The sequence below is a fragment of the Struthio camelus genome, chromosome 3 (genome assembly GCF_040807025.1).
Source record: "Struthio camelus isolate bStrCam1 chromosome 3, bStrCam1.hap1, whole genome shotgun sequence".
Taxonomy (NCBI): Eukaryota; Metazoa; Chordata; class Aves; order Struthioniformes; family Struthionidae; genus Struthio; species Struthio camelus.
In genome coordinates, this window is record NC_090944.1 from 45073163 (window position 1) to 45361520 (window position 288358).

The 288358-nt window shown below is 39.1% G+C and overlaps 4 protein-coding genes and 2 long non-coding RNA genes across 26 annotated transcripts; 3 read left to right on the forward strand and 3 right to left on the reverse strand.

Annotated features, from left to right (window-relative positions):
- Window positions 1–79187: 79187 nt before the first annotated feature.
- Window positions 79188–114003, forward strand: IRAK1BP1 (interleukin 1 receptor associated kinase 1 binding protein 1). 5 transcript variants are annotated; one of them, XM_068937614.1, is made up of 6 exons: window positions 79241–79519; window positions 85558–85623; window positions 89804–89934; window positions 110135–110254; window positions 111021–111105; window positions 113820–114003. In XM_068937614.1, the coding sequence occupies exons 1-6, from the start codon at window positions 79241–79243 to the stop codon at window positions 113916–113918; spliced, it is 780 nt and encodes a 259-aa protein (XP_068793715.1). In that variant the 3' UTR covers window positions 113919–114003. The 5 variants fall into 5 exon arrangements, with proteins under 5 accessions (XP_068793716.1, XP_068793715.1, XP_068793714.1 ...); XM_068937613.1 differs by lacking the exon at window positions 113820–114003 and having other exon boundaries at window positions 111021–112115; XM_068937612.1 differs by lacking the exon at window positions 113820–114003 and having other exon boundaries at window positions 110651–111309.
- Window positions 91990–101858, reverse strand: LOC104145897 (uncharacterized). 10 transcript variants are annotated; one of them, XM_068937603.1, is made up of 7 exons: window positions 101626–101858; window positions 99770–99936; window positions 98425–98514; window positions 97060–97130; window positions 96115–96278; window positions 94156–94266; window positions 91990–92210 (listed from the first exon to the last, which is right to left on the reverse strand). In XM_068937603.1, the coding sequence occupies exons 1-7, from the start codon at window positions 101824–101826 to the stop codon at window positions 92115–92117; spliced, it is 900 nt and encodes a 299-aa protein (XP_068793704.1). In that variant the 5' UTR covers window positions 101827–101858; the 3' UTR covers window positions 91990–92114. The 10 variants fall into 10 exon arrangements, with proteins under 10 accessions (XP_068793704.1, XP_068793711.1, XP_068793703.1 ...); XM_068937610.1 differs by having other exon boundaries at window positions 101493–101855; XM_068937602.1 differs by having other exon boundaries at window positions 99767–99936; window positions 101626–101851.
- Window positions 114004–116638: 2635 nt separating the features above from the next.
- PHIP (pleckstrin homology domain interacting protein) lies at window positions 116639–231603 on the reverse strand. 6 transcript variants are annotated; one of them, XM_068937594.1, is made up of 41 exons: window positions 231227–231585; window positions 230980–231038; window positions 230763–230792; window positions 230536–230595; window positions 220298–220448; window positions 220084–220182; window positions 211033–211193; window positions 197748–197969; window positions 197017–197117; window positions 189541–189611; window positions 188666–188766; window positions 188521–188561; window positions 187765–187863; window positions 185570–185723; window positions 184508–184642; window positions 170557–170685; window positions 165715–165940; window positions 162515–162652; window positions 161256–161439; window positions 160171–160294; window positions 159091–159132; window positions 153478–153618; window positions 150723–150799; window positions 149736–149967; window positions 146453–146572; window positions 143483–143590; window positions 142940–143064; window positions 142651–142733; window positions 138768–138879; window positions 138492–138553; window positions 136861–137016; window positions 134708–134828; window positions 132191–132316; window positions 129720–129792; window positions 129262–129312; window positions 128801–128950; window positions 126943–127095; window positions 124603–124766; window positions 123838–124118; window positions 123361–123522; window positions 116639–121087 (listed from the first exon to the last, which is right to left on the reverse strand). In XM_068937594.1, the coding sequence occupies exons 1-41, from the start codon at window positions 231270–231272 to the stop codon at window positions 120450–120452; spliced, it is 5508 nt and encodes a 1835-aa protein (XP_068793695.1). In that variant the 5' UTR covers window positions 231273–231585; the 3' UTR covers window positions 116639–120449. The 6 variants fall into 6 exon arrangements, with proteins under 6 accessions (XP_068793695.1, XP_068793694.1, XP_068793698.1 ...); XM_068937593.1 differs by having other exon boundaries at window positions 116639–121090; XM_068937597.1 differs by lacking the exon at window positions 159091–159132 and having other exon boundaries at window positions 231227–231603.
- Window positions 231604–232052: 449 nt separating this feature from the next.
- Window positions 232053–241301, forward strand: LOC104145895 (uncharacterized). 2 transcript variants are annotated; one of them, XR_694466.2, is made up of 5 exons: window positions 232053–232365; window positions 232597–232720; window positions 239016–239236; window positions 240542–240594; window positions 241041–241301. It is a non-coding gene; the product is annotated as an uncharacterized lncRNA (long non-coding RNA). The 2 variants fall into 2 exon arrangements; XR_011140116.1 differs by lacking the exon at window positions 240542–240594 and having other exon boundaries at window positions 232054–232365.
- An 89-nt stretch (window positions 241302–241390) lies between these two features.
- Window positions 241391–242345, forward strand: LOC138066712 (uncharacterized). Its single transcript, XR_011140117.1, has 2 exons — window positions 241391–241522; window positions 241638–242345. It is a non-coding gene; the product is annotated as an uncharacterized lncRNA (long non-coding RNA).
- A 6410-nt stretch (window positions 242346–248755) lies between these two features.
- On the reverse strand, window positions 248756–275499 carry HMGN3 (high mobility group nucleosomal binding domain 3). 2 transcript variants are annotated; one of them, XM_068937617.1, is made up of 7 exons: window positions 275239–275484; window positions 259591–259641; window positions 253881–253910; window positions 253015–253062; window positions 250586–250699; window positions 250281–250466; window positions 248756–250073 (listed from the first exon to the last, which is right to left on the reverse strand). In XM_068937617.1, exons 1-6 carry the CDS (start codon window positions 275251–275253, stop codon window positions 250335–250337), a joined length of 390 nt encoding a protein of 129 aa, XP_068793718.1. In that variant the 5' UTR covers window positions 275254–275484; the 3' UTR covers window positions 248756–250073; window positions 250281–250334. The 2 variants fall into 2 exon arrangements, with proteins under 2 accessions (XP_068793718.1, XP_068793719.1); XM_068937618.1 differs by lacking the exon at window positions 250281–250466 and having other exon boundaries at window positions 275239–275499.
- Window positions 275500–288358: the final 12859 nt, after the last annotated feature.

Genomic DNA, 288358 nt, shown 5'->3' on the forward strand with positions numbered 1-288358 from the left:
TTTAACAGATATTAAAAAAGAGAGGACGTTGCTAGTGATGTTGTCTTCCATGAAATAAAAACCTAGCTACCTTTAGAAGACTAATTTTTGATTAGTTAAAAAAAAAAGTTTTCCCCTCAAGAGTCAGAGTTTGATGGATAATCTGGCGATATTTGCCCCTCCAAGGCCAAAATAAATGAGTGGCAGTAGCATCTCAGTCGTACAAGAAGGCCCAAGTGCCATGAGCTCTGTAGTCCCAAGAAACTTTATAGATTACGTTTCCATTGTGATAACCCGGTAGGGATGCTAATCTCAGGGAGCGACAGGGAGAGCAAAGTCTTGGAGCAGGCGAGATAGGTTGCAAGTACCAAACTGACAGCAAACAATGAGATAGCTTTCTACAGTTTGTGAGCCATCTGTGGGAAGAAACTCTGCTTCCCTCTTCTTATTTTGCACAATGTGAAAGCCTAACCAGCCAAAGAAAATTATTCTATAGTATTCAATTATTTGCTTCTGTCATGCAGAATAATCACAAGGCATAAATTTGTCTTAGAAACATGAAGACTGTATGATGAAATCAGGTTTAGAATCATGGGAACGTTTCTATTGTTTTTTTTCTGACAAGAGGCCCATAGAAAATTGCAAAGCTTCTAGTGAAAAAGCTTCTCAAATCTTCTAACCTGATTGCTGTTTCCATCACATTGAAGGCTATCATGGTAATTTTAATCATAGTAATTTTACTTTTAACTACTAGCTGAAATGTTTATGGTTACAGAAAAGTTCAATAGTGAATTTCAACATTTCTCAACTTAGCACATTTTTTTCTTTTAGCAAAGCCTTTACTAGGATCAGGATCCAATGATTCCCTCCCTGCATGTCTAAACTGTCAAGCAACAATTCTTCATAGTTCACGGTCATGACGGCAGGTCCAAGGTCAGGCCAGCAGCCGCTGTTTGCCCTCTCAGGGACAAATTGTCATGTTAAAAACATGACAATCCAGCTCCCACACAGCAAAGTACTGCTTATTCACAACAAAAGCACTTTGAAGAAAATGCATCACCGAACAGGCTTTAAGCATATCTTCATTACCAAGCAAGCACCTATCTTCTGCATAGGAACTGTGGCACATGCAAACTTGCACACCTCCTGTTCCCTCTCTTTCCTATAGGCCAGTCCTGTCATTTTGCATAGTTTTAAGTCTTTTCACTTCAGTCCTTTTGAACTAGATCAAATTAATCTGAATTAGAAATGTCACTTGTTATCTGTGTTCTTTCCAAATGGAGCGTTGCATTAGGCACTAATAGTGTCTTTTAGAACCTCTGTTTCCTCAAGAATATGGACGTTACCAAAGTTATGAAAATATATATACACTATTTATAACACTAATTCAGCAGTATCTTAATATTCTGTGATTCCACAGATGCATTTGTCACAATGGGTAAAATTTAGGAAAAGTTTGCACGGCATTCCAGCCTCTAAAATGTTGCAATGATCGTAGGTGGGAAAATATCACACAGGTAATACAGTACTTCAGGCTTCCTGAACTATCCAAAACATATAATTATACATATGTCTTCTAAGATTTCAAATAACTGTTTCCATTTGTCTCAGAAAAACATGTACGTAATCATATCTTTCTTTTAAACCTTTGATACTTTCTGACTCAGATAGGTAGACTCAGAAACACCTTTATAAATTTTTGTTTTGAGCTGAACTTCCAGTTAAAGATCCAGATGGAACAAACTCTGCCAACTTTGTGGAAACTGTCCTATCAATATGATAAACTCTCAAAATCAAACTGATTTATAACATCAAAAACCCGAGCAGCCTTAAAAATACGCATTAATGCTTGGTTGTGCAATGACATTTTTTTAAATGTTAGCAGATTTCAGAGTGCTATGATCATAGAATATTAAACATCAAAATTTTGTGTGATGCTCCTTACTCTTTAAAAAGTAGAGGGTTGAAATTTATTTAGTTTAGGAGAAGAAGAATTGCATGGCTTTTTGTTTTTTAATAAATAGCTGAAATGATTACCCACCCTAGGCACTATAAATATTTTTCTTTATGGATTTGTGGTAGGAGTTTAAAATGCATCCTGTACTGAAGGAGCCAGAAAAATGACTATGAAGCCATACATAGGAGTAACTCTTCACCAGCAAATCCGGCATCCACAATGACTTTGAGAATCCATAGGATCTGATCTTCTTTCGTTAGGTCATGTTGCACCGCATTAACGCTACCGATGAAAGTCAAGGAAAATACAATCCATAATAGCTTGTTAATACACTGCGGCGGTGAATTACATTTTCTTTCTCCTGTTCTTAATAGGTATGCTCTCGGACATCTGAGACGCAAACCACGTCCTGAGAGCAATTCCAGGCACCTCTCACCACAGACTCAGGATGAAGAGAATTGAGCCCTTAATGTACAGGTATTTTTATTTAAGATGAAAAACATAACAAGGAATGTAGTTAGAAGGTCTTCTTGTTATTTCTTAAAGCTGTCTCATGGCTCCTCAGCAGCATAGACAAAATTAATTAGGGCAGAATAACAGAGTGGCAGAGCAGGTGGAGGGGTCAGTGCATTTTGGGGGTAACAGTGGGAGAAGATAGGTGTCTCTCACCTTTCACCAGCTGCAGATCTCACCTTGGGGTACAGACTCCTTTTTCCTAGCAGTAGCCTCTGCCCCATTTACCTTGATCTCTCCTTCAAGAGCAAACCTGGTTCTCCACAGCTCCAGCCCAGGCAAAATCAACAGCAGGATGTTGGCTTTCTTCTGCTGGCACCATTTTACCACTACTCACAGCCTGTTACCACAGATGGCTGCATGTGTGCTTATGCTTAAATTGGTCCTGCTGTTTGTATTTATTGTATATTGAGACTGTTAAGCAACAGAAGGGTAAGAGACAGCTGGGAATGAAAGAGAAAGTAACAATACTGTACTGGTTAGCATGAGTGAAAAGTGAGGAATGGTTATGCTTGTTTTTGCATGTGTCTAAAACAGAAAATCCAGTCCCAAGCACAATATGCAGTTTTGCATAGCCACACTTATGTGTAAATACCAGCCAAATTGGGCAACTAGTGAATTTTATAACTAATTGAGATTTAAGCTCTCTAAAATAATTGCAGTGAACTAAAAGGGGGCACTTTCATGCAGGTTGCCACATGGTACAGAGATATTAGAGATAGTGTCCAACCCAAACCAGGCTGGTTATAGCAGCACAGAGCTCCAAGGGAGTCAATTCTCCCTTCCAGAGAGCAGCAGGACATGCTGACATGTTCCCTGCTGCAGTCAATCCGCATCTAGTGTTTGGGTCCCTTGGGAAAAGCTTTGCAGGCTAACTGCACACCACTGCTGCAGACTGCAGCACAGGTATACACAGGCACCACTCAGTAATGGGCATTTGCTGCCCTAACATCAGCAATAGGTAGCCCCTTAGCAAAAGCACTCACTTGAGTTGTGGGAAATTTAGCTTCAACCCTCCACCTTGATCATAGTATATATTCGGGCAGAGTTCTGCCACTTCCCAGAGAGGGTCATACCAAGCAGTGGTAAGGTTTCACTTCCTTCCTCATCTGCCCTGCTGTCTGTGTAGTAATGTATAAAGTGTGTATAAGCACTAATTTGAGCAGGCATCGGGACCCTTGTGTATTCTCATCCGCTTCTAGGTGAAAGTTGTAACCCAAGCCTATTATATACAGTTATTCCTGCTCTCCTTGTCTGATTAAATATAGAACATATGAAAAAAAAAAGAGAGAAGTATTTATATTGTGAGATATAATTTACACATACATTTTAAAAAAGCTTCTGGAGGCTTTGCTTATCCTGCCAAGAAGGGTGCTGGGTGGGAGGCTCAGCCCAGACCTAGCAATTAGGGTATGAGTTCTGGCCTGACCTCTGCCTTGCCGTAGTGAAATTGGTATTTTATTCCTTCATCCTAGCACTGAATAAAGGGAAGGAAAGCATCCAGTGGACCAGAGCTTGAGGGCCATGCTGACACAAGCCCTTCTCATTTCTGTGGTATGTGTTTTTAACTACCCATTTTTTCCTTACCCCATCCAAGCAGAAAGAACCAGAGCAGAAGGGTTTTCCTTTTCTCTTTCTGCTACCCATCAGGTTTCTGTATTTACCCCTGAACAGGGTTGAAGGCTGCCACATCTTGAGTCAGCTGGGCAAAACCTGTCAGGCAGCATCCACCAGAAAGCTTCCAACACAGACCGCTGAGTGACACAAACCAGTCTCTGTGCTGCTGTTGCTAAAAAAATAGCTGGCAAATGTCCCTCAATTTTTGGTAAAAGAAACAAAAATTGCAAAAGTGAAAATAGCTATTGCCTGAAAAGTTTCAGATAAAGCTAAACTCCTCTGTGGGTCTGCATGCAATATCCCAAGACATAAAATGGCAACGTTTAGTACCTGCAATTTGCAGGGCAAAAACATGAGCTCTGTCCATCTCTAGCTGAAGCAAGCCCAAATGACTAATGACCGAGCGAAGGCAGCAGGAGAGAAGAGAGCTGTCCTCTGGCTAGCACTTTCAGACAGGTCAGATCTCTTGGCTGCTGCTTCGAGGATCAATCTTAAGGGCATCTGAACTCCAAACACCAGCTGGGGCTGCTGCTACTAGCCTGGCTATTTTCTATTCAAAGAGCAATGCCAGGTAAGTTGTTTGTATAGTTTGGAGCAGAATAAGGTCTCAATTACACAAATTCTCACTGCATTGCTGTTATTTATCCCCATTCTCAGATCAAAAACCTTTTACATAGATCATATTCACTCCCACTCTCTTACTCCCTATTCCTTGCCAGTAAGCTCTGTTTATTGAACAAAGGTGACTGATATTGCTGAAAGCCTTTTTTTATGGACCAGCCCCATCCTAATAACTGCAGCGAGTGAATGCACACAGCTCGGTATGATTTGAGAGCAGTGATCAGCCACTCATTCTCTTCTACAGAAATCCTGGCAGCTTTCTCATTCCCAGGATGGCAAAGTCCCTTCTGCTGCCGCATTGAACAACACAGTTTGTTCTTTGTTCACCCTCACTTCAGGTAAAAGGCAAAAACGTGTGTCTAATACAATAATTAGCTGTGCAAAATCAATGTCCTAATCGACTGAAGAAGGCACGGCCAAAGAATATGGAAATAAGGCATGTAATGGACCTTAAAGCATTTTCTGCAGAGGCAGCGTGGGAGCATGGAAAAATCTAATAAAGACACTGCACCCCTCCACAGACACTAACATGCTGCAGGAAGTGTTCTCACTCACAGCTTCGCCCTTCAGGTTCAGACAGTCTTTCAGATCAGCTGAGCCCAAACATCTGAGGGCTGTTTCTCAAGATAAGATCAAAGATTTGACCAAGATTCAGTACCTGGAAGGAGTTTGCAGTGGAGATATCTGTCTCCCCATAGCGGCTTGCACTAAGCCAATATGCTTGTTAAATCACTGCACCAAGGGGCCTTGAGTCTGCAGTTCACAGGAAAGAAAAAAGGTCTATTTAGGTCCTAAAATGTTTCTCCTCAAATAGGGCAGGTGTAAGTACTTTTTAGATTCAGGTTAGGCACTAAAGACATATTTCAGATATTATCTATCTTCTAGTTCTACTCCAATAGATAAACAGCTCACGTTTTCCATGTTTTGATTACTCTCTAGTTCAAAGGCTCAAATATTTGAGCCATTTATGTCCCTCCAAGGCTTGAATCTACAGCCATAGATGCTTAGTAGCACCTTGCACTTTACACTAATATCACCAAACTGACAGTTAGTCCAAATCCCTGTTTACTGAAATTCCTGGAAGTTACAGGATCATGTTTAATGTGAGAAGTTTTAGGACTCTTATGCACATAAAATTATTACCAGAACCATTATAAATACGTCACCTCAGTAAACACATGTAAAATTAGACTGATAAGCGATGCCTTAAGAGGAGATAAAAACGCAGAGTAGCTATTGCCCAGAGAGGTAGTGGAGTCTCCTTCGCTGGAGATATTCAAAACCCGTCTGGATGTGATCCTGGGCAATATGCTCTAGAGGACCCTGCTTGAGCAGGGAGGTTGGACTAGATGATCTCCAGAGGTCCCTTCCAACCTAAACGATTCTGTGATTCTGTGATTCTGTATTAAGATAAAACAATTAAAAATGATAATTTATTTGGTGCTACATATATATATTTATATACATATTTTAATTAATCATTCACTATATGAAAGAACAAGAATAAAAGAACATGCTTGCTAAACTGCCTCACTATTGATTTTTAAACAGCCTCAGGTCATGTCCTTCTTCATCTTTGAATCACCTATTGAAATAATTGATGTGCCAGGCAAGGGGACTTATCAGGCCAAATTCGTAATTATGTCGCACTCAGCATTTTATATGATTCTCTCTGTGTTTTTGAGGTGCCTGAAACTTTATGTTTCCCTTTGGATCGATGCTGCTGAAGGTGCCTAAAGGCACTATATTCAAAGAGCTTAAAGAATTGAAAGATGACATTGCGCAGATATATCTCTTTATTACCACGCTTCCAAAATTCACCAAGAAATTAAGCAGATGACTGAGTAGAATACCATTGGGAAATGAACTGTAGAGCCCCAGTGACTTATTTTTAATCGCACTTTACACTACCCAGTGACAACAGCCTGTGCATTCCTCTGTTAGATCTGTCCCCACAGAACTGAGCGAGCCTCAGATCAGGGCAACAGGGTCAAGAGATGCCTTTCCCAAGTGTCTGTCCCCAAGCCGTTTGGCTTTCCATTGCCCGTTGCCTATCAGCCCTGAGCCCACTGATGGCAGTTTGGTAACACTTAGTCATTCTGGTGCCAAACGCTCCCTTCTTGCAAGTCAAGGAGCAAAGTAATCAGATGAGCAAAGGTGCTAGCGGCAAACGGAGGAAGACTGAACTGATGTCAAAGGTTTAAGTATGGATCTGTTCTTCTGAAAAATAGCTTCTAAGGGGAAAAAGGGAAGCTGAGTTGAAGTTACTGCCAATTTTAGCAGGGAATTCTGCTGTGCACATGGCATAAGGGTGGAAAACTGGTGGGATATTCATGCTTATGTGGAGTGCAGGGCTGCAGGAGCTCTTTTCACTACTTTACTCATGAGGTGTGAAAGAAGAAAGAATGAGAGTCAGAAATTTTTCTATTTCTCTGCTCTCTCATTATTCCATTTTTGACAGGATGGATGCGAGAGTGTGGATGCTACGCTGTTTGTTCTAATGATTTAATTGCAAAACTGGGAGAGAGAGTTTGCTCATCCCATACAGAGATATTTCTGTCACTGGGCTTCCATTTGACTCAGTAAGTGAAAGCACTAGTTTAGTCTACAGCTTCTGTTTTTCCCTGATGTTTGGAGTTAGAACAACTAAAATCAAGGAAAGTTAGCTTGTGACTTATCTAGTAAATCAATAATTCACTATCCAGTGCTGAATATTCACCACATTTTACTGAAGTTATGAAAAAGCATTTATTTTGTCAGGAATATACAGCTCACTGTCAAGGTTTGCAGATAATACTGTTAATTTCAGGACAGAGGCTAGCAAGGCAGGCAGTTGCCATCTGATGTTGCCCAACCGACAAGAAATCAGGCTTTGGCCAAGGAAACTCTAAACTCTCCTGTTCTGAGAAACAGAAAAAATCCAGGTCTTCAAATACTTAAACATCTAAAATGCACCATTTGGGAATACAAGTTCCAAAAAAAGTTCCAAAACTACTATTCAGCCTTTGCTTGACTCCACAACTGACCAAGTTCGCGCTGATACATTGAGCCTTGATGCTAACCCACAGCAACAAACAACTCAAAGACCTAGCTCTGACCAAAGCTCTGAAGACCTCCAAAGAGGTTTTAAAATGGCTGGATCACAGGAATTAGAACACACAGGTACCATGCAGATCAAGTCCTGTATTTTTTTAAGTTTCCTCTGAAAGATTCATGCACCCAGTTAAAGTGCTTCACATTTACTACAGCTATGTACATACAAAAGAATTCAGTTGTTCCTCTGTTTCCAACTGGTATCTCATGCTCCATGTTTTGGGCACCAGATCTGTCTTTCTATCTATTAGCAGCTCTTTATTCCAAGAAAAAAAAAAATCCTGAGCAAGCTGCTTGGTTGATTCACTGTGAATAAATCTAAAGCATTCATCCATTATACTCTTTGCAAACAATCCTGTCTTATATGAAAGTGTCGGCTATTCTTGGGAATGAGAGGGGAAACTTAATATATAAAGACGTTTCTGTTCCAGGTAGTCCATAAATAGATAGTTAATCTCTATTTGGCATATGCCTGGCTATGTTTCACATTACACTTTTTCTTTTCTCTAGATGGATCTTTTTAGCAACCAAATAGCAACCAAATAAAACCAGTCAGCATTCTTGTTCCTGTGCAGCTACCACTTTTCTGACATGAATACAAGTATTCAGACATTACAAAGACATTGTTTTGCAGTCTTTTGTTCAGATGCTCAGTAAAAAAATACTTTCTATGAGCAGCCATTTGAAATTTTAAGACATGTTCACGATATTTTCCTTACAGTATTATAACGCTTCTAGTACTGAACATTTTAAATTGCTTTCAAACTAGCCTGTGTATTTGCTTCTGTGCTTCTGTGCAGTAATATGGGAAAGGCTGTCAGATAGCTTTTTAGCCTCTTGTCTGTTACAGGTTACCTGAACGCTGGTGCCAAGAAATGACAAGGGTGCAAGTACCTGCAGTGTCTGAGGAGGGTGCAGTATCCCCCAAATTTTCACACTCTGATCCTGATGAACTGTGAAGGAAGCATATACTTAAGATACGCAAACACTTCTACGTGGACTTTTTCTTTGCTATGCCTTCTCAGTGTGCCTTGGTTTCAAAACATAATAAAAAACACACTTTGTCTCCAATCATAATTTAGCTCTTCCAGTGCAGTTTTTCTTAACCCAAACCCAAACTTCTAAAAATTTTAGATGTTTAATCTAGGGTGCTCTGAAAAACATGATGAACTGAATGCTACCAGCCACTTATCAGTTTGAGTTATGTTAAATGGCCCTCATTGCGTTCTGTTCTTCCCTATGTTCAAGCATCATCTTCTTTTATAGCCCTTCTATTACTCTATTTAAATGAGGGTAGAGAGTATGTCTTCAGAACTTTTTCAGAACACTAGGAGTCAAACGTCTCTAACATACTCGTACCTTTTTAAAAATTACTGATTTTAGAGAGGATGAATGACTCTACATTTTCTTTGCAGGGTGATTGACATGTTCATTTTCACTCATATGTGCATGAACTTTGACAAGCATTATGATAAAAGAATGCTTCTTCCCACATTACAGCAGCACTTTCACATGGGAATAAATGCAGTACTTTGCCTAAAATACCAATAATTACACTGTACAAGGTAAGCAGTGTAAGTATCGGATACAGCGTTGCTGCTGCATGTTATTGAACAGCCACTTAGCCACTGTTCCGTTTGACAACTGTAGAGTGTAATTATGTGTTACTTGAAACCGTTTCTTTTGCAAAGAACCACTCCAACAAAATCATTTTTATTTTAAAAAAGAGTAAAGCACCTCAAAAAATGATGCTCTGCTGAACTGAATGTTCCCTTACAAACAAAAGTTTATCTGTCACTAATCGAGTGCATATACAAGGTGATAAATGTGACTGCTATAACAGATCTGTGGGATTGAACTTGGAGAGAGGATCCAATACGGTTATCACTGTTCTCCAAGTGAAAACGGGGCAAAAAAAACCAGGAAAGGAAGAAGGAGGCAGTAAGCTCTGTAGGTCTAAGCTCAGGACTGGGTGGGAAAAAAAGGCAAGTTGGAATCCCAACCCTCCCACTAACTCCCTGCACGCCTTTGGAGAAACTTGCCCACTTTCAGCCCCAAACAGCAATTTGTGACTTGTCTGAGGCAAGACTGCCTTCAGACTTTAACCATAGCTTTAAATATCAGCCTATTTGCATACTCTTTTGCCCAGACCTGTGCTTGCTCTGGCTGCTTTCCACATTATGGAGACTCAAGGCAGCACTGTCCAAAGGTACTGTGCTCTCCACTTAGCCTGCGCACAGCATCTCAGCATTAGAGCTCACTTGCGTTCAGCAGTAAGAGTGCTGCTCTGGGAAAGGGTGATTTAGACAGAATGCCTTATATACGGCAGGTTAGCAGGGCAAACTGATCTCCACTTTAGAAAGGCACATTAGAGCAAGGAGGGTAGAAATGAGATCCTTGTTCAGGCATATATAATTCTCTTGCAGTTCTTCGTGTCCCAAGTTTTGGCACACATTACTTCTTTACTGCTTTATTCATATACCTTCTTGTTTCTAGCATCCTTTGACCCCATGTCATTATACAAGGAAGAGGGGACATCCAGGAACCAGAAGAAGGCAAGCCTGGAGCTTCCCCTGTTCTTCCATGGCACTCATTGCTGCACATTCTTTATGGAACAAGAAGCCAGCATCATCCTGAAAGGGACAAATTGCACCAATATCAAGCATTTGCTAATGGGGAAAATTAAAAAAATTAAATAAGACTTTTTGGATGAGATATAAGTGCACTGGCTGAGGTCCTAAAACAATATCTAAATATGTCTAGGGTGAATTTCCCTGAGCACTCTCATCCCAGACACCTTGCCACAGGGGTTCTTGGAGGTTTTTTCTTCATCATCTGGTACCAACCATTGTCTTCACTGGTTTCCATGAATACCGGCATCTCAGGCTCACCCGATGCTGATCCCAGCCATTGTCTGTTACAAAATATTGGATTAAATTCCTGTTGGTCTGATCCGGATGAGAATTCTAGTGATCCTACCTAGAAGTAAAATCATAACAACACCAGAATTCATAAGTACTAAGCACAAAATTATCATTTAGCTTGCATGTAGTCTGGAACCCATGAACATGACTACCCGTGAACAAAGACTACCAGCGTCTGATGTTTCTTTCGTTGAAAAGCCCTCTCAAAGAATTCAAAATAAAAAACTCCACAAGGTCCTAGAAATCAAGTTATTATGTGACAGCACCCCTTCCTATTGTATATCCTAACTGAATTTAGCATGACACCGCATCTCTATAGAAAAAGACAATGACGAATTTTACTTATTTTGTTATAGAATACGCAGAAACATATCTGAAACAGATCTCAACAGATCTGAGCCCCGTTGACAGCACTGATAAATGACTGTCGTTTTCATCCCCCTAAAGGACTTTTTAAATATTAAATTTATGAATCCAAATGCTCTGGTGAGGTAAATAAGTGTACATTTTGTCAGCATTCTATGAAAGCCACAGTGTGGCTTTGGCCACACTGTTACTGCTTTTACCAGCTACACAGCCAAGTAAGAAACACATCCACATTGATTCCCACTTTACCTTCTTTGACTGGACACATCTATACTAGGAGTTTGAATGAATTATATGTTTTCTGGACATTCTCTGGCGTTGAGGCCAACTGGCACAGAACACTCCATTTCCATACTATAAAACTCCCTTTCCCTTATAAACAAGGTGGCAGCATCCAAACTGCTGATTGAGAATGGCTTACGCTAATTCCCACACCGTGCCTGGAGATTGTACAGGGAGTGATATTTGCCTCAGGCCAAACCCAAAGACCATTCTGATAGTTTAACAATAGAGACGATAAATAGTCATTGCACGTTATCTAGCCCAACCTCTCACTCAAAACAGGACTACTGCAAGCCTTAGGTCAGGTCTGCCTCCTCTTTGTCCAGTCAGGTCTTGAAAAGATCCAAGAATGCACAACCTCTCTGAGCAACCTTTTCCTGTGTTACACTATGCTACTGGTGAAATAATTTTTCTAACAGTCCAACCTGAGCCCCTAAGCCGTATTCTTTGCCTCTTGCCTGCTGCTGTGCTGTCTGTAGCTACCAGGAAGAGTTTATTGGCAACTGAAAGCTGTTTCATTTACTGATCTAGAGTTGAACCAAGAGATGCCTCTCAGCCTATGCAGTCGTCCTTCCCACAGTACTTGTTCCGGTCCAGAAACATGTTCCTTCTGTACTTCAAAGAATGCATATAAGAACATGTAAAGTTTAAGGTTAAGTCAGCTCAAATTGCTAAAGAAATCCTTATAACTGCAGTTTGCCATTCATGCTCTTGCAGCAGCTTAATTATGTACTTCATTCAGTTGGTCATTGGCTATAATACCATGTGACTTGCAGAACTAAACACAGGCATACATCTCATTTTGACAATACCTTTCCAGTGCTCTTCAAATATATCAGGCCCAGTGGAGAAATTCATACATAACCTTTGACAAATACAGTGGAGAAATTCACAGTGTTTTCCTAATCCTTTAGAAATAAGAGGAAGAGACAATCATCAGCCTTGAACCAAAAATTATTTACCCCATTCTGCCTCGTCACATTAATGAGCTGCTTGTTCAACTCACCTTTAGCATGATAATGCAAGCTTCAAATCTTAGAATAATCATATTCACCCAGAGAAAACTGAGCTCAAATGACAAAATACTTACAGCCATACCTTAATCCAATATCACTAAAAAAAAAAAAAAAAAAAAACATTAGTTTGGTTTCCTATCCTCTTATTTCTGGGAAATCTGTCCATCAAATTTCAGCTGCTGCTCAACATTGTCTTCACTATGTTATAAGCAGCATGACATGGGAGCTGTCATTTGCCTTTCATATCTACGCTGTATTACAGATGTTATACGATTACTGGAGATCAAGTGGGTGAAATCCTGTTTCATTTCCCTGGAGGCTACAGATCATCCTTATATAAGTTGTCACAGCTTTCAAGTGCTCCTCCTGTTGTTGGCTTTCATCCTGTGCTTTAAATGGATTTTCCTTGTCTCTTAGACGAGCGTGCCCATGGATGTCCTGTGTGAGGGTGCTGTTCTTGCACATCTGCCTGACAGCCAAAATACAACAGGTAGAATTCATATTGCATTCACTGGGTGCATATTTTAGACGCTCTGCAAAATGCTTACGTTGTTGCACAAATTTGGTGAAATTCTGACACTCAGCACATCAGCAAGCCTTTAATTCATCCAAAAAACACATGTCAGTGCAACAAATCTGAGCGAAGGCGAAACAAAAGCCAAGCAGCAAAACTGTTTCTGTCTTAATAAACTCTCACGGGAAGGAGCAGTTTCTGGTCTATTCACAAAGTCCTCACTTCAGGGAGACAGAGAAAACAAAGCCTTTGGAAACTGGTCCCACTTATCACATGAATCTGAATATGATCATTGCTGCCTGAATATGATCATGTGGCTGCCTGCACAGCTCCTGGCCTCACTGCCCAGCTCACTTTCTTCCTCCATGTCATGCTGTCCAAGCCAACGAGCAATTTAACTGGGGTAGATGCAGGGAAGAGCCTGTGTCTCCCCCCAACACATTGGCTCTGCAGCAAAAGGCAGGGAAGTGGCCCAACTTTGGGGCACTGAACTTGCCTCTGGCAGGGCACAGGACCCCTTTGAGTCACTCCCTCTGGTTCATTTGTAAGCTCAAGAGCATTTAGGGGTGGGAGGGTTAAGTCATTGCTATCTAGTAAAATCTACCAATTGAATTACGCCAGTGCAAAAACAGCATCAAAGAAAGAAATAACAGCCTTTCCACACAAAAGTAAATTTAGACTTCAGGTAAGAGCCATTAGAACAAATAATTTCCACAGAAGTCATCTGAATTTGCACTTGAAAAGACTGTAGGACCAGCCTTCTAGACACGTCTATGAAAGGTGACCGCTATTTCTACAAACATAACTGGTTTATTATCACTGTGGACTCTTTTCAGAGATACAGCTGACTTGCGGGGCAGCACATATCAGCTCTATCTGGAAATGTCCACATGTTTAAAATTGCATATCCAGAGGTGGTATTTAAATATATGACCATAGAACAGGATTCATTTCAGTTAATATTAAACATCCTCAGACACCTGCCAGTCAGTGTTGGTTCTCTTTAGAAGTAATGAAGGGAAATAGGTAATTTGGGGATGTTATTCATTTGATCTATTTTAAATTTTTACTTGAACCTCAAAACAATAACAATGTAGTCATCTGCATTTGGTTCATATATGTTTAAGTGCATTTCACTTTTATACTATGTTTAAAATAATTATCCCAGGTCCTGCCACAGTTGTTAACACTAGCATTCTTCCAAAAGGATCTGGGAAAAATTCGGCCATTCCTAGTGGGCAACTGAGATAAAGCCATACTATTTCAGGGTGGAGAAGGGACAGTTGTTCAGCTTTCTGGATGCAAAGCACTACCTGTCAGAAAATAGTCCTTGGCCTATTTTCTTTTGGTAGGATAGTTCTAGCCAGAGGGTACAAAAATGCATAAAAGTCAGCAAAGGAGAAGTGACAATGGAGACTCACACTGTAAGCATTCAGGTACTGTGGAACTTCACGCTGGGTTATCTGTTGAATATGTGTACTGTTGTCTGTTGACCATATTGCTGACCACCCTGTTGGTATCCACACCATTATCAACTGAGGCCACCTATTCTATTGTGTAACTGTGGTCTGGCATTGTTTGACTGGGTAATAAATTAAGCCCGGGAAGGACAAAAGAAAGTAAGCCACATACCTCTGGCGTGGACTCGGACTCACTGTCAGCTGGCCTGCAGACCCAACAACCTACCCATCAGCAGGGACGCCCCTGATGCCAACTGCCGGGGAGAATCTGAAATCATCTTAGTGCAACTTAAGCATGGTGAGAACAATCCAGGGAAAACTATACTGGAGGGGTGGCCCATAAGGACAAGGAAAGTACAACCACTGTCTTTGTACCATGCATCCATGGCTTAACCATAGAGCTCTGATATATACATTCGATATTTACTTCTTTACTACACTTTCTAGTTTTGTTATACTTGTAGAGTGTCTGGTGTTAATTGTTTAGGGTTGTCCAGCCTCCACCATATGTGTAGAACCACGTAGCTCTAATAAATTCTACTTGACAAATGACGATCTCTCAAATTCAGCACAACTAATCCCAGAATCTGAAAGGGTCCCAGATGCCCCTCTGCTGGTATGTCACAAGAGCATACAAATGCACATGAAAAAAAGCCTTCCTGAGGTGCACCTAGCCCCATACTTTGTCTCTGAGATAGGCAAGAGGAGAATTTAGAGAGGGCATAGCAGCCTGGCCACTTTCTGAGGTCCATTCCCTCATATGCCTTCACCACAACCACCAATTGCAGGGTAATCCTGCCCATTCCTTTGGATGCTTGTTCATGGCCCTGTGGCCATATCCCTTTTTGTCTAATCCCTTTTTGAAGCTGCTGATACTGCCTGCCTCCACAAACTGCTGTGGCAATGTTGCCACATGTTGCCACAATGTTGCCACAATGTTGCCAGGTCACTCCTTGCTACATAAACACATAATTTCTTTTATGTGCTTTAAATGACTTCGTTTCAGTGACTTCCCCTAGTTCTCCTATTGAGAGAGGATAACAGTTCTGCATCCACCTTTGCTACCACCTTCATAATTTTGTAAACTTCAGGTATATGTCCTTCCAGCATCCTTCTCCCCAAACCAAAGTCCTAGATTTTCTAGCTGCTTCATCACCTTAATCATTTTTGTTACCTTTCCTTGCACTTTTTTTAAAGTGCATTCCATGCATTTTGAGATGCCAGCCTAAGAACTGCACACAGTCGTCAAGTTATGGGCGTGCTAAGATTTTGTATAGCTGCAAAATGATGTTTTCTGTTTTGCTTTCAAAACAATGATAGCCAGTGCTTTAGGATAAGAGAGGAACAACCATTATCCTACCTTAGACTTCGAGCTGACAGCTTGAAAACAGCTCCATAAGTCTTAATTACTCGTTCTGTTATATTTTGGGATATTTCATGATGCAGAAGCACACAGAGAGCAGTGCCTTTTAGCAATATCTGTTTGTTACCACTTTAACAGAATCTATCCTGCTTTTGAATTTTGTAGGCGTTTACGAACCCTTGCGGCCATGAATCAAACAGCCAGCTGAAGTCTGGAAATGAAGCCCCTCTTCCTTTCTTCTGTTTTTATCGCATTTATGGTCGTTTAGGATAACATGCTTGACTTTGCAAATGAAATGAGAGACGTGGCTCAGCACACAGGTGGTTACTCCGCATGGCTCAATAATCCAGTCCTTTTTGGCTGTGCAACGTGCCCAAGTTTAGAGAGCTTGTCAGTGACGAAGGGAAGGATTAGCCTGTTACAGCACTTTATGCAGAGCCCATTGCTCACAGAAGCAAGCACCTTTTGCATTTTTGGCTCTAAAAATGTTCTACTTTCTTTGAGCTAAACCTTAGAACTACTGAATAAGTATATCTGGCTGATGCCTCATAACATTTGTATAGGGAGGAAGGTTCAAGAAGAAAAGTAAAAGCGCATCTAAAAAGATTTAAGGGTTTTGTATGTGTGCATGTATGCATATATATACAAATTCTAATGGTTGTAAAACTTTGAAAATGTGGATTTTTGATAATCAGTTTTCCTTGGCAGCAAAATTTTTTTTTTTTTGCAGATCTTAAGGGACATACATCATTGAAAATCACAGGAGTAATAAGAAACCTAGGATGAACAAAGTATGTGTCAGCCCTGAAGGAAAATAAAATTATTCACAAGCAAAGGAAACAGTTAAGACAGTATTTATGTACAAAATCTTGGAAGGTGTTATTTCCTTCAGATGTCACCAAAATTGGAGAGCCAAGAATTAAAACTGACAATATACATTTCTATTACTATCTAATTTTTGAGAAATTAATGTAATTAATTACATTGAGTAAGTAAACCATTATTAAGTAAAGATGGTTTTCCATTTGAGACTGCTTTTGTACTGCTACACTAATTATTTGACCTAAATAAGCATTGAGCATTCCACTCCTCAATACTGATGCTGAATTTATGTTTTAGAAGTGCCGGTTTGTGTCCTATGTTTCATAAGCAACTTGTTTCAGGATTCCTTTTTTTGCATTCCGTGGCTGCAGGCCAAGTATAAATAAATTAATCAGGTTATTACCTTGGACCAGGCTGTGAATTACAACTCTGCACACGGCGATCAGAACATCTAAAACTTGCCCTTATGACCTGCAGAATGGCTAAATATTTGGCACAGAAACGTGGCATTATGCAGGTACATTGTCCAAGAGCTTTGAAAGTCAGGCAGTGGAGCATAGCAGAGCACATGCCTCATCAAGTCAAGCTGAAATATTTTAACACAAGTTCCTCAGTGGAGACCTTTGCCTTCTTCTCTGACCTTTGTGCCTTAGATGGCAACTCTCTCTGACCCCTGGACCAACCAATCCGTAGGCAGAAGCATAACTGACTATTACTGTATAAATAACGGAAGAGTCATTCCTCATACGTCAGACACTTTTGATCAAAGTAAAGTTAAGGGGTGATATTTTGGGCAACTATGTATTGGCAAAACACAATGAACACGTTTAAAAAGCAAAGCTGAAAATGAGCCACTCAAAATAAGCCTGCCAAAAGAATCAAAAGCTTAGTATGAATTAATCGCATTCAGTGTCTTAGCAGCACGGCCAGTGCGAGCACTGCTTCAGCCTGTTGCTGTGGGCTTAAAAGCTGGCTTGGTAGCAGGATGTGAACAAAAGCTGGAAAGGCATGATGTCTGGCACTGGGAGTGATCCCCATATCACCAGCAGAGAAAACGTTAACGAGTGAGCTGAATAATGTATCAGAAGTATGGTCATAAAGCACCACTCACACATTGGAGCGGAGAAGACACCATATGGAGAAGATATAACACAGGGCAGCCCCTGGAGGAGCCTTGCCTGAGTAACAGATCCAGGGGCAGTGTTGCTGGAGCAGCATCCCCCGGCTCGTGGGGAAGCGTCTTCTCTGCACGGCTCACCGGGCAGTGTGCAGGAAGCTCAGTCAAGGGGTCATCTGCACACCCATGCCTCTTCCCTTGCTGTACAGCGAGTGCTGCCGCTGAGAAAGCTTGAGGGACACCAGGAGTTAAGAGCAAAGCCTGTCACTTCCTTTGCCTGTGGGAAAGGAAGAGACGGTTTGGTCCGTACTATGAAAATATTGGTTTGCAAAGACGGGCTAGACCTAAAGCCGGAATCTGGAAGTGTCTCATGAAGTCCAGGGAGCATCAAAGTGTGGGGGAAGGATAACAGGGCTGTGAAGGATAACAGAATGTTATTATAGAACATTTCTTAAGAATTTTACTTTTCTTTCTGCTTGCAAGTTCTGAAAGACTGCATACTCCGTGCTAGTCAAAATCACAAGACCTTGAAAGTCTGATTTACTACAGCATCAAAACATAAGTTCAGCAGTTTTAAATGATAACTTTCAATTAGTTTGAAGCTGAAATATGTCTGACTGCAGCTTTAGATATTTTAAGTCATACACAAGTAAATGTATAAGTGATTTACTGTATATTGCTTTTATGATACAGCACAATAGTTGTGCATAGCACTTTCTTATATTAAATGAACAGTTCCTGCCTCATTATTTTATCCTGTAAAATGAAATATATATATATATTATATATATGCATGCATCTAATTTTAAACACAGTTTCCAGTGCTGACAGCACACAAGTAATGAAGTCAGTTTTCCTCCTGCTTAAAACAGCTGTCAGCTTTGGCTGCTCAGAAAGAATCAAGCAGAATTCTGATAAAATCAGATAGAAAGTTGATGCTAATGGTAACAAACTGCAGTCCTCATTGGAGGAAGCAAATATGCCAAGTGAAAAAATAATTTCTGAATTCTTGTGAATGAGTTGCTAAAGACAATCTCAGTCAATTAAACAAACCATTCTTCAGTTACGCAACAGATATAGCTCAGCACAGTTGCAGCTTGCCTTGGCCCTCACATTACAGCACAGTCTGTTTTCCAAGGCAGGGTAGATACAAACACACACGCGTTCTACCAGCTGCCTTCACTAAATGAATACAAAGTAGGCAAAGACACTGAAAGAGACAGAGGAACCCGATTAGAAATTAATAGCTTCAGTCAGGTTACCTTGAAACTTTCCTTCCAATATGCAATACAGGAAACTTATGCATTCCCTCACAGAAGGAAGCTGCATTTGATGGGCAAAATATATTCTGCATGTTCTGACCCTGCAAAAAATACTATGTGTTGCAGGCCTGCTTAATTACCTCCTAGCTGGACTCTTACTAAGAGGCTGTGAAGGACAACTAAGACCTTGGTTCCTACATGCCCCTTGGCATCAGAAGTGGGTGGTGGGCTGTTTTTCCCGTTAGCATGTCTTGCACTTTTCCTGGGGACTTAGGCTTAGAAAATGATTTTTTTTACCTGCATTAAGAATGGCAGAGCTAAGGGCATTAGCAGCAGATCCTGAAAGCAGTCCCCCTATTGGAAAAACATGTTGACATAAAGGGGAGAAGGGAAACGTGCATAGATTCTAACCATGAGCTTCCTACTGAGATAAAAGGTTAGCTTAGACAAGGCTTAGGCTAATCACTTCTACAGGTGTTTCCAGATGGTGATTCAAAGTGTTAGGTTCCAGCTCTTTACACGTTCAGGATGTGTTTATATGTCCACTGACCATAGTGGGATTTTTGGGAAACCATCCTCCTAAATCTAGTGCCCTGGCACGGTTCCTAATGTTGGTAGTAGTAAACATCTTCAGTAGCTTTAGACACTCTTCACATGTACTCTCCATGGGACTGTGGTCAAACTGCAGAGAGCTTTCCTTCCCCTAATGAAGGGAAGGAAAATACTTTTTGGCTCAGTAATGTGGGTCCTTTTATTTCAACACCACTATCACCTCTCTTGCCACCCAGGAAAACGTGGAATTCCAAAGAAATTGCACTTTTTTAATTAACCTAGAATATTTTTTCAGCACTTTTATCGGAGCCCATGCAATAGGAATTGCTAATCATCTGTTCCATATCAGAAGATCTTGCTAGAATATTTTCAAAAATAATCATTTCATGGTGCCTAAAAAAGTGATAGAGCTTGAACATCCCTTTCCAAGCATATGCAGTGCTTCCTTAGATGTAATTTTTCAAATAGCTAACTCTGTTTCTATATCACAAGCTCCCTAACTCTTCTAAAAAAATGCCTTTATCCAAAGTTATCTAAACTGTTTTCATTCAGAGCTCTCACTGGGCACATTAACTTGACAAATATGTCTGCATAACACAATGTAGTGCCATATGGAGATACCCAAACCAACCCTAACCCAATCAAGGCAGCTGGTGCTGTTAGCATTGTTCTTTACTCAAGGCTAAAGTATCCAACCTTGCAAGTGGTCTCACTACTCTGCTCCAGGGCTGCCGTTCTGGCCTTGTTTCCCGAGCTAGACCATTCATTAAATCGTGCCACATACATACGCCTTCCCCTGAAGTTTCAAAGCAATATCTTTTCCTCCTGTGGAGATGAAAGAAATGGGAGCTACCAAAATCCTATAAAAAATACTAGGCCCAGGCTCATTTACGTAAAGGGTTGAGTACAGACAACAAATCCCATGCAGCAGCTTCAAGGTAAGTGTGGCATCTGGCATTTCTCAGCCCTTGGGTTGTGAGGGCTTCTTCCTTCTTCACATGCAGAGGCACAGATGAGGGAGCCAGGCAATGACACGATGGTGGAGCTGTGCTGCAAGAAGGAAATGTGATTGCAAGGCATAAACTAACACTAAAGTGAATAATATTAAATTGCATTTAGAAACACTAACTTTAGCAGGCTGAAAGCTAGACAATGACTCTAAGGTTGCTGTCTAAGCTCCCTCTTTCAGGGAAATGGTTGGATTTCTTCCAGCCTAAGATTCATCCCATCCTAAAGTAAGTTTCTAAAGTAAATGGAGTGAATCACTGTCCATCTCTCTTTACATCAACTCTAGAGAAAGCCTGAGAAATCCTGAAGCAAGCACTAGATGACTAGATGGTTGACGTTATATGAGATGGACATATGAAAAGAAACGGGCTCCATAGATCAACTGTTCCCATGTTCTTCCCTGGTAAGGACTGCCACATTTTTCAGATCCCTACTGCATGAGTTCCCCTAAGATTCAAGACACAAGAGCTCTACCTACAGGTTCCCTTCAGCATTAGGAAGCATCAGACCCAGACAAAGTCAGTTGTTCAAAATCCTTTCACCTAAAACCTCTTTCAGTGTTTTCTGAGGATGTAGAGCTGACAAAGGTTTTTTATTTGGATTTCTTTTCACCTAATTTCTATTCCCCTCTGGTAAAACTTTACAAGGCCATTAATCAAATCTAAATTTAAATAAAAATCCTAATATATTATCTTTTATTGTCGGTACTATTGCTCTCCTAATGCTGAATAATGTTAATGATGTGCTTGTGTGCAACTGAAAGACAAAATAAAAAGTATTCCATAATGGAAATTCTTGTTTCACATTGAACCTAGGACAGATTTTGCTATTAGGTCTGGTCTGACATATTTCATTGCATAATAATTCAAATTTTCTTTTTTATTTGTTATAAATAAACTGATTTGCAACTGATAACAACTATTTTATGCAGAATACTGAACTATATACATATATACCCATATATGTATAACCTAGTTATCAATACATACATGAAGCAGATAGAACACATGCATATCAATCTTCTTGCTAATAATTTATATATTTTCAGCAGATGTGCTGCATTTTGGAATGCAAGGTCTAATTCTAAGGACTACCATCCCCCTGTATCAGGGCAGTCACCATTTTGCCAGTGCAAATCTTTTACCTCTTTACTTTTATCCACTTTAACATGCTTTTTGTCTTTGCTTTTGATCCTAATAGCACTGAGATCAATCACAAAATTCCTGCTGGGAGCAGCAGGAGATGCTGTCTTTGTGATGTCTAAATCCAATATTTACCACCATTCTTCTTTCACACATCGGTTGCGGATAGGTGTCTGCTCTTCTGACTAGTCAGTTTTAGATCTTTCACTGTTTAGGTCTTTCACCATTTAAAACAAAGAAGAAAAGTATACAAAGATGAAAAACTTCAAATAATGATGCCTACTTCTGTTATTAACATCCTAGAATTTTTGCACAGCTTATTTTCTAATCCCATTTTATATATTCACTGTTGCACTACTAGTTTAGCTACGAAAAAAAATACAGGACTAGAAGGTCAATTTCTCCATGTTTTTTCACAAGAGCTGAGTAAGCAAAGTTCATGTTCCCTGGACGATTGTGGGTTTTCAGACTGTATAAAATAAACCCACTTATAGAAGTGCATCAATATGGCTATAAAAAGATATCCAATTTCAGCCACTCAGAGAGGAAAAACGGACTCAAAGATCTGTGTGTTGTCAATAGGTCTATGTTGAAACTTTCTTTCTGTCATACAGCTCCTTTGTTGTAGTACTGTGAGGATTTCTCTTGAGAAATAGATTTCGCACAGTCTTCACACAGAGTAGAAGAAAATAAGTATATTTTTTCCCTTCTAATACCAGCTCACTAGGAGGAAAATAATTAAAAATTATGTGCATTCTCGTATCATTTTATTGTTGGAAAACAGATGCTATAGGAAACACGAAGATTTTAACCGTCTTTTCTGTCAGCCTGATAAATTAGCATGCAAGTCACTGATTTTTTTTTTAAGTTCCTAAGTTATCAAAGAGTTTAAGGTACTTCTGAACGTGACAGTCCATATGTGTGACTACATACAGCCTAATCTTCCAGATACACAATATTGTTCTTCTGAAGTTAACCTCAGGTTTTCTACAGATTTCGTTAGGCATTGCTTAGACCAGTACTGTTAGACAAACAAAGAACTGTTAGACAGTCCGCAATGAAGCTAACCTGTGGCTGAGAATTTGGATACAATTTGGATTGTGGTAGAACTTCCCATGAGACTGGAAAATTGTTAATTGTTCACAAGTATTCCAAAGGGTCACCAGAAAGACCAGGATAGTGTGATACTCAGCTAAAAAATGGGATTATTTAAGAATGAATTAAACAATCTGAGGCTTGAAGTAGACGTAGAAGTAACGTCCATCAAGGTGACTTTATGGAAAACAGATCATTAGAAAATCCGGTTTTATTTTTCTGCTAGCTTACAAGACTGGTAGATGAAAGTAAGCATATAGACATTATCTATTTAAATGTTATTGCTGTCTGTGTTTTAATAGTACTCTTCAGAGCAGGAAAAAACAGATTCAGAAGGTCACTCACAACACATTCACAAAGTCCAAGAGCAGTAAATATTTAAAGACAAAGATATTTTAAAAGATATTATAAAGATATAAAGTATATTTTATATATAGATATTATATAATTATACAACATTGTATTATATGCATTATCATATAAAGATATTATAAAGTTAATATATTAAGATAGAACTGAAAAATTATGCTCTATGATTGCACAGTACAGGCTGGGAGCCGACCTGCTGGAAAGCAGCTCTGCCGAGAAGGAGTCCTAGTAGGAGTCCTGGTAGACATCAAGTTGACCATGAGGCAGCAATGTGCCCTTGTGGCCAAGAAGGCCAATGGAATCCTGGGGTGCACTGGGAAGAGTGCTGCCAGCAGGTCGAGGGAGGTGATCCTCCCCCTCTACTCAGTCCTGGGGAGGCCTCCCCTGGAGTACTGGGTCCAGTGCTGGGCTCCTCAGCACAAGAGAGACGTGGAGCTCCTGGAGAGAGTCCAACAGAGGGCTACAGAGATGATGAAGGGACTGGAGCATCTCTGAAGAAAGGCTGAGACAGCTGGACCTGTTCAGCCTGGAGAAGAGAAGACTGAGAGGCAATCTCATCAACGTGTACAAGTATCTGAAGGAGGAGTGTCAAGAGGATGAGGCCAGACTCTTCTCTGTGGTGCCCAGCAACAGGACAAGAGGCAATGGGCACAAACTGAAACACAGGAAGTTCCACCTGAACCTGAGGAAAAACTTCTTTGCTGGGAGGGTGACAGAGCACTGGCACAGGTTGCCCAGAGAGGTTGTGCAGTCTCCTTCGCTGGAGATATTCAAAACCCTTCTGGATGCGATCCTGGGCAATATGCTCTAGAGGACCCTGCTTGAGCAGGGGGTTTGGACTAGATGCTCTCCAGAGGTCCCTTCCAACCTCAACCACTCTGTGATTCTATGATCTCTATGTCATTCCTGAAAGATGTTTGTCAAACTTATTCTTAAAATCTTTGATTATGGAGATTCCCTGAGGACTTCTCTTTCATTTCTAACTAAGTTTTCTGTCTTTCCTCAGAGACTTGTTTTCTACATCACCAGGAACCCCTACTCTTTGCCTTGGGACTCTTTCCAATTTGTCCACCTTCTTCTTGAATCTGAAGCATCAGCAATGTGAAATGAACAACAGAATTACTGCAGAAACATTGTATTTCCTTAGGAGGGATAGTTTGATGAGAGGATTAAAATGAAGACTACATTCTGCTGAGTGGCACATGTTGCAGAGTCCTATCAACGTCACCTTTTCCAGTTATGAATGTTCAAAAACTATAAGACAGTTCAAAATAATTTTTTAAGTTGTTTTAGAATTTGGCTTTGAAAAATACTAAACATTGCATTGTTTTTATCTACCTTCTAATTTGCCTTCAGAGTAAAGCTGAGTCATGTCTTTGAGTTTTTCACTGCAACCAAGAAGACTAATAACTGTGCTTTTTTCTTTTTAAATAAGGGAACAATAATCCAGGAGCAGTTTCCAGTTTCCAGGAGCAAAGGCTTTGACTGAAAACCCAGCCAGCGCATAATTTGAAAACTATTGTTTCTCATAAAGACTTGGCAATTTTGAAATGTAGTGCAGCTTTCCAGAAATAAGTGAGAAGCTGGAACCACACAGACATTTTATCAGATGACTTGAAAGAAAACAAAAGCAATCTCATACTTATTAGAAGGCACACAGGAGAAAGAGAGTCATTTAATAACCGAACACTTCCTGTATTTTAGCATCATTTGGAAATTAGAATTGTTCTAAGTGTAACTTTTATTCTCCATCAGTGCTGGACCTGAGGGTTTTCTAACACATGTTGGCCCTTGTGAATTTGGGAACAGAGTTGTGGACAGAGAGAGCCAATATTTTAAGAAAGGGGGTGTATATTAAGGCCTCATGTCTATATGTAGGCTTCTCAGAAAGGGTCTGATTAAAAAAAATAGGGAAAATTCAGCAGCTCTGGCTGAGACAAACAAAATGTTCAAAGCTTATAAAAAGCTTATAAAAAGTTGGCTGTCCACATCAGTTGTTAACTGTTCATACTTCTTAAAAAAAGAAAAAAGACAAAACCTGACCCAATTGTCTTTTTAGCACACATAATTTCTGAGAAGTTCTACAGCTAGTTTTCTTCCATAACCTAAATGCCAAAAGCAGTTCAACAGAAGCTACTGGATGGGGGCGTTGCATGATTTTCACCTCCCAGCAGCTCTACAATACTGAATTTCACGCAATATCACCACCTGGGATGACTAGGAAGAGGGCAGTCACTGAGCTATTACATTGTATTTGTGCTTGGTAGAGTTTAATTCAGTCTGACTGCCACATCAAGATGCAGCTTGGGCTAGATGCTAATGACAGGCTTCTGCAATTCAGTGCTTTCAACAACAATTTATTAGCTTGGATAGAATCTAGCAGGGCATACGGCATTTTATTCATGAAAATCTATTGAAATAAACAAGAAACACCATCAAAACACAGCAGTGCTACTTTCATGACCAGTCTGTGGGGGCTTCCACCTATTTAAAATTTTAACACTTTTCCAAAGCTCTTATTTATTAACAGTGCTACTGAGAAAACATTGGAAAATGGCTTCTAGCACAAACAAATTGCCAAGGACTTAGAGGCAACTTGACTAAGTGAGGTGTTTCTCCTCGAAGTAGAGTAGCACTTACTCCTATCATTACTTGCCTTCCTTATTGCCTACCATTTAAATCAAGGTTTTATCCTCTTCAGCAAATAAAGTGTATTTAGAGGAAAAACATACTGGAAGTATACACAAGGCATCGTTCAGCAATGGTTCTTGCTAGCTCGGTCTGAGCTCAAAGCGCTCTCCAGCAGCAAAGGGAGTTAGTGCTTGTGCCAGGGAACCTACATACAACGTTATTAAGTTGAAGATCTTTTTTGGCTGCTGGCACTAAAAATCTTCATCTAGATCTGGGCTGTTTTCATGTGGAAAGGCTTGGATATTTGACTGGATTGAGTTTCCACATTCCAGGCAGCTCTTTCCCCACAGAGCTGGAGATCTGATCCCTCCTGAGCATTTGATAACTCAGCAGAAGAGCAGATTCGATGTAGCTGGAGACCTCAAAACCTTCCCAGCATACAAAGGAGAAGATCTAGGCCACCGTGAGACTTTTCCAGCACACACACACCTGACAGCCCCATGACTCACTTCCGCACAGCAGGCATCTAAACCGGGACAGACGACATAGCCAGGACGGCTTCTGCATCACTCAGGTCCTGAACAAATACAGTATGAGAGAGCAAACCAATTCCAGGTAACCGAGCAGGCTGGAAACCGTGGGGAGAAAGTTGTTCATGAACACCAGCGAGGAGAATGCTGAGGAAAAAGAATCCCAAGACTCCCAACAAGGGTTGGCAGTCACCTCCTCGGTGCCCATCACATCTTCACTTGCTGCTCATGAGTCAGCTCCTACCACGGCTCCATGTCATTCCCAAGCATCTCAAAAGAAGGGGATCCTTTTATATCATTATGCGCAAGATCGACATAAAGAAAGGAAGCCTGCAAACCTCCAAGCCTCATAACTCAGTGGTTAAAAAATAGCCTGCCTTAGTAAAATTTAAATAGAAACATTCACTTTTTTTTAAGCTTTTGAAAGCTTCTGTTATAAAAAAGAAAAATATTGAAAAGAAAGTCATAACGTGAAACTGTCTAAATAGGGATACAATTTTGTCTCATACGATACAGGAGTCAAAGACTAGTGGCATCTCCAGAGTCCCATCTTATTCCGGTCAGCCTTTTAGATTATATGATGAAAAGCTCATCTGCATACACACAGAGGAGCACAGAGAGACAACTGCGGGAGAGGGAACCCAAATAATACCTGCCCCAGCTACTCCCAGGCCATCACGGGAGAGCGATCGTCCCATCCTGGGCTCATCTTCACAAGCACAGAGGCACAGTGTCAAGCAGGGGAACCCAAACTACCTACTTAGAGAGTAGGTAAGTGAGTGTGTGATTGCTAGTGATGAGCAAGCAGGACTAACCGGTGAGTAGGGCAAGTGGCCTGGGGGCCAGATATGTATGTGCATCTCTAGGGCTGGAACCACAGAGGAGCTGGCTACTGGCAGGATGAGGGGGTCCTGGCCGCTGCTGGGGTCAACTGAGACCTGCTTGTGTGCGTGTCTGTGAGTGTGTGCACGCACACGCGCGTGCACGCATGAAAGGGAGTCTGTACCAGCAGCAGGGGTGGGGCTACAGCCTTGAGGGCTCATATATCCAGGTGGCAGCAGCTGGGGAGAATGGGGATCCTGGGACCAGCGACTGAGTGGACTGACTGTCTGAGCCCATCTACTGGAGGGATCCACATTGTATATATGTATACATGTATGTCCCACTAATGGGCCTTCCTCCCAGTCAGCCAAAAAGGGGAACAGGGTCAGGCCGCTGCTGGTACTTGTGTTTGTGTGAGTGCTGTGTACCTCTGTGCATGTTGATCTGTGTGGCTATCCGTGTGTATATGTACATATATGCTGTGTACGTGTATTTGTGTGGATCCCTATTGGGAATATCATCTCAGCCTCACAACCAGTTGGACCTAGGGGTAGGGAGCTGCTAGGAGACAGTGGGAGAAAAAAAATCAACCCCAGTTCAAGCCACTAACATTGGTGAGTTCGTGATGCAACACATGTTTACCGAAGCCACCCTGGATCATTTGAGACAGAAATAGGAGTGTGGAAAGCAACTACCTTTAAATAACAGATTAATTATGCACTTATTATAATAAGTTCCTTTGCAGAAAAACTGATCGCAATTTGTCTTTCCACGGAGCAGAGCCCCTCCAACAGGTTTATATACAAATAACCCCATATTTCCCACAGCCTTCTGGGGGCTTCTTTGAGAGCCAGCACTATTCACTTTTCACACTCTGGCAGTTAAATAAAAGATCTTTAAAGTACAGAAGGGTTGAAATGAAATATGCCTAAGTTCTCCCCTTCAAGGAAAATCCTGTTTAGCTGAGAAGAGCTTGTAAAAGCAATGAGATGCAAATGGATAATGTCAGAGTGCTCAGATACTAATTCATCTATTTCCTGCAGTTCTATCCTCAGGTAAAAGTCCTTAAGATTTAGGAGTGTTACTGAGTTTTTCAGAAGTGCCATGTTAGCATTATCTACTTGCTTATCTCTCTGATCCTCACTCTGTATAGATAAAGCTCGGTTGCTGGATAGATTGTGTAAGCAAGGGCAGATCTATCTCAGATATAACCAGTGCTCCCTGCTGCCAAGTTATGCCTCCATGCAGTGGTGTGATGGCATCTGGTTCAGTCTCACATTTTGGTCACTCACGAGAATGCTGTCTCAGGATCACCTTTTGCACTGAACGCTACACAAACTAGATTAACACAAGTCATCTTTCTTTCCATCATATAGCTTTTGTCATGCATCAGCTGAAACCAGTAAGCAAAACACAGGTCTGCTATTGTGCAAAAGAAAGAAAAAATTCTTAAGGCTTAGGCCTAAATCTGGAAACAACTACCTAGAAATCAGACTGACTGATTATACAGGATGGAGAACCTTAGAAGTATGATGCTTGCATTCATTTATTTGAACTACTTTTTGTTGTAACTACATGGTAAACCAAAACATAAAATGGGTGCTCGCAAATGAACATTAAATAAATGTTATTTAATATCAAATTAACTGGTAATTTATATAGTGTCTGCTTTTTCAGAAATTATTTCTTGTTACCAGTGAATATTTGAAATTTAAGAATATATGACATTTCCAACCCTAAATAGCTCTCTCTGCTGTTAAACAGAAAGGTAAAGTGCCTTAGAGCACAAATAAAGAAACCAGCACTACAGAATTCCCTTTGAAAAGACATTTAAATTTTATGTAATAAGCAAGCCTATGACAAAAGTGTGTGTAATGTAATATAATTGTATCATTTCTCAAAGTTTTACATAATGATTTTCTGTTTCTAAACAGTACTTCATTACTAGGAGTAGGAAAATTTAGTTGTTCTCTGGGTGCTACTGATAGCTCCTAAGGGTGCGATCAGTCCTGCTGAGACATATAATTCATGCACTGTTTGTTTCTGATATAACTATACTTACAAAAGGAGTACTGTGGTTAGATTCCTCCAGAATAAACGTATCAATAAATCTATGTGTTGCAAATATTACTAAAAGCTACATCCAGTAAAGGACACGGACCACTAAAATGGGGCTGAGGCAGAACTAAGTAAAACCACAATGCAAAAAAAAAAATCCTCACTCAGCTGTTGCTTAACCCTCAACACATTAATACTCACGAGGCACTTGCTTGACAAACTCTTGTCCTCTTGTACCTTATCTTCTGCTCCTGCTCCTGCTCCTGCTCCTGCTTTGTAGTAACTGGGCTGCTCAAACATCTTTTTTCCACATGTGGGAAACCAGAATTAACACATTTTTGGAACGATTCAGTCTCGTAGGTCTTTAACCCAGCACAGGTAGAATTAGTCCGCTTTACAAAATGTAATGGTAGCAACCCTTACAAAACAGCAGTCACGTTGCTGGCCACTCTAGCAGTGGGTAGATGCTTAGATGCTCATGAAGGGAGATAGCTCTCTGCAATGCCTCTGGTAGGAAGGAAATAGTGCCCTCAGCTACCTCAGTCCACACACCAGCCTAAGACCCAAGCACATGTAGAAATTACACAAGTTGTTGAACGCAGAGGATGAGATTCATCTCTCCAAATTAAGACATCTGCATTGGGGCTAGCAGGAGAAAGATGAGCGTTTTTAGGGTGCAATTCATTTCATTGTAAGGAATATACCCAAAATTCGTGACGTACATCACTCCTTAGGGTTGTGTTCCCCACACTGACTGTAAAGGAAGCCCTAAATAGCTAGATAAGATATAAATGTATGCGCAGCAGGCTGACAAAGTTAGCTGAAATCAGTCTTACACTAAGTGTGTATCAATAATTTATCTAACCAGAAACAGGGATAAAAGAGAGTCAGTGCATTGTTCTAATGTTATTTATGTTGCCACTGAATGGTGCAGAAAGCAGACAGATGAAACAAAGATTGAAAAGGCATAAATCTTGCCTAAAGTGGGAGCCCCGGAAACCTACGGGACTCTTATGGGAGTCCAAAGAGATTTTCACCTGACCACCCAATGAGTACCCAGTTCCCAGCAAAATTTTTTGGGGTTCCAGGGACACTGTCAGGGCCTTGGGACAGCGTCAGGAAATCTTCTCAGCACAGGAGTATATTTAGTTTGTTTCGGCACATTTCTGAACCACTCTTGAGGAAGACTGATATTATCTACCTTACAGTATAAAAAGGTAGATTCTCATTGCTTTCCTGCCGTTTGCAGTCAGGGTGCATAATGCTTGCGTATATTTGTAATGAGTTACTATTTCCACAATGGCCTGTTTCCAACATGCATGTAGTGTAAGGACAGACCACCTACGTGAGGGTTTGGTCCAACTTCTTTCCAGTGTTCGTACCACATCTAGCAGTAGCATAGAACCCCAGTGCAGACTTTATTACACTAATATTACATTACATATTACATTAAAAATATTTAATACTAATATCTATTGACCTGATATTATTTATATAGGCCATGTCTGTGAAGGCCCACTGAAGTGAGTGTGATTTTGCCTGGTGCTCAGTATCTGCTCACATCTTTACCCCATTTGCAGAATTGAAACCTAAATATCCTGTTGGATGACACGGGATGCTCTATGCTTTAAAAGCAAATGAGAACTACACGTCCACTTTGAAAAGGCAATTTCATTGCCCTGTGCATCACCTCTTGCTGAGGTTAGTCTCCAGTTTGGAATATGCCCTCACCCACTCAGTGAATCTCACCAGTAAATCTTTCAGGTTCCTTGGTCCATAGTCTGACTTGCAGGAGAGCATCACTGATTGTTTCCTTTGTGTGTTCAATTAGCTGGTACTTCAGGCAGACACATACTGCAATTTTCCTGCAAATGACCCATTCAGGGAGAGCCAAAGATGATAACTATCACACTATCATAGAGAAAAAAAACGTAAGAAAAACAACAAAAATCAAAGGCAACAGTTGGTAAATCCCCACTGGGGTTTGCAGTACTCACTGGAAGAAAGAAAGATAAGAAGTAATCACTACTTGAAAGGAAGCAGTACTCAGAGCCCAGCGCTCACACAGTTCATTTGTTTCAGCTCTGCTTTCTCCCTGAGCGCATACCAGCTGCGGCACTGCAGCATAACTAATGTTGCCTGCGTTGGCTATGGTCTTCTTTCGCGGTCTAATTGATGCCTATGGTCTTTTTCATTCCTCATGTTTTAACCCTTTCCTCTGTTCATTACCCATTTTCCAGTGTTAATCTTGGCTTATGTCTTATTTTTAACTTTCACCTGCTATTTACTTTTTGATTTCATTTTATTAATGCTTTCTTTTCCCTACTTAGCCTAAGCACCACTTCATTTAGGTTTGCACTCTTTCACATGCACTCACTCCAAGTCATCTCTTCAGCACGGGCACGGGCAGAGAGGGCACCTCAGCACGCTCATACTTACCCAGCCAGTGCCTTGAGCTAGCTCTGCATACGTACGTTTGCATGTCAAGGCACTGGGTAGCTGAAATTGCTCCTGAGGGCATTGCCCTGACAGCTCTGATCTCAGGCCCTCTCCTTTCACTGTCCAGAGAGAGGGCTGATGCCAAAAGGGAAGCATAAGCGCTCGGATGCTCCTTTGCTGTCTCAGTCCTTCAATGCTATTTTGGCCTTAAAGAGCATGAAGACTTTTCCTCCTTCTCTTCTTGATGCATCGCAGCTGCTTTAGCTCAAAATAAAACTCCTCAACATCCAGACTTACACTTTTCCCAGCTCCAAACACTGTCAGTGGTGCATTTTTGTCAAAAAAATTACCTAGGGACAAAAGGATGGCTTATTATATTTGATTCTCAATTTGACAGATTGGGCCCACTCAAAGCTCTGAGCAGTCTGCAGTAATTATGTTGACAATAACCACCCAGGAGTATAAATACAAATAAAACTCACATAGCACTCAGTAATCAAATGGAGGTAATAATTTACCTCACCCAGCAGATGACAAAAATGAAAGTCATTCCCTCCAGGGAATGACTTGTGATCCCCCAAATCATATTTAGTGGCATACTCTCAACCTCCTCACAAACTCACGTGCAAAAAGGCTAGTGGTACTGTTCTTGTCCATAAGGATAAGTTGTAACCCCATCTAGCACTCTGAGGATTTAGCCACTCTCAGACAGTAATTGTCAGTCCCCTGAAGGAAAATAAAAATCATTCTGCTCTCTGCAATCATTCCAGTGTCAGCAATATACAGCAGTTCCCGTATGATACTAGATCCAGTCGGGGTCTTTAATATAAATAGGAACCATAAAGAGACATAAAACTTTATTAGCCTCCCCTTTCCTTCTGTATTGTGCAATTGCAGGACTGAGGAGTGAAGTGGTTTAATCAGAGCTGATCTAGCCTTGAAGGAGAGAGGGACTGGGAGTCCTCTTGAGGTCCCTTCTATCCCTATTTTCTTTAATTTTCTGATTCGTCAAAGTAGAATAACTCTCTATTCTACCTAAAGACGGAGTCTTGCCTCTAGAAAGAATCAATTTATAATATGTAAGAAAACATTCCTCAGCTTTTCATCTGATTAGAGGATGTCTCCCATATTAAAAAGAGAAAAGATCTATCCACTTAGCACTTAGCTGACATTCCTAAGCCATGACCAGACATTACATGACTTGTGCTGATTCCTTAAAAAAATTGTAGCAACAGTGCTGTCACTAAAAATTAGTAATACTTACCATTTTCACAGGTATTATTTTATTTCCAGGTCTTAAGGCCTTTGGTAAAGGTAAATAACTGCAAAATAAACCTCTGAGGAAGTGGAGTTCTAGCAGCTATGTGTTGTATGAGATATTGGTTATGAATGCATAATTTAGGGCTTCAGTGAATATTTTAAAACCAGGTATAAATTAAGGACTTAATATTGCTCTCACTGAAGTCTGTTAGAACATGACTGGACTCTAAATGACCACTGGAGGTTACTGTTTCTCCACAGAAATTCAACGAGTCAAGCATTATGCTAATTCTTTTCAATTATTTAAGACAGACATCCGTAATATCAATGGCTGCAAACTGCTCCCACATGTGGCGAGCTGTGTGAGTGTGTTTGGGGCTGGTAGAAAGGGAGGATGTAGCTGACCATGCAAGCAGAGTGAGGGAGTTGGAGAAAGACTTCTTCTTACATATTATTATTATTATTTATTATTATTTGTGTTACCTCAGGACCTAGAAACCTAACATTTACCAAGTTTCCTGTGTGTGGAGCACCCTACAAATTCAAAACGCTGCCCTGACCACCCACAGTCGAAGTGCAGAGACAACGGCCAGTTTCGGGCAGCGAGGAAACACTCAGACAGTATCGATCGGCATGTTAGACAGCGTCGGGATGCCAGCAGCCTGATCGTTGTCACATCCTGGTAGAAATTAGAGAAACGGGGCTAATTTAAGGGAAGATCGGAAGGGGAATAATGACGCTCTTTGGTACTTGCTTACAGGCACTGCTCTGAGGCATTCTGGGCAATGCGAGCTTTAGTGGCGCACCCTTGAAAACCAGCAAGGAGATCTTTTACATAGATTTCCATAATAAGTAAATGCAGGTACAGATGTTAAGCTTGGCTTTCTGGGGCAGTCGAGGGCAGGAATCAAGATCTTCAGCATGAATGAGAGATGCTAGGCTGGCTGATATGACTAGTTAACTTTCTATTTTCAGGTTTTAGCCACTGTGGGTACCTTGTACGGCACCATGTCAGGAAGAGACATCCCAGGTAGTGTGGGTACGAGAACTTAGATAATCACTTTAACACGGTGCTTTGCCTTGGAGCTGGTAGGAAGGTGGCTATTTTAGGATAAATGTAGTGTCATTCTCCTCTGGCTATATTTTTCTATTCAGAGCTTGCTCAGATTTTTCTGCACAGCTCTGGGGAGATTTAGGTCCCTGCTGTAGAGTGGGGATAATAACATTTTTCCTTCCATAGCCTTTTTTCTGTCTCACCTGTGAGAAGGCAAGCTCTTGGAGGCAGGCATTGGCTTTTAATAGGCATTTGTATAACATCTGCGCAACAGGGCCCAGATCAGGATGAGCTTCCCTAGAAACTCCTTCACTACCAACAGTTAATAATAAGGTAATTCCATCTCTCAAGATACCTTCAAAGAGAAGACAAAGTCTATCATTTTATAAGCCATGTCAGGAAGAGCCTAATGGCAGTTTACCCACGAGAACCTTATCCTCTCACTCACTATTGGCACTCAGAGGAGCCTAATGGTATGTTAGAGGCAGAGGAACAAGAGAAGATCAATGCGACACAAAAAGAAAAAAACACTAACCCAGTGGTGTGTGGAAAAAGCATTCAGTCAAGCACAGGGGAAGCAGCTGCTTTGTCATCTGTAAGACTCTGTAATATACCACAGTCTAAAAAGAATAAAAGAATTTTAAAAATAGCACTCCATTTTCCTTTCTTTAAAGATTTTCACCCCCATCATTTTCTCTTCTGCAAAGTTCTCCTCACCATCAAAGCCTTTTAACTTTAACATTAAAGTGACATATCACTTCCTTCAACTTTCCTTTTCTTTTTTTTTTAATTTGAATATTTTTCTTCATTGTTGGATTTTTTTTTCTTCACTCCAAAAACGGTTTTGAAATTCTAAGCAGGTTTAAAAGCTCTGGTAAAAATTAAACAATCTTCTCCCAGTTATTTAATAAAAAAAAATTTCTGGGACTTAAATCTCTGTCATACCACGTGAGAGGATTAGCACACGCTTCAGCTCTTTGCAACTGTTTCATGGAAAGTCTATCTGCAGGCAAACCCGAGCAGGACTGCAGCACGAGAGGAAGCTGCTCTTCCACAGTATTTGGTTTGGTTGCCCCTCAGACGCCTTCCCACAGGCACCGACCAGGACCTCAGTTGGTCATATGATATAGACACTTTCTCCTTCCAGCTGCCACTTTGACTCTGTGCGAGTGGCTGTCAGCAGTAGCCGTTGCCCCTTAAATCGGTACAGGATAAACATCGCAGGGCAGACTGTTGTTGGTGTAAGGTCGTTGGCAACTCCTCTCCCAGGACTTGAGAGGAAGCAGGGAGAGGTGGGTTCGCATTCAAGGGCTACATCAGTCTGGTCACAGTTCTCCAGCTCTCATCACCCCACCAGTCTTCCTGGGGACCGTAGGGTTGGCGCTGCCGAGAGCTGCGAGCTACACCGTGGCCAACCTCATCTGCCCGACGGTCACATCAGTGACGTGCTCCGCTCCCTTTGCCACACCGGTGCAAAGGAAAGGGCCTCGGAGCGCACTGGGTCTCAGAGAGATTTGCTGAGTGCTGGTGCAAGGTTAGCGCTGTCCTTTTAGGGAGGATACCCTGGATCTTGGCAATTCCCAAACATGGTTATGTGTCTTAGCGTAGGAGAGGGTAGGAGGGAAGGTGCGACTAGAGTGAGAGCGCACTCGCCAGCAGGCAGATGTGTCCCTCTGCTCACCCCCCAAAAATACGGACAACAGTTGCTTCTTACATACATTAACTACACGGCAATGTGACGTCTCTGCTCCTGCATTTTTTGCACGGTACAAGACATTCAGCTGGAAATTGCTAGTTCCAGCCCCTGCTTTCTACCTAGCCTGTGAAAGAAAACAGATGTCACTCACCTTCGAGAGTTGCCCGGGCAAAGGGCACTCGGAGTGACAGAAGGTGTTGACGGCTTTCCTGTGTCTAAAGAAAAGTGACTTTTGCGACAGGGGCAGAGGAAGCCCACAGGGAAGAAGGGAGGACGCAAATGCAGTAGTTCCCCGCCAGAAGAGAAAACACTCACGTGCAGCTGCCCAAGCAGGATCATGATAGTGGAACTGGAAAGGAAACAAGAAGACTGGGTGTCATATTTTTCCTTTTTCACAGGTTTGGAAGCTTTCAGGAGGTGAAAATGAAGCCTCTGCAAAGCCTAGACAACATAGTGTTGTATCAAAAGCAGAATGAAAAGAATGTGAGGGATTCCTTTTTTCCAAAGGGAAAATCATCCCTGTCTTGTAATGTAAGTACATCTCAGTGAAGAACGCTAGTACTGATAAAACCTCATACAAAACTCTGAAGGAATGATCCCCAAGAACCTTAAATATTAATGTTATAGGACCCAGTTAATTTCTTCACTGTAGAAAAATGTAAGGCTGATAGAGGCAGGACTGGCAAGTTCTGAACTAGCTCTTGCCCCAGTATAAAGAATTCTCTAGAGCAAATAGCACTGTTATTGGTAAAATAATATTTCATTTATTGTGGTTTTTATAAGGACGTCCATTCCGCTCACAGAAATCTGCTATTGATTGAAAAAGCCAACAGTTTTCAAAGTAACACAGAGACAGAAATTATTTGCCTTTTTCTGTATGGAGAGTTTGCTTTTTCCCCTGATTTAGCTGCCTTGGTAGCAAAATTGATTTAATTAAATTAGTGCAGCCTGCTTGGGCAGATGCAGTTATATCAGTATAAAGGTATTTATATATTTATAGGTGATATCACCAAATAAGCACTTCAGCATAATAGTTATACAAAGTTAAACAAATTTATTCTTCTCCCACAATAACTGAGTAGAGTCGAGTCTTCTGAATAAGCGATACCTATAACAGGTACACACAATATTGGATAAACTTTTATGTCACCTTGATATGATTACTAAAGCTGAGACAAAAATTGTTCCCCATGATTCTTATCTAAAGAAGGCCAGTAACATCCAGTAAAGATTTTAAGCGAAAAAATGTTTTTTTTTGCTAGAGCATGTATTTTCACTCTGTAATCAGATAAATTTCAGCCAGTGCAGACTGACAAAAATGAAGCATTCAGCGGTTCCACTTTGACTGCAACCATTACTATATTGCTTGATCCTATTCCTCTTCTTTTATAGACCATTTCTTTTTCTTTTTTTTCAAGCAAAACAAAAAGTGGAGACTGTCGTCTTGTTCTACCTTTGAGCAGCACTAAAGCAGTGGGGGGCTGGCTCATGATAGCACAAGATAATTAACAAATAGATATATTACAGCAGAACTGGCAGTTATCAGTTGATATTGAAACTGCAGAGGGTTAGCTAAAAGGAAAACACATTTGGAACTGCAGAGCACACTGAGTAATCCATACCTTCTGGTTACCGTGTCACTGAATAGTTTAATGTATCTTCAATAACAAACAAATTAAACTTAGCTTGTAGGAGAGAGACCATATGTTAAGGCTTTCTTCAAAAGTTTATTACTGAAATTTTTACAACATCTTGATAAATTATGCAGTCAGTTTGGTCATATTTTCTTAAAACTGACAAAGGTCGCTCTTTCCGAAGCTCTGAACATGCAGTAACCATTCTAGCTGAGATGAAAGGAGGAGAGGGGAGCACAATTTACCCATTTCAGAGACTGCTCTTTCTATTTACAATCAAAGCAGTCAAAGAGTTCTTCATAGAGCAGGTCAGGAATTTTTCAGTTAAAGGTTCCTACCTCCCCAGTGGGCAATATTGACTTGCTGAAATTCTTTGTAGAAAAGAGTTATTTTTGATAGATTCCTTCACACAAAAAAATGGAAGTAAGTTTCTTAATTGTTGTATGGTTTTATTTGGAAACAAAAAGTTACAGTTCATGTGTTCAAAATATTTTATTCTTAAATTTAAGTAAAAACTTTCAGCTGGCCTGTATTTTCTAAAGATTTTTAATCATAAACATTTTTGAGATTTTAATTTTGCATCCTAACCAAAGAAGAGAATATTTTAGAGTCTAGAACATTTTCCCACTTGCATCTCATTTCTTTTCCCTCTGAGAATTAGGAGAGTTTTGACTAGTTTCCTTCAATGTACACAAAAGTCACAGGTGGAGACAACAGTAAGTGGAATATTTCACAGAATCACAGAATGGTTGAGGTTGGAAGGGACCTCTGGAGATCATCTAGTCCAGCCTCCCTGCTCAAGCTCAATTTAACATGCTCTGAACTTTTTTCTCTAAAACATTTCAGCAAAATCAGTAAATTTTCAAAAGACAGCAAAATCATTCCACCTAATTTTTCTTATCAGCTTTGAGCATGTTATTTACCTTCTCTTCCACTAATGTGCTGCCTGCTTCCTGTCTCTATTTTCATCTCTTCAGGTTGCTTCTGAAGGTTAGCTATGGAAATACTGTATCAGAGAGGTCAAATACCTGAGTTAAAGACAGTGGGATATCCATCTCATCATTAACAAATTCTTGTGCAAGACGGGTCACCACGTTACCCTAGCTGAATCATTTCCATGAGCAACGTATCGCAAACTTACCAAGAATATCTTTAGGCACAAGAAAGTAATTGCTGCAGCACTTTAAAGCCACATAACCTTATACAAGTTGTAGAAACTAAATGTTACCGGTTCTACTAAATCTGAGATCACGCGGGCTGAAAGTTTGTCTAATTCTGACATAGTTACTGCCACCTTTTTCCAAAGCACCTTATTAAAGAAAGGACATAAATTCATAACTTAGTTCACTTACTCATAAAGCAACAAAACAAGTCTCCTTCTGTTACACGTTCTGCCATTTGGAAGGACACTGACAGTCAGGAGGTTTTAATATAGCTTTTCTGAAGCGAATACATCTATTTGATCTCCTTTGAAGTAGCGCTCAGCGGAAATAGACTTTAAGTGAATAAAGTCGTTTCTTTTAATCTCCAAATAATGTCTTGAAAGAGAGGTGACGTTAGAGGTTTATTTCACAGCTGAGAGGAAAAAAGAATGGGTTCATTATGCCATAGTCAATCTGAATGTATTTAACTGTTATCTTCCTCTCTGGATTATGACTTTCAGTTCTATTGCCAATAAATTTTGACAGGTTTATTGTGGTTACAGAACAGAACCTCAGTCTTGTCATCAAACCTTAATGTTAACCATTGCATTTTATGGCTGGTTATCTCAATCTCACAATGCATCCAGTCTCAAAACAATGCAACCTAATCGTTCAGTAATTCTTTCCCCACTTGGGACCACAGCCATTATTTTCTCTGACATAACAACACACACAAAAATAGATAGTAAAAATAACTAAGAGGACAGACTCCACATCTTAGAGGACATAATCAGAAGTCTTCTATGCAATAAGCACCATCAGCAAAATCTAAAATAATAATAACTGACAGTGCAATACCAGCCAAAAAAAAAAAATACTTCAAACACAACAGTGACAAACCAGGAGTAAAGAGAAATACTTCAGTGTTTCTCTCCACGAAATTCAAATTGAATGTCTAGTTCTATGAGCGACAGAAACGATGAAACCTGATTTTCTACAGATTTGTATCTCAAGATTATCTTTCCTATGAATTCTCCGACATCTAAGCAACATCACTCCACACTAGCTTTTCCTTATGGGGGCCATTAATGTTCTGCCTCCTCTTCTTGGCCACCTATTCTCACAAAACTTGTAGTAGTTTATTATTTTTGATATCTTTACCTTCCTGGCAAATTTGGGTGAAATTAGGTCATAGGTTCAAAAGTTTGCAGCCAGTGCGGGCACAGGCCAGGGACAACTGACCAACAGTCAGACAGACAAATGTAACATGTTTTTATAAGGCTCGTTTGCTTTAGGCTAAAATAAAAACTCATCCTTGAAAAAGAATTGAATGCATCCTATTCTTTACTGAATGTTAGCTTTCATGGGATCTCTTCCAGCTGGCTACTATTTGGCTGTGTCATTTACTGCTCCTCTCCATCAACACGCCACTTAATTTTAACAATGTGTGAGGAAGCTGCCACCGCATAAATGTAACATCCACACTTTCATTACTATTTCTTGTGCAGAGGCAGGAAAAGAGGCAAACAATGAAGTGGGACTACTACACCTGAAATTATTAACAAGGGGTTCAAAATAAAGGTATAGATACAGATACAGAGATAGGGACGTAAATTCTAACAGAGCAAAGGCGCAACCAGTGGAGGGAGAAGGGGACGGGGAAGGTAACTTAGCTATTGAGATAAAGAGTCGTTACTATTACATAGGAGGCCTTGTCAGCCCATCATTATAACAATCTCTGTCGCCTTGCCTGTGAGTTAACATCCAGGAAGTGCATCTCATAGGTGTCACTACAGGGAAACCAGTGTGGGTCAGGAAATTGCCCAAAGGCAGAACTAAGCTCAAAGTCAAGGAGGCTGCTTTTTTCATTTGTTTTTCCTGGTGTTCCTACCTGACGTCTACCAACTCTTGCTACTTTTGCTTTATCTGTGGGGAGGAGGATCACTAACGTTTCAGAGGAAGAATGAAGGAGGGAAACTAGCAGCTGTTTTAAAAATTACAGAGTTGAGGAAGGGTGCATGTGGAGACAGAGGGCAAGGGAGGCACTTAGCTGCAGTGTCACAGACGTGCCATGGGAGGACACTGGGAGGCGCATGGCCCAGAAGACAAGGGAATTTCTTTTTCCACATCTGAGAACTGGAAAAAGCGTAAAGTCCCTTGAGACCTACACCCAATGCAGAAAACCATTCCCACGAGAAAACCAAATCTTTCGCACTGACAGCAGCAGTTTGCTCTCTGCCAGCCTGAAAGCAAAACTGCCATTTCCAAAACCAAAATGTTCTGAATCACATTGAGAGTGTGAAGAAAGGAGTCACAGATGTGATAGGTACTGCTTGTCCCTGAGTACTTCTATGACTCATCTGGCAGTACGACTCGATTCTCAGAAAACTTCTGAGGCTCACTAAACAAGTCCTGCAAAGAAAAGGAAAGAGGCAATGGCATTTACCGTTTATATAACGTCTCTCCGTCCTTGAGCTATTCCATGTGAGAAGAGACAACGGGGAGCATTGTCTCCTTGTGGTTACCAATAAACTAACATGAGTGAAGAAAGCAACAAACAGTTTTTATAAACATCCATTCATTTTGCATAATGGACTTTCTACTCAGAATATTAACATATGTTTGAAGGCTACCACTGCTCAGAACACGGGCAGAAGTACTGCCTCCTGTGGGCTGCCATGCCCCAGAGCTTTTAGTGGCTCTCTGACTACTGCACTGTACTTTCTTGTGCCCATCCCACTTGTCTCAAAGCAGAGCAGAGTTTATGGAGGGTTAGTAATTGACTCCAGTCTCGCTTATGCTAGTGTTGACTAACTAACTGTTGGCCTGTATGAAATTAATTTATCGCTGTAACATTTTGCTATCTCATTAGCAATTAAATTGTTAGTGTGTACTAGCTGAATGCCTGAATCAGTTGTAAATTAGAGCACCATCCTCAATAGAAAAGGGCCAAAAAGCTAGTACCAAACTCCATATGTCATTACATTTTCAGAGGGATGAATTTGGAGGTATGACTTCAAACTGTTCTCATTGACACCTTCAATGGCAGTTGAGCAATTCTATCCACTTTTTAACAGTGAGCTCTGGTAGCCACATCCAAACATAGAAGCCCCACGTCCACTCAGGCAAAATAGCAGAATTCAGCCTCTCCTCCCACTTGAGAGGGGTAAGAAAGGGCCCCCACTTCCTCTGTGTGATTGTCATGGTGACAAAAGAGGCCTCCATTAATCTCTCCTTCTGACAGCCCAAAGAGACATAGGTGAAGGCATAAAAGGGTAGAAATGAGCCCAAGTGGATCTCCTCGCTTTGCCCACAGCAGGGAACGAAGGTGGTACTTACATCCATGTCTTCAAAGACAGGAAGGCACCTACCTTGAACTGAACTCAGTGGAAGCTATGCAGATGCTTACCTTTGAGGATCTAATCCCTAAAACTGTAGAGGTTAGATCCTGTGTTGTTGTCCCATTGTGAGGATTAAATTGAATTAGACCCTAGATTTAAAATAAGACAGAACAGGGCAAACTCCATTTCAAAAAAATTCCCCTACCTGTTCCATCCATCTCTAATCAAAATTTACTACCTTGACCAAGAAGTCAAAGTTTTAATGGGAATTTGATGATTGAACTAAATTAACTTTTCATCCTTAGAAATAACGGGGTAAGAACAGCGTTCTGTGATTCCGCAGTGCACAAATATATTCCAAAAAATTTTACAGAGTTAAGAGACAAGCCTTAGGAACACAGTGTTTTCCCTCCTAAGCTACTTTAAAAGCTTTGCCCCAGAATGAGGCTCCACAAGCTGCTGTGGCACTTGCACCCTTGCATTTGCCTGTTTGCCAGGATGGGTGGCACTGATATCTTCAGGGCCATTCCCCTGGCTGAGGCTGGCCATGGTGCAGTGCTGGACAACCTTCTCCGGAAACACTGAGTACAGAAATCTATTGCACAGTGATGGGTCATATTTACATTCAATAGCTCTCCAGAAAACATGAGGCAGCTTCAGGAAGAGCGTGCATTTGTGTGGTATGGCGTATGAGAAACCTCTCAAACTTCAATTTTATTCTTCTCCTAGTGTTGCAAGGCTCTGTACTTCATCTGAAAAGGTACTTATTAACGATTCCACTCTGGGAACTCCAACTGATTTAAAGGAGAAAATGTACCCTTTTGAAAAAGATCTAATGGGAATCTTCTCTTTCAAATCACTCCTCAAGACCTGCTTCTGCTGTGACATCTCTCAGCCAAGAAGCAATCGTTATATGTCACAGCATTCAAGGACAACCCACATTCCTTATTAAACATGTTTTCTAACGATTCAGAACACCATGCTGAGCCCATAGATAATTTACGCAGTCTTGTGATAACATTCTCACCTTTTTTTCCTTCCTTACTACCCCCTTCCTCTTTTAGTTAAAATTACTTCTTACATTTTTATTTTAATACAAAGCCCTGTTCTTCACTGGTCTTAGGGTTGCACCAGAGGCTACCCAGATTGCACTGATCTTGCAATTGAAGTTCTGCACTGATAGCTGTGCCGGTGCCTATGTATACATATATCCGTATGTACATGCATGGGTACACACTCACAGACAACTCTGTGTGTGTGTACACACACACGAACACACACACACACACACACACACACACACACACACACACACACACACACACACACAGGAATATACATACACACCCCTACACACACACACACATACACACACACACACACACACACACACACCCGTTCAGTTCTCAGAAAAATTCTATCGAGCTCCCTACAGCAAAGGTTCCATAAATGAAATGATCTACGCTTTGTTGACCTTGTAACATACACAAACCTTAAAAATCAAAACTAAACAAGCCAGAATTCTTTTAAATACACTTTTTAAAAATCTGATTGGAAGAATATTTGTTTTACAAGGAGCATGAATTAATTTTCTTAAAGATATATATTCCTTGAGAAATGAAATTTTACTTAACAGTATCAAATAAGAGACTACATCTGTCAAAAGAAATCTCTTTAAGGAAAACACTCAAACACATAAAAATCTTAATAGTTTTTCCCTTGGAAGTTGCATGTAAGAGAAAAGCAATTGTGTCCTTATTCTAATGAATTTTTAAAAGGTAAAGAATCACTGCTGGTTTTACTACCTCTCTATATATTGAAGACTTACTTACAATGCAAAAGATGTTTGTCAGCAAAGTGGTATATAAAACATGACAGGCTAAACTGAAAATGCTTTGGGCCTGCCAGTGCGTGGGAGAGGGATTGTTTATTGCTGTGCAGGACAGCCAGCCCCTTCTTGAAATCAGCTCACGCTTTGCTGTTATGGCTTCATCCTGGCCATTGGCTGGGGTCTCTGATTACCTGGCTTGATCACTTCAACTAGTAACACACTGGTGCATGGAAAAAATAAATACAAGAGGCAATGAAATGCCGAGTAATTATTGCAACTAGAACAGAAATCTTTCCGTAGAGTTTCAAGTTCACATGAGTGGGTGCAGCCGGATTTTAGCCCTGTTTACACAGGTAATCTTAATAAAGTCCTTGGTATAGCTGAGGTCAGCCTTCACTCACGCAGGAAAGCGGCAAGCTCCCAGTCCAATCATCAGTGCAACTGGCTGCTCCACGGGCTTCTCCTTAGCCCATTGCAGGCTAGATTACTAACTTTCCTTGTTTCCAACTTTTCATGCTGCTGTAAGAGGCTATCAAAGTCTTTTCTCCAGTGCTGAGTAACACAAGTTGAGATACTGTCTCTGGCTGTGAATAGAAAGGCCACAGCAGTACAGCCCCGGTTCCATTAAAACTCCAGAGGGCTGTTTGATGGATTCCTGATCCCAGCTTTGAACACACTACTACTTTTCTTCCCTACATGAAAGCTCTTTAAGACTTTCACATCTGTCCGAATGCTGCAACAGTGGCAGATTATTTAATAAAAGCAGCAGAGGGAGGCTGAACAGAGTACAGTCTGGGAGTTACACAACAGTGAAGATTTAGAAAGTCATTGTAAGCGCTTGCTCACGACTCAGCATACCTTAGAGCAGCCTTAGCGCTCATGACTTCCAAAGTCATGCCAGCACCTGGGGATTTCGCCCTCATGTAGGAGTTTCAGCCATATACCAGTAACCAGGAGGGAGGTGGGGGCTGAGGTAGTGGTTTCATATGATCTGGAAGTTTGCTCGGCAAAGGTGAATTCCCTAAGGCCTGAAAAAAACGCCAAAGTGAGTTTCAGATTGTCGAGACAGTATGAAACGACTTCCTAGAGGAGAGACCTCTATGTCCTGGGCTGTCCTTACAGAAGGATTCCTGAACAACGTTTCCCTTAGTGGGTAACAATGAACATGCTCAGAACTTACTGAATATTTACAGAATGTACTGTTATCGCACTGAATATAAGAGAATATCAAGGACAGACATAGCCAATTTGTAAAGCCGAGTTCGGCTAAACCAGGTACTATGCTATAAATTATATATTATACTAAAACTTTTGCTGCATGACAAAAAGCAGATATATATATAACGTACTCCTGTCTTTCAACATCCTAAACAGCTAAAATGTCTCCAAATACCTCACTCATTATGTCTCAGAAGCAATCTGGTCAGGATTATTTATCACCTTCTGTAAATCAGGTTTACAAATCAGATGTACACAATAAAATTAGATTTTTATTAGAAACCCTCAGACATGATATACATTAAACAACTGCTAAAAGGACTGTTGTAGCTGCTGTGGCAAAAACATTTTCATTCTGAGCTCCTATTTCAAGCCATTTGTGGTATTCTAGAAAATAATCTCAGGGGTACATGGCAGAAATCATTTTGCAATATATTTGCCAAAGATAAAATCTAGTATAGCTGCATCAAGCTGATGATTTAAAAAAATTTAAAAAGGTATAGAAATCCAATGTTAGGGAGTTAAAGTCTGTTTTGGGGAGATGTTTGAAAAAGCTGCATAGAGAAAGGTCAAAGCTCACTTATTTCCATCTGTCTGTTTTTGGGTTGTCTGCTTGCTTCTTGGACTACACAATGTGGCTAAATCCCCTGGCTGAGCCGCAGATTTTCTCTAAAGAGTTTCCCATCTCCACGACTAAACTCTGAGCTGGCACCTTGGACTTCCTGAGCAGTTAGTTAGCCATCCAAATGCCCATTTCAAACTCTACTGACATAGAAATGAGAAGTTATCCAGCAAAGTGCTTGCTTACTGCTGATGCTGAACTGCAGACCTACTCCAAGTTTTCACACACTTACTGAAGTGTGTATTTTGCATAACAGACGAGTTAAAATATTTTGCTACAATATAGTAGAAAAGTTCCTGAGCAGAATTTAAACAAGCTATTTAAAACAGACCTGGCATGCCTCCAGAACAGCATAAGCCAGGCAATATTCCAAAACATGTCCTGAAAATCACTATGACCAAGAGAAATTAGTTCAAAATTACATTATCTGTGCACTTAGGTGCTAATGGTATTCATACTGAATTAGGTCCCAATTTGGATAGAGTCACCACCTTTATCCTTTTTATGTTGTCTCCTAGGGTTTGGGTTTTTATTTTTTTAATAACCTACAGAAAGAGACAGATGTTAGTGTCCTTGTTACTAGCAGGCTTTCTATATAGCCTTTTGTCCATAATTCAGCTTCAGCACTATTTATGCATTGCTTTTACTGTCAACCAAAACTAGAGGAACCATTCCCATTCCAAGAAGAAATTCACCTAAAGGGTGTGCCAGCTTCCATCTCTATACAACATCAGAAGGAGAAAGAACAGTTTCCTGATCACTCTAAAGGAAAGGATAAAAAAACAAATTCTCCTTGGTTAGAGGGGAAATTGAGGGATATTAAACATTTATAAATCAGACACTCCCAAAAATGTCTGTCTGTACTAACCTGCAGCAAGGTCTATGTCTCCAGAGTGCATCTGTCTGCCGAAGGAGTAAGCCATAGGAAAAGGATTTATCTCATCTCTATTTAAATACTAATGCACAATTGAAAAATATATTCCAAACTCTGTTGTAGTCACAAACGTGGGAAGAGTCATGCAGTGCTCCATGGACACATTTTGCCACACAGCTGGTGAACGGGAAGACAGGGCTCTGTCTGCCAAAGTCCCTTAGAGTGCCATAAGAATCAACCTGAAGTGTCCTATGCAAGTTCCTGGGGTTCGCCACTCTGGCTATTCTTTGTGTAGCTTATTTTGAATATTAAGGTATCCTACTTGAGAGATAAAATTTTCCATCAACTTGCAGAAAGTGATTAAAGAAATCTAAAGGAAATTATAAACTTTCTGTGCCATCCTACAACTCTTGTAGCCTCTATGAGAAAAATTGCAATACATGTCTACCAGTTGGTGCAATGCAGCGTATTCCAAGGGCAAGAAGTTTTGTTCTTCAGAATTATTTTTACAACGTCACCTCTGACAGGGATGATTTAGGAGTTTCCAGATAAAGGAATGAATTTCATCAAAATCAGAGAGATCACCTCAAGTCTCCATTTCGCTTGTTGATAAATAAAGTACCCTCCCCAGCCCTCTCCAATGTCCTTCTGCTATGCTCAAAGGTAGGACTGTAAAGGGAGGGAAATTATTTGTGTGTCACAATCTAAAGAGCATTCTAAAAAATTAAGAGAGTAAATATGAACATACTGATTAGAGATGAGCTTTCTGATTAAGCTTTAGATAGATAGCTTTGAAAGTGAAACTGTCTTAAACCAGCAATGTGTCCAATCTCCCCCTCTGAACAGCTGTTGCTACTAAGTGCCACAATCTGGCTGCAGGTAAGAACAAATAGTACCTCACATTTTCAGAACATCTGTCATTGTGATGGCCATCACAGCATTTCAGTAAGTATCTTCACATAAGTAGGAATCCTCTCTCACTAAAACTAACTTAACGCTTCTTCCAATGGTAGACACAGTTGAGTATCTGCTAAAAACTTAAATAAAGCCAATGCCAAAGGGATCTAAATGCAAATCCTCCTCACTATCTAGGAGAGATTCCTACTGGTCTTGCTAACTGGGCATCTCTCTCCCCACTGTCTATCTGTTCTTCTTAGGAACCTCAAATAAATCGGCAAAGGAGAACGGGAATTGGGAAATCATTTGCAATTTACTCCTTCAGCCACCATAAGCAGCAACTAAAACAGTACATGATAGGGCTCTTTCTCTATTGTAATCCTTCTGCACTGCACCATTAAAGAAAAGGAATCCCAAATATTGCACGCACCCAGTCATGAGTCCCCTGCATTAAGCATTACACTGGGCAGTCAGCGAACCTCTTGCACTGGGACCTTTCCACCAAGATGCCAGATCTGGGACAATTTTTTTATGCAAGTCTCCATAGACCTAGCCATGCTATTTCCTGCACAGACAGCAGAGGAGCAGTACTGTTGTACTACGCTCTCATAAGGAAGGTCTCAGCTTAAATATCAAGTACAATTCTTAGTTATTCGTGTTAAAGAAAAAGTAATTCACACCACTACATGTTCAGGGAATACTAGTTACACGACTGGAGAAATGGAGAGTCTTATCTTGTAAGCGGACACTATAATGGCTTGGCTTATTTAGCTTAAGAAAAGTCAAGCCTGAGACAGGATGTAATTGCACTAGAAATACATCAGGGAGCAAACACAAAAGAGAGAAGAGCTTTCCAGCTTCACAGACATGTTGGCATATGAAGAAAATGGTTACCAAGAAATGAGATTTCCAGCCATGTGGAGCCTGAAGTTCTGGAACAGATTTCCAGAAAAAATACTGGGAACAAACAAAGAAATCCCAATCAGTTTCCAAGATAAGGCTGGATGTGTTTACAAAGGGGATCGCTTGACACCTACCTCAGTCCTGCATCTTCTGTTCCAACGCTGGGAATAACCTATAAGCAATTCGAGGGAATCAGGACATCTGAAGGCTGTTCAAACAAACCACTGAGCACAACTGTTGCGGCCAAAATGCAACATCAAAATACAGTGCTGGCGAAAAGGTTTTTTTACACTCTTTTCTGTCCCTCCAGCTCCATTGCTGTCTGTTCTGAGTAGCATCATGAGGTACAATACAGCATTATATTCAAACAGCGCAACACACTTGGGAAAAATATGTCCAAAATATTTAAGCATGAGGTAGCAGACAAAATGAAAGCTTTAAATGTTCATTTAGGAAAAAGATTATCTACAGCACACAGTTTACTGAAAGGCAAGGAATGCAATTAGTGCTTGCTGCTGTATGTCTTCTTAGCACATAATTTACATATTAATACTGGAAACGCCACTTGTTTGTCCATTGCATTATCACTTGTTGGTAAGTATGTGTCATCAATGCATACAAATAGGAAGCTTCCACCTCTCTGCTTGGAATCACAGCCAGAAGTCTTTACAAAGTAGTCATAGTCATTCTGTTTTGTACTGTAATGAACCCGCTGCCTCGCTGTGGACACCTTTCTTTCCTCCACCCCAAGCACGTATAGAAAGACCCCATCAGCAGAGCTTGTTCTATTTGCCACATGCTGGGCAACAACACAACAAAACTCGAAAATGTTAAATCTAAAGTGGCTCTTTGCTGTGAGAAACATATACAGATGTGCTGGAATTGTACCCCTGCGCTTCCTCAACGTACCACCTTGTATTTGTGCTCCTTCAAGAGAAAGGAAGTTAAAACCAGACATCTAAGAAAATTAAGGCTTGGGAGGCAAAAGAAAAGTACAGGACAGCAGAAGATGCAGGGAAAGCCTGAAAGCAGGGCTGGCCATCAGCTCAGCAGGGCCACCACCTTCTGCTGGCAGAGGAGATACACACACAGAGCAACCATCTGCCTCACTTGGCACATGCCAAGAGCTTGGTCACTCAGTTAAAAGTAAATTGAAGGGTAAACTCCATGTAACCAGAAGAATGTATATTAACAGAAATAGTACTATCCACTGCAGTCAGACTACAGGTTCATTTATTCCTGTAGCCATTCTCCAGCATGGGCTAGAAGCAGATGCTACTGTCAGGAAATATGGCATATGCACAGCACTATTTACCACAGTTTATCTTCCCAGGAAGCAGGTGTTTGATGCTTCTCTGTGCCAGAGTGAGTTCTTGACAGTCTTTCTTCTCTGAATTCTTCCAATTCATTTTTTTAAACTCATTTATACTTTCAGCATTTGATACACCATATGGCAACGAGTTCCAAGGCTGTATTACAGGCTGGGTGGAAAAGTACTTCCTTTTGTTTGTTTTAAGCCAAATGTCTAATAGCATCATTCTATTGTCCATATACCACATGTGTTATGAGATATAGTGAACAATCATCCCCTACTGACCTTCTGCACATATTGCTCAGTAGTGGCTTTCCCCGGCTAAAAGATACAACTTACTAAATCTCTCAATGTGCAGAAGCCATTTCATACCTTTGGTTAACCTTATTGTCCTCCTCTGTACCTTACCTAGCTCTACTACACCTTTTTGAGATAAAAGGATCAGGAATGAGCTCTCTATTCAACACTTGGCATATGCATATAGTGACATAATGACATTTCACCCTTCGTTCTTTTCCTTATAACTTCGAACATTCGATTTCCCTTTTGATCATTGACCATTACAGTGATTTTTTTCCAGAAAATTAAGCATAATGACTTCAAATTGCAATACCTAATAGCGAATTTATCATTTTGCACATATAGTTAGGATTGTTTTTCATAGGTGCATTACTTAAACTTTACAGGCACTGGATTTTACCCACCATTTTTATTTTACAGTCAATATCAAGGAATGTTTCTGATGCTCTTCGTTGTTACTATGAGTTTAGGCTATCCTGAATTATTTTGTCTCATCAAGCAGCAGTTGTTACCCTATCAGTCACCCCCTTTCTCGGGTCATTTATGAATACACTAAACAGCATGTAGTCTACGACAGCGGACATTCCTCTCCACTGTGCAAGTGGAAACCTACCCTGTGTCCCCTTTCATTTAACCGTTAATTCATGACTGCTTAAACTCTTCAAGAGCTTTTAGCAAAAGACTATTGAAAGTTTTTTTGGAAATCCGTTATTAGCTGCATCACCCTTATCCATACTCTCATTGACTTCTTCAAAGAACTCTTATAGATTGTGAGCAATGACTTCCATCTACAAAACCCGCATTCACTCTTCCCTATTGTGTTGTATTTAACGTGTCTCTACTAATTCTATTATTTACTATAGCTTCTATTGATTTTTCCAATATAAAAGTCAGACTTGCTATTCTGTAGTTAAGAACAGAAGCTAAGAAGCCACAGCAGATTCAGCTGTCAGTTCAAAGGGAACATACTGGTTGCATACTGTCTGGTCTTGCCAGTTTGACACTACTCTTTTCACTGATTTTTCTAAAATCTCTTCTGGTGACACTTCATTTTGAGATAGTACCTCAGACTTACCACTTATAACAGAAAGTCCTACTACAGGAACATCTTCCACAACGAATGGCAACGAAAAGAATGTATTTTAACTTTTGTCCTCTAGTTTCACCAGCTTCACTGTATTTTCCTTCCACTAAGTTTTTGAGATGTCAATATCTTCACTTGAAACCAGATATTTTAGTTTGTACCTCTTCATTTTTAGACTTCTAATATAGGTATAGAAATACTAAATATTCCTATCAGTTTTTCCAGTATTTATGATCTTGGTTAAACTACTTATTTGTGTGTGCCATGCTTAATGGGATTGTCATACTTTTTAAAAAATAAACAATAAAGACACAGAGCTTATTTACCCACACATGCGCACTTAGATAGCCTATACCAAACACTCACTCCATCCCAGAACATGAGGCATACCAAATAATGAATGAGAAAAGCACAAAGAATATAATGAAGACAGCTAGCTCTGTTATGTGAATCAGTTTTTTTTTCCCCTGGCAAACTGTGTTGAAATTGTAAGGCTAGACCATATTATTTAAGCACAGTCTTAAATGGGAAAGGAATATTTATGCTTTTGGTCGGGGTTTATCACTAATGTCTGAACACAGAGCAAATGTTCACTGCCATATTTATGCTGTCACATGCTGTGATTTTTCCTGCCCGAGAGACTCTAGGCAATATGTATTCTGCTCATGAGCAGTCGTGATAGCATTTAAACTTCCGTTTGTAGACAGAACCAGGATTAGGGAATAAATGTGCTAAACCAACCTTTTAAAAACACACAAAATACCTTTGCTGAAATTAACAACATAGCTTCAGCGCTCACTTACAGAACAGAAATACTGAGTTGTCTGTCTCTAATGCCACTTTTTCTTTCACAGATGATCAAAATTGGATATTGCTCTCATGACGAAACTGATGATAAATGATGTCTATTTACAAATCAGCATCAAATTCTCTCCTCAAACACTTGTCAGCAGCTTTTTCTCCTCATTACTTCTAACTAGACATCTTCTAGTAACAGTATGCTTAGACCTTTTAATCATAATCTTATCCAGTCCTTTTAAAAATATCATATTCAGCTTTTCAGAGCTATTTATGAATATCTATTGAGAAACTTCTGGCTCCACACAGGCACGCACTGCTATTTTCTTTGATATGTTGATGTATAATATAAAACACTTTTAATAGTTTTATTTCAGAGAACTCCTTAGGAGATTGTCTTGATCCTGTCCTATCCTCCTGCTCCTACCTTCTGTGTCTCAAGCACACGACCATCAAGCTACTTAAACACCTAAGTCCACCGTACAGATATCAACAACTTGCAAAAATACCGTTCTGTTCAGCTCTTACCCTGCACAGACCCAAGTATCTGACAATAGGCAGTAAAAAAAAAAAAAGAAAAAAGAAAAAAACCCACTGCTACAGCCCAACAACTAACATGCTGCTTGCAGGTTTAGCCTGAGCTGAAGCCCTGAGGCAGCTTTTCTGAATTATTAAAGGGAGAAGCTGTGTGTCAAAAGCAAACAGAGTCTGGTCACCACTAATAACTGACGTGTACCACCACTCGGGTAGCTCACAGGAAAACCACAAAACAGCAGCACAACATCAGCATGAACACCAGCAATTTTATATGGAAAGAGTGCACGTACTTGGCATCAAGACCACACAGGTTCAAGTCCTTGTTTTGCCTGACTTGGAACAGAGATTTAAAACAGAGGCAGTGTGGATACTAAGAGGTTATCTCAGCAGCTTCATCTGGGAAGAGCAATTTCTTTTTTTTTTTTAATGGAAAATGTTGACGTAACTACATGACTGAGAAAAAGCTCTTACCTGCAGGAGAAAGGCCACAGGTAAGGCCACGGGCAGGAGGCAAGCACCATTCTCAGGATCTCCTCCCTTGGCGGCTCAGGTGGTCAGTGAATGAGCTTGCAGAACCATGAGAGGCCACAGAAGTTCCCCATCCACCAGTTTAGGGAAAGCAGTAGAATACCTAGCGCTGGCAGCAGCAATACTGAATACACCTAATACTGAATACACCTGAGAGAACGCTTCCGCAGAGGTGACCTCCTCTTTCTGTGGCCTACCTCAGTAAAAAAGTGTCTAACTGCGAAAGTCAGTGATCCTTACCCATGTCAGTACTTGACCAACCTCATGGGACTATTTGTACAATTAAGGACTAATTGTACAAAAAGAGATTGCTTGATGAGGTTCTTAGACCTGCATGTTCGGGGGTAAATCATCAACTGATGGAAATGAGCATAGTTCCAGTGAAATCAGTGAAGCGATGCTGAAGAGTTGGCTCCTTGTAATTGTGCATTTCTGAGGGAGCATGATAGCTACAAAGAGATTTTGTAACATATTAGAATTCTCTGCTAACATATTAGAATTCGAGTCAGAAGACCAGGTAAGGAGTAATAAGTAAAGGAGGCTGGTAAGGTATAATTTATTTGAATTTTCATTAAGTTCCTTTTAAGGTTATTAAGGAAACTAATTAGTCATGGGTTAAATGTCAAACCTCTGTCCTGGGATTTGAAACTGTTTAAAAGATATAAAGCAAAGACAGAGAATATGAGAATGTGAATTGTATTAATTTAAAAGTACTGGGCAGTATTATTTAGCGTATTTAGTGTATTTAATTTATTATTTATTCAGAAGATGATTTGCTAGGAGTCTGTTTGGACGGACACAAAAATGTTGAGGTGCATCAATTCTGAAGGAGGTTGGAGGAATTAAAAATGATGTAAAAACATAAGAAAACTGTCATTTCTAAAGCCAGGGTCCCACTTCTAGCAAGGAACACCCTGCTCTTAATATGAGGGAGTGCTGTCCCCATCTGTTCTGAGCTTAACATACTGAAGAGCAGCTCCAGCAATTTAAAGCAAGCCTCAGTTAAAAAGCAGGAGAAGCCCATCTCCTTCCACAGGAAATGCCAGTTTGTGTGACCTTTGCCAAAACACGAGTCAACCCTGTCATCTTGGCTTTTTTTTTTCTTTTTTGTACACGACAATGCTACCAGGTATTTATTTTGTCCCAGTGAAAGCTTCTGACAATCTGTACATCTCCTGCAGCAGCCCGCAAACAAGCAGCAAAGAGCCAGTTTCACAAGGATGTGTCTGAACTGCGAGATGAGCAATGCGTCTAGCAACACCCTGATTCCTCTTCAGATTCCTCCTCACTCAGTTTCCACGCAAGGGAAACCTGGGGACATGGATCAAAAGGGAGTCATGGTACTCTCTAGCCAAGTCCTGGTTGCTGAAGGGGACTCAAAAGCGTGCCTCAAACGTATCTACCACACAATTTAGACAAAATCATGAACGATGAATCCCACTACACGAGAAAAACAGATCAGACTCTAAAAACAAAAAAAAAACTCAGGGGAAAAATTAAATATTATCAGATTTACAAAAAAGTAATAGCGAAAGAGGCTGTACTGGCCACCTTATGGACAAGCAATTGTGGCAAGAGCTATGGAACTTAAATTATGAGTAAGTTATAAGTAGGACACTCTGCTTTACGCTTTAGTTATAAATGTGGTATAGTTGAGGATGGGGGCTGTGCCTGCATGCCCACCCAGTGCACTTGCTTAATTCCCTGCGAGGCCCATGAGCCCCCCCCCCAGCCAGTCATTAGCGTAGACAGGCTGGCTGGAGACAAGTGACGGACCTGGCTGTCTGAACTCCCAGCCCCCTTCGCAGCTGAGTACTTGACTGATTGCTACAGGAGCCCTTCAAGGGGGAATTTTGGCCACCAGAACTGCAAGTCCCAGGCAGCTTCTACTGTGCCTAGGCCAATTTGTATGGTTCAATGTGTCGCTTAACATCCTGGGTGAAGTGATGCGGCTACTCTCAGGCAGTTCCTGCTGCAGAGGTGATCATATTGGTCATAGATAAGACCGTTGTAAACGGTTAAAAATCCTGTTCCTTTAGATGCAGGACAGTCTTTTCCACGTAGATAAGATACTTAAGAGATGTTTTTTCTATAGGTAAGGTAATTAGTAGCAATGGATTAAGCATGTGCTGGAGGACCCCAGGCCAGCTGGACTAGAACTGCACCGGACAGCAGTCTGGAGAGTCTCAGCCAATCCAGCTGAAGACACCACTGCCAGGACGCTTACAACTGAGATTTCTATTGCTACTGGACACCACCTAAATTTCCTGCTCAAGAGACTTGAGTCTCCATACTAGCATTACCCAGTGCAAACTCCCAATAAATGCGTTTTCCTCTTAACAAACACTCTGCTTGCATCCGTGCAGCACAATGATATTGCTTACGCCATGAATCACACCTGTTTTGTAGCGATTTATACATCACGTGTAACCTTCCTGACTAGTTAAGAGGTGCTAACTCAACCAAATGGATGGGCATTGAAAGTTTCAGTTTACTATATTTGTATTAGGCTGCATTATAACAGTATCTGCAACTCCCCTCATATTGCTTTGTCATTCCCCCTTTTCCAAATGCTGGCATCCCTCTTATGAGAGAAGAAATAGTCCAGAAAAAGCTGGTATAGCTCAAGGCTGAATTTTGCTCAGTGTGCTTTAATTAATTTCATCAAAAGGCAGAATTGTATTAGAATTCTGTCCTCACCTTCTGTGGCCTGGTATTAAAGTGCATTTTCCTAATGCTCCTCCAGTTCCTAAGAAAAGCAGCAGAATCACAAACGTAATAAAATTGACAGACATAGCCTAAATATGTCATTAGAGCTAATGCAAGTCCACCATCAGGACACCTGCAACTCTTATTTGAGACTATTTTAAGTCCTGCCAGTGTTCTTGAATCTTCGGCTAAGGGCTCAGCGTTGCCTGCAAGCTCTTCATATGGCCTGAGCTAGAGAAAAGCAAAGCTCTAAATTAAAGCCTTGTCTCAAATCAGCCCTTGCGTGGAAACTGCCAGAAGAGAAGCTGGGTCAGTGCAGAGAACAGTCTCAAAGCACAGTGGAGAGACTGGCGTTTCCCCTTGCACACCCCCTCGGTCCCGGCAGTGCTGGAGCTGGAACAGCACAGTGGCATTTTGCAGTGCTCTACAACGTTGACTATAACATGGTCAAATGGGCAAGGAATAAAGGAGAAGAATGACTGCCTTTTCTTTTTAAAACAATTAAGCTCTTTCTCAAGATCATTATCACAAATTTACTATCCTGACTACAGGAATCAAACAAAAGGCTTAGTAGGTGATACTACAAATTAGGAGGCTTTCTTCCTTTCCTTCTCCATTCCTTTCCCTTCTCTTCCCTTCCCCTGCCGTCTCCTCTTCTCCTCCCCTCCATTCCCCTTCCCTTCCCTTTCTTGTCTCCCTCATTCTCTCCCTTGTTTGCCTTCTTTCTCTTTCTCTGATTTCCTCTGCTATAAAATCTCCATGGAATAAAACAGAGCCAATGTGTTTCTGTTCAGAGATTCCTTTTGCAGCTGCAAGTGTTGATTTGGGAGATAGGGGTGATTGTAAAGGCAAATAATAGCACATTCTAGCACATTTGCTCATAAACTATCTCATACTTTTAAGGGCATAGTGGCTTCACAAGACTAAGGAGTCTTGCACACAACTGTTTATACAAAAAGCTTTGTCTCCCACTGACCTTGGTCTTGCATATCTGTGGGACACGGGTGGTATATAACAGTGGTGCTTGGAGAAGTTCAGTTCAGTCAATCACAGCTTAAGCACAAGTAAATGCATTTTATTAACTGGAAGTTAATAAAATTTCTTTTCTTTTCTCTCATGAGTTCACAGGGGCATAACATAATATTTTTCTAAGGAGAAAACAGCACAGAGCAATCTTTCAGGAGAAGAACCCCGTAAAGCTCACAATTAATTCAGCCATATAACATGCAGAATACAGGCTCAAAGGCCAATTTAAAATCTTCAGCATAAGATCAAAAACTACTACAAAAGGATATAAATATTTTTAAACAGGAATTTTCTTCTTAGGAGTCAAACTATTTCTCAAGTCGACAACTGTCTGTGTTCAAACTTAGTAGCTTCCCTTTGAAGCAACTTTCTACTTTGAGATCTGATGTTAACATTCAACATTACAGAACAGAATAACATTATTAATTATTCTTATTATTTTGAGAGTTCTAAAAATACAGTCATAGATAAAGACCTCAAGATGTGCATAACCTAAAACAAAAAAAAAAAAAAGTTCCTCCCTTACACAGATTGTAGCTCATGTATAAGAGAGCAAGTGGATACAAATACACAGGGAAACACAACACAATGATGGGGCCCAAAAAAATCCATTAATTCATATCACATGAATTTGTACAGGACCATATATAAAGAAATAGCAAGTCAACAAAAGTTCCTTCTTAAATCAAAACTTAAGTTTTATTTGTGCAGAGATATTTGAAATAGAATAAATGCAAAACCTGCCTCACAGTCTTCATCATTTGAAGACAGACCATGAGATGGAGAAGTAAGCAAAATGTTCGAGTTTAATCAAGGCTCTCTTGTGCAGAGATCGTTAAAATAGAATAAATGCACTATCAAAACCTGCCACACGGTCCTCATCATTTCAAGACAGAGCATGAGATGGAGAAGCAAGCAAAATTCTGAGTTTAATCAAGGCTCTCTGTGAAGCACTGGTAAGTAAATCAGGCAGATGATTGGACCACATGTGTATAAACATAAATGCAGAATATGAGGGAGATTAGCAGAAGAAAATTTGTGGCATTTTAACATTACTGTGATATTGTGCATAGTGGATGTATCAAGTTAAACTTGAAATTCACCTCTTCACAGAGCAAATCTAAGGCCCAAATTCGCCTTAGGATCAGATATGTGTGTTTACACTTTTAACTAGACACAGAAGTTAATTTCATGCAGAAATTTTACCCTAACTTTTTTACCTTTCTACTACATTTCTGCAGCACGTTTGTACCCATTGCAGACCATTTTGTGAATTACACAGCTTCCTAGATGCATGGATGCTCTAAACTGACTCAAAATATATTCTTGACTTTGTGCCGAACGCGTGGTTGAATCATGGGGTTCTCTGTTAGGCATCAGTTAACAGCTCTCTGAGCGCAACACACACTTGCTTACCCACATGCGGTTGCTTGTGACTTCATCTATCACTTTATATCGTTGAGCCCTGCTCTGTGGATAAGGCATGAAGTCATCAAGCACCCCATAACAGCCATTCAGAATCATTAAAAAAGAAATCTTTTATCCTCATCGGTTAAAAATATAAATATAAGAGTGTAAAAGAAGTGTCACATTTTTGTTAGGTCGAAAAATTTGAGAGCAATTGTCACAAACTTTACTTTTGTTTTCAGCACCCCTTCCTTTAGTTCAGCATTAGACACATGCATGATGATTTAAAAAAGAGGGTACTGATGCTTGAGAAAAAGGAAATGATTTGTGGCTGTTTCCATGACTCCTACAGTAGTTGGAATTTACCTTTCACGGGATTAACTGCCCGGACACGAGTTTAGAAGTAGGGGTGCTGCAAAAGATAATGTGCCTTTATTCAGGACCAACTGTGTGATGGATTCACTGCTTTAAAGTAAGGATTTATTCAGCGATGCTATAGCATTCGGATTATGCAACACCACATGGTACCAGCAAGAAAGAGGAATCAAAGACAAGAGCATGAATGGAAGAACAGTGCAACTAAAAGCTTCGAGAATGCAGAAACTCTCTGGAAAAAAAGGGGGAGAGGAATCTAGAAGAGACTTAAACAGTATGTATCTCCAGGTAACAGGTACCAGAAAAATGGAAAGATTGTCAAAAGATAGGCTTAATTCTGACAATCTCTAGCTATGAAGTAGTGGATATTTTACAAATTTTCAGCTGATTTGGAGAGAGGAAACCAAACCTGAAACCATAATATATAATTGGAAGGAAATCTATCTTCCATGCAAAAAAGACATTCCTTGCTGGCTGGCCCCAGGCTGGATACCCCATGGGTAGGCAAGTGGTTTTGCTCATTTCCAGGACCTCTGTCCCACATAAGTGCCTTAATGATTAAAACAGTTTCATTCACTTTTAGGTATCCTTTAAAAAAGATGTATGTAAATAGTATCCATTTTCTCTTTTCCCTCTTCCTTCTCTTCCCCCTTTCACATGTGCCCAGAATATCTCTACCTTCTTGGCTGGAACACTCATTTTGGATGATCTGAATCATTTCAGGGTAGGAAGAGAATGGAACTGTGTCACACATGAAGTACTCTGTCCACTGAGAATTATAGCTTATATATAATATAATTATACACACTCATACACCCACACGTGTCTTTGTATCTATATACATAAAAAGAAGATACTGCTACTTTCTGGTTATGTCTTATAGGCTAGGACTGCTGCTCCACTTCTGAAGAAAATTTTTGGGGGACACACCTCTAGCAGCCTGTCTGGAGGGAAACATCTTCCTCCAAATACAAGTCAGATGACTATGAGTCCAGGCAAGGATTTAAGACAGAAGTTTATTCCCTGTTGTTCCTCAGAGTGATTTTAGGCAACTTGCCACTCTGAGTGCTGACTGCGAATCCCTGGTGAGGCAGCCACCCCTCGGGATGCAGGGGACAGGTGATGTAAGGTCCTCAGAAGCTGTGGATACCAGTACAGCAGTAGGAACATCACAGCTAGAATAGATATACAGAGGCACTCAGCTCTCCAACACCTCAACCCATTGGTGGATCCAGGCTCATGTCACTGTCTCATGTCAACTGGAGAACCCCTGAGGTAGGCATTGGCATTGATGTGTGATGAGCAGAGCATACAGAAACCTACGTTATTGTCAATGGTGTCACATGCGGATTAAAAGGATTTCTATCACCGCTGGGACCAAAGAATTTAACATTCCTTGTGAATGCTCTATTTTCTTTTAAAAAAATATTAGCATACTGGCATTAAACGCTCCCTGATTTGTACTACATGATTCTATAATTTTTTCCTCTGTTTTCTTACATATCATTTCCATTGTTGCCATAGTCTTTTGAGATTCCTCATCTATGGCCTAAGCATTAAAGAACTCACTGGGATGCCACTCATCTTAATCTTTTTTTGACATTTTTCATACACAAAGTTTCCTGCATAGTGACAGTTCAGTATTGTTGAAAAACAGAAGGAGAAAAACTCAATGAAACTTGCAATTTTCCATGGAGTAAGGCACATACACAGTACACCTGCTAGATTTCTTGCTCTGTCCTTGCCTGTATAGGATATATCTACAATAAGATTTTCCCCTGTGGGTACAGCATGTCCCGTTTCCTAAAATTCTGCTACCTTTTTGCAGAAGACAAATATGAATAAAACATGTTTGTGATGCTTTTCTGTATCTTATGTCTACATACTGAATTTGCATGAAGGGCTAACATTTCAAAAGAGTATCTACATCTTTGAAAGCCACCCATGCTTTCAGTTGCAGCTTCTTTATACACACACGCACACACACACACACACACACACAAGTTAACGCTTGTCAAGTTGTTCAGGCTACTTTGGTGCGTAACTCCTTCATGTAACCATTTAATTTCACACATGGGCAGCTACAGGAAGAAGCCTGTGCACACATTTATGTTCACAGAACTGGATTCCTCCTTTAGGACCCCATTTGCACTTCAAAATCAGTCACACTAAGGAAACTCCAAGTGTGATTCACAGTGAACCTAGACTATGATTCATAGCAGGCCTAGAGTGCAACTTGTCTCCCATCACTTCAGCGGTCCACAAGCTTATCACCTAGACTAAGCCAACCTTCTCCATTCCTTCACAGCTCAAAGCTAGGTATCTTTCTATTCAATGATTCAACAGCATCTCCTACTTTAAGATGGGCTGAATCACCTTCTGGATGTATCTGTCTCACTCCACTGGTTATAGCAGAAGCCCAGATCAGTTTCTTAGACTAAACGGCTAATTTCAACATAATTAAAGTTAGAACAGGTGAGTCTTACCCCCACCCGAGTTGCTGTTCTTCAGTATGGGCATTGTTTTTATGTTGGGCGTGAAACTATGGCATTTATCCCAGGGAACCTGGGCAGAGTAACACTTCTCTGAGAGATGAGAGTCCAAGAGTCCTAGGTGTTCCTAGGTCCTCTATTCCAACACTGTTAAAAAGCCATTGGATAAAACACATGAATAGTGTAGAAGGGGCACCTTCCTCCCAGACCGTGATTGTCATCACTACCCAACAGTGTTAGGTCTCTTCTTCATGTTATCTTAGGAGGCTTCCCCTTCTGGATATTCAGTGGTCCAGTTTCAATGGAAGACTGGAGAGAGCATTCGCTCACCATGATTACTGGCGCAGCAGCAAAGGTACTTTTCATTTGCAAGGAGCCTTGAATTTCATTCTCCCACAGCCTGGGTGAGAGCTGAATTATTACACAAAGTAAAAGCACCTCTATTACTCCTACTACAAGAATGTTAGTTTCCTATCCAAAAGTTCATCACCTGAGTGCATGTAACAGTTTCAAGCTGCAAATCCCGCTCTCGCCTAAGCATCCAGAGGATGGGGACGGAGTGAGATACAGTTCTGTTTCCACCACTGACTGGCTTCAGGTAGGCTGTCTATCGCTAAAAACAATCGTAACGCCTAAGGGTCGCTATTAAATTCAGAAGGAAATTATGCACCTAATAGGAGTTTACAAATTATATTCCCAGAAGAAATGCTTAAAGTTAGGCCCAGTGTAAAAGGTGATACAGATTTTGGGTGCCTGGCCTGTTTCTGAGTCGCTGAACGCACTTCTCTAGGAGTGTGGAGACACCTTGGATGGATCTCACAGACAGCTGTTGATGACCTCTTTAACAGCCAAATTTACAGTGTAATATCCATACATGAAGCCGTAGCAGCCATATTTTCAGTGGATTGACTGTGGTAGCTAGGTAGAGATCATTAAAAATTCTTTAAATGTATTTTTGAGTAGATAATCTACTAACTTTTGAATATTTAAAAAGGAATTTTGTTTGCTCGTGCTAAAAAAGAAGCATAAACATGCAAACCGAGGATTATTTATTCCCTGCTCTGCAACAGACTCACACCTTGCAAGTGAATTTGTTTGCTTTTTAATTTATACAGCATCATTATTAGGAAAAGAATTCAGAGGGTCTATTGACTGGAGGTGGCAGACGGAGTGAAAATAATTTTGATCAGTCTTCCAGACCACCTACAGGCAAAGATTCATGACAGAGGCCTACAAAATGGTGATAGTGAATCCCCACAAAAGCCAGGTGTTAGACTCGTTGCACTACAATCCAAGGGAGACTGGGGGTGGAGGAGGTTAAGGCATGAAATAATCTTGAGCAACGATAACACTTTTGAGGAGCCTGCTGCACCAGATGTAAGGTTTTCTTCCCTCCTGCCTGTGGGTATGCCTACAGCACCATTCAGCACAGCGGTACCCAAATGATCAGACTAGCCTGTTTGCTGGAAACAAGGCAAGCACATTAACATTATCACAGCGTAGATATTCTGCTTCTCAGCAAGCATGGCTCCTGCATTAGCCCAGCTATCTTGCTTCATGAACCTGAGGCACTTCACCCAGGCTAGTCTGTACAACACTGCTTCGTGCCCTCTGGGCAGACCTTAAGTGTGAGCAGAAATACGGCAGTCATAAGGGAAGGTGAAACCACACTGTTGAAGAATGAGATATTAGTTCACCACAAACTTAGATTAAATAAAAGGCCAGGATGATAGAGAAGAAAAGGATGTAAACAAGCTGTACTCACAGGGGAAAACCTTCCTGTAGCTATGGGCGAGGGCAGAATAAGCTTGAATCACAAGCTGTAAAAGACACATTCACTTACCAAGTACTCCTTACCTGAACTTTCTCCTGCTCCTAGAAACTTGACATAACATCGCTCTCATTAACCCAGAATACAGTTCAAGAATGATGAATAAAATAGAACAAATAAATCTTTACTCCAAAGGTGAATTTGGAAATCTACAAATGAATAGCATGAGGCAACTGAAATCAGACACCCACACTGGTAGCTGGAAATCCCCGCAGGACAGCATTCCTGAACCTACAAGCTATGAAAGGTAAAATATATATCACTGAAGAAAAAGGAATGCTTTTCATATTATGTACTCAAAAGATGAGAATTTCTTTTCAAAGGACTGAATGTAGTTCTAGCACAAGGGGCACAACTCCTTTTAACTTCAGTAAGTAAAGCATCCATTCATGCTGAAACCTTTCATCTGTGAAGCAATTGCTTGAGTTATATAAAACATTTGACTAAGGACACAAAAGCACACGAATCCGCATTCACTATTTGGGTGAGTACCTTTGCTCATACAGATTGTATCCAGCAAACTCACTCCCTGCTTTTGTAAACATCTAGAAAAGCAGTGTGTTTTTTCTAAATTTGTAACTCTAACATTCAGATACCTCGTTCTGAAACTTCTATTCCCAGTCATTAACACTTACCAATCAGGGTTGTTTGTATCAGTCTAAGAGCCACAAAACTGAGCCAGCAAAGCCAGTCTTATAACCACGTAGCCAGAACATTGCACCTGTATAAAAATAAAGATTCAACATATACAGTCAATAAGAGAGGACCTACAATTCTGAACAGACCAAATTTATATATATAATAGATTTTTCACTTATATTTCGTATTTAATAATTTAGTTTCTCTACCGAAACTAATGAACAGCATACTTTATTTCAACATGGTTGCCGAGTTGCAGGAGTTTACAGTATCACCTGGAATTAGTTCTACTTTGTGTAGCCTCATTATTAATAAACTGTTCAACTGTGTTTTCCTTTGTGTAGGGGACGTGTGCCAGGTCTTTGTTTGAAGCACCCAAGAAGACACAGACTTTACTGAAGCTGACACAATTGTTAACAGTTCTCCTGAGAACGCTTTCAACCTTTATGTTGGGCAAAACACGAACTGTAGGATCTAGCTACACTAAAGGTAAGATATGTACAAGCAACCCAAGTTTTTCCATCTTCCTGCTTAAACCTCAGGAGAAAAATGTTGTCTATGTATTTTACAGAATTAAATGTCTGAAATATGTCCTTCTTTCCTACTGCGTTTCCTCTGTTAGTCTCAGAAACTGCATGCATTATGGTGAAAAGCTTGCTCACTGAAGAGAAACATTAGTGGCTTTTCTAATACCAGCCTCAAAAGTGACTTAAGAAAGAGGGGGAAAAGATTATTTCCCCTTGAAAACACATGAAACAGGATTTTAATTTTTCATTGGCATTCTTGCTTTTGGCTGATTCATTGTTGTACACAGATATGTTTATAAGCAACTAAGAACAATGTTAAGGTTATTCAAAATTCAGTTTATTAATCCAGCTAATCCTAAAGCTGTAGAGGAATTAGTGCAGGAATTCAGCAAGCATAATGAAAGACTGTTTTGATGAGTTCCGGCCAAAATACTTCTGAAGACCAGAAATCTAGGTCTTTTATTAAGACAGCAAAACAGATAAAGAAAAGTTTACATTCACAGATATGAACACCGACGCATTCCTGCAAGAGCTTAAAATTCTGTCCAACTGAATGGAGAATTTCACTGAAAATAAACTAACCTATTTTATATTTGACAGATGCTTTTACTAACAAGCATTTTATTTTATTAATAACAATTTTGCTTTACTATCCTTTACAATATATGGTGCACAATTTTATTATTTAATATATTCTGCTTTCCCATTTTGCTGTCAATTCACGTTGACTCCAGTGAGAACCACGCCTGTACAATCAGATAAAGTGGCTTATTGCATTCTTTTGGAAATACCCTTCTGTGAGGAATCAAACGCTATTTCTATTAGTCACAGAGCTGACCATTTTTAATGTACACTCTGGGCAGGATTCAGCTCTACTTGCTACAACAAAAGTGACATTAATATACATATCTGATTCTGGAGATGAATCTGATTCCACATAATTTAAACAACTGTCAATTTCTGCCTACGTTATGTCCTCCATAACGTTCAGAGTATTTGATGAGCAGCTCTATTTTATTTGTAGTCATTTCTTTCCTTTTCTAAAACGATCACTTTGTTCTCTCTCAAGGCAAAAAACAGAAAAAAAGGTAGAGAAACTGAAGCCTGTATCTCAAATGAGGAACATCACCAAAACAGGTCATGTGTAGTATCATAGAGGCCTGCATTTCCTAAGAACTTTTCCTTGCGATGAAGCCAAATTTAACTCTCTAAAGAAGAGATTTGGCCCATCAAAGTAGCGGTGTTTCTCTTTAATTAAATTAAATTAATTCAAAACTGAGAACAAAATCAAAAATGTATTCAACATCTGGGTCAAAATTGTCAAAAGTATCTAAATATGAACAACGTTAATAGCCTATGTATATTTTCAAATAAAAATTAGAAATTTAAATGACGTTGACTATCAGTGAGATTGAGGGCCCTGCAGGAAGATTTTGGTCGTTAAAAATGCAGTTTTATGGAAACCCCCCCTGTGTAACTACCTGCACTTTTAGTAGCCAAATACTTTCAGGAATCCAGCTACTAGTAACCAAATCTCTTTTGAAAATGTAATGTGACAAAAATGCACCCAGATCAACTCAGTAACCAGGCTACCTGAATAAATTAGGTGTCAGAGTTTTTCTTCTCTATATAGTAAATTGTTTTCCTTCTGTATGCAGGACACAACTCTTTTCTATACAGTAATCTGAGGGAAGAAGTCAAGTTATTTCTACACATATTCTCCTGCATAAATGCTAGGCTGGATTTTTAAAGACATGCAAGTGAATTTTGTCAGTCATTGATTTCAATGAGAATCAGATACTGAGGCATCTTCTTTAATCCAGCCCTAAAAGCAGCAGCTGGGATACAGGAAAACCATATTTGAATCCATGCTGACTCATCCTTAGAAGAAGTGGAAAGGATAATAGGACATATTCAAACTATTCAAGAGGAAAATGGAGGTGCAGTTCAACTTTGAGTTGTTTTTTTCCTGTCCCTGCAAATTATACAACTAAGCAGCTTATTCCACTGCAATTATTACTCGTGATTCAGAAAATCCTGATTTTTCAGAGATACAAAATTAATTTAAGGTTAAATGGTTAGATAGCTGTTTCCTGACTTATATTTTCTAGAGAAAAGCATAGAGTAGACCTATTGGAGTGCCAGAAAGATGCTTTTTCCATCCAGCAGACCAAGGGGGACTTACCTGCAATACAGTCTTAATGGCTAGGAGAAGGAAAATGGAGAGAGTAAGAGCGAGAAGTAGCAACAGCAACTTCTACAGATTCCCATGACAGGGCTTTTCTAACTTTATCATCTAACAGTCAGCTGCCTAAATGTCAGCGAGTCCCCTGGGCTCCTTTTTAGTCAAAGGAGAGAAAGAGGCACCTCCAGAAGGCAATTCATCTGATCCTGAAGTAGATGTCTAAGACAGGTTCAATGAATCACTTTCTCATTTCATTTTTATCCTATGGCTATGAAGGGAAAGTGACAACTAATTTTTAGGCTGCCCGAGTTTGGTAAGACAGATCCTACTCCAGTGTCATTTTTCACTCTACTCTGAAACTTCAGTTTGGATTTTCTCCCCCTCTGTAGTATTATTGTCTTTGGGTCTCGATTCCTTTTCTTGTCACAGCTGCAAAACTTCATGATGCCTGACCACTCATTGACCTGAGCTAAAGCCCACTGAAAGATTCTGCTTGAGGTGAATGATCTTTGGATCAGACTTTAAGGAAAAATCAGCACAGGGGCAAAGGAGCTCATCAAGATTATTGAAGAACAGCAAGCAAGTCAGTTTACTCCAGTCTATGCAGGAAAAGTTTTCCCTTGAGTCTTTAAGAGAGGCTCAGCATACCGAGCAGCCCACTTCAGTCCAGAAGGTTATCAGTTATTGGCCCTGATTTTCTCTACTTCATGTCTTGTGCTGTCATACAAAATTTGATAAACTGCAACAAAATTGCTCCATATGGTTGTCATTCACTTTTGGCCAGTAGAAGAGTCAATGAGAGGCATTAGACTCTCTCAAAATCTGTACTGCAAGAGTCTTTCTGCAAATGTCTGATGGGGAAAGGACTTTCAGCCAGAATCCTAGAATTCCTCCCATTCTGGAGTTAATCAGAATTTTATCAGATTTGGGCAACAGGGAGAAAGATTGTTGTTTAAATGTGTTCATGCTTGCCACTGAGGCAAAATCACATGATTAACTAAGTGATTCTTTCCCACTCTCAACAAAAGTAGACCAGAGGGAAGCAATAAATACTTTAAGATCAGGTATATCTGCCTGTGTATATATAGGCTCCTATCTATCTGTCTGAATCTGTGTGAGTTAAACATACAAATATGTCCTTCATTAAATCTAACTTTGACATTTTTTACATAATTCAATCAAAAACCAGGGATCTTTATCACTTTCCCATCAGAACTAATAGGATACAGACACAATAGCATGTTATAGCACTGAAATGTCATTATTATGCCGTACCGCGCAATTACTATTTTAATGTAAAATAATATAAATATTTAAATTTCTTGGTACAAGGTGGAAATGAACACCAAATGAAAAATTATGAACATCAGGAAAGCAGTAGGTTACTTCTAAAACTACTCTGTCTTTCTCACATATGCAGAGTAAATGGATGATTTAAATCTCAGACCAGACTCCCTTTTCCCTACCAGTACTTTTGTAATGAACGTTTAGAGTTTAAGCCTAGTCAAATAACTGTGAAGTGCTTCTTATGAGGTATTACCCTTGCTCTCCTGTATACATACATGTAGCTATTATATTACATAAGATGGAGAATAATTGCATAAATATTAAGTGTCTGTCTGCATATATACATACCCATATTGAAACCCTTTCTAGAAAGCTTCTGTATAAGAGTCCAAGCAAGTAGAAAAAAAATGCTGATAATGAATTATCCACAGTTAAAATTTACTAGAAATTATCTGAATATATAGATGAACCACAGAATGGTATACACAGAATGCTAATCTCTGCATTACCCAAGTACTAGAAATGGCAAGAGAATAGAAGATGGAAGAAAACAGAAAAAAAACTTCACTGCTTCATTATAAGGGGAGCATTTTTAGTGTGAAGGTTTGTTACAATAGTGCATTATTAAATGTCACTCTATGCCACGTCATAACTCAGTCACTCTATGCCAGTTTATAACTCAACCGAGTTACAAAAGTAAGGTGCAGTTGTATTGTAGACCTTTTGTCCGTGTCCTTTATGATAGATATGGTCATTCTGGGACGGTTCATCTAGCTTATGTACCCGTCTCCAGCAGTGGCCAACAGCAATTATTTAGAGAAAATACAGAAATATAGAACATAAATAGAGTAATTTGTCCATGCTATACCTCTCAAGCAACCAGCAGAACTCTTGAGACTTCCTCCACAGGAGGTCATATCCAGACGCTATCCTCCATTAGTTTATCATAAAAGAAATTATGAACCCATTTATGAATCCATTTATCCTAGGTAGATAACAGTTGTGATGCATTCTGTATGTTTTGTTCAACCATTGCTGTTTAATTCATGTTAATATAGCACTCCTTTTAAAAGGGAATGAGCGGGTCAGGTGAACTTGTTTGGAGAGGGAGATTGTTCCAGCTCTGGTACACCACTGGGGAGAGAAGACCGCAGGGTGGATGAAGATGAGAATGAATGCCCAGAAAGGGAAGCCTGCAGCACAGTAGAAAGTCAGCTCAGACCAGGAGCATGCTTTAGAAGAAACTCTCCCAACTTCTCAGTTTGGTGTACTCTAGTTTGCATTGTGGAATGGTCTCTGAGCATATTAACAGTATCCCTTCTGGGTGAAAATAAATTGAGAGATGCCCTCCAGGAGTGCAACTCTGGTCTCAAAAGAACGGTCAGCCTATAGGACCACAGTACACATAGACTGAAGCAAATGTGTATAGTGTGGGCATTGGGTCCTCAGCAGCAACTGTTCCACTCTACAGATATGCTCCTAGGGGCTCCCACTACTTAACAAAGCATATGTAGCCTGACAGACTCCTGACAGGAGCAGAGTCTGCCACAGCTAGCCCTCAGTGCTGATGGGGTGACCAGAAAGGACTGTATAGGGTATGCTACAACCCAGAAAGCCACTGAATTGACTGAAACTATGCTCGGAAGCAAGGACCTGCATTCAACAATGCAGTGGGCAAGGGAAGATGTTTGTATTAATTATCTTTTTCTACTGTGTTTTGCCTGGTCATTTTATTAAAAAAAAATCAGTCCATCTAGTTTTATTCTCCAGAACCTGTGTTTGTGAGTTTAAAAGTCTTCTTGGCCTCTGGGGGTGCTCGTTGTAAAGAAAAATTCTAGGCAGATCCATGCCAAAGCTCTAGCCAGTTCCAGATCCCGTTACAAGAAAAATTATAAAGCAGCTTTCAAATGGTGAACTCTGTAATCCAGTTCTGACGATATTTGTGACTGCCACCCTAACCACCGAGTAGCTGAACCACTCCTTTTTATCAGGGAAACGACAGCATAATCCATACTTACACTTTGTCTGTGGATTGTTGCTAGTCTTCCCTCAGGAAACGGGGATGACGCTTACTACAGCCACACACATGCTTGACATTACTGATATGCAGCCCCCAAAAGGCTGCATCAGCATCTACAATGCAGAGAAACTAACTATATCACACGCGACCAGTGTACTGAAAAGACATACCATCGGATGCCTATTTGACCTTCCCAGAAGCATTAATGCTAAAAAAATGCTGAGGCAATTACCAGATGACTTTTGTTTTTTATTTCTTGAAATGTTAAAATGTTGTTTGGAAGGAGATAGGCAGATACGAGTTACAGGGTAACAAGGTATTATACATCAAAGATGCAAATATTTATCTCATTGTACCCCATCTCCTAGCTTATGGTTAAGGTTGTTCAGGGAGCATGATAGATCAACATCATCTTTCTGAAAGCCAATTTTGCATTTTGATCTCTGGTTTAGATAACAGATACAAATCACACATAATTCCCTAGTGATTACATTAATGCAAATGCTGAAAAAGAATCAGTTATTTCAGGAAAAATCATCATGAACTTACGTAAACACAAAAATTTATTCCAGACCTACCTTTTCCTGATAAGACAGAGCTTAGACAATACATTACTAAGCACTTTAGAAAAAACTTATTGCTCATTGTTGTTTTATGCTGATTTTACTTCATGTGATCACACAACACCCTTTTTGGTAAGTTATGCATGCATTTATAAAGCCCTTTCAGAGGCAAGGATGAAAAGCACTAGCTAAAAATGCTATCATTTACCCCTGCTGAGGACTCAAAAAACATGCATCTTTTTGTCTGAGAGGAGCATGAAATATATGCTGAGGCTACAGAAAGTAGCCTTAAATACAAATGTAAAGTCATTACCGAAAATTTGCACACAGATAAAACATCTGACAAAATCAAAGACACAGAGGAATTACACGGCCATATTTTGCAAGTAACACGTACATTCACTTTTTCAGTAATGCTTAAATCAGAGAAATCCTGCTGGAATCATTTTTCAGAAATATAGCCATCTCTCTTCCTCCAGCTTCTTTTCAGATAATTTTTCACGAACAGTAATAATAATCGTGTTCAAAACTCATTACTCTGGACAATATAGGCAATCTTATGCCTTCAGGTCATTAACCCTGTACTGAGGAGTTATGAGAAGACTCTCAAGGGAGACTACAACACCTAACAAAGCATTTTCCAGGCTCTACCAGACCCTGCTGGCCTTTCACCAGGCACAGCCCTCCGGCTTTGACTAACTCTGCCAAGAGGGGATCTCAGTTTGCAATGACCTGTTCTCCACTCTGGAGTTTATTCGCGGATCACCTTAACAGCCTCTTGGTAGTAACAGGAGCAGTGGTTTTACAAATTCACGTTCCCTCTGCCACACTAGGAAGGCAGCAAAGCTGAGCGTGTGTTACTGACACAGCTCTTTGACCTGCTTCATTCCTACCAGTGCATGACTCCGTATTTAATATGACTCTAAATTTGGAGTCATTTTCATGCAAGATAGATAAAAAGCATGAGCGTGTAAATTGCAAACGCTGCCACACAAATGGCAATGCAGTGAGAAATGCCATTCTGTTTTCCTATACCAAGGGAAGAAACGATAAATGTCAGAAAAATTGGAGATTTTCTTCCTCTGGAGAAAAAGAATAAAGCAAAAAAAAAGTTAGAAACCAGCACCTAGGGAACTCAGCGACCCCCATTTTGTGACTTGTTACATAATCGCGTTTATTACAAGCCAGTGGTTGACTCACTGGAATGTGTCACTCCCAAACACTACATTTTGCAATCTCTTACTGCCACCTTATGCCATTTTTTGTCACTGCACAACCCATGGCATACATACATTAAAAATTGTAAAGGAACTTCTCACCTACATCGTTCTGCTCATAAGCGTTTGTCATCCTTGCAGCTCATTAGCATCTGGCACTCATTTCCGCACTCCCAATTCTGCCAAAAAAAGCTGAACACTCTGAATTCTTTTTGAAGTCGAGGAAAACTGAGAACACCCAACACCCCTGAGAATCGTGTCAAACAGCAATAGCGACCTCTCCCCTTCCACCCTACTTCTTCAGTTGCTCACCGCTTTTCAAATACGTTGCTTGATTTTCACTCGCACTGATTGATTCCATGTTTCCCATTGTGCAGTATTGTGCAGGGACTACAAAGTAAATGAAGACAGGCGTGCAGTCTGCCTTTTGTAGCAAAGGTGGCTATAAATGGTGAAAACACATTCATAGTACAGATTATTCTTGCAAAAACAATTTGGAGAGGTTGCTGTTTTAAACAGCATTAAACGACAAAACACCAAAATGGCTGAGGTATAAGCAAAATTAACGGTCTATAACGTGATCTTTTAAAAGTTTTTTTTCTCTCTCTCAAAAGCTACTCTAAATGACATTTCGGACGTGTTATGGGAGTCTTGTTACTTTAATTCCACATCAGATTTCTATAATTTACAGGTCAAGGTACAGGTCAAGGTACCAGCAAAGCCAGAAAATTCTCCCTAAACTCTTCAGAGTTAAACTGCATTTTCTCCTTTTCTTGTCTCATCAACGCCATTAGATTTTCCAACAACCAAATTATTCTCCTGGCATTACCTCTATAAAACCACTCCGTTTTAGTTCTGGGTTAGAGGCTGATGATTCAAATTTAGTAAAAACATATTTTGTGGCCAATATATTAGGGAGAACAGATTCATTTCACACTTTTTTTCTGCTCCCACTCAGCTGTGGTTTTGTTGTTGTTACTGCTCTGATGAAAATTAAAATAGAGCTCTGCTTCCCAATAGAGCTAATGTAAACAAACCTTCCAATTCACAGCAAATTCTGCAATCACATTTTATGCCACATAAACTCCATTTTCTTAAAATGTGTTGACTTCAAGCATTCCCAGCTGTTGTAATACCAAAGCACAATGTTGCCAGATGACTAACAATTGTATTGATTTTTCAGTCTATGCTACCGTAGCTCCTTTTCAAAGACACTTCAGCGATCATTCTAAAAGACAACGCAATCAAACGAGAGCTGCACGTAAGTATTTCTGTGTTTGGCTTTTCCTAGCACTGGAGTAATTGCTGTACCTCACTTAATAACACAGTCTCGGGAGAATCAGCTAATGCAGTAGGACTCTACCATGAAGATCGAAAAGCAAAATTATATTCTTCTCTGCTCAGTTTCCAGAGAGATATTAATATAAGCTAGTATTACCCAAAAATGGACAATTAATGTGCTTTGCAGCACTCTTAGACTCTATTAGATTATATGGCCCTCGTCATAACTCTCTGCTCCCTGGCATACTCCAGTGCGGGGAAATCTAATCAGTTATTTATCCCAGCTTTCTACCTACTTGCAAGGAGAAAAGAGTGCAGAATCTGACCTTGAAATGCTCCCCAAACATGTCAGATTGGTATAAACAGAACCATATGGTTAATCTTACAATTATCTATTTTCCTCGGTACTTGCATAATTCCCTGTGATCTGTATTTTTAAGCATAAGAGACCTAATTCACCTTTTCAGGTGCAAAATAGGGCCCCTACTGAAAACAAGGTATAGCAGAGTCATACTCAAGGTCATTAAAAATATTTGATTTTTTAAAAATCAAATCTTAATTAATTAAAAATATTATTACTGCAAAAAAGAAGACGACTGAAAACAGAAGGAGAAAAGTGCCATGCGTTAAGAAGGCAAACCTATTTCTCACCTGATAACACTGGTCTCCTGAAAACTACCGAGGAGGACAGTTAGCAGATACAACGTAAGCTTCTGCTAATATTAAAACGGTAAAAGACACTGCTTTTTTAACAGTATGTAATAGGATAGGCTGTCAAGTGCGGGGGAGCATGGATGATTCAGAGGACCATTCAACTTCAGGTGAGGTCTGCAGACATCATAGCACGGAGACCTACATAAAATAATTTGACAATTTAAATTTCGGTTGAAAGCAAAAAGATACCCTAAACCAAAGGTGATGCATTTGCAAGGCTGAAGAGTATTCTACACATCCCTACATATGTGCAGAGCAAAGCCCAGGGAAATGTTAGGTTAAAACCATGTTTAAGTAAGTGTTCATTAATTTTATGTCCCTCAGGGTTACAAAGTACCAGGCCAGCCTGCTCTGCTTCAGTGCTACTTCACAACTGCTTACAAGTTTCTTTACAAATCAGGCTCCTCTGCTTCTGAACTAATTCCACATTCAATGGCAATATTGTAAATCTCCAGATTCGTAGTCCAAGAATGCTTACAAATGCTCTCTTTAGATACAGCTTTCCGCAAATAGACCTCTCTCTACCTTGCTAGGACTACCTCCCTCCTATCTTTGCTCTGACATCTTCGCTTCTGTCATCTTTTTTTCTGGCATTTGCGATGCATTGTCCTACTGTCTCTGCGGGTCTTACCTGTTCCATTTTGTTTCTTCAGCACATGGGCACTGGACTTCTCAGGAAGGCCAAAGCTCTTCAAAAGCATTTTCATATGCCGTTTTTTCCTGTAAACATATTCCCTTGGTCAGTCTTTGCACTGTGATTTGTCTTTTCTCTTGCTGTGTGACTTATATTTTCACCAACCCAGATTGCTATTCCAATTGCAGCAGCTGTTTCAAGGCTATCTCAGACATCCCTGCACAATTACTGAGATACCCTTTGCTAAAATCGCAGTTACTGAGCGATCTCTTTTGTGTGTTTATTTATTCTTCCCCAAGTCGCATTACAGTACTTCTTCCATTTCAAACCCTAGTAAAAACTTTTCAAATAATTAAAAATAATATCATAGAGCTTCTACCTTTTCCATCCGTTGGCAGCTGCCTGGTCAAGGTGCTGCAGAAACATGTGACTGCTGTAACAGGTATTTTCACTTGGGAGCCACCCTGCTGCTGTGTCAAGACTGTGCCCTGGTACTCAGGGTGGCTTAAACACCTGTGAACAACAGGAACGCCACCACTTCACTCGTGCTGTGTAGGAGAGTACTGGGCAGGTGCTCAGGACAGGAGCTACGGTCCCTTGCAGAGAGCGTACAGGTCCAGGGAGAAAAGCTGTTGGAGGCAGGCACCTAACTTCCCACTGTGTTTAGATGGCACGCTGAACTGTCTTCTGTGCCAGAGAAATTGCCTTTAACAATATATATGAAAAATATTCAAGAAGAGGAATGTTAGACCGTGAACATTGGCATGATTACTCTACAGGGCTGCATTGCACTGTGGGTGAATCTAAGCCTCTAATACTAGGCTTAGCTTTTCATAGAGAACAGAATTAGAGTTTCTAGGGAAATTTGTCCTGAGGAAGAACATGACGAGAGAGGTAACACAGTAAGTCCAATCCTCCAAGGAATTCCAGGAATGTGGGAAAAATCTGTAAAAGGTAGAGAAGGTGAAAACCAAATTAGATGGATTGAGCACAGCGAGCTGGGAAAAGGAGGGAAGCAAAAGGATGTGATTTAGCAAAAAAATAGGGTCTTCAGGAAACTTTAATCATGGAAAATCAGTAGGATAATAGATGAAAGTTTATCTAAAATAGAAAGAAAACATTTAATTTCAGTTCCTTTTCCAGTAACTCCTTATGTATGAAAAGAAAGTCTTGGTACAAAAGCTAGGGAGACATTTATAATATTGTTTCACTTTTTTAAGGTTGTCACTGCGTCACTGTCTGGTTCAAAGCCAATGATTTTTCTAATTTTCATTCCCCTGCGTACAAGTAAAATCACCTGTAGTCTCTTGCTGTCAACTGCAGGGGTCTGACTCTTCCACTTATGCTTTCTTTTCTCATCAAAATTCTTACATGCCATATTTTAGCTAATTTCTGAATTGTCACTCCTTCTCATAGCTATTCTTATATCTCACATTCCCATCTGCAGCTCTGTCATCTAATGTGTATTTTTACACAAATACCTGTCATTAGTTTAACACGCATCTTACAGTTGTTTACTATGTTCATTATTTCAGAGCAGCAGACACTGTTGACAACGGTCTTAAACAAGTCATTAAGAAGACCCATAAGAAAACTAGAGTTACACCTTGTTGCAATTAACTTAAAACATGAGATGCCTTGTCCTGAGCCAGGTAAACATGTATAGCAATCTCCTGTTAAATAGTTATGCTGATTTAAACCATATAAGGCTTATTAGACTGAAAAAAAAAAAAAAAAGAAAGATTAAGGTCATCCAGTCACTGGCCTAGAGTTAAAGTTGTAAATCCTTTGCTTTTCCTTTGTTTATCCTTGCCTTTTCCTTTTTTGCTTTTCCTTCCTTTACCTTTTTCCTTGCTATTATATAATAGCAAGAGCTCATCTGAGTTGACAGATTGGGAATGAAAAACTGATAAAAGGAAATATTAGTCAGCATATAATCAACCTATGGATTTCCTTGATGCAGGAGATTCCTGCTCAAATTATAGGGCCAGATCTAATGGCTGCCTGGGTGATTTTATGACAAATAACAACATGTGTTGCATCGCATACACAACTAATTTTAGACTTCAATTACATTGTGACTCGTACTGCTGAAAAATAAGCTATTTTTTGTCCATGTCATGGTGTTGTGAGACCAGCATAGATTCGGTATAGTTAAATAAACAACTAACATGTAAAGAAAGGGTATTTTTTAATTAAAAAAGTAGTTTCTAACACAAACTTGGACAATTTTTAAGTATTGATTTTTAGATGTCTGGCTTCCACTTCGTAACTTCAATTACAGTAACAGAAATGGGAACGAGCAGACAAATTCCAGGAACTGGACTGATAAAAGCTGCTCTGGGGAAAAAAACGGCCTTATGCCCTCCCAGTGAGAATTTAAAGATGGTTGCTAAATCAGGCCATACCCACAAGCAAAGAACGGCATCTAAGCCGTTCCCATGAACGGCCATCTGAGCCGTTCGGCCCAAAGAGCTGAGCCCCAGAATGAAGTCCACTTGGCATAAAAATTGCTTTCTTTTGCATTTCAAAGATGGGACACAGGTTTCTACAATGAGCCATGAAGGAAGGAAGTCAAAGAGAGGGTGCGTGGGGAAATCGATCCAAAATTAAGGAACCGTGCTCACAGAAAGAAGGGAGACTATGTCTCTTAAAGCAGTGTCTTCTGGTTGCTGATGCTTATAACTAAGTGTTGAGTCAGTGCATTACTTGATTCCCCTGTCAAAAAGGATATAAGCTAACAACAGACAGTAAGGACAACTGAGACACTGGGGAGCGAAAAAAATCCATCTTCAAAGGTTTTTTAGAACTGGTTGCTGTAAAATCGATTAAGGCCTGCTGATTCTGCTTTGGAAAAGAATAGACTTGTTAATTTCTACTCTTTTCTAATCCTTATTTTCTATGAATCTGTGTGGCATAATAACTTTTTAAAAACAATAAGAATAATTAATAAATAAATATCTGACCAAGAACAACAAGAGGCTCTTCATAATGAGTAATCTTTCCATCAGAACTATACATTTTTCTAAAAGTTCAGACAGCACGCCTTTAAATTTATGAAAGCTGTATGGCTTCTTATGGAAGTCAGTACACAGGGATTTCTTTTGGCCATAATATTTAGAAACCTGTAGCTCTCCCCAGTTGTACAGCTGCCTCCACAGCTGTACAGTGAAAAAAGTTCATTTAACGTTTCTACTGAAGATGCTATTGCTGTAACTATTAGGTTCTATGGCAGTCAAATTACAGGGGAATATTGCATTGTTAAAGAAGGAAAATTTGTGAGTGGTTAACATTAAGATCTTTTATATATGAGAAGCATACATATGTATTCATTCACTGTCACTATGTACTTCCAAGAAAACACAAAATTATGGGCTGCAGAAAATGCATATTATTTCCTTTGCAACTCAAGAAAACCCAGCTGACGTTTTAAATAACAAACTGAGATTTAGTATTAAAATTGTTAAGCTAGTATAAATTTTAATTAACTGTTGACTATAGTATTTTAAATTAATTTTCAATTAATATTATCAGATCCTGCAGATTTGCTATTTTTTAAGCTATCGGTTTATTCAAATATTGCTTTGTTTGACACACAAATTTTTGGCAAAGATTTATTTCTTACAAATAATAATTCCAGATCATTTCTTCACCAATGCAACAGTGAGGAATATACATTTCTATTTCCTCTGTATCAATTTTCATTTTACATTATATTTCCCTTCTTGAAGTTAGCACTGTCTAGAACTTATTTAAGTAAGTGACTAGGCATCAGTATTTATGGATTCTGTTGCAAGCTTCTTCCTTGTCTTGTCAGGTAGCTTTGATTAAAGTCAGTCACACTCAAAATTGTAGATGTCTCTACTTTTGGTTTTTCATGGCAAGAAACATGGAGCGTCATCTCTAGAGGTAATGAACACCTAATGGATACAGTTCACTTTATCTGAAGTTTTAAGTGTTCAGCAAATCTGGAGAGAAAAACAGATTCAAAGTTATACTGGGCAGAAAACTCAAAATGCTACGAGGCATGCAAAACTTATTAACATCTCTTAAGGCAGATGTGATAGGAACGGTGGGAAAGGAAGTTTGTACAGAATCTCTCTAGTGACAAGACGTGGAGCACACACTGCACCAAGCAGAGTTAATGAGGTGAAAAAGAGATGACTTTTGTTCCCTTAATATTTCTCTTTCCCATCACCTCCAAAAAATCTGCCTCTGATTGTAAAATCCAATCTTGATGTCTTTGCATGTCATAAGTACAGCAATATTTATCTGTGCCATATCAGGCAGACTTTTTAATGTTTGCAATGTGTATTTTGAAGGCTACAAGACCCGTTATAAATATAAAATATTGTCAGAGTTTTCCATCTCTTTCCCAAGTTCATTCAGGACCAACTAAAACAGTAAACAGCCATCACATACCCAGATTCCAACCAAAATGTTCTAGTACAAAAGAGACTAGACATACAGACCAATGCTAGCTAGACACAGATACGAAGCTTGGATTTTAGCTCATTCAAATAATTTGTTTAATTCGAGAATTCCCCAGAGTCAGAATTTTAACAAACATTTTCATTTTTTGACAACTGCATTATATGAACATAAGCGAAGACATGGAAAGCCTACACAAAATGAAAGGTTAAACTGCACGTTGTGTTCCGAGCACTTAGTGAACCCTGGAGAACATCTAGTCCAACCCTCCTCCTCAGAGCAGAGTCAATCAGCTGACGGCTCAGGGCTGTGTCCAGTCAGGTTTTGAATATCCCCAAGGATAAATGCTCCACAACCTCTCTGAGCAACCTGTTCTGCTGCTTGATGACCCTCACAGCGAAAAAGGGCTTTCTTATCTTTAAATGGAAGTTCCTGTGTTTCAGTTTGTGCCCACGGCCTCTAACCCTGTTCCAGGCACCCCAGAGAAGACCCTTGCCTCAACTTCTTCAATGTCTCTCATCAGGTATTTATACATATCGATCATATCCCCCCTGAGTCTTCTCTTCTCCAGGCTGAACAGTCCCAGCTCTCTCAGCTTCTCCTCCTACATCAGAGGCTCCAGTCCCTCCATCACATGTGTGGCCCTTGGCTGAACTCGCTCCAGGAGCTCCATGTCTCTCTGCTACTGAGGCGCATGTACTAGGACTTGGCCTGCAGAGCTCCGTGCTGCCAACTCACACGCTGCGAGCCCCCACCACGGCAGACGGGCAGCGCCAGCGTGGGAGTGCTGGGGCCGGCGGGTTTGTTACGGGCCCTGCCCTGCCTCCCGCGGTGGCTGTGTCATGGCACAAGGAAACCCAGGCTTCCTTCCACACCCAGCGACAACAACATCCCTTTCTCTACACTCCTCCTCAGGGTGTATCTCTCAGGCTGCTCCAGGTCCTAGTATGCTGGAAAAATGTGGTAATATGGGGAAAATATGATAGAAACAGGGCAGCTTGTCCTCTGAGGATGCGGCCGCCCCTCACAGGACTCCCCAACGGCTCCAGCCCTGCCAACGGCTCCCCAACCACTTCAACCACTGCGGACGTCCTGCCTCGTTATCTGTCATGGCGGAGCTCCCTGAGGCGAGCGGGCGGCCGGAGCACTTCCGCCTCGGTAGCTGTCATGGCGGAAAGACACCTGACTCCGGAACGCCCCCCAGGCCATGACGCCGCTGCGCTGTCATGGCGACGCGACGGGGTCACGTGGCCGGCTCCCAGGGTGCCGCGGGCGCGCTGGCGTTGGTTGCCATGGTGCCGGCAGGGGGGCCCGGCGGTATGGCGCTGCCCGCGTCGCCCCCCGCCCGCGTCTTCGCCCAGCTGGGCCCGACCGCGCCGGCGCCGGCGCCGGCCCTGGAGCGCGGCGGCGGCTGCGGCGGCCCCCCCCCGCCGCGGGAGGTTCACGTGAGCGGCAGCGCGGAGCTGAGCGCGGGCCCGGACCGGGCGCGGGTGTGCGTGCGGCTGGGCAGCCGGAAGGCGGCGGCGGCGGCGGCGCGGGGCAGCGTGGCGCGGCGGTTGGAGTACATCGCGCAGAGCGCCCGGCGGCGCGGCGTGCCGGTGAGAGCCAGTACCGCCGCCGCCCCCCAGCCCCGGCGTCCCCCCGGCCCGCCTCCCGTGGGTCTGCGGCCCCTGCGGCCGCCTCTCCCCGCTGCGGGAGCCGGGGGCTGCCCTAGGGCCGCAGCGTGGGGCTCGGGCCGCGGCAGAGGCCTGCAGCCAGGCCTGGGGCGCTTTGGAAACGAAAATATTTGGGGGGGGGGGGGGGAGAAAAAAAAAAAGATCTTCTAGCACAATGAGTTATTTAGTCCTGGGAAGTCACTTTATGGCAGCGCAGTCTTGCCTGTGCAGCTTTGTCCACACTGTAAATACTCCATCGCGGTAATTTTTTGGCCTGGCGATCCTGGTGGTGGTTTGGATTTTATAAAAGCGGTGCCAGGCAATGCCCCGCACCTAGGACTTTTTAAAATAGAGCGAAACGAGTCTTTGATGGCATGAACGGTCGTTTTTGAAAGTGTTCGCTGCTGAAGTCCCCCAGGAAGTTTGCACCTTTTCAGTGTATTCGCAGCTGAGCTGAGGAAAAGGGAGATGACCAAGTTTGCTATTAATGCCAAACCATTCGATGTAGTAAAAATGAAAGAATTGCAGAAGGTTATGTGATACTGCCTGATGCTATGGTGAAATTCAGTATAAATGCAAAGTAGTTAGAGAGTAAGCGGTTGTAAGTAGCCCGGAGCAGTGATGCTTTTCTTTAGCTGTTGCCAGTCAGGAAAGCAAGTTTAGCATCGTCCTGGACAGTTCAACGTAATCTCCCTGCCCAGCGATGACTAGCAGTGTACTAGAATGATAGGAATCTCTGAGAAAGGAAAGGGGAACAAATTATGGATATTTATTATGCTACTATATAAATAAGAATGGCACGCACACATCTCAGATGAGTGCGTTGGAGGGTAAGTGCTGACTATAACTTATTTAAAAAAAAAAATAAGCAAGATTTACTATTTCCCTTTAGACTTGGTGGTCATGCTGCCTCTTTTTCTGTATTAGCTGAACAAAACATTTGTTCTGGAATAAGAATGATCGTAAGGACGACTCCTAACCCCTGAGTTAGGGAAAGGTGATATTGCAGCCATGGGGTGAGATGTACTACCGGCCTGGGCAGGGAGAGCGCTATGGGCTAGGTATGTGACCCGTCTCCTGTGGTTTTGCTCTAGCATGGTTGGAGGTGTCTTTCACATCACGTGAGCCTTGCCCAGAAAAATGGCAACCAGAAGCAGGGTTCCACTGCTTCTAGAACAGCTCGTTCCGTCAGAAACAGTACATTTTTGTGTGGGATTACACACTGAGTGCCTCTGGTTCCTATTACATGAAATAATAGGAGATTAAAGTCTTTTGTGTTTGGGGGAGGAACAGAGGAAGGCCAGTGAACGCAGCATGCGTTCTTTTTTTTTTTTTAGCAGAGAAAATAATAAGCTTTGTGCCCATCACCATAGTGAGTTATCAGACCATGAGCTGTTTTCTTTCTACCTGCAATTAAATAGCTCTTCAAAGCACAGAAAAATTAGAAAAGATAGTTGCAGATACCTAGCCTACAGTGAATCTGAACAACTGACTTTTGGTTTTGCCATGCTGCATTCAACACTGTTGCAGATGATAGAGAAAAGGCATAAACAGAGTGCTAAATAAACGAGCATACTTTGGAGTGCTGTAAACTCTACTGCAGACTGGAAAAAATAATTGCAAAATGAAGTATGACGTGGACAAATAAATGATTACCTTTAGGCATATGCAGCCCGATTCAGAAATGTAGTGGGAGTGTATAAGTGAAGGCGTTGTAACCTAGGTGGGGAAAAGACTGTTTTTATGCTGTGAGAGCTGACCATTCAGTGTGTTATTATAGTTATAATAATTTCGTGGTAATCTTTTGGCTAGGTTCAGAGATACTATGCACTGAAGAATGGAAATGTTAGTTCTTCCTGATTACCAGAGACATCGTGAAATGCTGCTTAAGTTCTGGGTTTCTCAGTGCTAGCAGTGTGTTAGCTCTAGGAAACTCTGAGGAAAAACAACAAAAAATTGTCTTTTTTCAGGGTAATTCCCTGTGGTATAATTTTTAGTGCTTTGTTCCATCCCATTTTAAATCATTCTGCTCCTAGAGCATTCATTTGCCTTGTAGCTTTTCTACTGACTCACAACTCGTACTGCTAGCAATTTCTTCTTAACTGGATTTCCTAACATCAGTTCTAGTTAATACCATTCTAGACCACTGTAAAATTAATATTCCTCATGATGTTCATACAATTCCAGTTATTGCAAGCTTATCTTAGGCCTCTTTTAGAATCAGATGGTTAATCTATATATTTATTTTTTAATTAATCCATACCACCGTATCGCAGAATGGCTGAGGTTGGAAGGGACCTCTGGAGAGCATCTAGTCCAACCCCCCCGATCAAGCAGGGTCCTCTAGAGCACATTGCACAGGATCACGTCCAGACGGGTTTTGAATATCTCCAGGGAAGGAGACTCCACCACCTCTCTGGGCAACCTGTGCCAGTGCTCTGTCACCCTCACAGGAAAGAAGTTTTTCCTCAGGTTCAGGTGGAACTTCCTGTGTTTCAGTTTGTGCCCATTGCCTCTTGTTCTGTCTCTGGGCACCACAGAGAAGAGTCTGGCCCCACCCTCTCGACACCCTCCCTTCAGATACTTGTACACGTTGATGAGATCCCCTCTTAGTCTTCTCTTCTCCAGGCTGAACAGACCCAGCCCTCTCAGCCTTTCTTCAGAGGAGAGGTGCTCCAGTCCCTTCATCATCTCTGTAGCCCTCCGTTGGACTCTCTCCAGGAGTGCCATGTCTCTCTTGTGCTGGGGAGCCCAGCACTGGACCCAGTACTCCAGGGGAGGCCTCCCCAGGGCCGAGGAGAGGGGGAGGATCACCTCCCTCCACCTGCTGGCAACACTCTGCCTAATGCACCCTAGGATCCCATTGGCCTTCTTGGCCACAAGGGCACATTGCTGGCTCATGCTTAACTTGTCCACCAGGACACCCAGGTCCTTCTCTGCAGAGCTGCTCTCCAGCAGGTCAACCCCCAGCCTGTACTGGTGCCTGGGGTTATTCCTGCCTAGGTGCAGGACCCTGCACTTGCCTTTGTTGAACTTCAGGAGGTTCCTCTCCGCCCACCTCTCCAGCCTGTCCAGGTCCCTCTGAAGGGCAGCACAGTCTTCTGGTGTGTCAGCCTCTCCCCCCAGTTTAGTATCATCAGCAACCTTGCTGAGGGTGCACTGTGTGCCTTCCTCCAGGTCATTGATGAATACATTGAACAAGACTGGACCCAGGACTGACCCCTGGGGGACACCACTAGCCACAGGCCTCCAACTTGACTCTGCGCCATTCACCACAACCCTCTGAGCTCGGCCATCCAGCCAGTTCTCAAGCCACCTCACCGTCCTCTCATCTAACCCACACTTCCTGAGCTTACCTAGGAGGATGTGATGGGAGACAGTGTCAGAAGCCTTGCTGAAGTCCAGGTCGACAACATCCACTGCTCTCCCCTCATCTACCCAGCCAGTTGTCCCATCACAGAAGGCTATCACATTGGTCAAGCATGATTTCCCTTTGGTGAATCCATGCTGACTACTCCTGATGACCTTCTTGTCCTCCACATGCTTAGTGAGGACCTGCAGGAGGAGCTGCTCCATCACCTTTCCCGGGATGGAGGTGAGGCTGACAGGCCTGGAGTTCCCTGGCTCCTCCTCCTTTGCCCTTTTGGAAGACTGGGGTGACATTGACTTAATTATTTTTCTGCAACAGAAATAGTTTATTTCACTGGTGGTTCAGAAAATACACTTATAACAGAATCACATTTGCACTCTGCTTAAGAATAATGCATGGGATTGGGTGGTAACTGAGGTATCACAGAAAAATAAGGTTACATTCATTTAATATTTATACTGTGATTTTTGTCCCACAGATTTAGCAAATGAAAGAAACTATTTCAGAAGCGCAGAGTACCTGACACATCAAAAGTGCAGCTTGTCCTGAGGCACTGTGAAAAGTTTTGTTTTTTTTTTCCCCCTGTGGCTATTGCAATCAAATAGGTAGCTCCTCAGCCAAAATCAAGTACAGTATAAACAGCAAACTTAAGCAGTAGGAAAAAAAAAAGGCTTTTTCTTTTGATACAGTGGAAGACCTAATTCTCATTTAAAGCTCTGTCATCACCTACCTGTCTTTTCTGTATCTTTGAGAATAGAACATGCTCCTGAACAGGGACAAGTGTCTAATGGAAGATATATTGTAAGAGGGCATGTTGTTATGACTTCAGCAATTATTTCTTCCATTTATCTTCACTACCACATAGAGCTACTGTCAAATCTGGTGGAATAAAAATTAGCTCTGAGGAAAATCTTTAACAGATGGCACAAAATGATTTTTCACTTTGGTTGCAGAGATATTGCAATAGTGCCTAGAACCACAAGATGGCACTGCCCTTAAATAGACAGCAGGCGTGCTTAAAGGCAAAACCAAAAAAAGCTTTAGAAGAAGAGGGCTTTACTTTGTTCAGAAAGAAAGAGAACTTCTTGGAAGAGATGATGGAATGGGGACAAGGAAAAACAAATGTGCTTTTTATATATTTATTCTAAGGTTTTATCACAGTTTGGTTATTTCTGTGAAATACATAAGAGTTTTAGAAAAAAGCTTTACTGTATGGTTATTGTTGTGAAATATGAGTTTTAGGAAAAAACACTTTCCTATCAATTGTAGTGGATTCTATCATAAGTAGTGAGATGTGCTCCATCTCGTAAATTAAATGAATTATTGGCACTGGACTGACTTGAGCACTCTTTAATGAACCACAGGCAGCCATGCTGCTGAAGTACCTCAAACCTATGACTGTAAAAGGGGAAATGCAGTTTCTGGGGACTGACTGGCCCTGGTCCGTGCCCTTATCAGAAAGATTATCCGAAAATAAGCACTGTCGTGTCTGTATTTGAGCACTGCCAATCAATCATCAAACTGAAATTTCAAAATTTGTTTCTTGTAGGCTGCTGCACAGTGATAATTATGGATCTAAACTCCCTAAGATGCTTTAGAAGCAGAATAGTCCTAGACAACAGATTATTGTGTGATTATTGTTCATTTCTGTGAACTTTTTCATGCTACATGGTAAAGCTGAAAATCTGAATCCTTTATAGGAAATATTCTGACACAAAGCAACTTTTGAAATAGGTCAACACTGAAAGCAAATACTATGTTTTCCTATACAATAAATTTTGTAAGTAAAGCTTTTTCAGTAATTTGAAAATCTTCGTATCTGCTTCCCTAGGGTTCCTAGGTATTAGATTCAAATATATATTTGCAATTAAATTGTAAACTGCACTTTTTGTTTTCCTGCAGTAATTTTTCAATGAACTGTTCATCCATTGTTAACCTGAAAGGGAAGTTGGTTAAAGAAATGTGATGTTTAGGCCACTAGCAAGCTGGTCATATATTCAGATGTAGCCAGAGTTATTCTGTATAGTACGGAATCCTATTTGCTCTGTGCTCTGTGCCGTCATTACTTTGAATAATACAGCTGCTATTAATACAGAAGTGTCAGTGGTGGAACAGCCTCTTCTACGGTTACCATTCTGCTAGAATAAAAATGATTGATTTACTCATTGTTTGAATCACCTACTAGCTACAAGCTGCTGCTCTTGAAATATCGTAAAATAGGGGGTCTCTGAAGCGCTTTTCCTGTATTAACTTTCTGAAAGTAATTTAAACTTCTAGTTTTGTGAACCAGGTGAATTGACGGTTACACCCAGATACACACAACTTCTAGCTAGCAGTTGCTTTGAAGATCTAATTCTTCTCTTCAAGTGAATAGCAGCAAAATTACATTATAGAACTACTGTGTGATTCACTTTAGATAACGTCAAGAAATCTTTAATATCTGTCTAGTTTTTAATTGAAGAGACTTGCATAGAAAAATTACACACTTTTGTTGCTAAATTATAAGTCATAAGCCAAAACTGTCCAACTTTTATAGCATGTGATGGACATACCTTTCTAACATATCCTTGATTTCTGAGTTTTAAAATTATATTCTTGTACTTTATTTTAGGAAGAAAATATGACCATAACAGAGGATTTTAGCAGACTAGAAAACACTTACCAAATGGAAGCGGAGGTAGGTATTCATCCTAGCAAAAAAAAAAAAAAAAAAAAAAAAGCGCCAGGGACCAGTGGAAATGTGCAGACTGTCTTTCATCATGACTAGGAGTAACTGTTCGCTACAGTACAGGCAGCATAGTCCAAAGAAACTATTGAAAGACTGCCAATTAAAGTGGCATCATTTGGTTGCAGCCTGCTGTTTTGTGCCGAATATTTGCTCACTGCTACCATAATATAAAAAAAATTATTTTCTTCTCAGATGAATATGTATTTTAAATGTTAGATGATGCTATAGAAGGGAATATTGTGTTCTAGGACCCTAAGGCTGTCGTTCTGTGGCAGTGTAAGCAAACACAGGTTAGTGTCCTATCATTCTGCTCTTTCGTTCACCCCTTGCCATTCCTGCCCTCTACTTTTTGCCAGGAGTTGTACCTATGTGATTAGTTGATGGGTTACTTCAGAAAGCTCCCCACAAAGTGATTATTTTTTCCATTATTTCAGCTCCCTGAACTGGAGGCAATGCAAGGCAGAGGACAAGAATGGATGGGGGACAAGAGTGGCACCCAGTCTAGATCTGCTAAAGTCACAGTTGAACAGCACACAGACCTTGGGTCTATTCTACATGACTCTGCCATCAGCCTGCTGCAAGTAAAGCAGAGCTAATTGTTTCCTAGGTAATTCACTTTGAATTCTATCGGTAAAAAGTGCTGTGTGAAAACTATATATGATGGGAATAATCCCATTAACTTCAGAAGTGGCCCAGAGGAGTGCAGTTTTGCATGTTCATGCTATAGCAAAAAGTAAATGTTGCTCTAGAAACATTCACTGAGGGAAATGATGTGTTTTCAGTCAATGAATTTTTTCAGTGCATCCAACTTTAATGACTACCCAGTAACTTTACATATTCTTATGAAGTAAACCTGGAAGTCTGCAATGGAATGATAGCTATTTTGTTGCTACTTACAATTCCCTAAAGCAGGGTTCAGCCTCTTTGATTTGTTTTTTCATTCGTTTTAAGGCATGTTCTCATGCAAATAACAACAATAAATACAGAAATAATTGAGAATTTGCGAAAGACAAGTTGGAGTTAAAAATGAGTCCTCAGCTACTTAAATGATATATGTTAGTGTCATGTTCTGAATTTTAACTTCCTAATGTAGACAAGTATTGTAAGGAAAGCTGAAATTACCAAGTCTTCTAAATAAGCTCTACTTGAAAAATTAATAGAACTATATCCAGTTATTATTTAGACTATAGACAAGCTTAGGCTTACAAACTTCAGTCTTAAGTGGTAACTTAATCAGTCATCTCCCTTTTCCTGCTATTAATTTTCATACAACAAAGCTTGTAACTGGAAAAACTAATTACATGGATCGAGTGATTGTTTGTAGATGATATGTGCCAGCTGTAATTGCTGTTCAAAATTTGTATGGTTGCGTAGAACTGAGAGTCTGAACTTGAAAATCTACCCATAAGGCTGCTACTTTGGCTGTCTTGTACATGTAAGTAGCAGTATGGTAGCTCTTTATGCAGAGATTAGTTTCTCCTTCCCTCCCCCTATATTTAAGCATTAGTTTTGTTAGTCCAATAATAAACCAATTCATAAACCAAAGAAGTTCCATTGACCATTGCATTTGACTACTTTAGCAATATAAATGAATTTAAAATTAATTTAAATTGGCTTCTGTACCAGTGAGTTTGCTATTATATTTGGGTCATACATGAAATCTCAAAAGTCATGTTATAGGCTATGAACTCTTTTTAGCCTTTTTCTATGTTAAGAGTTTTTAGAAGACTAAAGAAATTTTCAGATAAATACCTATTTTAAGATATAACTAAGAATTCAAGATATACTTTCAATTCTAAGGAGGTAAATTTCAATTCACTTTATAATAAAGGGAAATATGTAGAAGACTGAGGTTTTGTATGAAAACACAGAAGTCTAAAATATCTTAATTATAATCGTATATTTATTGCATCACATCTCATGGGATAAAGATAAGGTTATTTTGTGCATTTTGTAATATACTTGCCTTTTTAAAAACTGCAATGTCTTGTCCTTTTACAGCCTGACCCAAACATTATAACGTGCCCACAATGCTTTTGCTAACCATCACACTATTTTGTTTACATTTTATAACCTTTATTCAACCATAATTATACGGAAGAAATTGAAACAATACTTTGCATTTTAGTGCTCAAGTATCCTTAGTGAATTTGAGTAGAATTTATTTGATCTAGCTGTAAGTAATCTAAGTGAAAACTGTGATTTAAAAAAAATGAACAAAACTCACACAACCGTTGCTCTGTTGTTTTCTGCCCCAAAGCTGCCCATCTACGTGCTTCTTTTTTGAAAATAAAGTTCCTGAGTGCCCAGAACTGTCCCAATCTGAGCAGCTTATCTCTTGCTTAAGACCCACAATTCTTTTCTTTGATTGTTCTTTGATCTTCTTGAGGGAACTAATCTTGTAAACACTGACAACAGTCCGGAAAACACTGTGATGGAGCTCGCAGTGAGACTGTACTTTATGCTTTTCCACTACGTACAATTATGACAATTTTCTTACAAAACGCAGCACAAAAAGGTATGTGTTTTTTATATATGGGGAGAGCTTTCACTGAAGAAAGAAATCTAGATTCAGTTTCATCTTCAATCTTGGTTCAAATCCATGTTGCACCTTCCAGAAAGTGCTCCAACTACCATGTTACAAGTAGAGGGTGTGTAACTTCAGATGAGGAGGCAGACTTGGTGCAGTTTTGCACAACAGACTTGCCCTTCTGTCCTTGTAGTGGATGGAAGCGAAGATACGGAGCCAGTGCAAGGATTATAGCCAGGGTGAAGGGAAGTGCACTACACTGAGACAAGCTACCAAGTCTAACAAGATTTGTGCATTAGTTATTTTATGATAGTTGTCAGTATCCATATTTACCTACCATATTTACCTTACCCTGTATGTGAAGTAGTTCTCCCCTCTCTTACTGAGGGATAAATTTCCATGTGTTACCTCTTTTTTCACAAGGTGGTAATGCACACAGGAAGTAACTGCAGAGCAGCTGATACGCACTAACCTGAATTTCTGTGCAATATACCTCAACTGGGATAGATTGCTTCACGGAGAACGTGTGCTGTACCTCACATGAGTTTGCAATGGAATTTTCTGTGCCACGGCTTTCTTCTTTCCTTTCTGTTGAAGCTGTATTAACGTGCAAAGAGAAATGGAAGAGTCAGGTATAAGAGAGAGGAGAAGGCTGACTTAGTGATGGTGAGAGCACTCAACTGGGAGGTGAAGATAAGGATTTGGTCCTCCTAAAGAGGAGTTTGGGACCTGGGATTTCTGCTTCCTGAATGCTCTGACAGCTGGGCGTCACTGGTTCACTGCTGACTACTGTGCTCTGCCACAGAGAAAGGCTTGCTCCTGGCTTGAAAGTCAGGTGGCAGATCCTTCCTGTCAAGGAAGGCTCTAGGGCTCTGGATTCTGGGCTCATAGTGATGCTTGTTTGTAGCGCTTGTGAGAGCACCTAAATTCTGGAGAGGAATGAGATTCCTGAAACATTTGTATTTAGTGCTTCTTACTGCCAAAGCTAGAGACAGCTAAATGTTTAAATAGGTTTTAATCTGAGTCTGAGGTGCCCAGTTCTCTGTACGCACTGGAGTGAGTCTGTTCACCCAGCACAGGGTTTTGACCCCACTGCAGGGACCAGGCTTGGCCTAGCTTGGTCTGACAGCGTAGGTTTCTTGAACCTAATGCTTGGAAATAATAACCTTTAATTTGTCTTCCTGCACAATGTTTTCTGCATCATTTTACTTGTGCTTCTACATAATTAACAGCTAGTAATCTAAGGCTGACTTTAAAAGGCAGGAGTTAGGATGCGTCTGGTCACGTGTCCTAAAGAGTACATGTTCACTCTTCAAGTTGTTTACATACCAAGAATACCGTACTTCCTCACAAAAGAGCATCTTCTCAATCCACAATTTTAAACTATTTTATAAACATGTTTTTGTTGAAAAACCAATGGTAGACTCTTTATAAAAATGTTCTAGCCAACTAAATGTTGCAGATAGATATATACAGGACTCTAGTATGTTTAGTTTGTACGTACACTGTCTTTGTAGTGATTTAATTACAAGAAGTGCATCATAGGGGAAAGTTTTAAAAAAAAAAAATGACTTGTCTAATCTCTGTGTTCACTCACAGGTCTGTATTATATTCAGTGATTTTGGAAAAATGCAGAATGTTTGCAATCTTCTCATTGAAAAGCTAGGGACCTCTGTTACTATCAGTCCACCTCATTTCTACCACTCTCCAGAAGCTGTAGACACCCTTCGGTAAGTTCTTTCTCACTCCACAAATTTTGCAATCTCAGGTTAAAGTTAATATGAATACATCACGTATACTGATTATAACAGGGACAAATAGTTTCTTTGCTGCCTATTTTTATATTTAAGTATTTCAGCATTTTTTTAATATAACTTTATAAATTAATGCTGTTCAGCGTAGAAAGATACAGCTTGTTCCTTCTACAGTGTCCCTGTGCAAAAGCAGAATGTAATAAAAAAATGTTTTCCCACTGATTTCAATTGGATGTATTATCTACTTTAACATTAGCTAGGTCAACATATTTTGGTTTTGGTTACATCAGCACATATTAGTTTTAATTTGGATTTATGCATGAATGTGTTACCAGACATTGATAATTCTAAGTACTCTTGCCAATTCCCATTACTCTTAGCTGCTGACTAGCTCTGAAATGAACCATGCACGGTCCTTGCTTAGCATCAGACATGCAACTTTGAAGCCCAGGGGCCTTGATATTTTTCCGTGGTTAATTATTCAAACTCGTGTTTCCCCTATTGAGATTGTGGGAGGTGGCAGAGGGGAGCTTATCTTGGATTGGGTTTTACCGCTTTAAAGAATCAGGCCTGTTCCCAGGAAGGGAACAGCTAGCTGCTGCTAACAACTCTGGAGATGTCAGAAGTGTATCTATCTCAAAGGTTTGTGCAGGAGTCTAGCTGGAAATCAGGCCAGTGAGGTTAAACAGGTCCTGGCATGCCTTACAATTGGGCCACCCAAAGGCCTGGAGCAAGAGCTGAACTCTTGCTCTGCACCACACACCTCAAGTGCCTCCAGCGTATATGTGTTTGAAATGCTGCATCATAGTCGATAAGCATGCTGACATTTTCTCCTTGCTGAGTTCCCCCTCAGACTTCTAAATTACCACGCAGAAGCTGGCAGGGGGATGATGTGCCTTGCATCTACCTACCTATGAAAACAGAGGTGTTTGTTGAAAAAATTATTTGGCAGGAATACTTGTACGAGAGTTGGCCCTGCTCGTTATATTGCTGCTTTTCTACCTCTCAGCCGTCAGGTATGTGTTGCTGCTGTCGGAAACACACGTCGAAAAGCTCAAGAAGTCTGTCGATTGTTTGGCCAGTCATTGGGAAAACCCTTATTAATAAGAGAAGAAGAAACAAAAGAGTGGGGAGGCCACATAGACAGTCCACTACCTAATGCCTCAGATTCACTGACTATGCAGGAAAGAATCCAGAATGCCACTGTTTATGCTTCCTGTAGAGTATTTGCTGTATTTGAGATAAAGGGAAAAGAAAACAGAAGAAACAAGTTGCTCTAGAAACATTATTGTGACTGAAACCTTGCATTAAACATCCAAATGCCTTCATTTTTCCCAACATGTACCTTTCATGGAATAGTTTTCAGAAAGAAAATTCTCAAATACTATACATTTGTAGATTTAGTAGAAGTTTTCCAAGTGGATTCCACTGGCCCTCTATATACTTTTTTTAATTTTTTGTTTAATTCATACACTTTTCATACTTTCTTCAGGATTTCTTTTTTTAACTTCACTCTTACGGTAGCAAGTAGGGCTAAGGTAGAATATTTAGAATGCAGTTCATGTATTTATTAAGCCAAAGTAGAAGGCCTCTAACATGTTTTTGCAGGTGCAAGAAATTACATTTAATACAGTTTTATGTCACTCACAAGTCTTCCTTTGCATGAATGATTTGAAAGCATCACAGTACATGCTTTTGTAAAAAAGCAGAGCGGTCCAAATATTGCAGGATTTAACTTATTGCAGCTCTCCCCAGAACTATTTCAGTTACAGCTGGCCTTTATTTAGCTCTGTGCCCTTAAATCAAGGTTACTATTAGCTTTGGAAAGTGTTTAATTTATGCCCATCCCCCCAGCAAAAGGCCAAGATACTTGATATTCAAAACCTTAGGTATTGCTATATGAAGTTTGGCTATATTTAAAAATTTCCTCCCAAATGAGGAAACTGAACCTGATCCCAAGTTCATGGTACACCGAATATGCACTGCATTTATTTCTGCTGAAATGAGTTGTCCAAAATAAATAAGACATGCTTAATAATTTCAGTTTTATTTCTTCATAAGAAATAATTTACATCAACTTCATCCTGGTGTCCATTTGCTCTAGTTTAGAAAGGAAGTTCTGCAGATGTACATGGCATATAAAACACTTAAATACTTCAGTCATGAGGATAGATTTTTTTCAGCCATGGCTGCATAATGTATTTCGATCCATCATAGCCACTGAAATAGGCTTTCATATCAGCGTGGTGTACCTGATAAAATAATTTTTCCAAAGTCAATAGGCATTGGAACTAGCAATATATACAAATTGATACTTTAATGATTCTTTTAAGTTATTAAAGTTGACTTTTCAAAAAGTCCTGTTAGGTGTTAAATACATAATGTATTTAAAGGCACTTTTAGCAGAATTCTTGATACGCTTAGCCATTGTTCTGATGACATGAATGAGGTTTTCTGAAACTCTTGAACTACGCTACATATCTTGAACATATCTCATGAAATAACAAATGCTAGATCTACACAGGGGTAAATGCATTTAAATCAGCACTATTTCTTAGTGAAGTACTTTCAACTCATTTGTTGCTGGTACAGCTGTTTGCTAGCTTTTTCAGCTGGATCAGTTAGTCCAATTAGGCAGCAGGAGCAGCAGCAGTTGGTGGAACAGTAAAGAGAAATCAAGTGATGGCCATAGGTACCACAATATCCAGCTTTAAGATGCAAATCCACAGAGGCAAATCCATGTTACATGCCGTGTCACGACCTAAAAAGCTTATAATGAGTGAGTTGTTTAGAACTCTCCATTAGGAAATGGAGAGGATGAGTTTAAGCTTTTTCTCCTCCCTTCAATCCCAACACCCTTTAGGAAAGTACACTGCCAATTAGACTTGTAGGAAAGGAGCAGTGAGGGCAATCTGCAGACCTTCTTTTGAACTTGAGGTATAGGCGTGACTAACAAAGTTTGTCATTAATCTCACTCAACTAAACAACTTTCAAAGGTCTGTTTTTTTGAGCTTGATACCATCAGTTCCTCTGCTACTCTGTGGAGAATAAGCCTCTCCTGTTGCTGAATAAAGCAATCTGACATCTTAAAGGCTAGTTTTCACACGAGGTAAACGTTTAAGGTGAGGCATCTGTTTCTCCCCATGGACTATAAAGGTAACTGAAGGTGACCAACTGACATAATGAAAGGTGTGTGGCTTTTTGGCATATAAGTTAGAGCAGTCAAAATCAAATTCTAAATATGTATGACACTCATCTGAGATAGCATGTTCCTGCTGCTGAGTTCAGGCATGTTAGCACATTTTATGTTACAGTGTATGGCTAAAACAGAGGCACACTTTTGACAGAAAGCTTGGAGAATCTTCAGGCCAGCCTAACTTACACGATTTGACTGGGGCTTTCTCCTGAAAGGCAAAAGATGCCAATTCAAATCTCCATTTGGCAGGATCAAGCCTCTCACATGTTAGGTGAATGGTTTAATTACTTGATGTTATTTTGACTATGGATACTGCCACTTTCCAGTTTAAAAGAAAAAGCATCCGCTATACTGCTGGTTCCCTTGAAAAATGCTGCCTGTATGCGGCATGTATGCTTGAAGGCCGTCTTCTGGATCAGACTCCTCTCAGGACTTACACATATTCCAGCTAGCTTAAGAATCAAGTGCACCTCACGTGAGCTAGACATCAAAAGCTACTGAGATCATGATACACACAATTTTAGGCTCCCACAGAGTTTTGCAGTCAAGCAGAGACATATTGTTCAGTCCGGGCAGCATCTGAGCCCGACCTCTTCGAAATGCAGTTTTTTCAAAGGGGAATTGCAAAACCAGTATACTTTGCTAGATCTAGTAGAAAAAGATTAAATGACTTGCCCAAGTCTGATGGGTCAGTGAAATTCTGAAACAAAGTCTACGTCTGCAACAGCCTGTTCACAATAAAAGTCAAGTTGCTAAAATCTGACGAGCAAAAGAACTAAAGAGTTGGATACTTGGAAGTAGGCAGCACCTGATTCTGGTCATTTATAACCTGAAAAATATGTATTTGAGAGTACAGCAATAATTTGCTTATCCATTTCTTCTGCTGATTTTCAGCTGCCTTTGTTAAATGAATAGTTAGGATTTACTAAGTCAAAGGCAGCCAACTTGTAAACATACAGGATAACAAACAAGTTACAGTTAAACAGAAAAACAACTACTACCTCTAATCCCATAATAATTGTTATCTCCTGCTCAGGAATGTAAGCTGTAGATTCGCCAAATCCATTTGCTTTGTTAATTAGAATTCGATAGTGAGGAGTATCTTTTAGATCCTGTAAAAATACAAAAAAAAAAAAAACACAACACACACCTCAAGGGGAGGTGATGACTAAAGATTACATTATACAATAAGTTAACTTTTCAGTAGATTTACAAATGATAAGAAACCTTCAGTATATATCAGTTTGGAAAATTAAATATAAAACAGTAACAAACCTGTAATCTGTGAAGTTCTACTTGGCATATCTGAAACAATCTTCAAAGAACCAATATTCCAAGTAACCTTTTCTCCAGTAAATCTTGCAAGAAACATGACTTAGAACATCCCTGCTTTTGTAAGTAGCTCCCGTAACGGTTTTCTAGTCACCCTTCTTCCTTCACCTTCACAAATTTTTTCAGAAAGGGACTGAAAAAGGGGCAAATCTAGAGCATAATAATACCTCTGACAATCCTGGTCCCCACCCTGGGCATAGCTTAGGGAACACCAGCCACAAAGGAGAAATGTGGCTTACTATTGTTTATTTTTATATTACAGTGCCTAAAAACCTGTCATAGACCAGAGTCCCAGCGTAATGAGTACTCATAAACATTCCTGCCCCTAACAACCCACAATCTAAACACAAAAAAAGTGATGGATGAATATAGACAGATAATTGGAGAGCCAGTGAAGCAGTTAGGCAGTACTGGTCAGTGTGACAGGCAGTGGCCTCTGCACAGCAATGTATTAATGAACTCTAGCCAAAGAAAGGCAGGGATGCTCTGAGGAGGTGGAGCTGAAAGCGTGGATAATGTTTGGTGAGGATTTGCCAAGCTCAAGCTCAGTAGTTGCCTCTTATGGGCAAAAGCCATTTTGTGTAGCTGATGCATATAATACGATGAGTTAAAAGCTATTTAAGAAAAAAAAAAAAAAGGAACCATGTGAGTCATCACTGCTGAAATGAAAGTCATAAAGATGAACACAAGGTCATTGCGAGAACAGAACTAAACAAGATAAGTAAAAAGAATCAGCATGCCTGATGGGGAATATCTGGGTGTACAGTAGGTGACAGTAATATAGAGAGAGGGGAGAAGAAAGCACTGATGCAGATATTTTAGAAGATAAGGATGAGTGGCAGGTGGATAAAATTACAACAGGGAAGGGACAGAGGTCATAACACAGGATTGACTGTCTGCTCCCAGTTGAACACACATTCTCTTCTATAGGCAGAGTTTCTCGTTTTTTCCTCATTTTCAGTCCACTTTTGCAACATGTGAGCAGCCAACCCACAGAGTAAGCAGCACTGTATTATCAGAGCAGCATTGTCAACATAGATTTAGGATCTTATTTTTAAATAAACCAAGGACTTTAGACAATTTCAAAAACTTCAAGAATTTTAACAAAAACATGTTGTTAAATAAAATCTACATTTCAAGTGTCCAGAGCCCCAAAAACATATCTTTTAAACTGAAATTGATTAAACGCAAGAGACTTGCGTTTCTTAGGTGCAAGGAAGATATTACTACTTACATCTACACTGGAAGATCAGATAAAGGATTTAAACTCTTCTCAACTTTAACAATGTACCTCAAGAAACTAGTTCAAACATTTTAGGTTGACACTGCTTCTTTAAATACAATGCTGTGTGCTAAAAGTGAGTAATTTTAATTCAGGAGACTGCCAGTACATCCCTGACCAGTGGGGTTTAACCAGTGAGTGCTGCAACTTACAAGGCTCTGCTGTGATGACAGAGCAGAATAAGCAGAAGTATCCCTCAGCTACACAGGTGATATGGGACTCGAACTATTTTCCATTAGGTTAGCAGAAAGTCTGTCTGTAATGGCGTTTCTGAGATTTTTTTTTTTTTTAAACCTGAGTTATTCTGTGTCTGTATTAATAAAGTAAGAATTTCATACATTCAAACCTGTTTTGCTGCAGGATATTTGCGTTGTAGCCATTCTTCTGGAGCTTTAGCTTTTGTATCCCATCCAACAATGACTCCTGAATAGCCCAGTCTTTTGTGAACTATTACCTGTCCCACGCTGAACTGAATATATTCAGGCTTTGGACTGCGAACGTATGTTGATTCTGGTTTAAAAAAGAAAGCAAGGAAAAGTGCAGTATATTGAACATTTAAACAGATGTTCATCTGATTTCCAGCACAGCAGAACTGGCAGCTATATTACTGGGTGAAGTAAGCAAAGAAAGAGATACTTTATCCCCTTAAAGAGTATTATTACAGTATTTGACTAAGGAAGGTATTTTTGTATCTATACACCTTTGATATTACGCATGGGTCTTAACAGAGTTTTGGGAAGCGTAAACACAAGTATGCGTTGACAATTATTTTTTAACTTTAGCCTTGTATAGAGTATTTTACCATGCTCCACGTAGTCCAACTATCCTAACTTAGTTTTCCCAGTTTGTGTCACAGAATTTCTTCTGTTCAGCATGCCACAGGGATTTTTTTTTTTTTAAGGCAACAGCACTAAGTCAAGATCAAAAGCCTGATCCAGTGGTTATTTATCCTTTTATGAAGCTGGTCTAAATCAGTTCACTTGAATAAAGTGAAAGGTATACCACTGTTCTTTCGTATGTCAGTACAAAATAGGCACGCTCAGATTTATTCAGTATACACATACACGGTAGGATGGTATACAATATTGATACTGTTATACAGCATAGAATGAAAAGGTCTCAGATTTTGCATTTTCTGTTTTTTTCCTGTTTTGCTTACTATCAACAATGTTTGGAGAGAAGGGAGGAAAAAAACCCATCAGTTACAAGGGAAGTGTAGATATACACCTCAGAAGACCTTTAGAATACAATATCGCAAGCAAAATCCAAAAGGATTGTAAGACTCCAATACCTGCAAAATAAGAATGGGTTGTTTCTTCATTTTCTCCACTTTTAATTTTCTTTTCTCCATAGTACCAATATCTACAATGTAAAATTAATAAACCAATGTTCAAACACGTTCTTTAGAAACTGAGTTTAGGATAATCGGTCTTCTGATTATTTTAAATTAAGCAATACTGCAAAACATCTGATACAAAATTCATTACAATTTGAAACCCAAACAGAATGACAGTTTTACAGGAACACCACTTTTAGGAGATGTACAAGAAAAATAATTTTTTTTTTTTTTTTTAAATCTTGGTTTAGCTCAAGGCTACAGGAACACTTCAGGTGGACAAATACTTTTCAACAAGATCAAAAATGGAAAAGTGTCCTGATTTGTCAGGCTGCATTGTTGAAAATAGCAGCTAATATGGAAGGTTTGGAAGGTCATAGATGTCACCATATTTTTAGGATAATCAGTTCTTTATAGTATTATAAGATATTTAGAAGACGTAAGCATCTCCTACTGTAGCCAAATGATCAAAGGATTGTTTGGTCCCTGAAAGCTTTATCTTTAGAAATCCCTGGAGCTTTCTGTGAAGTCAGAGTAAACAAGTTAAGGGGAACCTGAGTAAAGCACAGTTTCTGTGGATTTTTATTAAAAAGAGAGAATCTTCCTTTTATGTATCACCCTTCTAAGACTTCCCTGGGGGCAAAAAAAAAAAAAAAAAAAGTCTGAATTTTCTGCAATTCAGAGGTACCCCAAGACACCCTTTATTATTTTACCTGGATTAATAAAGGATCTTTGAAGATCCAGACAAAGTAGAAAATTTTGGAGGATTCCTACTGCACAGTAATCAAATCTCACAAACAGCACTTTTAACCTCCCCAGACAAGGACAAGCAACAGTCTTCTTACATTAAAGTGGTGTCTACGATATAGTCTTACTGTTTTTAGACAGCTCACTTTGTCATGAATGTCCAAATTTCTCCTTTTTTCTAAATCTATTTTCTAAATCCCTTAAAAGTTGTCCAGAACAATCATATACAGCATAAGATGTTCACCCCATTTTGTAGAATCTCATCCTACAAACACATATCTGCTGAAAATCATTAATGTGTTAATCCTACTGACTTCACAATCAGACAAATTTGAAGTAGAGGATAACACATGCATAATTACTGCTATGAGTTATGTTTAGTTTTGTATGAAGTCCAGGATGCGTATTTGTGTAGAATATAGGCAAAAGGTAGAAAATCCCAAGTCATCTCAACCAGAGACTATGAGACATTTCCCCTTTCTTACTTGCATCATCCCTAGAGGATACCTTCCTGTTAAAAAGGGACAAAGTTTGAACGTTAGACTGAAGTGTAGACAGTATGTAACATCCTACCTTGTCTTTGATAGCCAGAGCTTTAAGTGGTCTGCCCATGCATCCAGACTCAAGTAAGATTTTGTAAAACTGCTCCAGCAGGAAATTAGCCTTTAGTAGTAAAAAGGACCATCACATTATGTTAGTCTATAGAGTTTTTATGGTTTTTTTTTTTTACTATATATTTAAACTTTAAGGTTTTGCTTCTGTAGCAAAAAGAAAAATGTAAGTCAATGACCAAGAAAAAGGTCTCCAAGAATAATAACTAGATTGCAAATGGATGTCCTTTCAATCACCACTTGTATCAGTAAGCCATATCTAATTTTGGAAAATGCCTTTTTTCATGATTAGGTTGTTTTCTATCTGTACTTAGACCATAGGAATTGCTAAACAGCATCAGAATAGTATTCATTCTGTTGTTTCAACTGTTTTTTGAGAATAACAGTCATAGGCATTTCGAAATGTAATCACAGGACTATTAAAAAGTAGCCCATTTATCCAAAAAGTTTCTGCATAAATCTAAAAGGCTAGTAGTTCAGTCATGCCACAAAACCTGAAAATGATTTAACTCTGGGTTCTCATTCACAAAGTGAGACTTTTTTTTTTTTAATTTAAAATCATTCTACTCTTTTGCTCTCATTATTTGTTGTATTTGAATTCTACAGATTAATCACACAACCAATATGCTAAACAGAGTGTATTATGGAAACTGTAAGTCATAAAAGTCTCTCTTTGCATGGTTCATCTTCAAATTATCAGCATTTGCCCATGGTTACCACCACTAAATATTTGAATCTACTGTAGCATTCTCCTCTTTATATTTGGAGACATATGGGTGTGATTCTGTCTAAATAAGTTCTTGATTAGTATACAAGATGGTACTATTTACTTAATTCTATCATTATGACTGCCTTAAGCAACTTACTGTGAAGGAATTTTTGTTGCTTAAGACTCTGCACTGACTCATACTATGCTAGAAAATCTTTTTCAATAGTAAGTGTCCAAGGGCAGTGGAAAGTTAGAAATAGTCTTATTAACTTGAAAAAAGAGATTAAATCCATAGTTACATACATTGGACTCTCCAAAAACAGAATGAGATTAAGATATAGTCCTGCAGTTTATAAAGAGATTTCTATATGAAGAAGAAAAATGGCTGTTATTCAAATGCTGATGGGCATCTTTAAACAACTACATATGCTCCCATTAAGCCACAAAAATGTCTAAGGTATGATTTGAATGTTGTTTTTGAGTAGGAATGGCTAGCATCTCCCACCCATACTCCAGCTTTCCAGGACAAAGTGTCATTTGGGATGAGAAAGAGAACTCTCTTCTAAATAAATACAGTAAGGAAGGAGAGACTTACAACCTTTCTGTTACTTGGATGCGCTGAGCGGAGTCTGTTCCATACCACTGGGATATGAAATACTGTGCAGGAAGTGCCGACAGCAGCATGCCAATCTGCAGAAGTGCAGCTGCATTGACGTGAGGCATTCCAACAGGAAGTTTCTTCAAAGACGCTTTCCTGCTCGCTATCTGAAAAGAGGCAAAAAAAGGGAAAGGGGGCGAAAGGTACCAATTGGCTTTGCTAACTGTACAGTGCTTAGAAGTTTTCTTCAGATTATTTTTTTGGCTCACAAGAAAACGCACAAAACATACATATGCATTTCAGTTACATTCAGAGCATATCCCAATTAGATCTAACTGCATTAAAACTTGATGCATTTATTAAAACTAATTGAAGGCTATCTAAAGTAGACAGCTTCACAAGACAATGAAAGCAAACACGTAGTTCAAGAGTTATATAGAAATCTCTTTCATCTGGAAAGAGACAAAAAAAATAACTAGGAAGTTGTATGATTGCCCAATTTGCAGTAAAAAGCTGCTCTCCCTGAACAACATTCATGGTGCTTCGTTATCAAATAATTAAGTGCATTAAACGTAGTTGACAAGTCAGCTTGATGGCCTCAAGATAAATCAATTACAAACAGTGATTATCGTTTATACAGCAGAACTAAAGCATGTTTTTCATTCGGAGTGAAAATGTGTATAGCACTATGCCACAGCAATCATAGTGTGTCGTACTCACATCGCTCTACTAGAAAAGCATTTGACAACACCATTCATTCCACAGGCACCTGCACACCTTATCAAGGCATTAAAATATTAATAGTGAGTCCCTCCATTAAATTAAGATTCATCTTCAGATGAAGAGTCCGTTTACTGCCTTTTCACACCTGTAAGAATTTTTCCAATTAGAACTAGGACTTGCTGAAATTAGAGACATGTATCTTTTACACAAGCATAGGTTTACTGCAACCTTCAAAGAGTTATCTATATAGTATGTGCTTTCCAGTAGTGGCTCTTAAAGCTACTACTGCATACTTTCTAGCAGAGTCCTCAGCTGCAAGCACATGCCAGTTGCTTCCACTCTAGTTTTTGCTATCCTCGTTTACTTCGTTTAAAAAATAATTTAGGTAACTGTCATTTAGAAAGGACATATGTACTTGAGAAGTTAGATTTATTAAAAAGAGGCCTAGCAAAGGTGGGTGGAATCACAAAAACAATGCCGAAGAATGCCTAAGGAATACCGTAAAGGATTCAGAAACATCTGAGTGCATATGATGAGCAGTGAGCGGAAGTCGGATGTTTCCGGTCAGCATTACCCCCTCTAGAGCCAGCAGCAAAGCAAGGAGGTCTCCTAACTTTAGACGTTAGCCGTGCTCGTACACCCACACAGAACTTGCTTGCTAACGTGTATCACGTTGGGAGGAGGGGGGAAGCGAGGAAGAGCCACAGCCCCGGTCGGGTAAGGAAACCTACTGCTAAAACGCTTTACAGAAAATCGTACGACTTTTATCGCCGCAGGTCTTCCTCACGTTTCTAAAAACAGCTGGATCCACCAGAGAGGGAGAAGGGGGGGTGATGGTGGGGGGGGGGGAAGGACGTGGTAACGGATGAAGAGAGAGTCTGAAACAAAGGCGCAGTCCTCCAGAACCAAAACACTTTTGTACGTATTCCTGAAATAGCTGAAAACCTGGCAGAAAGCAATCATTCCCTTCACCCCAGCTGACCGCAGCGCGTATGAATACCGTCGGGCGCCGGCCACCGGACCCAGGAGCCACCGTCCTCGTCTGCCCGCAGCACCCGCCGCTTGCCGCGGCACCCCCGGCTCCTGCTCCGCCACACCGACAGCGAGGAGGAAGCCGAAGAGTCGCTCCTCACCTTTAGGCGACACCCCTGCTTTAAAAATAAATAAATAAGTGAAAAAAATCGCCCCTCGCAGGTGGAGGCGAGCGGCAGCGCCCCGCCCCGGGCGGGGCCTCCCTCACGCTGGGGGCGCCTCGCGGCAGGTGGTGACCGTTGGCGACCGTTGGCGGGGGGAGGGAAGGGAAGGGAAGGGGAGAGGAGAGGAGCAGCAGACATCTTGTACGGCTGAGGGAAGGGCGGGAAGCGCTCGGCTCGCGAGTGTGTGTGTGTGTGTGTGTGCGTGTGCGTGTGCGCGCGCGTGCGCGTGGCAAGAGGGACCGCGGCCGCCCCTCAGGTAACCCCGCTGCCCCGTCCCTCAGCCCCGTGCCCCCTCCGCCGCTGCAGGGCAGCTCCAGAAACAGGTTTACTGTTTCTCACACGTCCAGGCTGATGTTACATATCTCACCTTGCAGAGTGACGGGTTCACTGAGGCTTTGGTCTTTTAAGTACTTCTGTGCAGGGTTTTACATCTAAATTTGCGTTCTGCTGATCTTGAGGAAAAAACAAACGAACGTGCTTTTAGAGCATGCTGCTCTGTCCGGGAGGCCCGTCCAACCTGCCTGTAATTATTGGTGTAGTTCTGCTTGGTGCTTAATAGGCAAATTTTAAAATGAGATATATAAAATGATCTTAGTTTGAAAGATCCTTGGGTGGTTTTTTTTTTGTTTTTAATATCCAGAGCGTATAAAAAAGGGCTGAAATCTTTCATTTGGGCACCTTGCTCGTTATGTTTTACACTTTATCCTACTTAAGGAGTGGGAAAAGCAATTGAATCTTTCCTAAAATAACCATTAGTGACTGGAATTTAGTGGATTTCAACAGATAACAATGAATCTAGAGTTGTGAATCCTCTGACTGAAGTTCTGCTTTCGTTTCAATTTTTCATGTTTAGGGGTTTATCCCCTTTCAGATAGAAATGTACTAGTTCTTCTCTCACTTGAAAAATCTTACAGGGCAGATCAGATCTCAGTTTCTACTTCTAAAAAAGCGACAAAACGTCAGTAGACTTTCCACACTTACTGTTTTTAAGGATCTTCTAAAGAAAAAAAGTTTTTCTTCATTTTGCACATTAGTTTTAAGTAAGTGGTATTTGTTACTCCTTTGTGCATTCAAGCTCAAGGAGATTTAAGTAAGTATTTTATTTTCTGTGAAAAAAGCTATTGTCTTTAACCTTCTATGAACAGAAGTAAAAGGGAACCATATGAATTTTATGTAAAAGGAATCATGTCTTAACATAAACTTTTAACCCAGTGTCACAGTAGGCTTCAAAGTGTGGGTTATGACCCTACTGGTGGTTCACAGAGCACTTCCTGGTGGTCCATGCGGCTGATTTTGTCACAAGTGGATGAATGCATAATTGAAACAAAAGCCTCCTACACAGTGTCAATAGTGCGTGTGTCAGACTTCAAACAGAGCTCCCCTATGGGCCTGAGACTGTTGAGTTGCTGCGCAGAGGCTGAAGCCTGTTAATGAGTCTCTTTGCCAGATTTTTTTTTAGTGTAAATACAACAGTGATCACATCTGTTGATGACACCAGAGTCAGAATGGGAGCAAACACAAGAAGATAGACTCAAAATGCAAAATGACCCGAAGAGATTAGAGCAACAGGGAGATTACAGCCAGTGGGGCAGATTGGGCAGTAACAAATGTGAGTCTTACCAAGGGAGAGGAAAATATCTGATCGTCTCTTCTCATTTACTGAACATGTCTCTATAAAGGGCTTTTTTTTTCCCCACAGAAAGCAGGAAAAAATTTATCAAGCTGTATGTAGTTCATTAAAGTAGCTTGATTTTCATTGTTTCTTCAGTAATATTTCAATATTTACACTAACAAAATAAAAAACTATAGAAAGCACTTCTCCCTGAAGGTGTGTGCTGGAAGTGAAATGGTCTCAGAAATAATTTGAAAAATGCAAGAACACCACCATTTGATACTACAAGCTGTAAATACCTCCCTGCTTTCTGTTGCATATAAAATCAGCAATGTACAGTGCAAGTACTGCTCTAATTTGCAACATTATTTGGCACTTAACTAGAGTAAGTGTGCCTCTTCCACAGACAGGGCAAAATAGTGCAGGGTTTCCCTGTGCTACACTGGACGGAACAGAGGAGTGAAATTCAGGTTATGACTAAAGAAATCAGTGTTAGTGTTTTCCCAGTTATAATGATGCCTTAGCATTCTTGTGCAGCTGAGATTAAAACGTTGTGTGGAATTAGAGTATTTTACTCCACATCATTGGCCAAAGCATGTTGAAACACTCCGATCTTGTAGTCTGTAGTACTAAAATGGTGACAAGGCTCCTCTGACACTGTTGTCTGTTCAGACACAGTTCCAATCTTCCACTTCCTAAGGCTATGAAGCTGCATTTATATTGGTCTTTAAACAACCGCTCTGGAAGCCTAGATTCAAAGTGCTCTCTTTCCTTCAAACTCTCTTCTTTTGCTGTATGCGGGCCCCTTTTCCTCACAGCTTCAAGGTGGTCTTTCCCAAAGCACCGCTGGACTGGCTTTATCTTTCATGTGGAGTATGTTGTTGGCCAGAACAGTTTGACCTTTCTGTTGCTTGGGTTGAACTGAGATGTCTGGAGCAGTGGTTTTCAGCCTGGGGTCTGTGAAAGATAATTAAGAAAAGCAAGCATCCTACACATCCAGGATCCTGGAGTTTGCAGTCAAATATGAATAATCCAATTTTCCAGTGCAGAAAGACCCTTTGAACTCCTGTGCCATGGCTATGTGGGAAGCAAAGGAAAACAGTGTCAGGAGATGGTACCACTTCTTTCCCTTGTCCATTGCTGACGTGTTCTCGTCACGTGACACGTGTTCTCCCACTGACCTTCCTTGATTTGGGTCCAGGATGCATTATGAATTTTTAGGACTGCAAGAAGAAGATGATGTGGGGCTAGCAAAAATGACAATAGCAATTTCAAGACAGTCTTAGCGGAAAATACATCATGTGGGAAACAGGTGTCTACAGCCTTAAGCTTCTGGTTGTGGATGCGTTTAAACCTCTGCAGCATGGCAGGTATGCCCGACTAACAAGTCACATAAATATTGACCTAGACTAGAAATACAAATTTAACCTAAGAAAAACATGTTGTTAAAACATAACTAATCAAGTTATTTCTCTATAGATAAAATATAATGGAAATAAAATATAGTGGAACTATAATGGAATATTATTTTATTTATAGATAAAATAAATGGAAAATATAATGGATTCAGTTGGATAATTTAATCATTCTTCCTCAACCCAATTAAATTTTCATTATAGAGAGAACATAACAGGTTAAGCATTCTGAAGCAATTAGGAATATTTTATCACAGAAGGTATCACAGATCATGGCTGCATCAACAAAAGAAAAGATTCCTCTTTATCCCCTGCATTACCATTGCAGTGAGGGAGAAACGAGTTTAGCACCTAAATAGGAAAAATTCAAAGAATATATTTCTTCCAGGAGCCCCACTTTCCTTCCAGCCCGGTTAGCCTCAAAAGCCAAAGCCACTTTGAGTAACAGAAAGGAAGAGTCCACCCCAGAAACAGGGACACAAAAACCCACTTTGTTTTGGAAAGCCTCTTTCCCCAAGTGAATGTTTGGTGCTGAGACTGCTCTGTTTAATGGTTTAGCATTTGAATGGGCCGATTAGACTTTGAAGGTAACAACTCTTTGAGGAAGAGTGATGGAGAGGTTGAGGTGACACTTCAGCTATTCCTTGAACAGAGACAGTTTCCTGCGAGACAGCATATTCCTACCTCGTAGTGAAAAGGTTATCTGTGCAGTAGAAAAGTCTCTCTGTACATTAATGACATCACAATTTTTTAAATGATCAATAAACCAGTGAGCAAGCTCCTCAAAAAGGAGCATACAGTTCTTTTGCGTTGCTCATTGATTTAGATCAGAAGAACACACTGCAGTGATCTGGGCAGTGAGGGACTCTTCTGCAGGTGTGGAGAGAGGCTTCCAGTACAAGTATATGATGTTCTATATGTATGTATTTTCTTTCTTTTAAGGAGCAAGCATGTTGCCTCATGTAATGGGCTAACTTGTATTTTATTGGCTTCTGATAAAAACTAGCTGTGACTTGACAGCATCAGTGGGGTGTCAGAGTGGTTAGAAAGCAATCTAAATCCATATTTTTTTGTGACTAATGTACGATGTGTTGTACTGGTGTTGAACTCGGTCACTTTTCCCTCTCTCACCATCAAGTCTTTATCTTGGCAATGGTAGGACTAAGGTTAAGGTTTCTGAAATTAACCTTTTTTTTGTCCTGGATTAAACATAACTTTTCAAAAATTAGAAAATATTTTATTCCTTTTTTTTTTTTTTCCAGTATAGAAACAACATATATCCTCTACTGCCGTGAAGATTAGATGCTGTTTTGTAGGTTTCATGTTCTTGTACACAGAGATTAGAAAGGCTGGACAAAACAAAATGAGAATATGCTATGATAGAAGTCAGTCAAGCCAAAAAACCCTGAACTTGTAACTCAGTGACGACAATACCGTTATCACGATAACTGTCCCTAGCAGAAGGACTGTTGTCTGAAAGTGCTCCAGCTGTAGCTGTACGAAATAGCGGAGAAGCCAAGTTGGAGCGGACTGACAGAGTTGTGATTGCAATAGAAGATGAGCTATTAGACTTGGCTCCTGTCTCACCTCTGAGTGCAGAGAGAGGTGCTTATGCTCCTTTAGGGTACTAGTTCTGTCTCCTTTCAGCATTACTTTCTATACGTTGCGGTCATAACAAGACACAGGCTAGGAAACAGCAGCTAAGGTGATAAAGGAGCGGAAGTTTAATGACGGGAAAGCACAAATGCAGTACTAGATGGTATTCTACACCAAAGGCTGAAGGGTTTGTAACATGGAGCAGATGGTGTGCTTGTTGGTTAGTAGGCTAAGGGTGAGGGTAGGCAGAGCTAGCTCAAAGGCAGAGTGAAAAATTATGTGTGGTAGACAGCTGGAAAAACTGCTCATAGTTGGTACCTCCACATAGAATTTTCTGGTTTACAGAAGCCAGCACCCTTGCTGACTCTCCCTCCGAAGTACCAGATGTGATCAGACAACCACATTCCTGTGAGGAAGACGTTTGTTGTTGGTTTTTTGTGAGTTTTTATTTCTTTTATGAATGAGAAATAGACATTTCTGAAGAGAGTCAGGCATCATTTTATTGAAACCGTTAGCACTTGAGGCAATGCTAAGCAAAGATGAAGCGTGCTATCTGAATGCTGCTTACCTTCCTTTGCACTTTGTGTTAGTAGAACACAAAGTAAAATGCGCCAAAACATCAGTAAAATGCGCCTCATCAGTAAAATGCGCCAAAACAACCAGATAATATAATTGCTAGTGTGCCTGGCAAAAACAGACCTCAGCTGTGTCCCAAAATCTTGACAGTTTACTAGGTGATGGTTATGGTAACACAAGGCAGAAGCCTGGTTTGCCTGTTCTTCATCTTTTCTTCAGCCAGTCCCTATCTGTGCATCTGGCACTCTTCCCCTTTTTGTCCCATTCAGGTATAAAAAGTCTGTCTCACTGTCTGAAGTGCTGTTCTACTGAACACAGCCTGTGATCTTAGTGCATCTCTTTGGTCACATGCTTTCTTAGCTGGAAGGCTACCGGTGTACAACAAACCAGGTCCCATGCTATATCTACAAACCCCACCGACCTCTTTTTTCAGCTGTACTCTAACCCAATTTCAGTTCCACCTTACTTACCAGTTCTTCTCTCATCTCTGTGTACAATGCTTAATTTAATATTTTATGGCTTTCAGGAATTAACTGCTGGGTCATCTTTGTGGTAGCCTCCTGCTCTTTATTCATATGGGGTAGGCTAAGAAAAGGTGCTCATGTTGTTCTGTGGGATCCAGATCTTTCCTCATACTGTCACAAATGGACAAAAAAGGGCTGAGGGCACATGTAGATCCTGGATTTTGCATAAGGGAGGGATCAAAGAAGGAATCTCAATCTCAGAGGTATTTAGAAGGTATGGCGACCCTTTCCTTTTCCACAGATGCTGAGTGGTTTGACTTAGGTGCGTTTTCCTTTCTTGGCTGAATGTCATTTTCAGATTTGCACACCATCCCCCCCCCCCCCCCCGCCCCGAAGTGGCAACCGGCTGTCACGCGTTCACCGGATAATTTCCAAGTGACTTGAGACTATTCTGAGATGCGGCCAACGCTATAATTGCTTTGATCCCATCCGGTCATCTGTCAACCTTAAGACAAAAATACTTCTGCATCCTCTGTGTCCTCCCTTCTAGGGTTTGCATCTTAACAAATTTTAGCTGAAATTTAGAACTCAGCCCCAATTTTAAATCTCAGTAAGACACCTGCATATCTGTGGTGTCCAAGTTGGAATTTTGAGCACTTAGAAAAATGAGCCTTGGAAGCAGACAGAAGTGCTCACAATAGAAGTGGATCTCTGTCATCCTAAGGTATGCAAAGGATGCAGACTTTTCTAGAGGCTTTGTGGTCCACAACCATTTCCTTTTTTGCCCGACATGGCCTTAAGGCAAGTAGATTCTTCAGGGCCATCATGGCTGTGCATGCGTCTCTCCAGCCCAGGCTGCAGGAACCAGAGAGACCTAACAGCTCCCTTGGGCAAAACCTTGAGGGCAGCATTAGGAATCCACCTAATCCAAACTCAGGGAGGCTGAAAGTAAGTGATTTAAGCAACTTACTCTGAAACATTAAGGGACATTCCAGAAATAGCAAGTCAATTAGTAGAAACTGTGAGATGCTTCTTTTTTGAAGCAGGTGGTTCCCCAAGTGCTTGAGCAGAGGCTTATGGTGTAAGAGCCAGACAGAAACCAACCACCTGTGCTCTGTTGTGACTCAGAAGTGTGTAGACGAGGCCAAACGCCACTTCATTCACTGGAGCGTTGCGAGGCCTTGGTATTGGTCTGACTAAAAGGAAGTTCATGATCTGACTGCATTGGGTTCCTGCAGAACATAGTAGGGCTTCCCTTCTTACCAGCAGGGCGTTAGTGTGGCAGAGTGGCCCAACTTTCCTGTTGTAGCTGGGCCACTGTGCAGACGGGCATGTGAAAGTGATAGCCAGAATGAGCACATGCAAAGAGGCAGCCTGATTTGAACTGTGTGATTAGATCAGGCATTTGGGAGGGGAGTAACCTGTTTCACCACAGAGGAGCCAATGCAAAATGGCTCGAGTCTTCAAGTCTTGAGCACAGAGTCCTTACCAGCTCTGCCTCTCGCTAACTGGCAACTCAGACAACACCTCTGAGAGCTGCCACGGCCCTGAATACTACTGTCTCCTGTTATCCCTGTCAGTGGTCTCTCCTGCAAATCCAAGGTAGAGAAGACTGCATAGTGCAGTATATATTGGAAGATCATCCCAAAGATAAATGCTGAACATTTTCCAAGCCCAGGGTTTTCACTGTCACCATGTCCATGAAGAACTTTAAAATTCTGTGCAAGTGAATTTCACACAAACTTAACCAGATATATTTGCATCAAGCAGCGCATGCCACTATCAGATGTTTTGTGACTAATTAAACAGACTTTCTCCCCCAAATGGAGTCACACAGACAAAAAACCCACCCTGGTAGGAGAGGAAGGCATCGGGGAGCTGTTCCCAGCGTGAGCAGACTCAAACTGAGTTGTCTCATTCTTCAACAGAAGAACGCAAAGGCAGGGCTGGAATTTCTCCAGAAGTGAGGGCAGCTTCAGCCTCTGCTCAGACAATCAGTTTCAGGGGGGCATAAGAAACAATCACGAAAAGATTGTGTCCCGTAGCCTTACCTCGAACTTGTTCTACTGATATTTGTGGTTCCTAATCTGGTAACTGTGCTCCTGGAAACAAAGTCTTGGACTTTGATAGAACCAGCGGCAACACCATTGCACTACAGTCTCTTTAAGAAAGAGAAATTTTTGATAGGAGGAATTCATAAATTTAATTCATAAAGCTTTTTGATTTATTAGAATACCAGAAAGAAAAATTCCAAAAATTTCTTGATGTGTGAAGGGAACTTCAGACTAAATGCACAGATAGCAGATACTTTTCTCATGTTCCAAATAGCTAAAATGACACACAGTCACACTTCATATTGAAGACACATTAACATATACATTTAAAAAAAAAAAAAAGCTTTTGAAAAAGGGAGGTGGACTCTTTGGCTAAAGGAAGTCCTGGTAGTAACAGTTTGGATTAGTAATGGATTAAAGATTCATTAACTTTTATATAAATGTGCCTTAATATGAATGTGCAAATAAACTTAATCATATTACTGTAACGTTTATTAGCAACTTGAAAACTGAAGTTTATAGAGAAAAAGTGTTTCATCCTTATCACTATCAGAATTAGATCTATTTTTAATTAATGGCTTCTGCTGCATATTAGCTTTTGCATCAAACATATCCAACTTTTGCTTAGCAATAGGTCTGACAAACCTCCTCCTTTCTAGGAGCTACAGATTGATGTTTTCTGTAATATGACAGCTGAGAGGGAAAAAAGTTAGTGTTTGTTATTCCCAGTTCCCTGCACAGAATCACAACAGGATCATTGCCTAAGGAAGAGGCTTCTCATGACAGGACTAGAAGCCGCTCAAGCCAGAGCATCAACACTGAGTTTGAGATGATGATGATACGCCTATGGTAAGTAATGCTGAATACACTGGGATATGATCTAATGCCTGCTACCTGCTAATGCCTGAGTCCCAGACAGCAGAAGACAACAAAACCTTATCAGCTTTGGTGTAAAAGGTTAGAATAATGGTCAAAGAGAGGCAAGAATAGAACGGTGACCAAAGCCTCCTTCCTTTTCTGTTCATCCTCTTATTACTCTTCATTAATGTCCATAGGCTTAAGTTGCCTTCTCTGAGAGAAGCCTCCTTATGAGCAAGCAAGTCTGCTCAAAGCAGCTTCCTAGTGCCCTGCCTGGCTCCCAGATAGCCTCCCCGCCCTCCCCTCCCCCCAGCAACTTTTGAGGCTTTCATCATAATTTCAACATTTCAACACAGTCAAGGGTCTGATCTTCATCTCTTTTTCCAGGTATCATGGCCATACTGTTTGCACCCCTCAGCTCATAGCACAATCTTACAGCGCCTGCAAAAATGCTTTCTTTACTTTTTTTGCTCATCCTACAGCAACCATCTTTTTTTTTTTTTCTTTTAAACCAGAGTTCAGCCAGGATTTAAGTTCTAGACTACACCATCCTGTTGCGTCAGAGGTCATACAGACCTGAAAGACAAGAGTTCCCACTCCGAAGAGTTTACAATCAAAGTGTAAAAATAAGAATGGTGTATATGCATTTGAATATGTTAGGACAAAAGCAATTTGCTTTCCCTTCATTCTTGTACAATCTTAAGTACTAAAATATTTCTCTGACCGTCCTACATCTTTGTATTTTTCATTTTGATAGCATTAAGTCAGAGGTCTTTGCATCATCAGAATTTCAAGTGCCACCATCCATTTGGGGTGATCTGAGGGTCAGCGGAAGATCACAGGTATATTTGCAGAAGTTTTCTTGCATATGTAAAATTTCTAGGTTTCTGCCATTCTTTTTCTCCATGCAGAAGCAAGAACTTCCAGACATCCAGAAGTACTAAATTTCTCTCACTTGATACAAGACAGGCATAGTTTCACAGAGCTGTGTGAAGCAACTATAGCAATTGCGAAGCTGTAGAAAGCAGAACTGCTGTCTACCCTGTAAAGATTCAAAACTGCCTCTTTGGTGAAGACAGTGTTCTCCATAACATTGATACGATCACATTACATGCATAGATTGAAACTGGGATTTTACACAGATGTGTGAAACATGGATGAGGATGCTACTCTGTGAACTGCATTTCTGTCAGCCTTGTAGCCATGAGCCTTACCCTGGCAGTAAGAGTCATCTGAGAAAGAGAGAAGAGGTTTAACAGGGCAGTCAGAGGCACCCAAAGAGGTATAAACCTCAGAACCAAAGCTCACAAGAAGTTTTATACAAATCTAAAGTTTTGTTAAAGGTTAGATACACTGCTACACAGGCTGAAGCATTTTTCTTGGAACATTTTCAAAACCAAAAGGAAATTTGATGAATTAGCAGATAGGAACAAATTTTGTCGATAAGATATAATTTCCAAGGATCTAGCTTTCTTAAGAGGAAGACTGTATGAATCTTCTAATCGTTTTCCTCAATAAATTCTCTCCTTTCCTTTACCGCTTAAGCTATTCAGGACAGTTTGTTTAATATTAACACACGTTTGACACCCTCAAACACTTTAGAACCATTAAACAGGAAAAAAAAAAGTGTGTAGTCGATTTTTAATCCTTCCAAATATTCTTCTGCATTAGGATTAATTGCTGTTAGTGAAGGACAATAGTACATAGACACATGCACCCATATTAACATCAAAATTTTGTTTGGCTAAACACATGCACTGTAATGCAAGTTGCTGGCATGATCATAAATTAAAGAATTCTACTGTTTTAAGTAATTTTGTTGTGTAAATATCATTAACATAAAACCTTGGTGAAAGGGAAGTTTTGCCTGTGGAGTTTTTTTCCTTTTCTTTAAGCCGTTCATGGCACCTTGCATTGGAAGACAACCCTCCCTCCCTCCCCCAGTACGGAAGATAATCAAATTTTGAATTAGGGTGCTAGAAAAAGTAGTGCCACTTGGTTTTTCTACTACCTAGTGCAAAACAAGAAAAGTATCTAATTCTTTCTAGTGTTTTTAGTCATATTCTAAACTAGCTTCACATTTTAAGTTCTAAGCTTCCTTATTTTGAATATCCTTGTTCAAACTCAAATTCAGGGACCTGAAAAAAAGAGCAAATCAGCAGATAAGGCTGTCTGGTACTGAATGCTAACTAGTATTTAGTTTGAACTCAGTATCTCCAGGATTCAAACATGCCTCATGTTTCCTTGTTCACTGCTTCTTCATTGATGCACTTACAAGCTAAAGCAAAATGAGAGGTAGATAAAACCAAGTTTAGGTAAAATCTCCCCATTTCTGAGACAAAAGGAAAAATGAAAGACGTGTGTAGGGATGTTATCAGATCAGAAACAGCATCCCAGAATTCTCTGTCCTGTCTTGTCTTCAGCTAGCACAAAGATTTCAAAGCACCAGAAAGGATGCATAAATCCTTACTACGCTCTAATGAAACAGATTAAGCGTATTGTACAGATATCTATCAAACAAGACTTCTCGCTGAGCTAAACAAACAACCTGAGAGTTTTAGCTTAGAGTTTCCTGTCCACATTAGTAAAAAAAAAAAAAGTATTTTTGCATGCTGATTTTCTGAATAATAAGTTAATTATATACTATTTAAATTCCAGTCACCTTCTACATTGCTTGCAGTTTTTAGGTTCCTGGCACTTGCTTTAGTTTCACATATGCTTCAAACAGAAACACTGATTAATTTTTAAAAGCATTCTATTTTGCTCATTTGTCCTCAGGAAAATGGCAGATATGCTGTTCTGAAAAGTTCAAGTTGATCGCCCAGAGCAAGAACAGATAATATTTTTTGTTACAGGAGCTTTCTCATGTTGAAAACAAAATGGTCATGTTCAATGATCATACATAATTTCCTTCATTTAATAAGGCTTATGATTTAACAGGAGTAAATGGTTCAACAGTGTAGTGAAGTATTGGTGCTGGCACAGTCAGCAATGTTCCAGAGTATCTCCTAATCTTAAATAAAATCTTGATCCCTACCCAGAAGTAAAATAACCACAGTAGGATTGAGAAAGACATCTGCCACGTATGTGGAGATAGAGAACTTCTCTCCATTACACTCATTACAGGGAAGTGAGACGTGACCGTATTTTAAAATTGATTCTGTACAGTTACATAGAAAAAAGATCTTTTAAGTAGAAAGACTGGAGACATTGTAAAATCATCACAAGTGTTCTTAGCAGAACCTTTAAAACAATTCACAAACAACTCGACTATTTATGGTAACAAAAGCAAAACCAGCCATTGGACCCAGGGGAAAAAAAAAAAAAAAATCACACTGCAGAAGCATACTACCATTATTAGAACTTTGTACCACTGAAGATGTCTATACAAGAAAAGCACCACCTTTGGTACTTAAAAGAAACATGGAAGTAGTATGCTGCATTTTCATAATTGTAAAAGTATTTTTCTCAAAGCAGTGTATTATTACGATTCACACAGATACCTGATAGGATAGGTTTTTCCTCATACGCTAAAACAAGTCTTCCTTTTGTATAGACTCTATCATGGACATGTCTGAGCAGCACAAGCCTTACAGAGGAAATTCAATTTATTATGCTCCGACCGTTCCCTCGTCCCACTGCTCAGCAGGACTGATCCCTATGTATCTACTAGGTTAGCAACGGTTCCTTCTATCACTTAACTGTGATTTCAGGAGAAAAGGATCATCTGATATAGTAACAGGTGAAAAGAAACAATGTATGCGGTGTGATATTTGAAATATCAAACCTTTCTTTCATATCAGAGAACAGAAACATGTTAAGTATAAACAAAAAAATACACTCTGTATTTTGAACACACATCCTGTATATTAGAGTTTTCTGTCTGTTAGCCTTTCAGGGCTACTGAACTGGAGACCAGTATTCTACATGCAGGGAGGCAAGGGACTTTATTGCTTAGTTCTTTCTAGCTTCTTCTAGAGTTGAGGAGAAGTAGAGATTTCCACATATACCGGTTGCTGCTCTGGTACAAACAGCTGTGACCTAAACAGGGATGGCTTTTTGGGGGATGAGAGTTACCCTGCTGCACATATGAAAATGAGCTAAGAGGACTGGCAACATCGTGCCTTCATTGCCAAGTGTTAATACCTTTACATTGCCTCCAGATCCGCAGTTTTTAATGGACAAGCCTAAAAAATAGCAAGTTTTGATCTCTCAGAGTGGTTTCGCTGTGATTTTGTATATTGCCACATAATGTACCACGTAATACCATATTATTTCACAAGGAGTCAAAACAAGTCGACTTTAGGCTGTTTTAAAGAATAAAGATGCAATTTTTCCACAGCGCAGTAATTCACTAGATAGAAACAAACACTGTTGGACAGCTTAGAAAAACATGTTTTCTATTTATTTAAAAATAAGTTTGTAGTTACTACATTGCAGTGACAGTAATTCTTACACATACATTCTAGTTTGTATAAAAGGATTCAAAGTATTATGCATCAAAACTAACATAGAAAGTGTCCACATAACAGTAAAGAAATTTTCAATCCATATATACAAAAAGAAAGGGCACTGTTATCCTGGTGAGATACTTCAGGTTATAACATGATAATCCAGATTTCTGGAGAAAAAAAAAAAAAAAAACCCTTGATAAAGCTAAAGTATTATAGTTTTCAAAACTGTTACTCATTACGTACAACAGATTTGTGTTTTACATAATTCTGTACAAAATAAGTGTAATTTGTAATCTGAAAATGTGTCAGTTTAAAAATTAACCTTTCTAGGTCATTTCCTTAAAGTTGAGCTCCGTTTTATATATATTTAAACATTATGACAGAATTTAATTCACTCAAGATCGTTATCCAGTTGTCTGCCTTGGTTTTGCAGTTTTAGTATGGTCCAAAAATGTAACTTCTGTACGGTCTCAATATTAGCAAATCGACATGCAAAGTTGTGAGCACAAAATAGTACATGTACATCATACAGGCATGTGTACACAATAGGTACTTACAGGAAATTTCTTTATACTCCCAATATGTATGACCTTGTTCTTTGTTCTTTCAGGGTAGAAAATCATGGTGTACTACTACCTTCCCCCCCTAAAATGTATTGTTTGCATTATCTAAAGTGAATTTCCTGATGTATTTATCTGCATTAAAAAGGATCCAAAGGTCTACTTGTCTCACTACCTACCTCCTAAAAGCTAAATTTATTCACCTTTATTTTATTGCAGCATATAAGGTTTCTCTCTAGAGTGCCTTGAGGCTGCTATAGCCTTGGAAAAGAAAGAAAGAAAAAAGAAAAAAAAACCCACACACCAATCCCCTTTCTCTGCAATTTAAGATTACTTTTAAATGAGTTTTCCTGGAGTGTTTCCTCCTCTAACACAATGTAAAATTACATGGCAAATGCCCAAATTAAAATTAGCACAAATGCAAGAGCACCGAGAGGTTAGCTTTAATTTAAAAGCTACCTGTTTTTTACCCCAGACAGAAAGTGTACAAGCTGTATTCCCAATTCAAAAATAGCAAGTTATATAAGCTGTCAATACCAGATTTGTTATTAGAAACACGTTGTCAGTCGTGGCCAATTTTATGAGATTAAATACACTTTCTTCTGCATATAAACACAAGCATTTATATACAATAATTTACAGCAGAAAACTAACAGCCCTTTTATCAGTTGAATATCTAGGTCCCCTTCGAAACCAATCTGTTACAAGAACTTCAGGGAAAAAAAAAGACCAAATAAATTATACAGTAATTTACACAGGTAAAATGTCTTCATTAGGTAGTAAACAGAAAATGAGCTTTTGCTGTTTCCAGGTGAGGTTTTAAAGCCCTCTAACCTTCTGTATCACAGCACTTTTAGAGTTCTATTTAAATTCCTTTTAAACACTCAACTAATTTTTTTTTTGTTTGTTTGTTTTTTTTTTTGAGTAAAACTACTGCGGACAGAATATACTACCTTAGAGTAAGGTGAGGAGTCGGGACACAATGCAATTACTGTGATATGGCTGAACCTTGACTGACCAGCAATACATTAAAATTACCTCAGCAAGATTCACATACTTCCACTTAAATCTGAATGTTGATGAAACTGAGGTTAAAAACCTCCAACCTCTAATCTAATAGGTATGCATGGGGTGAAAAGGTCCCATTCAGTTAAGCCTACTGCTTTTATGGAGCCAGTCAACCATTTAACGTGCGCCTAAATTTGAATTACATGTTAAAGCTTTTACTTGTAGTCCTTGATCCAGCAAATGCGAGCAGGAGATTGAACAATGTTGTGTAAAAATTTTAACAAGCTTGGAGTTACCAAATGGATGGACTATTTTTTGTTGTGTGTGTGTGTGTGTGTGTATATATATATATATATATTTTTTTTTTTTTTTGGTAAGGCAAAAGCCTCTGGCACAGACTCAAAATTGATACTTGAAAAATATTTGTACAGTAATACAGTGAATAAGTTGTCTCTACACTACAATTTATTTTTTTATAGATACTAATATATTCTAACGTGCTGCATCAGGGTCCTTTATCAATTAACAGTTTTACAAATATTAAGCCATAGTAATATTTAACTCAACCAACTCAATCTTACAAGTCTAACAACAAACTGATCACACATGTACAAACTGGACACCGTACAAATAAACATATGCAAATATATATCACAGCAGTCTAAGCACTGGAGGAAGACATTTTTCTGTAAAGTTATATCACTGGTTCATTGCACAGTGACAATGAACCTCTAGTTCAATATTGACAATAGTGAACAATAATATAGTGGTAAAATTTAAGTTCAGTTTCTGGATAACACGTTAACAACAGAAACAAAATCATTAGAACTGTTAAATATGTAGGCACAGATACAATGATTCTGTTGAACATTTAGAACACACTGGTATCAAAGAAAAAGTTATTTCCTCATCTGCAGTTAAGAGTACACACAGCTGTTAGATACCACTCAGTGGTAAATGCGGTAAATACCAATTTTAATGGTTCCCAGTACAGAACATAAATTTCTGAATAGTATCCTCATATCTATGTCAAATATAAATGAACATAAATGAATTTAATGAATAATATTACTTACTGCCAGCTCTGTAAGATCATTTGATTGCATATGAATAAGACACCTATGTTATATTTACAATGCATATGTGAAACAAGCACATGAGATTTTGATGTTCCATTTTCTGCGTCAGTTGTTACGTACTTGAGATGCCATTATCTAAAACATGCATGTAACTATAGTTCTTAAATTATTTAAAAACATTAATAGTTTATTGCTCACATTTAAAACCTTTAAACATCATAACCAAAAGCTCTTTTTCTGTGTTGATACAGTATGTCACAACTGCAAATAATATATTCTTCCCAACCAAAATGCTCACAGCCTGATGGTGACTAAAGTCTCATAAATAAAATGTTTGCAATCTAGTGAAGCTAAATTATAAAGAAAAATGTAATTTTCAAATAAATCTGGTCTTTTACTAAAATGTTTGGTGCTGCGTCTATAAAAAAAAATCTGACCCAAATAATGCACAATTCATTTTAAAGGAAGAACAGCCATGTGTCTAATATGAATTTAAAAATAACAGACTATAGTCACCAGTATTACTGGGAGGGAAGCAGTACCCATGTTCCGCAAGGTAAGGCCTTCTATTCTTGTAAAATTAAGATGTGTGATTTTCTACCTACTCTTAAGGGAATGCATATTATTTTAGCCTCCAAAATTTACATACAAGGTATTTTCAGTATATAAATATATACATAAACATGCTGTATAAAACATTACTACAAATGGAGTAAATACAGAAGAACTGAATTTTAGATATAATCTATTTCATATATTACAATGCAGATAACATCAGGAAATTACACATTTTCAAATGATTGCCTTCATCAGTGAGATTTCCTAAAATTGAAGAGTTTGATTAGCCTTGAAATGTGAAGCTGTACTGTAACCGTATAACCAGAGCTTTCCATCTTACTATATGTTTAGTGATTCCATTTTAATTGGATAATAAAGAAATGCTTGTTAGAAAAAAATAAATACACAAACAAATGAAACGCAAACCACTCCCTGCTCCCCAAATTCATCATCAAAACAATGCAATGAGGCTCTCGAAAATACTAAACTGAATTTTTGTAACAAAATGTACAATGAACTATATTAAACCAAGTATGGTGGATACCAGTTTGCCATCCACACTAGCGTATTTCTATTCCTCTTGGTGCCAAACGTCAACATTCTTTGCTCAAACATGTAAGCTTTTTTTGTAACAGAAAGTAAAGAGTGAACAATTTGGCCCCAAATAAGTAAACAGAATCTGTGCAATTTAAGGTCTTAATTTTGTAAGCCCTCCCCCTTCCAGATGCAGCAGACGTTGTTTGTAAAAGAAGAATCATTATAAAGTAAGGGTGTGCAGAATTGGGCTTTCATTTCAGGTTTATTTTTCCAACTAAGTTAGGGTCACACAGTTGTTCTTTCACACTACCCAGAGTTCCAAAATAATATATAATCTGAAAATTTTGGTTACATTTTTGTACCATACCAGATCTCAGAAAATACTACTACTTCTGTACTTTTTCCTTAAAACTGGACAATACTTTTTTTAAGTGATAGAAAATGGTATTAAAGTTTGTTTGTAAAGGTATAAAATAACTAAATGTACCATAAACAAATAAATAACTGCTTTTCTTTTCCATAGCAGTACATATAGTAATACATTCCCCTAAGTCATATAGTTATCATTTACAATAGACAACTTAATTTTACTAAGGATGCAAGAAATAATAGAATACAAGGCACAATCATTAAATGGAATTTTTCTTTAGGGTGTATATTGACTAATGTCAGCGTGATATACCATAAAAAGTGCAGAAAAACACAATGTGCAATGAGACCACTGTATAAAACATGATTGCATAAAAAGTGATTTGGCCTTTTTAACCTTAATAATTGAAAATAACCAATCTTCCCCTTAAAATTAAACTATAAAGTATGACATTTTAAAATTTATTTTCAATTCTAGTGCTATCTAAAAAATCCTGAAAAAAGAATTTATACCTGGGTAATATTTTATATGTATGTGTTTATGTATATATTAATATATATACATACACTCTTCTTTGCAGGTCATTTTTAGCCGCTTAAGCATGTCTAAAGTTGTAGAAACAACGATCAATCTGGATCAGAAAGTAAACATCATTAATTCCATACCTGTCCTGTAATTTCCTTGAATCCTTTAACCAATTATATATTTTGTCCAAAACATCTCTGTCAAAGGACCCCACCAGTGCATTATTTTCTACCGTAAGTACCAAAAAGGATACATTTCAGAACAATGTTAACTTACAATTTAAAACAATACACAGCTTTTATCACTGCAAACTGAATGCTGTACTGACACTCAAAAAGAAAAAAAAGGTTTTCCACTGCACTGATTCTCAGTCTTTGGCACAATAAACAGAGATTTAGTGATTGATACAAGAATCAAGGTCTGAAAAATTAGACATTAGTCAAACTTTTTCCAATGTGGATATAAATATATTTGTGATTACATTTTTGCTATGTTTGGCAGAACTTGGATAAACCAACAGCCTGTGCTAGGCTTCTTTTGCAGTTGAATGTTCCATCACTACTGAAATTAAACATTTTCAGATTAGCAAAGTTTGGTATTTTTGCGTTTATATTTAACAGAAATGTAAGTGAATTTACTGCCACTTTTTGCCAAAATCTGCCGTCCTAGGAGACTTGACTTTACAATCAATAAAAGTGTACCTTGCTTGGTCAAAAATAGACTTCTGTTCTCAGTTTGTGGCATTAAAAGTTCTATCACCTTCTTTTAATTGTGGAGAGATACTATGCACTACTCAAGAGCAGAGTAATTCTCAATTCTGTAAGTCAGTCAGAAATTGTTTCAATTATTCTCAACCATGAACAAAACGACTGTTGAAATGCATAACCTATTTGGAGGGCAATAAATAGCAAAAGTTTAAAATATATATTTCTTTCAAAGAATGTTCTTTCAGTTTATTTTTTGCTAATTTTTTCTCCCCAAATCAGAACACATTCTTCTAACCCATAATAGCAGCAGGGAAGCAGAAGTCTGTGTTCTGCTTGTTCCTTAACTGTACCTGCTTCATAGCATTCTGAAGTAAAACACGTGGTAAAATTACCAACCAATTAAGTTAGCCTTTGCTTTTTCAGTCAACTTTCGGACTCTGCCTCTGCTAGATGTTCCAAAAGTTAAAGAGGTGTCTTCAAACAATAGCTGCCTTTGCTCTTCCTCAGAGTCATCTTCATTGTAAAAGGCTGTCCTCCTACCCTGGTTTCTAGTTCTCATGTGAGGTTCAGAATCTTTAAGCTCTTCAGACCCTTCTTCCATAGGCTCATCTATTTTTTTCCTCCTGCTTCTTGTTTGCATTTTAACATTTGCAGGAACTAAAAGGTCCGAGCCTGGCTGATGTGTCTTCATCTTTCTTTTTGGCTTTCTACCCCCACGGCCTTTCTTTTGTAACAAGTCTTCCTTCATATTGTTTTCAGAAAGAGAATTAGAGGCAGTGGAAGCAGATGCTTCTTCTGGTATATCCCGTGCAGTCTGGATTGTACTCTGCTCTGCAACCTTCTGTTCAGCAACTTGAAGCTTTTTTGGTTTTCTGCCTCTTTTCTTGTGTACCACTTCACAGCTACTGTTATTAGTCTCCACCTTAGGTTTCCGTCCAGGACCTCTTTTAACTGGAGGTTTTGAAGGTGGCCCTCCATGTCCATTTACCTGAATGCTTCCTGATGCCACAGCATTGTTCTTGCAATCTGCTATTAAGAAATGAGAGTAAGTATGCTGAAACAGATTTGCATCTGCATTAATTTTCACATTACCTTAATAAAACTCTATTAGTGGAATGTATTACAACAAATCCACAGTGATTGCCAAATTGTCAAAAAGAGTCCCAAAGATGAGGTACAAATAAAACTTCAGCAAGGATTGTGGGATTTAGTATCTTGACATGACAGATAGATAACCTCTCTATTTGTAAGAGGTTCATGAGGAATGAGGAATCCTGGAAACTATTTGATCACAAAAATCTGTATGTTGAAAGTGAGCACCATTTGGGATAATCTTCTACTTGAGGGGACTGTCACCCTTACATTTTCTCCTGCTTCTGTTGAGAAGTGAAAGGTTACTTCCATTTAATTATACTTCAACTACATATCAATTATACAAAAGCAACTACAGCTTTTTTATGGACACCCGGTTCTTTCTCTGAGAGTGCAGTAGACTGTAATACTGCCTGAAGATGGATGCATGGGCTATCAACTTCAGGATATAATTCTAACACACTGTTTATATCGAACAACACTGTAACCTCAAATACCCATTTTTTCCTCAACATAGAGTATCACAGTTGTGATTGAACAGATCTACACAGTAGAGCTCAAGAGTTTTATGTTATGTCAGCACGCAATGAAGAGTAGCTTCTAGTTGGGTTCAGCTCAAAGTAGCTTGAAAAATGAAAAAAAAAACAAAACAGCTCAGGTCTTTTTCTTGGCTGATGAACAGCAATGCACATAAACTGCCACTTGGTATCTGCAGTAGCTCAAGAAGTTGCTCAAGAAGCTTTGCTGCAAGAATTTGGAATGTTTCAAAGCAGGTTGCATCTGGATGCGTGAAAAAGATGCCTTCATCCCAGTGGAGCATCCTTTATAGCCAGTTCATTAAACCAGGGTTATTTCAACAATAAGGAGGAAAAAGGAATGCGGGAGGGGAAAAAAAAGAAGTATGCAATCGGCAGAGATTTCTCAGATTACCAGACAAATGGCAGAAAGTATTTGCCTGGAGATCTGTCTAGACTGAATTTTTCTTAGATGATTCCCCGTCTCCTCAGTGGGGTACATCACATGACCTCTTATGGAGGTGATCTGAGACAAAGCCCTCACCTAACACATGACTGGGAACTGACACATAGCCAGTAGGACACTGCATCCAGTCATCTGACTGAATATCCTTCTACAAGGCCTGTTGCTTTCAAACGTGCCCCCGCTGTGCATCAAAAGCACAGGCCTCCCTTCCTGTACAGATGTGCTGGAGAGAGACAATCACGTAAATAAAAATCAGCTCTCTCTGACATGACCAAGCACCCAGTCATATAATGGGTACGTATTCAGCCATGTCATACAGCAACTGCCAAGAAGCCCTTGTGGGAAAGATTGCAAGGAATGGGCAGACTGTAAGTTATCAAGCTGCTTTTTCAGAAGCAAGGAGCAATATGAAACATGAAATAATCATCAGGGATAGACAGACCACAGAGAGTGGTCTAATAACAGACCCCAGGTAACTGGATTAATCAGGTGAGACCCAACTTGTAGACTACGGTTTCTCTGTCTTCAGAAAAGACACATGCTTAGTAGATCAAGCAAGTTCATAGCTGCTGCAGACGCAGGAAAGCTTCTGCAGCTGGGAGTTCCATCTCCACAGCAGTCTTGAGTTTGAACATAACCAGATGTTGAAAGAGCAAGTAATTTTAGTCAGAAATTATATGAAACTAGGTCCATCAATCCATACAAACACACTAAATAGACGCAGTAGACACTGCACAGTTCCATCTTGCTATGGAGAAAAAAGGAGGAATCAAGTCGCACTCAGAGATCCTCTGACCTTTATACTCTTAGTTGTAGAAAGAAGCAGTGTTACGAACCCAAATAAACCAGATGAATGTTACCAGATAAAGCCTGCAGGGTTAAAAGCATGACTCTGCAAAAGTCTACTTTGGAATCTTAGAAGTCATCAACTGTGTAGTTAGTAACACACTAAAAACATCAGACTTGTAATAATCTAAATTAAGTCATGATACGTTAACATGCCAAAACTGGCACAGTTGTTATACCATGAAAACGGTTTAAAAAGTTTTAAGAGTCAAAACCATGCTAATTATCTAGTAGAAAACTAGCTATCCATTAGACTTTCTTAAGTCTGTTAAATCATAATACATACACTAATTTCCTCACCCCCAAATTATCAAGACTAAGGTGCAACTGCAGCCACTATGTCACTAATTGGGGGATAAAATGTTCCAAAAAATCCTTACCTTGTTGATTAACAGTGGATGATTTTATTTTGCGTTTGATTTGCTTGTCTTTTTCAGGATTTTCTCTTGTGGTATTATTCCTAGTGTTATGACCATAATCAGATTGAGCAGGGACTGATAAAATATTCTGGTTCTTGGAATGTTTGGTTGAATTCTCTAGTACTAGAAAGACAAAAAAGAAAACTGGAATAATTCATTTTTAAACAGTTTACACCACTTGCAATCTTATCTGGCTCAAAAGAAAGTCAGTCAAGTTCTACTGCAATAACACTTGAATCATTGATCTAGAAGTGAAAAGGCTGCATGGGTAAAATAACATAGCATAACTTGTTCAGTTTTCCTCCAATGAACATCAAGGCCCTCTAGCTTAAGCACTTAAAACCAGTCTTAATTGAGACAAGTAAGTTAGACGGTCAAAAAGCAAGAATTATGTCTTAAAACGCTCACGATGCTCTTCAGCTTTTTTTTTAAACTTACCTGACTTCCCTGACCCTGCAACAGTATTAGGCTTTGTAACTAAAGGCTTTATTGTTAAAGGCTTTCCTCCTGAAGAAGTAGATGGTTGCTCTGGAACAGCCACATCTGTTATCCCCCTATTGCTTCTAGTCCGCACAAGAGAAGAAGTTTCAGCTGCTTTTCCATTCATTTGAGCTGCAACATGCCTCAGTGCTGTTGATCTTGCAGGTGCAGAAGATGAAGAGGAGGCAGAAGTATCTGCCTTCAGCTGAGGTTTTATCAATCTCCTCTTCCTTTCAGGGCTGCAAAATGAATTAAAATTTGCAACCTGGGTGACCACTTTTTTATTTTGCAGGAATAAATAAAACTAAATGCTAGCGTCTAGGATTGTGGGAGTAAAACAATCATTTCTGTATGAAATATGTTAAAAATATGACATTTACTGTGGAAATTCATGTAGTTGTGAGCCTCTGAAAAGTGAATCTTTAGTGAAGGATCACAGTAAATGCTATAGTTATATGACAAAGCATGATGCCACCACTATCCTAACGATGCTGTTTTACCGTACATGTTTAGCAGTTATTTGAATTTTAAGCACTTACACTAGGATAGCTCTAGTTAAAGTTTAAAAATCTTCCACATCATAGGGACTTGCATGTCAAATCTATCATTCTGCAATATAGGGAATAGTAAAGGCAGTATTAAAAAACACCACACTAAGTTCTAATATTTAGGTATGTCAAACTTGCACAGTATTTCATGAATACTGTAAAGAAATGCATGTACCTGGATGCAACACTACTGGAAACTGAGCTGCTTCTACTTCTTTTCTTCCTTCGTTTCTTTATTGTATTTCTTTTATGAAAACGTAGGGCAGATTTATAATCTGACAAAATAGAACTTATATGTTCCTCAAAGAAAGCAGAGAGGCGCAAACTCATGCTGTAGATCTATAAAAAGAAAATCTAGTAAATGAGCAAGTTTTATACTCTTCCAAAGCATCATTATACTTACTTAGCATTGAACAATAGCTAGACAAATATATTTATTAATATGGAAAGGTTTTAAGGAAATTTACAGCCTATCCCCACGAACTTAAAATAATCCATGTATATAGGTTTGCATCATCTGTCTTCATTGCTTAAGTGTATTGTGACTGAAGATCCACAAACAGGAGAAAAGAAAGATTTGAAAAGTCATCCCTCCTACTGTCACTTTCCAACTGCCTTTCCAGAACGCATTTCTTTCTAGCTTCAGCAGAACCACAAGCAGAGATCCGTAACACAATCTACTTTGGCAAACCTATGGTCAAGAAACCTAGTTTTCTTCAGCATTAAGTTGCATCCATGTACCCTGTATTTGAATATCGGTCATATTACTTTTATGGATGAATCAATACTTCTGGTGAAATGGTTGCACAGGTATTAGAATTAAGTAAGCATAATTTTTTTGGTTTTTTTCCCTCTCAGATGACTTACAGAGCTCAAACTCAGTTTATCACCACTCATTAATGGAGCACAGCTGCTATTAATTCTGGACACACAAACATGGAAACTAACAGTCTAGATGCTTTAACTGGGGACACAGCACTGTTTTAGAATATGAAACAGACAACATCAATCAGCTGCCTACCTAATGACACACCTGACATACTATTTGAGTGCCATACTAAACCGTATATGTTGACAACAACCGAATGCATTACCGAAGAGGACATCCCAGGAAATTTCGTAAGAAATTATATAAAAACCATAAAAATAATAAACTTTGATGTGCCAAGAAAAAGGAAGTCGATGGGTTTACTCTTCAGGAAAAGCATCAGTGAGGTGAAGATGCTAAAAACATCACCAAATGACAAGTGTCAGAGTGAAAACACAGCCATTAAACAGCTATGTACTTATAATTACACAGGTTCTGGAATACTGGAATTCTGACACTCAGAACCTTCCATTTCTGCTTCTAAATAAAATGAAAGAGAGCTACAGGTTTACAGCCACATCAGTCCATTTGGAATAACATGAGAAAGAATACAATAACTTTGGCAGAAGAACTGATGAACCAACACTGGAGCTAACGTAACGTCGGGCACTCTCTTATTTTGATTTGAGGAGATCAAGAAGAAAAGGAGAAAAGCTACACAGGAATCCAAATTACCCCCAAAGCCTTGCCCTTTAACGCTGGCCAAAAGACAGGAGACTGCTTCTTAGGCAGTCCAAACACTGAACAGTATTGCCAGTTACCCACTGAAGTCAGACAAATCACTGACCAGTCTTCCTTGCTAAATTCCTCTAGCAAGGAATATGTCCCTGCATCTCATATGACATTAAAGTTCTGATGATCAATTTGCTGTTTAGAATAGTCAAACATTAAAACTAGAGTGAATTTTAGTCTGACACCTAAACCACAGCAGCAGAAGAAAGGCCTTTTACTGCTACATGGCAGCCTTGACCATGAATAAAGCATATATATATTTGCAGCTTTGACTTCCACCAGGTTCTGCAACCTACAAGTCAATCTGAGAGAAAATGTTAGCAACTGTACCACTGGCAAGGCCTTTCGGTATCAGCTCATTAACAGCAGCTTTGTATGCTCATATTCCATATAAACAGTTCTATTTCTCAGAAATCCAAACTGCTTCTTCACAATCTCGTGAATCAGTCAACAGCACAGAATTTCTTTGCCCACTCCTAGTCTACCTTAAATAGACTGAGGCATTTTGGTTTTGTGCACCTTCAGAAATGATGGGAGTTCAGTGTGGGATATGAGTTGTGTGTTTTGAAAAACCTAACCTCTTCTCACAAGTATCAGTGAAATGTCACTATTGTAGCCACAATCACACTTCTACAGATGAATCCTTCAATGTAGTTCTCCCTCTAGATCCACTTTCAGATCTATTTTCAAAGTACACTTGCAGAGCATCAGAACTTTAGACATTTAAACCGAATACATTCTTTTTCTTTATAATACAAAGCTATGCTACTTTATCAAAAACATTCATATTTGAAGATCAGATATAATTAAATTTGTTTTTAAACTCATCAATTATACCATCTCTCTGTTTTCCTTTCTTGTATTTTTCAGATGCGTTTTTTTTTTCAAACAGAAATCATAAAAATTAAATCTTACCCTTGACCTTTTACTTGGTGTGTAGGCTTTGGAATTGCTGAAAATAAGTCGCACGTCTTTACATAACTCCATTGGTGACTCGTAGTTGCCAGCTTCCAACGTTTCTCTAACCGTAGCAAAATCCATTGGCGTGTCAATAATATCTCTATAATCCTGTTACAAAATAGCAAAGCAACCTATTACAATTTTTGTCAAGTCCTAATGTATCTTTCTTTTTTTTTTTTTTTTTTTTTTTTAAAAGATGCATTTGGTAAATTTTGGTTTAAACAAAACTATCCTCTTCAAATAGGCACAGAAGACCACTACAGACAATATGCTTCCTTCTGGTCCTACACAATGCAACTCTTGGTAGACATACTTAAAAAGGTGCCACTTTAAAAAGTTAACTGATACAAGAGCTAATCGATTTTGTAAACAGATTTACTGAAATAGAGAGCTCAGTTTTCTTGCTGCTAAACCACTGACGCACCATGATAAAGACAACTGGGATTAAAAAATGCAAAGAGAAGTCCTCTGGATGGTCGAACAACTCAAACTTAGTACTAAGCCTAATACACAGTTTTCACATAGTAGCTTTAAAAAAGGAAGTCTGAGTAGTCTTTTGAACTCGTTGCCAGTCTTAGTACATCTATGCTGAAACCTGAGTGGTTTCCCAAATGGAGATCTGGCAATTAAAGAAAGCAATACTGAAACAAATGAAAAGACTACAGGCTTAAATAGGCCCCTCAAATGAATGACAGAGCTTTTTTCTAGACTACTGAGGAAACAGAGGAACATCCATATGACAAAAAGTTCAAGTATCTGTTTGACAAGAAGTTAACTTAATCCATCAGAACAAATGGAACCTGCATGCGCGAGTCAGCGCTTGCGAATGTGAAAAAGAATTGTGAAAGCTAGCAAGCAGACTGTTTCATCCCCGAGGGTAGTAAGGTGCTTTCCGTCAGCTCATTGTAGCACCTAAAACACAAGGGGCTACTTCTAGTTGGCTGAGGCAGTATCTTCAGGTTACTTCAAAAATTATGATGCCCAATGGCTAAAGAGGTGGTAAGACAGATCAAACAGTGACTTCCGCCAAAAAGCACTTCTTTTCAGTCAGTGATTTCCCCGTCAGTTAATCTACCTTGGAATGATATTTTAAATGAAAACTTAAGATATGCTGGAATGAAAGCATACTAAAACTTTGCTTTGTTATTGACAGTAAAATTAGCGCAGAAGGCTAGAAGAGATCCAAGGCAACAAGACTTTTGTGTTAAAGTATTCTGCAGCTTCCAGTGGTTTCTCATGGCTATCTGAATTCCACTGAAATCACCACTGGAAATCCACTGGAAAATGAAACTGGGAAAAATCATCGTTAATTCAGTTAATGTTTCACTACAGTTCTTCAGTGAACTCAGACTCATGAGAAAAAAATGGGTAATTTTTCCCCAGTAACCCAGATGACTGTTAGAAAATTTTATTTTCTACTACTTAGATGAAAAACACAAAAATGTGCTATGACAACAAGTGTCACAAGCAACAACCAAACATCATAGTTGCTTCGCACATGACTGCTTTCCACGCAGAAAGATAAGCGCATCTTCATTACACAAGCTGTCATTTACTCAAGAACAAAGACATCCCTTAATATAAAAAACCATTTTGCAATTAAAATGTTTAAGAGAACAGACATGTACAGTTTATTGTGAAACTACTTCAAAAAAGAAGATGATAATATTATCAGGTGACAACCAAGCCAACTGCTAACAAAATTGTCATTAAGAGAGCTGCCTAAATTTTCAATTAGAAGAAATGGAAAAACGGTCAGTTAGCAAAAGTAACGACGAGATTATAACTAGTATTCCTATTCTAAAACACTCACTGGATATTCAAGGAGATCCACTGGTTGTCGAAATGGTTCAGAGTCTTCGCACTGAAAAATGAGATTCAACAACTCCTGACATTGCTTCTTCCATGACTGAATGTCATACGACTGGGCTCTATTACGTAGCCGCCGCTTCGGCTGATGATCCTGAAACGACAACGTTGTCTGGTGTATACATAAAATAAACCTAGCTAATTTTACAGAATGAGAAGAAGAAAGTACACTGCAGGATATAAATTCTAATTAACAAGCAACGTGCAAAAGTACAGACAAAAATACTTTTACATTCCACAGCTCATTACAACAACACTTCAGTCGCTAGAAGGTCAACACTTTCAAAAGCTGAAACTGTATGATCATAGAACATTTTCAGTTTTACATCCCCTTCTTTACAAATGCGTTTCAAAATATTTACAGAGGTATAAATCATTAAACAAACAAAAAACACATTATTTTACCTTTCTTTTTCTAGTGGAAGTCCCTGGCATATTTGCATCTTTCTCTTCTTCCTTTGGGCAAGATAATGAGTCACATAAAAAGGTTAAAAAAATATATAAATACACATGAGAAGCTGAGCCCTTTTACACTTCACTTATAGTATGAGTCTTTGCAATTCTATCCCTGTGCTTTGGAAAGCATTTCATATGATTGTCAGTTTTGAAAACCTCTCAAGTCTGAAGAATCACCTGACTTCTCCAATAAAGCATTTAAGCTCTGTGCTCTACAGCAGAGGAAGTTGGGTTTTTTTTTTTTTTTTTTTACCAGTTTCCTGGCTGTCAAGAAGAAATTGACGATGGAAAGTACTCCTTACTCCTTTACAGTGACTGAACACAGTACTTTTGTATCAAGTGGGACAGTGACATCAGGCCCACTTTTCCAGTCTAGCAATGCCCGTGTCTAAGACGCAACCACTTACCTCATCAGAGTCAGACAACACTTTCTTCTTCATTGCGTTGTATAAGGGAATTATATCATAGCAACTCTGGTCTCTGTGTAAGAAGAAACACACACCTTAATATCTATTGTTCATCTCCCCCTATAGGATCAACTACATTTTGACTAGGAAAGGGAAAATATTTATGAAGTCATTCCCAAATAAAGTGATTAGTGCCACAGAAATTCTAAAAGGAACACAGCAATAAGAAAAGCTGATCTTGTTCAAAAAGCTGTAATAAGTTATCTGAACTCCCTACAATAAAGACCACTTAACAGTGATAATGTTTTAAAATGAAAAATCATAATCCTTAACTATGAATTTTATCAGCATTAAAAAAAAATTAATAATATACTACATAAAGGGCTTTTGGGTTCTTGCTTTAAAGACACTACACCATTACATTAAATCCACTGTAACGTAGTATCATCCACAACGTAAGAAGTTAGACAAATAATTGTTGCTTTTCGAAGGACTATGACTGCCATTGTTTCTAGACCTGCATAATCTCATTCAACACAGCACATACCTAGTTTTGATTCTTGTAGAACATGTCAAACTTCTACAACAAACCCGGTAGTAGTAAACAAAAAGAAACTCAACGGGGTTTTTTTTTCCATCATGTAGCAATTTGAGACTACCACAAAAAAAAAAAAAAATCTGCGCCACACTAAGCAACTTTGCACTGGAACCCTAATCCATAATACATGCTAATAGGAATACCAGGGCAAGGAGGGAGAAGGGGAAATAACAACAACAACAAAAAAGAATCACAGGATTGTCTGCTTTTAACAGGCTTAAGTAACTTAGAGACTAGCCCCTTGACTGTGACAGGCATTTAGCTTTTTCACTCTTGCTAGAGCCAAAGGCTCAGCCTGCAGTGGTTTTTACTAGAGTTAGATCCCTAAACATTTCTGGAAGTCTAGGCTTCATATGCATCACTGGTTCACTTAAATGAGTATATTAATAGGCACAAGCTAAAGTGGTAACAGGTCATTATTAAATATCTGTTGCACTAATTCATCAACATCAATTAATACACATTCTGGAAACCCCTGAGCTGTTTAATTAATTGAAAAAAGCCACACAGGACCAAAGATGTTAAAGAACAAAATTAGGTATAGGGAAGCTCTTTAAACATGTACTTATTCCTAAAGATGTGTTTCACTAAAACTTTTAGCATCTGAAGCATTTCTAAGTATTTTCCAGTATTTTACCCTCCAGCTAGTATCAGAATCAAAAGGCACGTACGATGTCAAAGATTTATGTAAAGAATGAAAATCTTGTTTTCAAATAAGTATGTCTGGCTTTAGTTATGGCTCGAAATGCAGCAGCTATGTTTTTAAGAAAACACAAAATAAAAAAGAGAATCGATATCCATTGTTACACTGAGTAACTCTGTTTTAATATGTTAATTTTAGTAAGAAAAATGTCACGTTATTTTTGTTAAAATAATGAAACATCTTGCCATTTTTTTCAAGGTGAGAACAACAGCATTCACTGTACAGAAGAAATCTACACAGTGGACATACTCTGTAAGCTCTCAAGAATTTCAGGTCTGGAGATGTTAACAGAGTACGAGAGCTCCAAAACATTTCTCTCACTGACTTCGTTTTTCTTTTAACAAGAACCACCAAAAAAACATTTGAAAGAGAGCAGTCTTTTAATACCTCTACAGGAAAACATTACTTCTAAATTGAGACCTGCTTTCCCTCAGCAGTCTTTCTAGGAGGTTTTTCACACAGGTTGGGGGGGTTTTCTATAAGAATGAGAGAATTTTTATAAAAATTATAAAAGTGTGCAATATTTTTCCCTTTTCTCTGTCAACTACAAAGTCTCCTGATTTTTCATTTTGCCTGTCAAACACCATTTTCAATCAGATTATAACAGTCATAAAGACTTTAGAATTCAGTCCCACAATTATATTAATACATGCAGTACTAAAAGTTAAAATTAGTCTCCTAAAGTACCTACAAACGTACATATCATTGCATAAAAATACTCGGACCCATGACTAACATTTGAAGTCATCTGAAGTAAAAAAGTTCTATGCCAGTCCATCCACTATAAAACATGTCCTTTTAGTTGGTACATTTGTGCTTTCGATGATGACTTCATACTCTTTGTACTCACTGGAAAAAAACTTCTTTAGGAGTTTATGACAGAATGTCATTTTTAAACTGTAAAATCCATCTTATTTTTCACTATTAAATGCTCTACTTTTTAAAGAAACATAGCCACCAGCATTTTATCAACTGCAGTACAAATTTTATCATATTTTGCAAATTTATGTGCTCTTCTTTTGTCAACACCAACTTTATTCGTTTCTGCCCCAAGAGCAGACAACAGGCTTATTCCAGCTCTAGAACTACTCTGTCTTAAAATTAAGATTTCAAAAAGCTAAATATCTTGGTAAGCAATGGGAAAACCATCAGAGCTACTAAGCAACTCACTTTATGAAATGTAGCAGAAGATCCGTGACAAACTTGGCAGATTTGACAATAGGACTTCCAGGTTCATTAAATGTGCGAGTATTATGTTCTATATATCGGACCTCCCACATTAATGAAGAAAGTCGCCTGTGTATGAAAGGAGGGAAGAAGGGGGGGGGGGGGGAAACTAGTATCAAACAGACATTTTTAACAATGTGTATGAAATCAGAGAAAAGGTCTTACATAATTCCTCTAATGCACTGTCCCATTCATGATCTTTCTATATTAGATCAGAAAATACACTCTTAGGTAAATGGCCCTACACAATCAGCAGCAGGCAGCTTCCTCAGGCTTCCCGCTCTCATGTATGTCCTGTGATAAATACGCAAATAGCTTTAAAAATACACAGCTTACGCTTCTTGGGAAAATTTAACTGGCAAGTCTTTAGCTTTTATTATCCCTTTATGATATTCATAACCCAGCATAAATCACCTCTTAAGTCACAGTTGAGGACTGAAATATAGTACTACATATGTACTAAAATTATGCATTTTTTGCTGACAGGTGGACAATGATTAGAATTCTCCCTCACCCTTTACATAGCTCTGATTTAATGACCTAACTACAGAATGGCAACAAACATTATGAAAAAAGTGGCACATTCAAAAATAAGTGAAAAAATTAAATTAGAATCTAAAAAGATGCAATTAAAAAAAACATTATTTCCTAGAAAATCTCGAACAGCATAGAAGCTACAAATATATACAATCTTCCACTTTTATACTAGCAAAACGCAATGAAACAAAGAAAATGCTGCCCAATTTGTTTTTAAAGGGTAGAGTGAAGTGGGGAACGATTTAACATGTTTAATGTACCATAACCATTTAGATGCAATTTAATTGCGCTTGCTGGTCCAACATTTAGTTCTGTAATATGCCAGAATTGACGAGGAGAGAAGGATGTTTTCTGTTTGTTCACCGAATCACCGAACAGTTGAGGTTGGAAGAGACCTCTGGAGATCACCTAGGCCAACCCGTCCTGCTCAAGCAGAGTCACCTAGAGCATGTTGCCCAGGACCCTGTCCAGACAGCTTTTGAATATCTCCAGCGAAGGAGACTCCACCACCTCTCTGGGCAACCTGTTCCAGTGCTCTGTCACCCTCACAGGAAAGAAGTTTTTCCTCAGGTTCAGACGGAATTTCTTGTGTTTCAGGTTGTGCCCGTTGCCTCTCGTCCTATCGCTGGGCACCACGGAGAAGAGTTTGGCCCCAGACTCGTTTGCTAGTTTGGTTTTTATTTACATAGAGGTATGCTAAGTCTCCTGTTTCTTAAGGGGAAGAACATGATCTAAGATAAGCCTTATGAAAAGCTACCAAAGGCATCACATGTGGTATGAACAGTCCCTCCTGCCGAACGTAAAGAAAAAATTTTTACTGGAAAGCAGAATACATGGCAGAATAAAATTCTCCTATGACCTACCAGCTTTGGCAATACTATAAAGCTAGTAAAAACTGGCTTTCTAAAGGAGGTATGCTGATCACCAAAAATAACTGCTTCTACTTTTGACCAAAGAAATAAAAGAGGGATTAAAAATTCCTTGCCACCTCTGACAACAAAACAGTACATTATGAAAGCTAAATCTGGATTATCTCGTATCACAGAGCTAACACGGAACAATACATGCACACTATAGCCCTATAATGTATAAAAGCCAGGGCTTTTTGAAACTGAAAAAGTAATTTTGTTTTAGGATGCTATCCTTCAGTTCTTAGTATACAAAAAGTACTACAAATCAACTTTCAAACCCAAAGCAACATGCTATCCACATGTACTCAATGCAAACGTTAGAGGGAAAATAGTTTTAAAATTAGAGATTTTCCAAGAACCAAAAGCAAACAAGCATTTTAAAGGAACATGCTCCAACTTGGATAATACTGACTACTAAATAAATAAATAATTTAAAAAAAAAAAGTCAGTGACTGCAATCACAGTTTTGGAAAAGGTCAAAACTTTGTCAACAAGTAAAAACAGTTATTTCTTGTTACTATCCCGTCAAATAACACACAATTCAGAACGTCAAGGCCAACAATTTCAGTAGTTCTATTTTCTGTGCACTTTCTTAAAGGGGGAATGGAAGATTTTTTAGAAGTACAGGAGGTCAGTAACATTTTATATTTGTCTAAAGTTTTGTCTTACTAAATTTTAAATCTTTAAAAATAATTAAGCAGAAACTTAATTCTTTTTCCTAAAATCATTTTACTGACCTAGTCTCTGGTCCTGCAATTTGAATCTCACACAGGGCTAGTCATTTGTATAAACAGGAACTTGAATATCACATTATTCTAAAAAGCATTTTGCAGAAGAGATTTTCAATCCTTGTTCATGTTTTATAAAACGGAAACCTAGATCAAGGATAGAAGGTGAGACAAATGGAAAGAGCACATCTGTACCGATCTCCTAGCCAGGTACTACACGACAAACAGCTGTTGAAAACATGGTTGATAGTATTTCGCAGATGTAACTGAGACTTGGATCTAACCTGTAAAATCTGCTTTCCAGTCTTTGTTTAATGGTACTGAGATCTGTGGGATATGCCACAACTGTGCAATACATTGGGTAAGCCTGAAGATCCACAGGTGCCACAAATGCAGAAGCAATATCTAGAGAGAAAAGAAAAATCAGTTATATACATAAAACCAGTCCTTCAGCAGTTTTAAGATGTTTTTTTCCCTTGCAACGTGGTATTTCTTCATGTTTGAAGCACACAGCAATTACCCTCAAAAAATCAATGACAATTCTGCATAGTCTCTTTGTAGTATTTTACATTTGAAAGTGCTTGCTGAGGTGTATACTGTAAGTATAATCACTGTAGCAATTAGCCAGCCTGCTGTGCATGAAGCACCATGCTCCTCAGACATGCGAGGTGCATGGAAAAAATATGCACATTTTATAGTAGATTCAAATGCATAAATTATACAGATTAACATTTGCAATTCAATATACTGTTACTTACAAGGCAGACTAATTTCATTTGGTTTTATATTGCTATCCCCTCAATTTCAAACAAAGTAATTCATTAAATTCTTATCATAAAAGTTACAGTCCTATTTCAATCTCATTAAGATATGGAGGAAAAAAAAAATATGCAAAATAAAACAGAAACAGCCTCCTGTCCTCACCAAAAAACAAAGCAGCCTTCCCAAGCCAATCGACTATAATCCACTGAGTGCACCCAAAAGACTTCAGAGTAATTTAAGTCTGTGCACCTACACAAAATTCTTTTTTCCTCCTATGGTTAGAAGCATCACATGTGCTTAGACACATCACTCTAACTTCTGCTATCTCAAGGGAAAATGCAGTCATACAACAACAATTAAAAGTCTCTCTCAAGTCTTTAAAAACAGAAGATGTTGTTGCTGCTAAACAAACTGTTCTTCTGTTAAAAACTTTTAACTTACTCTTACGCATGTTCTAACAACTGGCACTTTGTATAGACAGGCACCGCATACATTACAGTTAAATTCCAAATTAAATGGTATGGCACACGACATAATGCAAAATAAAAAACCATTACTGCTAGACGGTATACACAGTGAAAACAACTAAAATCTCACTTCCTTACATGTTTTTGTATAATTCTGTAACTCAGATTAATGTATTGTATAGCTATTTCCTTTCTTTCAGAAGCGAAAAGGAGGTTTTTATGCAACACGTCACCAAAGAAAACATAATGTAGCTTATTTAGATATTAGAAGTATTTCAGGACTGGGAATTTTCTAGGTTATTTTTTGACTCTTAAGTGTCTTACCTTTCTTCAAGTACTTCAGATTCAGTTAAAACATTTAATCTGTGATAATTTACATATTTAATGACCACTGCTACCCCAAAAACTGCTGTTGAACAGTACACATCACAAAACATAGAACAGCATTGTGATTCTGCCTATATTTCACTAATAGATCTCCATCTGACATATCTCCTCTTTGATCATGTAACTGTTAATTTAACACAACTTGGACATTTATTTTTTCAAAAGTTGCCTGTAAAGAGTAATTGCTCTAAAACCAACTAGCAAGTAGCTTTTCATAAGTTAATCAATTACTTTATCCTCAATATCTTGCTTTAACAAGCCTCTCCTGTTTTCCAGATGTAAGTAAGGGGACGAAGGGGGAGGAGGAAAGGAAAATAAAAAAGGTTAATAAAGGCGAAATCTACACACAGGTATCCATTCTGTAGGTAAGTACATAACATTCTTCTTTCTGCTTGGAATATAGCTAACGTTCTGCTCATCGTAAGTCTGATAATTTTAACCCTAACCAATTGTAACCCTAATCAAGTGATTCTGGTAGCCAAATTCAACCCAACCCTCCCCTCCCCTTCCCTCACGCCCCCTCCTGCCCCCCCCCGGCCAAAGCACCTGTTTTTAGCATATAGAAACCAAACCCCTTGCATACGTCAACATTATCTATCAAAAAAACAGTTACCTTTGAAAACAGGATACAATTTAGCTTTTACATGTACTTGTACCATGAAAAAAATTCACATGGAGAAATTTCTTTTTCGGTTAGCCGAGGCAAAAGGTGTATTTTTCACAGCGTAAACAGTCACTGATTTTGGTATATTGGAAAGTATATATCAGCACAGTCTGCAAAATTTAACACAAGAATGTTTCCCGTATTAGTCAGCATTTACCTAGAGTCATGAGTTGGTGTATCCCTGCAATAATTCTGTCGCACTCTTCATCTCGGGTCCTGGAACCCCACTCTCCATCCAGAGGTTTGTAGAGCAGCGTTCTACGTTCATCATCTGTTAAAGGAACGCTTGTTCCCAATTCTTCTGGAAATACAGCTAGAATGTAACATGAGAACTAAATAGAACATCTTGTATTTTATGTAATACATATACTTACTCAACTAAGAAAAATTAATACAAAGATATATAACATCATTCTGCCAAACAACAGAAATTCATAGCTCTTAATTTGGTCAAAAATGTTTTGAGCGCATCCAATACACTGTGCGTATTGTTGTATGTTAAATTTTAATCATCCTAATGCAGTTCAGTGCACAAGTTCTCCATTTACAAGATTCATAGCCTTCCAAATAGCTACCTAGAATTTATTTTAGGATGAATTAAGACACTCCTTTATCATTATTAAGTTGTTTCTTTTTTTAAAATGCCCAAATTCTTGGTAACGTAACTCAGCCTAGGATTTGTGGTGGACGATTTTCAGACAGAGCTTAAGGTAAAAGCTTTAATGTAGACAAAAGGCAATCTCCACTATGTAGTGATTCCACCTTGCCACACTTTCGTGAGGTCATATGCTAAAAGCAAAACTCCTGAGCAAGCAAATTGAACTGAAATCACCATGGCATTCCTGAGGACCTACTGTCTTTGGTAATTCAAAATGTAACTACAGTCAGATTTTCAGGGTATGATGCAAAGTGCTCCCTCTTTAACCAAGCTTATTTTGAAAGGGAAGTGTAATAAAAGTTAGTATTTCTTGACACAGCAACACATTTAGGTTCCCATTTGGTTAGCTAGCTATTTTAGTTACTTGTTTCTGACACATTACCACTCCACTCTAGCTTCTGTGCTACTGTGTTTTCCTCATGGTCAAGAGGTACTCATTAAAAAAAGGATTGTAAGGAAATAAGAAGTTGAAATGAAACATGCCTATAGCTTACAAGAATTATTTTTTGCTGACAAAATTATCAAAGTTTCCTAGAAAACATGTGGAAAAGCACTGATTCTACTCTATTTTTTTAGCAGATTTTTAAAGACGTCTTCAAGAAAAAAAATCCCTCAGTGCTTAATGTAGGAATATAGTATTTCTTCTTTCTGTCAGTTGTCTGTGAACAGTGCTGCAGAGTGGACAGTACGTCACAGGCATGTCTATCCACTAGAGGTTCTGGACCCGACAGGGAGCAAATCCTACTATTATCAAACAACCCCATACACGCATGTTGCATCTTCAATGCACCGAATGTCTGCAGGCACGCTGACAGGTCTCAAAACAATCAGCTTCCTCAAAGCTTACTCGGGCCACAAGTTTCCACAGGTTTATCTTCAAGTCTCTACAGACCACCAGCTGTAAGTCTTTGTAGCATTTTTGGCAAGGAAAGATGGCAGTTCATCTATGTTCATCATGAAGTTCATCATCTACGTTTCACTTGAAGTATCATCTTCAAGTGAAAATGATTTGTGGGTTCCTTCTCCACCTCCCACCAAGAGAAATACAGTTATTCTGGTGACATCAAATAACACCCTTTCCTTTCTTTATATACACTCTTAAGGCAAATTAAATTATTCATGTACCATACCATTACTTGGTATCAGCTCCATGTCCCAAGGACTCATCTTCTCGGTATCCCCATTGTCCCAGCTTAAAAATAACCACATTAAAATTACCTACTAATAATGCTTAAACAATGTAATTAGTTAATATTTTTAAGATAACGTGTTTATATACTATCAAGCTTTTTAATAAACTAGTACAGTGAGATGCATGACTGAATTTAATGAAAGCACGTTGCTTCAATCAGGACTTGAAATGAAATATCGAATTAAAATAAAAGATCGAAGATAAGTTTGCTAACCAGACATTGTAGCACTGAAACAAGCTATCAGGATAATCAGGCTGAAGAGGTTCCTGGCTTTCAATTGTTCCAAACCACCACGCATCATCTATTACTGACCTGAAACGATCACCTAGGTAAAAACACAAAATAATTTAATCAATTCAAGGCACCTTACTCCTCCCAACAAAAGCAGTTTTTAGACACCTTTGAATTGATCTCGAAAACACAAACCCCCTGAAACACTTGCATCAACAGGCACAGATGACTCATAACTGAATTTTTTTTTAAATAGTTCTAGTAAATTCTTTCTGAAGGCTTTTTTAAAACTACAATGAAACAGTTAATTACTAACATAAAAATGATTAATGACTTGCAAATCTATCCACATAACCTTTGTATATGAATTTACTTCTTAAATGCACATAAAGGTAAGACATTTCAATGCTGTAACTCCTTTAAAACTAAAATCTACTCGTATTACACACTACACGCTACCTTTAAATAACTGCATTTTATGACATTTCTGTATGGGGAATACTTATACATGCTACTGAACTCTTGCTGGGTTTGCGATGTGTTTTTATCTACTTGTATAAACAACTCTCCCTAATTTAACTCAAAGGTTCATTCCCTTTACTGCACGGGTGATATGACTAATAAAAGATTTATTTAAGCTTCTTTAAAAGGTTAGCAGTCATTTACTATAATCTGAAACAGTTTCATAAAAGCATTCATACAGCTAAGAAAAAAAGATGAAAAGCACATTAGAGAAAAAAAATTACATGCCAAAATAACACCATCATCATCCATTTCTAACATCTTCCATAATACAGGCCACAGAATTTAGAAATAATCTTTTAGTTAAGTATTCAGTTCATTCAATCCAAAACCAAACGTAATTTAAATCTGAGATTTCAAGAACTGTACTTTTTTTTTTTTTAAACGGAATTTGAAGAATATACGCACACTTTTCAACTGCTGTGATGTTTGTTCTATTTCTGTATACCCACATGAAGGGAAAAAAACATTCTGCCCAAATGCCTGCTGCAGATGCCCGAAGTATTAGCAATTATATACAAAATCATATCTCAAAAATGCTCCTCTTTCCTTCCTGCACAATTTTTTTTTTTAATTTAACAGATTGCAAGTAATTCTAGGAGAAATACAAAGCTTTCATCAATAGTCCAAATTGTGCTGAAGGTAATAGAACAAAGTATTTCACATATGAAATATCTGAAACTTAAGATCCAAAATGTAAATAAGGGTTTGTGCTTTATTTATTTTAAAGGAATAAACCATTTTTAAGAGCTCTTAAGGAAAAGTCTCCTATCGTGGCATTCCCTAGCGATCAGTTTTACAAAAACGTGTGTAGGTACAGTTACAAGCACCTTCGTAAAGCTGAACATTAAGCGGTTCAAAACTGCTTAAAGGAGAGTACCCAGGCAGCTGCCCCAAGTGTCTCATGAGTTCCTATGGACAGGATGCTTAAGCGTTAAGGAAACGTGGCTGAAAATTCTCACGGAACCACACGCTCATTCCACACTGTGACAAAACAGTACAGGATTCCTTCAAGGAACGTTAAGCATGCACCAGTAAAATATCCAAAATGTCAGTGTAGACACCATGGTAGTACTTCAGACGATTGCTGGAAGCGCTGTAATAGTTTTAACAGCAGTGCCTCTACCACCACCTCTACTTCAGCATTTCATGTGGTTTCACAAAAGGAGAAATCACATCTTACCACTATTTCCACTACTGAGAAGTGGAACTGTAGAATGAGCTTTTACACACAGCTGTCAGCGTTACAAGCTACTGGCCTGAAACTTGCCTTATTTACACTGAAGGCTTGATAAAAGGCTCTGGCTCTCAATACCTTGCTGTGTAGCTCTGATTCTTTCCACACCTCCAAGTTTCTGGAAGTATGCTTCCAGCCCAGAATGGAGATGCCATCTGTGCTCCTACTAGCATTAAGAGTAGGAAGAGTGACACTGTCAAGCCCCTCCATACTTCCTGGATTTCTGACACGACTTCAGGCTAGGCTGTTCACATATGAGGTGTAGCGGTCACCCTTCCACTGCTGCATTTATGCTCGTGGGCAAGCACGTATATGGGGTGGTAGGCAGAGAAGACCACCACAGCAAGAAAACATAAACAGCAAGAAAAACAGCAAGGCATAGTGAGGGCTTGGTAGATGCTGACTAAGCTTGTCTCTCAACAGATCTTTAAACTAAAATGACCTTTAAAGGAGAAATCAGGTTTATTTGTACAGATCTGCAAGCCTCGAATCGTTACCCCATTGTATATGGAGTCGAAAACCAAGGGTCTTTTCAGGCAAGATCATGAAAAATATGAGATATGAAATATCTCATATTTGGAAATTATTAATATGGTGTTATATAATTTATACACATGTAGTTTAGGCACACATCCTGAGTTAATGAAGGATATAATGACATGCAAAGGACAGGTGATCAATCCATCTTTCCTGGCAAACATATCTGATAGGAAATATAAAAAGCTTTTAACATCCAGCTGAGCCGCTTACTCAGTTTACTTAGCTTCAGTGAACTCAGGAGATAGGATATACCTTCAGAAAGGAAATGGCCAGACTAAGGTGGCAGAGTATTTGTGGAAAGATATGCCTGCTCAGGAACAACTGATAAAATAATGAGATACACCAACATGATGTTAGGCTGAAATCCTCTGTTGTCCTACACAATGCTTTGTTTGAAACGTTAAGATAAAAAAAGATAGAAAAATGCTACCAAGTCAGCTCTGTTAGATGCTAACCACAGCTCCTGAACTGAAGAATTCAATCAGGAATTGAGGAACAGGAACCGAGCTTATAAAGTAATCACTGCAAGTTTACAAAAACGTGTAACATTGAGACCTAGCTTAAAATGGGAGACTATCAATATTTCACTTGCAGAGCATGTCACTTCACAGAATATACCGAGATACTAGAGAGGACTTAGAAGTGCCAATATGTTTATAAATATGGTATCAAACAGACTTCTGTCTTAGGGGAAACAGTGGCTAACCATTCTGAACTCTGAAGAGTCAGTAATACTTGTTTAAGTTTCACAGTCCATCTCAGGCTGTTCTTAGAAATGAGAACATACGTACTTATCTCATGAAAAAAAATTTAGAGAATAATTTTGTTACAATGAAGCTTTCACTTCCCCTCCTAAGAGTTCATTGTTAAAAGGTGGTCTTTTCCATTGCACAGAAAAGATGACTAGGAAATAGATCCAACTGCAGGACATGCCTCCAATACTTTGCAATAACTATGCAGAGAAAGAGAACAAACCGACAATATGCCCCTATCACGCAGTACTAAATTATAATTATATACACTTTAATGACACTACACCAGATGGAGCTGAGAAAGCAATTCAAATGAGTGGTAAGAGATGGGAAGGGCATATTCTTTATGCAACCTAGGGCTCATAAATTTCAAATGGCTGAAAAGATGATTCTGTATTTCCACAAACGAGCAGGTCTGAAGAAATTAAAGACATTTTTTGTAGCAGCGATCTAGTCATAAAAGGCCCTTCAAATTAAACAAGAGAGGCAAGCAATACATAGAATACAATAAACCATCAGTTGCCAGTAAACACCATATTTTAAAAAAAGTATATTCTTAATTCCTCCCTACAATCATATAATAGATTTTCTTTGCACTCATTTTCTTTTACAAACCACCATGGATACTTTGTTTGCTTGCTCGTAAGCTTCAGTTTAAAGGCAAAGTGAGACTCCGTATCTAAGTATGGGTAGAGCTTTTCCTCCAATTCCAGCACAGTATTTCAGATTCATTTACCACCACAACCCAATTTTGCAGTAAGTTATCATGAAAATAGGGACTTTTTTTTTTCTTTTTTTAAATCTCATCACATACCTATATTCCATCGCCTGTGTTTTGCATCATCAAACTGCTGCCTCAAGACTAGGAAATCTATGACATCAGGCATATCGTGGTACCTAATTACAACAGAGGACAGGACTAGTAAGTGTTAAAATAGCAAAAGCATCCAGAAAAGATAATTTAATAATTATATTATTGATTTAACACCCTTGAATACAACACTTGAAAAGTAAAAACTTAAGACACCTCATTACTGGTATCTTTAAATTACAAAAATTACAAAAATCCTCTCTCAATTTGAATACAATAGTGCTTCCCTTACTTCATGGTGAATGATCCTCCAGTCAGTTTACCCGTATCTGGGTCAAGAAAAGCTAGTTTAAGACAGCAGAGAGTTGGCAAACCCACTTCATACTTAATGCCAACTATTTTCATCAGCTCTTGCTCCTGAAACAAACAAAATGTTATGCAGCACTGCTGAAGTTAAGACGATTACTCTCTGGAACACGAAAGTATTAGTGTACTGAGAACATTAGACTTCCATCAGACCATGCCAAAACCAATTTATTTTTTCAAACCAAGAAACTGTTTTCCAACATGACACCTTTAAAAACAGTTCGCTGTGAGTTATAAATATAGTATTAATCAAATACAGTGTTATACTGATACTTGCTCATCAGATCGAAGAAAACATACAGCTTAATGTCTGAATTCCTTTGACTATTAGTTAACTTTTCCCCCTTAAATACATCTTAATATTTTAAGAGTATAATGTTAAAAGCATCGCTATCAAGAATCTTCTTCCATTTAGTTTCCAAATTTTTTTAAATATCAAGCCACCAAACAAAACACAAAAAAGTCATACCCGTAACTCCATTTTATGCCATGGTTGTTTTTTGGGGTTAATACTATATATTTTGTTCTTCTTTGCCATCACAACATATGCCTCATGACCTTGTCGGAAATAGTAGACCTAAGAGTGAAATGTAACAGTTAGCTAACCAAAACTCTGAGGAGTCAGACTGCCAGCATATTGTTGCCATACAATGCACTTACTCTCTTTTACCATTGCATTTTTGCTCTTTGTTTTTTCTGCTTAAATCACAGGCCCTCAAAAATTAAATGGTGGACAGTTTTAGAATAAATTTATATAAATAAATCCACTAATGTTTGTCTTTCCACAAGCTTTGCAAATTCTTGCAACGCTATTAAAAAAAAAAAAAAAAAAAAAGCATCTCCCAAGTTTCTATATTTACAGTTATTGAACTTTCTTAATGTCATGTAGCAATTTTTTAAAATGGAAAAAGACTCTACAGCCAAAAATTTTAAACTCTTTTTCCAGAGTATTTGACACACACAATATCCTCCTAGGAAGAAAGGGCAAAGTAGTTACAAAAGGCATGAAAGCTGTGAGAATCTACTATATACTTTAACAATCTAACTGACAGAAAAAGGAAAAGAGGCTACTGAACGACAGATCTAGAACAGTATCAATTTAAATTCCACTTTCAACATCGTGGCAATTCTTTCCCATAAAAACACATCTTCAAATAGATGAAGACAAAAACCTCAGTTTAGTTGCATGGGCTACAATTCCTTCTATATTTACTGACCGCTCCTGCTAAACATCTTCCTAAATTAAATCCACTCTTTACAAAAGTGAAATAGTTTTATTTTGTAAGCGGCTACAAGCACTGCACCTTCCTTCAGAACAACTAATTGCAAGAATACCTGGGGAAAAAGAACCAATGTCTTTTTCCAGGAAATTGTATTTTTAATATTGGTAAATTTCTGCTTCTGCGCAATTTGCTGTAGTACTCAGACTAAGTATTCTTTACTATGTTAACTGCAAAACACTACAATGCATGTTTACTCTCTTTGGACAAGCATGCATGCAAATGGCAGTCTCGTCTCTTTGGTCTGATTCCACTGCTCCTCAAGACACAAAGGGCTGTAAATGTCAGTAATCAGAAAGGGAAGAATGGTGGCTGTGTGTTATTCTTACACACCATGTACAACTATAGGACTACTGCTGTTTCCCTACTGTTTGCACAGCGGTAAGAAAAGAAGTCTGAAATATCTCTCTCCTCCCAAATCTTGTAGAACATATTAACCATTCCACCGAAATGTTCAAAGGCCACATGAGATCTCTTCTCTCATCATATTCCTCTACTTCAGCATATCTTTTACCTCTGTGGATCTCAAAAGCAGCTTTTTCGAGATGAACAGCTTATGGCATCTCAAACAAATCTGGGAAGGGCAAGTCATCAGCAACGGGGTTTTGGACTAAGCAGCTTGATTATAAATGTACTTTACTGGTGCAACCACGCCTGCTTTCTAGGTATAGGACAGAAAATTTCCTGTTTACCGATATGAAGCTTTTTTCCAGCAAAAGATCGCAGCCTACTTAAACGATCGCAGCCTACTTGTACGTGGCACACAAGTTATTCAATGGGTGCCAGCCCAAACACGGGAGTTAATCTTACTAAGATTTTAAAGGATATGATCCTGGGTAGTAAGGTACAGATAAATCCTTGCCTGCTTCACAATACTCACACGGTATCAGGGACTCAACATGTTCATTTGCCCTTGATATTGTGAACAGCACAGCCTCCAGAACATGCTTGCTGGAGGGTATAATTACACAAACATTTTATCCAGTTGCAACACTGACTTGAAATGTTACTGCCCTCCCTCGCTAGGGAGGTCAGCGCAATTTTTGTGTAGCTATGCTGTGAATGGGATCAGTGAAGTAACGTAGTAAAAACAAAAGCAAAACTGCCTGCACGTGCAACCACTGCTCCCGACACAGTTTCTACAGTGACACCTACAAACATCTGCACCTCAGGAGCAGATGCATCTTTAATCAACTTTGTCACCAAGTCAGGTATTCCTCTAACTGCATTCTGAGGATGTGAGGTATCGAAAAACTCTGCTTGGTACCTCTGAAACGCACAGCTCCCTGAAGAGCCAACAAATTACACGTTACAGCATAAGACAACTATTCCCTTTTATTTTAACTTGAGGGAATTTAGGAAACATGCATAGACTCTGCTTTTCAAGACTGTCTTCTATCTGATATTACTTATTCATGAAATTCACTGTACTGTCCATATTTTATACATTCAAAAGCAGCGACTGCTGTGTGTCCTCTTGCCACTTTATTGTGAGACTTTTGTACCACGTTTGGCTGGCATATAATAAATATAGACACACTTATCTTGTGGTTCTGTGCGTCAAGAAAATAACAGAAGTTTTCTGAAGTCAGAAATGTAAGTGAAAAGAAAAGAGTTTCTCTTCAGAATAAATGAGGTTTTTAAAAATACCATTTCCTCCACATTCTTCTAAAAATATAAGGTTTAATTCCAGGATTTTACTTCAAGTCCCAAAGAGAAGTCTTTCAAATAATACCTAAATTTTTATTAGACTTCTTACATATTCTTCAGCATACAAGATCCCCTAAAAGAAAGGATTCATTTCACTAGATAAAGCATCTCATGATTAACAGTTTGCATAAGCATATTATAGGGAAAGTAACACTGAACACAGCACAGTAAGGAAGATTCCTGTAACAGCATAGGGAAAAAAAAAACCAGTCAGATACAGCACTATGTGCAGAATCTTTAAAGGATGGAAAAGACTAATGGGAGTGCTGAGAAAAATTCCTGTTTAAAATGAAAGTAAAACTGGCTTGATCAAAGGACGTTGTAAAAGCAATTCAAAATATTCTGATGATAAATGATATTAAACCTCTGCAAAAAGTATGTGGATGAAACTTAAAAAAAGGTCAGAACACGCTAAAAGAAGCGAGAATAGGGAGGAAAAAATACAATACCTCATCCCCCATCTGTGGTACAAACGGGCACCGACGAGGAACAGTATCTGTAATCCATGCTGAAGGCAGCCACTCTTCCAGCGTCAAACCATTTTCTGCCAAAACTCCTACAGCCAGCCTCTGAAGAAAAGGTACAGAAAAAAAGTGAATAAAACTATCATTTGTGGAAGTGTCACGTTTTGGTGAGTACTCTGTTAAAAGCAATTGCTATTTCTTAAAGATGTTTTAATGTAAAAAGGAAAGTATCATAAACATAAAGATAAGTCTTCCTTAACAACTTTCAATAATACAAAAACAAAAAAAAGTTAATTTTCTGAAGAACTTTTTAAAAGTTTTTTTCTCTTTTTTACAACCTCTTGCAACACATGAAGCCTGTATTTGTAAAGGCTCCATTAACAACATGGCTGATGCCCCAAAAGATAGAACTGAAACAGGCCATGCTCTTTAACCAATTGCACAAAGACTTTAAAAGGCAATAAAAATTGCTAAATCTGAACTCAAAAGTGGCATGCAGACTTTAATTTGAACCTTTTTTGTACTGAAACAGTCCTATAATCACAATTTTGCATTCAGAAATAAAATTCAGGAGGCACACAAAACAGATTGAACAGTTACCCTTCTTATCATTTGTCCTTGTTAAAGGTATGTCTCAAATCACCATCCCTCACAGATGACAATCAATCAATAAACAAACAACTTAGGAGAACCAAAAATCATTTTTCATCAGGCTGGATCTAACCTACAAGTTGATATATTTCAAGCCAGAAAAAGGGTTCTTTCTCCTTAGTCCAGGTGTTAAGCTACACTACGTGATGGGTTCCAACACCAGAAGGGCCAAACAATATAAGGCAATGCCAAGCTGTGGAAACCAAAAGGCCAACTTGCAAAGTTAGCTGGGCCCACAAGACACTACAACTAGGCAGCTGCTCCCAATTAAGAAGCCCTGCAAAACGAGCAGGAGGAGATTAATGAACACAAACAGAGGTAAAGCACGTGGAAAGGGCCTGGACTGCAGTAAGAATCTGGCTACTTTAATATGCATGTGTACATCTGCATTACCAACTGGCATAGGCAGTATAATCTGTTGTGGGACTTTAAAGCATCAAAAGAGAACCTCTCCACAACTTCACATTAATCATCAATTTAAGGCCCTCCTGAAGTCAAGCCTGAACTTAGACCCTTCCATTTAATCAGGAAGAGACTAGTCCCAGTGAATTTGTCTCATTTCCAAAACCTTACGACACTCTTTAGCATCTAGTTTTACAACGTGATTCCATGTTCAGCTGGTTTGGGTTTTTTGAGTTTTTTGTTTGTTTGTTTTGGGGTGGTGATTCTTTTTTTGAGCTTGATGTCTCAATGTCCTTGGATGTCTCACAGTGCCAGAGTAACAAAAGAAATGATTCTGTATTTAACCATTTCTAAACCATTCGTAGTTTTATAAAAACTTTTTATCATACTCCCCCCTCATCCCAAAATCTCTCTTCTAAGCAAGAAAGTTGGTCTGTTCTGTCTGTCCCCATGCAGAAGAACTCCCTGTACCCTTTGATCTTCTCCCGCCCTTCTTCACTTTTATATCCTGTTTTTGATCGATTTTCGGTGGAGAAGAATTAGAAATATAAGCACTCTTCAAGATCTGGGCAGTCTATGCGTTTACAGAGAAGGATGATGTTCTTCCTCTGCTCCTTAATTCCCAATATTCTGTGTGCCTGCCTATGGAGACTCTGAAGACCTCTTTCCTCAGTAAGACCTAATTTGGATTCAGTTTCAGAAAACAGGAAGAACTTGTTACCAGTCAGGACAATGAGCTCTCTGAATAACCCTCCCAGTAAGGCAGCAGAACCTCTACCACAGGAGACTTCCAAGACAAGCACCTATCAGGAATGACAGGTATAAGTAATCCTATCTAGGGGAAGGGGGATAGAGAGATAATCTTATGATACTCCTGCCAACCTAGCATATTCTTCTCATTCTAGAATGCTAGAATTCTAGATCATTAAAAATCCGAAATATACTAAGTCAAGATGTTTTTGGAATCAAAGACCTCCTACATCCAGATAACTGGGATCAAAACGGATGTAAGCCTTCATACAGTTCAGCCTTTATTTAAGTGGAAATATTAGGCAGTCATCCAGTCTTATCTATTATAATAAAGGCTAAACTAAAGGCTTCACCCATTAAAAAACAACAACAACAACAACAAAAAAAACCCCACACAGTTTTCCCCACTTAATAGCTTTTTATGATTTCAGGCCATATAAATACCAAGATATTATTAACAACTGCATTACAACCAATGACTGCACCCCAAAAACACAAATTAGCCTAATCAAAGTGTAAAAATTGCCACCTAACACCCTGCACTTCTTAGCAAAGATTCGCATTACAGCCCATACTACACCAACCTGCATCTTAAAACAGCTCTTTTTATCAGCCTACCTTCTCCAATGTGGTAGAAGGTAGGGACAAAACCTTCTAATGTGGGACAAAACGCTGAAATGGTCATTCTAAGGAATGGTGAGAACTCCTAATTTTATAAATAACAGTTATTTAGTTGCTTAGCTGATGCAGTTGGTTTCCTTAGATATTGTAAAAATCAAAGCTATAAGCTTGTGAAAGCCATTAGCATCTACCAAATATATCGATCGTATCTGGTCTCTGTGAAGAAAGAATGAAGAAATCAAGTTTACTGCATCTAACATCTACTGCACAAAAAAACCACCAAGAACAACAAAAGCCACTGAAAATTTTCACACAGTGCACCAAACAGGAATGGCGTGACTACGTTAGAAAACAAGTAAAAGTCAATCAAATAATAATAAAAGCCTGATCAAGTGAAATTCCTCTTGATGTTGTGATAAGCACAGTGCAAGCAGCCTACACCATGGAATTCGTAAAAGAAATCATATGGTTGTGCAAACCTAAAATAAATTGTAATTAACTGTTCAGCTGAGATGTTCAGCTGAAAAGATACAGACACACGTTACATCAACACTCAATATACCTGTAGAAAGGAAGTTTCTGGTCTGAAATAATATGGTGTTAAGGATATTTAAAATGTTCCTTAAAGTGAAACGCCTCAAATTTAGAAAGGATGTCATTACAGCAATCCATCATTTGACTTACAAGAGGCAGTAATTATCATTAACATTAATTACTTGTAAAAGTCAAGATGTGTTTGCAAATTAGATAATATTAAATTGTACACATAACTGAATCCGTCATTTGATTCCTTTTATGACAGTACAAATACGCATCCAGTGATCTGCAAAGTACATCTTGATACCTTCTGTTTTCTCTCTTTGGGTTTCCTCTTCTTTGGTGATGATGTTGGTCCGTCTTTCTCCTCGTTCCCTTTTTTTCTTTCTTTCTTAATTTGCTTCTTTTGTTTTTCAGGTCCTTCTTCATCCTCTGAACTACTTTCAGCTTTCTTTGTTTTGAGTTTAGGAATTTTCTTTGGTGGTTGCAGATTGATCCCTGCATCTGCTGTCCAGTCAGAATAATCACTGGAATAGTCACTAGGGACGGAATGCCAAAGTAAAAATAAAGTTAAGAAACAACACGTAAAAAGGAATTCAGAGTGTCACAGCTTATATAATAGAACCTAAGGTGAGATTGTTGGAGTTAATGGTCTAGATAACTACAATATTTTAAAAGTTAGAAAGCAGTGTCTAAAATCCTATACTCTAATTTAAGCAGTAGTAAACTAAGACTGAATCATTTTAAGGTTTTTGTAAGAAGCTCAGCTTCTGGCATCACTGACAATGAATGGATATTGTTCTCGGGATTCCTGGTTTTGAACACCTTTAAATGGAAGTTAACAAAAAAACCTAAGGTTCAACGGGTCGCACCTGATCCACCTTACTTCTTTATTTTTAAGAAGAAATTAAGGATGGGTAAAGCTGCCTCCATCTTTGCTCTCTAATTGCAAACCAAGAGTCAGCAGAGGCACTCGCACAGCTCAGACTGATAGTCACAGCTATCTGCTATCGCGTGCCTGAAACGTGCATGTGCCTGCAAAGAATAACTCTCCCGCAAAAACCAACATGAAATACTTCCGCTGGCAAACAAAGATGAAATGTTTCCTAACTTTTAGTTAGCCAATAACACAACTGAAAAGGAAATCCTGAAAGTTTTAAATTCTTTGCCATCTGTTCCTCTAAATGCCCACAAGCGTTTATTATTCCTAATTAACTGTTTACAGAGAAGAAGATAAGGTTCTTAAAAATTCAAAGTAAGATTTTTTTCTTCTGTAAGATATACTGTTACTTACCTAGAGCTGCCATCACTGTGCCATGCTCTTTCATCATCTTCTGATGTTCCACCACTGGCAACAACTACTTCTCCTTCCTAACAGGGGGAAAAAAAAAAAAGTAGCATTTTCCTCAGAAAAATAATAATACATGACAATATGACTAATAGCCTTCCAGCTCTCTGTATACATTATTAACATAAAGCATTAGAAGTTTTGCACTGTTGAAAATTATTTTAATTTGCATATTATTTCATTTAGTTGACTGATTTAAATGAAAGCAAAATAAAAAAGAAAATGCATCTGGAGCGATGCATGGTGTAGAGCCACATTTCTTAACATACAGCCCAAAGAATCCTGTCTGCTTCGGAAACTCCATGAGAACGGTGATCGTACCTTTTAAAAATATTATTTGCAGAACTTTATATATAGTATTTCCACATCTTTGCAGTTACTATCAAACGAAAATCAGGATAAGCCTTAAATATGCTTTTATTGATTTCACTTTAGCTACATACTCAGACTTGTGCATATTTAGAAAAGATGACCAACTCTCAATGTCTTACGAGCAAAGTTTTCAGACACTGACAGCTGAAAGAGCCCCAGCAAATCTTAGCTCTCATGACCTAGAGACGCTTCATCTTTATGCCCCTCTCCTTTAAAATACTGTTGATCACTTCATGGTGTATCAGTCTGTGTTTGTGTGTATGTGTATACACACACACATCCCATCACACTCTCTCCAATCTCAAATGAAGCCTCTAGAAAATCAGAATGCTAATATACTGTTGACATAAGGATTACCTTGGTTTTTTAAAAATAATTTTAAAAATTAAAGAGTTAAAAAGCATTTTGATTCAGTTTCTGCAATCAAAATTATTTTTAAATAAAAAGCAACAACCTAACTTACAATATTTATGTAGAACATCTACTAGTTTGACAGTAACCCTGAAGCCCAGTAGAGTATACTTCCAGAAAATTAACTTAGATATATCTTATAGACACATCTTATAGAACAACTCATTTCCAAAACCACAAAAAAACAAAAAAAGAAAATAAACAAAATCCAACAAAACACAAAAAAACCACACAAAACAGAAGCTTCCTCGTCTTCCCCCTACCCCCAAACTACACCATCCTTCAACCCTACAACAACGGGTGCAAAGTAGTGACAATTCCAGAGAATGTATCTTGGAACATGAACATACCGAGACTTCAGTGGAAAACTAGTAATTCCTTTAGATCCATATAAACACCACGCTAAATAACTGACCTATGTAATGACACACCATAGTGTCATATGATAGAGACTGAGAACAGACAGACAAAGTGTAAAAAAGTTATAAACCAAGTCTTTCATTTTTGGTAACTGCTCCGAGTTAAAATGCACTTTACCATTAACAGAATGATTGATATCTGTCTTTTTTTAATGCTAACTCTCTCACACATTGTAAAACCTTAAAAAAAGCATATCGGATAGAATCGTAAGTGTTAGGTATAAAGGTAATAAAGAAACCTTTTGCAATGAGTTTTATGTACGCAGTTACCTCTGCGCCCAAATAAGACAACACAGACACTACACAGATATACACCTGAAAAATGAGTATGTATTTAACACTGTCAAAAGGAATAGAAGAATCTAGATTTAATGTCCTAGTTGCACTTCTCCGGTCATCTCTACCACAGCAAATGTTACCCCTTTTTTGCAACAAGTCTGGGATACTGACAGTACAACAAAAAAGCAGCTTTCACTGAACTAGTATAACTGCATGCATGCATAATGTATGCATGAATAAGTTCATAGTTTTGATAAACAATTTTTCAACTTTCTCAGTATTTCCTTCTTTAAATTGTCTTCACTGCTTTCCAGTAGAAAGCAATTTGCTTATACGTTGCAAAAAAAAAAAAAAAAAAGTGCAAAAGCGCTTTAATTATTGGATAAAAATTACAAAAGCATAAAAAAAAATATGTTCTTGCAGGTTCTTACTAAAAACCTGTTGCTTAGAATTGCACTGAACTGAGGTAGTCTCTTATATCCAACTGGCACGTGGAAGAAGTCTTAACGCGGGCATTAAAAGGAAAGATTTGAGGAAGTTTACCAGACTTTTCTAGCAACTTGTGCAGAATAAAATTTGCATTTCAGAATACAGATTACACACACGAACAGTTTTTGTTAACTTTTTTTAAAGAAAGTTATGTGAGAACTATATAATAGGTATCTATCATATATAACATCTTTTATTTCATACACAATTTCTATTAATTGTGCGTATGAAAGTTAGCTCTGAACGTGATTAAGTTATATAAATATACAGGTTAGGTAGGGGTTTTTTTTGCGTTTTGCATTCAGGAAGCCAATTTTTTTCCCCTCTATTAAATGGTTGTCTCCTTTTAGCGGTAAGTTTTACGTTCATCACACAACACTGTGTAATTAATAAAAAAAAGTGGTGCATTCAAACTTGTTACATTTCTAGCCTTTTTACGTACAAGTCTTTCATCTTGAAATTAATACTGTTTACTATCTCCTCTATTAAAATTCAAACATTTTGTTCATACTGAGTAGGCTCATGAATACAGATAAGATTTACCATCGAAAACATTTACCTTGCAAAATACTCTTACAAATCAGTGTTTCTCCCTTTTTGCCAATTAGTTTTAAGCCAAAACCAAAGGCATATAAACAGCATATGTGAAAACCTAACTCAACATCTATTTTTAAAGAAGTGAAAGAATAGAAACTGAATCTACAGTATCGCCTCCTGACTGAGAATCTTACATCTGAGGAACTGTGTCCATTTTCTAAGTCTTCAGGAGGCCTCGCAGTTTCTTCCAACGCATGCCTGGTACGGTAATTGTGCTGGTTAGCTTGCTGCTTTCTTGATTCACTAGCATCTAGTAAATGATCATGAGAATGGTTCTGTGAAAACATAAAAGTCAAAATAGGTCACTTTTGAGTATATATTTCATTAATATCAATTTGATTTTAGATTAGCATCCTGTTTAACAATAGCATTCCAAAAAGTAACTTTTGCAGTAGCAGAAAGATACACATTCTAATATTAGAAAGTTCACAACAAGGCCACAAGTCCAAAACTAGAGAGCAGTAGAGCAAAAATCCCCACATACATAGTTTAATATGAGCACCAAGCAGCTCAGTACATTCTGCCCCCCTGCCCCCCCCCCCCCCAAAAAATCCTTCTGTACAGCTATAATAGGAAATTCTTACCCTGAATTATTAAAATTCTTCATTCTTTACAGTGCAATGTACACAGACTGTTAACTGCTGGGCTTCTAAGAGCTTGTAACAGCTCAAAATTACACTAATAAAAATGGCTCAGAGGAAACGGGAATTATACTCAAGAGGTTAAAGGATAAGACAACTTTCCCAGTAAAAGTTAATAAGCCTTTGTAAGCTAGAGCTTACCAATTTATCTATACGTATTGTAATAAATTAATGAAGTATGTTTTTTGTTGGAAATCTATTTAAAAGAATCAAAACAAAAACGTTTTCTCCAGGTCGATATTTTAAGTGCTTCGGACTTGGGGAAAGCTCTGCTAAGCTTATGCTCTCCAGCTGTACGTTTTTAGCAAGCCAAGAAGCTACCTCACTTAAATTTAGTGCTTAGTGCTCTTTTATGCTATACAGCTCCACAGTCGCTGTAGCACCAGGATTTTAGAAGACTGCCCTTCTATGGATGCAAAACGAGCTATACATACACAAAGTTTAAAATTTCCTCTCCACTACTATAGAACGACAACGTGATACACACCAACTACATGAAGTATCATACGGAATTCACACGGTATACATGGAGTACAACTTATGCCTGAATTTCCAGCTTTTAAGAACTGACCAGTGCATGACCAGAAGACCAGACAGACAGCAACCCAAAATAAAGTTCCAGTAAGCTCCTATTAGCCTCAACACTTTCACGTTGGTAGCTGAACACAAACCAACTCGCAGATCTTGCAGGTACTGCATTTCAGTTGCACTTGAAGTAGTAGCATATTGTTACGTTTACTTTCCTTCAGACGACACACAGGAGAAACAACATGCAAGTGTGCCATTCTGCGCAACAGAAACGGATGTTTTTAAAATCTAACACTTAACTTACAGAGAACTCCAGCATGTGTTATTTTGTGACTGGAGAGTCAGATCTGCTAAAAGAGATCCATACAGGCGCACATCCCTTAGCAGACAGAGATGATGGTTACCAAGAAAAGGCCTTTAAATGGTTAAGGTGATGCACGGAAGAGTTCAAATGGATTAAAGCCAAATGTAAAGAATTTGAGTTCCTATAAAGCTTAAAATACTGAAATAAGGCTATGATTGAGAAATGCTTCACACTCCAGTATAAAGAGATCTTGTTCCGCCTGTAGAAAATGTTATTTAATGCAGTAACTTGCTCTTAACACTGAGTCTGTAGCTCTGTATTAGACCGCTGTCAAAAAGTGCTTCAGATCTTCATTTCCAGAGTTTTGTTCAGATTTTTTTTTTTGGGCACCCATACTTGAACTTCTGTCTTAGCGCAGATCTGAAGACAGTTTCTATACACTCTTCTAGATGCCACAAAAAGAGGTAGCCTTCCCCAGTGTTCTCCCTTCCTTAAAAGCCATTCAGATACATATTAAGTGCTGACGTGGTTGAAAATCTGGTCTCAGGAACGAAGCAAGTGTAACTAGAAGGAAATACAGTAAGGTACTAATATTATCAGAGCCTTCTGGTAGGACAGACTGCTACCTATTCCCTTTGGATCTTTTCTTCTGGAAAAAAGAGAAGATTCTGCTTCTCCTGTATGATGGAAGGAAGTTTGGTTCATGATTGGGATCTTAAATTTTCTCATTAAGAACAAAACACACTTTCTGGCCAAAACTGTACTGGAACTCGGCTAAGTGGCTGTAGCTAAGATTTGGCTTTCCTCAGCCACAACAACTTTTTTTCCCTTACATATGCAGAACTGATAGCCGGAGGTTTTTTTCTACCCTCCATGTTAGAAGACATGAAACCTTTTGGAGAGATGACTGCAACTGCTCACAGACCAGCACACTGATGTTATGCATCTGTATGATTACACTACAGTTTTCACCTAAGCGGATAAGACCAGGACAAATTGCTCTACGCTCTGTCAACGTTAACTTTTTATTTCATTTGCTCTGTCCATTGAATTAAGTTGGGGGAGCTAATGTCTGATCTTCCCAGAGGGCACTGATTTTCAGTAGGGCTACCAGAAGACACTTCTAAAGGAATGACTTAGGAATCAGCATTTTAAGGTCGGTATTGCCCAGATTTTTGAAGACTAAGGCATTCCTTTTTCCGGAAGCAACTGGCAGCACATACTAGATCTCCGCAAGCTGCTTTGACCTTACTCAGCACAGCAGTGAGGCAGCTCCAAGATTAGGGACTAAGTCCGTTACACAGCACATTCGGCCCCTTAGCTTTTTGGGGCTACCTGATTCTTGTCAAACTGTCAAGATCAATTGCTGAAGCCGCCAGACGGGTAACACAGGCCAATGTTACAGCAACACACTTCTGCTGCTTTCACAAAACACCTATGGGGAATAACTACTTTACACAAAGTCCAGCTATCTGTTAGCATCATGAAACAGGGTACGAGAAAGCAAGGACAACAGAAATGGGATCACACAGGCCCAGTGAAACAACTGAGTCAAGTACCCTTTATATTAATAAAGGGCACATTTTGCAGAAGATGCATTATATCCTGATTAGACAAGCTTGTTTGCCTTATCTCTCTGGAAATAAAACCTCTAAATGTTTACACTCCCATTTCTATCTAGAGGCAAAATTTCTCAGTTGGGTACTGTGACTATCGCCCTTCTCCCTATTTATACTGAAACTATGGATCCTTGGAAAACAGACATGCTCTGTATCGCTTTTTGGTTTTCGAAAAAGTTCCTCTCTTTTGGCAGTTCAGAGGTTGACAAAAATCAATTAAAATAAATAAATAAACAATCTTTCCTTCATGGAAGCACCTATCAAAACAGTAACAGGCTGCTTTGGGAATGATCTAGTACCAAAAGGAAAAAAAAGTGCAAGAAGTCATCTGTAAATAATTAAAAGGGACTGTAAGGTATACTTATTGTACATCTTGCCAAAAAATGTATTTTAACATCACTCCTACTCAACACAGCACTGTCAAAACCTGTTGAAAAGTTCCAGGTCAAGCGTTCTTATTTAGGCATTTGGTACTGTGTGAGTGAAGGTTTCACTAGAAAGAGAAGTTATTACATGCTTTTTCCAGCTAAAATGGAATCTATCACCAAGACTTGCAGCAACAACAGAGGAAACAGCTGACAGTCCTCCTTTTACAATATATATCATAGAGAAAAAGCTTGAAATTCGACTCTGAACTCTACAGGGAGGCTTGGAAATAAAGCCAAGATCATCACTGATTTGAGTTTCAAGCATCACTTTCTCTCTCTCTGTAGCTATACTTTGATGAACAGTTACACATGCGGCATATATGCAAGTGGTTTTTTATCATATCCAAGACTTTCATTCAATATCAGAGTTCATCCATGACACATTAGAAATTACAGCTGCTGCCAGAACTGTTTTTCTGAGAAATATAAATAGTGACATTTCCTGTATTTAAGAGGGATAGGTTTACACGGGTCATCTGGACACAGCTGGGAGGCTTTTCAACACCATTTATGAAAGACCCGTAGACTCAGTGGAAACTGTCAGTGGTGTCCTGACAACGTCCAAGTTTGAACACTGCATTCTACTAAGACTAGGACTCCATCAGGAAGCAAAGTTTTGCTTTTATACAGGGTTGTAGTAATTTTTAAGACCTTTGGCTATAATAATTTCACATTGTTTCTTCATCAGCTGTTTCTGTTCTCGATTTGAAAAATGTCCCTCTTTTGTGAGGGCACTAGGGATCCATCTACACTAAAAAGTTAAACAGAGTGGGGTCACAAGCATATGCCCAGTATCAGAATGTAATCATCAACTCATGCTTACAACCTCCTAAGGACAAAGAAAGGAAACTCTCTGTAAAGCTCTGCAGATGCTTTCCCAGCATTATGCTTTCTATTTACCAGTTCGTCAGATAGCTTTTGTAATTGCTTTAATTCTTGACTAGATGCACTATTTAAATTCTTTAGCCCAGTATTTATCTCTGAACTTAATCTGTCCTTAATGAATTTCCATTTTTTTCTAGAGAGATACTTTTTTCTAGAGATACTTTTGTGTTAGTGAGATCTTTAATAACTTCCTTTATCTAAAATTAAACTCTAATAACTAAGTTCTCTCCAGATGACAAATTTAACAAATCCCCCAAACTGCTAATACATACAACAGTTATTACTTCCTATTCTGCTAAAATACCTCTCTCCATATTGTCCTAAAGTATAGATCTGTGCTTATAATTACTTAGTTCTTACTCTTACCATCACATACAGGTAAGAGATTAGTGTAAGCTATTGCAAAAGAAATGAAGACAATAGACAAAAAGCAGCAAGCGCTTAGCAGTAAGTGCTTCTAGGTTTTAAATCTTTTTACTCTTAACATCTTGCCAACTTACCTGGAAGTAAAGTAAAACCTTTAAATTAAGGAGACTAAAAATTTCTCTTCTGGGGAGAATATTTCGAAGTCATCTATTATGAGTAATTGCCAAAGTAATTGCCAAAAACCAAGATGCTGGACTAGAGCACCAGCTCATCTGCTCTGCTATTTTTATGTCCTAGTGATATTTTAGGAAAACTATAACCCAGTTAGAAATTCAAGAGTAAGCTGGTAGGAATGCATGGAGCAGGAAGGATCATTGGACTGCATGTGGTAGCTAGAGAAAAGGAGGGGAAAAAAAATATATCGAGTAGTGCAACAGTCCAAGTAAATTTAAAGAAAGCCTATGAATCAGAACCAAAACACATCCCTTCAAGTACAGAGTTACTAAATACCATGATGCCCTTGTAACCCATTCATGGGCCTTATCATGGCTGCCTCCAAACCCTTGAAGGACAAAGGGCTTCTTCCAATGTATAAAAACTGGCAGACACACCAAAAAAAAAAATTTTTCACCTGTTCTTAGCCAAATACACTTACTTAATGGAGACAGCAGCACCAAAATTAGAACAAGTGTACCATTTCCTAAGATAGTAATGCAACAGAACTTTAATGAGACTCATTTAAGAAAAAGACTGAAAATGATGATGGGACTATTGGGGGGGGGGAGGTTACTTTCACTTTTGTTGAAAGCTTTACTTGGCTTGAATGACAAAAAAGAAACTAAACTTAATTTACGTGCTCAGTTTTGCAACTGCAGAAATATGTTCAACTCTAATTTGTTTTTACTGCATATAAAATTCATTCATCATTATTAATAAAAATTACAGGAGCACTACTCAGCATCTGAAATTTACTTACTTTCAGATGGCTTTCAATCTCGGTCCTTTTCTTCTCAAGGACCTGAATAATATATGGTACAAGCATTAGGTATGTTACTTGGACAAAATTAACAGTTGTAGAGTCTTTTTTATACTTGTTCTTTAATTTCTTTTGCAAAATATGTTTTACTTATTTTTCTACCTTGATTTTTACTGTTTTCAACGGATAATTTGCAGGCTTGTATTTTATTAATTTTCACCCTTTTAATTAAGGGTGAAACTGTCTGATCTAGAGTACGATAACAGTACTACAAAAGTACTACGAAACCCAAAGCAGCTCAGTTTTACTAAGTTACTAATAATCCCTTCTCCTTTACAACTGCTGTAACACTTACTTCTTTAATTACAAAATGTTGGTGGGTTTAGCTAGGAAAGCAAAGAGAAGTATGTGAGATGTACAAATAAAACCCTGATTTCTAATTACAAATACGCGTAAGTTGTACAAGAACATCAAGTGAATTATGATAAGTCTCATTTTTAATACAAATCATTTCTTCCTATAGTTTTCATCTATCCAGTTTCTGTCTCTCCTGAGACAAACGTACTGGTGGCTCCAGTAAAAAAAAAAAAAAAAAAAAAAAAAAAGGCTTACAAAATTCCCCATAAAACAGCACTAAAATTATGAAGGTACTGTGATAGAAAATATCTGATTCTTTATTCATGATGGGCTATGTGCGTAAGTGTGTTGAAGTTAAAGACTATGACTTTAGTTTTAAACAAACCCTTTCCACAGAACGCTTTATGTCAAATAGTAAAAACAGTAGCAGGATATATTAGTCAATAGTGACAGATTCCCAACAGCGATTCCCCAACAGTCCCCAACACCAGATTTACAAGGCTTCTCACTTAAGGACTTCTAAAAGTAATCTCAGCTGCTTATTTAGAACATAGTTAAAGATCAACAGAGACATACTTCCTCATTCTGGGAAGGTACACACACACTCCTCTGTCCCTATTTTTTAAATTTAAAACTAAGAAGAGTAATGTAAACTCATGAGGCCTAACACACTGAATTAAATTTTATGGTTCTTGCTGTAATAAAGTACAAGTGGCTATTTACCTTAGAGAAAGTAGGTATTTTGTTGTCTCTTTGAACATGACTCATTACATGCTTTCTTTTCTCTTCTGACCGGTAAACTCTTATTTCTTCTTCTCCCTTTGCTGTTCTCCATTCTTCCTGCCTACTGGAAAAATAGAATTGAGATGTTAACTTCAAAGCAAAATATTACAGCTGAGAATATCTCTTCCAATCCTGGAAAAAATGTTCAATATTTATTTATAATATTCTCTGAGTAGTAATTTCCCTCTTTAGAGTCAGGACCTAGCTTCAAAGTTATCCTTTCTGAACACAGTAAAATTTAAAATGGCAAGTACTGAGTATCTCCTACGTTGTATTTTAAGGACATCCATTTGACTTAACTATCCCCAAATCTATGATTCTCAATTCAAAAAAATCAAGATTCTTGAAAAGTGGCCCCACAATATCTGAAGTAAAGCTGAAAAGCGCAACTGAAAAGTACTCTCTCGGTTGTTTACAAGATAACAGTTTCTAAATCCAAAGGACACCTGCGTTTGTATGCCAGCACAGTGACTTGGGACAGCAGTTATCTCACCTTGAAAAGATTTTCAAAATTTTAAACACGCAAAAAGCCTTTGGTTATTTAATAATTTCAATCTCATTTCAGAAAGCTAAAGCAGTTTACTTTTATTAGTAAGGTAAAAAATCTCTACTTGCCACACTCAGGAATGTATTTGTCACAAGATTTTATTACCGAAAGAAATAAAAGTACTGCAGGTTTGGAAATAAAAATTCATCTCAGGCACATGCTGGATTAGCTCAACGTCCCCGACCTATGCTAACAATCAGAACAAATATAGGCGGTCAGATCCCAATGCATACACAAGTTAAATTACTCATCTGCTGTATCAGCATTTTTTAATACATAACACTTCCATGATTCCAAGACTTTCAAATGACATGAAAACAACAGTTGGTTTCAAACTGAAACTGATTTTAAGAATTATAAGACCACAGAACAGATAAATATCATACCATCTGTTCTGTAAGAATGTGAATGCCAAAACTGTTCAATTAAAACTGTATCAAATTAAACTCCACAGCAAATTTGGAAGACCTCTGTTTACCTGGCCACCCCAGAAGAAAGCTCAGGCACTACAACCCTTCGACTCCAAGCCACAAGGTCCCGCTCAGTGGCTATTTCACTTCTTGGTGCGTTGCTGTGCATCTGACGCACACCTTCAATTTGTCCACTACGTCGTAATCCTATATTTGGTGGTGAGTGTACTTCTGAGGTAGAACTTATAGATCCTGAAAAGTCAAGAAGTCATAACTGTCTTTGATCTAAAACTCTACACGCGAAATGAAAGAAAAAAGAACAATTATCTATTACTTGAGAAGGAAAGTATTTATCGCAACTGTCCTGTTCAATTATTTCTGTAGTTTCCAAAATCTGAACTTCTTACACATCTATGGGGCTGCAGTACTGTTTAAAAATTCATATTGAAGAGGAACTGAGACATCAATACTCTGAAGTAAAGCAAATGTTTCACTGGTTCACTGTTCTTTAAAATCACTTCTGAAAACGTGGACAAAAAGCTGACTATTGCTACTGCACCTGCAGATCCATTTTATGAAATGCTGAGCTATCTCACTGAATCTGGATATTCCTTAAACACAAAGTCCACTACCTTCAAAAAAATGAAGCCACAACACTGGAAATTATTAGGAATCCAAGCTGTAAAATTTACTAACAATAAACTGAAATGGTCAAACGAAAAAAAAAAAAAAAAAAAAGGAACCCTCCCCCCCACCCCCCGCTAACACGATCCTGCAAACACCTACTCTGAAAAAAAAATTCAACGTTTCCACATCCTTCCACACACATAAGGTCTTCTTGCCCACTCAGGTGGGTTTACCACCACGCATTTTTTTGACGTTGAAGTTTACCTCGAAATCTACTGCGAGACATTGATAAGTGAAACAGTGGCACAAAGAAACAAGAAGCTCTTTCCTTTTTTCTCCCTTCTATTTCTCTGATTATTTGTCACAATTCAGACTCCCATCAATTACAGGGCCAGCACTAGACTGAACAGCCGCACACTTGTTATCGCTAAAGGAACACAGTTGCCCCAAGTTCCTTAAGGGGGCGTACAACAGCTATTACAAATTTGTAATGTTAATAATTCAGAGACTAATAACTCTTTTTTTTGCGAAAGACAAAAAAAAGATGGGAAAGTTGTACTATTTTCCATGGCTCCATACCTCCTTTCTAGCAGTTCAACAAAACGCACATATCACGCACAATAATACGTCATTTACATTTTCCGACTGTTACATGTTTCAATAGGTAAAAGCAAAACAAAAAAATCAAACAGTAATTTACCTCTGCTTATCCGGCTGGTACTACTAGTTCCTGCCTCCCCAGACCGTCTCTGATCCTGTTCTTGCTGAAGTCTTTGAATCATGCTATCCAGTGGACTAACTTCTTGATTTGCTTGTTGACTAAGAACTTGATTCAATCCTGTGAAGTAAAATACCAAGAGAACACCACATAAATGTTGATTTGAGGAGCCAAATACTACAAACTGGCTATCTAAATTTTAGCTTTGAAATTTAGAACAGTATATAGTCACAAGTTTAAGAATGGGCTAATTCCTACTTTAAGAATCTCATTTTTTAAACCAGAAAACTTTTGTCTTAATATTAACAGCATTAAATTTCCTGGGGCAGGGTCAAGATGATCACATGCCACTCCTAAAAAAGGTTTAAATTTTATCAAGTATCACCAAGACACAGAAGACCCATTTGTCAGCTGAGTTAATATAAATTGTCTTACCTTGTCCCAAATGCACTATAAAGCACGTTAGCATAAACCTCAATGAAAGAGCTACATAAAGGATGTCTAATTGAAAGAGAATAGCATTATCTACAGTAGGGAACTGGCAAGCAGTAAGAATGTCTGAGCGCCACATAGGCATTACGATAACACAGGTAAGCAATGCTAATTTTCTTTGATGTGTAGAATAGCCATGAAACCTCTTTGGGTAGATCTCTTAACAGGAGATAGTTCTATTTGAAAGGATTAAAAGGTGATAACATTATTTCAGTGCAGCAAACAAAAACCATAGCATGTAAGCATAAACAATGCAAAACTTTTCTTAGCCACAATGGTCACAAAAGATTAGACAGATACAGAGAAAAAGGCAAGGGTTACAGGGCCGATTTGAAAAAGAAGTCAAATACCTCAACACAGAATCTGTGACGAATGGAGAAGCAAGAAACTTGTGAAGAGAAGCAAGTTGCATACATTTGTTGAGACAGAGAAAAGGAAACTTGCAAAACTTTGTAATGAGGGATGACAATGTTCAAAGAAATAATCTACAAAAAATATTTTCCCAGAGTCATTCCAAAGAGATACCACAGCGCAAGACTGCACTTATCGAGATCAAATACAAGACACTACCGTAACTGTGCTATGAAATAAAGAGCTGTGATTATGTGCATAGACAGAAACAGCCATTTCTTAACGGATGATGTTATGCAGAAAGAATATACATAGTTAAAGATAGTGCTCTTAGGTTTTCAAGGCTAATTCAGCTGAAGCCCACTTCCCCAAAGCTTAGAATCTCAGAATGAGATCTGCTACAATCACAGATAGGTTTTCTGACTGATGTGTAGCAAGGCAGACAGATTTATTTGGTGAACTCATGAGCAGGGGCACCGTCTCCTGCAAACAACATGAAATTCTACAAATAGCCCAGGAATGCAATTTAAATAAAAACCACCCTACTCAAACAAAATAAATATTTTTCATATTTCTAGTTTGTAAAGTTTGCCTTCCTAAATAAAAATAAGTTAAAATAGTAAAAGGAAAGAAATTGGTGCATATTTGAAACTTTCAATATATCTGGCTAAAAGGCGCTTAATCTAACATATAAACAGTAAATCAAGCATGACTGGCTGAATTTTCCTTACTCTTATAAGGAAGAGAAAAAAATATTTAAGAATATAGAAAAATACTTGGGTGAGGGGGAAAATGTCACAGGTCTAAGGGAGGTCAAATCCTATAATAAAGTTCCAGAAAGCAAGGGGCTTCCTTAGTGAAAGGAGAAAATACAAAATACATGAACACAGTGTAGGTTTGGGTAAGACTGCATATACTGTTGCTAAATTGTAGAGTACGAAAACATCTTCCGTCTCTCCCAAACCTTCCTGGCTTTCTGTCAGTCTGGTTGATGGCTTCTGGCTATGAAGCAAAACACTACGGACATTATCTTCCCATAGGCCTTCATCTGTCATGCAGACACATCATTAGATTTGGTTGGTTGGTTTTAAAGGTCTGACTTATTTCAAAATATTACAATACAAAACGTGTCCAGGACATTTTCTGATTTAGAGATTACAAGAACGTCATAGCTCCATGTAACAATAGGCAAACTCACTGGAACCCTAATTTAGCTTCAAAATCACTGGCTAAAATGCTGGACATCAAGCATGGCAGACACTAACTAAAGGATTTATTCCTTCTTACAAGTGCTACTTAGGTAGCTTTTATCTACAATTTTGGAAGACTTGTTAAAACACTTTTTAAAAAATTATTATTTAGATATTCAGTGGCTTGCTATCCTCATCTGTAGACCTGAGGATAAAGAGATCTCTCGGGCAAAATGATCCTGCATTTTATGGCCCTTCTGACAAAAGATGATCCTTGGAACATCTTCATGTTTTGTTCTCTCGGGCTATCAACTGTAAGAAATTTGTGAAACGGTCTTTTGTTAAGAAACAAAACTTCACTCAACTTTCCCAAAATGTCTGACACACTGTAGATTTAAGTATGGCATATATAAGCCACTATTTACAGGCACAGCCAGTTTTCCCCAGATTTTCAAGAATATCCAGATACTTAGCAATCCCTATCCTGGAAACTTTTAAAGCTACTGTCACCAGCCACCATTTGGTCATTCACACTAATGCTGAACTAGTAAAACACAATAAGTAGGTGGAGATTTTAAAACGATGCCTATCTGTACCACATTTAAGCAATTTCCAGGAGCTGTTGCCCCAACGTGTGTTCTCCACATGCACGGCATGCAAGGAATAAGTTCAGAGTAACATCCCAGGTTTCTGTACCCTCATTAAATCTTGAGAGATCTTTAAATGAAAGATCAAAGCTCAAGTCCTCAAGAACAGGAAGGTTTGACAGAAGCTGTCAGATGTCCTCCCAGTTTCCTTTTCTTGTAGCCGTTACCCAAAAAGGTGTGGAAGATCAGTCTATTTCCTAGGTTTTCTGAAGTAGGAAGTCTTACCCCAAAAAGATCAAATGAAAGCTCACTCAGCATCTTACACTGTTTCAATAATGAAATGAACAGCTCCAAGCCAACTGGCATTGTAGCCTTAGCTAGCATTAACTTGAGCGATGACAGTGCTGTAAGTGAAACAGGCTGTCACAAGCAATGAGCACCAAGCAACTCTTACCTGCTACATGAATTCTTATTACCAAAGATGAAGAAAAAGTACACAGTGAGAGGGAAGGGGTAGAGGTACCACATAGGCTACTGTGTACTGAACTGAAATTTTCCATACCTGAAGATGTTACTCCCATCTGAGGGATAAGCTGCTCCTCCCTGCAGTTCTCACGACCAGGAACTAGTCTTTGATACCTTGCAGGATGAGGGTTGCCATCCACATCAACCAAAAATGGAGGAGGCATAAGGTGTGGAGCCTGCTGTGTCTGCTCATCCAGGACAAAGTTGTTGGCATCACGGATAAGGGGCCGATAATCACTATGAAAGAACATCTGATCTGCTATCTGTAAACAAAGTAATTTTGTAATTTTTAAAGAACCTATAAAAAAAGCATAAAAAACATATCTGCCAAAGTATTCTTTACAGTGGTGGTCACTTTTATAGAACAACGTTATAAGCTGATCTTTAAAGGAGAAAATTTAACAGGTCTGTGTTTTTTTCCAGCACTCATTTTCTGTACTATACTACAAGGAGAATAATCCAGAGGCTTGAGGGTGGGAAGCGTTTAAAGAACAGGGGAATGAGGGAATGTTTAACAACGTGCAGTTATTTGACACAGCACAGATACGTTAACAGGTTACAAATTACGATGTATATACACCTGATAATGAAAACTGTATCACAGACTTCTAAGAGCCTCTGATGTGGGAAGAAGAATAGGAAAATATTTATCACATCACTCATAGTTCATCACCTAGTATTTTCATCACAAGCATACCTATTCTTACTATAATGCTAGATACTTGAAAAAGTTTCAGTAGATAAAATAAATGATCAAAAGTTGAATTCTTCAGATTCAAAGGTTTGTTTTTAATTTCAGACCACTCCCTCGCAATTTATTCTAGGTGACTGCCACAGGCACTCAGGACTGAGGAATTCTTTCGTCCAACGAATATATACAAAGGCTTATGCTCCACCTCCTCGCTGGCACATGTATCTCAACGTTGTGCCATCAGAGAGGTATCGGACTACAAAGAGGAAAGAGAAAGCACACAGCAGGCAAAATGACAGCTAAACTACACACATCCCAACACTACTCACTGGAAAGTAAATCCCTTTGACTGACAGTTCACGTAGGTAGCTTAGCTTCAAACAAATAAAAATAATACACTACACAATCATAATTAACTGGAAGTAGATTTCCAGTGCAGCATAAATATGGTTAAACAATTGATCAAAGGTGTAAACAGATCTCCAAATGATCTCGTCATAGGGGTGAAAGACAGATGTTTGAGCATGAATACAGAAATACCTGAGTTCTGCTAGTATCCTCCATCCTAACCAATTGGTAACAATCTTCTGCAACTTGTTATTCAGAAATCAGTAAGATGGACACGACTGTGTCATTGAGATCAGACCTCAGAGCACAATACAAATGCTAAGTTCCCCTGTCCTGGATGTGAGATGACCAGGAAGGAAAGATGACAATAAACATCTCTCTGATACGACATCAAAAAGAAATATGAAGTGCCTACATGCATTCACGTGACATGAATAAAAATACAGGAATCATCTGTCACATAGGCTCTGGACCCTATGTAAATTCAAAAAAGTAGCACCTGCAAGAAAACTGGAAAGACGCACAGGGAGATGCAATAGCAAAGATTTTACTTCTGGGATTGAAACAGCTACTCTTACTGAACACAAATGGAGAAGATCACATCCTGCTGCAGTAAGGAGGCCCTCACTGTTAGAGGTATTGTTGACAGGTTCTTTGTTAACTTGAGAGAATGAATGAAAAAGATAATAAGCACTCTCACGAGGGGAGCATCATGTTTCATCAACAGAAACTTCCTCAACAGAAACCTTGTTTCATCAAGGCCAGATTAACAACTTTGTTCCTTCAGCCCAAATAGCTGGCTCAATACAATGAAGAACAGTCCTCTAGAAGGACTTGAGATTCTTGCCTGTAATCCTAACAGTAGAATATCTAGACCTTTCATCTAGTGCAATCTTCCTACTACTATTATGTACTTCCCACAGTGGAAAAAGAAGTAGTTCCAATGGCATGGCCGTGCAACAGCTGTGAGTTTTAATGTCCTGCGACTTGGCTGTACAATGCTCTCTGCATCCCACATTATCAGGTTTTGTAAGCAAGATCTCAGATTCAGAGTCCTCCTACCAGAACAGTCTTTTGTGCAAGATCTGGGGGTGGGGGGACCTCTCTACTTTTACCTTTAAGCGTACTCTCTACTGCAAGCAAGTATTGTACAGAAAGTAAATGACAATTTTCCACTCCGTGAGGTAAGAACAGCGTTTAACAAAGATTCCAGGCTCAGACCAGCTCTGAGCAGAACGCTGAAGAGCTCCTGCTGGAACCTGGGGCTCAGAGATACAGTCCAACGTAAGATCTTATCCTCGGGCCCCAGGTCCTTTGGGGCAAATTAGGGAACCTTAAATAGCCATGTTCAGTTGCTCACATGTTCAGCAGACAACCCGAACCTGTTAAGAGTACTAACAGGCAGACCCTACTATTCCACTTTTAGCGGTCAATTTCATGACAAAAAACAAGATACTACACCACCGTAAAAGTGTCCTGTACATATGACATCTCAAACTCAACTTTGGTGCTGGTGGGAAAGCTTTTGACACAGACCTGAGCTCTAGGAGATAGCCCGGAAGGTTCTTTCCTTTAGCAGTTATACATTCTGAACCCTCAGTTTCTCCAAATAGGTAAACTTGTATAAATGCAAAGAGACTTTCCCCGCTACTGCATCGACATGTGGCACAGGAGCTGTCAACTTGCAGCAAGGAACAGTGGTTTGGCTAGTCTAAAGGAACTTAGGCCTTGGAAGGCTCTCAGCTAGACTCGTCACCTTGAGCAAAACTTGCAAACGCAGGAGTGTAAGACAAGTGTCAAGGTTATCACACTTCTTTCTCCTGAGGAAATCATTCCTCACAATGGATGGAAACCATTTTAAAGTCAAAAACATATGCCCTATCAGAACATATTCTCATAAGAGGTCTAAATAAAACAAGCAGTGGGGGGGGGAGGGGGGAAGGGGAGGACAGGAGGGGACAGAAAACACAACACTGACTCTTCAGCACCCACCTATCTTTAGTTATATTTTTCCACAAAGCAAGTCAGACAAAAATGAAAGGAGATGGAATGAGACAAGAAAAAGATCTATAATTTCTGAGATGAGTTTTCTGAGAGTTAAAAAGTGTTTAAAGAAAAAAAAAAAAGTAAATTCTATTTCTTCCCATTTTTTCTACGGTCAGTAACAGCAAGAATACTGTGGCACAGTTATAGCTGGAGAAGATCATTTTATATCACCTGATAAGTGAAATATTTGAAATAATCTCTTCTCAAGGGCTGTAGAGAAAATCCCAAGAGGATAAAGGGTCTCTGAAGTTTAAGTGAAAAACAACACTGTTTTCCTTCTTCAAAAAGATCTAATCCCTCAAAAGTTAATTCATCAAATGACAGTGTAAAGGAAACTTGGTCTACCACAAAACCAAAAAGGTTCTTCATATCACACCCATTTGCAACATTTCTAACTGCAGAGGACTACAAAATTCCAAAACGTTTAGAGAGGAAAAGGAAACTTGGAGCAATCCATGAACTCTGGTGAGAGAAACGTTTCCACCACAATAGGCCTTAAAATCTGGAAGAGTAGGAACTCTGAAAGGCCTTGAAACCCATCTTCTGGTAATCCTGGTTTGCATTGCTTGTGTTGTCTCTACTCCTGCGTATTTTCCTTTCCATTCCAAAGAAAATAAACAGGTGCATTGAACTACAGTAACAGTTGAGGGATAGCAACCAGTCAAGCACTAAGTACTTCAAATAATAGCTGAAAAACAGGAAAAAAAAATCCCCAGTATTGAGCACTGCTGTTACTAGCATCAAGATAAGAACTGAGAGATTGCAGACAGAAACGCAACGGTTTACAAGGCAAAAGATTAAAATTCCTTTTGTTTTATGTCTTTCAGACCCATGTGTTGTTTGACAAGGTGCTCTGAAGACTGGCCTAAGTCCAAAGATCCAAAGCAGAAGGCAGGATGCAGAGACCAGCACTTCACCAACAATCTTCAAGCATCAGGTACCAGCGGCAGAGATGAAAGTCCTTGAGCAGATATGTCTAGGAACATATGTCTTAGGTCTTAGAAAGGCAGAGAAGAGACATACATCACCTTTTCCCTGGGTGATAAAAGGAGAACAGGGGCCTTGCGGACACTCCAAACTAGGTAAACTGTACAGTTCATAGGGCATGCTTATCAACCATGGGGGTAGAAGAAAGAAAACAAATCTTTCCAGTCATGAGGGTCTGCGGCAAGCCACTCAAACTTAGAATACACAATGGTCACTACGATAGCAGGATAAAGACAGAATATTTTCATTTCACATTGCTGTGCAAGCACCATGGCATCCATGCTTGCAGAATTACATAAGCAGACATAGAACTGTACCACCGGAATGCACAGTACCTCTACTGTAAATAACTGTCTCCCACGTTATGTAATGTTTAAAAAAAAGTTAGAATTAGTTTTATTACCATGTCCCCATCCTGCCCCACCCCCCCTTTTTTTTGGTCTTACTGAGAACCAGAAAAATGTTTAAAGTCAAACATTCAACTATCATCACTTTCACTTCAGTCTATTCACTTTATCCATGTTGATCCATTACTAGACATTTGTAACCCCCTCACTTGAGGGGAGATAATGATTCTCATTTTCTTGCAATTCCCATGGAAAAAAAACAATAGCTTCACTGCATGTTTCTGTAATTTAAAGAAGACAAGCCCTCAAAGAAAGCCCAGTGTCAACAAGAGGAATCTGAAACATCCCATATTAATGGCTCAAAAACACGCTGAGATACATCTTCTCAAAATGAAACTCTGAGGTATGCACAAATACTTTCAAAATAGACAAACAGTTTGGTTTTCATCTTGCACTGTACCTTGTCGTATTTGCTACTGGAACCAAAGCCAAAAATCAGAAGGTGACCGTGAGAATCGGTACATGCAAAATGCTGTCCATCAGGAGAGCACTTGCAGTCAAAAACTGCACCATGTCCTTGTCCTTCAATCTGAAATACATTAATATACAAAACAATTAAGTTACCAGAAATAAATTGTTTTAAATTATGATTCTCAAAACTGTGGTGCTGATGTTGAAGTTTATATAAAAATCAGTAAGACAGTATTCTGATAGATGGAAGTTATTTTAGTACATAGTTTACTTTTTAGCCATTCACTTTTCAGTGAATTTTGTGGTAATACTCATGAAAGATGCCAAATTGATAGCAGAAGAAACGGACAGACTTTATCCACAAAGCAGGCACAGTACAGGAAGTAACAATAAAAGCTTCCCCTTGAATGTCCTGCTGATAAGCCTAACCAGAGAGCTGGGTCCAGTTCAGGGTTTTAGTCACTACACCCTTTCACAATCCTCTGCCTTTCTGCTAAGCTAGCTCGAAAGCATTGGCTACTCTGGTGTTTCAGAACACCTGCCCACTAGAAAACGCACTGACATAGACAACCCACATTACACAACTTAGCAACTGCCTGCTTCCTGCAATTCCTACTCCTACTTTGTTGGTCTGGGGAGTTTTAGATTTGTGTAGTTTTAACTCCAGTTTTTAAAGGAGAACTGCAAAGATTTTAAAAAAGGAATTTTTACCTGATACTCATTTTCTGTTTTCCAGTTCCATTAAGCCAGAACAAATGGTTTTTGTTTTTCCCTGCAACCTGTCAATCAAGCAGAGGTGACCAATCACCACTCTGAATTTTCACGTCTTCAGCACCTCTTCAGAACGCCCCTTTCTATTCTCCCCAGTAAAGCAATTTTGCATTTTCTTTAAAGAGAGACCAAAAAAAGTTCTTTCCCTACACTGTGGCAGGGCTACATACTGCCAAGGAAAAAAGAAAAAAAGAAAAAAAAAAAAGGGAATTCAGTATGCACACAGTAACACTATGCACTTCTACGGCACCTTCCAACAGAGGCCATCAGCATTTTTTTTAAACGAACTACGCCTAAAAAATCCCGTGAGCAAGGTACTGTTTTATCATACAGGTTAAAAGACTGAGGCAAGAAGTCTAACTGTTTTGCCCACGGTCATACAACACATCCACACCCACACCCTTGCACACATACCCCAGTGCTAGAGGCTGCCACACCTATTCCCAGAGCTTTCAGTTACTAGATAATGGTCTCTCTTACTATAGATGCTTGCCAAAAAAGTAAAGTGAGTTTCTGGAATCACAAAAAAGGAACATAAATCAATGCAAGATTTATGTTCTATTTTGCTTCCCACTATTCCAGAGGGAATGAATTTTAGTAGAAGTATCCTACAGAAGGAGATGGGAAATAAAAACAGAGCCTCAAGTGAGCAACACTAATATCACATAAGCTAAGAACGCAGAATTAATTTAGGCCACACAAATGCAAGATCCAACAACTGAGGCAATGTTACACTTTGCGTTGCAGTTTGTATGCAGAAAGTTCACCTTACTAAAGGGAAATGATTCGGGGAGGCAGGGGAGAGTGGGGGAGCGGGGGGACGGGGGGGAGCTTCAGCCAAAGATTAAACTTTGCAGATGTATACTAAAATCTGGAAAAGTGTTTACATAGAAATTTCTGGTCCTTGTCCCTCCCCCCGCAAAAAGAAAACACAAAGTATCAAGCTTCCTAACAACAAAGTCCGGCATAAATAGAATTTCAGGGTCCTCCTTAGAGTCTAAGATGTGAAGACTTTTTGCTGTCCAAGGAAAACTAGGCATGCAGTGGGAAGAATTATTTGCTAACCACAGTGAGGGGCGGTGGTGGGAACAATTTGACAGATGATATTTTTAATCCTTCTCAGAGGCGAATGGCCGGGATAGACCATTTTCAAGAAACTCCTGGCAGTTAGAGTGAAGCGTTAGTTGAAGGCATCCCTTTCTGATATAAAGGAAAAGAACAGTGATCCACTATTCAGCAATTAGCACAGTGTAAATGGTGTTTACTATGAACGTAGTCACAATGAGGTTAAAAAATGGTTTTGCAAAGGACAGCAATTGGATTTTTTAGTACCACCCTTTACATCTGTATTTCCAAGTAGTTGGAAATAAAGATCCTTAATGCTATAAGAACAAAAAATTACTGTTGGAGATTATGTCAACATAGGAAATAAGCTTCTAAGATGTAACTGCTATTAAAAATTAAAGGGTAAGGCCTGCCAGGAGTGATATCCAGCAGAATTTTTTTCCACACATTTTTTTTTTTTGAATTAATAAATGATACTTTACAATAGAATGTCTTTGGTAATAAAGTTAACAGAGAAGAGCTGGTCTTCTGGAGCAGAAATCAGACATTAAATTCCAAAAGGGGTATCTGCAAATAAATCCACAAAAGCCCTAGCTTAAGCAAACCTGATAAGGGACTTGAGCAAAGAGAAAACTGTTCTGTTTCTCCCCCACCCCCTTTTAAAATCAAAGATGCAAGAACTATATGAAAATTGCATCCCAAAGAAGAAAAATTGTTTTTTTCTGTCTGGAATTTTTCCTTGCTGAATGAAAGGCTACCAAGGGTAAAGGGAAGAGACAGATAATCATAAAAACGCAAAAAGCACTGGTCAACTAACAGCTGTCTCTACAGAATAGGGATTTTAAAAGTGAATGTGTTAGGATACTACAGACAGCAAAGGTTCTTCAACCAAAAAAGGAAAGAACCAGTGATGCTATACAATGAGGACAGACTAAATCAAGACTACCTTTATCTCAAACCCAAGAATTAAGCTATATCCCCCACTTAGGAGAACAGCAAGGAAACAGAAAGAGGTAAGTACACACCAAAGGGAGGAATGCTGATGAAATAAGGGAATGAAAAAGAAAATATATTCTCTTTCTTTCAGTTTTGATGAGAGTTTTGTGCTCCCAAACAAGGGAGAATAGAGTTGTGAAACAGGCTCAAAAAACTGCACGTCTTAGATCATAAAAATAGTTTGTTACAAGAAATCAGAGAAGCAGCACTTACAGAAGTGACTGGGGCAAAAAGCCACCTTTCTACCTCTTATGAATAGCATGACAGAGTTAAAAACTAGTCTTTAAGGAAAGTAAAACAGGACAAATGAAAAACTGAATACAATGAAAATTGCATCAGAGTAAAGAATACCAGACAAATTTAGCAGACTTTCTTCAGTAAGATAACTGATTTTGTATATCAAGAAAATACAATTCATTCAACCTAGCTAGACTTCCTCAAGTCATCTAATAATGGTGCCATGATACGGCATTGAAAGTTTAGTTCAAAGGGAAGAGATGGTGATTAATATGAGAACTGTATGGCAGATAAACTTGCCAAGGAAAGGATAACAGTTATTAGCACTGAAAAGACAGAGAGAGCTAAAAGTATGTTATTAGTGAAGTTCTTCAAACCTGGCCTTTTTCTTAGTGACTGCAGAGGAAAAAGGAAAAAAAAAAAAAAAAGAGTATGTTGATAAAACGTGTATTAGGAAATCATCCATTAAAAACATAATCGAGATACAGTACAAATGATATTGCCTGAAGCAATTAAAAGCCTACAGGACAAAACACACTAGGCCACAAACCTGGGAAGACTAGTAGTAGTAAGGATATCTATTGCACTGCCGCCAGAAAAAATAATGGAGTTCAGTCTACACGCAATACCACTATGCACATCTATCGCATCTTCCAACAGAGGCCATCAGCATTGTTTTAAAAAGTTAATGAACTAATAATCTTGTAAGGCAGATACTGTTCTATCTTACAGAGTAAGAGACTGAAGCAATTGGCTGGAAACAGAAGGGGAAAGATCATTGTGTATTCATTGCAATGAATCACACACAATGCACCAGCAGAAAGAAAAATATATGAGGGGAGAGGGAGAGCGCGAGTGCATGCGTGAGCAAGAGAGCATGCATATTAGACAAGTACACAATGACAAGCAAGAAGGCTTCTGAAACGATACATGTAATTTTTGTTTCCCGTGTTCAAGATAAACGAATTATAACTGGAAGAGATAAAAAAGAATTTTTTTCACTGAACAAGATAATGGAAAACCTAGGAGTTCAGCCTTTTAACATGGACACAAAGGAAACAGGACCACTTTGTACACACATACAACAAGGTGTTTAGGAAGGGAATTATTTAACTTTAACATATAAGAACAAATGAATATTAATTAGGAATAACGTTCCAACTTGAAAACTGAAAATCAGATTCTAAGAACCACCTGATTTCACATTCATCAGAAGAAAGAAATGCTAGAAATTTCTGAAAGTAGCAAAAAGGCAAAGATAACTAATTGTTCTTAAAACATACACACTCTTTTATAATTGATCAAACTACAGCATTGCAAGTCAATCTTCTGCTATTGTGAAGTTCTTTGCAAGTTTATGCTTTTATTTTTTGTAAGGAACAATCTTTGATCACCGTATGCTTCAAGGAGAAGCCAAATAAACGTCTATGGACTTTCTATAAAGTTAGAAGAGGTTGTGCAAATTTGATAAGGAAAACAACAGTTAAATTTTATTAAGTCACCGAAAAAAAGTCAACAGGATTTCTAAGCTGCTTCTAAAAATCTTTAGCAAAGATCAAATGGTAGAAAGAACGCAAGGAGCAACTAAAATGAGACTGAAAAGTTGACTAAAAAATATTTTTATCTTCCTATCATCCAAGTCAGTTACTTATTCAGGAAAGCTGAAAGATAAATATATCCATGGAAAGACCTGACAGATCAACGTATCAGAGCCTAAGCATACAGAAAAGTTATATGTAAGATATTTACAGGTTCTTTTTGTTTTCATAAACAAATATTCTGCAAACTCAATATTGGCTTCTACTTGGACTAACAGAGCATTAGGACGGCTTTACTCCTCAGGATCCTTTATGTGCTCTTACATACCAGTCAAAGGAAGACCCTCTTAAAAACCAAACTCTGGCCAACTCAAAAATAACGCACCCTATTCTAAAGTCATTTCGTCCTTCAGACATGCTCCTAGACTACAAAACCTGATCTAAAAACAAAAACAGTCTGATACAATTCCAGCAAAAGAGGAAGTCTCTTCAGACTTTGTGAAGGCCGCAATACAGGCAATGACTTGTTTTAAATCTCTAATAAAAATACTCTGTCCCTATGAGCGAGTGGCATGTCTTTTTAGACAATAGTCTGAAAGAACCCCCTCATGTGGCAGAAACAGTCAATGCACAGAGCATTTTGCTGAGCTGTACTAAATGGAATATAATCTTCCATGTCTTTCTTCAGATAGGGACTCAAATTTTTTTATGTAACATTTAGGCTAAAAATAATCAAGAAGTTTTCAACAAAGCTACCAAAAGGGAAAAGATCTAGGGCAGGCAATTCAGGTTAACTGATTAATGAACAGTAAACAACATTGTAACTGACACAGTAATACTGTTAGAGCTTCAGATTTTATTAGGCTGCACTGAAAGTAAAAGTAGCATTAGAAGATCAGGAACCACCTCATAAAGATCAGTGAAAGAGGAAGCTTTCTTTCATAAGATGAATTCGTCCGCTATAATTGCAAAATGACGACTGGACCTCAGAAGATAGGACAGGAAAAGTACCAAGACAAATAGATGTAAGGAGGCATAGCATAGGAATCGCCTGTAATGTGAAATGTCCACTCAAAACTAAAGGACAGAGTCAACAACCAGCTCTCTGAAGAAGCTGGAGCATGCAGAAAAATCTGAATTGCAACTCAGTAGCCTCTGCTTGATTGACAATTTGCAGGAAGAAACCCTTTTGACTTGAATCGGTAGATGCTATAACACTGACACAGTAAATTCCTCTAAGCAAAATAAGGATTTAAACAGTAATAAAACATTAAATCATCATTAAAAATGGTGCGTGGGTGTGTGAGGGGGGAATTCTTCAAATTAATGAAAAACAATCTCCATAATGAAACACATTAATAGAGATAGTTTTATCACCTCCAAGGTGGTTCCCAATTTCTCTCACTAATTTATATAAAAATAAATTGGGGAAGAGGGCAGAAAGACCAGGGAGAGGAGGAGGGAAAACAATGCATCTAGAAGGTCTGATTCTTCTGTGGACTCTCCATTAACCTCAAGTGGGGTCAAAATTCCACCCCATGCAGTTTCACTTGTAAAAAAGCAAAACAATTCTTACGAAATATTTCGCTTGACCTTTTTTTGGTCCAATTTTGTATATGACAATTTCACTCACTGCTTACGCCAATAGCTTTAAATAGATCTGCAATACATCCACACTTTACGAAGTTAAGAAAATGTTTCTTTTTAAATTTTTCAGATGATGTATTGTATAGAAGTTACTTATATATAAAAGGTTGAGGTAATTAAGGACCCACTTTGAAAGAAATGCATTTAACCTGGAGTAGTACCAGACAATTTTACATTAACTACGTATCAGCTAGCTGCAGACTCGGGAACCAAAATTCAGGCATTCGCCTCAGCAGTCTGGATTTGTTTACCTTTCAAGTGGCCTGAACTTTCAAGCGTAACATTAACATGCAGGGTAATCTTTGATTTCAATATAAAATATTAATCTGTATTAGCAGGTTTATACAGAGTTTTAACTACTATCTAGCTAGGACAAGGCATATATTCACCACAATAATTTTACAGAGTTAACATAAAGCAAAACTAATAAATATGCATTCACCTTACTTAAACTTTCTCACATGATGGGTGGCAGCACACATTTTTGCAGGTTTAAAAATAAGTTTAACACCTTAAATACAACTACTGTTTTGTTACAATATATGTCACTCATTTTTTGATTTTGTGCCTGCATTTTGGTAAAGCATAATGTTTCATTAAGATACCACCTGAAACAGCAGCAGCACTTGCAGAGCTGTACAACTGTAATTATGATGTAACCAGAAGATGCTGGCTTTGCAAGGTAGGTTAACATCTCCTTGCTGACTCTATGACTCCAAGTACTTTCCAAGGCAATTAAATGAAATAGAGCAATTTAACAGAGTTCCTTCAGAATAACTGCATCAAATTCAATGTTTTGTTTCCTTACTTCTAGGCTTCTCAAGAAGAAGCAAGCTGAAAAAGAAAACTAAGAACCAAAAAAAAAGCCACTTTTTTCTTTACTACACTACAGTCCTAACAGCTCATGCCTAAAACTTCAAGACCGGTCAAAAAATCAAGGGACCTAAAAATAAGTTTATGAATACTCACAAATAAGTTCTATTCTTTTGAAACATTATATACTTCACTGTATAAAGAGTTAGAACACAGTGTAATAAAAGCTACTGCTGAAGACTGAGATGTAAATAGGTTTTAAAAAGCAGCATGTCTTCTCAAGATCATTCCAACACACCCTTTCTTCTATCTGAACTTTCTAGAGGAGAATACTAGAAATTCAGTCACGCTCTAATCCTCTAAGTGCAGTACGAAAATGCTGGAGTATTTTCTCTCTCAAGTATCTTCTACTGAAGTAAAACTTTTCCTCTTCACACCTATTGCTTCAGGAATACCCAGACATAACCACTACAGCAGCCGTTCAAAATTGTGTGTAAAATTTTATTTAAATTACCTCCTAGCTTCATATACCTGACATGGATGAAAACAGATTAAAAAGGAGATTTAAAATCAATTCATAATGGATTTGAAAGTAATAATATATAGTCTTTTCTTTAAAAACACAAGTTCACAATTTTTCAAAAATAGCCAAGACCTGTAAGCAAACCCTAAATCTTCTCCAACAAAGAGGCAACAGGGAGGTCAGCCTTCCCTTAGGCTTTGCAATTTAAAGCTCTTTTCTGCTGCAGTCTCCAAAAAGTAGGACAGAGGGGACGGGAACAACAAAACACCATTTCAAAGAATAACAGTTACGGTGCTGTAAGGAACTATCCACTATTCTTCAAGTACCAATCTGGCCATCAGGGCAAGGAACATTTACAATGCTGGCCATCAGGGCAAGGAACATTTACAATGACAGAAAGCTGAACAGTCATGTCTTTCAGGGAGACCTCAGGGTACTTCTTTCTCATATGTTACAGAATTAGTTGTCATGTCAAAAGAGGACAGGAGAGGGAGGGAATGAGCATGGTGTGGTTCCCCCCACCCCCCCCCCAAAAAAAAAAAAGAATCCATAGGTTGCTTCACATCACTAGTTTACAGAGCTCAAGCTGCATGCATTTCTGAAATACGCTCATGGTCTTGAATATGATCTGATTAAATATGCTTTGGCATTCAGAAGAAGACTCAGCAAATTCGTCATAGCTGAAGATACTTAGCGTGACCTTTTTGTGTCACAGCCTTCCAGCAAGTCAGAATAAAGCTACAAAGGTAGGAGGATTTCTAAGCATTCAGCTTTGTCAATTTAATACAAGACTGTAAAAAATATTCTTCTCTACCAGTATTTCAAAGCAATCTTCACCACACGATGAACAGATTATGGTCACCTTTGCCCTGAATTTAAAGTGGGCTCCAGAAGTACTATCCACCCAGAACACGCTGCAGAGTACTGTCATACACAACAACACTAAGAACAACTGTCTTAAAGGTAAGAAAATTTAACAATGTTCAGTCCAAGTGAAGGCTACCATAAGCATCAGGAGGAAAATGTTAGGATTGCAAGCAAAAGTCGGACCTTAACAGAAGTTTAGGCATACGGGAGGCCCTTGAGGAATGTGAGTAATGTCAGGCATGGGAAAGCTATTACAAAGCCTGGCTCACTTATCAAAGATCCACTTTACAATAAGAGCCAACCCAGTAAAGCAGAAGAGAAATATGTAGGGATGAAAGATTTTTGTTTGGTTGGTTTTATTTGGGTTTTTTTTTTTTGAAAGTTGTCAATAAGAACCACCACTTTTGTTTAAAGGCATCACTATTCCTAGTACATTAATTTCTTCATTACACAAAGATTCCTTCAGCTTTGTAAGGCTAGTTAGCAAGACTTTGTAAAATAATACACAAGCCTTCAGGTGCAATAACTGCAATGCCTAGGTACAATATTTGACTGAACCCAGTATCAGATCCAGGCAAAGCAACTACATTCAAAGACAGTGCTAATATCAAACATTCCATGGCAGCAAGGGCTGTAAAAATCCCTGCTCTCCTCCAATCTCCTGTTCTCACCGCCGTACTGCAGTTATACTTTCAACAGCATAGTTTCAAATAACTCCAGTTACCATACGTTCCTGCAACTGTTTACGAAGCTAGGCCGTAAACCAAATTATTCAAGAAAAGATGAGAGAAAGAACAGAGCTACAGGCCCTTTCATATACCTCCAGAAATCTTTTAGAAAGTTCGGGGTTTTTTTGTTTGTTTGTTTGTTTTTTAAACTTCTCCTGGGCAGCAAGCTGATGGGACAAGAGCTATTAGCTTTACTGTAGGAGAAGTCCACACTCTAAAGCTCTAGACAGGCTCTGCCTTAACAAGGAGTTAGAATCAGCAGACCTCAACCTAGGTATTGCTTAAAGGAAACCACAGAAGTTAAAGGAAAATCAAGAGCAGCACTGTAAGATATTTGGGTCAGATTCAAAGATTTCATGTCCAGATTGCAATACCAACAAAAATCCACCAACCAAACAAAAACCTTTGCATCTATCTAACCTTATCAGGCACCTCCTTGTTGATCTGCAAGATCCTCAAGTGTCCCTGTAGGGTTTTTGTTTCCCCTCCATACATACTCAGAATTGAGATCCTTGTACTCAAAGCCTACAGGAATCACAAGCGTTAAGTGAAGCTGCAGCATACATTATCTGAGCGTCAATCTTACCACTCTTCATAAATCAATAGTTTTGGTCTTCTTAAAAAATAACTTAGTGAGAACACCTGAAGAAACAGATACTGTCACAACAGTTAAGTGCTGCACAGCTTTTATATCATGGCCTAACTGAGCACTAATCCTGAAAATTTAAGAGCTTGTCTGAAACCTGAAGGGTAAAAAGGCCATTTCTACCACTTTATAATTTACTTAGAACATTTCTTCTACACTCAGGAATATGAGTCTAGGACAAGCACCTAAACCAACCAGCTACAGATTCATGCTTCTCCACAGTGGCACAACTTCAAGAGAAAGGAACACGTGCAGTCTAGAAATTTACAGTTAAAGACACCCTCTTGGGTAAGCGTCAAATGTTGAATTCAACACCTTACCCTCTGAGGAGGGAATAAAATCTACATCTCCTGTTTCCCAGTTGAACACTCTAATAAGTAATCACAGAAGAGGGGTGCCATTGCCACCTACTGCTATGCTCCCCTTTTAGGGCCGCAGTGCTTAGTTCTTGAGAAGACGCCTCATGACATTAGGGCCCGTGTATACCCAGGTGCCTCCGAGCAGCTCTGAATAAGCAGCAGCATTTCAAATATATCTCAGTGTACACTATCACCTAGTGGCTCTCACTAGATAGATCACCGTTTAGTGTAATTTCTTCCTGGACCATCCACCGAGATAGATTCATCTAACACACTGTACAGTAAACTGAGGATTTGGGGGGATACTGCATTCCACTTTGGGGACAAAGAACCTAAATTTAGGTGCCACAACAGTCAAGTCCTTCAGTGAATCTAGGCTCTGGGTTTAAAACCTTATGGTTACGGTAGCCACAATTTAAACCCTTACAAGGTTTGCACTGTCCTTGTGTAGCAACACTACTATTCAGCAAATCACTACAGGTTCCAAAACACTCCTCTGCAGCAATCGCTTCAGGTTGATTACCCTTGTTTTTTCAGTAAAGTCTGTTAAATGCTTATTCATACCTGGGAAATAAAGCGTGTAGAATTGCCTTACTATTTCAACACCAAAGCCGCAACCTCTATACTTCTTCAGAAAAATGAACGTCAAAAATAGGTCCTTATAAAAAAATATATCCTTACTCTTCTACCTCAGTGAGAATATATTTTTCATTAGCAGTCGTATTAAGTCAGGACTGGCAGGGATATTATACTGGCTACAAAACAATACTAAAACCTGTAGATGCACACCCAATTTAAAACCATCCCAAGGACTGGATTTCCTGCACTTGAAAATTGTCTAAAAAGCTTCAGCCCCATCTTAATTTTGATATTCCTATGGCAAATTTCACTCTTTGGGGTAGGGGAAGAATATCTTTCTCAAGTCTAGTTGACTCAAGTCACTGAGTTAAGCCAGGTGTACCCATGACTCTGAGGGATGCGGTACTTACAGGAATTGTACCGCACTGTCACCACAGCAAAAACTGCAGATGAAAACATGGTGCGAGTGAGTGTGTGTGTAAAATACACACACTTACCGAGGGCAACCTAATGTGCGCAGACAGTCACTTATAGAACTAAGTTTACTATTAATTACAAAGACCAAAAATTGACAATTAGAGCTTCAAATTCAGCTATGACTGTGCTACTTGATTTTAGAGCAAATCTGAAGCAGAGAGAAAAACAGGGAAAATGTTCTGCAGGACCACTACAGTCTCCTAATGGCATCCATCTGTAGGTTTACCCATCAAGGCACAAATGAACTTAAGATTTCCCCCTTTAAGTTAAATACAAAAAGCATATTTGGTTACTACTGCTTTGCAGTTTCACATTCACTGGCTGGATATGAGGAATTAAGTCTTTCTCTTAAACTGATGGGTATCGCCTGCATTACTCAGATTTTGCAATGCTGACAATGAAAAAAACCCAGGTTGTGGGGAGCTTACAAATACCCAACTCTACTTTACGGATTTGCCACAAGGCTTTAGATGTACCAAACAATCCATTTAAGATGGGAACACCTGACTGGACTAATTGTTGTTAAGCTAAGAATTATCTAAGATTTTTCTCATAAAATCAACAGCTCCAAAGTCTGCCATTTTTATTTAAAATGCATCTGCTTGTGACAAAGTCATCCAGTGCTAGTTCAGCTACCACAGATATGGTCCGGTAGGGCAATGATAACGTAAGGTTCTTGATCGGTAAAGCAGAAATCACATGTCATTCAGAACATAGGCTTGGTTCTTGCCAGTGATGTCTCCTGTCTGATCCAAGAGAACTCAGTCTGGAAAATCTTCCTCTTCTCCAAATAGAAATACTGTTTTTGAGAGGTGTGAGATGACATTCTCAGCAAGTCCAAGAAAGCCACAGCGGTTTTATCAGAATAAACCTGATTCTGGCTAATAAAATTATGTTCCCAGGTGATATGCCAGTTAGGAAACAAGGACAAGTCTGCCAATTCTGTGTATATTCATGGCCTCACTTAGTAACCAAAACACTTAACATCTGCAGCTCTGCGGAGGTGACTATACAATCAAGTCTCATGCTCTAGGAGCATCTCCCTCAGTCATCTAAATAAACCATTTTCCCTCTACCCATGTCTTTTGAAACATCACACATGGAAGACTGGCTGAGGAAATATTCCCAGACTGTAGGGAGAAGCCTCTTTGATACACAAACGGTATGCCTTACCGTTCAGTGGTGTGATTCAAATCGATTGCCAGACTTACAATTCCCCTCACCTCACTCAGCAGGCAGACTTTTTCACATCCATTTCCAGCCTGAAGCACAGGTTACTAGCTGCTGAGAACTTCTGCCTGTCTACTCATTTCTCTTTAACTGTAAGAGTGTTAAATATATGTGATGTTTACTTTTTTTTGATGTTTGGTTATGCCAGATAGCATCCTTCAGCTAAATATTTCTGTCTTTCAGGGGACTGCCAACAATCAGAGGTCAGGAATTTAGAATCAGATAGGTCTCAAATGGACTTGTCTTCTAAAGAAGAGCAGATGAACTCAGGCTCTTCTGACCTTAAATTCCGTGAAAGCTATCATACACCAGTCATGGGTGATCGCAGAAAGGCAACGAGAACGTACGCTTCAGCTGCTAACAGCAAACAGCACTGAGGAACAAAGGTCTGTACTCATAGCTCCAGGCTGATCGTCTCAGACCCTTCATAAGCTCAGTTACAGACACCATTGCAGAGGGAACAATACAGAACCTAGGTCAGTACTGAAGGAGTCTCTTTCTAGGCTGCAAATCCTCTCTCCATCCCGCATAGCTCTCAGAATTTCTTCAGAAAATCCGTCCTGTACACTGCACATCTCAAATCTTTCTTCGGGTTCAGAGTGCCCAGAGTGCCTCTTAGCCTGCCTTGATTTCTAAATGTCTTTTTTTTTTTTTGGTCACGATAGCTATGTCATCTGCTTCAGGTCTATTCTTGGGACAATCGTCTTTACTCTTGTCTCCAAGACTGTCACTCCACTAAGGCTGGCAGCTAGAAGAAACCCATTTGCTTACTCTTGAGATTCTAACGATTCTCCAGATTCTACAAAGACTGTATGTAGTTTTCTGCAGGAGACAAAGTCTGAGCTGCATAACACATCATTACCTTCTTCAGGAAAAAAATACTTATATTAAAGACCCACTTAATACCAAGAAACAGAAGGAAATACCTGTTGCATCCATCTTCCAGAAGAATTAGTTTAGTGCAGAACAGACCAAATTTGAAACCTGCATGTGGAGGAGCTCTACACAGAAAGGCTGACAGTATTCAGTCCAATGGGTCAAGGCAGCATACAACAACATTGTATGAGATCAGGTGACTCCTGAAGAGCTTTAGCCAGATTAAGAATTAGTAATGCAAAAATAAACCAGGTTCCATCTTGGTTCCCCAGACAGGAAGCAGAGCACTAAAGGAGGGTCTCTGTCATCTTGTCTCTTATGCATGATCTCTGACAATGTAAACCAAGACTCCAATTTCATGTGGATGAAGGATATAGAAAGATGACAGTATGAAACACAGTCAAAATCCCAACAGATTTAATCTTTGCCCCACTAAACTGAATAGGAGGTTTTCTATTGATTTCACTGGATGTAGGAAGTTGTCCTACACACAAATGCATGCTTCAAGATGGCCTACATAAGAATTTATTAATAGCAAAAAGTTTAGAAAGGTTGTTTTGGCATATCTACACAATGTAGGATAATTACCATGTTGAAGTAAGACCGGATTTTGACCCCTCTTGCTAAATCCCAAACTATGACGTTTCCATCATGTCCAGCAGAGAAGAGAACTCTTGGATCAAATGGGTGAGGTTCAAGTACAAACACTTCATCTTCATGTCCCTGAAATTAAAGATACAGTAAGCTGACCAAGAGGAATGTCTCAAACACTTACACAGGAATTCAATACAGTAGCACTGGTAACTGGAAACTATGAAAGTACCCAGCACAGAACTATGCATACTATGACCTTTTTTTTTTTTTTTTTTTTTGAATATTATACTCTTCTCTTTCCAGTTGCAATTTTTAACTTCATAACAAGTACATTAAGTAAATCCCAATATTTTTGTTACGATTTTCAAAGCACAGAAAGTCTAAACCAACGTTTGACATTTTTGATCTTGATGCTTCACAGACTTCACTTTGTTTAGGCATACTAGCAGTTAGAAATTTTAGACCTGTAGAATTGGGTATTTAGCTAAAAGTTAGAGAATTAAGTTTTTTAAAATTAATACTAATTTTAAAGCTTTGCTTAAAATATTTCCATCTGGTGGTGTATCTAGTTATCTGGAGTTACGTTATTTTCTCAATGAAAAAAAAAAATGGATCAGACTTTAGCATAAATGCTACTTGATTTATTCTAACTAGAGGACTATTTTTAGTATACATGGAACGATGAAGGTGCAGTAAGTTGTTCAGACACGGCTATTCTATCCATTAACTGTATTTCAAAACATCTGTCACACTAAATCAAGGTCAGAAGTAGCAAAAATTGTTTCCCTCTCTCCTTCTAAGATAGAAATTTAGGGGGAAAAGAAGTCCAAAATTAGTTTCAGACACCTCACATAACAATGGAGGTTTGAACTTTTAAGCTTTAATTTCTAGGAATCCAGAGACAGACGTATCTATTATATTTCAATTATTTGGAAAGGTTTAAGGCAGCCTTCAGGTAGAAAAGAATAAGGAAGAATTTTGGTGATATATATAAAAATTATATAGATATATAAAATTCTGTATTCAGGATTGATTTATCAGGATGGAAGACCTTACCATGAGAATATGAATGAGTTGGCCAGTGAAAGAATTCCAAACTTTCAGAGTCATGTTATTTACTGCAGTTATAACAGAGTTGTCATGGCGGTCCCATGCCACCATGGTCACTTTCAGCTTTGTGATTTTATCTTCAACTCCCTGTAGACTTTGTCTAAAAGAAAAAAAGCAAGGAGAGTTTCAAAGCAATCCTAGTTTACAAAAAATACTGTTATTTCCATAGTAAATGGAAATATTTCTGTATTATGCTTTATTAGTAAGAATAGCAGCATTATGCTTTCAAGAACCTGGAGAAATGAAAGATGTTACCCACTGTATAACATATACCACCAAAAGAGACATTTATAGCTCCTTAAACAATGAGTATAGAGTCACCTTAATATTTTAAAGAATTACTATATTGATTTTTTTTTTCCCAGATGATGCCCTCTGATACCTGACCTAACCCATTGAAGACTACCATCTGTGATATTTACTTACTAAAGAGTGAAAATCTAAACTAATCATTTGGTGAACAATAAATCTGGCTTGGAGAATATTTATATTAGGCAGCCATAGGCATAGACAGAAGTATTCTCATATCTTTCAGTGAGTTTAACTGTCAGGCCATATTGAGTACTATACCACTACCCTTACACCACTTTACTATCAGTAATAACAGTGCTTGATCTTGCAGGCATCTTATTTTTATCTACATGAAAGCGAAACACCAGCCATTTGTAACATAAAATATCAGAACACCCTCAAACCACATTTTTGGGACTGTGATTTAAAGATGGAACACTGTTGAATTCTCGAGTGCATTAAATTCTGGGAAAACATCAAAAGCAACAATAGCATGTTACCACTAAAAAAGCAGATACAAAACACAATCTTCAATATACCATGTATTTTAATATATGAAACAGTATTACACACTGTACAACTCAATAATACAAGAAGTGGTTGTAAAACCACATTCCTTTCTGGATCAATGAGAAACCCAGGAGGCTTTACAAGTTGAATTTACTCTTTCCTCCCAGTGCAACAATTTCAATTTCTTTAATAAAATTGCACATGTGCAGACAAGACCAAATGTGGAATTGCACTTATCCTTCTAGTTTAAAGGACAAAACGGAACTCAGCTAAATCTGCTTCACTGAAACGAGTTCAGTGTCTCAAAGGAGTTTAGTATTTGTGATTGTAATGAAAAAGAATTAATCCTTATTTTTCCGGGATCAATTAAAACTAAGACTTTTTACAGGTTGCATTTTCAAGAGAGATTAACTCCGCCTTTGTTTTCACGCTGCCAGTGCTCTATAGACTCTCAAAGATAGTTTTATTGTATCTGACAGTAATCGACGCTTTCTGATCCAAATTTCTAGCTGAACTGTACCATATTTAGCCGCCCTCTTCCACCCCTCCCTCGGCCTTTCAGCCATTTCTTCCGCTTTACTCCTGATGTAATTTTACATTTTTTTCCATCAAATACTCCCTTTCAAACTATTCAATACAATCAGTAAGTAGAAAAGTTTTATGCCTTAAATCATAAAAACTTTCTAATCTAAGTCAGTTGGTATCCATTTATCTGTACAAACTAAAAAGATCTAAGGCACAATTTCTACAGAACCCTTCTTCAGCCTCATGTCTCTCTCATTTTTTGGCAAAGGTAACACAACCCTCCATTTAGACTCTGGTCTACCATAAAGGAGTTTCCCATACTTACAAAGCCTTGTAAATTCTCAGATTATTTTGGCAAGTGAGAACACGTCACACGGAAATAATTTATTTGCTCTGGCATGCAGAATAAACTAACCCAACACTGATTTTCTGGATATGCAGATTCCACAACAATTTTTAAGTATTACTAAAATGCAACAGGTCCTAGATCTGACTTGGCTTTCTGGGTCCAGAAACAAATACCTCCTTAAAAGGCCATATAAACTTCACCTTTGATGGGTTTCACGTATCTTTTATGTTTTTAATCTAATCAAAGTACTAGCAGAGTTATTATCAGAACAAGCTAATTTCCAGAGCTGAGTAAGCAATCAAATATTTGTTTTCATTGGAGTTAAAGAGCTACACCAGCATACTGTATGTTCAACCCATAACCGTTTAAGAGTTTTTTTTTTTTTTTTTTTAAAGTCAGCAAACAGTATTTGAATTGAACGGACTTCAAATATCTGCCTGATAGCGGAACATTTTACATTACTTACCCTGCTGGGCGAGTAGCCATATCTAACAAAATGCTTTTCCATTCCCTTCGCTTAAATTGCCAGATCCGCGCTGTTCCATCACGGCTTCCACTCACAAATCTAACAAAAGGAAAAAAAGGTTTACTCAAGAGACCAAAGTGAAAGATGTACAGAAAAATAAGCAAACAAAAACAATTTAAAAAAGGGTAAAAAGTTACAGAGCTCAGAACTCAAAAAATAAACTACGGTAAGAACTTCGGTAACTATTCATATGGCAATAAAAATATACATTAGAACATCATTTAAGAGTCAGAAACTTCATAAATAAACTGAATTATTTTCTTTAGCACCACCATTCACATCTAACATCCACAACTTCAGTGAAGCATTAAAGGTTAGACTAGTTAGACAAAACATTCTTAGAGTTTGATAGTCTTCCTGTATTCAGCAGTCAATTTAAAAAGAAATTGTATTTTTATATACAAATATATATACATATATGTATCTAAGAAAAAGTTAAAATATGTTATAGTATTCCTTAATTTTGGTAAACTCAAAATACTTTAATCATTCTTTACAACGAGAATGACCATAAAACTGAAGAGTTTCATTTCACTAGTGAGAATCCAATAAACTCTGCTGATGTAACAGATGAGTATGCTGCACGAACCTAAAAGTAGAAAATGATGTTTTTTATAACTACTTCCAGAAGCTGATATTTACAGACATCCAAAAGGCCAAAAAAAACTAGCTCTGAAAGAGCAACTGTTTACTTACCTGCTACTACTATTAGAAAATTGAATGCTATCAACTTTGTCCTATATAAAAAGAAAAAACAACAATAAAAAAAAAAATCAATACTGATTCCAAATTATCCATACATTTTAATCAAATACATATGTAATTTTAAAATAATATTTACAGTATGAAACTCCAACTCTGATATCTTCTCTGGCTGACCTGATCCAAAGAAATAAACCCTAATGATGTGATCTGTACTCCCAGTGGCCAAAAACATTCCACCTGAGAAAGGCAAACACAGATAAGCAACTCATAAGAAAAAAAGAGTGATCTAATGTTATTACAATACTTTGAAGTGCCTGTAACATTAAAATTATTCCCGTTAAATTTATAACCATGTCTCATTTCAGGTCTGCCTGTAACTAACCTTTAAATAAAAACAAGAGCTTAACTGAAGACTACACTAAGTTGAAGTAATTCACACGTGCTGTCAGGTAAGTACGCATTTTAGGACATATCTGAAGGATTAGCTAACTTTTCCACCTGCAGTAATTTGTCTCTGACTAAGCCCATAGAGGCCTCAGTCTTAGTGAACTACTTCTGAAAATACCTCTTTGCGGTTTTGATATTTTATCAAATTTTTTATGCTGCATTCTTTACTAATTGCCACTTCCAGGGATCACGGAAATTCAGACCTTGAGAATCTGAGAACAAACACCTCCTCATCCAAACCCGTAAAGATTCCATGTTACGTAAAGCAGACTTTAATACTTACACTCTCAAGAAAAAGGTATATGTCACATTTTAAAGGATTTCCAGCCAGTCACAAGACTGTTGTTTTCAACATTTTACACGTGACCGTTTTCAAGATTTTCTGTATCATCAAGAGTTTATGCACAGATTCTGAATATCTATCATTAATATTTGGGATTTTTAAAATCACTTTAACTCATTTTAAACCTACTAACAAATATGCTACAGTAACTCTATTATACTTCATTTTACTCTCAAAATGACTTCTTAGTTTGAGACAAAGGAAAAAAGAAAGTCCTTTACCAGCACTAAAAGAAGAACAGATCATTTGGACTCCGGGCCGAGGGCGTTCTGTAAACTTTGTTGGCCTTGGACTACAAATAAAGAAATAGTTAAATGATTTCCTCATAGGTTTCAAAAACAAGTCAGTGTCTTAGAAATAAAGCACAGAAGGACAAAATTAAATACGAAGGAACAGATGGTTGCCCATCTATAAACAATTCAGTGTGACTATGCTTCATGATCTGATCTTTAGGAAACTAAGACATCCAGATGGACCAAGCAATGCACGTATCAAGGAGAGCTGCATCACACCTTAAATTCTGCTCCTCCCTCCCCCAAATATTACTATACAAAAACGCTCTCCTAAGTCACCTGCAAAGTAGAAAGGAAGACACCAGAGCCAGTTATCCATGACGTTCAGTTTTAAGCCAATGAATTCTAGAACTCTGGTCGTCTCTGGCAGTACATGGCTTGACTACAAGAGATAAACAGAGCTCTTTATAGAAAAGGGTGCAAAAGAAATTTTAACAAATTTGAAGTATTTCACAGTGTTTAGAATGTACCAGGTTGTTCTGAAACCATATATTCTTGTGGGTGGCACTAGTTTCACATTGCCCCCCGAGGATTTTAGGACAATGGCTGGAAGTTTATAAGAAATTTTACTTTATGCACTGTACTTCCTTTCAGATGTTTCAATACATGAAGTGCAAGCAGAACTAAAGCTTCAATGGATTTAACACTTTAAGAGTGTATAAAAACAAAAAATCAAATCTGGTACTTCAATCATTACTTGAATTCTGCTCATGTACTGCGGCAACCTCAAATCAGTAGGTGGTCTTACACAGTATACCATCTGCAGTCTTCATTCCTTAAAGAATACACTCACTAGATAACTGCAGCATTACACCCACAAGTGTCATCACTGAAGATTTGTTTGGATTCTTTCAACATAAAGAATGCATATTCACAATTCATGTAAAATTTTATCTTTTAAGAGCAAAATGGTCCCCAGAACTATAATTTATTTCAGCTGAAGGCAGAGTAACCCTCTTCATCACACGTATAAGAGACCTTTCCCCACCCTGTCAGTCATTGCTACCTCAAAAAAACAAAAGAGTAAGCATTAAACCTTAATAGTGGCTACGCATAAAGCAAAGTAATGAACACAGTGAGACTATCAATTAACAAATCTTTTTCCAAATTGCTCATTCAGTATAGGATGTTTCTGTGAATCTTTTATAAGAGTTTTCAGGCGCTCTCCTGCCAAGATGCGTGGCAGGGAAGCATCACAAGATACACGAGACGATACATAGATCTATTATGCAGAACAATTTAAGATCTATTATGCAGAACAATTTAAATCCTTCTTAATTGAGATACTAACACAAAAAGGACTATCAGAAGATTCAATATGCAGCTTATGCAATTTTGAGTAAATATAAGTAGATATATAGGCTGCTGCTTTCCTTCACTGCAGTTTGTGAACTCTGCCTGTAGAGTTAGTACGGCTACAAAATAGAGCAAGTAATACACTCAGCTTCTGGTTTTGGATAACCAAGTTAAATTCTCCAACTTCAGTCCATTTAATGCATGTTATTTAAGGCACTGAAAGATAAAAGATTATAGTATTCTTTCACACTAGAGCAGGTTATAGGCTTCACAAAATTGAGATGGGCAATCAGTATTTCAAGAGCTGGATGCATGTCTAAAGTATCAGCGTTCTGGTGGGGGGGGGGGAGGGAAAGGAAGTTGGACCAAAAAAAACCTTTTTTGCAACATACAGAAACCAAGTTAACTGCTCATGTTACAAAAATTCTCAATCTACTTATATAAGTAGCTGAAAGGCACTAAGATACCTTCACAAACATTTCACAGACAGGTCCACAAAAGCCCTGGAAAACCATTTTAAGTTCCTATTAAGTTCACTGTGGACCAAGAAATGAGAGGCTGCTGTCAAAAAGGAACCTGCAGTAAAGGGCAGCAGACAAAAAAGCAATTTCATCCATGTACCTCAACTGAGGGACACACACATCCACACCAACACCCGAGAAAATCCTCATCTTCAAGATGCTACAATGATGTCAGCACGGTTGCATAATCCAAGCCCCACACACTAATCTCCCTCTGCATGTTCAGTGACTCAAGAGAGACTCCTCCCTGGAAGACAGGTGTGTGACCTAACCCCTCCAATTCAAGTCTTTGCTCATGAGCTAACGAACAAAGTCCAGAGCATCTGAATTCTGATGTACGACCGGTCTCTGTAACACTAAGTGCCTTCTACATAAGAAAGTATGCAGCAATTATCATACGATACTGATGACAATTGAGAAATTAAGACTTTATTTTCTAAAATAGGATTGTCAAAATCACCAGCACCTGTCTTTCCTAAACCTTTCTCTTTTGAATATTACAGAAAAATATTAGAAAATAACAGCAGTATAGCTAGCTCCTCTATCCAAATTTGTGACAGGTTTCAACCGCCTTGGCGGCATGGCCTGCCAATGACAGACTCATGTTGGAAACTTGTGACCCAAATAGATGGCAGAAGAATAATGAGACAACTCAGTATCTTTCTCAGAAAGAGAAGTATATGCAAGTATTTGCAGTGCAACTAGTTTAACTTTTGGGCACTGACCAGCTGTAATACTTCCTCCCTCAAACCTGAAGCAGACTGTTCTTCAATTCTGACGATTTGAAGTTGATTCTCTCTCTCTTCTCCTGACTGTCAAGTGATACATGATGTGACTCATGTTTTCCATCATGATCCAGAATAACAACAGGAGACTAAATACTGGGGAAAGTCTTGATTGCTTAAATTGTTCATCATTTTCCTATCTTCCTTGTATAACCTAATTTCCTTCCTCTGCAGCAATAATCAACCTTTGTGTTCATCTATTTAGAAACTAAATTAATCTCCCTGGAATTATAAGGTTTTTGGGCATACCTGGTAACTGCCTGGTCAGAAATCTCTGCATTGAAAGAACAGGAGTGTGTAGGAGGCTCTGCAATCCTCCACTGAAGAACGTGTCACAGCCACACTACACAGAAGCATGTGAACAGGGCTAATTGCTCTTTTTATAAATGATACGAGAATTTTGGGGTGAACCATGCCATGTCTGCCTTTCACCCTTTCGCACGGAATCTACTGTAAAGTGTCCTTTTGCTGTTTATCAAAACAGAGCTCCGTGACCAAGCATTTCCCCTCTGGGCCGTATGTACGACTTAGATACAGAATAGGCCTTCCTTAATGACGTTATCCAAGAATCGAACAACGTGGGAAGTCTCATTTCACAGATTCTATTACTGCTGTAGCAGAGCTGCCAACAAATCGCAATACAACGGCGTTTGCAATCCAAGAACAAAACAAAGTAAACATTTGCAGAGGGAAAAAATAAAAATCAGAACTAGGATAGGGCACTAAACATTAGAAGGCTTAAAGGATATCAAAGTTTCCTTTCTGACGGCAAATAATAGTTTGAGGTAATCCCCGTAATTTTTCAATTCTTCATTAAGATAAATAATTGCTTCGTAACCTTCTGACTTATTTTTCATCAAGCAAACTGTAGAATAAAGAATAATTTCCAGTACGCTCATCTCCTGAAGAAGGTGACAAGGAAAAGATTTCCTTGACAGAAGGGAGGGACTAAGTCTAGCTTAAGTTACTGAAAGAGAACTGGTTGATCCAATGGTTGAACCCAGATTGGATGGATAAATCTGAAACAACTTCCATTGCTTCCACTGCAGTTAAGAACAGAACTGATTATCTTGAGTTTGTGCGCACGCTGCACAGAGTGGGGTCTCCAAGTGCCGTCTTTCCCGTATTTTAGGAACGGGTTCAGCAAAGCACTGCTGGCACTGCCTATCACACTGAAATAACAGCCACATGATTAGCATGAGGTTGCCTGAGAGTGCATCATTTTAACTCAATGCCAGATGATTCAAGCAGTGCTGAGTATAAAAAGCAGTTCTTTCTTAAGCAACCGAAACTTCCAAGACTTTTCACTGTTAGTTCAGTTCTTAACACACTGGACATTTTAACAACGTACCTCCATCAGTGAGAGCAACTCCATTTTTGAAAGAGAAGACTGCAGACACTTTCAGAAGGAGCATGAGATTCTTAAGTCAGAATTTAATATGACAATGCTCTTGACCTGTACTACTCATATCTTTCACTTTTGCCTGAAATCTCTCAAACCTCTCATTTCTCCTCTGGGGCGGGGAGACAGTGATACGGGGTTCAAGCTCAGAACCTGAATAACTGTCGTAAGAGATCTTATTTTCTCTGTCATCCTTCCTCCTTTATAAAGACAGTGAATGGAAGCAAGTCTGCATTTTTTACTATAGTGATAAAACAAAGGACAAACTCCCCACCCCACCAGTTACTTACTTTTTCAGATGGCCTACACATCATGTTTTGAAAAATGACCTTGCAAAGTGCCTTATGAAAGAAATTAACAGGTATCTCTTTCCTTTATTGCTGACATGCTTCTACCCCAATGTGTTACTGAACGAATACGGAGGGAATCTGCCATATTTCTGCAGTTTTGGAAGCAGATCCAGATCTAAAGGTGGAAGGAAGTGCTATCACCTCATCCAAAACTATGTGGCAACCCCCGCCCGTCACTGAGATGCCAGTCCACACTGTGTGGACCTCCTTATGAATAATTACACTGGATTCTTAGTTACATATTATCACTTAATATGGCTTATGTGAATAAGCATGACAATCACAGTTGAAGTTTAAGAGTTCAGAAAAATTTTAAGGCAAGCTTTTGTGTAACTAACAAATTCCCCTGAATTAGTATATTTAATTTAATAGGCGCTACATTTAGGCTTTTCTAGGTGTCCAACTCTTTCAGCATCTTCATGGACTCAGTGAAACGCTTTGAAAGAGTAACACTTACCTGGATCCCACTCTGAGCAACACCCACTTACACAGTTCATAAAACTGGTCCTTTTAAGACTTGCAAGGAATATCTCAGCCCACAGTTAAGTGTGGCAATTATTTACAAAAGACACATTGCAAAGCCAAGACCACAAACAAAACAGCAATGAAACAGAGGTCAGTGTATAAAAATTAATGTACAAAGTTCTGAGCTTGTTATAGTGAATTGGTATGGCTATCCTGAGGAAAAGAATCACTTCACAGCGAAAGACACAAAACTGCCTACAGTTTACATATGCAAATATCAAAAAGGCATCAAGCAGAAAGTTATATGAACATGAAACAAAAAACAAATCACATTAATACAGCAATATAGTACAAAATAAGGCCTTCACATTGAATAAGACACATATTGGGGCAGCAGTTAAATAACTGCTAATAATTTAATGCAGCATATGAATTTCCCAATGAATGTATCTGCCAAATGTATGACATGTGGCAGCACCTAACTATCTGTCTTGTAACAAAACATACTTCTCATGCATTTTGCAAGCAAAGAGGAAAAGATCAGGGAGATAATCATTCCTACTTTCCTCCAATAGAAATAAAATTTTAAGTAGTAGAATTCTGCCTTTTCTTCTGCTCAGTAATGTATTCTCAGAGCAGCAATGGAAGTTGTGCATGAAAGTGGCTTTGAACTGCTGCTGAAAGCCTCCAGCTGTACCAGAGGAACCACCAGTATCATGCTGATTCAACACTACAAAGACATCTCGTAAAAGGGGAAAAAAAAAGTCAGAAGGGGAAAATAAACACAGAATTGAAAAAAGACTTAAAACCTTTTTTTAAATTTTTGTCCTTTGCTATTAAATAGGAATGAGATTACAGTTTTCCTTTTCCGAAGCTAATCACTGCTACTTCAGCAGTACAAGGTATTTCTTTCGCATCACTCAGACATCCCTTATTTCACATCAGAAAATACCCCTTGACCACAGGTCATACAATTATGTCCCATTCCCAAAACACATACTTGCTTCTTATTAAGACTAACATACTTGTATCAAGTTTTACTATCAATCAAAAAGTATCAGTAACTTCAAGTACACAGAACAGTAGTAATGGGTTAGAATAAAAATCTTAAACCAGTATGCTTAACCAATATAAACCAGTATAATTTCGACCAAAGTGATCAAAATTAGATAAGTATGTATGTAGAAAGCATGCAGTGGTATCTCTCTACACCTCCATATAAACTTTCAGCACTCGTAACATCCCGCGGCAAGAAGTTTCAACGCTCAACTGCATGCTTTGTTCAGAATCGCCTCCTTCCATTTCAGAATTGGCTACCTTCACTTGACACCCTTTAGTATGAGAAGGGACAATGAGCAATTAATCTTTATATGCCTTCTTCAAGAGAGCCATGACTGTAATTTGAAAAGGGCCAAAATGCCCTTTTAATCCATATAACCATATCTCTGTGAACTCAGCCTGGGAAACAATAATTTGGCATTTTCTCTCATTAGTTTCCCGTGTTGACCAAATCAAACTGCAGGTAACTGCACAATATTTTCCCCTCTGCATTGGCAGTACCATTCCAGACATTTTAAAAACATAGCTTACTGCTTTTGGAAGATTAAGGTTAACTTAAAAAAAAAAATCTTATGAAAGTCCCCAAAACTGACACTATTATCAAATCAGTAGGAATTCCACCTTTCTACCGTTCCTTGGTCTCCTCTTATTTCCGTTTAAAAAAGTACAGTAAAATAAAGTACAGTAAAATAAAGTAAAGGAAAAAGAAAAAAAAAAGTAAGATAAGCACACTGCCTCAGAAGCCTTTAAAAAGCAAGGCTAAGATTTCGCTGTGTCAAGAAGAGCTCGGACCTTAAGAAAAATAACGTGTTGGTAACTCCTCTCCTTAACATAGTGAAATAAGTGTGCCAAGCCATCTCTTCCTCTTTTCCTCAGCACCAAGGAGCGCTACATTGATTACAGCGCGTGCCAGACAGCAGAGGATTAACAGACAGAGAAGCAGCCTCATCTAGAGCATGAAACAGGAGAGTCAAAATGCCCAGAGAACACCAGCTACAGAAGTGGCAAAGCTAGCTGCAAGCCCTGCATACCCTTAGCACACTGGAAGAAAAAGATTCTAACAGCAAATGCCCAAACTGCAAGAAAACGAAACCAGTCTATCAGAATATATATCTAAGAATACATCCCATCCTCAAAATTACATTATTAGTGATTAAAAACAGCAATTTTCAAATTTAAGCTACAGATGTTTTGTGATGATGGAAAAAAAAAAAGCAGTATAAAGTACTTTAAAAACATTTAAAAATTCTTTTCACACATTACAAAAAACTACCACCATATTTTACTAGATTAACAGAGATGCAGCAAAACTAGGCACATATCTATCTACCCCACAAAAACCTCAATGCTCAGTTATTAACGTAATCCTTCAGAGATAAGCAGGCAACCTATAGCTACACCAAAAATAGATGATACCCAAACATATAGACTGTGAACCAACCAGTGACAGGTTTTTTCCCAATCAGATTCTTTGCTAACATTTGTACATCATTAATTACAGACAAAGAAGTAAAATAGCAACTAACTTTATTTTAAGGGTGCCAGCATCCCACAGCCAAAAGCATATCGTTCCATCTGCCCCAGTTGAAGATAAGTATCTCTTTGAGCCACTGCACAGTGGAGAGAACTGGGGAAGAAGAAAAAAAAAAAAAAAAAAAAGAAAAAGTCACATGTTAATCTGTTCCAGACTATTGGTATTTTTCATCATGTGCCATAAAACTCCTAAAGTCATTGACCTCTCATAAAAAAATTCAGGTATCCAACCATACTCATGAAAAAAAGTAATAAATTGCAACAAGCACCAAAACAACACGATGCTTCTCAGACTAACTGTCTCCCTCCAAAACAACTTTCTTGGATTACTTGCCAAAGCACTCTGGGCTCTCCCTCCACACAATCCAAGATTGTACAAGCACAGAACACTGAAGAGGAAAACTATTCAGCAGTCAGTGCAGTTCTTGGTCTATGCACCTGTATTCAGAACTACAGCCTGTGAAGAAATGATACTTCAAAACAGAACCGTCCACACGTCATGCAATTTTTTATAAAATCAAAGGACAAGGATTATGGCTTGCATTTTTCACGTGTCAGACATTTCGACAGTAAAAAGAACTGATGTGTACCAAGAGAATCTCTTTTCCATTCACGGCTTGATTGTCAGATATGCATTTTTATTACATAGAACATTCTCAGGTGGTTTCTTTTTCCGTCAAACAAAATTTTATTGCTTAGATGATTTCACAAAACAAAATCCTACCTGCAATGACGTTATAGATGCACTGTGGCCCTGCAGAACTGCTAAGGGTGCACATGTTCGAAGGCACCAAACTCTGATCATTTTATCACAGCTCCCAGCAGCTATCATGGTGTTTTCATAGTTCACTGCCATATCAGATATTTCAGCTGCGTGCCCTCTCAGGGTAGCCAGCAACCTTCCATCATCTGTTGCCCAGATTTTTACCAGACAATCATCTGATCCCTAGAAGTAAGGCAGAAATCATTTCAACCACACCACAGCTGTTTTGATATCACAGTTAAATAATACAAGGAACTGAACAACAAAATCAGTGGCACACAGTATTTTTTAACTACGTTCTAAATACTTTTTAATTGCTTTCCACACTGCATTCAAAACACAACATAAAATCACATTAATTCTCAAGAGTATATGCAAATCATACACTTATAATACCAATCATAAATTCTACAGCAAGCCGTATTTAAGCTCTTCAGCAATACGCTTCACTTTTTTTCAAAACTCTAGTTCAAACTGAAGTAGGCAGTTGCAATACATTAAAATTTACTTTAAATGTGAAAATCAATTATGAATTGGTGTAGTGTTTCTGTCATTTAGTATTATACTCATTTTTATTCCATGACTAGTTTCTCCTTCATGTCCCACCAGTCTCGGAAGTATACTTACCATGGGAAGAGTGAGGTAAAGAGTAACAGAACAGCTGTTCATACAAGCAAAGTCAAAGTATTGTAAGTCTGCTTTGATATTCGCAGTGACAAATGCTGAAATGACCGTTCTCAGCAAACTTCAGAGGCTTCACCTATCTATTCATGCTTAACTTCCATTTTGCTGGTCTCCCCACATCACTGTGGCCACTATTTGCCTGTAACACATCCAAAATCCTAGCTAAAAATTCAAAACTTAATCCTTCAGTTTTCAGTGCAGTTCTGAACCTCTCTGAAAGAGTCAAATTCTTCCCACCTCTCTGAACACAATGAAATTTCAATACTGCAGAGACAATGACAGAAGAGATTTGCACAGTTCCAGAACTACTGAGTCAAACTGCCTGCAAGCCTCAAAGACAGCTATTCCTCTGTACATTTCATGCATTTGCTTAAGTTCAGAAAGAATATAAAGGAGGGAGCAGGTTGCATTTACTTGAGCGTCTGGAACACTGATCTACTACTGGACACATTCAGGCACAATAGTAAGTTATAATGTACCACCACTGTAACAAAGCTTCTCTTCGATTTTTCCTCTTCCATCTACTTGTAGTGTGTATCTATGTGTGTTATCAAGTACTTATTCTTTAAAGAGCATGGAAGGCAGAGCAAAATCATTGTCCACAGGTATCTAAAGCACAGAAGGACCAACAGTCAGATTTTAAAAAGATTGGTAGGCATCTGGTGAAAACATGCCTCTATAACCAAAAGCGTCAAAAATCTATTTAGAGGCTACAGATACTACTTTCAATATTAAAGCTTTTAAAAGCACATAAACGATAAAGTTCTCCTTATCTCTTGCACACTTTAGTCTAGATGCATGTAATTATACAGAGATCCTACACTGCTACAGCTCAATTTAGCTACTCTTCTCTTCCAGACAACCTAATCCCAGGACAGCAACACCCAACTCCGGAAGCCCTCACCAACACATAAACAAAGCAGGAAGTAGAACAGTTCCACGAAAAAAGCCAGGCAAAAATTCCAGAAAGCAGTTTCAATAGGAACCCTGATACATCCTACAGCTTTTTTACCCTGCATAACAGGATTTTGAAAGCTCTTCTTTCTATTTTTTGTTATTAGATACTGACTGGTCTGTTTACATTACGTTCATGTTGAACAGAACTTACTTCCTCTCATTTGCTTTACTTTCTATGTACTCATTAAAAATGGTGCAGCTCTCTAGCTCAAAAGGTAGGTAAATTTTAGTCATTACACTATACTTGTTCAGATTCAAATTTATCATCTGGGAGGAAGAAGGGAACAGCATACCTGAGGTTATCTCACAATTTTATTATACATCCACTTTCATTTGTAGCACCACTCAGCAAACTAGGCAACTGCCTCAGGCTGACTTTTTGTTTAGAGAGCAAGGAGTTGTTTCTTCTCCAACCACATGGGAAATATTAAATGGCTGCCCGGCTCACAAAGTCAGTTATTTACAACGTTTTTTCTTTTCCTCCGTTATTTACATCGATTCAGACAAGACAACATATCTCTTAACACCAGAGAAATACAACCATATTCCCCGTTTTCGGAACAGTAAAAAGGAAGCTGGTGGTATTTAGACATGATGAGAAGTCTTTATCTCTTAAGATCTGCAAAAAGGCTACTTTGGAGTATTACTGACATTTTAACCTAGCAGAAGCTGTTTTGCAGAGGACAACGGATACGTGCAATCAAGATAATTTAAAGTTAATTTTCAGACTGCCTTGACAGGTGGCTTTGACTTACCAGCTGTCAGACTTCTAGCTTTCCTCAGATGGGCACAACTCTTTTTTCCAAGGGAATCCTTCCCACCTGCCCCAGCTCTCTAAGAGGTACACCCATGAATGCAGAGAGATTTGGGGAGAGATGGGGTAGGTGGCTTTCCCCACACCTTTCCCGTAGTCATTTTTGGTATAAACTCTTGGCCTTCCAATTAAAGGTTTTCAAACAAATTCTATACCACTTGCACATTCTTTTTAAACAAGCACTTGCTCCTTCTTCCCTGAATCAGAAAGTTACCATTTGAGACTTCAGACTTCTTTTTGCTCCTGCAAGGATACTGAGGGCTGAAGAGTATCAGTGCTTTATGACAGCACTGTTCAGTATATTATCTAATATTTCACTAAAGATGTTCTTCCCTTGTGCATTCTCTGGTTAGTTACTGCAAACAGCAGCCAGTTTTGTTTCTAAAAGCTTTCTTGGAAGTGGGCTTGGTGCAGGGATATAGCTATTCTAAAAAGGAGGGAATAAAGGAAGTTTGTTAATAATTACATTTTCCGCCTCTTAGGTCAGGAAAGCAAAGGTACAGCCTATACTATTTCTACTTATGCACGAAACCTCCATCGAGAGATTCTATGGGACGTATTTAGCTAATTAGTATACCGTGCCAGCCCAGGGACAACAACCCCAGATCACACAGTTAAAAAGGAAAGGGTAAATTAGAAGCTGACAGAATCACAGAATAACCAAGGCTGGAAGGAACCTCTGGAGATTGTCTAGTCCAATCCTCTCCTCACATCAGGGTCAAACAGAGCACACTGCTAAGAACCTTGTCCAGTCGGGTAATGAATACCTCCAAAGATGGAGACTACGCAACCTCTCTGGGCAACCTGCTCCAGTATTCACTCACCCTCAAGGTAAGACATTTTCTGGTGCTTAAACAGAAGTTCCTGTAATTCAGTTTGTGCCCACTGCCTCTTGTCCTGTCACTGGGTACCACTGAGAAGAGTCTGGCTCTGTCTCCTTCACTCCCTCTCATCAGGTATTTATACACACTGATAAGATCCCCCTGGTGAGAAGACCAGGCTAAGAAGTCCCAGCTCTCTCAACCTCTCCTCCTATGTCAGAGGCTTGAGTCCTTTTACCGTATTTATGGCCCTCTGCCGGATTCTCTCCAGTAAGTCCATGTCTCTCTTGCACTGCGGAGCCTAGAACTCAACCCAGCACCCCAGGTGTGGCCTCATCAGCGCTCAGTGGCCTCAAGCGCACAATACTGGCTTATGCCCAACTTGTTGTCCACCAGAACCCCCAGAACCTTTTTCTGCAAAGCTGCTTTCAATCAGTCAGCCCAGCCTGCACTGGTGGTTATGCCTCCTGGTGGTACATGGGGTTACTCCTCCCCAAGTGCAGGACTTGGCATTTCTGTTTGCTGAACTTCGTAAGATCCCTGTTGGCCATTTCTGCAGTCTGTCAAGGTCTCTCTGAATGGCCACAAAACCCATGTGATGCATTAACAACTCCTTCCAGTTTGGCATCATCTGCAAACTTGCTGAGGGAGCACCCCGTCCCATCATCCAGACCATTAACGAGTTAAACAATACTGGCCCGAGTACCAACCCCAGTATCGACACCCTGGCAGACACCACTAGTGACCGGCCTCCAGCTGGATTTCGTGCTGCTGATTTCAGGACTTTGAGCTCCAGCATTCAGCCCATTTTAAAATCACTTCATTGACAAGTTATCCAGTCCACACTTCAGCAGTTTGTGAGCAAGGACGCTATGAGAGACAGTGGCATAAGCCTTGCTAAAGTCAGGATGAACAACATTTTCCCCTCTTCCCTCATTCATCAAGTCAGTTAGCTCACTGTACAACTCTTATCAGGTTGGTCAGGCATGATTTCCCTTTCTTAAGTCCATATTGACTGCTGCTGATCAGTTTCTCTCTCTTGTCCTCCCCAGTACAAGAGAGAGAAAGCACTACTGGAGAGAGTCCAGCAGAGGGCTACAAAGATGATGAGGGGACTGGAGCATCTCTCCTCTGAAGAAAGGCTGCGAGAGCTGGGCCTGTTCAGCCTGGAGAAGAGAAGACTGAGAGGGGATCTGACCAATGTCTGCAAGTATCCGAAGGGAGGGTGTCGAGAGGGTGGGGTCAGACTCTTCTCCGTGGTGCCCAGCGACAGGACAAGAGGCAATAAGCACAAACTGAAGCACAGGCAGCTCCATCTCAACACGAGGAAAAAAACTTCTTTCCTGTGAGGGTGACAGAGCATTGGAACAGCTTGCCCAGACAGGTTGTGGAGTCTCCTTTCCCCGGAGATATTCAAAACCTAACTGGACATTCCTGTGCAATGTGCTCTAGAGGACCCTGCTTGATCAGGGGGTTTGGACTAGACGATCTCCAAAGGTCCCTTCCAACCTCGGCCATTCTGTCCTTCATATGTTTGGAAACTTTTCCGGGCTCGTTTGCTCCACCACCTTCCCAGGGATCAAGGTGCAACTAACTGGCCTGTAGTTCCCCAGATACTCCTCCCTGCCCTTCTTCAAGGAGGGAGTGACATCCGCTTTCTTCCAGGCCTCACACACCTCCCCCACCCCCCCCATCACCGTGACTTCTCCACATTAATGGAGAGTCGCTGCACAACGACATCAGGCAGCTCCCTCAGCGCTCCCGGGCGTCTCCCACCAGGTCCTGTGGACTTACGGACGTCCAGGCCGTTGAAGTGTTCCCTAACCCTCATCCTTCTCCACCGAGGGCAAGTCTCTCTTGCTCCAGACTTTCCCGTGGGTCTCAGGGACCTGGGATGCCTGAAGGCAAGCCTGACCAGTGAAAAACGAGGCACAGACAACATCGAGTACCTCAGCCTTCCCCCTGTCCTTTAGCACCAGGACCCCTGCCCCCTTCAGCAGCAGGCCGACGTTCCTTTAGTCTTCCTTTTGCCACTGATATACTTGTCAAAGCCCTTCTTGTTGCTCTTCAGGTCCCTCAGCAGATTCGACTCCGGATGGGCTTTTTGGCTTTCCTAATCCCCTGCTTCCTCTTTGAGGCGAGTCAGGAGCTCTTTTGCTCATCCCTGCAGGCCTCCTGCCACCTTTTGCTTGCCTTTCTGCACATCAGGTGAATCATTCTGGAGCTTGGGGGAGGTGGTCCTTGGAAACTAAGCAGCTCTCCTGCACCCCCCCCTCTTCTCTCCAGCACTGTATCCCATGAGATTTTTCCAAGCAGATCCTTGAACAGGCCAGAGCCCTGAAGTCCAGGCTTGTGATTCTGCTTTTTGCTTTGGTCCCTGCTCTCAGGATCCTCAACTCCACCATCTTATGGTCTCTGCAGTCAAGGCTGCCCCCAACCCTCACATCTCCAACCCATTCTTCTCTGCTTGTGACTACCAGGTCCAGCAGAGCATCTCCTCTTATCGGCTCCTCAATCACCTGTGTTAAATTGTCATCACTAATGCAATTGCATCACCCATGCAATCCCAAAACCTCCTGGACTGCATGCGCCCAGCTGTGTTGTCTCTCCAGCAGATACTGGGGTGATTCCAGTCCCCCATAAAAACCAGGGCCTGTGAACACAAAGCTTCTTCCAGATGTCTGAACATCTCCCCTACTTATCAGCCTGTCTGTAGTGGACCTCCCCCACATCCTTCCTAGAGAGCCATCCACTGCAGCACTCCAGTTGTGTAAGCTATCCCACATCTCTGATTCCCATGACCTCAAAACCCTGCAACTACATACAGACCTCTAAATCCTTCTGCTTTCTCCCCACGTTGCATGTGTTATTATACAAGCACTTCAGACGGACACCTGGTCAGGCTGATTTCCCAGGAAAAGTGTGAAAGCTTTAGCCATAATGCAGTCCTCTCAGCACTTCTCTATTTGTGTGCATACAGATGGGGTTTGCCCCCTTCAGCCCTGTCTTTTGTTTTCAGAGTCTTTGTTTGCACCACCCTGCACCTTTTGCTTACAAAGCTCAACCACCATTTCCCCGCTTCATCAGGCCTGGTAATCTCCCTCCCTTTCCCCCCCCCCCCTAATTTAAAGATCTTCTCAATAGGTTGGCCTCTCTATTGCTTTTGCCTTAGATTTGCCTCATATTCTCCTTTACATATCCCTCAGCATCCAGAACAAAAGGCGTCTTCTCCCCTGCATACCTCTGGCACCTCCACAGGACAAACACCCCAAAGCCTCATTAACAAACCCACTCCTTGCACTGACACTCTCTTTATGGAGGATATCAGAGACCTGAATATTCCACTTTCCCCTCTGTTGGCCTTCTGCAAACTACTAGGTTAGTAGCAGTCCCACATAGCGTTGCTTTTACAGCTATTTCCCTTCTATCACAAACAAAAGTCTCAGTGGCTTCAGAACCATTGCTCCCGACTCCCAGTACTCACCCTCCATCAAAAAGGAATCCCCCACTTGTGCTTCTCTTCTCAAATCACACAGATTCAGGTTGGGAACAAGAGTTATCCTATTTTTCAGAGAACAGGAAGAAGTTTAGCTTCCTGTGTTCCTGAGAGGATAATTCTTCTCTTTGCATAGTATGTCAGCACCAACGCATGCTTCCTCTTTTCCTGTGCTCTCTCTACCACCACTTGTTTAGTACCTGCATAAGTTTCTGGTCTTTGCATTTGTGATTAGTCTTTTATTTACTCATTAGAGCGCAATAAACATGCAGGGAGGAAGCTCGCTGCTTGACTTTGATGACTCAACCTCTCTCTTCAGATGTTTTAACAGTGAAGATCATGACAGCAAAGGAGCAGTCATTTCTGTGGTATTCCAGAGATAACCTAGTTCACGTGATTTACAGCAGTGTCTAAAGCCTTAAAGTGACCTAACTGAACATATTACCAACTCCCCATCCTCACCAGGGTACAGAGTAGACCATTATTATGGCTGTAAGTCTCTTATATATGCAACACTTATCAGTGAAAAGCATCAACCCGGATACTCAGCAGCTACTGGTACTGCATGCGTATACTTGTCATCAGGTAAGCTGCAAAGTAAGTTTACAGCTTGTCGGGTACTCCTCAGAATTTTGAGACGCTCATGCAGTTACTGAAGATTAGCTGATATCTTGTGCATTTCACGCACTAGCTCACATTTTGGAAGCCTCCCCATGCTCCAAGTCAACATGGAATTTTCATGAAGATTGCGACGCTCCTACACTTTCAACTGACAGAAAAATATGTAAGTTGTTAAGTCTTCACAATGGACTCAGTAACAAATTTCACATTCAGATCAATGTTTATAATACAGTACCATGCTTTCCAGATCAGCTTTCCAGCTAGAAAATTAAGAACTAAAATCAAAAGCAAAAAGCCAGACACAAAGAAATACTGTATTTGTTTACATTAGTCCATTTGAAGTTTAAAAGCTAAGCAGGTGAAAAACCCTCAAAAGTCAGGAAAGTACTCTCTTCTTCCAATCTTGGGTGGAGAGGCAGCCTGGGACTAGAAGAAAAAGAATGAAATCCTTCCCTCTGTGTCCTTGAATGACGTAAACCTGTATTCAAAAATATTTGAGTGTGTAAAAGATAGATATAAATATGTCTACCAAGGTTTTCAGGAAAAGCTTGCACATTTAATGGTGTTTTTAAGCAATGAATTTGGGGGGGGGGAGGGGGGAATTTCTCAGTTCATCTGCATTCATCTCACCAGGTTTTATCTTAGAAAAACGTTGGCCTAAACAATCATTCAGAACAAATGCTTCTCCCTCTCTGCTCTGAAAGGAGTGGAAGGCTGCTCTAGAGAGCAAAACAACCCCTTTCTACATTCATGGGCTCAAACCTCCTCTTAAAGTTCTGTAGCTGAGGCAGAGAGCAACCCCAGAAACAAAGTTAAGGGACAAATACCTCCAATCCTGCCTGGATGCATACACAGCGTACACTTTAAGACTTTGTGTTTCAACTCTTGCTTAAAACTCAGCAATTTAGAAGGCCCTAACTCTTAGAAAGCCAAGCCTTCCGAATGAAAACATTCTCGAGTGCCAAAAAAACCCCGACGTCCTTGATAAAACTGTCCTAATGGAAAATTACTCTATTAATTTTAACTTTAGTCTAAATTTACCTTCTACTTTCATAAAGAAGAGCTGTAATAGGTTCCAGTGAAGAAACGTACCCCACAGCTAAAACTGCACACTAATCAAATCATCCCTTTGCCATTACACTAGATGCAAGCAGCTCTATAACTCAAGTATGGCAGAGCACTTACTACGAGGGCATTGTTTTCCAAAACTTTTATATAAGTTTCAAACTCAGAACTTCAGAAAGTTTCAAACGCTACATCAATTCCAACCACGTGCTTAAAACGGTAATTCTCCCTGCCAGGCTCCCCCACAAAGGTAAGAGCTGTCAATAAACCAGTATCGTCAAGTTTTTTAAAGCTTCTTCGAAAATTTGTGTCGTCCTTCTCAAGCATTAATTATTAAAAAATTTCCAAGTGATACTAGGAGTCAACACACAAATACTGAGAGATAGCCTTTCCACTGATTTTTATTACAAATTCTGCCAGCTCCTTGGATCTGAACAGGCTAGCTAAAATTTGGCAAAAATACTGCCTAATCTATGTACTGATGTTCTGAAATATAATATCAACTCACTCGAACTCTCACATAATGGTAACAGTAGAATGGAGTATGAAGAAGCTTGGATATTCTTCTTGAAAGTGTAGTTGCCAGCAAAATTTTAAAAACTTCAGAGGAGACAAAAGGTGTGGTGAAAAACAGATGGTGACAAAGAATATCCTCACTCCTCAAGAGGGATTTGAAAGTAGAAGGGGGGAATCAGGAAATCAGAACCCCCAAAACACATGGGTGGGGGAGACAGCAGGGAGGGAAGGAATCACTCGTGTGCATGAGCTTCTTATGCCAAGCAGTACATGCATGAAAACAGAAACAAAGCATTAATATTAATTGCTTACATCACAGGCTTGCAGTCCCAAACCACTAGCCTTGTTTTTCTTGGAGCAGTGTAAGTAAAATAGTACGCTGCATACTAGACTCTACATATTACATACAATGTGAGAATTGCAAAAGCATGTTTTAAGGGTCAATATTCTGAATAAGCTATTGATATTCTAGCAGGCTTATGGCCTGCAGCTGTTTTACTGGATGAACAGATATAACATTCAAAGCAGAAAATAAAAGACGCCCGATAAACCAAACCCTGCACTATGGGACCCCTAAAGAGCTGCTTGCAGAATATGATTGACGGATAGTGAACAGATTTTTCGTCACTTAACTATACATGGACAACAGGAACTCACAGATAAATCAACTTATTACTCATCATCTGCACATAGATAACTTGAAGATGTAAAACAGCCAGCAAGAAAAACAAAAATAGCTCTGTAACCTAATGCCCCCTGGGCAGACCTGAGGTCTGTTTAGTAACAGTAAACTAAACACAGATCAACACAAAAGCCGCCAGCTCACTACAAGTTGGCTACAGAGTAGCTATAGAAGTATGTGTTTTACCTCTCTATTGCAGAGAAAACTTAAAAAGCCGTTAGCAAGTCTCATCAAGAAGGCAAGGAAAAAGACAAAAGTAAAATTGTAAATTAGGTAACATCATGGCAAGGTAACAATATCAGGGTCCAAAAAGGCCATGGGAGTCTGAACTAAATGGGACAGCTCACAACTCTAAAATACAGTTGCGGTTCTGCCAACAAGGACATCGGCTTACACCACAGCTTATGTTTCCAAGGTTATGTCTACGACTGCTAAGAATTATGTGCGTATTAAAAGCATTTGTCAAAAGTGAATTCTAGAACAAATTTAGCGCCAAAAGAGAACTGATGACAGCATTACCAAGATATGGAGTAGAACTGGTTCGCTTTCCTACCATTACTCAGACTTGTGGGCAGAGGTGAAACTGCCAAGATATGCACAAATTAATCTTTGCTTGGAACCTTATAAAGACTATTTCATACTACTGTTTATTATTCCCTAGAAAGCATATCTCAAAGATGACAGGAAGATGGAGGTGGGAAAAAAGAAGATAACTTTCTGACTGCAAAGAAGAATGGCAAAATAGTGGGTGCTCTGCACAAACCCGAGAGGACAATGCTTTTTCCTAGCACCCAGCACGGGTTCTGTTCTTCATGTTTTTCAAGGGATTCAAAACAGACAGAAGAACTTAAATTTTCTTCACTAATGGCTGATAAGCCTTTTGGTTGCGTCTTTACAAGTAAAAAGGATGTCTTAAATGCAATTAATTTAAAAATCTAAGTTACTAAGACAATAAAGCTTGTAAACTGGGAATATTTTTGTGCATTCAGAAAAAACAGCTGAGAGGTTAACTTTAAAAAAAACAAAAAAAACCCACACCTCTAGGGAAGTCTGTAAAAGAATGTAAATAGAAACAGTCTTCACATGACCTATTAGCTAGTAGAAAACCTGTGCAATGTCCTGTTCTCACTGCCTCTAGGCAAACTAAGAGCATCCTCTTCTTCCTAGTGAAGATAACATCTCTCAAACCAGTATGAATCAAAAATGTGCTGAAATCACTTTTTTCTTTTAATTTGAAACAGACCATAACAGAGAACTTGAATTTACACACTTTCAATCCTTCAGACATTAGGAAGGAAAGAAAACAGCTCTGATGCATTTTCTACAACCAATTATAAGTCTAAACGAATTTACTTTATCTAGCTAATGCCATGCTAAATGCCAGAAATTTTAGAGTAAAAATGCAGAGCAGGAATGGTCCCCTATTGATATATGTTTTTACATATATTCTGGTTACATTCTGGTTTATATTCTGGTTACAGACACGTCTGGAATAAAAAGAAGTCCACCTTCTTTTGAACTACAAATTCCTGTTTTTCCTGCTTGGTCAAGACTGAAAAGAATTGGCTTATTATTTACTTATTTAGATGCAATACAGTAAGGCAGTTCATCACTGTTTATCTGACTGACTACATCATGCCAGTAAAAGCAACTTGCCTTTTATTGCAATGTTGAATAAAACACCTTGGTTTTCCATTTGGCAGCAATCACTTTAAAAGTCTACCAAAAAAAAAAAAACAAAAAAAACAAAAAACTACCCATCACACACCTGAATTTACCCAAGAATTCTTAGGCAAGAAGTTCTGGCCCATTCCCCCAAATAAAAAACCACCAGCCACCATTAATTTCTACAGACATATTATTTAACACTGGATTGAAGGTATCATGATTTGAACCTCGGACCTTTTTCGAGCTATCACACCAGGACACTAGTTAATCTGACGAAGGATGACCAGAAAAGTCCCAGGGGTGCAGAAGCAATTCCCCCTGCTTTTACATAAGGGTCTCTTGCTTTTCGATTGGAAAGAAATCACTGTAACAGTCAAAGGAATTGCCTTTAACCACTTTTACGACAGGCTGCAAGAAGCTAGCGAATGCACAACTCTACTCTTTGTCACAGACGCCCTTGGAGGAAGTTGAGTAAATCCCTCAAAAAGGATAGATTTTAGGAACACTGGAAGATATTAGGAAAATTAAGAGTCAACAGATCTTATCAAGGAGTTTTAAGCACTTTATCTAGGAAGCACCAACAGAAGTTTTCATTTAGAGATGAAGAGCAGCAGCACAGCAGATTTCTATACTTGCACACCTAAAATTCCTAATCTATTCTGCCATGTCATAATTGAAATAAACCCATAAAACAGAGGAAGTTCCTTTTCCTGACAGGTGGGTCATGCATGAATTAGGGAAGATGGCAAGAATTTAATATCCATCACTACTGACGGAGTCAGCTTGTTAATGAAAGGCAAAGAAATATGAAAAAAATCGCTGGTATGCGTGAATTAACAAATGAACAAATAAACCAAAGTTTTTCAGAATACTGTGAGTGCCCCAACCCTGCAGCCACACATCCCTCCATACAATAAAGTAAAATACATGTGGGGGGGAGAAAAGGGAGAATTGTATTTACAACCACCTTATGAGAATTCTAAAAGCCAGGGCTGCAGTGCAAAAGGAGGAGAAATGAGCTGTATTTCCACTTACATCAGAGATCTGCCATGAAGTTAGAAAAGACACAATCAAGCTCCTGAATCCACAAAGTTATCAATCGCATACAGTATTTGTGGGAAGGCAACCAATGCAGCCAAAGTGTCCCAAATTCACATTAGCTGTGTATTTATGATCTCTGGCTTAACTGAAAGTGACCACTTACCAAGGAATCCAAATTACACTGACCATCTACTTGTTTACATCGTAATTCTCACTCTTTGGGAAACTTGCAATCTCAGTACTGATTCTGGGCATCCTTCCAGTATTACTTAGTACTTGTTTTTGTTTTTTTGTTTTTTTGTTTTTTTTTAAAACAATGAACATTAGTCCAAAAACCAATTCCAGGAATCTCAAAGACAACTCATCATGAACCAGCATTTATTACCATACTAGTTTTCAACTTTCTAGTTTCCGTCAATAAGCTATACAAAAATCTAAGTGCGTCCTCAGATCGTTAATCTTATTAGTCAGATTTTAATTTAACAAATGTATAGAAAAATAGTCAAATTAATCTGCAATTGCAAATTGATTGTCCTCCCTGAATTCTTAATCAAATCCTGTGGTGATGGTCTATTCTTTTGCCTGTGTTTCACTACAGGATAACTTCCAGGAGTGAAAACAATCTAGAGCAGGTCTTTTCTTTCCACTGAAAATAACCTGAGCTTTCTTACTGAACTACATGGAGGAGAAATCAGCATCTCATTTAGCATTAGGACATGTTATACGCTCCTTAAAAAAAGTGAACACGAGAGCAACAGTAGTAAGACATTTACCTGATCTTGAGGCACAACATCAGCACAGCTAGTTTTTGGTAACAATTTTAAATTACATGCAAGCTATATGCAAATAATAATTCTACAGAAAAAGATTTTTGTACTTACAGTAAATATTCGCCTGCCAGTCCGATCAAAAGTTACACAGTATACAGAAGATAAGTGTCCTAAAATTCGTTTGTGCATCTTCATATGTTGATAGACCGCAGTTGGAACAAGGCGTTCAAGCCTGTACTTTCCATTTAGTTTTCTTGAAAATAGGGTATCCACTGTCAAATGGGGAAAGAAAAAAGAAAAAAAGACAGCATTTATATCGGGTTCATAAACTAAAACGCTTGTCCAAAAGGGAAAGTTCATTTCAGCCCTGGACCCCTTACCACATGCAAACCTTATTATAATAAAACTCTCTCATTTTACCATAGCCCATCATTTAATCAGGGAAAAATATAGTACAAAAGTACACTACGATACAAATATGCAAAGAAGTACCAAAAGGTAAGGCAGAGCATGAAGTTACAACACATCAAACATTCAATTTTAAATACCCAAACGTACATACATTCATACTAAGTGAGAGAAATTCAGGAGGATTGAGAGAGTTTACCATTCTGTGGAAACTATCTCAAATGTATTGATCAGAAGAGCTTTCAGACAGATATCAACTGCAGATCGCAAACATTCAAATTTTCTCCAGCGCAACCTGTCTTGAGATACGCATAACTAAACGTTTAGACACTATTCACAAGGCACAATCAATCTTTGTTTCAAAGAAGGTTACTATTAATGGCGGGCGGGGAGAGAAAAGTGACGTTCTGAGTTTGACTAACAGCCTTAAAAAATAAAATAAACGCTAAGAAGGTCCAGGAACAATAATCTACTTTGCTGCAACAAACTGCAAATCTTCAGTAAGGAACTTCAGGGAAGAAGCATTATTCAGAAGCTCAGCATTATTATTTTTAGACTGCTACTCATGCAACAATAAGCAATGGAGTACAGTGTTTGCAGGCATGGATACACAGCCACTAGTCAAAACAGTTCCCCACATTACCAGGTTGCAGAAACAAAGGCAACAGCAACACATTTTATATTCCACAGGATTGATAAAACAGAAAACATGTTCAAGACCTCAAACTTTTGAATATATGAAAATTAAAAAAATAAATGCACACGTATGCCCAAAGTCCACAGCACTCTCGCGAGAAACAAAATCTGCCCGCGTCAAGACAGGTAGGTGATACCTTCATTGCTGTACTCTGATTAGGCATTCATTCTTTATATTTGAGCAAGGCGATGGTTACAGTAGTAAACTACAGGACTGATTCAGCCAGTAGCACTATCTCTGAAACAGCCAAAAGTCTTTTGGCATGGCATGGTTTTGACTCACAACAACTAGCACTCTCTCAGACAGCGGCTCTCGAGTCTGCACAGGTCAAAGATCATTCAAAAGGCAAACCAGACTGTGACTACTCTATATGGGGAGCAAAAGCACTCAGTGGCATGGACAACTGCCAAACCCATTGGCATCAGGCAAAGAGAACAGCTCTGAACCATTTTATTTACCATATGTGTAGCCTGAAGATTCAAAGTCATCTTACTAGTTTAAGATGCTTAGTGAATGAGTAGGATCATCAGCTGTGGGGTCACGTACTTTTAATCAGTGCTACTCCCGCTTTAGACTATACTGTATCCTTTCCGCTTCCCAAACACAAGAAAAAGATGCAGCTGCACATGCCTCGTGACAAAGCTTTTCCTTGCCAAAGGACGGTCTACTTTAGAACAGCAGGAAACTGCTGTTTTCTCTGAAACATGAGTTCACTCAGAAGAAAAAGACAGTTTCTGCTTCTGACAACTCACCCTACAGTTAAAAAAAAAAAAAAAAAAAATCAGAGTAAGAAAGGTCTTTGTCATGACAATGAAGTGAGCTTACACAATAATCTTCACCTATTCAAAAGTTGTATTTTATTTACTCTTAAGATGCAGGTAGTTGCTTGAAAAATCAGCTTCTAGCAATGCCTTCATAAGAACTCATGGCTCACAAGAAGGAAAAAAGCTTTACCTAAAATTTTAATTGTCAGAGATGTTCTCATCTGTCAATGAACTTAATAGTATGCATTTATGGAGAAAAAATTTTAACCAAGATCATGTAATTTGGAAAAAATACCATAATCTCCCACAGGTTTGAACACTCTGTTCATTAAGAGATTATTTTTAAGAGTTCTTGAACTGTTTTGTCGAACCAAATTCTCACATCCATCATTGTTCTTAGAGATGACCTTTCAGTTAACTGTATGTTATGTTTACCCACATTCACTTTGCCAAGTGATCCAGTTTGATTTATTTCACTGATCTATTCCCGTTTTTTTATTCCTAACATTTACCACTCCAATAGGTCACTTGTACATTTTGCAAGCACAATAATATTTATTTCTCCCCCCCCCCCCCCAGAATCCAGGTAAAAGTTACAGATAGCTGTGCCTTAAAAATAGATTCCTACAGCAAAACAATAAAAATTCATACTTCTCGTGCCAGTCAAGGTCAGAAAGGCCACCAACTGTCAACAATAATAATAATAATAATAATGCCTTTTGTATTAAATACAGGCCTTTGGTTTTATTACAATCACCACCCGTATCCAGCCTCACGACCTGTCAGGCCTTGTCTGGCCTTTACCCTACTTCAGCTTGATTTTACCTATTTACAAAAAAATCATTTCAGAAACTCCTGTATCAGGAAGTCTGGTATCTATCTTGTTTTAGCCATGTTAGTAGTTTTCTGTCTTTGGTTGGCCTCACACAATTGTGTCAGTACAAGCAAAGGTGCTAAACCAGTCACAGAAAATGCAATAAAGTATAAGCAGTTCAACAGCTGCAGTGTGGAGGCACTAACCATGCATGGCAAGTGAGGAAAGGACATGAACTGTATCCAAGGAAAGGTTATAGAGTGCTGGTTGGGCCTTACAGCGAGCCATCCAACATGAAGGGAAGTAAGGAAGAAAGAACGAAGGAAAGTACACAACAGATTGCTTGTTGCCCACTGGAAGGGCTCTGTGAAGAGGACATGCTGCCCAGAAGCAACTCATCTCAATGCTGCCCATTCAACACGTCTCAAGCTCGACCAATTAAGGGAAGTAAAATAAACTTAGCTTTCAAAGCTTGTCTGCTACTCACATACGTGTAAGATCCTGCTTAAAAAGGAAAAATAAAACAAAAGCAAACAGAACGAAGAAATGTTACCAAGTGGCTGTTCTGCAGCAATGCACGACAAGCCACCGCTTAGTCCCAAGCGATATTTTGATTTAATAGTGAAGCTAGCTGATTAGGCTTTCTTATTTCAGCTTTTTCATTCAAAGTCACACGCCTTATTTACATGGTCTTACAATGGAATGTGAAATAGGCCTTTAAAGGAAGGGGAGAGAACTGTCTTGGTCAGTAATAAGTCAAATTCAATTTTCTACTGACCACAAGTATACTGGGAAAAAAAAAACCCACACAAAACAAAAAAAAAACCCATAAAACGAAAGATAAGGCATTATGATTTTCTTTCCTTCTGGAGGTGCATTTAATTAATGAAAGTACTACTCTGAAGAACAGAAACCAACTTCATTCCCCTGATAGTCACAAATGGAACCAAAACCAGCACAAGCCTGGGATGACACCTGAAGAGCGTATGTCACTTACGACTCTTACCCATACTGAATTCAGTTACATAACCGATGAGGCTGGATACACCTCTAACGAATACAGTTTAGGGCTTTTAGAGTTGTTAATTAAAAAAAAATAATAATAATGAAAGGAGGAGTCTGGCAGTCTTTTTAAGCCAGTAATACTAAATGTGTCACGCATTCAGTTGATTTTTTTCCCCCTTCTTTCAAAATATCCAAGATCAAAAAGAGCAGCTTGAATTGACCTCTATCTTCCCACCATATTTCTGTTCAACTTCTTCACGCTATATAACACTTCAAGTTTTCTTGCTTACAGGTGACTGCCAACCATCCAAACAGGTGAAGCTAGCAACTTGATCAAACCACCCGTTGTCTCGGAGCAAAAATATGGTGGCTCCTCACTGGAGTGTCTATGCAGAGATAAAAATTGTGTATCTCAAAACTTGACACATGGAATTTATTTGCTAAACGAAAGTAACCGCCACTCCTTTGCAGTTCAGAGATGTAAGAGGTGAGATGTTTAAAAAGATGCAGGGTAACAACAATAGTAAGCTGTACGATTCCAAGCACTTCCAAGCTATTCCCTGACTTCAATGCAATCCCATTTACTTTCAGTAGATATTTGTTCAGTTCATATTTGACTCAAAAGTATTGTAACTTTAAGACTTCTATAACACACTTTTCGCATGAAAAGAAGGCATTATTTTAGTATAACTCACTTTAGATTTGAAGAAACGTGTGTAACTACTTTATGCAGATTCGTTAACATAAGTTTATTGTATTTCTAATGCTCAGAACCTAACAATTATTCTTCTGGCTTAATTTTGGCTATAATTAACAGAAGAATAATACAGTTACACAGAGCACTCTTAGGTTAGCTTTTAGGCTTGAAGGATTAATCAGCAAATTTCTAAAAACAGTCTTCTACACCTCTTTCAGAATATCATATTCTGTTTACAGCTGAAACAGCAGCAGCATTCAATAAAGAAACTCTGAGAAACATGGGCAAAATGCCTAGGAATTCAAAGTGGACTATGTAAAAAAAAAAAAAAAAAAAAAGCCCATGAAACATTATTTTTCAGATGCAGATATACTCACTGATCAGGAAGACCGTTCTTTACTGTCGGGAAAGAGCAATCAATCTCATTCTGGTTTTCTCACCTGAATGACCAGCTTCCCCAAGAGCATCTAACTTTAAGCTTCCATTCTAGGCTTTTTCAGCAGTTCATAAAAAATAATGGAAAAAAACCCTTTCCTGTTTCTGCATTCAAGAAGGGATCTTTAACAAAATAAAGTAACATAAGAAAAAGATTTTTAGCTCTTTTTAATCTTAATTAATTTTTATTCTTAATAATGTCTTAATTCTTTTGGCCTGATGTGATTTTTCTCGACAACTCCTTTCTCCTTGCGTTCTATATTCTAAATGTCCATGACCAGTATGTTAATCATTTGTTCCACTGTTTCTACAGAAATTGAAATTAACTGGCTTAGCTTATGATTTTAACCCTTCTTTTCTATTTCTTAAGTAAATCTTAGAAGACAGGTATGTTGCACAGGCAATATCAACTGGACAAACACTATTCCACTTTTTTTAATTATGTTCTATATACAGTTCTGTAGTTTCCTGGAGAAATACATATTTGTACAGATGGATTTTAACTGCATATAAAAGAGCTACCTACAAGACAGCTGGAGGAACGCGCACACGATTTGAATTCTGAAGAATCTCTCATCAGCATCATAATTATACTGGTTCAGCAGGCTAGGAAACCAATGAACATAGCTATATGTTTAGTGAAAGGCAAATAAAGGGAAAAAAGTCTGCACAAGCTAGACTTCAGGATCTTTTCTGTTCCTCAACTGTTAGTGGGGTCTCCACCTGAAATACAGCCTGAAGAACAATAGTTTCTGAAATGTTTGTTAGACAAATCTATAAAACATAGCCTTTTCAGGGGAAAAGGGTAAGTTGTTTCAGGAAACAGAATGAAATTATTAAGCTCAATTTATAAAAGACATGTGATTCCAGTTCATGATTTCATTGAAAAGATCAGAGTAGAACAGGATGAATCAGAGATAAATGCTTCAGCACATAGTTCTGAACCAGACACCCGAAACCTTAAACAACCTCAGTAGAAAACATTCGACTACCAGCACTTATCTTAATGCTTAGATAAGGATTCAGTGTAAACGTTCAGTGCTCCACAAAAGGTTCAATTAAAAACACAACAAAACACCTATTTCTTTAGAAAGTCTTGTTCTTCCCTAAAAAGGGGCCGAAAGGTGTTTTTTTTTTTTTTTTTTTAAATACTAACTGGGGGTTTGCCTACCAAGGCAAACCTACAAACCTATCCGAAACTCAGCTGCTATGGATTTCATACAGCTTTTCTTCCCTTTAAAAACCATATACCATCGAGCAAGTTACGGTACAATGTAAAATAATCCAATTCCTCTTCCATCCTGACTTCATCATGTTTACATGACGTATAGACGATAAGACAACCACTACTAAAGAAAACGTAACTTTCTAAAGCTCAGGCTCCCAGTCACCCTGCAGAAAAGATAACTAATCTAGCCCCAGATTTCCCAAGTTTACATTCTTCAAGCCAAGGCACGACCACTCAGGAAGTGAATTACTCAGCAACAGGTGTCTTTCTCCACATCTCTGGAACACAATATAGAAACGACTCTACAAATGAACGCCAGAACAATAGTTCTAAATAAGAACACATTAAACAGATGCAGCGCCACATAACGCTTCAAGTGAATCACCTCTGACCAATACCCATACGATCTGAGCCAGTTCTGAAAACTCACTTCCGACCATGCCAAAAAGCCATTTTTTTCTCTTCCTATATCCCCAACATCTACAGAAATAACACCACAGAAAGCATGCAGCTCGTCCTTTAAAACGGATGAAAGGCCTACAAGAACACCTAATACGTCACCATCCTACCAGGTCAAAGTTTACAGTGCTTTACCACTGACATTGGAAGCTTCTTAGCAGTAAAATGCTTCTGCTGCAGCTGTTGAAAGAGAACCATAATCCTCTAGCTGTAGTGTAAAGGTATCCATTTTAAAACTTGATTTTCAGTTTTCTTCAGCCCTAAGAATATAATCTAAATAGCCCAAATTGAACTCTTTATAAAGAAAAAAAATCCCAATTAATGGGAACCTTACAGACTAACAATAGACACTGAGAACTTTTATCGATTACTGTGTTTAATGCCTTTGTTCTGAAAAGCATCCAACTGCAGTTCACCTAATACACCTTCAGTCGTTTCTTTTTTGCTAAGAAAAAACTCACGTCTTTTCTCAGTGAGGTAACGTATTAAGCAAGCTTCAGAGATTTTGTGCTTCTATAAACACTTTTATTTTGTTCCATGTAGGTCTAGAAACCTACTGCTGCAGCAATACCTGCTCCTCACAGTACCACAGCTCCTTCACTCATCTTCAGAAGTCTACTGTGCATTACAGAAGGAGCCCCTGTGCCTAATAAGGAATTATATACTACATTCCACAAGTCCTTGCTTTATGTGATAAAAATATTTCTGTGCATCACCACTGTTAAACTGATCATGAAATTTAAGGAAATATTCTATGGATGTTCTTTTTCTCTTAGTCTGGATGTCAAGTGATGTTTATACTTTACAGTGACTAAAGAAGTGCTTCAATTACTTTCAGGAAAAGAGGCTCAAGTTAGCCTATTTCATACCTGTTTTTGACTAATCACTGTTGGTTTTTTGTTTTTGTTTTTGTTTTTTTTTTAATACAATGCTTGATCTCCTCAGAGGATTTAGAAAAATTCTCAGAAACGCTTTTTTGCATATTTAGGCATAGAAGTACCTTTGAAAAAACTGGCTGCTCCCTGCCTAACCTAATACCAGAGAAATACTACTTTTAGTACACATCGTATTTTGACAGATTTTATTGCTAACACATAGTTTTAGCAGAAAATAGATTTAGCTCAAAAATATCACCTTAAGGAGATGCTGAGCGAGTCTTTATTACTTGTTAGGCTGATAGTAAATGAAGAATGGCGTCCTCTGGCAGCTGGCATGGGTTGAGACTGGCTGAACTTCAGTTATAAGGGAACAGACAAGAATAGGGGAGTAATTTAAGGGTAAACAACCTGCTAATCACTGGAAGTTGCAAATGTGTCTTTGCAGATTTGCGGACAGCCTCTGAGGGGGCAGACTGTGAGCACCAGCAATGGTGACAGCCAACAGCTAGGTGCCAAGGGAGTGTGAACGAACCAGTCAAGGATTAAGCATTCTCTATTCAGTCTTATAACTCAAATTTTTCAGAGTCACTCAGGGAAGACTTGCAACAGGCTCCAAGAGAGACTCCAAAGAGAGAAGGGACAGATTTCAGCAGCACCAGAAAGAGAACAGAGTACTGCCCATGGTCCTAGTGCCCAGGACTTCACACAGCACAGGGGGAACCGCGTTAGGAACCACTACACTGACTTTCCGGGTCTCTCTCCTGGAGCGCACCACCTCTCCTGCAGGACAGGGAAGTCATGTAATTCGTAACATTGTCTATATATCTATCTGTGACTCCTGTTACGGTGTCTGAATCCACTTAGTCTCCGCACTGGTCTTAACCCCGCTCCCATCACGGGTGGGGGAAAAAGATTAGCAGGGAAACATGGAAAACAAATAAACAAACAAACCAAAAAAAACACCTATGTGCTTTTGCAGAGTTTTCCTGCCCAAGACAAAAGAAAAAGGATGTACCTTAAAGAACCCTAAAATATCACATATGTCCTTTGATTCTCCTAGTGATTAATAACGGGAAAATATGTTTTCTTAGAAGGCTGAAAGTTAACAGAACCCATTTCAGTGACAAATATATCAATAAGAGCTTAAAAATAGTAACTATAAAAGACAAGCGGAAAGAACAGCAGAAAAATACCCCTATAACCTCCAGCTTCTTTCATTTTTTTCAGCTGCAGAGAAAGCATATGCATGCTTCATGATGTAACACAGCAAACTACAGCAAAACTTTAAAATTAGGGGACAGGAAGAATCACTTCTACGAGATACTCAAATTGTTCAAAGAAAATCATTAGCAGTGTGCATGACTCACTCTGCCCCAACAACGGGGAAAGACCATGCTGTCCTGATTTTAAGTTTTTCCATTGTATTAACTATTTTTTTTTTACTGAAAGCATCATTAAATCAATTACAAAAAAGTTTTATCTGTATGTTTTCACTGTTGTGATATTTTATTCGATTTCATACTTCAAAGATAAGTTTAACAATAATAATTATCTTCCAAGCAGAAGTGGGACATAAATTTACAATACACATTTTTTCCATGTGCAAACTGCTAAATACGACAACACAACATCCTAATAAAAATAGCACTAGACGCAAGGTACAACACAAACAAGGACAAATACAAATGGAATTGCTACTTAGCTCTCATCATCACAGTAATCAATTACCCTGGGAGTTAGGTATTACAATGGCAATGCCATCATAAAACTGACTTACCTATACTAGGTGGACTGCCATAATTTACAGGTGACTCTGGAGGCCTCCCACAATGTAATGCAGCAAGAGCTGATCCTTTCCATACAACATGTTTGCAACCTGTTTTAACAGAATTACACAAAAATATTCACCATTTTATTTCATGACAAAAATGCAGAAAAGGAACGGGGCGGAGGGAACAAGAATTATCAAAAATCTCATGCAACTTTCATACTTTTGTTTGTACGAAGCAAAGACTGTCTGCCAGCTCCTAATAATGTTTGCACTCCAGGGACACTTTGGGGAATTTCTTGCTCTAGAAGTGGTCCTAGTCGATGGCATATTTGAAGTAAGTGATCAGGTGCCAAGTGTCTATAATACTTCACCTATTATATGAAAAAGCAAACAAAGCATTTAATAAAGAAAAAGTAAACATTTTTGAAAAATTAGTTTGATCTTTTTTCCAGTTTGCCACACAAATTCTAAAAAAAAAAAAAAAAAAGCTAGTGATCTCAAGTACAGTAACTCTTTCCAGCTGTTTCTAATTAGTTCTATTCAGAGTAAGCCACTTATACAGAGAGCTGTTGGTATTTACTATTTTGTGATTTTAAAGTAGAGTTGGCCACAAAAAATTAAGTTGCTTTATAATAATAGGTAAAAAAGCAAAGAATACATTCAATACTATGTTTAAATAATTTTCCAGTCAATTTAAATTACTATAAAATAAGCATGAGACAAGGATTGTAGGGACAGTAACATTTGCAGAATTCTTGGAAGATACATATATACTAAATAAGTAATATCACAATTTTGGAGAAGAGTACTCTTCTCACGTACAAACATTCTTCCTCAATTCACCTAAGTTACAAGGCCTAGCTAAAAGCTCCACAACTGGAATCTTTACACCCAAACCTTTTAAAATCAAAGTGCTGGGTTAAGTAATTCAATTTTATAATTGCTAAACATGTTCCTCTGTTATGCTGCAGATATGAATTTGTATCAATAAGGGCAATATCCTCAGACCAGGTTTTGTACACTACTCAGTTCTGAACTGCACAGCACTAAAAGAAGCTCCTATCATGATCAAAAGATCTTATCATCACCTGATTATAACAATATCAAACCAACGCTATTGACCGCCCGTACAAAACTGAATCCATGTGTTCTTTTGAACTACCAAAACTATAGAACAGAAAGATCATCTTTTGGAATCAAAGAGCTTCAAAACATATGCCAGTGACCACAGTAAAGTCCTGTTAACATAAATCCTTCAATTAAGAAATAGCATTTTAAATAAATAAAACTGCTACTGTCACCTTAAAGAGTAAGAAATATTTAAGAGAGTAAAATTAACAGGAAGGCTAGAAACTCAGTTTCTCCTTTTTTCAGTCTGAAGTTTGTCTGCACAGTTTCATTTTGCAGCAAAAAAGTATTGCAGTAAAAGCTTGTGAGGTTTTGTTATTCCGCAACTGCAGAAGGCGATGACTAACATTTGAAGGCAAGTGATGCTTCTGCACTACACACAATTAATAGGAATATACTTTATTCTTCATCAAATATGCTTCTATCTTGCTGACACAATGTAATCGCTCCACGTATTCCAGCAACTCGTTAGCATAAAGTGCTGATGTCTGAAACTGAGGCTTTGGAAAAGCCTTGCTTACACTAGAGACAGTTCTTCTCCCACCACGTCAACCTTCTAGTGAAGGAGCAGCAGGCTTCTCTTCTGATACTCTTCTTGAGTTATATTACTTTCATAAGAGGCCTTGCAAGTTCTCTGAATCGGTCTGTAAGTCAAGTGACTTTAAAAAACCTTTTTCTTTCTTTAACTTATGTGTGGTTTTTTTGTTTTTTGTTTTTTTAAGAATTTAAGATATTATTTAAGCAATACTTAAAATTTACACCCAATTCTACAGATTTGTTTCAGATGAGTAAGTTTAACATTATCAGACATGCAGTCGGTTAGAAGAGCAGCAAAGAACAGACCACTGAGCTTGGAACTTGCTAGCCTGATTCATTTTTGCTGTAAGTAACATACAAATAAAACAGGTATCTTTCACTCTACTTAGAGAGGGAGGAATCAACAGTCAAAAGGCACAGCTGAACGCTCACCAAGAAAAAAGCAGAATAGCCCTAAGCAGTGAGTAAGCTATGCATAGTTTCTGCCACCAACAATCCTCATCCATTTCCTTAGCTTTTATTCTCCTTCACTCCTATCCAAAGGATCAAAAACTTAGTAAGTACTGCCCTTGGTATAGTTTCATCTGAAAGCAATTTTCCACTTATGTGGAAACTGAACTTGTCTCTTTAGAAGACTAATCATCAGTTATGTTCGGTTTAACTACATATATTAAAACAACTTATGCAATACATTTAAGTGTAATTTTATCATGCTCAACGCCCTCAATTTTATACATATCCACAAATGCACAAAATCTAAAGTAAATAAAGCAAATCAGCTTCGACATATTCCAAAGCTACAACTAGCTGACATCTTGAGTCATACTTCTCATGATTCGTCATACGCCATATGGGTTCACTTTTTTTTTTTTTTTTAAATAAAAGCATGAACGAGGCAGATTCAATTCCACAAGCAACTTTTTAAGCAAATGTTTTACAGTCGGACCTATTTGTATTATTCTCGATCATACCTACTAAAGTTTTTATCTTAAAATATACCTTATAGACAAGAACAGACTTTAGTGTGGGTTAAGCCACTTTATGGAAAAACTGCCAAATTACACAGTAGTTCTGTGATGCTTCTAAACAGACAATTTCATAATCATCACCGTTTGCTACCAAGCAGTATTTATAGCCAACCCATTAAGAAAATGATTCAACAATACTAAGCAAGCTGACTCTAAAACAAAAAAATATATTTACACACTTCAGAGTGACACTGGCTATTTAAATACTAGAAAGTTCATAGTGATACTGGCTATTTAAATACTAGAAAGTTCATAAAACGATTTCACGTGCAATATACACATGTCAACACTTGCCTCTCATTTTCCTAAATGTTAAAACTAATATACACATAAACTTTTTCTAAAAAGGAGGGTGGGGGGGAGGGAACCATGCTTCATTTTGCCATAAAATCTGCCAGACAAAAATCTCTTGTCTCATTATAGGTTTTACTTGGACTTTTTTCTCTTCTATACAGAATAAAAATGGGGGAATGTACTTAATAACCTATTTTTAAGAAATCTAATTTTTTTCCTCTTGAAAAACTTCTGAAGTACTTCCCTCTTCAGGAAAAAAAAAAAATCCTGCTTTTAACAATACTAACTTGTATGTGTGAATTAGGACTTTTAGCATTAGAGAAGTCATAAATGAAAAAAGAAAGCATGTAAATTCACCTTAGTCTTACCATCCTTCCCTTTTGAAAAAGGAAAAAACATACATAAAATAGAACCAGAACAGGGCAGCAACAAGTTAAGAAAGGACGAGATAAGGAAGTTTGTTTTAAACAACAACAAAAAAAAAAGTTACTTGAAGGCTAAAATTATTGAGATTTTTAAAAAAGCATAATAGATCAAAAGACATGAAGTATACAAGTTAATTATTTTAGGGTCTGATGAAAAACTAATTTGGGATATTCATGTTCCAGAGAGAGACAGAGAAATCTAAGGTGCAGCCTACTTAAAAAGAGACAACCCTGACAGCACTGACAAACTGTAAAAAGAAGCTAAAAACAATATAAAATATACCTACTACTCTTTCTCCTCCTCTTATAAAGAGTAGCTTTCAAGTCAAGTTTAAGTACCAAGGAAGAAATCCGATTATGTTTTAAAAGCACAAGTTACAAGCTTTGTCAGATACAGAAAAGCCCATGACAAGCCAAGTAGGATGAAGGAAATTTGTGTTGTTACCAGTTGTTGATCCCAAGAGGAGAAAGGAAAAGTGCAAAATAAAAACAAAAATAAGCAGATGTGCAAGTATTTAAAATTCATATAGCTCTAAATGGAAAGTGAAAATTGGACTCTTTTTCAAGACTTTATGCCAAATCTGTGACGTCAAAACAGCGTATAAACAGCACTTTCCTTTTCCTGCCAGTCCCTCAGATGAAATTCTAGGTGGTTTCTCTCTTCTAATAGTTCCTATTCTGTAACACCTAATTCTGTTCTAATCTTCCAACAGAAATGCAGAGAAGATACGTTGCCAGAAGTAAAATACTGAACTAACTTGCTTTTAGTTTAGAAACAGCCATTGCACATAGGAAAAGTTAAACGTTACTGTAAATCCGTAACATTTAGAGTCTAAACCAGCAAGAATAGCAACACTGCTAGGAAGTACAGCGTTTTTACACCTTAAGCACAAATATTTTCTAGGAAAGTAAAGAGATATTGCTCTCAGCTTCATCCTTCACCTGCTACCCTCAACTTCACTTAACCAGAACGAACAGTATGGAAATACACAAAATACAGCTCCACAGCTATTTGGACTAACGTTCAAATCTCTGTTACTTTTGGAACAGACCTAAGTGCTTGTACTTTCATTCTCCGTGACTCTGCAAAACAGTTTAGCACCATAATCACAATAAATGGATCAACAGAATCACGATTTAACCTAGACTCTTTCATTATTTTTGTAATGTATGTTTCATTTACACACTGCAAGCATTTTAGACACCAAATAAAATACAACCCTAATCTGAATTCTGCACTAAGCAGCACACGTACCGAAACATTCTCGAAAACAGTGCATTTTTTCCATTCTAACAGTTAGCATGCTTAAATACAAGTCTGGCTGTAAATACCCTTCAGAAAAACAAATTCCCATGCAAAAATATTAAAAAAAAAGTCCGTCAGCCACCCTTGTTTCAACATACAAGAGCTCAACTTTACTAATACCAGCATCCATTCAAGCTACAATTATTCCACTATATAACATATTACAGAAAACAAACTCCAAATTGAATTACAACAACCACTGCACTGTATCAGATCATCAATCTAATTGAGTATCCTGTACCACTAGTGACTGGCTGATTGCTTTAAAATTAGAAACTGCAATAACATACAATTACTTTTCTCTGAAGCGTTCTCATTCTCTTTTCTTGGTGGGAGAGGAGGACAGCAGAAGAGAGCGGAGAATTAACTGTTTTCCCAGAAGCATTTTTATTTCTGAAGTATTTTCCAATTATGCATGAGCTAAAAGGATACAGATATTTATCCACTACATACTATAGAAAAGCACACTAATGTAAGATTACTTTTCCTCTAATGAAATAGACCTACATGAAACCAGCTGTCCCAAGAACACACAACCCACTTTCCAACAATTTAGTGCTTTTAATAGGTGGAAGAGGAAGTAGACAATAAAAGAACCTTAGCATAAACAGACTGCTACAAGCTTGCTCCTTGTCATAAAATATTATGAATAATTAGAGCATTTTCTGCCTTGTGGACTTACCTATTACTGAGCATACTTGCACGTATTTGCCTATCTTAAAAAAAAAAAAAAATCAAAACGTTCGTAATGTGTTTAGAACAGACACACCTTAGAAACTGAATATTTCTCTTTAGCCCATCTCTTATCAGCAATCTGAAAGACACTAGGGTCGACGTGCTAATCCTGTTGATTATCTACAGAACAAATTAATGTACGGTGCTTTGCACAATGAATGGGAGCTCCTTATCATAAAAATATCACAGTTTCAACAGAGAGCCTATAACTTATCATCTAAACTGCCAGGTATGGGCGTAATCTGTAGAAGAGAAACGCTCAACATGCAGAACTAAAATAAAATAATTTAAGTTTATATACATTCGATAGCAGCAGACTAAACACATTGTTAAGTATCACAGTCATTATCATCACTAGTCCAGTAAGCCTTTCAGACTACCTTCCCGAAACACTGTATACGCTTTCCCCAAAACATCGTTGATAAAACTATATGACAACACAGCTCTGGGATTCAATGCAAGTTTTATCTTTCCTCTCTATTTATTTGCATACCTTTACAGCACAGGGCTTCCTGAAGAAATGAACCACTTATTCTGGTTACTTATTAAGAAACAGAATTATTAAGCAGTAACCAAAATACTGTCTAAAAGGCTTTACTACATTAGATACTATGCAATGAAACTCTGATTGTACGGAGTTTAATGTCCCAGTTCCACGGATGCTCTATGTAACTTCACGCACCTATGCATAACTAAAAATAAAGAACACGGGAACAGCCTAGAAACAAAAGTTCTTCATTTTTACTTTAGAAAAAGTCTTTAACAATGCGGTGAAGAGGAGAGAGAAGACGAGGAGAGAAAAGTTAGCAAAATAATAACAAACAGTTTCTGAGAACACTAAAGCATATTCCGCTATCTACTAAACCCACTGCTCTGTCACCATACTTGACGTGGTTCCCTGCTCTCTTCCACCCACAACCGCCACCGAAATGAATAAGAGTCTAATTCAACAGAGAAAAAGGACAATCAGGTGCATAACTTAAATAAGACAAAGAAAGTTCACGTAATAGTTCTGATCTTCTATACCACAATGCTGGTACTTCACAAAAATCTATAAAACCTCGACAGTAGCCGTAAATTGTTACGGTGAATCTTTAACATTCAGCTTCAGGCAATGGAAATCCACTTTGCTTCCAAAAGGGTTGACCCCAAGATGTTCTACTAGCTCTCACTATGCATTGCTACCATCTCACCCATGGTGGTTTAAGGATCCAGGTGGCTTAAGTCAGAGAGCTGAATCATCTGAGAATAATTTTTGTACCGTTCATTTTTCAGACAGTTCAGCTCCCTGATCCAACTGACTGCATACGTGGATAAGTGCTAGTGCGTACACAAAGGATGCAGTGGAAACGCATAGCTTTCGGCAACAACACAGAATTAGATCAGCTACACCCATAGGGAAACTGAAACGTGAAAAAAAAAATTACCCTGGAGTCAAATGATGCACAAACAAGCTATAGTGTGTCAAGGCCCTAACGAACACGTTTTTAAGCTTAACAACACAACGCGCTTAAACAATGTATTTAACTGCATTCCACACACAATTCAGCTTTCACAGAAGGTTCCCTCATTCTGCTAAAGCAAGCAGTTAACTCTCTCATTAGGACTCGATTTCCTTTACCTATCTATAAGGACTCCTCACATTTTCAAAAAGAATAAAAAATAGCTGTTTTAAGTTTAGTAAGGTTTCACAGCTAATACAAGAGAACACAAACATTGTGAGATCTGCTTCTGAAAAGTCACACCATCCTCAGTATTTAAGCTAAAAGCAGCCTACCAGAGACAACTCTCAAAAAGACTATACCACAAATAGAAATTGTAACACTGACAATATAAAAACTAGACTGGCACTCTGAAATAAGACGCTATACTCTCAAAGAGAGAATCAAGCAGTTCATACCACAAGCAGTGACTCCAGAAAAAGAAAATATATAATATGGAAATATTCAAATTTAAGAAAAACCAGTTAAGATTATAAAATACAGTTTTTCTGAATTCATGTATTTTCCTGTAGCGTTATAAGCCTGCACAGCATGGTGCTAGCTTAGAAAAAAATGAAGCATTTACTTTCTGACCAAACAAAAGAATGGAAGTAATGTACAAGACGAAAAACTGTATCAGATTTAACATTATTTGCACAAATTACGTTGTGGTAATAAAATATCTAGGACTATGAATTTCAGACTAATAACAGAAAATTAACTCTAATTAAAAATTCTTAAACGCGTTTTCAAAAGAGGACAAATAAAGGGGAACATAGGCATCTCTTGAAAAGACAGGCTACACAGGATCCACATAAACATATAATAAATGGCATGGTTTTGCAAATAAAAGAAGCAGCAGCTTAGCGTTAGATTCCATCAACTGTTACATACAGCCTTTATTCCCTTCTAGGGTAAAAATCAGGTTTTTAACATGATATTTATTACTATATTTGTTTGTTTCTTAGCTTTTCTAAGCCGCTTCAAAGCTCAAGGCATTCAAGCGAGAGAACCTGATGCAGGACAAAAATATGCTTTCTCCAAAAGGACCAGCTGGCATCTGAAAGCTGGATTTTTTTTTTTTTTCAAATGAGGAAACAGTTAAATCAACATCAACCTCCAACTTAAAAGCTAAAGATACTTGGGCTAGAAATACATGAGTTCTTGTTTCCTTTTTTTGCTTGGGTGTGAACTCTAACTCTCAGCCTACAAATACACTTTTGTAACAGCTTTCACAAGCCTAAAACTTCAAGTAATGCAAAGTTTACAGTTTTGCTTCTCCACCTAAAGTAAAAGCAAAGACAGAGGAAAGAAAAGTATTAAGCATCAAGTAACCAACTTCTTTTTCCCCCTCTCCCCACTTCTAGGTAAGGGCAAGCTGAAAGAACGGGATTACAGATGTTTACCTGAAAGCGTATGAGAAAGTCTAAGAAAGCTTTGTTAAGAACAGAAGGCTAGGAGAAGGGAAAAAACCTAAATAGCAGCTTATCTCTAAATATACAGATCCAGAATAGAGTCCAACTTTGGACTCCTGGAATTTTGGAGAAATGCCTCTTATGTCATTACATACTAATTCTGACTAAATTTGTATGCATCTGCACTCCACCAAATAAAAGAGACTTCAAAGGCAGGATCTAAACGTAGCCCATGTTTCTAATCAAGTCTTATCTCAACCTTTAAAAAAAAATTTCCCCTCTGACTTCTCTTTTCTCATATTCTCTTATGCAGATCACATAGGAGAACCCCAACCCCATTCTATACTAAGCCTGCACCGTCAACTCTAGTTTTCGGTCGTTTCAATGTTAAAGAGAAACTTATGATAAAGTTTTACCAAGTAAATTGCCATCGCTATTTGAAATAGAAAACAGATAGTGCTAACCTATAAGGCCATATTAAAAACCTGTGTTAACGGTGCAATAGATCATTTAAAAGCACCAGTAATTTCAAATTCTCAGTTGAATTTCTCTAGCCTTTGGCCTCATGAAAATGTGAAAGTATTGCAATGTAGGAGTGTGTTTTCAACAAATGAGCTTCCATCAGTTCTTCCACAACCACATGCATTAAAACGCTCAGGCCAATCCACCTCATGCTCTAGAGTAAACCAACGCAACGAATAAGCCTGTCCCACCTACAATTAAAAAAAAACTATCACTGCAACAAACAAGCCTGTCCCACCTACAATAAAAAACTATCACTTGCACTGCAATATCCATAACAAATAAAATAAAGAATGGTTGCATGTAAATTATCAGTTGCATTATGGATGGGAACTATTTCCTCTCCTTCTGCGTGAACTCAGAAGTTTGCCATCTAGATCTCAGAAGTACTGGAACTTAGAGCTAATATAACCAACCAGAAAGCTCAACGGGAAATCTTGCTTTATGAACATCAGAAGTTAAGGTTTCAGAGCAAAGCTGTGCCCTCTTATTTAGAAACTCAGAGACGTCATTAGATGACAAAAGTGCACCTGTAATAAAAACAATGTCAGCAACAAGTTGCTAAGGGATGCAACGCCAACATCTTAACTGCTGTTTTCCCACAACATCAGCTCACAACGTATTTGCAAAACTACTCAGGCCCACCTCTGCTAGCAGGCAGAACAGAAACAACTACAATTCTGCAACTAACACCTTTCCTATCACAGACCCACAAGCGAGATGAAAAGCACACACTGGGAGATGGAGATTTTAAAAAACCAACCAAACAAACAAAACGAACTCGCTCAAATCTGCGATACAAACCCGGCAGCTCGAGTTACCTTACGTACTAAACAGGTGGCACGTAGAAAACAAAGTCGTATAACGCATCTGGCGAGTATACGCAGGCACGTACAGCATCAGGACGGGATACCTCGGAGCAAACTCACCTCCGGTAAAGATCCCGAGACAGTTTTACGAAAGGAATAAAGAAGAACTTTTGCCCCTACACACCGGCCCGGGACCCGCGCTCCCGGGCCGGGGGCGCCCGCCGCAGCCGGCCCGGCGGAGGCAGCCGCCCGCGGCCATCCTGCGCGCACGCGCGCGGCGGAGCGCGCCGCCGCCGCTGCCGCCTGGCGGCCCGGCCGGCTCCGGCAGGCTGGCGGCGCTCGCTCCGCCCCGCGCTGCCTGCCGTCTCCCCGCAGCACATCCATGACGTACCTTTATTTCTAGCCCAGAGGCTCCGGGGCTCTCGCTTTAGGGCGCTTGTCGTTATTCCCTCCCTCCCTCCCTCCCGCCTCCTCCCGCGCCGCGGCACCCCGAGGGGGGACCTGCCCCCCGCCCTCCCCACCCGGCCTTCCCCCCTCCCGCTCTCGCCTCAGCGATGTACGTTTCTCCCCGGGATTAAAAGGAAAAAGGAGGCCGAGCTGGGGAAGAAAAAAAAAAAAAGCCTCCGAAGTTTTTTTTTTTTTGAAGTTGTATTTTTTTGCGGGAAATTCAATTTTTTTATTGAGCTGCTCGAGGAGAGAGGGGGAGGAAAAAAAAGGAAAAAAAAAAAAAAAAACAAAAAACTTTGCCCGGCGCCTCGCGCTCGGCCGCGGCTCTTACCAGGTTCTCGTAGCTCCGGGGATGCTCCTTGCCCGTCCAGTCCGTCCGCTTGGGCAGCAGCTATAGCGGGGGAGGAAGCAGAGAGAGGGCGTGAGCCGCCCCCCCCCCCCCCCGCCCGAGCAGCCCCCCAGCAGCGCCCGGGATGGGGCGGGGGAAGCGGCAGAGCGGGAGGGAAGGGGGAGGGAGGCCGCAGGCGGGGCGAGCGCCGGGCGTGCGGCGCCGCTTACCTCTTTCTCCGCCACTTCTCGGATCAGGACCTGCAGCGACAACAAAAGGAGAGGGGGGAGGAATAAAGGAAAAACAAAAAAGCGGGGGGAGAGTTTCAAAAAAAAAAAAAAGAGAGAGAGAGAAGGGGAGAAAGAGGCGGTGAGTGCGCCGCCCGATCCGCCGCCCTGCCCGGCCGCCCCCTCCCCGCCAGGCCCGGCGGCGCCATCCATCCCCTACCTGAGCCGCTTGCTGGCAGGGTCCGTCCTCCAAGAAGCGAGCGATGAGGAAGTAGAGCTCTGAGGGGGAGAGGAAAGGCGGTGAGGGCTGGAGCTCGCCCCATCCCCGCGGGCTTTTTTCTTTCTTACCCCCCCCACCACCCCGCGCCAACCGCCCCTTTCTGGCTCCCGCTCGCTTCCCGCCGCCCCGCACGGCGGCTCTGCCTCCCGCCTCCCTCCCTCCCTCGCCCGCCCGCCGCAGCACTCACCCGCCCGCAGCTCCGCCGTGTGCCTGCTGCCGCTGTCCCCGGACATGGCGAGGCGAAAACCCGCGGGTGGAGGCGGGGGGGGGGGGTTGGGGGAGGCGGAGAGGGAGGTGGAAAGGCGGGGGGGTGTCGGGCCGCGCTCCCCCGGCAGCGTCGGGGCCCTGCGAAACGCGTCCGCCCGCCCGGTAGCTGTCACTGTTCGTTCACCAGGAAGAGTCTCGGCTCCACCATTCAACCCACGGGCAGGAGGAGGAAACAACAACTCACGGCAACCCGCCGCCAACGCCGCCGCCGCCGCCGCCGCTAGCCAGCCGGCGCGAGCGAGCGCGATCCCTCCGCCCGGAGAAAGAGTCCCCTCCTCCTCCTCCTCCTCCTCCGCGCCCCCCGCCTCAGCCCTCCCCCGGCCCCTCGCGCCGAGCCGCCCCGCGCCGCGCGCGCCACCCCTCCCCCCCCCGCGCGCCGCCGGCGCCCGGTGCCCGGCGGCGGGAGCGGCGAGGCGGACAAGGAGGGAGGGAGCGGGGAGGAGGAGGAGGGGGAGAGCCTGCGCCTCCGGCCCCTTCTCGCTGCCCGCGGCCTGGGCGGCAGGCTCAGGACAGGGAGAGAGAAGGGGGGGAGGAGAGGGCGAGCGCTACGTGTTTATTAGCAGGCGGGCAGGCCGGCCGGCTACGGAAGAAGATGTCGGAGCGGCAGAGGCGGGGTGGGCGGGAAGGCGGCGGGCGAGCGGGCGGGCGAGCGGGCTGGCGGCTGAAAGGCGCTTTCTCTGCGCGGTGCGGGCGGGCGGCGCGCGGAGGGATACGACGCACGGGAGGAGGGGCCGGCGGGCAACGGCTATTCGCGGCGGCGGCGCTGAGGCTGGAAGTTACCGAGTTTCAGTGTTGCAGAAATGGGGAAGCAAACGAAGCCAAAATGCCCCCGGGGAGCGCAGCCCCGCTGGGAAGGCGGGCTGAGGAGGCCCATCCCTCCCCCCTTCCCCCCTGCCCCCCCCCTCCCGTAGCCAGGCCCCTCCCGGGCGCGGGGCTGCGGCGGCCCCGCGGCTCCCTCGGAGCCATGTCGGGGCCGGCGGCTCCTGTGAGGGCCGCTGTCACGCGTGGCTGTCGCTGCTGCTTGCGGCGTTGTGCCCAGGGGAAGGTTCATGTGCTTGCGTGGGTTCTTTTTTTGTTTTGTTTTGTTTTTTGCGGGGAGGGGGAAGGGGAGGAAAAAAGAAAAGCGCTGCTTTCGTTGTTTGGCAAGGCTGCGCTTTGGGGCTGGATGGCTGGCCGTTGCCGTCTCCGCGGGGGCTGAGGGTGACGGGCTGGCAAAGTGCTCTCGGTCTTGTAACTAACAAAAAAAAAAAAAGACTTAATAATGATTTTATTAATTATTCTGGCTGCCAGCTAAATCAGACACACGGGATTGGCGAACCTTCCGGCTGCTAGGAGCAGCGGCAAGAGGAGGAGTGTTGCCAGCATGAGGACGAGCAAGGGATGGCGATGCTTGCAACCTATGGCTGAACTGGAGGTAATTCACTAGCGGATCAATAACCCGCCGAAGGTTCTTGAAAGGCTGCGATATTGTACGAAGCCTGATTAGCGATTAACGCTCTTAAATGGTTGAATGCTGCGCTCGCTTAACGGTGCCGAATAAACGTTCCGATTTGTGTCCTGACTAGTTGTTGGCTGCTTACAGTCAAAAAAAAAGGGGGGGGGGAGAAAATAAAGCAAATGCCCCCTGAGGATTATATTTTAAAAACATCAGCATCTAACGAGGAAGGGGGTTAGAGGAGCCCAGTTGGTTGTCTTTATGATTTGCAATGCAGCTATGCTTTTTCAGGTCGACTTGGGGCCTTGTAAGAACAAGCGTATTTGTAGACAATGAGAATGAATTTAGCGATGATCGATGTAAACAGGCAAAACTGTCATTTCTTAATGCACAGTTATTAACTAATGTAACCTGTCGAGCTGAGCCAAAAAGTACATTTGAAAAGGTATAGAAACGAGACAAAAATATTTTGCGAGCAACGAGCCTGAAGCTCTCCACTATATAACTTTTAACAAAATTCAGCTTAAACCATATTTCTGTGCAGCCGGGGTCGGGGGGGACGGGACTGAGTTTAGGATTTTTACGTGTGTGTTTCCAAAGGCCCACGAGCTCAGTTTATGAGCCTCCTGCTTGAGCTTTGTGCTTGGCATGGGGAGAAGAACGCTTGCTGCAGCTTCCCTTCTCCTTTATCACCCGACTGTAACCGTGAGAGAAAGGAGGCTAAAATGTCACAGACTTCCATAAAGTCATGTTGTAAAAAGTGATAAAAAATTGATTTACATAGCAGATGCCTAGTTTCCAGGCATTTTGACATACAATTATCAAATGTCCTAAAAATCATTAAAATCATCATCTAACATGTGGGCTGTAATCATCCGGGTAAATGCACTCCTTAGTATAGATTTTTTTTTTGAAGTATTAATATTGTGCATACTAGATTTGATCGGTTTATCTGTAAATACCCTCATTTAATATATTTCAAAATGTCTCCCTTTTCCTTCTTTTTATGCCAGTAACCATTCTGTGTTTTGGCTTTATTTTAAATCACACTCACAAATAATTGAAATGGCAATGAAATCAGATTGACCATCTAATAAAGATTTAAAAATAAAATGACTTGAGTCTGTTCTTAGTGAGGTAAAATATGTATTGTAATAACTCTCATAGGTGGCTCTCACAACAAAGGACTACATGAATAATGTGATTAACATTTTAATTTCCCTTGATATATATTATAACAATATATAACAACGTATACTTACGATATCACTAAACCTGTAACGGAAGAATAAAGAAATTTTAACAGTGGAAGATTCTGAAAGTAGAGAAAAACTACCCCGCATATTTTGAACTTTCCTGTTCTTTTGGCAGCTCCTAACTTTTCCTCATGCAGCTTAAAAGACAGGCCACACGATCAAAATGTTCTTGGTATTTTCATAGTAAAATAAAGATTATGTCTTTTATTTATTTTTTGTACAGCACCTAGCAAAATGGAAACCCAGTCCCTAAGTTGGGCCTGACCACTGCAGTAATACAAATAATATTTAATAAACAGCTTTTACAAGCATACGGTCCGGTTAGCTGTTGCATTTTGAAGTTCTTTTTGGAGATGAAATGTAATGATTTGATTTTCTTTTGTTTTGTTTGGTTATGGCTTGACATGTAAGTCACACTGGCTGTTAAGAGGAGATGTGGAATTATTTTTGCTTGGTGATGCATGTTAAAATGAGTTTTAGGAATTCCTGCAGCAGTAATAAATATTCCATTTTTTTAGACATATTCTAACAGGTTTTTTTCCTGTTGCAGTTCAACGGAGGATGTTTTTGTTATGTACACAAGCATAGAACAATATTCTCATTTCTGATTTTTTACAATCTGAAATGCTGTGCTTTCAAATGATTGCTTTTATTTTGTGTATTCTTGTCACTACATTATTCTTAGGTAAAAATATATCAGTTATGCTTTGTCCCTGAGATTTAATGCTTTTTATGGGATATTTCTACTGTGAAAGTTCTACATTTAAAAAAAAGAAGTAATGAAATTATTTTCTTCAGATTTAATTGTTGGAGTAAGAAGAAAATCTCATAGATTATTTTAATCTGATAATTTGTTTGTTTTTACATCTGATAGTTTCTTGATTTACCTACTCTTTTTGCAGATATTAAGTGTCCTGTTGATTTATTTTGTGGCTTTCAAATGTGAATATTCACAAATGTTCACTAAAAATAATTTTGTAGGAAAGCAAGAATAAAGTTTAATAGATTTTACTGTAAATAAAGTTGACATGTAAAATTTACAGTCAGGTATGGATTAAGCCCAAGACTTTTTTTTTTTTTTTGGCACTACTTGCCACCTTGTCCTGATTTTTTCTTTTCTTTTTTTTTACTTACCCTAAAGGTGCTCAGCACTCTTAAGTATCCAAAGACAGGTATGTTAGATGTCTTGAATTACTGGTCACTTTTGGGAAATAGGAACATTGTATCTTTGATTTCTTCTCTTTTTTTTATATATATAATCTTGATACTTTTTTATTATTAATCTCTGTCTGCCATAATACTTTATATGTTATCACTGTAGTTTAATTTCTTGCAACCAAAAAGTACGTTACTTGAAACTTAATGGCTGTACTTCCTGGTATGAAAATGCTTTCTGTTTTTTTTTTTTTTGTTAAATCTGGACTTCAGGGTTTGTAAATTAAGTGACAACGCAAAACAATTTAGCTTCATACAACTTTTTCTTAAATAGTTGAAGCACTATAATTGGGAGAGTGGTTGTTTGGGAGCAACATAAAAAAGGAAAGTTGAGTCAGCGGGGTTTTTTTTTTTTTTTTCCCCTCAAAATGGAAGTATCACCAGTTACTTGCCTTTTTGTGGCTGTTGTTTCTCATTCTCAAAACTAACAATTTTTCAGGAGGAGAGAGTGGTGTTACTTACGAAGCCAGCCGACTTTTGTGTGTGTGTGTGTGTGTGTATTAAATATCTGCAAGAAGGACCAACTGTGCCAAAATACAATAGTATTGCAAGTAAATTCCTTCCACAATTTTAAACAATAATTTTCAAGATAATTAAATAGCTTCACATCAAAATGCTCATGAATGCGCACATGTTTGCACTTTGTGCCAAGAATCTATTCCTTCTCTACTCTAAATTGGTAACTTAGCTGATCTTTCAACTATAGAGTTTCTTACCAAGTGCTTAGCCAATGTGTGTTCTACCCATATCAGATATTGAATACTGAACTGTATGCTTTTGTCCTTTACTTTATTTCCTTTATCAATACACCAATTACCACAGAACTCTGATCCAGTCTTCCCACTTAAACTGAAACATGATATTTCATCTTTCACTTTCTCCTGCCTGCTGATGAAAAAAATTCGTATTACCCAGACTACCATCAATATTGACAAATAAACATTTTTTTTTAAAAGCGCACAAATAGCTTAACCCCTGACAGACAAGTTTTTAAATATTCTCATTGTGTGTGGGTAGAAGAGTAAAGCAAAATTAAGTCACTTACAAGAACATAATTTATTTTTGAGTAAAAATAAATAATAAGCCTTGAACCTGCCATCAGGCTGGTCCAACTGGATGTCATTTATAGTTTGAGCAGCAAATGAGTCTAGATAAAATTCATCAGATGATAACTCTAACCACCCCTTTAGTCTGTTGTTACCAAAATAAACGTGAATTGTCCCTACCATGACATTCTTCTGGTTTCACTGTTAAATCTTTGAGTGAATATGAACAACTTCCATTATCAAGAGAAATTAAGAATTAGACATATGTAATAGCCTACTGAATAAAGGAATTCTGCTATTTTATTTAAGGTTTTCTTTCTTTTTTTAAGTTATGTAATTTGTGCTCCAATCTTTTGTAAAAGACTTTCAATTGAATTTACTAGATCGGTTTGACAGGACAACTTTGTATGCTGAATACATTCCCTAATTGTCCAAAGAAATTTAAGAAAAAGATTTAACTGCTGTACTTCATTGTTCGCTATTGCGCTCTTCTTTACAGAGAATCTTGCATATTTGACGCGTTCAGTTTCACATCCGTTTGATGCCTCCAAGGCTATTTGAAAATTCTAAGGATTATGTTCTTTTATGCGTTGCTTTCAAAAAATTTATATACAGGGTGCATTTTAGAGATCTACTCCATAATGAAGATGGAGTAGAGAAAAAAGAAGTTTACTATGTCACTTTAGAGGCTGCCAGTTACTTTCTTAGGTCATTACTTCTAGAAAGCTTTTGAAAATATTTGCTGTTACCCTATCTGTTAGCAAAGATAATTCCTTCCAATTAAAATATGCTGATAAGAATTTTGTTAAGCAGGAGTCCTAATATTGCATTTTAAATCTAAGTGACAAATTTTGTTTAAATTGATAAAATCAATTACAAAGTTTATTAATAGACACGTTTTAATAATGTCTTTCAGTGACTATTTATCCTTCTGCTGCTTGAAATGAAAAGCTAGATTTCTTTTTCACTAAGATTGAGGGCCATTCGTGAGTTGGGGTTTGGTGTGTGATTTTTCAAAGGACAGTAGTAGCCTATTAGAAATGCAACTTTTAAAAACACAGATGAGAGGTTATTTGTCTAACTCTTCAGAATGGGACTGATTGATTATCAGTTGCTTTAGTATAGATTTGGAATTTTCTCGGAAGTAAATACAATGGATTATTATAGATTTACAACAATATAATAACTTGAAAGATTCTGTCATCAGGTATACAGTGTGAAAGACTTATTCATATGTAATTACCGGAAAGGTGGAAGGAAAAATATTTCAGTCTTTACAAATACCCATTATGCAATTCAGATAAAACCATGGTCATGAGAAGTATCAGAGAGACCTACCTAGGCAAGATATGATCAAAACAATGCTAGGTAAAATTTGATGTTGTTATATTCAAAATTCTCCACTGGAAGAAATATTCATGCTCCTTCTGGGGTCCTAAATTAATATAAGAAAAAAAGCTAGATTCAATAAGCAGTAGTAAATCTTTTATGAAGACCCACTTGTAATACATCCTAACATTAAGATTACAGGAGTTTTTTTCTGGAACTCTTAACATGAAACCAATGACACAAACCAGTGATGCACCTTATTTTGGAATACTAAATTAATCTTTTCACCTTACTGCCAAAGAATTAAGAGTTCAGAGATAGATGAAAATAGTTAAGATGGGGGAAAAAAATAGGCTAATTATTCTAATTATTCTAAGATCAAGCAAATGGAATACATTATTTGAAGGAGATAGATAATATCAAAAATACAGAATACAAAATACCTGCTAAGGAGAAGATGAATCAGGATCTTCTGAAAACTCCAGGATATAGTTCAAGAACAAAAATAGGTGAAAGATTCCAAATTAAAAACCACGTTTTTTTCTCCTATCACAAAATATAGTCATCCTGTCTTTACTTTCACCTCAGAAATCACTAAGGCAAAGATTTTAGCAGACTTCAGAAGAACTGACATTTATACAGATAAGAACGTCCAGCGATAGTACAAATACAGGATTAGATGGATCATTAGTCTGATGCAATACAGCATCGCTGTGTTGCTATCTTTACGGCAACGATCATTTTTTTTCCTGAGTGTTTCCTTTTAATGTTGTTTAACGTTTCATTTAGAGCTGGGAATTTCTATTTCTCTGTAGTAGACTTATCTGCTTTACCAAAAATAGTAATGATAAAGTGCAAGCAGTACCAAAATTTGCACTTACAGCAAAGATTTTAGTGCTTTTAGCATTGAGCCATTTGGCTGACAGTGCCTATATTGTGTAGCGTTATGTGATTTGTCAATCATCCACGAAATACATATCACTGAGATTCTGCTCTCCGTTTATTGTTCAGTCTTTTGAGAAAATCCTGAGCTGTTGATGCAGATTCCTTAATGTTTTGTATTCTGCTATAGCATACGCTTGGTGCCTTGAAAGGACTTTTTTTCTTTTTGAGTTTGCCTAGACCTACTGCAGCAATGTTTTGGTATGCCAAGCAGGCATGGTTTACTAACTGAGATATGAACTATGTAAGGTAGCTGCTGATTTAAAAGTCATTGAATCAATCAATCTCTCTTAATTTTACAGATTTTAGAGTACAGGAGACAGTAAGTGTGATTAGACCACAAATGACCCTTATACTAATATACCTAATATTGTACCTTGTACTAATGTACCTAACATTAACTTAAGATGGAGATTTGCATATATGCTTCTCTTTTAAAAGATTTTGCTCACTCTAGCCCAATTAATCTTGAGTTTTTCCATGCAGAATGGAGCAGCTTTAATAGTGGAGGCTAAGAAGAACCCTCTTTCAAGGATATCTACCCAGGTGGCTAGACCACTCTTAGGAGGCGCCAAAATACTGTTTTCCTCTTTCCCATGGAAGAATTTGAACTGAACTTGGACCTTCCACACACGCACCTGATTGGAAGAAAACTACGGAGTTGGTGGATAAAAGGCACAACTGCCATTTTGTTTGGGCCTAGTCTGGTAAGCCTGCTCTGCGAATGCTTAATGTCTGGGCCTTGCAAGACAGGGAGGGGATTTATGGATCCCAGGTTAGTTAGAGCAGGCAGTTCTGGACACAGTTAGAAGTCTTAGACACCCAAATACTTTTACAGTTCGAAAACTAAGTATCTACATTTTTCAACTTGGGTATCTAAAAATTATTTTATAGTTATACATATTCTCAGCCTATCACTGACAGGAGTTCATTCAACAAGATTAGCATACTACGAGATTGCGCGTGTGTGTTTTTTATTGAAGCTCCGTCCTCAAGATCAAATAAAAAGAAGTAACTGAACTCGATCTTCAAGCATCAAGTCTCACTACTACTAAGTGCCTCTCAGTAGGCCAGTATAGGTAAAGCACTGAATCATGTTTGAACTCAATCAACTAATATAAAGAAACAAGATGTCCCATGAAGGCTAAATTGAGCTTTTCAAAAAATACCCAGGCATTTACTTTTACACGGTTCTAATTTTGGAGTTTGTTATTCTGGTCACAATCTAAATTAATTTAGTCTATATATAAGTTTTCTGTATATAAGTCTGAAAGTGCTTTAAAAGACAAATAACTGTGTAGGATTAATTTAACCTTCCACCTAAATACAACTACCTACAGTTTGAGTCACCTAATTAACATGCAAGTATTGCCAAACCCAAACATGAATATTTGAGGACTGGTCCTCCAAAATCCTTGCCTAAAAATACTCAGGTTCTTTTTATTTGTATGTTAGCTATTTATTTATGTATGTTAGGTTTGTATGTTAGGTACTTCAGAAAAAGTTTGGTGATGTTTTAAGTTTATCTGTTAGACATTAATATTAGAGATGAAAGCTGAGGTTTTCACAGTTTTATTTCTCCCAGATCTGAGTGACAAAAGTAAAACACCTCAGGCTGCAAGCTGAGAAGGAAAAATAGCAGACATAAGAAATAATCCTATATAATCTAATACAATTCATAAAGATTGTTTAGGATCAGGAAGAACAAGGGGAGCTGTTCAATTCAGCTGCAAGAGGAAGTACCCATATGAAATCTGGGTAATCTATAGAAAATAATATACTGACTTTAAAAAAGGGTCGTAGGCATCTTGTTGGTCACACGTTCACCAAAACTTAGAATCTTTGGGACTCCGATGAAATCTTAAATTTCAACAGATAGTTAAGCTTAAGAGAATTCTGGAAAATTTGTTTCGTACAAACAAAAAAGAGAGTGGCCTGATAAACTACCAAAAATATTTCCTGCAGAGCCTGCCAGTTGGCAATTTTTGAGTATTGGTTTTGCTGTTTTTAAGGCATGAATAAGGAATGAAGTGAGAAAGTAGCAGATGAATCAACAGAAGTCAGGGTAAGTCACCTGTGCTTTAGCAAACTCCAGAACAAGACATAACGCCATTTAAAAATTGAAAGACCAAAAAAAAAAAAAAAATTGGACAGTCCTCTATTATCAGCTTTCCATCTTTCAGCTAAATGTCTCAGTTAAGGAAGAGTTGATTTATGCCAATATTCATAATCAGTAACTTAAGATCACAGAGGTTCCAACTGAAGTTCTAATATTGATGTTTCTGGTTACTTAAACATTACAGTAGTTTCTTAAGACCCAGCAGAACATTCCTTTTTGTCAGATTCTTGATAACAGTAACTCTTTGGCCTTTTCATTCATTAAAAGAATGACAAGAAAGGCATTTTTCCATGTGCATGTTCACATTTCCACTTCTTGACACCTTTACTAGGCAGTCTTAAAAGTAAGTTTTTAGGCCAGACTCAGACTTATCCCTCTGTTTTATTCCTCAGAACCACTACAGAGAAGCTATATGGAGATCAGAAAACATGAAAGGCACAAACCAATTATCTGAAACACAGAATTTCTATCCCCTGTAAAGACGTGAAGATCATAAGACCGTTTATTTTCTTCATCATAGTTATTATGTAAAAATTAGTTTCAAAGTAGTAAACATTCTAAAAAATAATCAGGAAGAGGTATTCTCCTACCTAATCCCTTTTTTTTAAAAAAAGCACTTCCAAAAATAAACTCTAAAAACATGCCAGCACCTCAACTCTCTGCTTATTCCAATGAAAGTCCTTTTCTTTTGAAATCCTTTTCAGGTCCTAAAGCAAGCAGTCGAAATTAGAAGTCCTAAATCACATTTCTTTCTTTGGATCTTTTAATCTAAACTACATAATTAAGTAAGAGAAGCAAACACTTCAGCTGAAATTGGCTTTTTGTTTTATGGTCCACTGCTCTCACTACATGCAATATTTTATCATATTAAAAGGTAAGTATAACTCTGAACTATGTTGCCCATGTAAATTCCCAACCCTCAATTTCAATTTGAAATTTTTTGGATTTCAAAAAAACCCAGCAACCTCGGATTCTTGTTCTCCCTGTAGCAGAACAGCATGTGCGGCACAAACCTAAATGCCTCTCAGTTCATTCATTGTTGGGTGTTCCTAGTATGATACACGACTTTCTACAGGAGCACAAGTAATGGAATATTTACAGACAAAAAAAAATTTCCAGTGTGCAGAAGGTAAGGAGTACTGGTTGCTGTGTTCCTCAATCTTGAATTATGTCAATACTCGTAAACTGAATAATACCAGAGCCTACTTTATTTCTGAGGCAAATTGCCAGGTCTGGCCCTGTCCATATTATTAAACTCTTTTAACTACCAAAACGGGCTGCATCTAAACTGCCAACTGGGGCTGCGCTAGCCCATGAACTATGCCAGAGACTGCTTGGGAGAAGGCTGGTTGGCCTGGGCCGAAAGCAGGGACTATGGGGACAATTTAATAGTGTAGGTAGCTGTGTTCAAGTGCCTAGTCCCGAGCCCTGGCACTGTTTAATTTGCTAGTATAGTCGTAGCCCTCGTGATTCACAACCAGCAATCTCAAGTAAAGGGATGTGCACTCAGAATGCACTTAAAACAAAAAGGTCGCCGTTGTCATTTACTTCTAAAAGGCAGATCTCAAGTCTTTCTACTGAGAATATGGACTGAGCCTGTTACTGTACATATCCAAAACAGATGTGCTTTTTAAGGAAGCTTTAGAGGCTGAGCTAAATCCTAGCTTGTTTGTAATAAACGCTAATACGTGTGAGTACTTTTTTGCCCAGCCTCCAAATTATTCGATCCCTCAGTTTGTTCAGCAAATAAAGACACAGCTCTGAAACGCTTGACATTTTTAATAAAAGGAGGACTTGAAGTTTGTGGTCTGGTTTTCCCTTGACCAGTGTATGATTTAGTAAAAATACTGACAGGTAATTATATATATCAAATATATACCCCATATGTGGCATTTGATATATATCAAAATATTGCTATATAATTTGATACAGGTCTGTAAATATTGTTGTCAAGAATTTGGGGTGAGGATCTTAGGCTGAAGGAATACTGAATAGATAGAGCCCGTGATAGCTTGCATTTTCCTAGTCCTTCTAGTTGATGAAAATCCCATGACAACCTCAGATGTAGGGCACCTGAGATTCAAATAATTGATCCCACAAGCTTTTCAGGACCACATTACAGTTATTTGGAGAAGTAAGTGTCTCTTGTTGATGGAAAACAACATAAAACTGCTGAGAACTTGAAAGAAAACAATGGTACCTTAAATGGAGATAAACATAAATTAGCGGTTGTCAGGGACGTTCATAATATGTCTCATACCCAGTTCAGAACACTGTAAAAGTAGGTAGCTAAAGGCAGTAAAGATCTAGATTAGTTGTTTGCAACTAATCTATTTAACAGGATATTGCAAAGGAGATGATACAGTGATCAGATACTTTACCAGACCTTACTAGGAAGTGGAAGGTGAGTGCATGAAGACCACTGAAAAGAATCCTTAAATGGGAGGTGAGCTTAAAGCTTCTTACTGTCTTGTTCTTATCTGGTGAAAATAAGTCTATTGAGAGGAAACCTCAGTTCTAGAAAAAGTAATTGAAAACTGAGTTATTCATTTCTGGTCTGACAATAATGTAAGAAGTATCAGACAATCTGTTAGACATGACAAACGCATTGTTGTAGAGAGATACATGATATCAAATGGGTGATTGTCTAATTGCTTCCTGAAATAAAAGGGGACAGTTAGCATCATCCATGTTTGTTCATATAAAACAGGCTATTGTTATTAGTAATAAATTGATTCCGTCACTGAATCTTGTAGCAATGCAATATTTATGCTGCAGGCTGCTTTCAACTTATCACTTCTGTGCGTTTTAAGACCTATAGACCTAAAGTACCATCTCACCCTGACAGGGTGAACTAGGTCATAAGGACTCCTATGAGTTTGACACTCCTGTGATCATGCAAGTGTGAATCAGCCAGTGGCTTGGCAGATCCTAAGAAAGGTGTTCCAACATCAGTTACTTAAAATCTGTGCAGCGGTGATCCCCCTGAAACTCTTAGTTTCATCACTGAGGATGGCATCTCCTTGAAAATACAGTTCCATGTTTTTCCCTCGCCTATGGGATACTTTTACAGCTATATTCAACTGTTGCCATAATTGGTGCTTAAAACTCAACATTACAAAAGTAATTTTCTATGTTTTTTGTAGTCCTGATGCCATCTGTAGTATGAGAGCGCTAACTGTCTCCCTTAACGAATTCCTATTAACATTATCCACATACAGTATCTTGGAATTATTGTTGATAGCTTTCTGACTTGCAGTGACCATTTAACAGAACCAGCTACCAAAAACAACACAACCAAATCTGTCTTTATGTAAGCTCTTTGGAAATATGCCTTTTCTCTTCTACTCTACCCATGCTCTGTATCTTCATTTGCAATCTTCCATCTCAAAGTCTGGTACCTATAGCCACTGATGTGAAGAAGCCGATTTCTCAGCAGCAGCTTGATGCCAGACAAACTGCTTAGGTTAGCTGATCACCTCCATGTCAAAAAAGGGCAGTGAGATCCTGTCTTCTACATTCATTTTTCAAAGAGTTGCAGCTGTCGAGGCTGTAGACTTTCATTCCCATCACAGAAGATGGCTATGTCTATGTCTTGTTTATCGACTCCTACTAGCTTTGGAAGAGAGTTTGAACCCGGTCATCATGAATGCCATGTTTGCTAGCAATGATAACTAACAAGGAAAAATAATGTCTCTGCACAGTTGGTTTCTAATGATTAGAATAAAAGTATTCCAAATAGGACCAACGGGGGAAAAAGAAAGCAAGCTTGTTTATAAATGGAATATGATGCATTTACGAAGTTGTATAATATGATGTGACTCCACAAATTCATCAAGTGTCATAGCAGTTATCCTACAAGTGAAAAGTTGACATTGATACACAAATGATACTTAACTGCAAAAACACACATGGCAGTTTTTTTTATGTGAGGGCAAAGAGAAATCAATTTTAAAATTACAAGAATTACTAGAGATGTATCCTAGAGGGAACAAAAAAAGTATAGTACACTTAGTAACTAGATTGTTGATAAAAATCTTCAGGGGAAAAAAAATATAGTGATACTTAAGGCTTGCTTACACATGCAAAGAATTCTGCCACCTGTTTCTCTCTCACATCTATTCCTGTAAGGATCAGTTTCTTGTGTTGCATGAGCGCTCTTCTTCTACACCCCTCCTGCCAGAATAGAGGGTCAGACACGCCCCCCCCCCTCTTTTTTTTTTTTCTCTGCCCTGCGTCGTTTTCCACAGAATAACATCATTGATGTTGCAATCAATGGAGAGCACTCACACACCTCCTCTCCTACATCCAACCGCGATGGAATGTTCTTCCAACCTCATCCTGGGACATCTCACAGCCACCTCCTGTTGCCACAGTGGAGGGAGTCCTCCTTCCTAGGCCTAATGGGCAACTATCTCTAAAAATGATTGTAAACTCACAAAAATTCTCAAGACTTTTTGCTCCTTTTTTTAAATTTTCAGTTATCCTAGATGTGATACATTTACACCAGTTCCTTAACCTCTTAGTGGTTATGAATCCCTTTATGTTATCATAAGAGTGGAGACAGCTGAGCTCTTACAGAATATTATCAGAGATTAGGAGGGGTTTGGTTTGGTTTACAGAGATTAGATCATTAAATTTTATTCTAATTCTCTTAAATAGAACTTAGAATAGCCTTCCTGCTTAGTCCCAGCACTAGAAAAAAGTTCTTTTACAAGCTTTATTTTGTGAGAAACTAAAGTAACATAACTCTTATTATTCATTTTAGGAATAGACTGAGTACTTGGACAAGACTGCTACTTCTAATCTCTGTACTGTCACCTGAAGTTATATTGCTTTGTGCTCATTATTACAATCAGGCTTATATCAGATAACTTAGAAGCTAAAGTCTTTCAATACTTTTTTTTTTTTTTTAAAAAGAGGCCCCAAGTCTGAAACTTGTTTCTGACTGAAAAAAACAAAAAAAAACAAACAAAAAAAACCCCAAAAGCCATAAAACAATTCCTACAAATTATGCTACTGTAACTTGAGTTCAGTAGTACAATTAACACAATGGGCACATAAATTCCTGTACAAACAAGAAATTGAGTGTAAGTTTTACTAGCTTTACGCATATCTTAGCAATTATTAAAATACCTTTTTTCCATCCACATTTGAAAAAAAAAAAAAAAAGTGAGACCAATTTTTTAGTTTCAACTGATCAGAAATGTACAGTGTCAGTTAAGTAATTTTGCACCACAACTCATTTGCGGTCAATATCTATGAAGGTGCTTCCAAAAAAATATTTTGCTGTAATAGTCAAACACTTGAAAGCCTCTACCTGTTACGTGTGAACAAGTTTGTGGCCAATTTGTGACAAAGGGAATAAAATATCAAAATAGCTTTATTTCTCCTCCTGTCCATTTTCACTAGGAAAATCATAATCATTTCATTTTAATATAAATCCATGATTACACATTATAGAAGGCAATCTAGATAAATAATAGCTTTACAGTAAATTCAAAGTTTCTGAATAAATCAAAAAATCTCTTATTATTATTAAGAACAACGATATGAAATTCTTGCCATTCAAGAAATAATTACATTGACTCAGCTAATGCTTCTCCTGACTGTTAGGTATACAGTAATTTAACCAGTAGTGCAAGTATTGCTCCAGGAGTTTTCCTGCACAGAAAAGAACGATGATAATCCACAAGTTTGGAGGATGACAGACTTCTCGCCACTTAACTTTTTATAGATATGTCTCCTAGACCTTTTTATGCTTTGTTTCAAATGTAGAAATTTAGCATCTCATTTAATATAGGGGCCTAAATTGTCATGGAAAGTTGGATAACAATTTCAGCTGCACAGCAGTATTCTAGATACAAACACTTAAGTGAAAATACAGATCCAGTGAGGCAGCCGGATCAAAAGCAGTTTATTCAGCAGCGACACACTCCTTCGTATTTCAGATCCCCCCCCCCCCCCCTTCTTGTTTGAGGACACCTTATGGTTACAGAACACAGAATGGCCGCTTGTTTTTCAGTTGTATTATTTCCTCAGAGTTATATACATTTCTGTACAGTTTCAGTAGAAATTTAATTAGGATGGTGGGGGTTAAGACTTAGTATAATGATGTACACCTTAGGATTGTAAAACGGGTTTAATTTCAGATCATGTTCTCCCTTTCTGCTTTTCCTTGAATCTCCTCCAGCATAAGGGATCTTATTTTTCCCTTCTGAGACATTAAAACAAACAAACAAACAAACGAAGCATGAAAACCATCACTCCTCCCATTCCACTAGAAACTAAACTCTTATGTCTATCGTATGTTTTCTAACATAAGGAGTTCTTTATTTTCTTGCTATTCTTTCTCCCTTCCCTACTTTTTTCTTTTTGTAGCTATGAAAAGATAAACAGATCCAATGTCTGTCAAATTCTCAAACTTTTGAGAGTTGAGCAAAATGTAGCAAAACAAAACAGCTCAATTTTCACTGCTGTACAGCATAAGCATTAATTTTCCATTAGCCCCTCTTTACATGTTTGTGTCTCATCTCTGCATAATTCCTCATTCAGGAGAAGCTGCCTTTGCCATTTGAAGAGTCAAAGTGTCAAGTGTAACACTTTGCTGACATGTGCAATTAACCCAAGGCCAACTAGAGACAGGGAAGATGCAGAAAGTAACAGCCAAGAGAAATCACCTAGAATGCAATGAAGCTGGATCTTTCACTACGCAAGGGTTACATTTTTTGATTGTTCATTAAGTCTTATTTCTGATGTACCCACTTTCTCTAAACTTAAAAGGCCTGTCCTTCCTAACCAAAAAAATACTTGTTCTATGTACTCTGCACTCCCCATCTGTTACTTCCCCAAAAGGACAAATACTACCTTCATAGATCCTTCCAAACCCTGTGGACAAGCGTGAAGCAGACGATCATTTAATACTGATGAATGCAATTTTCTTCATGGCCTAGATACAGCATCTGGCACCTTCGAGATACATTTCAGAATTAAAACGCTTACATAGTTCCTGAAGGTGCTCTGCAGTTCACCAGCTGCCTACACACAAACACTCCAGCTATAGACTGTGAAAGTGCCATCATTCCAGTTTAAAGAAAAATGTGGCCTACAACTTGCTACACTGCTTTGAAAATGTTCCTGCTCTGCAGTGTTAAGTTTTCAAATATGAAAAAGATTGGAAAGCATCACATTTACAAAGCACTATTTTAAAATCAGAAATGTTCAGTGATTCAGTAGGATAGTACGTTTCATTAAACTTCACCCAAGTGGGTTTTTTTGTTGTTAAATGCTTCTAACAGAACTCTGGCACTGAAGTGAATCTCCTAATTTGGTCAAGCTGACCTAGGAATTCTGTGCCAAGATTATTAGGTCGGGATGTTGTCCAAATAAATTTAAGGACACAACTTCTGCCTACATTTTAGGTATTTAGTAAAAAGAGCTCTCCTAAAGTGAGCTTGTCCAGAGAGGTGCATCTAATGACACTTTGGTTTAAATTAAATTAGTGTCGTGTACAGTCATTTCAAGAACCTGTCCAGGTAGGATTAAGCAACAAATCTCTCAGTTATCCACATACAAAATGATGAGACTATACAAAATCCCTCCTCACAGTCATAATAAACCCATAAATTGACAAACACTTAGAAAAAGTTCAGACAGTTACAATTCCCGTGATTGTAGTATCCAGATTAACAAGACTTTTCAGGGTGCATCAGAAAGCAAATCAGAAGTATCATGCAAGGCTATTAAGTATGTATCACTAAATAATTACTTTCTTTCTAATTAAGCTACCAGTTTTGTTATAGCCCTCTCTTTTCCATCACCTAAAACAAACAAACAAACAAACAAACAACTGTATTTTAATCCTTGAAGATTTAAAGTTCATGACACAGAGAACAGCTTCCTCTTATTTGACTGTAGCAAGCCTATCACGAGAGTAGCAGCAGTACTTAGTGCAGGCCTGACTGCTACTCTAGCTAGCAATATAGGTTTTTTTTGTATTCAGTCTTAAAAACTGAAGAAGTGTAAAGAGGCTTGGCTTTTTTCTTTTTTAAATAAAAAAAGAAAGGCAACCGGAGATTTCTTCCCAAGGAATAAAAAGAACGCTAGGTCAGGCAGCAGTCATTTATTTATTGACTTAAACAAGCAAAAGTATCCTCAGACATAATGGCCACCACTTGAGCAATACAAATCAATGCTACTGAAGAACAGGGAACATCTTTTCTCTCATCCCTCCCACCCCAGAAGTAACAATAGAAATACCCAGGGTCCCTAGAGAAAAGAGTAAGGAGGAGAAAAATTATCAAAGGCGCTTAGAATGAGCTGGAGATTTGAAACATAGATACTAAAAATCCTTAGCTGATTCACCATATTGCCACAATCACCTCAAAAATAACTTTCATTGTTCCATCTCTACCGAGTACCAAATATATAGTGCTGTTTAACAGCAATTTCAATATATTAACAACTGTCCTCAGCTGAAGCAGAACAGCAATTACTAGTTTATAATAAATTGGAGGCTTCAGATAGAAACAACCATTTCCACAGAGTAGGATCCAAGTCTGCTCTAGTTAATGAAAAGGGAGTGGGGGAGAAACAAAGCTGCTCGTAATAATTACTGTACATCTGTAGCAATCAAGCCATTCATTCTGTGTTGATATCTCACTGTAGACACAATATTCTGATAACACTATGGCAACTCTACTCGCCCTGTGACAGATTATCTGAAGAAATTATTCATAAGTGCCTTAACTTGTGGGCCACTGAAAATCCCAACCTGCTACTCCTATGTGGTATTTTTTAAATCAGAGGTCAGCAACAAAGCAAACAGACTGCATGCAAAACACAACATTTGCTAAATCACTTAGTTTTCCTTGTAATAGTTGAAAATATGAGTAAGGCATTCCTCAGATTTAGAGAAAACATTAGGAGGCTGTAGTTTTGCAGGCAAGGAGACCTTTTATTTTAATCCATTAAAAGAACCCAAAATAGTCAGCAGGTGGCCACATCTATCCATGTTTCATTAAAATCACATAAACCCTAAGTACAAAAGCACCACTGATTATTGCTCTAGAAAAACTGCATGAAAAATTCAAATACGCACAGTAAAAACATCACCATATGCACAAGACTTAATTTCTTAAAGCAAGTGTATGGAATGCTGATCCAATTTTACACATACCTTGCAATATTAATTTGATATTTATATTACTTGGCAACAATGGGAATTTCTAAAAGCACTGTTATGAGAAGGGAAATGTTCATATACAGTTTAATATGTCAACTATCATAGTCCTAAAAAAATTAGCATTTACAAAATACTTGATAAAAATATCTTTTAAAAGTTGTCCGAGAGGTACATAAAATCAACCCAAAATTTTCATGATCATTCATTCATTCTTGTCACCTACAGTTTCAGTTTTCTGAGCCTGTGAAGAGGAAAGAAAAAATTTAATTACTATAGTAAATTGCTATTAGGCATACAAATACCCATACTACCCTTACTCCTTTGATTCTTTATTTGTAACAGCTCAGTTTCAAACCTATGTCAATATTACATTTACACAAAACAGGTACATACACACAATTTTCATAAGTTATTGGTCCCAGCTTTTCAAAAGCAATACAAGCCTTACCTGTCAGCTTCCATTGTTCATACTGAAAAGCACCACACTACTATCTGTTTCTATTCACTGCACACATGCAGAATGCTCTACCGTACCCTTAACTTTCACTGTTTCAATCTGCCCTTTTACTGACAGTGTGCTGGGTGGGGCACCTCTGGATGTTGAAACACTAACAGTTGAGCGAGAGATGCGAATCTGCAATAACATTATGGGCAATAAAAAGAAACATTATGAACATGCTATCAATGTCTGAAAGGCTGAATAATTAAAAAAAAACACTGATTCAATCAGCAGGAGGTATGTGTGGAAAGTACCTCTTCAGCTTTATTTTCACCATTTTCAGATGGTGTAGTACCTTCCTTTGCAGCTTCTTGCTTTTCATCCTTCTTCCCTTTAGCACCTTTGTTGGCCTTTGTTCCAGGTTCCTTCTGACAGGAGATTAAAAACATGGGCATAGCCTGTATGAGTAGCCAGCATCCTTCATCTTTATAAATTAAAATGCAAATCTTAGCAAGCGACGTGTGCTGGACTAGCACAGAAATTCACCTAAGACTACCTGGAAAATTTCAATCTGCAAAAGTTTTACAGACTGTCAAAATTTCCAGAAAATGCTGATGCGTGCTTCTTCATTGTTTCTGCCAATTTACAAGGATACAAAAATAACCCTCAAACTATTTTGATAAACTGATTAAAAACAGAGGTATATAACAAGGTATCTATATGAACAAAAACAATTACAGTAAAAAAGCTTATTCAGCCCAGTACAAAGAACACACTACTTGTGTGGCAGCACTACACTTTTGATTAAAAAGAAATACTGAATTAGATTTTTAAAATTAAGCATTTTTGTTAGCTGTCCTTTTCTTCGCTTGATAACATCTGTGATGTTCATTTCACGTCAATGAAAAACAACCAACATATCAGGGAGGCAAGCACTAATACAATTCCATCTGCAGCAACAGAAAGCAGAGAATTTATGAAAAGGAACTATTATGCCATCTACAATTTCATTTGGAGAGTTGCCCTTAAACAAACAATACAACTCACATGCTGAAGTCTAGTATTTTTACATCGCTGCAACAAATGGATGTATTTAGGTTTGTGATCTAAAAGTATTCACTGATTAGTAGAACAACAGGTTACGGATTTTAAGTCTTACACGTTAAAAATGTAAACTGCACTTGTCTGAAAATTTTACGTTGGTATTTAACGTAGTGGAGATGTTCCAGGCAATCATTTGCTCAAAGTTCGCCAGGCAAAATGGCAACAATAGCTGTGACCGGGAATACGAAGGTCTATCTCCCTTTGAATCCTCTGACAACTAGCTTTCCCTGAGCAGGAGGCGGCGGTGAGGGGCAGGGGTGTCAACCCTAGCTACAAGGCAGTCTGAATTACTCCTCGCACTCTTGGTGTGTAATGTGAAAGCTGAACTCCAGCGTGTAACTGAGATGCTTATTGTTGGTTTGAGTATAGTCCTAACTCTTCACATAGGAAAGAGCAAGTTCAGGATTTGACTTAGTAAAACTAATTTGCAAGCTCTGAACGCTAAAAATAAACAACCAAAGATAGCGCAGGTTTGGGATCGTTAGCAGGTTCACAGTACATGCACACTTTCTGATTTTTGTTAGGAGATCAAGATTAATATACTCCTTAAAAGGCAATCCAGGTAGAATTGGGGGGGGGAGGATTATTGTATTAAAGAGTTACTTAGAATTATGTCATAGAAGATTCCACATGCCTGAAATAAGCCTCAAATGTCTCTCATGCAACTTAGACTCCGTAACACCCAACTCATTTTACTTGTACTGAAAGTTATAGGATCTACCACATTCCATTCCTTATTATTACTCTTTTTAAGAGAGGAGTAGGTTTGTTACACTGTTTCCACAAATTAAATTAGCCATAAAAAGATAACTCATGAAATCTTGCTGAATTTTATCAACTGCATTGTTGAATAGAGTGTTCCACGTCACAGAGTTTACACGTTCATACGTGAACCTCGAAGCCTGATACTTGCCCAACTGAGATACCAGAACAAGGACTTGAAAAATGCGTGAAGAGGGCTAGACTCAGTTTCCTCCAGTATGTTTTTTTCTGATAAAGCATTTGTTCTTACTGAGCATTCCCCTTGGGCTGAAGTAAATCTACATTTTCTGAAGTATGTGATTTATATGCAGAAATCCTGAAAAGGTATTTCAGACACTAATAAGATTTTAATTTGACTGTAACTGGCCTAGTAAACCAAAACCATCAAATATCTAATTTCACCTTTAATTATAATTGTGCATTCTCAGCAATGGCCAGACTTCAAAAACAGGTAAGATCCTCTCACTGTTAAATGAAGTACCGTCCCTCTAGTCAAGCAAGCAGGATGGCATGGAATAATCTCAAATCCTATTTGCTAAGTCCCAGGTTGAGCTAACTCAAGCAAACCTGTAAATTTCAAGAAAGGTGTGGGAAAGGGGAAGATTCTTCCTAAACTAGGTATTCACTACAAACTAAGATAGTCTGCATATCCAACAGGCAAGGCATTTTGTTTGGCCAGTAATGAGGCCACGAAGGGGTAGAGCAGAAGACTGGTCCAATTTGTCTTTTTTTTTTTTTTGTCCTTTTTCATGGTTAGGGGTGAAGCGGGGAGAGAGCTGATGCATCAGAAATACTCTACGTGAACTGAATTGTTTGCAATGCAAAGAGAAATTATAGTCTGGTTATAGGGATGGCAGGTCAAAAGAAGAATATTTACCTTAGTGGTTTTCCTTGGTTTAGGTTCAGGTTTTGGTGGAGCAGGTTTCTATAAAACATTTTTCGTTACATGATATATTAAATATATTACCAGTAGCCAGCCACCAGCCTCAACACAACAGCTTCCACCCACCCCACATCACTTTCCCTTACTTCCTACTAATTAGTATGCACACACAAAAAAAAAAAAAAAAAAAGACCAAAACCCTCAATGCACAAGCACACCTCCTCACTGTACATGCACCCATTTTTACTAGCCCATTTATCTAGGAGTCAAAGTAATTTGGGGGTCATTTTAAGAGTCAAACATGAGATGAGAAGGAACTATAAAAAAAAAAAAAAGCCTGTCAGATAGAGACCTTTGCTATATGAAAGTGCTCACATTTTTTCCATATTGCTACATCTTTGAAAGGCTCTTCCACTTTCTGAAGGGTTATTTGCTTTATACGTCTACACACATACACTTTGAGCAAATATACTATAAAAGATTTAGCATCTGTTTGTTCTCATGTCCAAATCTAATAAAGAAGAGAAACTAAAACCAAATACTAGTAGCTGCATCAATCAAGCCCTTGAAGGATAGCTCTTACTCTTTCACAGAGACATAAGCCACATCTCCACAACCTGCAAAGGTACTAAGTCAATACTATGTGTAACCAGACAGAGTGCTGCACTGAAACACAGAAACGCATCTTTTCATTAAAATAACCTCCAGAAACCAATAGATTAAAAAACTCTAAAGATGACTGTAAATGCCCTTCGGCAAGGAAAAAAAAAAAAGAATCAAGCAAAATGTAACAAACCTGTTTGGTCTGAGAAAGCAGGTGCCTAGAAAAGTACACACAAAGAGGTGTTACACATACTTACAGCTGACAATCTTGCTGATCGTCTTGTGGGCTACAGAAAAAGAAAAAAAGACGACATATTTACAGGCTTATAGCAAATCCTACCTAAGCCCAGATAATATCAATCATTTCATGGTGACAAAGTAAATAAAATATACCCTACCCTAAAATATCTATCTATTGCCAAACACAACTCAGGGCCTCCTCATTTTGGACCATCACAATTTTAAAGGGACAAAGTGATGTGGAAATCAGTAATGAAAACGGTTCACAAATTGTAATGCCTAAATCCACTCTCAAATCTATCAGTGCTCGTAGTTGTAAAATACTATTTTAGTACCTCTTTTACAAGTACTTCTGAGTCCCTTGCTGCTCTACGAAAGGTTCACCAATACAGCAAGTTTAACTACATGTACATAGGACACAGTGACTCTTAGTCAAAAGCAAACAAAATACTTAAAATGATGTATAGCTAATCTATCAGATGTTATTTTTAATAGCAGGTAAAGATATTTTCTGATAAAAAGAAAATTAAAATAATAAAAAGAAATATCCTTTCATGGAGGAGATCAGAGGGCTAACATGTCAAAGCATGAAACTCAGGATCCACAGTGCCCCTCCCACCCCACAACTGAATCTGACACTCCATTTGTATAAAGACAGCTACAGGACCAGAAGGAAAGTGATTTTTTTATTTAAAGACAATCATAAAAAGAAAAGAAGAAAGTCCAATATTCTGCCTTTCCTCCACCTCTTCTCTTCATTACCTCAACATGCCTTCCTAATTACATTTTGTTTCACTTTGCTCTTTTTCTTAAATCGATTAGTGAAGATGAGCAAGTACAGAAATAGTTGTAAACTCATTAATTTGTTCACAGCATTTTTGTACTTACTAAAGCAGATGAGTCCATGATGCACATACACAGCACAGTTATCAAACAGTTCAAATTTGGTCTACATCATAAAATTGGAATCACATTTCTAATCAAAATAAAGTACAACTTAACTGCAACAAATATCCAACACAACACAGCTTAAAAAGTGAAACAAAACCATGTTTTTAATTATGCATTCAGCATTTAAGGTGGGCTAAAAAAAACAAACATGGCCCCACATATCTCTTGCAATAGAGAAAAGCTGTTGTTAATATCTGAAGAACACAGTTAGTTGTATTTTTTGGAGCCATATAAGTATTTTTAGGGGAAGCAGTAGGGAGTAGTTCATATTTGGGTCCAGCAAAATACAAGTCATGTCAAAGAACACCTAAAGATATTTTCAACTATCAAATATTTATGGATCATTAACAACAACAACAACAAAAAAAGTAAACCTCTCTTTTCTTGGCAATTTAGAATATCGACTGTTTGTTAAGCGGCCTCACACTAATTAAAAAAAAAAAAAATTAAATACAGTATGTAACTTGGTCTGGTAACCAAAGAACTCCTAGCTCAAGGCATCTTCTTTTACAAGTCTGTTCTCTTAAATGAAGGTTTTTATCCCAGAAGCTTTGGGTGCTAACTTGCAAGGTTTTAACACCCCTTTTTACAGGATAATATCTCATCTTTGATGCAAATTGTAATCCCCTCCCCAGCACTCTTCTTACTGCATAGTTGATTTCATGTAAGATTTGCACTGCCTAAGAAATTCGGCATAACTCCCCCAGTGCTTTAAAAATCCCTGAAGGTAAATAATTTTAATTCTCATTCAGGGTTTGTATGTATGTTGTCTTATCCAATTATGAGGATGGAACTACAGCTAAGTGAACAAAGGTCACGTTTCCAAGTACTTTTGAAACAAGCCAAAGCTCCTTCCACCTCCAAACAGTTGTACAAAGCCAGAAACACCTAGCTCACCCAGTAACCTGTTTGACACTGGTCCACTAGCAAATGCTTAGGGAAAGAGTGCATGAAATGCAGCAGACACAGAAAAACACTTAGCACTTCCCTACTGTGCCAGCTTCTGACAATCTACAGTTGCACACTTTCCAGCCTGGGTATTATATCCACATCATGTGTTTACTAGCCTCAGATGGATATTTTTTCAATGAATTTGTCCGTTTGCTTGAAAGCGAACCCATTTACACTTTCAGTTTTCACAATATCCTATGACAATGAGTTTCATAGTGGATTATATGTTGTGTGGAAAAGAAACAAAAAAAATCAAACCAAAACAGAAAACACTCCTAAAGGGAAGCACCTCCTCCCTCTTGTTGTACTTCTTTTGAACTTGTTATCTCTTACTTGCACTGGATTCCTCTTGTTCTTGAGTTACGTAAGTAAAAGCAAGTAATCATTCCCTAACTGCCTTTCTCTATTTCGCTAATGATTTTATCATCTCTCCAATATTAAAAAAAAACCTATAAAATCTGCTTTTTCATTAAAAAGCTGCTATGTTCCATCCTACGTTCATCCCACTATCCTTTGTACCTTTTCAATTCCATAGTGCCCTTATTATGGGAGAGCCATTTAATAGTCCCCATCTGGGTGCCCAATGTATTTATGTTGTGATACAGTGCTGTTTCCCACCCTGTTCTCTGTTCACAGTCAGTAATTTTTCCCCTATTCTATTCACCTTTCAATTATCAGGACATTTTCTAAGAACTATCCACAGTGATTCCACAGTCTCTCTCCTGATTAACAGCTGATTTGACTATCACTGTGTCTTCCCCTGCCCATGTGTATTAATTTGCATTTCTGCACATTCAGTTTCCACTCATATTTTATCACCTAGTTATTCAGTGATGTCGCATCCTTCTCAGTCTCTGTCACTTTTGACTACCCTCCTGATTTTTTTGTAAACTTCAGCATGCTTTTATAGTTTCACCAGTATCTTCTCTTCTAGATCATTTAATGAATACACTCAGCAGCACCAGCTCAAACACAAGTCTCTCCAACACTCTACTGATGATTCTCCTCTATTAGAGAAACTAACTATTTCTTCCAGTCTCTTATCTTTATCTGTTATCAATTCTTAAAGATCTTCTCTTTAATCTATGGTTTGTTAGTTTCTTTAAGAACTTGGTTGGAGAGCCTCATCAAAAAGTGTTTTAGATACCTAAGTACAATGTATCAATTGGTTCGACATCATTCACTTACCTGTTGACTTCTACAAAGAATTCAGATATGCAAAGTCTGATTTCTCTCTGCAAAAATCTGTCAACTCTCCTGTTATATATTTGTCCATATCTACTCATTCTACACTTGAAAAAAAAGAAAAACCTACTTTTGCAAGCTAGACTTACAGTCTTTATTTTCCAGAATCTCTTATCTAAAGTTCTGAGAGCATATTCATTGCCTTCAGTTACTCTGGTACTGAGGCCAATGCAAGCAGTATATTGCATACTGTTTTTAATAGTTTGGCAATTTCATAGTGGGACTGTTGGGTGAATACCATCTAGTTCTCAGATTTATTATCATTCTTTTTATCAGTTTGTTTTAAAACCACTTCTACTCACACTCAATTCAAGAATGTTCTCCAAACTCCATACTCGTAAGAAAAGGCTCAACTGTGAAAACCTCCCTAAGAAGTCTGCAGGGCAGAAGTTTCATCTAGGGATTGTATTTCAGCTTCACATTTCACATACTGGATGTTTTGCTCCTTTCCTCATTATTTTCTGTCTGTACAAAAATACCTTTAAAAATAATAAATTTTCTTTACTTTGGTGTTAAGCCTTTCTGTTTTTTTTTTTTTTTTGGGGGGGGGGGGGTTGAGAGGCCTTTGAAACACAGTATACATTTCTTCAGGCCTCTAGGATGGTGTATTACACAGCCCATCTGCCACCTGAAATCGTCAAATATTTTAGCTGCTCCTTTTAACAGGCTCTCATTTTTAATAAATTCCCATTCCTGACATCACATTTTACCATTGGAGAGTTTATTTAGACTTACATTCCCGCAAGGACTATGAATTCAAATATATTATGGTCATAATTATAGGTTGGTTCTCTGATAACTGCCTTTTCAACTAGCTCCTGCATACTATTGAGGACTACATCAAGAGTTGATTATCCCTTTCTTGGTCCTTTGACTTGTTGCTCCAGGAAGCAAGCATTTCTGGTTTTAACTTTTTAGTCTTTCAATGCCCTCCCAATGCATTTCTCATGCAAATGCAAATTTCCGTGGCTTCTGGTTTTGTTTTGTTTTTGTTTTTTTCCCTCTAAAGACAGGGAATTCTGACTTTAATTTTTTTGTTCAGAAAAAAAATTCTGAACACTGTATGTGCTGTTCAGAACCTGCCAGTCTCCATCAAATGTTTGGTTTAAAATTTTCCAGAATGAAACTCAAAAGCGTCATCCACATGGGTCTGTTTTGGTTCAACTCAAAGCCACCCTTTCTGCCTAAGTTCCACCTATTCCAAAAGTTTCCAGAGTTTCTAGTCGAATCCTTCAGCATTATCTTCACTTACTGAGCGCTACAGGTGTATCTACTGATACTATGTTTTTTCTGTAGCATCCATAGCCATTATTACCTCATCTTGACTGAAAACTACTTTAAGAGCTCTTGTACTTCAAAGCGAAACCCCCAGAGAAGGGATATTTCTGCAAGCTTCTCAGTGTTTCTTCTTATGCTGGCATTCAGGTCTCTCAAATATTCAGGGTAAGGAACCTTTACTTTTCTGTCTCTTGAAGAAACAGTATTTAAACTTGGGCAGAGAAAAAAAATCATTTAGAGCAAAAAGATTACATTTTGCTATGATTTAGTCAGCCTTCTCATATCTTATGAAACTAACTGGTATACTGTCTTCTAGGAAATTCCATAAGAAGCTACTGAGATACTAAAATCCATTCTTCTCAGACCTGCTTTTTTACTTGCCTGTTTTGTCTTTTTTTTTTTTTGGTAAAAATTATTATTTTTTAAAGTATTTTGACATTCCACTGTACATTTTCTTCTGCCTGACTGAGCATCAACCAGCTTCTCAATTCAGAAAATGTAAAATTTCATTAGACTTTGTCTCCCTGTTCAAATATGCCCAAAGCTTTATGAGAAGAGCAATTAATTGTTAATCCGTTTGAATATTCACTCAATCTTTTCAAGGAATTAACTTTGTCAGCTACAAAAGGTGACAGTCTAAAAAAATGAATCCTCAATATTTCTTTACCTTTTTTCTTAAACTCAGATTAAGGGCTGTGATAAAGTCTAGCAAACCTTACTGCACTGGTCAAGGTACCACCAGCTGTTCGCCTTGCGTTTTCTGCCAAAAGTAAACTGTGGCCTTAATGCAAATACGGACAAAGGAAACACACCCATATGCCAGCTGCTCCAGTTCAGAATCTAGTATCTTAATCTAGTAGCTTAATTCAAAACACCCTTCCATCAGTCACATAAGCTAAGAATAGTTTTGAAGTAGGGTGGCTGAGGTGTGTGCATTTACTCTCTTCTGCCAGCTCTGCTAGAGAAAAAGGTAAGCAAAGCACAGTTCCAGGCAGTAACATGCTAAACTGTTGCTGTAAGATCCACCAGAGTACCTCTCTGAAAGCCCTAAATGGCTTCCGGAATTTGGTTTGTGTACCAGTGAGTCCTATAAACCCTCAATGCACAAAAATCAAACTATGCCAAATAAGCTACAAACGTGGCTTACTTCTGGTTTTAAACAAACTATCATTATTTTCACTGAAAACACCTCACTAGAAGTGGCTGACCAGTGAATACTCTTTTGATCTGCAAGACTTCAGATATCCAATTAAATAATTACATGCCAAAATGAATAAAAAAGGGGGGGGGGAATATACTTGCCTCTTGTTTAGTTACTTTTGCTGCATCCTTGCCTTCAGCACCCTCTGGAGACTAAAAGAAAAAAAAATAAGTCAGTGCTTTTATTATAGATTTGAAAGCATCTGGCCAACAGCAAAACACAGACGACACTGAAGATTCTTCTTTCTGTATGTTGGAGCAACTTAAAGTAGTCTGGCAAATTCACATTAGTATCTACAAGCAACATCATACCAAAGCCATTCTAGATTTTCCAAGCAAGAAAACAAAAGACCGATTACCACCAGATATGTTCATAACCCACAGCATCCCTCAGTGATCCTTCTAGCCAATTAACTGAAAGCATCTGCAGGCTCCAATGGGAGTTTCATCTAATCAGCACTTGGTAGCATAACAGTAAGAACTGGAAACTTGAGGTTTGCTCTTCTAGGGCTTTAGAAATCCCCAAGAAACTTAACACTTTTCTTCCCAAACATGAACTTTGCTAGTATTTAGATATGATGAGATGAGCCAAAAAGCACAGCACTACTGAAATGAATGATTTCCTTATCTCATTTATTCCTCTGGTGCCTCAGGCTCATTCAGTTGGAAGCTTTCAGAATATCTTTCCCTCATCACATCTCCTCCATCAAAAGAGTACAAATCAGTAAAACATCAAGACTGACAGTACAGTAAAGGAAACATCTTCTTTCACAAGAGCAAAGTATCAACCTGACCATTCTAATTCTTATCTTCCAGAGGTACAAAGAAAGGCTAGTTAAACCCAAGCACAGCTAAAAAAAAAAAAAAAAAAAGAAAAAAAAAACCAAGCTTATGTTCAGAGTCCTTTGTTTACAAATCAAGATCTGTTACTTTACATTTCGAAAAAAACAGGATGTCCACCTAGGGGCACACAATCACGGAAAAGAACAGTGACCCGCAGCTACTAGAGGAGAACTACCAAAAAGGCATGTGTTTTAAAGAGTCATTTAACAGACAGGAGAGAAGGTAATTTGGTTGTTGTTTTATTCTTCAAAGGCGCAGTAGAAGAGTTATCTTTTCCTTGCTCGTTCCATTTCAATCCTACCCCAAACTTTCCCCCAGGCTTTGACTGGAATTTCTGAGTTATAGCGTGGAGCAGAGAAAAATATCGGCTAGTTGGCAGTGGAGTTGCCCACTGCCTTCTCCTGTCATTGGGCTCCAACAGAAAAACAAATACTCTTCAACCCCCCCATCAGAAAATCAAACATGGCTTTATGACTATGTGTTCTCCTGACAGAAAAGAAGCAGGCCACAAAAGTAGCTGGTTTAAAAAAAGCCCAGGACTGATCATTTAAGTAGCTAGAAAACAGCAGGCAGCTAGAAAACAGCAGGAAGTTGAGCAGCACTGAGCAGAGTACAGCAACTCAGAATAGCAACATAGGCATCCAAAATGGAGCTTGACTGTTCCCTAAGGTACTTCAGTCTCACCAGCCTCCTGTGGGATTGTTTCAGGTTTGTATTCCTAAAAGCCTTTCAGTTTGGTTACTGAAGAGTTGCCATAGCTTGACAGCGTGATGCTGGGAGCATGAAAAGCCACAAGCAAAACAAAAACAAGTAGTTCCATGATCACTGGCAGTAACAAAGCCTTGTTTCCTACAGCTTCCCTCTTCAACGCACAACGTGGTACAAGCTCCAAGTATAGCTTTCCCCTAGTTCGGGAATTCATAGTATCTGTCTTTCCCATAAGAATTTTCTCAAGTCTAGTAAACTTGCACTACACTCTTAAACGGAACTCTAATAGCATCCTTCCTCTAGCGGGCACCTATTTACATGGAAGTTATCTTGCAGCGTTTGTAAGCCCTTCCTGAAAACAGCCAAGAGGATGAGTGTTTATACAGGTAGGGACAGAAAGACAGCACGATTCATTTTCTTAGGCAGCCAGGGTAAAAAACCTCAGCATAAAATGAATGAAGCTGATTCACATTCCACAGTTGGGGTATTTTACACTTTCAGGAACCGTAGAGCTTTGAAACAGGGCTAAATCATCATGAGATGTTACTATCACATGCCAGTAGGTTTGTAGTAACTGCCCAGCAGCAAACTCTCATCCTGCAATACTGTATAGTTAACACACAGAAATTTACCCCTTCTTTTTTAGCAATAATGAAAAACAAGTCTCTTACGCGTCTGGTACACAGGACAACCTTTTTTTTTTTTTTTTTTTTTTAAGATGTTAATATCATTGCTTGACAACACATTTTAAAAACCACTCATAGAGCAAACTGCAGAAAAAGTTAACAATGTATTAAAATATTCTTAATTCAACCACTGCACACTATTACAACATATTACATAACATATTTCAATTAAGTTTGCTAATTAGCCCAGAATTCCCTCTCAAGCTGGAAAATCCAACAAGAATTCCAAGAGCTAAAGAATTTTCTCCATGGAGAGACATACATGTTAACAACCTCAGAGGTGTGTAAAAGCAGCAAGGGATTCATGTAAGCTCTCACTCCCATCTCGGACCAAGTCCCTCCTTTCTGCAGTCACTACAAGTGCAGGCAGTTTGAGGCTGCGTTCATTCTCCCAGGCCCTTGGCTCTCTAGCGTGCTGGCAGAGCTGCGTGGGAGGTCATGTCGTGAACGAGATAATTGATCTAGCTGAAAAATAGCTTGCTGCTTAAGCAAACTTATAAATATTATAATAAAAATTATAAATATATTCTCCTGCCACCCCAGCAAAATCATTTTACTGTACAGCTGCAAAAACAATTGAGCCAGCACAACCCCCAGGAACAAAGTGGCATGGGGCTGTTGCAAGCCGCCTGGGACTGCTTACACTGCTAGGGACACCAAAAAACATGCATGTCAGAAATATGGCTACAGTTTATCTGTTGAAAGAGGAAGAGAAGCTTCCCCTCCCCTCCAACCAGTCCTGCTTAGACATTCCGGTGAATCCTGGCTGGTCTGAAACTTTGTGCTAGTTTTTGCAGTGCTTTCCCTTTTCCCCAGGATATCAGACAAATTTCCACATGCGTGTCACAGGCAACGGTTTTCTGCACTAGTATATGGAAGTCACAGGACTTATGTGGAAGCCACCAAAACCTTCAAGCCCTTGTTCTCAACTCTTCCATAGGAACCCTTTCCTCCATCTTTCGTCCTAGTGACGAAAGATTGAAGCAACTCTGGTTTCAAAGCAATTGAGCTTACTAAGTAACACATCCCCTTGGCGGGTTTTTCCACATGATGCAATACTATGGCTCACTGTACTTCACATGACACTCTGGTCACATTAAAGTGCACTCTGGATACTGTGCCTTATGGTATAAACTAGCCAGGGACAGGACTGTCCACACTGCAAGTTTTGTGCAGAGGAAATCAAAGCCCACTGAAACACTGAGAAGGACAGTACTCTCACCCCAGTGACTCTTTAACTTTATTCCTTCATATACCCGTATTCCCTCATACACTTGTATTACAACTATAAAGTAGCCTCTCTAGGCCTGCTGTATCTGACATCGTATGGATGCCAGCAAGAAACAAGACACACAAACACAGAAGAACACAGGTAACCAATTTTTTGTTCCCAATCAGACAGGCACACAGAGCTCATATCAAAGGAGCTGACTGGTTAACTATAAATGTGCTTTCAATAGTCAAACTCATGGTAGGTTTTTAAGTTCAGACAACTATGCACCATGTCATATCTCAAACAGCACTACATACTGGCAATAAGATTGTAAAGTAAGCAGCAGCTAAGCTCTGTAAGATCTGTCAGACCTGCGTAACTTTTATACCACAAGATTAACCTGGATGTATGCAAGATTCCCTGTCACTATCAGCAATCAGAAATTTTTAAGGGATACAACTTCTTTTTTTTTTTTTTTTTTAAAAAGGGACACAACTTTAAAAAATGGTTTTGAGAGGATTCAAAAGCCAAAGGAATATTAAAAATTGATCTTTTTCATATGCACAGGTTTACGTATTTTACCAGTTATGAAGTATAAATAAGAACTGGTGTTTCTATACACCAGGACAATACTGTGGGGCCTGCAGCACCAACACCATAGAAGAACTGTTAAGCTGAAATCAAAAAACTGGATAACTGTTTTAAGGAAACATTTAATAGAACATACATGCAAGTTTCCTTTATTTGTCTCAAGGCTGGACTACCTGGCAGAGATGCAACACACAAGGAAAAAAGCTTCAATTTTTCTAATTAAAAAAGCAGGATGTAATATGAGTGCACACAACTCTAGCTTAACCTACAGTTACTGATCCCCATTTGAGAAATCCAACAGTGCATATTTGAACACACAGGGACCAGCTTCTGGATAAATATTTTGTTTGTACTTAAATGAACAGAAGCAGCGCATTAAAAGCGTGAAGAATGAGAATACAAGGAGGTGAGAAGTAAGAGTCAGTATAGAAGGTTGCAGGTAAAATGAAACAGGTCATTCATTCTTTGAAAGACCTTATTACTAGATGATACTCAGCACCTCAGCTCTGAGAGGCCAGAAATTAGTCTTCTCATACCCACATGAGAAGCACAAAAAAAGTAGATTCCAAACTCCTCATAACTACCACATTAAGAGGAGGCAGAAAGCCTTAACCTTACTAGCACATGAGTATTCTTCTGTAGCATTTCCTCCCTTCTTTGCAAAGTGTTTTGTTCAGCCCCATTTCAATACACTGCCTGCAATGGGACTTGCCTGTAGATACTTTCCTGGCTCAGGAAATTCTAGCTGCAATTTCCATGATGTAATGAAGGTCAGTCCTCCAGCATCTTTCCTCTCCAACCAAAATATGATAAAAGTTTGCAACCAAACCACAGTGGTCAGAAAAGAAAAAGACATCTGAAGTTCTAAGTCTTTTTCAGAATTTACCAAACTGTTTTGCTAAATTTTTCCCCTACCATCACTTCCCTTTATCTACTGCATTTCAGACAGCTTCTACGTGCTAAATCTTAAATCAAGTTTGTGGTGAACAGAAGTCAGTTAAAAGCCAATAGAGTTGCATTACACTGAATTTAATTCGATGCATTGCTTCCCCACACATGCTAGCTCTTCTAATTCTGTCCGTCTTCACAACGGCTCCGAATTTTGTGCCAGGTCACAGATGTAATTAAAATGCTGCTTACTTCTTGTTTTAGATTGATGAGGAAACTGTATGTTAGTTAATTTAACATCAACCAACTCCTGTGACACCCTTCTAGCCACTAGATCCTCCAACATCTTATCATTAACCTTTTTTTATAGCTAATTTTTTGATCTGTTTTCAGATGATACAGCAGTGCTCACTGCCAAACCAATCTGAATAAAGTTCACAAATGATTTAATTCTCTCTATGAAACGCTTTATGGAGCCGAGTAGTCTTCCTAGCATATTCCTTCATTTCTTCTTTTCTACAAAGAGCCTGATCCTGAAAAAATGATGCATGCCACTAATGTCAGAAACAAGTAATTCCACTAGAACCATTTACGAAGTACAAAGCAAATCTGGTTAATTTTTTTCTTAATACCCAAACTATTTCCCATCGTTTTGTCTTCCCTGCATCCGAGTTCTACAGTATAGTCTTCCAGCAATTTTTATTTAGAGGGTTCCACTATGTACGACTTTAGGGACATATGCTTTTATACGGAGAGAGATATGATATACACATCCTTATATAATTTATGCCTTATTAATATACACATACATATCTATGAAACTGATGTTATATGTATTTATTTTTATATAATTTATGCTCTGTTTGTATGTGTGTATACACACAGACACACACACACACATATATACTACCTCAAAACTTTTTATGTAAAGAGAGAGGTTGGAAGCTGCACTTTCCTAAGGCTTTTTAAGATGCATTTAAAAGCTTTGAAACTTGCATTACGTACTAACTCCCTCCTGCTCCAGATAGATATAATTGGGTATTCAGGAAAAGATACTTGGTTACCTGTATTAAATCAAACAGATACTCCCCATTACACAAAAAAAAAAAAAATATATATATATATATATATGTATGTATTTTTAAGTCTATATAACATTTTAATCTTTTCTGTTAAGTAGAATTGCAATCAAATATTATACAAGAGGTCTTTTTTTTTTAAATTTAAGTCCTTTCATCCTTTATCTATTAAGAGCAGAAGTTATTTAATTTTCTAATCCTTTAGTGGGAGAACATCAAGATCATGAAGTTCTGAAAAGACAAACTGTACTTAAAAATTTAAAGATCACCATTACTACCCCCTGGTATTAATATGCAACTGGGGCGGGGGGGAAGAAATCAGGAAAAATAAGGTTCCTGATCCAAGTCTCCATTCCTGCTTAGACTTTCAAGCCAAACAGAGTGAGTGGTTAACATGCATTGCATTTTCAAAGAATATGTAAGGAAACAAGAATATAAACAGCCTGGTTATCGGTAAAAATCGGTAGGTTCAGAACACAAATCAACTCAGTTATTTTATTAAATTCAGTAATTCTTAACATGTAACTCCTGTGACCTTTGTGTCCTTCCAGGCAAGAAAGGAGAGACAGAAATGAAGTTAGGTCTGATATATTTCTACGTGTCTAAAATCAGTCAGAATAAACGTTTCTCCAAAAGAGGAAACTAAATTCCTTCGTTGTGGACTAAGGTTTTGCTATTCCCACTGAAAACAGCTCAGTGGTTCAGCAATATAATTTAAACCACATTTATATTTGATGGGATATTTTAAAAGTCTCAAAGTTGTTTTCGCTTTTATTTTCACCCCATTTACCTGGGAGAGCTGTGCAACTTTGGGCCAAGTGACTTAAGAAAATAGAGGAAAGACCTTCCAAGTTTCTCTTGCAGTCCTTTTTTTGGAATATAACAGTATTTGCTACCTATAACTGAGTGAAGAAGTAAGAACAGTTTCTAGAGATCGCTGCTCAGATTTGCACTATCTTTTAAAATCAATATTGTAATTCAGAATTAGACAGACAATTCCCTATTTAGACACGGAAGTAATTAGATGGATTTTGAAAAACATAGACCAGTCATGGGAGTAGCGAGCACACAGTACAACTGAAATCATTCAGGTTTCCCTGAGCTCCGAACTTGAGAACTCAGCTAGGCAATCAGTAAAATCTTCTCTCAATATTTGCTTTATCATTTTACTGTCTCCATAAAATAAAAAAGCAGGTTCAAAAGATATGATGAAATTCAAGTACAAGTCATATTATTTCTGTGGCCTAACGCTTTCAAAGGTGGGTGCCAATTCTGCAAGGGAGACTAAACCGATACTCATGCAAGCATATATGCAGAGCCAGAGCTTTAAAAATTTTAAAGACTAGGCTCCTAGATCAGTATCTAAATAGAACTGATCAGATGTGCAAAGCAACATCAGCACAAAGTACTTCCGAAAAGAGCAAGAAAAAAAACCTATTTTATCTGCTTAAAAAGAGAGATTAATTTTAGACGATTGTTTTCAACAACAAAACTGATTTCTGAAAATAGCCACCTCTGACAAAGAAAAGTATCCTGAACGGCTGAGAAGAGATGTATAGCTCCTCCCCCTCCACAACACATAACTGTGACAAAAAACACAATAATTTGCTACAATAGAAAAGAACTGTTTTTGTTGTTACAACTAATTGGTGCTACGGAACATCAAATCTCCGAGATAATGACAACAGCTCCCTAAGTAAGAGGCAGGTACTAAAGGCACATTTGGTACAATGCCCAATGTACACTGACCTCTCATGCCCCAGTAATAATTCTAACAGGGGTTAACAGAAGTATTGCTCTGTGGGGGCAGACAGAATGGAGAACCTTGTGGACAACCTAAAATGCAGTTTCAAATGCACATAAAACAACAATGATTCCATGAGGATGCATGTGGTATCCGGAAGAAAGGATGCTTTCCTGCTACAAAGCACTGATGCCTCTCCTCAACTCTGCTTGAGAGGAACTAGCAGTAATAATTCTGTCAGTCACTCGCTTTCGACGCATGGAAGCGCCCTCTGCCATCACGAACTCAAGTAGCATTAGGACACTGCAGACAGCTAAGTGGGAAGGCAGGAATCCAGACTGAACATACCTGAACAGTCCTAGCAAAGCTGGGATGGGAACATGTGCAATCTTTCATCCAGACAGATCACAAAATTCTATGGAAACATTACGTGTTGTATTTGCAGCTTTCGTTGTTACCACGAACACCACTCTTTACCACAGGAAGACAGGATCTGTTAACACCAAGTCATAGGAGCAACTGATTGAAAAATGAATTTTTTTTCTTTTGGTGTCTCTGGAAGTGACCAATCAAACAAGCCCAATACTTTTTTTTTTCATAACTGTGCAAGGACAGAGTTTGAGTACTTTGTCATTTTGATGAGCGTCACCTAATGAATTGAAGAGTACTCCTCTGTGCACTCAGAGACTTTCAGGGATTATCAAATGGCCACCTTCTCAGCCTTTCTTTGATGAATGCCTGGGGGGCAGAAGTTATCACGGCTGCTGCTTAGAAGCCGTTCTACCTTTCCCCAGCTAATCATGTGGGCCCTTAAGCCGGCCTGACTCTTTGTGCAGATGTATGGGAAACTGGACTGGTCTGACAGAAAACTATCACAAACACATAGGACACCCCACAAATTGCATCAAGAGTAAGGACAGGAGCAAGTTGCTAGAATTGCTTCTTTTAGCCTGTATATGCCAGCTTAAAATATTTATTGGACTATAGTCCTAGTAGTAAAGTTCCACACTGTGAACTTCACTGTCAGTAAAATTGGTACGAGAGGATCCTACTTCTGCATATCCCCAGCTGCTTATTCCCAGCCCTACTTCCGTCTAACATGTTATCATCACCTTTTAGCTGTGCCACTATGTGGCATTTCTGAATAGGATGAGTAAAATGATCCAGGATAAAAAAAATCCAAAAGGGTGTTTAAGCCTGTTGAGTCAGTGAGCTTTAAGAGGATAATGGCTTGAAATCTAGGTCCAGCACCTGAAAACATCTTTTTTAGCTACAGACCCATAAGATAAACCACTATGCTAGCCATCTACAGTTAAAGAGAGAAAGTTGATGGTAGCCATTATGATTCTACATTAGTTTCCAAGAGGTGCTGTTATCTGGTTTACCTGCACTCTACACAAAAGATGCTGCTACAATCATTTTAAGTAAAACTTAACTTCATACAACTTATTTGAAAACAACAAGCATACACCTTAGAACATAGCAAGCCTATACACAGCTACACTTTTGCTATAAAAAAAAGCAGAGAAGAGGAAGCAAAGTTTTTCAAGTAAGATTGAAGAAAAGCTGCCTTAAATCACATAGCGTATACCAGTTACATTCCATTTACGCACGCTGGACTTTTTTGTTTGTGAAACTTAACAAGAGTGATATCCTAGAATACCAAACATTAGCCCCTTTGGCTTGTTAAGCCGCTATCAAGACTTATTTTTGATCTTCACTAAGAGGAGGTACTCTCCTAAAATCCCTGTATGTTAAAAGATTACCTGTACCTTGTTGTTTTTGAACTAGGAGATGATCATTTGTAAACCAGATTGCATTGCTGGCTACATTTCATCAGATATCACACTGTAATGCACAAACAATCATTATGAATGACTTCTGATTGATAATTTGGTGAAAAACTAACAATGAAAGTATACCTTAGGTTGCCCATTCATTAATTCCAACTGTATTTCAGTGTGATCTAAGAAGAAAATATATGTATATATGCATATATAATTTATGTATATAACCAATTATTACTAAGCAGGTCAGATTTTTACAGAATTATGTAAAATGATCAGAAACACTTTAGGTCTATAAAATCTTGGCTGATGAGCTTATAACCTCCATAACTCTAAAAAAAAAAAAAAGTCATAGCTAAAATGATGTAATTAGCTCTTCAAGAGCTATTTTAAAGCATACCTTTAATATAAAATGTGGACAAATATATGCTGCATCTATTTAATAGCCCTGCAACACCACATTGCAATGAGGCATAGCAGTATTACTCATGCGTCTTTTTTCTTCAATGTCACTCAACGCTGTTACACTGCAATATATCCAAGTGTACCGTACTCAAAGAGTTCTGAGTTTTCTTTTTCCACCCAATTTTTAATTGCAAGATGTAGATCCTTTAGGTTTGTCTGGTCATGTTTATCACATGTCAATAGGCACTTGGAGTACGTTTAGTAAGCAATTTTCAGTTGCTTTAAATATGTCAACCTTTGAAATTCTCAATGATTACAGATTTAGTACACATGCAACAATTGCTAAAATTAAAAGTGACAAAATAACACCTTTTCCCCTTATACTAGAAGACCTTACAACTTTTTAAGATGAAACCTCCATTCTCTTTACCCTGGTTGAGTGTGCATGCACCTTTGACTGCACAGCAAACATTTTGCCTTTCTCTGCAAAGGATGCCCAAAGCGGAAGCCCACCTGAAGACTGCTACTGGCACACAGATAGGAGTTTGTCAAAATCAGGGGTACCTCTGTAACACAGATCCAAATAAGGTCATCTTCTGCTGTTGCCTAGCCTTTTTCCATTAGCTACTGAACAGTCTGCCATTGATCTAGAAAGAAAAACGGGAAGAGAAACTACCTTTTTAGAGCTCTGACTTCTGCCCGTGCCCTCATGTTACACAGAGGGCAAGGAGGAAGCAACCAGCTTGAAATGCTGGAGGGAAAGAAGGAGCTTAAAAGTTTGGAGAGAAAACAGGGAGAGAATAGGAAGAGTAAGGGGGCACGAGCATAACAATTTACTACTGCCCCTCCTTTCTCTCTAAGATATAACCATCTGCAGAGCACGAAGCAGAATACAGAATTCTTCCATCTCTACATCTCGGTGCTAACAGAGGATGCCCCATTAGCTACACTCTGGGATAAACTGCCAAGTGCCTCTACTATAGCCCCAAGAGCTTCCAACCCCATGGATGACCCTGAATGGCAGGGTGCAAGGGCAAGAGCAAAAAAGGAAAAAAACAAAAAACAACAAAAAAAAACCCTCCACAGGTAGCTCTATATAATGAAGCTTTCCCTGTCTAATAGTTTCAAAATGAAGATGCGTTTGGGGGAAAAAAACACCACATTGATACTATTATGTTAAATTGACACAGGCCGATTAAAACATGAAAAGCGTTAGGAGTTTGGGCTGCGCAGAACTGACTGTGTCTCATACTGCTGCACTATGACCACAGTCTCGCAGATCTACGTATCATTCTAGGGATGAAACAGTGACAGCTGGATCATTCAGAGCTACAGAAGATAGTACTGTGATCTGCAGGACCTTAGTTAATTGGTGTTTGATTGCATACATGTTGCACTTAGTAAGTGGCTGTTTAAATGCAAGTTCCTCAGTTTCGGAGCGTGTACTGTGAGAAAAGACAACAATTTTGCAGAAGTAACAACAACCGCACCACCCTGAACGTGGGAGGTGCTAATGGGGGCAGGGGGAGTGGAAGGGAATCAAGTCAGATATCTTAAACTGAGAATCCAAGCTGAATGGACCTTTCCAACAACTTGGCCGTTTATCTCTGTGCCCCACTTCACTATCAGTGGAACAAGCACAACATTCCTCTGAACGTTCATGATGCTTTGGAAAGGCTGACTCAAACATGAAGCATTTCACAAAGAGAACTGAGTTTAGGTCCAGGAAAAAAAAAAAAAAACCACTAGGTGGAATTTAACCGCTCTAAGTTAGTGCAAGTTTTGGATGATGAAAAGTTAGAGATATGTCAGGCTACATGTTTAACCGTAAGTATTAGAAAATACACTGATTAGATACTCAGTTGGCAAGACAAATAATGCGGAAGAGTCCCACGAAAAACTATTACATGATCACGTCATTAAATGTATTATGATAGAACAGGGCTGAATTACAGCACCTGCTAACTTCTACTAAAGGATTTATTCAAAGCCAAATATTCAGAAGTTTTGTTTTTATATAGTAAATCTACTTTGCTATTCTCTCTCACTTTACAGAAAGTGAGTTTGTATAATGGAACAGGAACCTGCCACAGATGTTACCTCTACGACATTTTCGCAGCAGCAACTCTACTGCGGAAGCTAACATTCCTGCCTACAAAAAAGCAGGCAAACAGTCCAAAGTGGCTAACTAATCATGATTCTTTTCTGCTCTGAAACACAACAGCAATAGTCAAATATGTTATTAAAAAAAAAAAAGAAGCATCAACCAGTCCTCACATCTGATTCAACTCCAAGTATTTTCAAAACAACAGGTGAGGTGCAGGCCTTGTTGCTCACAGTCAGATCAAAGAATGATTTGCATCATTCTGCAGCGTAACCTCAACTAACTCACAGGCTCCCTGTTCAACACTGGACAAGTCACCACTTGACCTTCTAATATCTTCCAGTGATGGTGCACACACTGTTCAGAGCTGCAAGAACTGTTTATCTTGATGATGATCACATTAAAGCTTATACGGGCATGGGCATGCACGTGCATGTGTGTGACCATATCACGATTGTCCTTGTCATCTGGCAAAGGATGATTCTTTATTGGTGACACAGAGACATTTTTATTGGGGCTGTTTCAAGGTCAAGGAGTTTTCGAATATGACCCAAGAGTTTAATTGCAGCTAGATAGGCAAAAAAAAAAAAAAAAAAAAAACACCACTACTGAAACACCCCAATCCACTTAAGGCGTTCACTATCAATACCACAACAGATATTCTAGTCTATCCCACGCTGGCATGCCACTCTTCTTGTGAAAGGCCATGTTCACACCACAACATGTTATTACAACAGACAAAGCATGCAGAAGTCTGAGAGAAAGAGTCCAGAGTTCAACCTCTTTTTATTTTAGTGCAGTATTTGACACCATCTCAACACACAGCAGATTCTTGCCTCCCCCCCCCCCCCCATTAACCTTGACCAGCGACTAATGAAACACCAGTATGGTAAGACCATCTCATTCATAATGAAGTCAGCTACTGACCTAAATTTGTTCTTCCCTGCATAAACTTAAGACAGAAAGAAAAGCAAACACAAAGGATCAGCTAGTTTAGATAACTAAGACGTACACAGAAACAGGAAAAGATGGATTCTTATATACAGTTTACAGGCCGTATCTGCAAAATTATTATTTACTTATTTACCTACCCCATAATTGTGAAAATGCTTTGGTTTTTGAGGTTTATTTCCTAATAAAATCACTGGTGTTAATGGCCTTTTTAGAAGTCAGAAATTTTGTGTTAATAGAAGAACCCACTACTAGCTAGATGAAATTGTTTCGTTTCCACATGGAAACTGAGTGCTGTAATTATTCAGCTATTACTGTATCACTAACTCACTCTGTGGATGCTACTCTGGAATAAAACTGACTATTATAGAATAGCTACAGCCATTCCATTTTTCTCATAAAGTGAACCCATCAGTTGTATGGTTTTCCTAGAATCAGTACTTTCCAAAACCAATAGCTTTTATATAATCTTAAAGTTTAACTAGGTTTAGCCATACTACACTAAATGAATTAAAATTTACTGAATAAGTCATCTTCATTGCTTTGATCACATACCATCAGATTGCTTTGATCTGATGGCCTTCAAAAGAGAAGGCATTTTCACGTACTTATTGCTCAAAGCTAAAATGAAACGTTTATTAAGAGAAACAACAGACACGAAAAAATCACAAGAGTTACTATAGCTCTACCTTGTTTTAGGAAGGACAGCCTAAGAACACTAAAGGGTAAAGGAAATAGGGTAGGAAGTCTGCAAGGTTTCGAAAGTAACCTTAAAGGTAAACTACAAAGTGTCCTGTAGACACAAGGCTAATTTTCAACTTTTTCCTCATGACAAGCAACCACACTGAAAGAGCAGAAGCATGTGAGGCCTATATGAGGGTGCAACGGCAGAACACCAAGGGGAAAAACTGCTCAACATTCACTAACTTCAAGCCAAGTTACCCCAATAAATGCAGTCAACCCCGAGGCTGTATCCACTTTCACAACCAGAATCAGGTTAGTTTGGATATTACTTTGAATGAGGTAATTCAGTAGCATGCTTTACATTTTGATACCACCCATAAAGAACCAGGAAAGGATGGGAAATGAAAGCCTAGCTGCCTGGAACTCATTATCCACTGGTAACTTCACTAGAACAGAAGACTTCAGCCCCAGTCCAGGCATGATGTATTAGGAGATCATAGGTGACATTTGGGAAGTCTCCAATAAAATAAATTGCTTTGCCTTGGTTGACCTAGTTAATATTAAAAGACTGCATCTATTTTTTTAACGGCGCATATTAGTGTCAAGTTTCTCATTACACTCAATTAGTAACTGCAGAAGGAAGGAAGGAAGTTCCCGACATGGATTTTCCAACAGGGCCTCAGACCCTTGGGGAGCTGGGTGGCCACTTTCCATAGCCACCTCCAAAATCCCTCGCCCCGCACCTCGCAGGGGGCAGCCACCGCCGTCCGTACTCGACGTGCAAATACCGCCAGTGCTCCCTGAGGCCAGAGCACTGCCCAGCCAAGTGTGCGGGCTCAAGCAGCAAAGAAAGAAATAAAAAAAAAATATTTAAAAAAAATAAAGGACCAACAGCACACTAAACCCACGAACGTGGGCACTAAAGGGCTGCCGCCCAGCCTAAGTTTTTCTCTCCGTCTCCCGACCGGTTGGCGGCGGCGGCGGCTCAGCTGCCTCCGGCCGCTTCCCGAGGCGGCGGCGGCCCCGGCCCCGGCCCAAGGTGCCGGAAGAGCAGGCGCGGGCCGCGGCGGCCCCCCGGGCGACAGGGCCTCCTCAGGCCCCCCCCCCCAACGCGGGGAGCGGGGGGGGGGACATGCGCCACGGGGGCCAGCAGTCAAGCGGGGGCCGGCGAAGGGCGGCGAGAGCCGAGCGCGCTCCCTCAGGAGGCGCCTCGCCGCCGCGGGGGCTGTGGCGGCGGCGGGCGGGCTGCCGGCCGGCCCCGCCGTGGCCGTTATGAACTCGGCCGCGGCGCGTAAGCGGATCCCGGCGGGCGGCAGGGGGGCCCGGCCTGTGCAGGCTCCTGTCCTGATTGACACCGGAGTTGGTACATACGGGTCTGTCACAGGAGGCGAGGAGAAGGGTGTAGTTTGTTTTAAACATGGCTTTTCTCTCCCCTCCTCCTTTTACCTTGGAGCCATCACCGGGGCACGCCGCGGGGGGGGGGGGGGGAGGCAGGCGCCCCCTCCCCGCCTCTCCCCACAGCCGCTCGGGCGCCGGCGGCGAGCAGGAGTTTGCGAGCAGGAAACTCCTCCCGCGGGGGGCCAGGGGCGAAGCTGCAGCTGCTGCAATATTTCTCCCCGGTGGCGGGCGGGCGGGCGGGAGGCGGAGTTGTGATAGCGACTTCGTGTCGCCCCCCCCCCTTTACCCCCCCCCGGGACGGGGGCGACAGCTCCCCGCGGGGCGCGAGGAAAGTAAACAGGAGGGAAAGGGAAGGGGGGGAAGCGATAATGGCACGGGGATCGGCGCGGAGGGGTGGCCGGGATTTGCAACAGGCAGCATAAATACCCGAGAGTCGGGAGCAATCCGCAGGCTCCAAAATAAAACACCAACGGCCCCGGTTTGAAAAGCAACACCAGCTCCACATTTCGAAACATATAAATAGATGTATATGCACACATATTAGATAGATAGATTTTTTTTTTTTTTAACAAAAGCTACTCATTCCCAGCGACAACCCCCCCCCCCAAAAAAAAAAAATCAGCAGGAAGGCACGAAAAAGAACCAAACACAAGCCGAGGGGCGCGTTACCTTTCTCTTCGGCATAATGTCCCTGCTCCGGGCTGCAAAAGTAAAACGATGAAGAAGGAGAGGAGAGGGAAGGGGGAAAAAAAAAAAAAAAAAAAAAGCTCCCGCACAAGCGCAGATCCGCCCGAAGGCAGTGGTGGCGGCGGCGGCGGCGACACCGGAGTCGCTCGTGCCCGCAGCTCTGCCCGCGCCCGGTGCCCGCCGCGCCGCCCCGCCGCCCCCGGCACCCCGGCAGCCCCCACCGCCAGCGGCCGCTTCGCCGACGGGGAGGGGAGGGGAGAGCGGGGCAGCCCCGGCTCCTGATTGGCTCCCCAGTTGTGTCGCGCCCCCTGCTCCGGCGGGAGCGGGCTAATCAGGGGCAGCCCGCGCGGGTCAGAGGCCGGGCGCGCGTGGCGGCGGCGGCGGCGGCCGTTGGGGCCCGCGCGGGCGGCGGCGGCGGCCGTTGGGGCCCGCGCGGGCTGGTCACCAGGCGGCCTGCAAGACCGCCCGCCCTGGGGCCTGGAGGCCTTGGCTTGTCGGGTGCTGCGCCCGACCGTACTGAGGTTTTTTTTTAAGCGGTCGGCAAGCAAACTGGAGGTCTGAGCGCATCTGCCAAGTTGTGCGAGATGAGCAGCAGATAGCATCCGCTCCAAAAACTGCGTGCTAAACATATGAATTATTTCAACCTGTTTAAATTTCCCTTCACTTTCTCCTCCCACTAGTTCCAACTTCTCCCTGTCTCTACTGAAACCCGCTGCTGTCATTCCCCATCATAACCATTCTCCTTTTCTATTCCCCTTTTTTGCTTTCTAAATCTATTCATTCTCCACTCCTTCAAATGTAAGGAAGTTTAAATCTCCCCTTTGTATCCTCTGTTGAATTAACAGGAAGACAAAACACTGGTGGGAAAGTCACTCCATGACAGGGTTGACTGTAGCCAGTCAGTTCTTCAATAATAAAAGGAAAAAGAAAAAGAAAAAGCAGAACCAAATCCATGGATTTGCCAAGGGGTTTAATCATCTGCCTTTTAGTCAAGAGCAAGGACGCTCGCAAGGATGTGGGAGTTCTCTTTTCCTGAGGAAAACCTTACTGCCTTTACCTCTTGTTCTATAATTATTTTGACTGCCAAACTATATAGTCTCTGGAAGCAGACGGAGGTTAGCTTCTCCTGTTCACATTGTTTCAATGACTTCGTATTAATAATTCAATGGGGCAGGAACCCAACCGTTTTTGCTCCCAGTTAAGTGACCAAACCACCAAGCTGGACGATCACACCCTCTCCTTTGCATACTACCTCCATACATTTTTAAATAGTTTATACAAACTGGTATGACTTCACACAGAAAGACAGACAAACATCCACTTCAGCTTGCCATGTTAGCCAGCAGGAGGTGCCTGCGCAGATCAAGATTTAGTCCAGCCTTAAATAGTGTAATGCCTAAATACTGATCAATGTAGGAAAGAAACAAGCAAGAACGATTTGTCTGCTTAACCTTGCCCTAATTCTTTGCTTACCTGATTTCCAGCTTTTGTCCCATGTAGGCTCAATTATTTTTGGATGATGGGACCAAGCTCTACAGCCTCACTGTGCCCCATGCCTTCAGAAAGGGAAACCGGAGCCAGGCCTCCATTAGTACACATGGATGTTATTGAGAGGAGGACAGAACACAAGTGCACTGATGAACTTAACCACAATATTTCCTCCTATGCCACACAGCAAATTCTGATTAAGTCCATTTCTAATTCCAAAACAAAATAATTTGTTGGGGGAACAAAAATCTTTGAAAAATTCAATTAGCTCGATGATTGCCTTTCTCCCTGTTCCATTCAGTGCTTCATTCATGTTGTCCCTCTACTTTTAGAATCACAGAATAATTCAGGTTGGACGGGACCTCAGGAGGTCCACAGCACAACCCTCAGCTCAGAGCAGGCTGCTTCAGGCCTCAAGTTTTTCATATCTCCACAAACGGAGAGTAGTTCACTGCCTACTGGGGCAGTCTATTCTAGTCTTGAGTTCTTTCCCAGCTTATTCATATGTTTAGTTCTAACATTGTCCCACCTCCTTTGCACGTGTCTGTTTTTCCACATATTTATTCTCAGTCTCTTCAGTTTCTTTAGACTTTCATCTAACAGAAGACTACTCTGCGAGAGCGGTAAAAGCCTGGGAAAAGGCAGAGAGGAAGTCCAGTAGAGTTAAGAGGATTTTCATTTGGTTGTTTGTTTTTTCTCCTCGCTTTACACTGAGGGGAGAAACAGTCCTGTTGACAAGTCATTTGGAATTGGCTAGAATTAATGAGCAGTGTGAAGGGAAAGCAAAAGTCTAGCTGCAAGAAAGCAAGGGGAAAGAACCATTACAGTGGACAAGTTATTTGCAGATGTCAAAACAGGTAGGACACAATGGTATTTCTGTTAGAGCTCAAGCTATGAGACCAGGCCTTTCTTCCTACCACATTTGGGCTCAATGGATATTGCATCTCAGGAAGCAATAACTCAGGAGAGTCACTGCTCTGTAGAACACTCCTGTTGGTCTCTTCCTTCACTCTCTCAGTATTTTCTGATCACTTTCTGCCACTAGAAGTAATATAAGCTCTGTGCGCAGTGGAAGGTTGTAGGGCAAATTCACTGAGACATGAGAATAGCAGCAAGTTGTTTTCCTGCTACTAATACACTCAGCCCTCCTGTATCTATGTTACACTCTGTGTATAAAACCGCGAATTTATTTTCACGCTGGCTGGCCTGCTACTGCAATCTTCAATAAAAAAAAGCATGGGAGTTGTCGGGTAGTTTCCTCTTTCTGCTGCTGTTGTCTTTTTCTGAGATACCTGACCTGCTAGTGTCAAGCAATGCCTCTTGTCTGAAAAGCCCTGCCACTAACAACAAGAAAAAACGCTGATGTTTACCTACAAAAAGGTACAAATCCTTGAGGTAGCAAAAATGCTATTTTTCAACATGATGAAAACTTCTGCGCTATAGAGGTAGGCCATGCTAGAAAAAACATACTTTAACCATATTTTTAGTTGTCATAGATATTAGTTTATAGCCAATAAATAGAAACAGTTGTAAAGTCAAATACATAGAGGATACAACTATAACACAATACTATTTTTCTAGAATAATTTTTGGGAAGTACTTTTTAAGGAAGTACAAATACCGAAGTAATATAGTCCTACATCACCTTACATATCCAAAGGATGACGTTTATACTACAGGACCACCCAGATACCCCAAATAGTCTTCAAACTATAAAATGAGAAATTTTGATCGTTAACTTATAAATGAATATGCAATTGTAGGCCAATAATTCACAATGATGGAGGTCTTGAAGAAAAAGGATAAAGATACACAAAGTAAGCAATCAACATATTTTTAGCTAGTTGCACTTTTTGAAACGTATCCTAGACACCTTGAAGTCTGGTCATTATTTTCTTTTATTATTATTTTTCCTTGCAAGTAGTGACTCTGAAGTAAGAGAAATCTTTAAACAGCACCAGATACTAATAACATGTGACAGCTAGTACGTAATATGTCTGAAAAAGAAATCTGCCAATTGGTACAAAGGAATTCTTGTAACTATTTAGAATTTTTTAAATTATTTTCAGGGCAATGTTACAGTTCATCTCTGAATAAGAAAAGTGTTCAGGCACTTCAAATTAACCGCACTAGCATCACGATCATTTCCAAGCTATCAAGCTCTTGCAACACATCACATTTCTCATCAAGAGCAACTTGTACCATTGATTCAGAGGCATTTCCACCACCATGAACCACCACACTCACTATAAAGCTTTCCTCCACAATGAAGGAGACAATTTTCATTCAAAAACCACTACAGGGCACAGCACGAAAGAGAGTAGTACCTAGCCACTACAAAACCAAGCAACTCCAACTTTTCCATCATGCTAGTTGTTAGCAGTGCAATCAGTTCTACACACATACTAGAAAGACAATTGAATTTCCAAGTCTGATGATTTCCATTTTTTGCCATAAGTTTCTCCCGATTCTCTGCAGAAATAAACAACTGATATACTTCCACTTTGTGGCCCTTCTCTGGACTCTCCAGGATCTAGAGTAGAGCGTCTCTCTCGTACTGAAGAGCCCAGAACTGGACCCAGCGCTCCAGAGGTGCCTCAGCAGTGCTGAGTAGAGGGGAAGGATCACCTCCATCAGCCTGCTAACAGTGCTTTTCCTAACGCAGCCCCAGGATACTGTTGGCCTTCTTTGCCACAAGGGCAAATTGCTGGCTCATGTGCAGCTTGTTGTCCAACTTGTTGTCTACCAAGTCCTTCTCTGCAAGGCTGCTCTCCAGTTGGTCCACCCCAAGCCTGTCCTGGTGCATGGGGTTATTCCTCCCCCAGTGCAGGACTTGGCATTTCCCTTGCTGATCTTCGTGAGGTTCCTCTCTGCCCGTTTCTCCAGTTTGTTCAGGTTCTTCTGAATGGCTACACAACCATGTACTGCAACTAAAGCCTGTACTTCATAGGTTTGTCATTGAGGATATCATGGGAGATAACGTTGAAAGCCTGTTAAAGTCAGGATGAACAACACCCTTCCCTCTTCTGTAAAGCCAGCAAAGCTGTCACGTTGGTTAGGCATGATTTCCCCTTCATAAGTCCATACTAACTGCTCCTGATCCTTCCCAGGGATCAAGGTGCGACTAACTGGCCTGTAGTTCCCCAGATACTCCTCCCTGCCCTTCTTCAAGGAGGGAGTGACATCCACTTTCTTCCAGGCCTCACACATCTCCCCCACCCCCCCCCATCACCGTGACTTCTCCACATTAATGGAGAGTCGCTGCACAACGACATCAGGCAGCTCCCTCAGCGCTCCCGGGCGTCTCCCACCAGGTCCTGTGGACTTACGGACGTCCAGGCCGTTGAAGTGTTCCCTAACCCTCATCCTTCTCCACCGAGGGCAAGTCTCTCTTGCTCCAGACTTTCCCGTGGGTCTCAGGGACCTGGGATGCCTGAAGGCAAGCCTGACCAGTGAAAAACGAGGCACAGACAACATCGAGTACCTCAGCCTTCCCCGTGTCCTTTAGCACCAGGACCCCTGCCCCCTTCAGCAGCAGGCCGACGTTCCTTTAGTCTTCCTTTTGCCACTGATATACTTGTCAAAGCCCTTCTTGTTGCTCTTCAGGTCCCTCAGCAGATTCGACTCCGGATGGGCTTTTTGGCTTTCCTAATCCCCTGCTTCCTCTTTGAGGCGAGTCAGGAGCTCTTTTGCTCATCCCTGCAGGCCTCCTGCCACCTTTTGCTTGCCTTTCTGCACATCAGGTGAATCATTCTGGAGCTTGGAGGAGGTGGTCCTTGGAAACTAAGCAGCTCTCCTGCACCCCCCCTCTTCTCTCCAGCACTGTATCCCATGAGATTTTTCCAAGCAGATCCTTGAACAGGCCAGAGCCCTGAAGTCCAGGCTTGTGATTCTGCTTTTTGCTTTGGTCCCTGCTCTCAGGATCCTCAACTCCACCATCTTATGGTCTCTGCAGTCAAGGCTGCCCCCAACCCTCACATCCCCAACCCATTCTTCTCTGCTTGTGACTACCAGGTCCAGCAGAGCATCTCTCAGTGTTGGTGGCCTGATCATCTGTGTCAAGAAGTTATGATCAGTACAGTCCAGAAACTTCCTGGACTGCATATGCCCAACAGCATTTTCCCTCCAACAGATTTTAGGGTGATTCAAGTCCCCCGTGAGGACCAGCAGCTTAAAATGTGAAGCTTCTTCTAGTTGTCTGAAAAGGCCTCATCTACTTCTTTTTGCTGATCAGGCTGTCTGTAGCAGACACCTGCCACAACATTGCTCATTTTGGGCATCCTAACCGGTAAGCTCTCTGCTGGCCTCCCACCCATGCCTAGACAGAGCTCCATGCATCCCCACTGCTCTCTCACATAAAAGCAGCTCTCACTTCTCACCACACCAGCCAGTCCTTCCTGAAAAGCCTATATCTATCCAGTGCAGAACTCCAATCATATAAATCAAAGTACCCTTGAGAAGCAAATCCAATTGGAAATTCCTTTGGAATATGTTGGAACTACTTTGGTTTTGGAGGACCGAGGAAAAAAAAAAAGAAAAAATGAAAAAAAGAAGCTTTTAGCTTCTTTAGGGCTTATTGAACAAGCGAAACTGTTGACTCCCTTCAGATTTCAGAGATTACTCTGGGAAAAGTCTCATTGGCTAGGTTTCCCCATCTTTCACTCTGTCTTAGAATAAAGAATGCAGGAAAATAAATTCTAACAAAGCTGAAGAGAATCTAGCACTCCGTGACAAACAAGTATGTTAAGCTCTGATGCAGTAGTACTGTAGAAACACTTGTCCTGTAGAGACCACTACATATTGCAATGAAATAAGAAGCACACCACACAGTTATCTAGCCCATTGACAAATAAGGCAACTATTCTAGCTTTCTTACTCTATTGTGTAAATCCATGAGGCAATTCATGACTTATTTACACACAAGCGTGTTGTTTTGCATGACTTGCTGAAGCAAGAACAAAGGCCTTTATCTGTCTTAGCTTCAGCAACACATCCAACTGCGATGGCTTGAAAATACTAACATTAACACTAAATTGCTCCAACTAGCAACATTTTTCTCTCTCCCTTGCCTCAACTTCTTACCTTCTAGTCTTCTCATATTACAAATGCTGGACCAAGCAGGATACCACCTCTTGAGGAACAGTGGCAGTAAAAGCAGTAAGCCTTGAATTAATCTGCGTGATCAGGGAAGAGCCTTCCTGATCTCTAAGAGAATTCCAGAGAACAGGATTTCATCATCTGAAATCTTTTCCTGAGTCACTCCGCTTGCAACAGCGCTGTCTTCAAAAGCCAGTTTTTAGTTCTATGCCAGCCCCTTCTGAAAGCACACACAAACACATACCTGTAAGCATAAGCTCATTGTATTGCCAGTGTGGTGCTAACATTTGTTTTCTAAACACAGGAGATTTACCTTGAATACACTCCTCCACATTATTTATTTCCACATTTATTCTTAGCACATCTAAGCCATTCCAGAATCAAGTAGCTGATAAATGAGAACAGAGAAACACCTGAAGCACTTTCCACATTGTGGTTTATATCAAGCGTGCAAAAAGCAGGCATGACCCCTCCTCTGAGGACTTTAACAAAGGTCTTATGTGCTGCTGTGCCTACTACTGAGCCAGGCGTAGCTAGCTCACTCTCAGCTAGAGCTTCATCTCAAGTCTGTCGATGTACCAACTCCCATGGCCACTCCCTAGTTCACTGCTATCAAATTGTTTAGGTTAGAAACATACGTGTTTAGAGGGGTTTAATTAACCAACATCATTTTGTAGAAATGAGTCAGAGAGCCATCACACTTACAGTCTGTGATTCAGGAAAATACTAATCTCCAGGTAGCGAGGCAGGGCAGTAATCAGCAGCTGGGGACAACAGACTCTTCCCTTAGCTCAGATGCTGCTGAAACTCGTCCTCTGACTGTGATCTTCTTAACTGCAGCGTTCATCCTTCCTTCTAGTGTTCAGATAGTTAACTGAGGTGATTCCCCAATTTGATTACAGCTTTGCTGGGTCAAGGGACCTCTCCACTGCCTCCAGCATTGTGTTCACAGCTACTACCCCCCAGTTCTGCTGGCCCACTCTCTCAGATAGTCACGCTCTATTTCAGTTTGGACAAATATGGACCAATATGGACCTGCAAAGACCTGCTATTGGAAGTGTTTGAGTGGGACTGGCTCATTTCAATACAGGCTAGAGAGCAATCAAACAAGTTACACTGGCAGAGCCTGGCAGGTGGAAACCCCTGATAGGAGGTGGTAAAAAGCAACTGGGGTGACCCAGGTATTTTTCACTCAGAACAACTGCAGCCAGAAGAAGACGTGTGAACACAGGAAACAGGTTGCCTTGGTTATCCTTTTTAATTAGTGGAGAGAGATGGACAACTATAGGAGATAATTTATCCTACTAAGGACCTGAATCATCATTTGAAACTGCAAAGACCACATGGGTATTTGGAGAAGGGGAGATTTATGAATTCAGATTCATATTTTCCTAATGGCACAGATTAGCATTTCTATCACTATCGTGTTTCTCTGAATAATACTACAGCTGATTGGCTAAAACAATCAAGAGTTTCTTTTAAATTTTGTTAATCAGGTTTAGGTGAATGATAGGTCCTCTGTTAACATACAACAACAAGACTGTTGACCTGTTTCTGTTCCACAGCGCTAAGCCCAGCTGCTCTCAGTAATCAGTAAGAAATTATCTGTAAGAAATATGATAAAAGGTCTAAGTGGATCAGCTAAAACGGACTGTTTTTTAAAAAACTCTCAAAGTGCACTGACTATATAAGTTTATATATACGTATGACTTATGTGTTTGTTTATTTTGGCAAAAGGTAAGGGGGAGTGTCTTGATGTAGGCACTGTATGAAGTTCCTCTTAGCTGAAGGTGTTGTAAGTTCGCCCTGACTAATGGCAAAATGCTGCTATGATGCAGAAACAGCAATATTTCTGTGAGTCGTTCGTTAAGGAAACTTTGAACAGCTGAAGCCGCTGCTCTTCATGTTCTATTGAAAACCTGGACCAGCTAAGCAAAATAAGTACTTCTTCTGTATCTCGTATGACCAGCTCTTCTCAATCTTTGCTTAGGGTTTCTTTCTTTGCTATCAATTCACCTTTCTCAAACTGGAAAGGCAGCAAGCATACGGGAGAACACAAACAGAAGCTGCAGTGCTCTGGCACAGAGTTCATGAGATTAGAGTAATGTGATTGCTCTCTTACCCTCTTCATACTAAGGCTGCATCCACTACTATATGAGATTCTGCTGTTACATGTAAATGTGAATCAGCCTGCTCTAAGTTTGCGCAGAGGATGTAGTAGCTAGTTTATTAGCTATCTTGTAGAAAGCAAGTGATGTGCATATATCTTAATTAAGTCTTTCCATCTTCCTTGCAACTGCAGTTGTCCCTTTTTGCACGTATTTCATGAAAAATATGTCAATAAATAATCAATTGAGCTGACAAGAAGAAAAAGACAATGCAAGGGAAAACTTGTCAAGTAAAGCATTTAAATATCCAGTGTATTTTAAATGGGAGTTCCTAAATAAGCTGTTAGATAGTGTCAATAGTGTCGTAAGTAAGCATATTAATCAGCCACAAAGTCATAAATTATGTTTGTTGATATAGCAAAATCTACTCTTCAGTAGTCAACAAAGGCATGAGGAACAGTTATTGAAATTCAGTATATCTGAATTTAAAAAAGTTTCCAGAGTGCTGCTTTAAAATCATCATTGAAAAAAAAACATGTTTTGTTCTCAATCAGACCTAACCACTTGGGAGATTTATAGGCATTAATGCTCAAATAAATAAGCTTTATAAGTAAGAGCTTAAATAAGCTCTTACTCTCTAGTAAGAGTATATATGAGAATATAGCTAGTCCATCCATTTCCCCTTCAAGCTGGTTTCTAAGACCCTAAGAAAAGCAAAACTAAAAACAAACAAAAGTAAGACCAGCAAAAGAAGACACCCAAACCCACAAAACTTTAGGTCGTGCACCCTTTTGAACTGAGGGGACGTAATTGGGATTTCCCAAAAGTTTGCTGTCCTCTAACTGCTCCCACTGGAAACAATGAAACCATTGTCTTTGATAGGAGCTAAGTTAGGCCAAAGCTGAGCACTCCTGCAAATCCTTTCCCTGTCAATGGGGGAACATTCAAAGATGTCAACTTTCAAAGGTGAGAAACATGTGAAAATGTACATTATACTTAAAATGTTTGTGAGCATGTATGACTAACTCAGTAAACACTGTATCACAAACTAAGCTAAAAAGAAATCTTCCTGAAATTTCATATTGCTGTTTCTCACCCCCAAAATGATAAACTATGTTAGCTGTTGCACACATTGTTATTTTAGGGGGAACCTGTACAGCTAGGTGAACAGTGGAAGTCAGGAAGTACAGCAATACCTGTTTTTAGTCGGGAACTGCATGGATCTCGTTGTTGATTTTGGTATTTGGAATTTAAACAAGTGGAGAACTTTACTGAGAAAAGGGTTAGCTGGGGCTGACAGAGCTCAACTCCTTTTGACTTTTTTTTTTTTTTAAACAAATATGTATCAATAGCTGAAGGTACATACCTGACACGGCCTTTACTAATGTAGCAATGCCAAAGTCAGAGCATTGTAATGGAGAATTTCAGAGGTCTATGAAATATATTCAAACATACTGCTGCTTGATAGCATAAAATTTTTCCCAGTTTGGTGATGATATGAAACCCTTAGGAGACATTCCTGGCATGCAATACCCCCAGAGGGGATCAGCTTTGCACTTAAATCTAGCATGTCTCCTGGGTTTAATTTTCTTCATCCTAATTGCCAGCAGAAGCGGTGATGATTGTTTTTTGAAGGTTTACAGTACTATCTGCAACAAAGACATTTAACTATTAAAATAAATTGGTAAGCCGGGCCCAGAATTACCGGTTAAGGGAATTTCTTCTTACCTCCTGCAAAGAAGTTGGGAAAATGTGTGCAAGCAGTGCAAAAGTCCATAAACAAAGGTGTAATAACCTCTCAAAGCCCTATCATCTGAATGTTTATGACAATAAGAATTATTTTGCCCTTCATTTCCACCAAAACTGCTGAAGCACAGTAGGCTAACGCACTCTGAAAGCACTTTTACACTGTACTTTGTAAAGTTAAACTGCCTCAGTGTTTTGCTATGGTAATCTCTTCTGTAGTTTCCCGATGTGTCAGAGACATAAAGAGACGTGTCTTGGCAGGGGAAGAGAGGTAGAGCTGTTCTGCTACACTAGGTGCCATTTGTTTTTAAATCTCTTTAAATTAAGGAGTAAACATTTTTCGTATGTATATAATAGGCATTATAAAGTGCCTAATATTATACAGTGCCTAATATATAATATAAAATATAGCATGCAGTATATATCATGATATGTTATATATTGTAATATATATTATATATGTGTAATGTGATATACATTAAAAAGTCTACTTTTGCTATCTTAAGTTTTACCTGGCTTCTTCACTGGAAGTTTGTCTTGTTCTTGAAGGAGGACGTGAATAAGGTCACCGCCTCAGGCCTGCCTGTGTATCACTGCACTCAGAATCTCCAGAAAATGGTCTGGAAGGAGCTTCATACATCTGCTGTTCACCTGCGTCTTCATTTCCATTCAGATACCTTATCTAAAAGCTATGCACATAAGCTAGATTATGAAAAGAAAATTGCTAGAGTTCCTGTTACCTTGTAACGCAGATGTACCATCTCTGCAGTGGAGATGGTGTGTCTAAACGGTTCTGTAACACATAGCATGCTCTAACCAGCTTCAGTCAGCTCTGGTTAGCAGCCCTCTGTAACATCATAGTGTTGGCACGCTCCCCATCACCGACTGAAAACGTTGCTGGGTTTGACCATCGTGCTGTGAGACACAGAGAAGAGATCTGTAGGAAGAATGAAATCCTGTCTTTACTGAGGGGAGGGGGGAACCAAAAAACCTCTCACTGAATTAATTAGGGTCAAAAATTCAAAATACAAGATACAAAATAATTATCCTAATGTCCTTGGAGAAGATTATTGCAGAGTGGAGTGCAGGCACATTCATAGGACATACAAAGACATAAAAAGACCTGGTGTGGATACCCTTGAAATGGTACATATATTCAGGATAAACACAATACAACCACTGTAGCTGAGAAATCAGTATCTTTCTTGGGAGCTCATATCTGTATCTAAAAGGGAAAGCCATAGTCTTGAAAGCCACAGTGCCTTTGATCCCATGCTGGAATTCCAGGATTTCTGTATAGCAACAGCTCAGCTCCCTGCAGTGAGCGTAGTCAGAGGGAAGTGTCATGAGCAGAGCGTTTACGGTCAGCACACTCTTAACGTTTTGGCCTGCCTACGCCTAACTGATGCTCACTGTAATTCCAGCTCTGCTCTGGGACTTAGGCATTCAACAGCACAAGAGGGACCTCTCTTCTCCTCAGGCTATATGGCAACAATGTCTTTTTAAGAGTAGGAGCAGAGCTAGACTTGAGATCCGTGGTCTTTTGGCTAGGATTACCAGACGTCTGCAGCCTGTTGGAGCTGCAAGCCCATAATTTATCAGCGCCAGCGGAATAAAAAAAGTGTTTGAGTTCCACCCAGCGGAAAAGAGGATGTGATCCTAGGTTCTTCAGCTTTAGGGCCGTTACCCGGGAGGGGAGAGGTCTAGTTTTTAGTTTCTGCTCCAAGAAACGTTCATGAATTTTCTTCCCTGACTGTTTCTTATAAAATACAGAAATCATCAAAGCAGAGCTCAGAACCCAGCTGTTTCTCTAAGGCCAGCCAAGCTTCCTGACTATATTCTATCTTTTTTCCCAGGGAGGTAGAGGAACATCATGGTTTTGGTACCTCTGCTAGTGTAAGTTGAGATAGGTACTGAGACGCTTCACATACACCTACAGAAGAAGGCTGGGGGTTTGGTAGAGGTATGTTCAGAATGAAGTAGCATCTGAGCAGAGGTTTTCAAGTTGTCATTTTGTACTTAGGCACCACTTATCCAGGGTTTGAACCTGAAATCATTGTTCTCCTTTTTTAAGTGCATATCAGTGTTGATTCTTCCACCAGCTGTGTTCGGCCAATGTCACACAATATGGACAAGATGAGAGAGAACAGAAAAATGAGACAAACAGTCTCAAAGCTGAAAGTTGAAGTCAGCAAAACTGGTATTGGATATGTATTTTTTTCTTTTTCTTTTTTTAATAGCAATAAGGATTAGTTCACTTATGGAGCAGGAAACTGAAGAATATCGTCCAGTTGCAAAATCAAGAACAGAAGTTTTGCCAGAAAGTATATGTAGGCCAGTGCTAAATTACTGGATCAGGCACAAGAGCTGCAGGGTGAATCCCCATGTCTCAGTGCTAATATTAATTTAGAATTTATGGACAGTGCCTCACCTAAGATCACTATACTTACATGAGGACATACACCTTGCTTATTCTCCTTGTGTCGAGATTTTTTCTGGTTTCTTCTGGATATGACTACACAGTTGTGAGCCTTCACTCTGGATGGGCATGAGTCAGCTCCAAGCCATAAACAGTGTAGCCGTGGTTAGTAAGCCTGAGCTACTAAGCCTTGCTAATAGCGTGGGCACAAGAAGTTGTGTCTGCTTGGAGCACAACCAAAGCA

Coding starts and splice junctions, on each gene's coding strand:
- IRAK1BP1 (XM_068937611.1), top strand. CDS start 79,241: ATGGCGCTGCCCGCGTCGCCCCCCGCCCGCGTCTTCGCCCAGCTGGGC. Junction 85,624..89,803: donor CTTACCAAATGGAAGCGGAG/GTAGGTATTCAT, acceptor GTTCACTCACAG/GTCTGTATTATATTCAGTGA. Junction 89,935..90,910: donor GAAGCTGTAGACACCCTTCG/GTAAGTTCTTTC, acceptor ATTATTTGGCAG/GAATACTTGTACGAGAGTTG.
- LOC104145897 (XM_068937600.1), bottom strand. CDS start 101,826: ATGTCTGCTGCTCCTCTCCTCTCCCCTTCCCTTCCCTTCCCTCCCCCC. Junction 98,515..99,769: donor CGCATCCAAGTAACAGAAAG/GTTGTAAGTCTC, acceptor TTACTACTAAAG/GCTAATTTCCTGCTGGAGCA. Junction 94,267..96,114: donor AATATCCTGCAGCAAAACAG/GTTTGAATGTAT, acceptor GTATTTTTACAG/GATCTAAAAGATACTCCTCA.
- HMGN3 (XM_068937617.1), bottom strand. Junction 253,911..259,590: donor CAAAAGTAACTAAACAAGAG/GCAAGTATATTC, acceptor CTTTTTCTGTAG/CCCACAAGACGATCAGCAAG. Junction 250,700..253,014: donor AACCAAGGAAAACCACTAAG/GTAAATATTCTT, acceptor ATCTCCTGTCAG/AAGGAACCTGGAACAAAGGC.
- PHIP (XM_068937593.1), bottom strand. CDS start 231,272: ATGTCCGGGGACAGCGGCAGCAGGCACACGGCGGAGCTGCGGGCGG. Junction 160,295..161,255: donor CTTTCTTCTGGGGTGGCCAG/GTAAACAGAGGT, acceptor CTATTTTTCCAG/TAGGCAGGAAGAATGGAGAA. Junction 124,119..124,602: donor TCCAGTAGTGTTGCATCCAG/GTACATGCATTT, acceptor TTCATTTTGCAG/CCCTGAAAGGAAGAGGAGAT.